At 48.3% G+C, this 286,177-nt stretch overlaps 4 protein-coding genes and 1 long non-coding RNA gene across 16 annotated transcripts; 2 read left to right on the plus strand and 3 right to left on the minus strand.

Moving 5' to 3' along the window:
• Positions 1–5,141: 5,141 nt before the first annotated feature.
• Positions 5,142–17,276, plus strand: CFAP298 (cilia and flagella associated protein 298). 2 transcript variants are annotated; one of them, XM_019954601.2, is made up of 7 exons: positions 5,147–6,015; positions 8,293–8,460; positions 10,160–10,227; positions 13,465–13,623; positions 14,931–15,062; positions 16,586–16,681; positions 16,971–17,276. In XM_019954601.2, exons 1-7 carry the CDS (start codon positions 5,877–5,879, stop codon positions 17,079–17,081), a joined length of 873 nt encoding a protein of 290 aa, XP_019810160.1. In that variant the 5' UTR covers positions 5,147–5,876; the 3' UTR covers positions 17,082–17,276. The 2 variants fall into 2 exon arrangements, with proteins under 2 accessions (XP_070641868.1, XP_019810160.1); XM_070785767.1 differs by lacking the exon at positions 14,931–15,062 and having other exon boundaries at positions 5,142–6,015.
• Positions 17,277–26,768: 9,492 nt separating this feature from the next.
• Positions 26,769–162,208, minus strand: EVA1C (eva-1 homolog C). 10 transcript variants are annotated; one of them, XR_011565692.1, is made up of 9 exons: positions 160,569–160,878; positions 110,672–110,868; positions 107,389–107,512; positions 96,958–97,110; positions 84,073–84,216; positions 73,198–73,278; positions 71,397–71,486; positions 30,001–35,604; positions 26,769–27,080 (listed from the first exon to the last, which is right to left on the minus strand). XR_011565692.1 is itself a non-coding variant. In XM_070785736.1 (8 exons), exons 1-8 carry the CDS (start codon positions 160,726–160,728, stop codon positions 35,336–35,338), a joined length of 1,218 nt encoding a protein of 405 aa, XP_070641837.1. In that variant the 5' UTR covers positions 160,729–160,878; the 3' UTR covers positions 26,769–35,335. The 10 variants fall into 10 exon arrangements, 9 of the variants coding, with proteins under 9 accessions (XP_070641837.1, XP_019812017.2, XP_070641842.1 ...); XM_070785736.1 differs by having other exon boundaries at positions 26,769–35,604; XM_019956458.2 differs by lacking the exons at positions 26,769–27,080; positions 30,001–35,604 and adding an exon at positions 35,900–40,887.
• A 20,222-nt stretch (positions 162,209–182,430) lies between these two features.
• On the minus strand, positions 182,431–183,429 carry LOC139177557 (uncharacterized). 2 transcript variants are annotated; one of them, XR_011562042.1, is made up of 2 exons: positions 183,322–183,429; positions 182,431–182,687 (listed from the first exon to the last, which is right to left on the minus strand). It is a non-coding gene; the product is annotated as an uncharacterized lncRNA (long non-coding RNA). The 2 variants fall into 2 exon arrangements; XR_011562035.1 differs by lacking the exon at positions 183,322–183,429 and adding an exon at positions 182,832–183,315.
• Positions 183,430–183,502: 73 nt separating this feature from the next.
• URB1 (URB1 ribosome biogenesis homolog) lies at positions 183,503–261,607 on the plus strand. The gene is made up of 39 exons (XM_019964953.2): positions 183,503–183,739; positions 186,000–186,139; positions 187,076–187,227; positions 188,132–188,264; positions 195,341–195,437; positions 197,789–197,874; positions 199,438–199,563; positions 202,561–202,685; positions 206,717–206,912; positions 208,679–208,816; positions 211,556–211,729; positions 212,433–212,562; positions 213,253–213,369; positions 214,728–214,840; positions 216,689–216,808; positions 218,276–218,392; positions 219,077–219,215; positions 220,002–220,172; positions 221,363–221,556; positions 223,386–223,628; positions 224,505–224,684; positions 226,104–226,962; positions 227,817–228,018; positions 228,676–228,859; positions 232,135–232,193; positions 233,728–233,921; positions 238,220–238,330; positions 238,752–238,815; positions 240,973–241,144; positions 241,531–241,633; positions 250,173–250,333; positions 250,772–250,883; positions 252,713–252,819; positions 253,571–253,714; positions 254,827–254,936; positions 256,771–256,968; positions 258,426–258,667; positions 259,073–259,645; positions 260,842–261,607. Exons 1-39 carry the CDS (start codon positions 183,598–183,600, stop codon positions 261,021–261,023), a joined length of 6,810 nt encoding a protein of 2,269 aa, XP_019820512.2. The 5' UTR covers positions 183,503–183,597; the 3' UTR covers positions 261,024–261,607.
• Positions 261,608–264,472: 2,865 nt separating this feature from the next.
• MRAP (melanocortin 2 receptor accessory protein) lies at positions 264,473–278,946 on the minus strand. The gene is made up of 3 exons (XM_019956884.2): positions 278,499–278,946; positions 267,744–267,843; positions 264,473–265,002 (listed from the first exon to the last, which is right to left on the minus strand). Exons 1-3 carry the CDS (start codon positions 278,602–278,604, stop codon positions 264,795–264,797), a joined length of 414 nt encoding a protein of 137 aa, XP_019812443.2. The 5' UTR covers positions 278,605–278,946; the 3' UTR covers positions 264,473–264,794.
• Positions 278,947–286,177: the final 7,231 nt, after the last annotated feature.

Raw genomic sequence — 286,177 nt, forward strand, 5'->3', positions numbered from 1 at the left:
CTTGCTCAAACTTGGGTCCATTGAGTCGGTGATGCCATCCAACCATCTCAGCCTCTGTCTCTATGTGATACTTCTGCTGAAAGTAGGAAGCTATTCTCAAATTACTAATTGTCATTAAGAAGTCATATGCTTATTCTGTAAGAAAGGCCCTCATTCAACATCTTGCTGGCTTGAAAATAACACAGGAGGCATGAATGATGATTTTCTGACCCACAGCAAAAGAAACAGCTGGGGGGTGGGGGTGGGGCGGGTGAGGGGAGCAGAGGGGAAACAGGCTAACGAATAGCCAGACAAAAGAAGAGATTGCCTTAAAAGACCTAAAGTAAGAGACTGAGGCTGGTGTTCCTGTGAGTATTGCCTTTTTTTCAGATTGCTATTTCAAACAATAACCTTGATTCTTAAATCAATTATGTTCATTAATCTCTGTTTAAGAAGTTACAGATACAGAATAATAGGCTTTGTAAAAACTTTTTATTTTAAGGTAACTGTAGATTTGTATGGGCTTCCATGGTAGCTCAGACAGTAAAGAACCTGCCTGTCAATGCAGGAGACAACAGGTTTGATCCCTGGGTCGGGAAGATCCCCTGGAGAAGGAAATGGCTACCCACTCCAGTATTCTTGCCTGGAGAATCCCCTGGACAGAGGAGCCTGGCAGGCTACAGTGCATGGGCACAGCATAGCAACTAAACAACAACGTGCAGTTGTAAGAAATAATACAGAAAGATCCCAGGTATCCTTTACCCAGTGGTAACATTTGCAAAACTATAGTGCAGTACCACAGCCAGGACTTTAACATTGATATAAAAGATGATTCCATCTCCCTGAAGATCCTGCGTGTTGCCTTCTCCCCACTTCTCTCCCATCCCATGCCCTTCTCCTGTGTCCTTAACTTCTGGCAACCACTAATCTATTCTCCATAATAGATTCTGTTCTCCATATTCACTATGATTTTGCTACTTGAAGAATGTTACATAAATGGAATCATGTGTGTATAACCTTTTTTTTTTTGACTTTTTTACTCAGCACAGTTCTCTGGAGATTCAATAGTTTGTTCCTTTTTATTGTTATATAGTATCCCATGGTATGGATGTATCACAATTGGTTTAACCATTTATTCATCCACTGAAGGACATTTGGGGTGTTCCCAGTTTGGGACTATTATAAATGAAGCTGCTCTGAACACTCATCTCAGGTTTTTATGTGAACGTAAGTTTTCATTTCTCTGGAATAAATGACCAGGGGTACATGCTGGGTCATAGAGTGGTAGCATGCTTGGATTTTTAAAAAGCTTCCAAATTTTCTGCTAGAATGACGGAACCATTTTACATTCCCATCAACAATCTATGAGTGACCCACTTTTTCTTATCTTTGCCTGAATTGCATCGTGGCTTTGTCTTTACCCTAAGAGCTAATGATGGTGAACATGTTTTCATGTGCTTATTTGCCATCTGATGCCTTTTTGTGTGTGAAATATGTGTCTTTTGCTCATTTTCTAAATAGATTGTTTTTTAACTGTCATGTTTTGAGGGCTCTTTGTATATTCTAGAGACTCCACCTCTATTGAATATGTGCTTTGTAAATATATTTCTCTGTCTATAGCTTATCTTTCAGCCTCTCCACATGATTTATAGCCAGATCCTAAGCCCTGCAGGTCCACAATTACCAGCATGAGTGATTGACACAGGAAAACCAAACTCATGTACAAAGCAAAATGCCACTTTATTAATGTTAGGAAAAAAGTTTGACCACATCAAGATATCAAACGTGGAAAAATGGGAACTCATACATTGTTGGTGAGAGGGCAAATTGGCACAGCAATTCTAGAGAACAATTACATAACATCCAGTAGGACTTCCCTGGTGGTCCAGTGGTTAAGAATCCACCTGCCAATGCAGGGGGACATGGATTCAATCCCTGGTCTAGGAAGATTCCACATGTTGCTGAGCAACTAAGCCCATGCACCCCAACTGCTGAGCCTGAGTGTTAGAGCCCATGCTATGCAACAAAAGAAGCCACACCATGAGAAGACAGTGCACCACAGCTAGAGGACGCTTTCAGGGAGCAACAAAGACCCAGCACAGTCAAAACATGACTAACTTAAAAAATACATAAATAATGTCCAGTAAGATTCATATATTCTATCACAACAAATTTGACTTGGAGAGAAATTCTAGGACAAGTGGAGTAGGAATGCACATTGTTTGTAATGGTGAAAACTGGAAAGAAACTAACCCTCAAGAAGGGGATGGAGTGACATATTTCTGGTGGAATACTATGTAGTAGTGAAAATAAGTGAGTGAAATACTAGTAAATTTCAGTATGGAACCATAAAGCAAGGTACAAAATAATACAGTATGACATTCAGTTCCGTTCAGTCGCTCAATCGTGTCCGACTCTTTGCGACCCCATGAATCGCAGCACGCCAGGCCTCTCTGTCCATCACCAACTCCCGGAGTTCACTCAGACTCACGTCCATCGAGTCAGTGATGCCATCCAGCCATCTCATCCTCTGTCGTCCCCTTCTCCTCCTGCCCCCAGTCCCTCCCAGCATCAGAGTCCTTTCCAGTGAGTCAACTCTTCGCATAAGGTGGCCAAAGTACTGGAGTTTCAGCTTCAGCATCATTCCTTCCAAAGAAATCCCAGGGCTGATCTCCTTCAGAATGGACTGGTTGGGTCTCCTTGCAGTCCAAGGGACTCTCAAGAGTCTTCTCCAACACCACAGTTCAAAAGCATCAATTCTTCAGTGCTCAGCTTTCTTCACAGTCCAACTCACACCCATACATGACCACTGGAAAAACCATAGCCTTGACTAGACGGACCTTTGTTGGCAAAGTAATGTCTCTGCTTTTCAATATGCTATCTAGGTTGGCCATAACTTTGCTTCTAAGGAGCAAGCGTCTTAATTTCATGGCTGCAGTCACCATCTGCAGTGATTTTGGAGCCCAAAAAAATGAAGTCTGACACTGTTTCCACTGTTTCCCCATCTATTTCCCATGACGTGATGGGACCAGATGTCATGATCTTTGTTTTCAACTAATGTCATCTTCGTATGACATCAGTTATATCAAATTTAAAACATACCAAACAATGTTCTCTATTTAGGGATACATATGTGCGTTATGTATGTATGCTCAGTCCCTCAGTTGTTTACAACTCTGTGACCCTATGGACTGTAGCCCACCAAGCCATGGGATTTTCCAGGCAAGAGTACTAGAGTGGGTTGCCATTTCTTTTTCCAGGAGAAGCTTCCTGACCCAGGATCGAATCCACATCTCCTGGATCTCCTGCATTGCAGCCGGATTCTTTACCTGCTGAGCCATGGGGGAAGTCCCACATACGTGTGTTAATGGTATTAAAACAATTTTTTTTCAGTACAGTAAAAATTTTCTTTTCGTCTCTGGTTGCCTGATATCTAGCAGTCAACATGAGTGCCCCATTAATTATCTGTATTGGAGTGTTTATCACTACTAATGGATTGCTTCAGCAGATACAAATGCTTATAAGATGCCCTTTACCGTAGAAAGGAAACAGTACCTAAAATATTTAGATAAGCCAAAGTACATAGGAACACACAGATGTCATATTTGTCTTCAAATTCAGAACCCACTTGGGTGACAATACAATAGGCTTTGGCATGATGTATGATCACTTAAACTACAATGAGGAAAAGCTACACACAAAATTTGTATGACACGGCCTGGGTGAGAAGAAAAGGACCTTAAGAAAGCACAGAAAGGACTGCAATGTAAGAATACAAAGGCAAATAGCAGTGCTGTCAAAGATTAAAGATGGTGCACCTGTTCGACCTGTGACAGCGTAGTTAATGGGCTTCCATGGTGGCCCAGTGGTAAAGAATCTGCCTGCCAAGTCAGAGACCCTGTTCAATCCCCGGGGCACGAAGATCCCTTGGAGAAGGAAATGGCAACCCATTCCAGTGTTGTTGCCTGGAGAATCCCTTGGCCAGAGGCTGGTGGGGTACAGTCCATGGGGTTATGGACACAACTTAGCACCTAAACAATAGCAACAATGTAAAGTCAGTAAGTACAGAACTGGATGACCAGTACAAACACGGGTTTTCTATTCTTTTCATTCCTTTTACATTTATTAAAAATTATACCCCGAGACCCTGTCTGTAATACATGAGTGTGTGGATAAATGGTTCTCACTACCTAGAAGGCTGTATATAGCAAGTTTTAAGCAGGAGTGGCCTGATGGATACTTAGTTGGATTCAGGAGAAAATCGGAGGAGGATCCTACAGCCAGCAGTCAGGAGGTAGGTGAACCCAGTAGACCCCTTTCTCCCTCTGGGTAAAAGACATTTGCCAGTCTGACCAGTACTGCATGTTCCAGGGTCTGGGTGATCCCTGCCCTGACAGTACTAGAGACGAAAACACACCTCTCTCCCCGCTGGGCGCCATCCCCCTTCTATCCAGTATCATTCTAGCAGTCTTCACATGAGGCTCTGGGTTGCCTCGACGCATTCCCAGGCCTACAGTCTCCCACTTTCTTCCCTCTGCCCGGGGAACTTGAGGGATACAGATTTCAACGCAGGGAGTCAAAAGTTTCAGGTACACGGAGTGCCAGGTGCTTGTAAAATTCAAATCAATTCGTATTTGGCAACGGCCCTTCCAAGCAGACAACCAGGGGTGAGGATCTTGCACTACTTCGATAGCTTTGCAAGCGCCTTGTGCGTGAGCAAGGACTCAGTGCAAATGTTACCCATCCCTTTAAGACATTCCTTGACCATCCTATCTAAAAAGTCCATCACCCTGTTTGTTTTTTTACTTTTTAAAATCTGCCTTATCCGTTTATGTTTGCTTTCTTGTTGTCACTTACATTGATTATAAGCTCCGTGAGAGCAGTGACCCTGGACCTGCCGCCCTGTTTGGGAATAAACAGCGCCGCCCACGACTGCCTTTAATAAGAATTTTGCTGGACAGTGAATGACGACAGTTTGGGGAGCGTCATTCCGGCGTCAGCCGCGCCAGATACACTAGACTTGGGCATCCGAATCACCCCGCATGGAGAAGTACGGGCACGTTCCCCGATTCCTCAGTCCTGAAGACCAAAGAACCAACAGCCGACGGTCTCTCCTCAGCCGTGCGTCACGGCCTCTCTCCTCAGCGCTCCAGACCGGAAGCAGCCGGAGGCGTTTCCGGAAGTGGAGACTGCGGAAGGCGGAAAGGCTGGCGAGGCCTCGAGCGACGGTGGGAACACTGCTGTGGGGGCTTGGCGTCTCTGGGTGCCCGCCACCCCTTCCCATTCCCGGTCGAGCAACCTCCCTGCGCCTCCCCTCCCAACTCCCTGGATGGAATCTCGGGCCCCCGGCGAGCCGACCCAGCGGCCAGAACTCCCCTCAGCCAGCTGGTCGGTTTGAGGGTTGCCACGGCAACAGCCACTTCCGGGAGCGGGGTCTCGGCGAAGTCAGCTCAGGCGGTGCGGGGGCCGGTCCGGGAGCCTTTGCTCGGCTGCACCTACTGTCCCGGTAGTGGAGGGAGGCCCGGGTCCCCGCGCACCGTAGCTTCCCCAGCCTCAGGGTCTGCCCTTGAGCCGTGGGCCCCAACCCCCGCCCTCAGATCGCGTTTCTCTGTTGCTCCTGGCAGCAGGCACTTCTGAGAGCGGGTACTGTTTCCCCCTAGTCCCCTCCCTCTCCCCGCTCCCAGATCGTGTTTCTCTGTTGCTCCTGGCAACAGCCACTTCCGGGAGCCGAGCCGTTTCCCCCAGTTCCCCTGCCCAGTCCCAGCACCGCGAACGCTCGAACCCGGGGTTCCGGCCTCCCGGCAACCGTTGGTCGGTGATCTTCGCTGTCCGCCCGCGGGGGTGGGTGACCTCAGGCCGCTTGTCCCGGGCCTTCCGGCGGGGCTCCCGCAACCACCATGGTTCTGCTGCACGTGAAGCGGGGCGACGAGAGCCAGTTCCTGCTGCAGGCGCCGGGGAGCTCGGAGCTGGAGGAACTCACGGCGCAGGTGGCCCGGGTCTACAACGCGCGGCTCAAGGCGCAGCGCATCTGGTCAGGTGCGGCCCGGCGGCTTGGGGCCTGGGACGGGAGGAGAGAACCGGGCCCGCGGGGACGGGGTGAAGTTGGGCGGGACCCGCCAGGCCTACTCGGGCCGACTAGGGGCGACCGAGGGTCAGGCCAGTGAAGACTTTGCGAAGACGCGCAGCTGCCGGGCTTGAGATGGGGACCACGGGTTTCCCCAGAGATGCTTCCAGGAGCGACTGCACCGCGTGGGAAATCAGTCCAGAATATTCAGTGGAAGGACTGATGCTGAAGCTGAAACTCCATTACTACCTGATACAAAGAACTGACTCACTGGAAAAGACCCTGATGAAAGATTGAAGGCGGGAGGAGAAGGGGATGACAGAGGATGAGATGGTTGGATGGCATCACCGACTCAGTGGAGATGAGTTTGCGTAAACTCCGGGAGTTGGTGATGGACAGGGAAGCCTAGCGTGCTGCAGTCCATGGGGTCGCAAAGAGTTAGACACAACTGAGCGACTGAACTGACTGCACCGCGTGGAAGGGTGCTCGGAGCAGACGGGACGGGCCGTTCCACGGCCTGGGGAGTCGGGATTGGGCCTCTAAGCAAAACAAACCGACCTAAGTCCCGAAACCGAGGAGGGGGGAGGGGGGAGACGGGAGGTGGCACAGGAGAGAGCCGAGAGCCTGGACCCCAGAGCAGGTGTAGGGGATCTCCGCAAGTGTGAGAGGTGGGACGATCCCCGGGCCGATTTTTAAGAGTGTTCTCTTTTGAGACTTTGAAGATAGAGCAGTCTCCGGGGGGGTTTGGGGCGGGTGGGAGAGCCACCCAGCTTTGGGATGGTTTTCAAGGGCGAGAGAGACTCGGCGTTCTTGCCTCCCTCCGTGTTCCCTGCTCTCGGAAACAGCCTGATCCTCATGTTACAGTGTTTTGGTCACTGCCCCCCGCCCATCCCCCACCCCCCCCACCCCCAACCCCGGAGCCGTGACGGCCAATGCAACTTTCCACCGCGCGGAGATGTTCCCTGGCGGTGCCGTCTAGCAGTGGTAGTTGCTGTAAGTCGTGTCCGACTGTTTGCGACTCCGTGGTCTGTCCACGGGATTCTCCAGGCAAGAATACACTGGAGTGGGTGGCCGGTATCACAGGTGGCTGTTGAACACCGCCAAGACACTGCATTCTTTATTTCAATTCATTTAAATGTAAATTCTAGCGGTAATGTGCCTGCCAATGCAGAAGACTTAAAAGCCACAGGGTTCAGTCCCTGAGTTGGAAAGAGCCCTGGAGGAGGACATGGCAACCTACTCCAGTAATCTTCCCTGGAGAATCCCATGGACAGAGGATGCCTGATGGGCTACAGTCCATGGGGTCGCAAAGAGTCGGACAGGACTGAAAGGAGTTAGCACTCAGAGCCTCCTGAAGCTCCTAACTGTTGCCTTAGGCAGCACAGTACTTGACAGTGTGTTAGTCCAGATGTGATCCACGATGTGATTGTTTGATTTTTGTACCATAGAGTACTCCTTAAGGATCATAAACTATCCATTCCTTAAGAACTCATTTGTGGGTCATATGTATCGTTTCTTAGTAAAATTTACCTACTCCAGACCAAGCTCAATTAAGTGTTATTTTAAAATCAAAGCATCTGGAGGGGAAAGGGCCTCAGCTTCTTTTTCTGTGAAATTATCAATTGAAATGTGGTGCTGATTGTTCAGAGTCTCATTAGTGAATGGGAAACCCATTCATTTAATCTGTGCTACCTGTTCAGTCGTGTCTGACTCTTTGCATCCCCATGGACTGTAGCCTGCCAGGCTCCTCTGCCTATGGAATTTTCCAGGCAAGAATACTGGAGTCGGGTGCCATTTCTTCCAGGGAAATCTTCCCAACTCAGGGATCCAACACACATCTGGCAGGCGGATTCTTTTCCTAGTAGGTCAGATGGTAAACCATCCGCCTGCAATGCAGGAAACCTGGGTTCAGTCCTTGGGTTGGGTATGTATTCAACTTCTCAGTGAATTTCAATTTATGCCTCCTGAATGCCAGGAGGTATAACATAGCACAGAGGATTGGCGCACAGAAACTGCAGCCTGTTTCCGGTGGGTGAGCCCCCAGACTCTGCTTCTGTTGATCTAGGATGCATCGGTGCGCATTTGTCAGAGGTCAGGGACAGGTATGCCATAGCAAGTGACATCTAAGTGTCTGCTAAATAAAATAGCCAACGGGCCCCTGACCTCTAGGAAGTTTCCATTCCAGTGAAGTGTAAGGTGTTATAATAATGACTGTGATGCATATTGTCTAATTTCCTCTTGTTTTTAAGAAATGGAAGAATTAGCAGAACATGGTGTATTTCTGCCTCCTAATATGCAAGGACTGACTGATGAACAGATTGAAGAATTGAAATTAAAGGATGAATGGGGTGAAAAGTGTATCCCTAGTGGAGGCTCAGTATTTAAAAAAGATGACATTGGACGGAGGAATGGACAAGGTAATCCAGCATTTTTCTTCTCTGCACATGCCTGAATATAACAATCAGTGTGAAAAAGTCTTCAAGTTAAAAAACTGACCTCAGTATTTCTATTCAAAATGACAAAAACTGTACCATATAATTCCTTGTTGTTATTTAGTTGCTAAGTTGTGTTGAACTCTTTTGGGACCCCATGGACTGTAGCCTGCCAGGTTCCTCTGTCCATGGGATTCTCCAGGCAAGAATACTGGAGTGGGTTGCCATTTTCTTCTCCAGGGGATCTTCCTGACCCAGGGATTGAACCCTGGGTTTCCTGTATTGCAGGCAGATTCGTTAGTGTCTGAGTCACCAGGAAAGCCCATATTAACTCCTTATAGCAAAACGCTCGGAGAAAGCGATGGCACCCCACTCAAGTACTCTTGCCTGGAAAACCCCATGGATGGAGGAGCCTGGTAGGCTGCAGTCCATGGGGTCGCAAAGAGTCAGCGACTTCACTTTCACTTTTCACTTTCATGCATTGGAGAAGGAAATGGCAACCCACTCCAGTGTTCTTGCCTGGAGAATCCCAGGGACGGGGGAGCCTGGTGGGCTGCCGTCTATGGGGTCGCACAGAGTCAGACACGACTGAAGCAACTTAGCAGAAGCAGCAAAACACTAATCCAGGATGAATTAGATGGAAAAGAAGGCATCTGTCTTCTTGCTCTTACTAAGTTTCAGCTAGCTTTTAAATGTAGTAGATGAACCACAAGAAATTACCAACTTTATAGGCAACAAATAATTGAAAATTGGCATTTTCATATCGTTCAATCTAATAGTCTGAGGGGATAATCATTGAAAATATATCACAGGGCATGTTTTGTTACAGTTTGTACATCAGAATTTATTTAGCGATTGTGTGTGGAAAGAGGAAATAAATGTCAGCCCAGTGGTCTCCACTTGAATTGAGGACAGGCCGCTCTCGTACAAAGCAGTTTAGGACAGGCAGAACTGAAGAAATTAGTCTCCTTTTAGTATATGGTTGTTCGTGTGGGATTGGAGGGGAAAAGGGATGGTAACCTATTTTGATACCATATCCTTTTTAACCTGCATAAAAAGCTCCCTTTAAAAGATTATAATTGATCAGTTAACAAACACTTAAGTACCTATTATACCCTTAAAACACTCTTAAAAGCAAAAGAAAGAAAGTGTCCATGCAAAAGAAAGCCTTTGCATACTCAGAAAAAAAAATTAATACTGAGGATAATAGGAATTTCTATTAATGGTATTTATTTTGAACTTTAACCTAGAAAATAATAATGGTTGTCTTCCACATCTTTTCATACCTAAATCCATTCTCAATTTGGAGAGATTTTTTTTTTTTTTTGCTTTTTAGCTGAAATTGCATCAAAGAAATAAATCATGGTACTTGTAAAAACAGTTAACAGAACATTACCAGTTCATTATTCATCTTTAAATCAAGATTGTGTTAATCACTTTGTTTTAGTACAGTTTTGTATTTCTAGTATTTTCAATGACTAAGTACCAGTGTTATTTATTAAGGGTATCAAGTTTGAGAGATCTAACTAATAACTAACTTCTGACGTCCAGCTTTCCTATGTCCTTTGCCTGGATCCATTCTTGTACTTTCTCTCATCTCACTTCCTCCCGACTCAGACAGAAGGGGTTACGAAGAATCCTAAAGATGGCTGTTTCTCTCCCCCTTCCCTTTTTTTATTTTTAGCTCCAAATGAAAAAATGAAGCAAGTTATAAAGAAGACTATAGAAGAAGCCAAAGCAATAATATCTAAGGTTAGCTTTTTAAATGATATTCTAAAACTTGTCTTTTGAAATACAAATTCCAGTTAATGGCTTCCAGAGTTATCTGCCAGCCAGCTTTTTTTCATTCTTTCTTTTTCTCTCTGTTTCTCTTTCTGTCTGTCTCTCTCCTCCTCTCCCACCGCACCGGCCCCCCGCCCCCTGACCCTTCCTTCCAGAGGCAAAGGAAACAAACATGTTTAGAGTGGGCCTTAGCTTGTTTTTTTCTTTCCCTTTCTTTCCCGCAATCCTCTCAGTTTCTTCAGGTCAGACAAAAATGGTTATTGGCTTGTGTAAATGTAGTTCAAACATGAATTGGTGCTCATATGCTTTTTTTTCCTTCTTGTTGAGCTGTAGTTGATTTACCATGTTGTGTTACTCTCAGGTACACCACCCGATTATAAGTTATTATAAGTTATTACAAGATACCGAATATAAGTCCACGTGCTATTCAGTAAATCCTTGCTGCTTATCTATTTTATGGGTCGTAGTCCGTTAAGAACTAAAGAAAGACGAATAGGGCAGATGCGAACCTTGTGGCCGCTCACTGGATCTGCAGGATCTGATTGACACAACACGTGTGTATTATGAGTTAGCTCTTTGTAATTATCTGAAGTACTTACACACAAAATACTTCACTGAAGGAGAAACATAAGTCAGACTGTTGACAGGCATAGGCTGTGAGTCTGGAGGACAGTAATTTAAGGATTTTTCAGGAATTGAGTGGCTTTTATTTACGTGTTGCTGATGATCGTTGCCCCACCCTCCCTCCACCCGGTTAGCCAGGGTCGTATTCCTGGATAACTGCTGCTTCTCCTGTTCTGCCTAGTGCTCTGGATATCATTGTGATTCCTAAGCCAGCGAATCCTTCAAGTGATTCAGGGGAGCATGCTTTTCTGCCTGTCAATATAGGAAAGGCTTCGGTTCGACCCAGGGTTTACAAAATGCATTTGGCTGCAGAGACTTTTTTTTTAAAAGGATGAATGTGAAAGTCGCTCAGTCATGTCCAAATCTTTGTGACCCCCTGAGCTGTAGCTTGCCTACAGGCTCCTCTATCCATGGGATTCTCCAGGCAAGAATGCTGAAGTGGGTTGCCATTTCCTTCTCCCAGGGATCTTTCCAACCCAGAGATCGAACCTGGGTCTCCCGCATTGCAGGCAGACTGTTTACCGTCTGAGCCACCAGGGAAGCCCAGAAGGATAGATAACAACTAGTAACATGTAGTCAAGTTGGCCCATCCCAGAACAGATAGGAGAGCAGTGGCCTGGGCCCTGCTCTGCCCACTCCACTCCCCAATGCCTCCTTCTGTGGAAATCCTTCCTATGCGTTTATGTCACTTATTTCCTTTGCCTGTGTGTATTTTTATGTTGTCATTTCATAGTTTAGAGACAGCTTTCACAGGCCTTCCAGTCGCTTTTCTGCAGCAGTTTGCCCAAAGTGGCAGAGCTTGTGGGGCCAGGGCTCGATTCTCACCCAGGGCCCTTCCGCGCTGCCCCCACATGTACCCGGCCTGGCTCCCACCTCCCCAGACCTGCCACGTGGGGGGCAGCTAGCCCCGTGGGTCAGAACACGCGGCAGGTAGGTGGGTGCTCAGATCCCAGCAGGCCCACCGTCCAGCCCCTGGGCCCCGAGCCTCTGCCTCCATCACTTAGGTTCCTCCGGGGGAATGTGGAAGGTGGTGGGGCATCCAAGCTGGGGCCCCTTGAGGGTGGGCAGTGACATCTGTGCACTCCTCCCCGGGACCCAGCCTCAGCCGAGAGCGGGAGCCCAGGAGCGCAGGGCATCTGTCACCCTGAGGCGGCACCTTGGCTTTGCCTGTCCCCTGCCGTGGCACCTGGTCAGGACCACTGCCCTTGGTATCAGTGGAGCTTTTGTGGAAAGTGACCCCCTGGTGCCCCTGTCTGGGCATATTGGTGGGGGGTGGCGTCCTGTGGTCGGGACCACTGCCCTCGGGTGACCCCGGGGCTGGTGGACCCTCACACCGCCTGTGGGCCTGGGCCCCTCCTGGGGAGGCCCGATACATGTGATGGGGGTTTCTGACTTGGAAACAATTTCATAAGCCATCCTGGGAGTAGGTAAGGCAAGAGAGGCCCCCAGAACCTCAGGCCCGATCCTCCCGGGTTTCTGAGAACCTGGCCGCTGTTTTCTTTCCCCCAACAGACATGACTACCTTGGTGCCCCCAGTGGCCCCCAAGCTGCAAATCCAGAAGCCTCTCCCATCTGACTCCTGAGTCATGCCTGACTTTGCACCACGTCCACGGGTCTCCTCTGTCCTGGCTCCCTCGCAGCTTCTGGTTGCTGTTTTCTCTTCATCTTGCTGCTTAAATCCAGTGTTTCACCAAGTGTGTTAGCATCAGCTCTCTTCTCTTTCTGTTCTTTCTTCCTTGTCATTTTATCTTCTCTGCCAAATACCAGCTTCCACTCTCTACAGATAATTCTCCAGTCTCTGTCCTGTACCCCAGCACCCTTGTTTACTTGCAACCTGGGTTTCTTTCACCTGGAAGTCCATCCAGCCCTTCAAACTCAAGTTTTCTAGGGCTAAACTCATGGATTCCTCTGCCGTGTGTTCTGTAGCCGGGAGCTGGCCCTTCTTGCAGACTTTTCATTTCTATTAACACAGCCGCCAGTGTATCAGGGTTCCCTTCGTCACTGCCTCTCTGTCACCCGAATGCTTTGTCTGGTCCCATACCACCCACTCCCACGATGCCTCTTGAATCCCAACTGCTCCCCTCGTTTCCACAGTTACCACTTTATTTACAGTCCCCCTGATAGTCTTTGTGTTCAGACGTCAGCTTAGGGGGCCTGCAGTTCAGTTCGGCTCTAACACTGACTATCCAGCGCTCGCACAGACACCATGCTAAAGCATGAGGTCCCCGACCAGACTTCCCTGGCAGTCCTGTGGTTAAGACTCTGCGCTTCCAAAAACAAACCAAAAAAAAAAGACTCTGCGCTTCCCCTGCAGGGGGCATGGGTTCGATCCCTGGTTGGGAAGCTAAGATCCTGGGATTCTTGCCCTGTTCTCTGCACTTCACCCCCTCAATGCCGCTCATATTCTGCGTTATCACCGAGGCTATGGTGGCTGTGGCTCAGCCCCACAGACAGATCAGAATCACTTGGGTAGCAACACCACCTGATTCTGTTTGCTGGCGTGGGTCTTGTACAAGAACCTGATTGACATCTGTTGAGTTGATTGGCCACATCATAGATAACAGTGCCCGCAACCACTTTCAGAAACAAGTAGAAGCCAATGTCTGCATGACCATGGAGATGGTGAATGACGCCTTGGACCAGCTTCGAGGTGCCGTGATGATAGTTTATCCCATGGGGCTGCCGCCGTACGATCCCATCCGGATGGAATTTGAAAATAAAGAAGATTTGTCAGGGACTCAGGTATGTGGGTGGCTCTTGGGGTCTCTATAATGTGAGTTCATGCCTACCCCTGCCCCAGGGCAGAAGCCGCTCATATTTGACCTCATATTTATCCTGATGTAGTTTTTGCTTCATACACAGCTTTCTATCTTGCTAGGCTCGGCTTCAGAGCAGGGTTGTGAATTCAGGGGAGGACCGCAGAGATCTGCTCCTGGTTGAGGGCTTGGCGCACACACACAGGAGCGGCAGAGGAGGGAGGAGCTGAGAACTTTTCCCGTTTGCTTTGGGAAATGGGAAGCACTGGGAAGCCAGGAACCTCATTTTTGCCTGTTTCTGCCAGATGTCTTGGTCCCATTGATAGAGTTTTGTGTTCTAGCCTTCCCTCTTGCTCCTGAATATTTTCTTAGCTTTATGATCCACTTTTGCTCATTTTTCTCATTTATTCCTTACCCTGTGGGGCAGTATCTTTTCCTCTGAGCCATCTTACATAGGAGGGGGATGCAGAAGCAAACTGACAGCCCCGTTATACCCACATAGGTCCTCCTCAGCTTATGATGGGCTGTGTCCCAACAAGCCTAACGTAAGTTGGAAATATTAGATTAATAAATTGAAAATGCATTTAGTGCCCTCAATATCATAGCTTAGCCTCGCCTGCCTGAAATGTGCTCCAGAATACTTACATTAGCCAACAGTTAGAAAAAAATCATCCAGCACAGAGCCTATTTTATAATGTGATTTACTAAATACTGTGCCGAAAGTGAAAAACAGAACTGTTGTCTGGTACAGAATGGTTGTCAGTGTATCGGTTGACTACTCTGGTGATCATAAGCTCACTGCCACGGCCCAGCATCCCAAGAAGATATCACACTCTTATCACTAGGCCAAGAAGAGATGAAAATTCAAAATTTGAAGTATGGTTTCTACTGAATGTGTATCCCTTTCACACCATCACATGGTCAGTAAGTCACAGATGAAATTGTCGTGAGCCGAGGACTTTTGTATTCGAGCACCCAGCAGGATCCCCGTTTTCCTCCCTGGCCGTAGTCTAAAAATCCATCTCAGAGGGACCTTACATCATGCATGGATGAGGGTGCCAATGAGATAGGATACCCCCACTTCCCAGAGCAGGAAGTTACCCGAGTCAGGGCGCGAGTGGAGACTGACAGGGAAGGTGCCCAGGTGAGCGAGGGCGGTGAGTGGGCAGGGAAGCTGGTGCTCCCTGGGGGAGGAGAGGGCAGGGCGCCGGAAGCCTGTCCCTCACCGGGAGGGGCACTGACCATGCCAATGCCCAGGAAGCCTTAAAGCCCGTTCTCAACCGTGGCCCCCAGGCAGGGCTCAACGTCATCAAAGAATCAGAGGCACAGCTGTGGTGGGCAGCCAAGGAGCTGAGACGTACCAAGAAGCTTTCAGACTACGTGGGGAAGAATGAAAAAACCAAAATCATCGTCAAGATTCAGCATGTAAGCGCTTTGACTTTAATGTGTCACGGCTGGTTTTTTTTAACTTACTTTCACACTGGTAAAAATTTACAGTAAACCTGAAAGATTTAAAACTCCCGATGCAGGCACTCTAATCCTGTTTGGTCCAAGCTTAAAACTGTCCTCTATACGGAGCAACGAAAACTGGAAGGAAAGGGAGATCAGTTGACAGTATCTGGAGTTTGTTTTTTCTCAGTTTAAAAAATATATTATTTCCTTCTGGCGGGGCGGTGTCTTCATTGCTGCTCAAGGGCTTTCTCCAGGTGGGCTGAGCAGGGGCCCCTCAGTGTGCTGTGTGGGCTTCTCGTTGCAGAGCAGGGCTCTAGGTGCTCAGGCTCGGTATTTGCAGTATACGGGCTCAGCTGCTCGTCAGTGTGTGGAATCTTCCAAGACAAGGCGTTGACCTGTGCCCCTGCCCTGGCAGGCGGATTCTTAACCTCTGGACGACCGGGGAAGTCCTCGAGTTCCTTTTAATTGGGGGGAAAGGAGAGTGTACCAAGATGATTTTAACTTTAAAAATAGGGCTTACAAGTAACTCAAACGTTTCTCGAGATGAAAAATATAGCCCCGAGCACTGGTCTCAAGCTTTTCAGAGTGCTGATGGTCTGTGAACGAGGCGGAAGGCTGGAGACCTGTAAAGGCCTGGTGTAGAGCTGTGTGCCTGCAGGTTGCTGTGTCCTGTGCTCTCTCCTAAACCGTTCTCTAAAGTTCGGGGGAAACAGGGTGGCCTCCACGATTATCACTACCCCTTCCCCACTAGACCTGCAGTGGCTGGCTTGGGAATGGCTGTAACCAACATGCACTCCCCAGCCTCCACTGTGAGGGCCCAGAGCAAGAGTGAGACTCCCTTGACGATTTGCTTTGGATGATGAGAGATACATGACCTGTTTCAGATCAGTTCAGTTCAGTCGCTCAGTTGTGTCTGACTCCTTGTGACCCCATGGACGGCAGCACGCCAGGCCTCCCTGTCCATCACCAACTCCTGGAGTTTACTCAAGCTCATGTCCGTTGAGTCGGTGATGCCATCCAACCATCTCATCCTCTGTCGTCCCCTTCTCCTCCCGCCTTCAATCTTTCCCAGCATCAGGGTCTTTTCAAGTGAGTCAGCTCTTTGCATCAGGTGCCCAAAGTGTTGGAGTTTCTGCTTCACCATGGCCTTGTTTAGCCATCCACAAAGAACAGTTCGGGCTTTGGGCTTCCCAGGTGGCAGAGTGGTAAACAGTCTGCCTGCCAGTGCAGGAGATCCAACAGACAGGGGATTCCATCCCTGGGTCAAGAAGATCCCTGGAGTAGGAAATGGCAACCCACTCCAGTATTCTTGCCTGGAGAATCCCAGGGACAGAGGAGCCTGGTGGCTACAGTTCACGGGCTCAAAAAGAGTGGATCCAGTGGAGCACAAAACAACAACCGCAGCAGCAAAGGCAGTTCTAAGACGTGAGCTGTAGCCTCCGGGGTCAGCCACAGAAGGCCTTCACCCACAACGCGCTGTCCCCTCGTCTTTTCAGAGGGGCCAGGGAGCTCCAGCTCGAGAGCCCATCATTAGCAGCGAGGAGCAGAAACAGCTGATGCTGTACTATCACCGAAGACAGGAGGAGCTCAAGGTACCGTGGGACCAATGGGTTTTCACCAGAGCGGACACTTGGGGTGTTCACTCCTCTCCCCGATGCCTCACCTGGGGCAGCTGGGGGCCATGCGTCCTGCAGGACGTGGCGGGGGGACCTTCTGAGCTGCAGCCTCACCAAGGCTGTGGGGGCCCTGCCAGTGTCCCTCTGCGTTAGAGTCTGGTGGTGTCCTGCTTCTCTGGGGAGGCGGGGAGCAGGGAGGTTGGTCGTGGATTCTGTAGAACACTTCCCTGGAATGCCCTCCTGAGCGAAACCCATGTGTTTCTAGAAACTGGAAGAAAATGATGACGACTCCTGTTTAAATTCTCCGTGGGCAGATAACACTGCTTTGAAAAGACATTTTCATGGAGTAAAAGACATAAAGTGGAGACCCAGATGAAGTTTGCCCGTTGACGAAGCCTTCCGAAATACTAGCTCACCGTTCTTTAGGTAAAATGACAATAACCCTAGCTTAAAACAAGACAGCTGCGCCCTTTGTGAACGTTGTTGAAATCTCTAGTTTTCCTTTCAGTTTGAATTTTTAAAAGTGAGTTATTCAAGGTTTTGGAACGTAATAAACACATCCTCAAAAGAATCTGGCTAAATTATTTTTATAATCTGTCCACTATTTGAGGCTTTTCTTTGGCTAGATACTGGAGGTATAGTTTCCTTTTTCTTCCCTGATTGTTTGATTGTACATTCTCAGGATGTTGAAGGTACCTTTTCCGCCACAGTGAGTCGGGTCCACTGTGATACTTGGCCATCAGTGGCCACTAGAGGCCGCCCGATGCTGAGTCTTGTTTCAGAGACGGCCGTGATCAGTCAGAGGGTCTAACCGTAGTCTCCCAGCTTCAAAGCCCCCGGATGATAACCTGGCTGGCCTTGTCTTCCAGGTGTGAAGGCCGCTCCTGTGAGGGAAGTTGAGTGGCCAGAGCAGGCTAGCCTTGAAACGGGACAGATCCCTGTGTCATTTCTGGGCTTTTCCCGAAACCGAACACAGACCCTGGTGACAGACGGTTGTCCCCGTGGGCTCAGCCTGCAGCTCCCAGCGTGTTGAGCTTGGCACCTAGACTGCCGAAGGCGAGCCATGTTGGCTCGGTGGCCATCCAGCCACAGGATGCCCTGGCTCACTTGCCATCCCGCCTGGCTTTCTGGTTCACCTTTTTGAGTTTTAAATTCTCCCAACTCATCTCTGCAAGTGTGGATGCTTCTGCAGCTCAAGGACACCTCTCAGGCTGTGCCGCCAGGGGCGGCCCACACATCTGGTCCTGCTTCATTTGGCCCATAGAGGACTCTTCTCCCAGCAGGAGGAAAGGCATCGTGCTCACTCCGAGGAGGAGCTAAGTGACACGGATGCTCCCTGCCCTGGTCTCCCTTGTGCCCACTGCTGTGCTAGAGCCCAAGGCAGGAGCCGGGACCCTCAGTTCCCAGGCCTGGTCCCGTAGTGTTAGGCAGGGACTGGCCAGGTCTGCCCCTGCCCTTCACACGCCAGCGAGGCTCGCTCAGACTCTTGTGGGTTGCCATCTCCTCCCAGAGCTGACTACCTACTCGCATTTCTGCTGTTCTTGAGACTGCATCTTCTAAAGTGGCTTGTAACTTGACTGTACCTTACTCTTGATTGTCAAATTTTGTATAATCAAGTTTGCATTGGTTTTCTTGTTGACTTCCATTCTTTTAATTTTTATTGAAGTATACTTGACTTAACAATGTTACTTTTAGGCGTAACATTCATTATGATCTTAAACGTCTCCGTGGAGAGCTTGTGTCCTTAGATGATATAAAGTTTGCAGTAAGATCCTGTGACTTCACTTGAGAAGCACCCGCTCTAATCAATGTCTAGTTGATGTGCAGGCATGACAGCCACGCTCGACTTGCAAATAAACGTTAAGCCACATGATCACAGTAGCTCTTCTTAAGAATCACTGTTTCCACGTCATTGTGAATTCTGCACTTCCCTGGTGGCCCAGTGGTAAACAATCTGCCGCCAATGCAGGAGACACGGTTCAGCCCTGATTCGGGAGGCCCCGTGTGCTGCAGGACCACTGGGCCCAGGGAACACAGCCGTTTCACCTGTTGCTCTAGAGCCCAGGAGCGGCATCTGCTGGGCTCACATGCCCAAATGCTGGAGGCCACGCTCCCTAGAGCCCGTGGACCTCAACTAGAGAAAAGCCAGAGCAGCTACGGAGACCCAGCACGTAAATAAAACTATTAAAAAAAAAAATCACACCACACTCCTTTTATTGGATACTGACATGAAACAAACAATAACCTCTCTGCCTCATAACCCCCTGAGCTCTATCCATCCTGAAGTGTGGAAGTGAAAGTCACTCAGTTGCGTACAACTCTGCAACTCCACAGACTGTAGCCCACCAGGCTCCTCTGTCCATGGAATTCTCCAGGCCAGAATACTGGAGTGGGTAACTTTTCCCTCCTCCAGGGGATTTTCCCAACCCAGGGATCGAACCAGGTCTCCTGCATTGCAAGCAGATTCTTTACCAGCTGAGCCACAAGGGAAGCTCAAGAATACTGGAGTGGGTAGCCTGTCCCTTCTCCAGTGGATCTTCCCTACCCAAGCATTGAAGCGGGGTCTCCTGCATTGCAGGTGGATTCTTTACCAGCTGGGCCAGCAGGAAAGCCCCCACCACACCCCCACCCTGAGGTCTGTCCTTCCTGAAGTAGTCACCCCTTACAAGCACTGCAGCCACCCCTTCATGGTCATCTGTCTATAAGGAAATGAGGTGGGCCGTCCCGGCTCACTCTGTGCTTCTGTAGGTTGATTCCCTTCATGTCAGCCCCTGAGGAAGCTGCTGGTGACCTCAGATGGGTCATTTTTGGTCATGTCGCTAGTAAAGGTAGAGGGACTTCCCTGATAGCTCAGGGATGGGCTACCCATTCCAGTATTCTGGCCTGGAGAATCCCATGGACTTTATAGTTCATGGGGTCACAAAGAGTTTGGACACGACTGAGCAACTTTCATTTTCACTTCAAGGGTAGAGAGTCAAGCGCCACACCCAGGACTTCCCAAGAAATCAACTTAGCGGAAGTCATCTTGCCAAACAGCAGTCTATGAATCAGCTTAAGCATTAAGTCTTGATGTGACTTTTTATTTTTAAATCCCATACATCTGTGGATCAATATCAAGGAAACGCAGTGTCTGCTGTCTGTTGGGGGCCAGACTGGGTCTGTGATCTCATGCTATGTAACTTGTCTTCTCACATGATTGTTTCTTCTTTCAAGGAGACCAGGAATGCTCATAATAAAATTTGACACCACCCCATGCCCCTTCAGCTGGCAAACTGAAACCCCAGGCAGTATTTCTGTCACAGAATTACCTAGTTCCTTGCCAACTGCTCTGTGAAGAAAGTGCCATCAAGCTTGGAATCAGCTGCCACAATCTTAGGCAGTTTTGTTGTTGGGCAGTCACTAAGTCTTGCCTAAGTCTTTGCAACCCCATGGACTGTAGCACACCAGGCTTCCCTGTCCTCCACTATCTTCTGGAGTTTGCTCAAACTCATGTCCATTGAGTCGGTGATGCCATCCAACCATCTCATCCTCTGTTGTCCCCTTCTCCTCCCTCCTTCAATCTTTCCCAGCATCAGGGGTCTTTTCCAATGAATCGGCCAAAGTATTGGAGTTTCAGCTTCAGCATCAGTCCTTCCAATGAACATTCAGGGCTGATTTCCTTTAGGATGGACTGGTTGGATCTTCTTGCATTCCAAGGCACTCTCAAGAGTCTTCTCTAACACTACAGTTCAAAAGCATCAATTCTTCAGCACTCAGCTTTCTTTATGTTCCAACTCTACATCCATACATGACTACTGGAATAGTCTATGTATACCTAGATGCTAAACAATGTGCTAGTGAACTTCAGGAAGGGAAGGTCCACAGAACATACATCTGCGAAGGGCCCCAAATAGGGGTGCCTTCTCCAGAACAGGCAGACAGCAGCCATCGATTATTTTAGTGTCTGAGGCCAACAGTGATGGGGCCACGGGTCCTAAGTCTGCTTTGGTTCACCAACCACAGAAAAGGGGGAGAGAGAATTGAGCCCTTTTTTTTTTGGCCGTGAGGCATGCAGGGTCTTAGTGGCCCAACCAAGGATTGAACCCACGCCCCCTGCAGTGGAAGCTCAGAGTGGAGTCTTAACCACTGGACCACCAGGGAAGCCCAAGTGAGCCCATCCTTGAGATGCTTTAAACAAATAGACACTTGGCTCGACTCTGAAACCACTGCCCTGAGTGATTAATAACAAGTCTGGGGTTGCGTCCCAGCTGGAGGAGGGACTCCAGCCTGCTGGCAGGCCTAGCACACGCCGGTCACAGGACTCTGCCCTTAGGATCCTGGGCCACACTCTCATGGCAGAGGTTAGCAGATGAATAAATTCCCACAGGCTGAAGCTGAGTCTGTCATTCCTTTGAATAGACTGAACTCTGCGTTCAGAATAAGGAAACAAGCACCACAGCTGGCTTGCTATTCCAGTCACAGGGCAGGATTCCAAGACGCCGTGAGCCAGCATCATCACTAAAGGCAGAATGCAAAGCACCAAAAACCCCGTTTGCAGTTTTGTCACTGAAACCCCTGATCCTACAACCGGCCTTGCTCAGCAGCCGCATAACCACAGCTGTGTCCCTGCCTTGGCCCTGACCCCTCCGCTGTTTACACTGTGCCGGACCAGGTCCTCGAGGCTCTGTGTGTTTCAGTAGTAAATTAGCAAAATAAAAAATGCGCTCCTGCTGGGAATTCCCTGGATGCCCAGTGGTTAGGGCTCTGTGCTTTCACTGCCAAGAGCCTGGGTTCAATCCCTGGTCAGGGAACTAGGATCCTGCAAGCTGTGCAAGTCAAAGCTATGGTTTTTCCAGTGGTTTTTCCTATGGTTTTTCCAGTATGGATGTGAGAGCTGGGCCATAAAGAAGGCTAAGCACTGAAGAATTGATGCTTTCGAACTGTGGTGTTGGAGTAGACACTTGAGAGTCATTTAAAGGATAGCAAGAAGATCAAACCACTCAATCCTAAAAGAAATCAATTCTGGATATTCATTGAAAGGACTGATGCTGAAGCTGAAACTCCAATACTTTGGCCACCTGATGTAAAGAACTGACTCATTGGGAAAGACCCTGATGCTGGGAAAGATTGAGGGCAGGAGGACAAGGGGATGACAGAGGATGAGGTGGTTTGATGGCATCACTAACTCAATAGTCATGAATTTGAGCAAACTTCGGGAGATGGTGGAAGACAGAGGAACCTGGCATGCTAGAGTCCATGGAGTCGCAGAGCTGAACATGATTTAGCGATTGAACAACAACAAAGCCACACCAAGAAAAGTTCCTGCTGTCAGAATCTTATATTGAAACTAAATCACTTATGATTGTAAAATAAAAGAGATGGGGGTAAAACTGCTAAGGGAGGTAAAACTGTGTAAATCAGCCCCCAAAACTGAGAGCTGGTCTGAGTTTAGCTGTTGCTGCTGCTGCTAAGTCGCTTCAGTCGTGTGTGACTCTGTGCGACCCCATAGACGGAAGCCCACCAGGATCCCCTGTCCCTGGGATTCTCCAGGCAAGAACACTGGAGTGGGTTGCCATTTCCTTCTCCAGAGTTTAGCTGTTAGACCCTCACAAACTGAACTCAGCTCACCTGAACAGATGTCCACATTTTCTTGCAACTATTTCCAAGTCTGAAAATGCTTGGCATTTCTAGAGGTAACTTAGTATTGATCTGAGGAGTTTTCAGGTGGCATGGCTGTTGATTTTTCCTTGGAAGGTAAATCTGATTTAATCATTGAATATGGGATTTTATTACCTTTATGCTAAAGGAACTGCAAGGAGATCCAACCAGTTCATCCCAAAGGAGATCAGTCCTGGGTGTACATTGGAAGGACTGATGTTGAAGCTGAAACTCCAATGCTTTGGCCACCTGATGTGAAGAGCTGACTCATTTGAAAAGATCCTGATGCTGGGAAAGATTGAGGGCAGGAGGAGAAGGGGACGACAGAGGATGAGATGGTTGGATGACATCACTGACTCGATGGACATGAGTCTGAGTAAACTCCAGGAGTTGGCAATGGACAGGGAAGACTGCGTGCTGCAGTCCATGGGGTTGCAAAGAGTTGGATACAAGTGAATGACTGAACTGAACTGAACTGAAAGGAAGTAAAAAATTGACAAACATCAAAAAAATAAATGACACAAATTGACCATTGAAAAAGTGAAAGTCATTTAGTCGTGTCCAACTCTTTGCAACCCCATGGACTGTAACCCACCAGGCTCCTCTGTCCTTGGGATTCTCCAGGCAAGAACACTGGAGTGGGTTGCCATTTCCTTCTCCAGGCAACCTTCCCATCCCAGGGATTGAACCTGTGTCTACCTGCATTGCAGGCAGATTCTTTACCATCTGAGCCACCAAGGTACAGAATTCACCGTGTATAATAGATCGTCTACATTTTTTAGAGAAAACATTTTAGGGACAGGCATTTATAATGGACTGTTTCCATCAGCACAGTTGAAATGGGGCAGCAGGTTCTGTCTGTTCTCTGAGGCCTCCCTCCAGTCCTGTGTTTCTCAAATAGAAAATCTCCCCAAACCTTCGTAGAACGTTTTTCAAATAGGAGAGGATGTCTCCAGGAAGTGTCCTGCTGTGCGTGTGGAGCTGAGGTGTGCAGAGGCCCACGCTACCCCCACCCCAAGGATGTGCCTTCCAGAAGCGGGGTGACACCCTTCCCCACGAGGAGGTGTGGAGACCGAAACGCCAACTTAGACCGGCAGCGTCAAATGGGCCGCAAGTAATGTTCCTACAGAGCTTTCCTCACTCCAGTGAAACGTCCTGTCTTCCCAAGGCCAGCTCATCCATCTGCCATCTCTGCACCATCCTCCCTGAGGCCAAGTGGCCACTTCCGGTCACCTGTGGGAACCGACGGACCTGGCCTGGTGAGGGCAAGCCCTACGTCAAGGCCTAGGGAACCCAGAGCATCTTCCAGTCAGAACCCAATTATCAGGCTAAATTTATTTCTTTTTTGCTACTTTTCCCATATAATTTCTCTAAGCCGACATGTTGTATTTTCATTTTTACTCACTTTAAGAAATTGTCTTTTTTTTTTTTCTTTTAGCTGTGCGGTGCAGGACCCTGGTCCCCTGTTCAGGGATCAAACCCGTGCCCTCTGCAGTGGATTCTTAACCACTGGGCCACCAGGGGAGTCCCTGTCTTTACTTTAAATGCCTGTACAAGGGGACTTTTAACTCTGCGATTAGTATGTGCTCAGTTTTTAAAACATTGGGGTAAAATAGGAAACAAGTAAAGAAAGAAACTAAAAATAATTCTAATACTACCACCCGGGGAGAGGATGTCAACTTTTTTTTTTTTTTTTTTACCAGAAAAATGGAAATTTATCCTGAAAGTGCAGAAAATAAAAATCATGATGAACCCCCAAGTATACACCATTCAGTTTCAAAAGTGATCAGTGTTCTGCTGATCGTGTTCCCTCTGTCCTCCCAGGGTACCCATTCTGAGATCTTTCCAAAAAAACTCCCAGATATCATTTTACTTCACCTGTAACTTTCACTGCATCTAACAGATTTGCACATAGAGGATCACAAAGAAAATTTTAAATTTCCTGAAGTATAAAAATGCAGCTAGCATTGTCCGATCACAGTGCAAACAAAACAAAACACAAACCTCCTAGAAATTCACATTAATATCAAAACCAACAAAAGGCCCTCCTCCTGTGCTTCCCTGGTAGCTCAGTTGGTAAACAATCTACCTGCAGTGCAGGAGACCTGGGTTTGATCCCTGGGTCTGGAAGATCCCCTGGAGAAGGAAACGGCAACTCACTCCAGTATCCTTGCCTGGAAAATCTCATGGACAGAAGAGCCTGGTGGGCTGCAGTCCATGGGGTCACAAAGAGTCAGGCACGACTGGGCGACTAACACTTACTATAAGCTACTTGTAAGACACAGATTTTTCTAAATGAAGTTGCACAACTTCTAGAAAGTAATGGATAATGAAAAAGAACATGTCAATTTATGAGTCTACTGAAGCAGGATCTAGAAAAATATACAGAAATAAATATCAGAAACCATAAAAATGGAAATAAATCAATTAAATGGCTAAGCAAGGAACTAGAAAAAGACCAAGAGAGTAAAACAAAGAAAGCAGAAGGAAGGAATTAATGAAGTTCAAACTAGAAATTTAATGAGTTATGTTATTAATACATCAAAAAACAGTAGTTTAAAAAAAATCAACAAAATTGGAAAAACATTAGCTGGTATAATTTAAAAGAAGCAAACCACAAATACACAATGTAAGAAATGATAAGAGGAAAATAATTGAAGGGAAGAATTTTTTAAATTCAGCTAATATTTTTTTACTAGTTTCAGTTCAGTCGCTCAGTCGTGTCCAGCTGTTTGCGAACCCATGAATCGCAGCACGCCAGGCCTCCCTGCCCATCACCAACTCCCGGAGTTTACCCAAACTCATGTCCATCAAGTTGGTGATGCCACTGAGCCATCTCATCCTCTGTCGTCCCCTTCTCCTCCTGCCCTCAATCTTTCCCAGCATCGGGGTCTTTTCCAATGAGTCAACTCTTCGCATGAGGTGGCCAAAGTATTGGAGTCTCAGCCTCAGCATCAGACCTTCCAATGAACTCTCAGGACTGATCACTGATCTCCTTTAGGATGGACTGGTTGGATCTCCTTGCAGTCCAAGGGACTCTCAAGAGTCTTCTCCAACACCACAGTTCAAAAGCATCAATTCTTCGGTGCTCAGCCTTCTTCACAGTCCAACTCTCACATCCATGCATGACCACTGGAATAACCATAGCCTTGACTAGACGGACCTTTGTTGCCAAAGTAGTATCTCTGCTTTTGAGTATGCTATCTAGGTTGGTTATAACTTTCCAAGGAGTAAGCATCTCTTAATTTCATGGCTGCAATCACCATCTGCAGTGATTTTGGAGCCCAAAAAAATAAAGTCTGATGCTGTTTCTGCTGTTTCCCCATCTATTTCCCATGAAGTGATGGAACCAGATGCCATGATCTTAGTTTTCTGAATGTTGAGCTTTAAGCCAACTTTTTCACTCTCCTCTTTCACTTTCATCAAGAGGCTTTTTAGTTATTCTTCACTTTCTGCCATAAAGGTGGTGTCATCTGCATATCTGAGGTTATTGATATTTCTCCTGGCAATCTTGATTCCAGCTTGTGCTTCTTCCAGCCCAGCGTTTCTCATGATGTACTCTGCATGTAAGTTAAATAAGCAGGGTGACAATATGCAGCCTTGATGTACTCCTTTTCCTATTTGGAACCAGTCTATTGTTCTATATCCAGTTCTAACTGTTGCTTCCTGACCTGCATATAGGTTTCTCAAGAGGCAGGTCAGGTGTTCTGGTATTCCCATCTCTTTCAGAATTTTCCACAGTTTATTGTGATCCACACAGTCAAAGTCTTTGGCATAGTCAATAAAGTAGAAATAGATGTCTTTCTGGAATTCTCTTGCTTTTTTGATGATCCAGGGGATGTTGGCAATTTGATCTCTGGTTCCTCTGCCTTTTCTAAAACCAGCTTGAACAGCTGGAAGTTCACGGTTCATGTATTGCTGAAGCCTGGCTTGGAGAATTTTGAGCATTACTTTACTAGTGTGTGAGATGAGTGCAATTGTGCAGTAGTTTGAGCATTCTTTGGCATTATCTTTCTTTGGAATTGGAATGAAAACTGACCTTTTCCAGTCCTGTGGCCTACTAGTTTAGGCAAATAAATTTGAAAACCTAGATGAAATAGATACATTTTTAGGAAAATAAAATGTACCCAAATAGAGATAGAATATGTATACAGACAACTTCGATAGAAGACAGACAGAAAATTCTAAATTTACAGGCACAGACTCATCAGGGGACTCTATGAAACCTTTAAAGACCAATTAATTGCAGATTTGCATAAGTTTGCAGCAAATTGAAAAAGAATGTAAGCTTCTAAGTTACTTTTATGAAGCTAATATAATATTACTAATTGCAACTGACAGAGTCCTATATTACTAATAAATATTAATGCAAGTTTAAAAAATAAAAATATAAGGACATTGAATAAAAAGTACATTAAGTATGGCATTTCATGTCCCAGTAGGATTTATTCCAGAAGGGCAAGGATGGTTTAATAGTAAGAAATCTATCATATTAACAGAGCTAAGAGGAAAATCACAGGATCATATCCATAGATGCCTACAAGGCATTTGACAAAATTCAAGTCCCATGTGACTGGCTGTAAACCACAAACCACACTATACAGATGATGCTCATCCTTCCACACTTCATCCTGCTTTCAGATACTCTTCCAAAACATGACAGGGATGGAATTCCAGGGTGGTGCTCTGGAGCCCCCTCTCCCGGGGGAGGCTGAGTATGGAGGATGAGGTAGGGGAGCTAAGGGGAGACAAGGAAGCAGGGTCAACCCCAAACATGCAAGTAGCTGAGGGGAAAACGAAGACCCAGAGTCCAAGATCAAGGTGCCAGCAGGTTTGGTGTCTTCCAAGGCCTCTGTGGCTTGGCTTGCACCCGCCACCTTCTCTCTGGGTCCTTAAGGTTGTTCTGCTGTCTACACACACTTCCTTTCCCTATAAGGTATCTTAAAGGAAGGTGTCTCTTCCTCTCCCTATAAGGACGAAGAGCCGACTCACTGGAAAAGACCCTGATGCATCACCAACCAAACTGACATGAGTTTAAGTAAACTCCAGGAGATAGTGAAGGACAGGGAAGCTGGGTATGCTGCAGTCCATGGGGTCACAAAGAGCTCAATGCAACTGAATAAAAACAAAGACACCAGTCTTACTGGATTAGGGCCCCACCCTTATGACTTAGGGATTCCCTGGTGGCTCAGATGATAAAGAATCTGCCCACAGTGCAGGAGACAGGGTTCGATCCCTAGGTCAGGAAGATCCCCTGGAGAAGGGAATGGCAACCCACTCCAGTATTCTTGCTTAGAAAACCCCATGGACAGAGGAGGTCGGTGGGCTACAATCCATGGAATTGCAGAGTTGGACAGAGTGACTAACACTTCTCCACTTATGACTGGTGTAAGCCGTAAGCCCTGGAAACTAGGTTTTCTCTTTCTTGTAATGTGAGTGCCTGACTTAAGCTTTGATTGAATAAATACACTGCCAGCCACGGGACTAGATAAAGAGCCAAAGCCATCTTCCCCCACTGAGGCTCTTTTGTTTTAGAGATCTTTCTAAAGAGCTTGTTTTTTCTCTTCTCTTCAAGTTCCCACTCTTATGTTTTGAACTCAGCAATAGTGAGCCCATGAAACCCTAGGCCCCCACCCTTGACCCCAGTATAAGCAGAACCCTGGACCTGTGTTCACACTCTTTCTACCACAGCCTCGCTGTCTGCCCCCAGGGGAAACCATGTAATTTCTGGGTCCTTCAAATAGTAGTTTTGTTTTTTTCTCCAATTTCCTGATGGTTATTGCTGCAGTGTGTCTTGCAATCATAACCACAACGGCTGGTCCAGCCACAACAATGGTTATTAGCAGCTGAGACCAGCACACAACAATGACCTCATTTAACCGACCTCATTTAACCTTGTCTCCAGATGCAGTCACATTCTAAGATGCTCAAGGTTCAGGCTTCACCACATGAATTTTGGGAAGACACAGTTCAGTCCATAGAGGCTAGAGGAGCTGTCATTTAAGAGCTGCCAGGCCTTAGATAATTTTATTAACGTTATAAGCTTCAGTTTCCTTCACAAAAGAAAGTAAAAACATTGTCTATTTCATCCATTAAGATGACGCACGAGATGTGGGTTCCATCCCTGAGGGGGAGAGACCCCGTGGAGAAGGAAATGGCCACCCACTCCAATATCCTTGCCTAGGAAATTCCATGGGCAGAGGAGCCTGGTGGGCTTCAATCCATGGGGTCTCGAAGATTCGGACTGGCTGAGCACACACACATATGCACCAAAGACATAGTCACAGTAATTTCGTTAAAATAGAGGTACCGTTTTTCTCATATAACAGGAGGTTGGAGGCAGAAAGTTTGGGATTGGTGCAGCTGAGGACCCAGGCTCCTTCTGCCTTCTTACTCCATCATCCGGGGCTTGAAGCTTTCTGCTTTTATGCCTGAAAGTTGGCTCTCATGTCTTTAAGCGCCCGACCTATATATCAGGCAGGAGGACAGAGGAGGGGCAAAAGGAGGAGGCTACAATGTGGGTGCCACTTGTGTCTGCTCCCTCCTGAAAAAGTCCCCAGGACCTCTTTCCTTCATATCACGTTGGCTAGAACTGGTTGTTGCATCCTTGTTACTACCTATTAAGGGGTACAGAGTAGTCAGTACTTCAGCCAGGTGTGTTACTACCTTGAATACAATTGGAGTTCTGCTGGTAAGGAAGAAAGGGAGAATGGATATTAAATACTTAACCAATCTTATCTGCCACATCTAACCTCAAGGTTGTTGAAGGATTACTTGAGATGATATGTTTGACAGAAGACATAAATAAACAGTGTGATGGTATAAAAACTTAGCCGTTAATTCAAGACACAAGGTCCTAAAACATCAAATGTGTAAAATGAAGGATCGCATTATTGCACGACCAATGGAAGGAAGAGGACAGCAGTGGGCAGCCAAAAGTGAAAGAAAGTGAAGTCGCCCAGTCGTGTCGGACTCTTTGTGGCCCCATGGACTGTGGCCCGCCAGGCTCCTCCACCCATGGAATTTTCCAGGCAAGAGTACTGGAGTGGGTTGCCATTTCCTTTTCCAAGTGGGTGATCTTCCTGACCCAGGGATCAAACCCGAATCTCCCGCATTGCAGGCAGATGCTTTACCATCTGAGCCACCAGGGAACCAGTCCAAGCAATTCTCCAGGCCAGAATATTGGAGTGGGTAGCCTTTCCTTTCTCCAGGGGATCTTCCCAACCCAGGGGTCAAACCCAAGTCTCCCACATTGCAGATGGATTCTTTACCAGCTCAGCCACCAGGGAAGCCCCTGGGCAGCCAAATGGCTGAGCAGTTCAGGGTACAAAGGCTCTATCCATGCCCATCCTGGTCAAAATTGAGATGTGAGACATCCATGTGGTTTCCGATGCTTTGACCGTGGGCTTTTGCTGGCCCTGGAGGGACTTCCCGGGTTAGCTGATTCCTAGAGACAACAATCAGTTCTCCTGGGAGCAGAGCTGTTGGGTACAAAGCAACGAATCCCGAGTCCACCCCAATCACTGCCTTCGCTGAGCTCTCAAAGGGCTCTCACACTCAGGGCCACTTATCCCTCTGCCCTAGCCTGGGTACCACACAGCCCTGGCCTCCGGAGTTGGCTGGAATTATTCGCAATAGCCAGTCCCAAGCCTGCTTACCCTGCTTCGCCCATTCCTTCTAGTTAGACCACAGTAAAGGCTGTTTCTCACTTCTCCCACGCACTCCTTCCAACTCCTGATAGACCCTGGTGCTTCCCCGTGTGGCTCTGCATGGGGCCGTGTGCTCCCCTCTCCTCTTGGGAACTGTGAATAATGAGCTGCATCTTTTCAGAGGCCGTTGTCTTCTCATCTGCTGGCTTTGCTGGCCCCAAGTAATAATAAAACCTATGTTTTAACACAAAAGGATTACATTTAGGCAAGAATAGGCACTTTAGAGAACAGCTCATGCCTGGGAAAGACTCATGCATCGGAAGGACTGATGCTGAAGCTGAAACTCCAATACTTTGGCCACCTGATGCGAAGAGACGGCTCACTGGAAAAGACCCTGATTCTGGGAAAGATTGAAGGTGGGAGGAGAAGGGGATGACACAGGATGGATTGTTGGATGGCATCACTGACTCAATGGACATGTTTGAGCAAACTCCGGGAGATAGTGAAGGACAGGGAAGCCTGGCGTGCTGCAGCCTGTGGGGTCACAAACAGACAACTTAGCGACCTAACAACAATGTGCCTAGGGGTGTGGCTAAGATCCTGGCATGCAGCTTGGCTTCAGGTGGGCTACCTGCCCCCGGCAGGGTCTGAAGGTGCCACTTCTTTTTCCATCGAGACAGGATTCGGGGGGGGCGGGGGTCACCACGTGGGTGCCTGCCCCTGCCTCCAGGGGTGGCCCTTCTTGGCAGCTACCCCCCACCTTGCTATCTGACCCCTGCCTTATTGCCCAGCCCTACCCACCTCACTGCACCCCAGTCACGAGGCTGAGTTGGGTACATGGCCAGACCTTCGGCTTCCCAGAGCGCAGGCTCTAGCTGAACCCATATTTGGGGAACAGAGTGAGGAGGAAAGCTGCTAAGTTTAGAAACTCAAAGAAAAGTTCCGCAGCCTGTGAACCCAGATGCGTTCAGTAAGAGGAAGTTTATATAAAGCTGTGGGAAACATGGCACTTCCTTGGATACAAACAGCCCAGTTACGCATGAGCCCGAGACCTTGCTGTCTTGAGAGTGAGTTTCAATAGCTGGAGACCAAGCCACCTCCCAGCAAGAACGTGGGTGGCTGGGTGAGGTCAGGGGGACTGGCTGGTTCTCCGCGGCTCCAGTCCTCGGCGTGGGGGAACCAGACGCTCCCTGAACAGATGGAGCTGGGCTGGCTGTGGGGAGGTCATCACACAGCCGGCCCAGGGTGATAAACAGAACCGTGGGTTACATGGGGCTGCTGCTGCTAAGTCGCTTCAGTCGTGTCCGACTCTGTGCGACCCCATTGACGGCAGCCCACCAGGCTTCCCCGTCCCTGGGATTCACCAGGCAAGAACACTGGAGCAGGTTGCCATTTCCTTCTGCAATCACCCGTGGGGCAGAACCTCCCAAAGTCACAGCTCCACCCTTTCTCTGGAGCTAATTATTCATCACCTTCGAGTGCCCGGCCAGCCGCCATGATGTTTTCCAGTCTGGCTCGGGGAACGGGCACCTCTAGTCCTCGTAGAGCTCTGGATGTAGTTCCTTCTAGGCCTTTCCCGTGGTTTTCTGGTCCTGGGTTCGGGTGGTTCCCTCACAAGCACATGTGACGAGCTCTCAACCACATTCTCAAGGGGGCCTCTGCTCACCTCCGGGTTCTCCCTGCCTGTGCCCGCCTCTTATCCCTGACACCCTGGCCCTGCAGCTGTGGTCCCCTTGGTCTCCCTAGACCCTCATCTCTATGTCTTCAACTCAGGTGGCCCACTGGGGCCCCCACCCCTAGGTTGCCCCTTTCCTACGCTGCCCGCAAGGCAGGGGAGTTAGGGAAGTGCTGCCCCTCCTCGCCTGACATCCAATGTCTTAAAGATGGTGTTTCACATATGTTTAAAAGAATTTGGTTATTTCAGGTGGCAGGGTGGAGGAAGGACACTCATCAGTGGGGCTGGATACGAGGTACTCCTCACACTTGGGAAATAACCGCTTATGGTTCTCTGGGTGGCCAGGAAACATGATGCCAGCCCCTAGTCGCCATCTTCTTTACTGGGGCTGCCGTTCACAGCAGCTCAGGTTGTGCACTGCACAAATGCTCCTGGCTGTGTGGGAGCTGAGACTCAGCTCGCAGCTGCATCTCCTTAGAGAAAGCAATTTTTCTTATTTTCCACAAACACTGTCCTATGACTGAGCCATGTATCAGGGACTCCATCCATCTAGAGGAAGGACACTTTTTGTCATTGTCACAGTGGCAACATCTGGGCCAGTGGGGACTCTTAACTTGTCCCACCTGAGACTCCTTCTACATGGGTGGCTTACTGAGTTTGGGGAAGCTGGATTATGCAAGGACACTTCTTTCTTTTAATTTTTATTTATTTATTTGTTTTTGGCTACGCTGGGTCTTCATTGCTGCATGGGCTTTTCTCCAGTTGCTGTGAGCCAGGGCTACTCTCTAGCTGTGGTACCCAGGCTTCTCACTGCAGTGGCTTCTCTTGTTGCTGAGCACAGGCACTTGAGCTTTAGGAGTTGAGGCACATGCACTCAGGAGTTGCGGTTCCCAGGCTCTAGAGTAGCAGCTCAATAGTTGTGGCACATGGGTTTAATTGCTCCATGGCACGTGGAATCTTCCCCGACCAAGGATCAAACCCATGTCTCCTGAGTGGGCAGGCGGATTCTTTACCACATTGAGCCACCAGGGAAGCCCTGTGCATGATGGCTTCTAATAACTGGTCTGAATTCATGAGCGATGGGCCAAGTCCTGAGCTTGACTCTCTGACATTGTCAAGGATCCTTCAGTGATTAGCTGGATGTCAGAATAAATAGAGACTGACAGGGACCCCGTAGTGCTGGCCCTCATCCCTGGCATGATGAAATAGAGTGGACTCCCACTTGAATTGGCTGGGAGACAAATTTAATGTCTTATTTTTACCATTTAAATAGCAGCCCCCGTGTGTCCCACCTCCAGGCTGCTCTGGGGAAGCATAAATCACCCTTAGATCAGCCACCTCAGAGCACTTTGCTTGCATATCATTTTCTAGCTTAGCTTGTCCAGAGCCCAGCACCAGGCGCATGTATGTGTCCCAGTTCTTCCTGACCCATGACCTTCATCTTCTTCCTTATAATGTGTGTTAGTCATTCAGCCCCGTCCAACTCTTTTTGACCCCGTGGACTGTAGCCCACCAGGCTCCTCTGTCCATGGGATTCGGAGGCAAGAATACTGGAGTGGGTTGCCATTTCCTTCTCCAGGAGATCTTCCCAACCCAGGGACTGAACCTGGGTCTCCTGCATTGCAGGCAGATTCTTTACCACCTGAGCCACCAGGGAAAGAGTCTTTCTTATAATACAGGACAGTAACTGTAACAATTGTGCGGTAGTGTGAGCATTCTTTGGCATTGCCTTTCTTTGGGATTGGAATGAAAACTGACCTTTTCCAGTCCTGTGGCCACTGCTGAGTTTTCCAAATTTACTGGCATATTGAGTGTAGCACTTTCACAGCATCATCTTTCAGGATTTGAAATAGCTCAACTAAAATTCCATCACCTCCACTAGCTTTGTTCATAGTGGTGCTTTCTAAGGCCCACTTGACTTCACATTCCAGGATGTCTGGCTCTAGGTGAGTGATCACACTGATTATCTGGGTCGTGAAGATCTTTCTTGTACAGTTCTTCTGTGTATTCTTGCCATCTCTTCTTAATATCTTCTGCTTCTGTTAGGTCCATACCATTTCTGTCCTTTACTGAGCCCATCTTTGCATGAAATATTCCCTTGGTATCTCTGATTTTCTTGAAGAGATCTCTAGTCTTTCCCATTCTGTTGTTTTCCTCTATTTGTTTGCATTGATTGCTAAAGAAGGCTTTCTTATCTCTCTTTGCTATTCTTTGGAACACTGCATTCAGATGCTTATATCTTTCCTTTTCTCCTTTGCTTTTCACTTCTCTCCTTTTCACAGCTATTTGTAAGGCCTCCCCAGACAGTCATTTTGCTTTTTTGCATTTCTTTTCCATGGGGATGGTCTTGATCCCTGTCTCCTGTACAATGTCACAAACCTCAGTCCATAGTTCATCAGGCACTCTATCTATCAGATCTAGTCCCTTAAATCTATTTCTCACTTCCACTGTATAATCTTAAGGGATTTGATTTAGGTCATACCTGAATGGTCTAGTGGTTTTCCCTACTTTCTTCAATTTAAGTCTGAATTTGGTAATAAGGAGTTCATGATCTGAGCCACTGTCAGCTCCCAGTCTTGTTTTTGCTGACTGTATAGAGCTTCTCCATCTTTGGCTGCAAAGAATATAATCAATCTGATTTCGGTGTCGACCATCTGGTGATGTCCATGTGTAGAGTCTTCTCTTGTGTTGTTGTAAGAGGGTGTTTGCTATGACCAGTGCATTCTCTTAGCAAAACTCTATTAGCCTTTGCCCTGCTTCATTCTGTACTCCAGGGCCAAATGTGCTTGTTACTCCAGGTGTTTCTTGACTTCCTACTTTTGCGTTCCAGTCCCCTATAATGAAAAGGACATCTTTTTTGGGTGTTAGTTCTAAAAGGTCTTGTAGGTCTTCATAGGACCGTTCAACCTCAGCTTCTTCAGCATTACTGGTTAGGGCATAGACTTGGATTACCTTGATATTGAATGGTTTGCCTTGGAAATGAGCAGAGATCATTCTGTCGTTTTTGAGATTGCATCCAAGTACTGCATTTTGGACTCTTCTGTTGACCATGATGGCCACTCCATTTCTTCTAAGGGATTCCTGCCCTCAGTAGTAGATATAATGGTCATCTGAGTTAAATTCACCCATTCCGGTCCATTTTAGTTCGCTGATTCCTAGAATGTCGACATTCACTCTTGCCATCTCCTGTTTGACCACTTCCAATTTGCCTTGATTTGTGGACCTAACATTCCAGGTTCCTATGCAATATTGCTCTTTATAGCATCAGACCTTGCTTCTATCACCAGTCACATCCACAACTGGATATTGTTTTTGCTTTGGCTCCATCCCTTCATTCTTTCTGGAGTTATTTCTCCACTGATCTCTAGTAGCATATTGGGCACCTACCGACCTGGGGAGTTCATCTTTCAGTATCCTATCATTTTGCCTTTTCATACTGTTCATGGGGTTCTCAAGGCAAGAATACTGAAGTGGTTTGCCATTCCCTTCTCCAGTGGACCACATTCTGTCAAACCTCTCCACCATGACCTGTCCATCTTGGGTGGCCCCACAGGGCATAGCTTAGTTTCATTGAGTTAGACAAGACTGTGGTCCTAATGTGATTAGATTGTCTAGTTTCCTGTGATTATGGTTTCAGTGTGTCTGCCCTCTGATGCCCTCTCACAACACCTACCGTCTTACTTGGGTTTCTCTTACCTTGGACGCGGGGTATCTCTGCACAGCTGCTCCAGCAAAGTGCAGCTGCTGCTCCTTACCTTGGATGAGGTCACCCCTCCTGACCTTGAATGTAGAGTAGCTCCTCTCGGCCCTCCTCCGCCCTCGCAGCCATCCCTCCTTGGACGTGGAGTTGCTCCTCTCGGCCGCCGCTCCTGACCTCGGACGTGGGGTAGCTCTCTCGGGTGCCGCCCCTGACCTCAGAAGATGATGCTGTGAAAGTGCTGCGCACAATATGTCAACAAATTTGGAAAACTCAGCAGTGGCCACAGGACTGGAAAAGGTCAGTTTTCATTCCAATTCCAAAGAAAGGCAATGCCAAAGAATGCTTAAACTACTGCACAATTGCACTCATCTCACATGCTAGTAAACTAATGCTCAAAATTCTCCAAGCCAGGCTTCAGCAATACGTGAACCATGAACTTCCAGATGTTCAAGCTGGTTTTAGAAAAGGCAGAGGAACCAGAGATCAAATTGCCAACATCCGCTGGATCATCGAAAAAGCAGGACAGTTCCAGAAAAACATCTATTTCTGCTTTATTGACTATGCCAAAGCCTTTGACTGTGTGGATCATAATAAACTGTGGAAAATTCTGAAAAAAATGGGAATACCAGACCACCTGATCTGCCTCTTGAGAAACCTATATGCAGGTAAGGAAGCAACAGTTAGAACTGGACATGGAACAACAGACTGGTTCCAAATAGGAAAAGGAGTATGTCAAGGCTGTATATTGTCACCCTGCTTATTTAACTTACATGCAGAGTACATCATGAGAAAAGCTGGGCTGGAAGAAGCACAAGCTGGAATTAAGATTGCCAGGAGAAATATCAATAACCTCAGATATGCAGATGACACCACCCTTATGGCAGAAAGTGAAGAACTAAAAAGCCTTTTGATGAAAGTGAAAGAGGAGAGTGAAAAAGTTGGCTTAAAGCTCAACATTCAGAAAGCTAAGATCATGGCATCAGGTCCCATCACTTCATGGGAAATAGATGGGGAAACAGTGGAAACAGTGTCAGACTTTATTTTTGTGGACTCCAAAATCACTGCAGATGGTGATTGCAGCCATGAAATTAAAAGACACTTACTCCTTGGAAGGAAAGTTATGACCAACTTAGATAGCATATTAAAAAGCAGAGACATTACTTTGCTGTCTAGTCAAGGCTATGGTTTTTCAGTGGTCATGTATGGATGTGAGAGTTGGACTATGAAGAAAGCTGAGCGCTGAAGAATTGATGCTTTTGAATTGTGATGTTGGAGAAGACTCTTGAGAGTCCCTTGGACTGCAAGGAGATCCAACCAGTCCATCCTAAAGGAGATCAGACCTGGGTTTTCATTGGAAGGACTGATGCTGAGGCTGAAACTCCAGTACTTTGGCCACCTCATGCAAAGGAAAAGACTCATTGGAAAAGACTCTGATGCTGAGAGGGATTGGGGGCAGGAGGAGAAGGGGATGACAGAGGATGAGATGGCTGGATGGCATCACCGACTCAACAGACATGAGTTTGGGTAAACTCCGGGAGTTGGTGATGGACAGGGAGGCCTGGCATGCTGCGATTCATGGGTCGCAAAAAGTTGGACATGACTGAGCAAATGAACTGAACTGAACTGAACCTATAACAAAGTCTGCTGCTGCTGCTGCTGCTGCTAAGTCACTTCAGTTGTGTCCGACTCTGTGTGACCCCATAGACGGCAGCCCATCAGGCTCCCCCGTCCCTGGGATTCTCCAGGCAAGAACACTGGAGTGGGTTGCCATTTCCTTCTCCAATGCATGAAAGTGGAAAGTGAAAGTGAAGTCGCTCAGTCGTGTCTGACTCTTAGCGACCCCATGGACTGCAGCCCACCAGGCTCCTCTGCCCATGCGATTTTCCAGGCAAGAGTACTGGAGTAGGGTGCCATTGCTTTCTCTGACAAAGTCTGCTATGTGCCTCCAAATTCTTTCCTTTTCTCCTAGCAAAAGAGCACTATTTTTTTTTTAATTGGATACACTGCTGCCAAGTAAAACACTACATCCCCTAGTATTTTCTACATCCAGGGGTAGCCAGATAATAAAGCTTTGGACAAAGAAATTAAAGTGAAGGGGTGGAGATATCACTGTCTCTTTAAAGGTGACTTCCTCCTCTTCTCTTTTCTGTCACCCAGAATGGAGAAGTAATGGCTGGAGCTCCAGCAGTCATATTGGACTATGAGATGACCTTAGAAAAGAAAGCCATGTGTGTTAAAGCAGTGAGATAGAAGGAGCCTGGGTCTGTAACATCATGGGCCACCATACCAGGCAGTAATGGATATTTGTGTTCTTCTGTATAGATTAAGTCACTATTTTCAGGACAAAGTTGCTTGTAGGTGAACCCAGTCTAATTGGTATAGCAACACAACCATAGTAACACAACCCGTGTCATCTTCCTTTCACAGCCTGATGGCCTCATTCCTGCAATGCTTAGCAATGTAAACAAGAGAAATCAAGAGTAGGAATTGATGAGGTTGCCTCCGGCTCTGGAAAACTGAGATCCACTGAGCCAGTGCTTTGTGCTGGAGTGTTGAAAGACAGAAGGGCACGCGCCTGACAAAGAAAAACAGAGGAACACTTCAAAGAGTCTTTCCCGAGTTCCATGCTCAAAAAAACCCCGAGCCAGATGCTGCAGCAAGGCATTGTCAGATAGACAAATGTGGGAATGGCTTATTGCTCCTGAATCAACGTCCACTCTGGCAACTTCTCTTTTTCCTCCACCGAGCGTTTTCTGCCAGAAATTTTTTTTTTTTTTTTTGGTTGTTGTATGTTTGTTTTGGCCATACTTCACAGCTCGCAGGATCCTAGTTCCTCAGCCAGGGTTTGAACCTGGGCCCCCTGAAATGGAAACGTGGAGTCCTAACCACTGGATTGCCAGGGAATTCCCTTGGCAGTTTTGAAACGGTAAGTCACCACCTCAAGCGGCATTTGGCCATTTAACTGAGAGAGAAGGGACAGTGAGACCTGATCACGGAGTGGGTGACTATAGAAGGCGGATGGGGAGTAAGTTTGGAATAGAAAGAAAAATCTTTTAACTCCAGAGCTGTGGTGATTGAGCAGCACCCCTGATCTACAGAGATTTCGGATTAGGCTTTTCTGGCTCTTGCTTGTGATGGTAGCAGGCAGGGGAGCCTGGGTGAAGACCATGGGCTCCATGTTCAAATCCTGACACCACCACTTGCTGGCTCCCAAATCCAAACAGGCTGCTTTACTTTTGTCTGCCTCGAGGTCCTCATCTTAAAATGGGAATGACAATACACCTAATTCCATAGGGCTGTCATGAAGATGAAAATAAACACTCCCTTTAAAAGCACTTAACATGGCACAGAGAAAGAGTTTCAGAATCTCAGTTATTTGTTCACAGTTTCAGGAGGTGCGATTTCAGGACAGTCAAACCCACCAGAACCAAATGATAATTGAGTTCTCCTGGACAGAGGGATGGACCTGGCATATCATAGCCTCAATCTCAGAACACAAGCTCCCCAGGAAAGATGTTTGTCAGATTTGGGTCCAGCTGGGGTCTCTCTTGTAGTGCCTGCTACAGGTCAAATGTTAATAGAAAATTGTCAGGGGAAAAAAAAAAAAAACTAAGACCAAAACTACCCGTATGACCCAGTAATCCCAGGACTGGGCATATACCCTGAAGAAACCATAACTGAAAAAGACACAGGTACCACAATATTCATTGCAGCACTATTTACACTAGCTAGGACATGAAGGCAACCTAGATGTCCATCAACAGATGAAGGGATAAAGAAGTTATGGTACATATATATGACGGAATATTACTCAGCCATAAAACAGAACACATTTGAAACAGTTCTAATGGGAAAGTGAAGAAGAACTAAAGAGCCCCTTGATGAAAGTGAAAGAGGAGAGTGAAAAGGTTGGCTTAAAACTCAACATTCAGAAAACTAATATCATGGCATCTGGTCCCATCACTTCATGGCAAATAGATGGGGAAACAGTGGAAACAGTGAGAGACTTTATTTTGGGGGGCTCCAAAATCACTGCAGATGGTGATTGCAGCCATGAAATTAAAAGACACTTACTCCTTGGAAGAAAAGCTATGACCAACCTAGACAGCATATTAAAAAGCAGAGACATTACTTTGCCAACAAAGGTCATATAGTCAAGGCTATGGTTTTTCCAGTGGTCATGTATGGATGCGAGAGTTGGACTGTGAATAGAGCTGAGTGCCAAAGCTGATGCTTTTGAACTGTGATGTTGGAGAAGACTCTTGGGAGTCCCTTGGACTGCAAGGAGATCCAACCAGTCCATCCTAAAGGAAATCAGTCCTGGGTGTTCATTAGAAGGAATGAAGGATGCTGAAGCTGAAACTCCAATCCTCTGGCCACCTGATGTGAAGAACTGACTCCTTGGAAAAGACCCTGATGCTGGGAAAGATTGAAGGTGGGAGGAGAAGGGGACAACAGAGGATGAGATGGTTGGATGGCATCACCGACTCCATGGACATGAGTTTGAGTGAACTCCAGGAGTTGGTGGTAGACAGGGAGGCCTGGTGTGCTATGGTTCATGGGGTCGCAAAGAGTCGGACACAACTTGAACTGAATGGGGAGGATGAACCTAGAGCCTATTATACAGAGTGAAGTAAGTCAGAAAGAGAAAAACAAATATGGCACATCGATGCATATATGTGGACTCTAGAAAGATGGTACAGAGGCTCCTGTTTGCAGGGCAGCGGTGGAGACACAGATGTGGACAGACTGTGGCCACAGCGGGGGCAGCAGAGGGAGGGACGGTTCGGAAGGGTCTCATGGAAGTGTATAGATTACCATGTGTAAAGTAGACAGCCGGTGGGAATTTGCTGTATGACGCAGGGAGATCAAACCCAGGGCTCTGTGACAACCTAGAGGGCTGGGATGGGGTGGGGGGTGAGAGGGAGGCTCAAAGGGGAGGGGACATATGTATACGTGTGGCTGATTCATGTTGCTGTATGGCAGAAACCAACACAATATTGTAAGGTAATTATCCTCCAATTAAAAAAAAAAAAAAATAGCAGCTGTTGAATGAGGAACTTCACTAGAATGTAGAGTGTCCAGGGCCCCGTAATCTGCTTGGGGACCATCCTGGGTGGTCCCATCGTGTCCTTTGTTCCCATTTTTGATGGTCCCAAGGAGCCACAGAGTATGTAGCCGTCTCTCACGCTGACCCGACATCCTTCCATTAGGCTCTCGAGAGCCTGTGGAACAGTCACAGAATCCCTCGTACACTCAGCCTCCCCTTCAGTGTCTCCTTCTGTGTGAAAGTGAAGTTCTCAGTTGTGTCCGGCTCTTTGCGACTCCATGGACCGTAGCCCACCAGGCTCCTCCGCCCATGGAATTTTCCAGGCAAGAGTACCGGAGTGGGTTGCCATTTCCTTCTCCAGGGGATCTTCCCCACCCAGGGCTCGATCCCAGGTCTCCCGCACTGCAGGCCGACGCTTCACCATGTGAGCCACCAGGGAGGCTGTCTCCTTCCTTGCATCGCATCGAAAGCCTGAGTCAGAATACACAAAATCTGTAATGTGCAGAATAAAATATAAACAATAATATGTTCATCAGAGTAATCAAGATTAAAAGCTATAACTAGTATTTACAGAGTTCCTTAAAAAAAAACAATGTTGGCGATCACGCATGGATTAAAGGAGTATTTGTGGATTTTTTTCACATAAGCTCAAATAAAAAGAGAAAGAAAACAGAATAAAAGAGAAAGAAAGCCTGGCTCTCCCATGAGCATGCTCTCTGCGCGGCTGTGAAGTGGGGGCCAGTTTCTCCCCCATACCCCGATTTCCAGATGGCTATAGGTTGATGTTCCCCCAGGTCATTCTAGATCATAACCCTCCGTTCCCCCTCAGAGCCCTGCCTCTGACACCTCATCACCTCTCGGGGTCTTCAGATGGCTCTGTTAGCCCCCCTCAGCACCCCCACATCTGAGCAGCCACCCTCAGCACCCCCACATCTGAGCACCCCCTCACAGGCCTCAGGGCGCATGAAACCACCCTGGCAGGTCTCTCTCCCTGGGGCCCATTCGTTTGGCAAAACCCCCAACCGTCGTTAAAACCAACATTCCAGCAGCATGGCAGAGAGAACCCCAGAATCACGGTCATGGGGGGCGCCCCGGGTCCTTAGATTCTCCCCCTCCACAGCTGCATCACACCTCCTCTCTCAGCAGCTCCCTGCCCTCCGCCCTGACGTGTCTTACCCTCCAGTTTACAGAGAAAACAGACACCCCCCGCCCCCACTGCAGTGGACAGACCGTCCAGGCTCCCACGAGCCACCGTGGGCTTTGTTCCCCACCCAGGACACCACTCTGGCAGGAACCCCCACCTCCTCCACAGCCTCATACTCCCCACAGCATCACCCATCCCACTGATCTCTCACTATGGAATAGTCCCTATCTTCCAGGAGACTTCCCTGTAGCTCAAACGGTAAAGAATCTGCCTGCAAGGCAGGAGACCAGGGGTTCGATCTCTGGGTTGGGAAGTTCTTCTGGAGAAGGGAATGGCAATCCACCTCAGTATTCCTGCCCGGGGAATCCCATGGACCGAGGAGGCTGGCGGGCTACAGTCTATGGGGCCGACCTATCTTCAAGCCTCTCTTTCCACGTAATGAATTTGGCATCAGAAGTATCTCTTCTCTTTAGGGCTTCCCAAGTGGTCCTCATGGTAAAGAACCCGCCTGCCAATGCAAGAGACACAGGAGATGTGATGTTTGTATTTAAAAAATAGTATCACAGCGTATTAGTTAGGGTCACGTGACAAAAAGGCAACATTCCAGAGGCTGGGTACGATAGAAATATATTGCTCCCTGTGTAAGAGTTCTGCGGATGTTTCTGGTTAGTGGACAGTATTTCTCCAGTGGTGGTTCAGTGACTCAGCGATGGGTTCCTCCCATCTAGTGGGCTCTACTGGCTTTCCCAGGATCTTGAAGGGACTTCTGGCTGGTGGAGATGAAAAGAGAAAGTGGAGAACGCACAGTGTCTCCTCACTTTCCCTGGAGGTAGGCACCTCCCCTCCGCTCACATTCTGACAGCCAGAGGTAGACTCACAACTTCACGTGTCAATGAAATGTGTGTGCAGGAGGCCAGGTGGGGGTTGGAAGCCACCCTCCATGTGCCGATGGGCATTCTTGTTGTAGTCATCAGCTGAAGTTAGAGCTATGCTTATGCGGGACGTTTTGGTAAATATCTGTGTGTGTTAGTCATTCAGTTGTGTCTGACTCTTTGCAACCCCATGGACTGTAGCCCGCCAGGCTCCTCTGTCCATCGGATTCTCCAGGCAAGAATACTGGAGTGGGTTGCCATTTCCTTCTCCAGGGATCTTCCCGACTCAGGGATTGAACCTGGATCTCCTGCATTGCAGGCAGATTCTTTACTGTCTAAATCACAAGGGAATCCCTGGTAAATATATACCAGATTCTAAAGTATACATATCCTTTGACCTCATAATTCCACTTCTGGTGATTTTTTTCCTACAGATATATTCACAAATGTGTATAGATGTATGTTTTAAGGATGTACTTAGTATGTTTGTTTCTTGTGGCTGCTGTCACAGATGACCACAGTGAAAGTGAAGTGAAAGGTTGCTCACTCTTGTCAAACTCTTTGTGACCCCATGAACTGTAGTCCACCAGGCTCCTCTGTCCATGTGATTCTCCAGGCAAGAATACCAGAGGGGGGTAGTCACAGAATTGGTGGCTTAAACATCAAAAATTTATTATCTCACATTTTGGAAACCAGAAGTTCAAAATGTGTGTCCTGGAGCCCAAAATCAAGGTGTCAGCAGGTTTGTGCTTGCTGAGGGCTGTTGGAGAGAATCCTCCCTTGCATAGGGTCCCCCCTTGCAATCCGGTGGTGAGGAGTCCGTGCTTCCAGTGCAGGGGGTGTAGGTTCGATCCCTGGTCATGGAACTAGGAGACCACATGACAAATGGTGTCACCAAAAAGAGAAAATAAGATAGCATGACCATGTGTGCCAGTTTGCCTGAGACGGTCCCTACTAAAGAGAGTCCCTCCGTGCCTCTTATAAATTTTGGTGGCTGCCAGCATCCCGATTTCTCCCTCCATCTTCACATCACCATCGCTCTGTGTATGCCTCCTTCTCTTCTTCACAAAAAATCATATTCAAAAGTCCTCTGTTGGGAATTCCCTGGCAGTCCAGTGGTTAAGACCCTGCTCTCTCACTGCCAAGCGCCCAGGTTCCATCCCTGGTCTGGGAACTAAGATTCCACAAACCACGCTGCTCTGTCAACAAAATATTAAAAATTCTCCCTTGACCTCCCATCCTTCTCTAGCTGTTGCCTCCCTTCCCCACTTCCCTTTCTAACAAAGCCTGTTAAAAGCACTGCCCACACCTCCCGTTCCCTCCCATTTTCTCTTGAACCTACTCCAGGTGGGCTCTAGTGCACACAGCCTCCCGGAAGTGGCTGCTGTCAGACCACCATGCGGTTGGAAACAGTCTCGGCAGATATAACGAAATTCAGGACAAGATCATCCTGGTTTATGCAGGAGGGACCCACACCCAGTGACAAATGTCCTGATGAGAGACACACAGAAAAGGGGACACGGAGAGAAGGGAGGCCACGTGGAGATGAAGGCAGGGACTGGAGTGATGCGGCCACCAGCCAAGGACCACGAGGAGCCCCTGGAGACTGGAGGAGCAGCCAGGAGCCTCTCCTGGAGCCTCCAGAGGGCACAGCCCTCCCAACACCTGGGTGTCTGACTTCCAGGGTTCAGAGACTAAATTCTGTTGTTTTAAGCCGCTGAGTTTGTGGAACTTGTTACAACAGCTACAGGAAATGAATGCACACTCCAAAGGCAAAGTCCTTCCCAGGCGCCTGCAGGGCTGTTAGTAACCAGCCACTGCCCTCTCGCAGTCTGACTCCCCCACCCTGACCTCCTGCTCTTCTTCCCCAGGGCCTTTGCACTCACCCTGCCTCTCCCTGGAGCCCTCCTGCTCCCTCAGCTTCGTGGCTTGTTCACTTCCTTCTGGTTTGTTCTCACACGCTGCCTTATTAGAGGGGACTTCTCTGACCTTTCTTATAAATAGCACCCCGTGTTCTCTCCCTCCCTCGTTACTCTGTTTCATTTGTCCCCACAGCGTTTATCACAAGGTGTCCTGTGGTGGGTTACTTAGAACCTAAGTTCCAGGCGGGCAGGCTGTTTTCTGCTTTGTTCACTCCCTAGAACAGCACTCAGCACAGGGTAAACCCTCGAATTTTTTCAAAAATCCTTATCTGATCAAGGACTAACCTAAGAAATATATAAGGAGCTCTTAAAACTCAGCAATGAGAAAACAAGTTTATTTTGCCAACTAAAAGTAGGGAAAAATATCTGAACAGACACCTCACTAAAGAAGAGATGGCAAATTCAAGAAATATTTATTGAACGAATAAATGAAAGGAATTTCATAAACTAGGACATTTGCTTATTTCTCAAGAGATTGTCTGGTCCTTTTTAAAAAAAGTAGCCTTTGTGCATTTGTGTGTGTGTGGGGGGGGTGGTTTGTAAGCCTCTCAGTTGTTCTATTTGTGACCCCATGGACTGTAGCCCACCGGGCTCCTCTGCCCATGGGATTCTTGAGGCAAGAATACTGGAGTGGGTTGCCATTCCCTTCTCCAGGAGATCTTCCTGACCCAAGGATCGAACCCAGGTCTCCTGCACAGCAGTCAGCTTCTTTACCATCCAAGCCACCTGGGAAGCCCAAAGTAGTCTTTATTTACCTGTATTTTTTCCTTTTTAAGTAGATTTTATTTTTTAGAACCATATAGATCCACAACAAAATGGAATGGAAAATATAGAGAGGCCCCGTAACTCCCTGTTCCCCCACCTGCCATGCAGGCCTTTCCCAGAACTGAGACCCCACACCAGAGTGGCACGTTTGTTACAGCAGCCACACTGACATGTTACTACTACCAAAGTCCACAGTTTACATCAAGGTTCACTCTTTGTGTTGTATAGTCTATAGGGTTTGGGCAAATGTATAACAATGTATATCTATTAAGGTGGGGGTGGGGGTTACCTGCCAGGGCCAGAATATCTGGAGAATCCTCAGGTAACAAGGGCTCCATTTCCCAGGCACTCTGACATCAGGGCCCTCTGCAATCACTTAGCACTCCCAACCTCATTTAGCTCCTGTCACCACACTCTGTAGTTGTACGACTGCGATCTCCACTTTCCAGAGGAGGCACAGAGGGGTCAATCAAGCCACCCAGGGTCACACAGCAACTGAGTGGCCGAGATGGGATTTGACCCCAGGTCAGCAGAAACCAGCACCCACCCTGCAGAGTTTGTCACCAGCTGGCTGCTATTCAAGCTTACGCACGCAGACCTGCAAAGTGGAAACAACACCTAACACCCTGGCCACTTGGCAACATGATGTTAAGGACTGAGGGAGCTAAGACACACACGCACGCACACAGCCTCACAGACACACATGCACGCAGACTCACAGACACGCACGCACGCAGACTCACAGACACACACGCATGCAGACTCGCAGACTCTCAGACAAGGCACGCACACAGACTCACAGACACGCATGCACGCAGACTCACAGACACGCACGCAGACTCACAGACACGCACGCACGCAGACTCACAGACACACACGCACACAGACTCACAGACACACATGCACACAGCCTCACAGACATGCATGCACACAGACACACAGACACGCACGCACACAGCCTCACAGACTCACAGACAGGCACGCACGCAGACTCACAGACACGCATGCACGCAGACTCACAGACGCGCACGCACGCAGATTCACAGACGCGCATGCACACAGACTCACAGACGCGCATGCACACAGACTCACAGGCACGCACGCACATGCATGCATGCATACATATAGATACACACACACACCGTTCTCTTTGTCCTTCAACAGCTAATGATTCTGACAGGAGGAACAACTGAGCCAGTGAAGATCCGAGAGGTTGAAAGCCCAGTTTTTGCAGCTCTAGGGCCGGGTAGCCTTTGTGTGTGTGTTGGGGGGGGCGGTGTCAGGGACCCAGTGCTCTGTCCCTGAGTTGATGGGGCTGGAATTTGAAGGCGCTGATGGATCCTCCTGGCCCCACCTACACACCTTGCGTAAGATCCAGACACACTTTCATGATGGAATCAAGATAAATGGCTGAAGCTGAAATAAATGATGCTTGTTTGTGAAAGGACTTTAAACAGACCTCCTGAGCAGGAAGAGTCACAAGAGGATGAGAAGGCAGCGGCACCCGAGTGAGGTCACTAGACTGTACCCTCCCAGAAGCCAAGTTGGTCAGCCAGCCAGGGCAGCCTCACAGGTCCCCAAACCCCACCTCCCTAAGCACCGCATTCTCCTTCCTCACTTTCTGGGGTCACGTTCCTGGGAGCATGGAATATGTCAACCTGACATGTCATGGTTCAGCCATCCAAGCTTAGAAAGGGCCATTATTTTTAGACTGAAAAGGTGTATTTTATATTCACACACTTGACTTTCAAGACCCTGAATGAATTTTGCTGAAATAAATATTCTCCTTTGGGTCCAGTCCAAGTATGTGAAGTTTATAGCCCCAATGGCCTTTTCTTTTTCTTTCTTGCTTTGAAAAGGAATATTAAAAGTAGCTGAAAAGAGGGATTTAGAAATGAAAGGCAATTTTCAACATGTCTTATAAAATGAAAAGGAGCAAACGCTATAATATTTCTTCAGGACATGGACTGAAGTAAAACGAGATTTAGAACCCAGTGGTCGTTCCTTGCGATGTGAAATGTCTATCTTTTCAGGACTCAGGATTCGGCACGGCCTGGTCAGAAGGAAGGTGGAAATTAGGGGGACCACCGATGTGTGTCCACCCATGGGGGATTGGCCAGGACAGTAATCCTGGTTTTAGCACTGAGACTCCTGAATTGCAGAAAATCCCTTGGTCTCCAGCAAAGCAGGATGAGGGGTCACCCTCGTTGAAATCACTATGAAAGGAGCTCACAAAACCCCACTGACGGGAGTATCTCACCAGCCCTGTAGGCAGGGTCAGTGTGGGCTTTCAGACAGGCTTATAGGAGGGTGTGGGATTTTTGGAGGCGTGGAGTGGAGCTGTCTTCACCTGCTCAGCTCCCTGCCCTCAGCCTGTCCCTGAGGACCGACCCTGGTCATCAGCCAAGGCCATCTACAGCCCGCCACCCTCCCCATCCCCAGGGCTGTCCGCGTTGTCTAAGAAGATAGATTCCAAATCCCCACCTGAAAGCCACTGAGTTCTCAGGGAGGGGGGCACCCAGGGATCTGCATTCTTATCTCAAGCTCCCCTGGGTTGCTTTCTCTTTTTTCAGCTGTGCCACGGGGCAAGTGGGATCTCAGTTCCCTGACCAGGGATCAAACTCAGGCCTCGGCAGTGAGGGCAGAGTCTTAACCGCTGGACCGCCAGGGAATTCCCTCCCTTGGGTTTCTGACGGGCAGGCAGCTAGAGGCCCGGCCTGGCCTCTGCCTGGGCTTCCCTAGCCCCGTCATCTACCTGCCTGTATCCTGCAGCCCAGATTCCCCCGCATTTGGGTTTTTTGTTTGCCTCTACACAGAATCCTTCTTCTGTGCCCCAACCCACCTGCTCTGGGCTCTCTTCCAGCCTCTCCATCCTGTCCTCTGCCCCAGCGTCTTGTCAACCATCCTGACTTCCTACAGGGCTGGGACCCTAACAGCAGATCACATACTTTCAGGCTGTTTGGGGGGCCATAGGTGGCACACAGCATGGACTCAGGAGCCCGGTGGTCCACACTTAAGTATGTGAGGGCCCTCCCGGGGAGGGACCGAGGGGAGGTGGGACGAGACAGGTGGGTCAGGACCCAGCCAGCCCCTCCACCCCACACCGCCACATCGGCACCAGACCCTGAAGTCTGGGGATTCCAAGTTTAAACCTGGTCTTCAGGGTTGTTATAAAGGTATGTTTGTCAAGGTAGGCAAGAGCATGTCTTTTACATAATTTTTTATTTTGGGCCTGATGTCTATAAGATTTTAACACTTGGCTGTGTGGTATGTAACACTCATTTCTTCTCTCCAAACCTACAAACGTGACAGGCAGACCTATAGTTCTTTGGTCTTTTTTTTTTCTGGCCTTGCAACGAGCTTGCAGGATCTTAGTTCTCCAAGCAAGGATCCAACTCAGACCCCCAGCAATGGAAGCATGGAGTCCTAACCACTGGATCACCAGGGAATCCCCAGACCTGTAGATGTCTATGCATACACAGAAGAAAAATAGAGTTTTATGTGGAATCCTTTTCTTCTACGTAATGATATAATCTACACATTATTCTCCAATTTGCCCTTTTCACTGAATAACATGACTTCAATAATTTTTCATGTTGGTGCATACAGATCTACCTCATTGAAAAAACAACCAATCAATCCTAAAGGAAGTAAACTGAATATTCATTGGAAGGACCGATGCTGAAGCTGAAGCTCATACTTTGGCCACTTGATGCGAAGAGCTAACTCATTGGAAGAGACCCTGATGCTGGGAAAGATTGAAGGTGAAAGGAGAAGAGGGTGGCAGAGGATCAGATGGTTGGATGGCACCACCAACTCAATGGACATAAGTTTGAGCAAACTCCAGGAGAAGGTGAAGGACAGGGAAGCCTGGTGTGTTGCAGTCCATGGGGTCCAAAGAGTCGAACACAACTGAGTGACTCAACAACAACGACGATGTGCCTGTATTCCAATTTTTTAGGACAGCTGAAATTCTTCCCAAGACGTCTTCCTTAAGAAAAGAAGTTTTCCATGTGCCTGAGCTAAGTGATGTAGGCGAGTCTGATTGAACAGAAACCTTGGTGGCAGCCAGCATGGCCAGCCCGTGGATACGCCCCTCTGCTGACAGCACACGCCTCACCCTCCCAGGGTCCGGAGACTTTACAATCAGAGGTCACGTTCTAAGGAAGGAAGTTCAGGCTCTCAGAACTGGGAGGCAACTCACTGGGTTTGCAAATTCTTCATCGATTCGTAACATATTCTCTTGCTGTTTCTTTGTCAGTGGGTCAGGAACATTCTGCTTTCTTCTCCTTAAGGGAGTTCATGTCGTGATCGACACTTGCCTCTAATTGCTGCTCCCTCCCTTCCTTGGAAACTAATCGAGCATTTTCCAGGTCAGGTTGCTGTTTAGTCATCTGAACACGAGTCCCCTTCCTCTTGCCGTAATCTTTCCCAGGCTGGATTTTGTCTTTGAAACAATAGGAAATGACAAGGTCTATTTTTCTTTTCTTGAAAGAACTCGATCCACGGAGTCATGAGTTGGAACAGAGAAAGTCCGGGGAATTAATATGCACCCCCGATCGGAAGTGACCAGCTTTCCTGTCTTTGTTCTGCCGAGTCCTGGAGTCTGAGCTCATGATACCCCAGGCAGTGTGCTTACAAGCAGGAAGGCTGCATTTTCACCTCCAGATAAATCCCCATCTGGGTTTTCTGTTGGACCCATTGGAAAGAAATGCAATTAGGCCCTGAGCAGTCTTCAAGCAAAGACTGGAAACCTTCCAAAGAAAGGCTGTGCCAGATATCCTTCGGTCCTCGACATACATTTGCATCATTAGAGAAGTTCACTGTGTCTTAAAGCACCCTCGAGAGTCAGGCCCTGGAAGAGCTTTCTATTAAAAGCTATTTAATTTCTCCAACAGAAAATTCAGTTGTAATTTGGTAATATCTAAGCCACTGAGACTAACTGGGGGCTTCCCTGGTGGCTCAGTGGTAAAGAATCCACCTGTCAATGCGAGAGACGCGGATTCGATCCCTGATCGGGGAAGATCCTACATGCTGGACAGCCGTTAAGCCCAAGTGCCACAACTATCGAGCCTGAGCCCATGAGTCATAGAGCTTATCCTCCAGAATAAGAGAAGCCACCCCAACAGGAAGCCCACGCACCACAACTGGAGGATCGCTCCCACTCGCCGCAACTAGAGAAAAGTCCTTGAAGCAAAGAAGACCCAGCACGGCCAGTAAATAAATAATAAAAGAAAGAAAGAAAGAAAATTATATTTAAAAAAGGCTAGCTGGATAGTGATCGGCAACCTTAAAATGAGGAGAAATTACTATTCCAAGAGCTCGAGGCCTACGTGGTTGGAGGCCAGGCCCAGCTGATTACTGGCTGTGAGTGGGTTGAAAGCCTGATCTCAGGGCTTCCCTGATGGTTCAGTGGTAAAGAATCCTCCTGCCGGCGCAGGAGACACGGGTTCGATTCCTGGGTTGGGAAGATCCCCCTGGGGAAGGAAATGGCAACCCACTCCAGTATTCTTGCCTGGGAAATCCCATGGACAGAGGAGCCTGGCGAGCTACAGTCCATGGGGTCAGACATGACTTAGTGACTAAATAACGAACCTGCTCTCAACACTGACGTTTGCTTCTGAGGGATGGAAGGATGCTGGCACAAGTGGGTGATGCCGTCTCTACAGCCAATCCTGTTGTCTGGAGTCCAGCGCCTGAGGTTCTGTACCCTGTTAGCCTGAGGCCTCACTGCTCCCCATTCCCAAACATGTGCCTCCTGTTCCCACCTCCTGGCCCACTGCTGCGGCTTCCCCCGCCCCCCGCTCATGTTCCCGTACGACCACCTTTGACAACTCTGCTCATTCCTGAGGGCCCCGTTGAGCACCACCTCCCATCAGCCTCTCCAGCCCATCAGGTAGAACCATCTTTCTGGGTTCCCAGGGCCATCTTTCTGAGCATGTAACACCATTCCTACACTCTGGGTTGTGAAGCTGAAATCCCCAAAGGATAAAGAGAAGGCCTGTGCAGACTCTGCTCCCAGATTCGGCCGAGAGATGGAAGATCCTGAAAGTGAACAGGAAGAGGAAGGCGGGAGGGGTGGGCCTGGTGGGTCAGCTGCTGTTGCCTGGCGGGGTAGGGGGACAGGGCCTCGAGGTGAGGAAGGCTTGGCCTGAGGTCTCTCTCTGGACCCTTCCTGGGGGTGGAGGGGTGCTGCTAGCCGTTGGGTCAGGAAGAATGCGGGGGCTGGCTCATCTCAGAAGCTCTGTGCTTCTCAGGAGGCAAAAGAAGGGGAATGTACAGCAGCTGCTGCTGCAGGACAGGTGGCCGGGGCAAAAGGCCCCCATGGGCTGTTCCCCCCTCTCTGGGGCAGGAAAGGCAGACCCGACGGCTGGGGCTGCGGTTCTGCAGGGATCGGGACGCACAAAGACTGGATGGCACCAAGGGCCGCCATAGGACAGAGCCCACAGGGCTTGGGGACTAGGGGCACGTCAGGGTGTCCCCAGAAAGGTGAGCCCAGTGGGAGTAGGTGCGACTTTGTCCCACGTTTCTGTGCCCAGATTTATTTTTATTTATTTATTGAGTCAGCAAATATTATATATATATATTTTTTAAACTTTTAATTTTGTATTGGGATATAGCTGATGAACAATGTCATGATAGTTTCAGGGGAACAGCGAAGAGACTCAGCCACGCGTACACATTCTGCACCTGTGATGTTGATCCGATGACACCCTCGGTTGGTAATGAAATACCCGCTCCATTTCATTGCAGTGAGCTGGGCCTGGCTCTCCCTGTCTGACCGAACACTCTGGCTCAGCATCGCCCAGCAGAGCTCCCTGCACCATCCAAGACAGGAGCCACTGGTCACGTGGCCACTGAGTCACTAGTGTGACTGAGGAACTGACTTTTAAATGCTATTAACTGCTTTCGGTTTAAGATTAGCTAGGCACATGTGGCTGCTGGCTCTGTGTTGGACGATCAGCATTGTGTTTAGACACCGGCTCATTCATTCTCAAGGGAGCCTAGCGCTGCCCCCGCAGGGAGGTGCCTGTTGACTTGAAATTCCTACAAAGAATGTGATGGCCTTGGATGATTATTAGCTGGCTTCCTGCATTTTCCCTTATCTGGCTGATATTATCGTGCCTCTTTCTTGCCTTATTTCCAGCTATAGACCAGTATGGCTTCCAGTCGACAGGGCATTTAGCTGGAGTGTTTATTTAGGATTTAATCTCTGAGGCTATGGGCCAGTCATGGGATGGAGTTTGGCCAACTCTGCACTGGTGGTCAGGCTTACAATGGGCTTCTTAAAACCAAGCTGACCACAGTTCCGGGTTTATGACTATCCTGCCAACACTGGGCCCGGCTTTTCAGGTCCAACTTCACAATGGAGTTGGCTGAAGAATCCAAAGAAGGTCAGGCCTTGACACTTTCCTGGGAGCTCTGCGGATAGTCATTCCTCCTCCAAACTCCTCTCTGTGGCAGGGCTGGAGGCTGCCTTGTCCTCTTCAGCAGCTTGTTCTCATTTTGCCCTTGAGTTCTGTCCAATCCTCTGAGGACAGTGTAACTGATGACGTTTTGGCCATGCTGGATGCTGAAACTCAGGAGGAAGAAATAATTGATGAAATTGATGAGTTTGATGGAATTGATGAAAAGAAAAGCTTTCATTTATGGTGGTTTTTCTTTTTTAAATGCAGGGTTTTTTTTTTTAATTATTTCCTTTTGGCTGTGCTGAGGCTTCATTGGTTCACGGGCTTTTCTCCAGTTGCAGCGAGTGAGGGCTACTCTCCAGCTACAGCTCACGGGCTTCTCATTGAAATGGCTTCGCTTATTGCAGAGCATGGGCTCTAGGTGTTCGAGCTTCAGCAGCTGCATTTTGAGGGCTCAACAGCTATGGCACACCGACTTAAGCTTCTGAGCATGTGAAATTTTCCCAGACCAGGGATCAAACCCATGTCCCCTGTGTTGGCAAGTGGACTCCTATTCACTGTACCACCAGGGAAGTCCAGTTTCCCAAGATTTCTGAACGAGTGGCTTATTGAAGCAGTGCTCTTAGGAGAAATACTTCCAAGAAAATTGCTGTGGTCTGAGTGTTTGTGCCCCTCCAAATTCACGTTCACATCCTAAGCCCCAGAGGTAAGGCCTCCGGGAGATTTTGTTTTTGTTTTGTTTTTGCCACACCACATGGCAAGTGGGATTTTAGTTCCCTGACAAAGAATCGAACCCACGCCCTCTGCATTGGAAGCTTGGAATCTCAACCACTAGACCACCAGGGAAATCCCTCTAGAGCTTTCTAGATCAAAAACGTGGAGCCCTCATGAATGAGATTAGTGCCCTTATAGTAGAAACCCTACAAAGTTCCCTGTGTCCCTTCCATCGTGTGAGAACACAGCGGGAAGTCTGCAACCCAGAAGAGGGCCCTCCCCATACCATGCTGACACCTTGAGCTTGGACTTCCAGCCCCCAGACTGTGAGGAGGAAATTTCTAAATTTTATAGGCTACCTAGTCTGTGGGATTTTGTTACAGCAGCCCAAGCAGGCTAAGACAGAAATGTGCTCACTCAGTCATGTCACTTTGCAACTCAATGGACTGTAGCCTGCCAGGCTCCTTTGTCCATGGGATTCTTTAGGCAAGAATACTGCAGTGGGTTGCCATTTCCTCCTCCAGGGGATCTTCCCAACCCAGGGACTGAACCAGGGTCTCCTGCATCGCAGGCAGATTCTTTACCATCTGAGCCACTGGGGAAGCCCTAAGACAGAATTCAGTTCAGTTCAGTTCAGTCGCTCAGTTGTGTCCGACTCTTTACAACCCCATGAATCACAGCACGCCAGGCCTCCCTGTCCATCACCAACTCTGGGAGTTCACTCAGACTCACGTCCATCAAGTCAGTGATGCCATCCAGCCATCTCATCCTCTGTCGTCCCCTTCTCCTCCTGCCCGCAATCTCTCCCAGCATCAGAGTCTTTTCCAATGAGTCAACTCTTCGCATGAGGTGGCCAAAGTACTGGAGTTTCAGCTTCAGCATCATTCCTTCCAAAGAAATCCCAGGGCTGATCTCCTTCAGAATGGACTGGTTGGATCTCCTTGTAGTCCAAGGGACTCTCAAGAGTCTTCTCCAACACCACAGTTCAAAAGCATCAATTCTTCAGCGCTCAGCTTTCTTCACAGTCCAACTCTCACATCCACACATGACCACTGGAAAAAACATAGCCTTGACTAGACGAACCTTTGACAGAATTGGTGAGGGGCAATTCTCTGCACAAGAGGACAGCTCTGGGCCACTCACAGCCGCCCTTGCAGCAGCTGGGGTGGTACCAGGCCTGGTGCAGGGTTCTGGGTGGGCACAGCATCATGCCTGGCCCATTTGTGGGGTTGGCAGTGGGACCACTCACAGGGCCTCTGGGGAATTGCTTGGTCCCTGGCTGTGTGTGGGCTTCCCTGGTGGCTCAAAGGGTAAAGCATCTGCCTGCAATATGGGAGACCTGGGTTCAATCCCCGGGTTGGGAAGATCCCCTAGAGAAAGAAATGGCAATCCACTCCAGTACTCTTGCCTGGAAAACGCCATGGACGGAGGAGACTGGTAGGCTACAGTCCCTGGGATCGCAAAGAGTTACACACAACTGAGCAACATCACTTCTTCTGGCTGTGCACTCCTCCGTGAAGCAGCAAGTGCCCCAACATTGACAGAGCAAGACGGGCCCAGCTAACAAGCTCTGTGAACCCAGAAGGACTGAATTTTACAGCAGGAGGCTCACATTTTCAAAGTCAGTGTTTTGCAGCAAGTAACTGAGGCAGTGATATGGGCAAACTTCCCACCGAGCTGGCCTCTTTTCACAGGACTTCTGGGACCCCACCGCCTGGAGACCGTGGGGCGGCAGTGGCCCCGACTTGCACAAAGCTTAGAAGCAGTAGTCTATGAGTGCCCTGCACTCTCTGGGCGGAATTCCACCTGGGAGCTTCCACCAGCCACCACACTCCATTGGCAACCCCTGATTCAAAGTTGCGTTGGTCTGGGCTTGGTGCCCATCCAAACATTCTCAGCAGGACTCCTCAGCCTCCTTCCTTGAGAAGACCGTGGCATTCTTCTCGTGGGCTCGGAAAATGCAAACGAACAACTTACTGCATTTGTGCAAGCCAAAGACTGCTCTTCGCCTTGGCTGGCCTGTTTCCCAGCTGCCTCTCTGGGGGTCCTGGGAGGACGTGCATGCGCGTGGAGGTTGGGGGGAGACACAGGTAAGAGAAGAACCATTGTGGCATTCAACAAGAGCTTTGAGACTGAGGTCAGTGTGGGCGCAGCTCTTTCTCTGGCTGAAAAAGTAAAAACCTTCAGCTGGCATGTTCTCTTTAGGCTCACAGAGCCATCAGATGAAGGTAGTTATGTTCACGGAGCCAGAGAAGATGCTGCTTGGGAATTAGGACTAGAGACCGTGGTGGGAGGCTGTTCTGGGAGCCGAGACAGCACTGAAGTGCCTCTTGCTGAGCTCAGGAAATAAAAGGACAAGGGTTCTCTTTGATTAGAACAAAATTCTCATGAAGAATTTAAACAATGGAGCCATATGTTCATTCTCTGCTATGACCTGGAAGAGATTTATCTCTAATGACAGATTGAAAGCGAGTCATCCCGCCCTGTCAACTTCTCCCAATCCCCTATGTTATAGATGGACGACTCGGGTCCCTGGAGGTGCTGAGGGGTTTCAGCCTCTGCCTACACCACCCTAGCCTGTGCATCTGACACCTCTGTGGACCGAGTCCTACCCTCCCACCTTCTCAGGTAAGTGTAAGAGACGCACATTCTGAAATTGACAGAAGCAAGAGTGTCACTCTGACTCACCTTCAGTCCCTGTTCCTTTAGTTGAATGGAATCCACCTAATGCCTAGTCAACTGTATCTGCAATTGTGTTTTTACATGTAGTCTCTTTTCTTTTTCTGGCTGCACTGTGAGCAGTATATGAAATCTTAGTTCCCGATTAGGGATTGAACTTGCACCCCTTGCACTGAAGGCGTTGGACTTTTAATCACTGGACTGCTGGGGAAGTCCCTGTGTAGTCCCACTGCTATTACAATGCTACACATGAATGTTTACAGCAGCACTACTCACAGGAGCCCAGCGCGGAAGCAACCCAGATGTCTACAAATGGATGAATTAATGAACTCAGCGTGGTCTCTCCATATGTGACAGTGTTAGTTGCTCAGTCATGTCCTGCTCTTTGCAACCCCATGGAATGTAGCCTGCCAGGCTCCTCTGTCCATGGAATTCTCCAGGAAAGAATACTGGAGTGGGTAGCCATTCTCTTCTCCAGGGGATCTTCCCAACTCAGGGATTGAACCAGGTCTCCTGCATTGCAGATTCCTCGTCTGAGGCACGAGGAAAGCCTGGTTTATACATGTAGTGAAATATTATTCAGCCGTAAAAAGGAAGTACTGATTCATGCCATAGCACAAATGAACTTGAGGACATTATGCTAAATGAAGGAAGCCAGTGACCAAAGATTCCATTTACATGTGTGATTCCCTTTATATGAACTACCCAGAATAACTAAATGCACAGACACAGACTGGTAGTTGCCAGGGGCTGGAGAAAGGAGGGGATGGGGAGTGGCTGCTTACTGGGGCAGGAGTTTTACTTTCTGGTATTGAAAGTGTTTTGGAATTAGGTAGAAGAGGCTTCCCTGATGGCTCAGATGGTAAAGAGTCTGTCTCAATGTGGGCAACTTGGTTTTGATCCTGGGTCAGGAAGATCCTTTGGAGAAGGAAGTGGCAACCCACTCCAGAATTCTTGCCTGGAAAATCCCATGGGAGGAGCCTGGCAGGCTACAGTCCATGGTGGGAGCAAAGAGTTGTACACGACTGAGCGACTTCACTTCAGAATTAGGTAGAAGTGGTGGTCCTACCACACTGTGAATATATTAAAAGCCACTGAACTGCGTGCCTTAAAGTGGTTAATTTTACTTCACATGAATTTCAACTTTGGTGTAGACTAAAAGTTTGTGTACCTTAAAATTCATGTTAAAACCTAACACCTAATGTGATGGTATTTGGAGGTGGGACCTTTGAGAAGTGATTAGGTCATGATGGCAGAGCCCTCATGGATAAGACTAGCACCCTTATAAAGGAGACCTCCAGCTTCCTGGGTGGCTCAGTGGTAAAGAATCTGCATGCCAATGCAGGAGACGCAGGATCAATCTGTGGGACAGGAAGATTGCCTGAAGAAGGAAATGGCAACTCACTCTAGTATTTTTGCCTGGAAAAATCCCATGGACAGGAGCCTGGCTGGCTACAGTCCATGGGGTCATGAAGAGTTGGACATGACTGAGCAACTGAGCAGGAACCAAAGGAGACCTCAGAGAATTCCCAGCCCCCTCTGCCATGTGGGCACCCAGCAAGAAGACGGCCAGCTATGAGCCAGGAAGCCAGGCTCTCACCAGACACTGAATTTGCTGGCCCCCTGATCTTGGACTTTCAGCCTCCAAAACAGAAATAAATTTCTGTTGTTTATAAGCCATTCAGTCTATGGTATTTTTGTAATAGCAGCTAGAATGAACTAAGGCAAACTGAATAACAAAAAACAAAGCAAAGCAAAATGCAGCCGCTCCCCCATACGGGCAGCTAGGCTGGTTGATGAGAGACGGGCCCTTCCCCCAACACCCACCTCCTCTGTGTAACTCAGAGGGGCCTTCCCCCCTCAGGATCTGGGGACTGAGGGAAATGCCTTCCATCCTCTCTGCTGATACCTGGGATACTGAGGGAACAGCTAGGATTTCCTCCTCACCTTACCCCTGAGTCAGCTCCAGCACTTCGTACCATGTGACTTGGCCCCACTACTTAACCTGTCAACCTTCAGCCTCCTCAACGATTTATACCTGCTTGCGGGGTTGATGTGATGATGAAGTACGATAAGGAGGGAGACCTCGTTGGTAGTCAGCATATGAGAAGATTTGACACCATCATTTTTATGCTCTAAGTACCTCTGGGACAAGAAAGAAAAAAAATTCTTTTCTTGTTCTCAGTTCAATTCAGTTCACTTCAGTCACTCAGTCGTGTCCGATTCTTTGCGACTCCGTGAACCGCAGCATGCCAGGCCTCCCTGTCCATCACCAACTCCTGGAATTTATTCAAACTCATGTCCACTGAGTCGGTGATACCATCCAACCATCTCATCCTCTGCCGTCTCCTTCTCCTCTTGCCTTCAATCTTTCCCAGCATCAGGGTCTTTTCCAAGGAGTCAGTTCTTTGCATCAGGTGGCCAAAGTATTGGAGTTTCAGCTTCAGCATCAGTCCTTCCAATGAATATTCAGGATTGATTTCCTTTAGGATGTACTGGTTGGATCTCCTTGCAGTCCAAGGGACTTTCAAGTCTTCTCCAACACCACAGTTCAAAAGCATCAATTCTTCAGCACTCAGCTTTCTTTATGGTCCAACTCTCACATCCATACATGACTACTGGAAAAACCATAGATTTGACTAAATGGGCTTTTGTTGGCAAAGTAACATCTCTGCTTTTTAATATGCTGTCTAAGCTGGTCATAGCTTTTCTTCCAAGGAGTAAGCATTTTTTAATTTCATGGCTGCAATCACCATCTGCAGTGATCTTGAAGCCCCCAAAAATAAAGTCAGTCACTGTTTCCCCATCTATTTGCCATGAAGTGATGGGACCAGATGCCATGATCTTAGTTTTCTGAATGTTGAATTTTAAGCCAATTTTTTCACTCTCCTCTTTCACTTTCATCAAGAGGCTCTTTTGTTCTTCTTTGCTTTCTGCCATAAGGGTGGTGTCATCTGCATATCTGAGGTTATTGATATTTCTCCCGGCAGTTTTGATTCCAGCTTGTGCTTCATTCATTAGTCACTCAGTCTTGTCCGACTCTTTGTGACTTGATGGATTGTAGCCCGCCAGGCTCCTCTGTCCATGGAATTCTCCAGGCCAGAATACTGGAGTGGGTAGCCTTTCTCTTCTTCAGGGGATCTTCCCAACCCAGGGATCAAAACTGGGTTTCCTGCATTGCAGGCAGATTCTTTACCATTTGAGCCACGAATGAAGCCCCATTGTAAACCACTGTTGTTTTAGTCACTAAACTGTGCCCAACTCTTTTGTGACCGCTCCCCCCCGCCCATGGATTGTCTCCTGCATTGGCAGACAGATTCTTTACCACTGAGCCATGTAAACCATAATTTATTTATAAAATCAAGACCAAATCCAGTCTACTGCCTGTTTTTGTACAGTCCATGAGCTAAGAATGGCTTTTACATTTTAAAATAATTGATTAAGAATATATGACATGTGAAACTTCATTAATTTCAAATTTCAGTTTCCACAAATAAAGTTTTATTGAAACACAGCTGTGTTCATCCATTATGTATTAGCTGTGGTTGCTTTTGAGCTCCAGTGGCAGAGGTGAGTAGTGGGGGTAGACACTATCTGAAGAGAAATGCCTAAAATATTTATTATCTTCACTTAAAATTTTTTTTTGCCAACCCTGTCTCTAAACATAATACCACCAGTGAGCCTGAGGTCACTCAACTCATGCTTGCCATCTTGAATATTAGTATAATTTCTTGATGGATAGACAGAGATCTTCTACACATCCATCTGTAAAATGAGAATGATAGCATCATCGCATGAAGTTGTCATGAGTATTAAATAACTTAGTGCATGAAAAGCAGCTAGAACAGTGCTGGGCATTATAAGTGCTCGATAAATGTGAACTCTAGTTCTGTTAGCATATACACATGAATTTAGATAAATAATAGAAGACCAAGACTTCTTCCCTCCAAATTTATTTTGGGATGTGCTGTAAACAGTTTGAAATGTCCCTTTAAGAACTTTCTGGCTTCCCCAGTACTGGATGGCATGACAAATTCTCCTTCACAGAAGGTACAAGCGGAACAGAGCTGGAGGGGCTTTGGGAACCTTCCCTCTTCAGAAAGTGTGCTCACACCAGGATGTATCTGGCTCTCAGTAGAACTGGCCCATGTTTCTCGGGAGTGAAGTGTCCAAGCCACTGTTCATCCATATTTCCTGGATGATCTGCTCCCTGCGCTCAATCCTTTCTGCCAACTCTGCAGCCTCTATGGAACTGTAGACGGGATATGTAGTCCTGCAAAACCCAGACAGTTCCCCTGGGAAGTCGGAGTCAGAGGAGTCCTCCTCCCCCTCCTCATCCTGGCTGTCCTCCTCGGCCTTGTCACTTCCTGGCACAAGGTGCTCCCTCGCCAGCTGCAGCTCCTGGAAGTCCTTGGTGCAGGACACTCTGATGACCAAAGCACACAACGTGAGTGCCAGACCAACGCAGACACTGGACACGAACAGCAGGGCGGCTCTCTCGGGATGGGCTGCAAAGGCAAGAGACCGCATCAGGACCCAGAGGAGCCGCCAGTCCTCAGCAGGCCCAAGTCCCACAGAAGTGCTTACGTGCCCCAGAGGAGCCGCCAGTCCTCAGCAGGCCCAAGTCCCACAGAAGTGGTTACGTGCCCCAGAGGAGCCGCCAGTCCTCAGCAGGCCCAAGTCCCACAGAAGTGGTTACGTGCCCCAGAGGAGCCGCCGGTCCTCAGCAGGCCCAAGTCCCACAGAAGTGGTTACGTGCCCAGGCAGGAGGGTAACGCAGAATCCCAATCCTGGACAGAATCTCTGCGACCATCCACACCTAAGAGCATATACCCCGACTAATTAAAACAAACAAAAAGCAGTTTGGAGCATGTATAGTCAATATATGTATGTTTATGAGAGGGCACATACCAAAGGACCTGAGAAGCTGAACCTTCCTGAGTTCATATGCAGACCTGCCACTCACTAGTTGTGTGACTTCTGACAAATTACATCACCTCTCTCTGCCTCAGTTTTTTTCACCTGTAAAATGGAGCCCAAAGCCCCTTTCTATCATAAAGTTGAGTTACTTTCTATGATGCTCTCAGAACACTCAATGACACATAACAAATGTTTAAGAAGCTGTCAGCTATTATTCATTGTAGTAAACTTTGAAAAATGAATTACATATAAAGTATGAGTGTAAGTCCTAAGATATTAAATGTTACACAGCTTAATTTCTTTCAGATTAAAAAATAAACACAAATAAAGGTTCTGGTAATGAAAGTTCAACATCCAAATGATTGTATAATAGGAATAGAAGTAATGCTAATTTGTACTATGTACCCTGGTCTAAATCCTAATATATGTTTAATCCTTACACTAGCCCTATGTGGAAAGGACTATTCCTCTTCAGCTCTGTATCCCTGGAGGTACTAGCATTCCCATTTGGGGAAGTAACAATCCAGTTAACTTTCCTATAATATAGATCAGGAGCTGATAGATTTTTTTTCCTATAAGGGGTCAGATAGGACCTATTTTAGGCTTCGTGGGCCTCAGGATCTGTGTGGCAACTTCTCAGCTGTGCTGTTGTAACATGAAAGATGATACAGATATGGCTGTGTTCTAATAAAACTTTATTTACAAAACCAGCCTGTGGGCTGTACTTTGTGAATCCCCAACATAGAGACTCAGACTGAGGGTGGCATGGGGAGCCACCGTCTGAGCTTGGTTGGCTTCTTTAGGTGGAGCCAGGACAGGAACCCAGCTCCTGAGCTGTGAGCAGCTTGTGAGATGAACATCTACAACCACTGTCACGTGCTCCTACGTCTCCACAGAACCATCCTCCTCCAGGCACACAGCCCCCTGTTCACTCCACTTGAATAATGACTGTTGGCTCTGCTGCCTCGGTCCTTCCAAGGGACACAGACTGGAGGTTCAGATCTCAACGGCTGTTACGTTTCATGTCCAGTCAAGAAACCCAGGCCCTGTGATCTGACGGGAGAGCTCTAAGTGGGACACGTTATCTTCGTGAAACGTGAAACTTCCCCGGTTGGCTTCCTTCACTCGCAGTTCAAGTCACTGGTGAAGTCACCAGCCTCAAATGTTCTTTGTTGCCACCAGCCCTCTGAGCACAGTCTCATCACTCTCCCTAAGTCACAGAAGTCTGAACGCGAAGCTGATTTTGGCGGGGAGAGGGGCAGTGAGCTGTGTCTGCAATGCAGACAATATATTATAACATTAAAACTAGTAAATTTTAAATAAAAATATTAAAACATTATAAAAATAACAACAACATATTTTTCCCAAGAATTAAGGTTATTTTGATTCTGGAAGTGTTGTTAGTCACTCAGTCCTAACTCTTTGCAACCCCGTGGACTGCAGCCCACCAGGCTCCTCTGTCCATGGAATTCTCCAGGTAAGAATACTGGAGTGGGATGCTATTCCCTTCTCCGGGGTATGTTCCCATCCCAGGGATGGAACCCACATCTCTTGCACTGCAGGCAGGTTCTTTACTGTCTGAGCCACCAGGGAAGCGCCAAGATAGTTTGAAGATTGGGTCGACTGGAGGCACATCTTTTGTGTTCTATTTCTGCGAGTGGTGGTAGAACTGGGATTGGGAGATGCTGGCATTTGGGACACAGTTGTGAAGCCATTAAGCCAGAATATTACAGAAAATGATGCTAAGACCCAAGGCCCTGATCTGAGGGGCAGATCCTTTCTCCTTCTCCCCTTGCATGTCAAAGCCTCTGCTGGGAGCGGACTCGTCGCTTCTGACTCCACTGTCACCTTCCTTTCCCTCAAATCCTCCTCCTTTCTTGTCCCTGCTGCCCCCTGCCCCCCACCTCCCCGCCACTGCCCCACCAAACCTCTGGATCATTGTCTTCTCCAATCCCTCCTGTCCTCATGGTTCTGATATGGGCTTTCGGTGCAGCCATAATTCAACTTCCCCTTGTCCTGTGAAAGCGTCAACTTTGAGCCCACCAACAGCCAGGCCAACAACATCACCTCCTGCCATGCCTGCAAGGACTGCTGCCGATGGCCAAACGGACTCCCACCCATTTGTGACCTTTTCCAGCCAGCCCCATTCAGGACAGGCCAGTTCCAGGCAGAAATACCCCGTGCTGGTCAAGCTTCTGGGAAACAGTGATCACCCACAGCCCCCTTCTCTCCTTGCCCACAAGACCATAATTCCCAGCAAGGGTTTCATGGGCGAAGAAGGAGCTCAGGCCAGGACAGAGGCCTGCCTCTGCTCCAGACAGGTGGGCTAGTTACTGTTTCCCCTTCCTTCCTCTCTCTCTCCTTCCCCAACCCTATTTCTTTTTTAAAGAATTAAACTAACCATGTTGTTGTTTAGTAGCTAAATTGTGTCTGACTAGTCTCGATCCTATGAACTGTAGCCCTTCAGGCTCCTATGTCCAGGGGATTCTTCAGGCAAGAATACTGGAGTGGGTTGCCAGTTCCTTCTCCAGGGGATCTTCCCGACCCAGGGATCAAACCCACACCTCCTGCTTGGTAGGCAGGTTCTTTACCACAGAGCCACCAGGGAAGCCTTAGGATATGACACATTCTCTTTATGGGTCAATATATGGCCTTCCTTTGTATTAATTCATTCAACTAAGCAATTTAAATTCTGTTACCAGCACCTGTGCTGTGAATACGCCCCCTGAGTGGGAGCTGGACCTTAACAACACCTGTGTCTAACCTGTGGGTTCCCCCCCCACCAGCCTCCCCTCACATCAAGGTAACTACACCTACATTCCATGGTCATTCCTCCCCTGCTTGCCTTTTTAATACAGCATTCTGCATCTCCATGTATTCCTAACAGCTTTATGAAAAGGGTGTAACATTACAGCTTAGTGTCTGGGCTTTGGCGTTTGCTTTGAACCCAACAGTATATGGCTGCATGCTACTCCGCTGTCTTGAAGGCACCGGTTCGTTCACGCAGTTGCCAGGCGGCGGGCATCCGGGGGCTGCCAGGTTCCTTCTGTGGGCCTTAGAGCCGCGACCACTCCTGCAAATGTCCCTGGGTCAACACGTGCAAGTGTTTCTCCCCGGTGCTGACCTAGGAGGGCAACTGAATGAGTTGTAAGATGTGTGACTTTGGGGAAATGTGGCCAGGGTGGCTTCCGGAGCAGCTGCAGTGCCTGAGAAATCGCGTGACTCCCCGTCTTCTCCAGCACTAGGTATGGACAGGATTCTAGCTTTTTCCCAATCATATGGGTACAAAACTGTATCTCGCTGTGGCTTGACTTGTATTTATTTCCCCGGCCCCCAATTATGTATCCATCTCTTCAGATGCTTACCTAGTCTCTCTTGTCAAAATGCTGGCTCATGTCACATGCCCACTTTTAAAACTGGGTCTGCGCTAGGTATATCTATGTATACATACAGGTTCCATATATTGTTGATATTAGGCATTAGACACCATATAGATGGTGAATGACCTGTATTTTCCTATCATTAAGGTGTCTTTGGATCTAGTGAACTTATCTGAAAAACAGGAAGGATAACACTTCTCCACCTTTCCCGCACCCAGCTGCTCTCCTCTCTCCTTTCCTGCCCTCCTCATTCATTTTCCCCATTGGAACTGTAATCTTTTAAAAAATGCACATCAGATCGCATCCTTGTCCTACTTAAAACCTATAACCCTCTCTCTCCGCCTATAAGATAAAAAGCAAACCCTGATCACACCTATGAAGCTTGCTAGAACCTGGCCGGTGCAACCAGCCTCCTCAAGTTCAACTCCAAAGCTTGAGCCCCTGCTTTCCGCTTTGCGGCCACTGGCCTCTCTCCGCCCTCACAGGAGCCAGATGACGTGGCACCTTGGTGCTTCTGCACACGCCGTTCCTTCTGCCTGGAATGTTCCTTCTCCCCCTCCTCATCCAGGCCTCTGTGCCCCATGCCCAGCCTGGACTCAGTCCCCCTGTCATTAGATCTCATAGCCTCTCGAATGTCGCTAAGTCTCTGAGTGTATTTTATCCTTTCTCACCGCAAAGAATGCAAGCTCCCTGAGCACTGCGGCTGAACGGCCTTGTTCTTCGCCCAGTCCCCAGTGCCCAGTCCTAAGTAAGGGTGACACAGCTTTCTGCTGAGTGCTGGAAGGGAGTGGCCGTGGATCTACAGCACTAGGCTTGGTGGCCTAGGGTCGTGGGCTCCATGATGTTAGCTGCCTTTCTTCCTCTCTCCCTCTGCTCTGGGGGGTAGGGGTGGGTGGGACTGGGGATCTGGATTCTGGTGCCACCAGAGCTTCTCACTCATCAGACCCTAGGCACCTCTGGCTCCCAAGAACCTCCTGCCAAGTGATCACTCTTCAGGCCATTAAACCAAGTCTGCTGAGATCCAATGATCAAAGATGGAAAACGTGGCAACTCTTGGGCCAGCCAACTGGAATCGAGGTTTCCTAGTCAACTGAGCCAACTGGTCTGCAGTCACAGAATCACAGGTGTTAGCTGTTGCAGCCATGGCTGGGAACTGGCCCAGTTCCTCCGGTTCTCACTTGTCCAAAGCCACCACCCAGCTGGGACCCAACCTCGGGTCAGAGCTCTCTCCAGAGCCCCAGGCTTTACACTAAGAGGACGCCGTCTGTTTTCTAAAATCAACTGGACCACGGTAGGCTTTTGTGACCCCTTTGCCTATCATGAGTGTGCATGCTAAGTTGCTTCAGTTGTGTCTGACTCTTTGTGACCCAATGGGCCGTAGGCTCCTCTGTCCATGGGATGCTCCAGGAGAGAATACCCATGGGGTGGGTTGCCATGCCCTCCTCCAGGAGACCTTCCCAACCCTGGCTCCTGGGAGATCTAAGAACCCACATCTCTTAGATCTCCTGCATTGAGAGCTGGGTTCTTTACCACTAGCGCTACCAGGGAAACCCTTTGGGAGGTAACAACTAGGAAGGCCAGGGTCTCCAAATGGAGGAAATGGGCTGCAAGTGTCAGACATGTTTATCTCTCTTAAGCGGCAGGAGGAAACAAACTAGTGATATATATATATATATATATATACACACACACACACATATATACACGTATATTTTTCCCCCCTTCTCTATACAAATTTTAAAAGGAGGTTTCTCTTAAAATACTGTGTTGCCATAATGACACCTGGTTCCACCTGAAGTTAACTATTCTCAAACCTTGAGTTAACCAATGCCTTTTTCTTATGGAATGTTTGTCTTAAGCTATGCTAATGTGCTATGCATTTACCCCAGACTCTGTCTTCAAGTCGGTTCGCCTAATGGCTCAGAACCTACTTGACAAACCAGTATGTTATACTCAGACATTGTTCTCCTAATCTATGTAAATGAAACTATTTGTATGGTAATCTCCCTTCTACAAGATTCAAGTCATTCATTTTATGGCCCGGGATGAGTCGTCTGGTGCCAAGATTATCCCAAAATATATCTTATGGATGAGGGGCCTGGTGCCATTCTGAGTTTTAAGCCATTCCTTTTTTTCATAAACAGACTGCTAGTGACTATATAACATCCAGCTAAAAACTAGCAGGGGGGTACTCTTTCTGCCCCCTTCTGATGCCTATGTCAGAAGCTTTCTCTATCTCCTTTATACTTTAATAAAACTTTATCATACAAAAGCTCTGAGCAATCAAGCCTCGTCTCTGGCCCCGGACTGAATTCTTCTCCTCCAGAGGCCAAGAATCCTGGTGTCTTTTTGTGGGTCAGCAATGACCTTTCACCTTTCCTATTATATATTCTGTTAAAATAAAGGCATTAGACTCCTTGTTAAACAGAATCCTCACACTGTGCTATTGTCAGTCTTACTCTCCTTTGGCCTTAGTTCCTCGCAGGTCCAGTGAATGACTTGAATTTCATCAGTGGTAGCAAGCCCTGGGGAGTCTCACCAAGGTGGCCTGTGGCCTTTAAGGTCCCTTGACTCTTAGAACTCTGGTCTGAAGCCAACACAGCTCCAGCTCAAACTTACTGTATCTAAAAAAGACACCAAGAGACTGGGCAAGAGTTCCATCCTGAGGGGCCCTGCTACCATCAGGTGAAAAAACAAGGCCTGCTGGGCCTGATCTGACAGCACTTAGGGATGTGATAGTAACTTTCTGTCACGGAAGCAAAGATTAGAGGCCGTGGGAACACTTCAGAACCCACACCTCCGTGACAAGGCGGTGCTGATTTCCCATCCTTCTCCCTGACAGGGGATCATGTAACTCCAACTTTGGAATGTGTTATGATACTTCTGTTTCATTGTGGGTCTGTCTGATACCCTAGAGCTCCTTTCACATGAAACAATGACGCCCTCCCAATGCAGGAGAAATGCTGCATTCTCATCCATGACCCCAGTTATCCCCACGCACCCCGAAAGTCCACAGTGAGCTCTGCAGAGGCCGAGGACACACACAGGCCCGAGCCCAAGGCAGGACCAGAAATACTAGGCTGCAAAGGGCAGGAAATATTAATAAAATGCTCACTAGATGGAATGGAAGACATCAAGTTCTGAGCAAGACTAAATAAATATCCTTTGACACAATCTTCAGCTGAGCCAGCTAACAAAGTCACTTCCCCAAATCTCCAACACACACACACACATTCATACACACACAGACTCACACACATATACTCACACAGAGAGAGAGACACACACATCCATCCCTTTCCATTTCCCTAACTTCAAAAATTTTCTAAGAGCTTCTTCAGACCCATGATCTAAATTCTAGAATGAATTCAATAAATATGTCTATATTATTGAGAAGAGGGTAAATTCAAACGTGGGCTTCCCCAGGGGCACCGTGGTAAAGAATCTGCCTGCCAGTGCAGGAGACACAGGAGACGTGGGTTTGATCCTTGGGTCAGGAAGAGCCCCTGGAGAAGGGAATGGCAACCCACTCCAGTATTCTTGCCTGGCAAATTCCACAGACAGAAGAACCTAGTGTAGTCTGTGGGGTCACAGAGAGTTGGACATGACTGAGCGATTGAGCACACACAAATTCAAACACTCCTATGAAGATGTCTCACAGACCATTTAAATGGCTCAAAGAGAAATCGTTCATCGGGAACCCTTGGATATTTCTGTGTCCATTCCACCAGCCTCTGCGTCTCCACGTCCCGGGATAAGCCCCTTGACTCTGGGTTCTAGTCTGTCGGTCTCCCACGTGCACTCGGAGGCACTAGTGTGGCCAAGCTATCCGTAGCCTGACCTGAGGACGTGTCCTTTTGATTTGCTCAGTCCATCGTCTATTCGGTGATTTTGCCAGAATCCTCCCAGCTCACTCTTGGTAGCTTCTGTTGGGACCTCTCCAGTAGGAGGGCCTCCTCCTCTCAGTGGGTGTCCAGGGAGCCCAGACCAGCCTTCTGATCACATCCCTACATGGAGGATGAAGATGCCACTGAGAGCTGGCTGAGGCACCACTTTCTAGTGATGCTGATGGTGATACTCTCATCATGAGATGCTCGTGTTGAAACGGCTCAGCCTAAGGTCCTGCCCTTCACTGCAATGTGCTGGCCTAACCAGTGAGGAGGATGCTGTGAGCTGGGGACCATTCAGAAGAACCACCCAGAGAGTAACATGCCCAGGAAATTCACAGGCAGGGTCAGAGGCCCCTGTCCCCCTAAGGTTTTTGTGAGCCTCTGTGATTTGATGAATGAACTTCTAGTGGCAGCTCCATTTCATTAACACCTGACACAGCACATTCAGAGTCTCTTTCTCTTTAACATGAAATTTTGGCTTGGCCTTAGAACGTGCCTAAGCATCCCTTGATAAAACCCAATAATCCACCGAGTCTGTACGTTCCTTAAAAATTGGATACTTACAAATAGCAAATACCAGTGTTGATAAGGTACAGGATAGCTCATGAGACCAGAGGAGGACTCACCATCTGGTCATTAATTAACTGTTAACTGTGCATCTACTCGGTGCCAGCTCTGTCTCAATCACTAGGATATGGCAATGATGAGGATGACAAACATCTGCAGTTGAAACCTTAATGTCTAGTGAAAAGATGGGTGCCTAATAAGTAAATCTCTCCAATGACTTCTGATGCTGATGCTGAAGCTGAAGCTGAAGCTCCGATACTCTGGCCACCTGATGCAAAGAGCTGACTCATTGGAAAAGACCCTGATACTTCGAAAGATCGAGGGCAAAAGGAGAAGGGGGCAGCAGAGGATGAGATGGTTAGATAACATCACTGACTCAATGGACATGAGTTTGAGCAAACTCCAGGAGATGGCGAAGGACAGGGAAGCCTGGTGTACTGCAGTCCATGGGGTCGCAAAGAGTTGGACACGACTGAGCAACTGAACAACAGCAAAAATGACTCCTTGGAGTAATAAGTGTGCAAGAGGAGAGATAGGGATGGAGAGAAGCTAATTCAGACCTCTCAAGGATATTAGGTTTCCATCCTTCAAAATTCTGAAGGGCACATGTCTCTCTTGGAGAAGCTGGAGGGCAGGTTTTGTATCTGTTGAGTCAGATCCTGCCCTGCTGCTAGCCACTCAGTGTCCTCAGGCACATGGATCAAGTCCTCTGAGTCTCAGCTTCCTTGTGTGCAGAAGAGAGGATGAGTCCCTCACTGAGGGTCATTACTACTTATTGTAACCTCTGAAATTCATGCACTGAAACCTTAACCCCCAGTGTGACTATATTTGGAGACAGAACCTATAAGGAGGTAATTAAGTTTCAATGGGGTCATACGGGTGGGGCCCTGATCCAACAGGATTAGTGTCCTTATAAGAAGAGACACCAAATGCAATCTAAAATACGACACAAATGAACTTATCTACAGAACAGACTCACAGACATAGAGAATGGGCCTGTGGTTGCCAAGGGGGAGGGGAAGGGTGGGGGAGGGTTTGACTGGGAGTTTGGGATTAGCAAATGCAAACTATTATATATAGGATGGATAAACAAGATCCTAGTGTATAGCACAGGGAACTACATTAATTACACTACTATAGCTTGTGATAAACCATAATGGAAATGAACATGAAAAAGAACGAGTACGTATATTAATATATGTATAACTAAATCACTTTGATTACAGCAGAAATTAACACAATACATTAAATCAACTGTAGTTCAGTTAAAAAAAAAAGAAGAGACATCTAGTGTTTTCTTTCTCTCTTTCCCTCCCTGCTGTGTGAGGATACGGGGAAGGCTGTCTACAAGCCATGAAGACAGCCCTCACTAGGCACCAAGCCTGCTGGAACCTTAATCATGGCCTTCAAGCCAGGAAGAAAATACATTTCTGTTGTTTAAGTCACCCAGTCCACAGTCTCTTGTTAAGGCCGCCTGAGCTGAACAAGACAGTTATTGAGGAGAATGGCACAGCCGAGAGTGGCCACAGCACACAAGCCTTGTCACCACTTCTCTGTGTGAAGCATTTCCATGTTGCCTTTCCACCAAGGGGCTCTCTAAGGACTCTGAAAATATGGGATATTTCCAACAATAAAATCCCTTACATCGCTTAAGTTTGACAATTATCAGGAACAGAAGTGGGATGGTGGTTAGAAAGGAGAGGATTCTCAACAACCACACAACCACCACACAGGGAGAATATTGGTAAGAAGGTCCCAAGCTGGAATACCAGCTCCTGGATTGAGGTGTTTCCTCAAGCCTTTCTTATCCTCTACGGAAGGCGTACTCCAAATAGCCCCAGGTCTGGCAAGGGCTCGAATAAGTCATGCCATAATGCATTCTGTTACCACGTATTTCACAAAAGTCTTTGGAAGTTTTGGCTCCCTGAACAGAGTCAGGCAGGCATTGCCGAAACTTGCAGTCAACATTCCAAAATACGGCCCATCCAGAGGTTAGCAGAGAGGCTGATGAGGAAAGACGGTGTGCACCATTCCTTGCAGAAGAGCCATTCAGGCTCCACTAATTAGGGAGGATGGAGTCTGATTGATCCTTGAGGGGAAGATTATCCAGGGAAACCCTGGCAACCGCAAGCCGTAACGCTGGTGACTCAGAAAGGGTCTCTGCCTCCACAGACCACGACCTGTTTTGTTAAGTCATCTTTCGGCTCAGTGTTCTTCCAGCCAAGGGTGGAATTCAATAATCCTGTGCCCTTCCCAAGTTTTCGAGCTGGAAAATGCATTCCTCAGCTTCCTACTTTGCAAAGCGGAAAATTCCCCTGGAGACCAGCTGCTGGAGAGTGTGACTTAAGCTTTTGTGGTTCTCTTGTTGATCGCCAGTGGGACCGGTACCTAAATTCAGATCTCTGTGCTTCTGGACTGTAGAAAACTGCAGTTGCTGTGTCAAATTTAAAGTCTGTTTTCTATAATATTTTATTTGGCTGTGCTGGGTCTTACTTAATTGAGGCATGCGGGACCTTTTTTTGTTGTTGTTGCAGCATGTGGGATCTAGTTCCCTGACCAGGGATCCAACAGGTCCCCTGCACTGGGAGTGCAGAGTCTTAGCCACTGGACCATCAGGGAAGTTCCCTGCTTTCTTTAGCCATCCAAGTGTTACAATTAAATAGAGCATTTGTGAATAAGAATTCAGTAAATCCATCTAGGAAGTTTTCAATTACCTACCTCTAATGTAAGCAAATGCTGCCAACGAGTGGCTGACAATCACACCATCTTTCCTCAGAACCCTCGGTTCCCTTGGGTCAAGGTCTACGCCTGTTTCATAAAAAAAAAAAAAAAAAATTGCAAGGCTGATTAATCACAACTGTTCCTAGTTTTCACTTTGTTCCTAAACCAGGACTGCCATCATAAATAAAAAGTCACAGAAATCCAATAAGTGGACAAAATTAGAGATGACTAAGCCAGAAAGCAGAGAAGGCAATGGCAGCCCACTCTGGAACTCTTGCCTGGAAAATCCCATGGACGGAGGAGCCTGGTAGGCTGCAGTCCATGGGGTCGCTAAGAGTCGGACACGACTGAGAGACTTCACTTTCACTTTTCACTTTCATGCACTGGAGAAGGAAATGGCAACCCACTCCAGTGTTCCTGCCTGGAGAATCCCAGGGACGGGGGAGCCTGGTGGGCTGCCGTCTATGGGGTCACAGAATTGGACACGACTGAAACAACTTAGCAGCAGCAGCAGCAGCAAGCCAGAGAGCATTTTAGCAGACAGTCTGAAAATATTAAGTCATGAAAGGGATTTAGAAATTCTAAAATGTGTTGGTTCCAGCTTCATTCATCCACTGTACTGCAGAAAGGAAGACATTTCTTTTTCCATTCTAAAGGCAATGGCACTCATCATACCTCTGGGAGATTTAATAATGTCCCACTTAACTATAGAACTGCTGTCTGCTCTGTTGACCACAGATAAGAAGGCCTTGAATTATGGAGGGAGGTTGGCTGGAAACGTCTTTGGAAATGATAGCAAAATGCAGAGCAGCTCTGGTTTCAGATGCCTGGTTAGGTTGCTGCGATGGAGCTTAGGGGGCCCCTAATGGGGCAGCTTATGGGCTCTCGGGACCCCTGGGAATGTTAGATAGGGTTTTCAGGCCCCTAATGGGGCAGCTTATGGGCTCTTGGGACCCCTGGGAATGTTAGATAGGGTTTTCAGGTTTTCAGGGTTTCCACTGCAAGGGGGCCAGGATATTCATGGGAACCTTGTAGGAGCCCTGTTAGAAAGAGCAGAGAGGCTGAGAGAGGCAGAACCTGGTGGACAGTTGGAGGGGCAGAACTAGAATATTAACAGTAGTCATCCTAGGCTTTGAGACTAGGGAGGAGTTCTGTTTTCTTGATATTTTCCTGTGCGTTCCATATCAAGCATACTTTACTTTTATACTTAGAGGGAAAAGACTTCATAAATGGAATTCAAGTAACACAAGACCAACTCTCAACCCACAAAGTACAACATCTTATACAGATTGTCTTGGGGGCCTCTGTAGTTTCTATTAGGAGCCCCAAGAGTCTAAATTCCATTCTAGATTTGATTTTCAAGACAAACCCAAAACGTTCATTCCCTTATTTACCAAAGCCCAGGGAAAGCCTCAGGCAGAAAGGCATGTATGGATGGAGGTCTGAAGGCCAAGCCTGGGTCTAACCCTTCAGGTTCCCAAATGGGATCGTCTTTCCAACAAGCCCATCAGATAATCGAGGAACCCCAGATTTACTTCTGAGCAGATCTCCTTTTTCAAGGTGATTTTTTTCCTTTAGGAAATGAAGGGGAACAGGAGGATTTACCCTACTTATAGTTCAAAACACCACAGGCTGGCCACCATGAGTAACCATCTGCCACAGCTCTGCCATTCTCAGAGCTGACAGCTCACACACCTGAGGGCCCTTTGTATCCTAACCATGGGCATCCACCTGTGGTCACGTGGGGCTGTTCACCTTCACTTAACGAGAAATCCTGATAGTAAGCCATAAACATTACCATAGTCGCCATCTTTCTGCTTCACAGAAGGTTTTAGATTAGCAACTGATGGGTCAATTGCGGTGAGTATATTCTTGGGAACTGAAAACCAAAAAGAGATATTTTAGATACTTTGGACACTTAAACAGATCTTTAAAATGTCCTGTAGATAAGATTAAAAAGATCAATTTTCTAATCAGTACATATATCATTCACTCTGCTTGTCCAACACACTCACACAGATACACCAATGGTACCCATACGATCATCAAATGTCCCAGAAAGGTCTATCTTGCAGTATTAAAAAAAAAAAAAAAACCATGGAGAACAAATAAAGAAGATATGGTATATCTATCCCATAGAACAATATTTAGTTGGCTACCCTGGTGGCTCAGTGGGAAAGAATGAAATGTAAGAGCTGCAGGTTCGATCCCTGCCTTCGGGAGGATCCCCTGGAGAAGGAAATGGCAACCCACTCCAGTATTCTCGCCTGGGAAATCCCATGGACAGAGGAACCTGGTGGGCTATAGTCCAAGGGGTTACAAATGAGCCAGACAAGACTTAGCGATATGGTATATCTATCCAATAGAATATATTTAGCAATAGCAAGGAGTGGCATCCAATCACTGGGGTCTTCTTGGTTTGCTTCCAGGACCCACCTTGGATACCAGAACACACAGGCACTCAATTCCCTCATATAAAATGGCATCTGATTTGCATGCAACCCACCCAATATCCTATTGTATACTTTAAACCATCTCTAGGTTACTGACAATACTTAATACAATGTAAATAGTCATAAGTGAAAGTGAAGTCGCTCAGTTGTGTCCGACTCTTTGCGACCCCATGAACCCGAAGCATGCCAGGCCTCCCTGTCCATCACCAACTCCCGGAGTCCACCCAAACTCACGTCCATCAAGTCGGTAATGCCATCCAGCCATCTCATCCTCTGTTGTCCCCTTCTTCTTCTCCTGTCCCCAATCCCTCCCAACATCAGGGTTTTTTCCAATGAGTCAACTCTTCGCATGAGGTGGCCAAAGTATTGGAGTTTCAGCTTCAGCATCAGTCCTTCCAATGAACACCCAGGACTGATCTCCTTTAGAATGGACTGGTTGGATCTCCTTGCAGTCCTAGGGACTCTCAAGAGTCTTCTCCAACACCACAGTTCAAAAGCATCAATTCTTCAGTGCTCAGCTTTCTTCACAGTCCAACTCTCACATCCATACATGACCACTGGAAAAACCATAGCCTTGACTAGTCAAGGCTAGATGGACCTTTGTTGGCAAAGTAATGTCTCTGCTTTTTAATATGCTGTCTAGGTTGGTCATAACTTTCCTTCCAAGGAGTAAGCGTCTTTTAATTTTATGGCTGCAATCACCATCTGCAGTGATTTTGGAGCCCCTAAAAATAAAGTCTGACACTGTTTCCACTGTTTCCCCATCTATTTTCCATGAAGTGATGGGACCAGATGGCCATGATCTTAGTTTTCTGAATGTTGATAATAGTTAATACAATGTAAATAGTCACAAATACAATGTAAATGTATTATTGTAAATAGTTGTCAATGTGGAGTAAATTCAAGTTTTGCTTTTTGGAATTTCCAGGAATTTTTTTTCAAATATGTTCAGTTCTGTGGTTGGTTGAATCCATGGATGTGGAACCCACAGATACAGAGGCCGACTGCTAAAACATGGATAAACCTCAAAAACATTACGCTCAGTGAAAGAAGCCAGACACAAGACCACATACGGTATGATTCCATTCATATAAAGTCTCCAGATAAAGTCAAGTGTATAGAGACAAAAAGTAAATTAGTAGTTCCCATTGACTCAGTGGTAAGAATCTGCCTGTACTGCAGGAGACAAGGAAAACACAGGCTCCATCCCCGGGTCGGGAAGATCTCCTGGAGGAGGAAATGGCAACCCACTCCAGTATTCTTGCCTGGAGAATCTCATGGACAAAAGAGCCTGGCGAGCTACAGGCCAGGGAGTTGCAAAAGAGTAGGACAGGACTGAGCGACTGAGCATACACAAGACCAAGGTGGGGATGGGACTGACCACATGTGCCCACGAGGGAACTTTGGGGGATCATGGAGATGTTTTAAAATTGGAGTGTGGTGAAAGCTGCACTTGTGTAAATGCTCAGACGTGTCCGACTCTTTGTGGCCCCAGGCCCCTCCGTCCATGGGATTTCCCAGGTAAGAATGCTGGAGTGGGTTGTCATTTCCTTCTTTGTGGGATCTTTCTGACCCAGGGGTCTCCTACCTTGGCAGGCGAATTCTTTACCACTGAGCCATCTGGGAAGCCTGGTTAAGGCTGAAAAGCTCTGAATGTTTACCAGAAATCACTGAATTGTTTCTACATGAACTGGGTGAATTTTAAGGTATGTAAATCACACCTCAAGAGCATTAATGCTGAACATCAACTTCCCTGAGATACAGTGAAACAAAATGAATGGAACTAACTCAAAACCCACCACTGACCTCTCCCAGCTGCAATTCTGCTTTCTGCCCACAGCTCTTAACTCATCACTTTCTTAATAAGCCTACAGAGAATTCGAAGGCTCTGTGCTAGAATGGCAGCTCTCTGTATTGTAAGAAAGGATGACAAAAAGATAGAGAGAGAGGGCAGTGTAATAGACTCCTATGGAAGGTGGTTCAAGAGTCTGCCAAATTGACCCTAAGAATAAACTATCCAAATCTCAAGACCCTCCAGGCAAGGCAGACGTGATGGTGGCAGGAGTCAAAGCAGGAGGGCAAAGCACGAGTTCTGAAGACCCCCGCACTGCAGCCCAGCTGGGAGAAGGGAGAGGGAGCCAAGTGTTTTTGCTGCAGAAAACTGTTTATTTTTATTTGTTCTTCAGCCCAGCTGGGATCTGGGAGAAGTGGCAACGGGAAATAGAAATGAAGCCAATACAAACTGGGCAAGTTCAACTGTGCTGATTTTTTTTTTTTTTTGCAAAAGCGCTGGTAAGACATTTCTAGCAGCAAGAAAACCTCATTTCCTTTCTCAACATGCTTAACAGAAGTTTTCTGGGGGATGTCCCAGGACGTTCCTACATTGTGAATGGTGCCTTTGTGAGCGTCAGCAGCAGGGGTCAGTTTTCAGGGCGGCACAGTGACATTACTGGAGGTGGTGGACACTGCCCAGCCCTTCCCCAGGAATGCCCCTTGGCCAACAAGCCCACTGCTGGTCCCAGGACCCCTGGTGGTACCCCGGAGAGCTGAGCTGTGCTGCCCTGGGTGCTTTCTGATGAAACAGGCTCTCCATCACTTCTGCACCCTGATCCCTCGGCAGGCGTGAGCTTTCTCTGCAGGAGTGGTGCTTCTTTCCCATGTCTCATCTCTTGGCTTGTTCTCAAGATACAGTAGGAGGAGAGCTGGGATCCCTGAAAATGCCAGAGGCTTTTCAATGCAGGAAAGACGGACTGCTCAGAAATGAAGGACATTGTGGGATGAGTTTTGCAGAATAAAACGTGAATTGCCTGTGTATGCTATAGATTGGGCTTCCCTTGTGGCTCACCTGGTAAAGAATCCGCTTGTAATATGGGAGACCTGGTTACGATCCCTGGGTTGGGAAGATCCCCTGGAGAAGGGAAAGGCCACCCACTCCAGTATTCTAGCCTGGAGAACTTCATGGACTGTATAGTCTATGGGGTCACAAGACTCGGACATGACTGAGCGACTTTCACTTTTTCCACATGCTATAGCTACAGGGAACTTGCCCATTTACTGCTGGAAAATGGCTCTCACGGTGGGAGAATCTTTTCGGACCTTTAAAATAACAACAGTTATGAACACACCTGTCAGATTCTCGTATGTCCTGTTTCAAACTGATTCAGAATAAGGACAGACACTGGGTGTGAATTACTACCACCCCACAAACCCATCTCCATTTGAGGTGAAAAGTGTTAGTTGCTCAGTCCTGTCTGACTCTTTGTGACCCCTTGGACTGCAGCCCACCGGGCTCCTCCGCCCATGGAATTCTCCAGGCAAGAACACTGGAGTGAGTTGCCATGCCCTCCTCCAGGGGATCTTTCAGACCCAGGGATCAGACCTGGGTTTCCTGTATTGCAGGTGAAGTCTTTACTGTCTGAACGACTGGGGGAGCCAGCAAACCACTTTTCATGGAGCTCCCACTGAGCGTGGGCTCCTGTGCTCAGCATTTAAATCACGCCTCTCGTGCAGTCCTCTTAGCGAAGATGTGTAACACCCCCATCCCTGCAGATGGGAAACTGGGGCTCAGAGACGCACGATCACCTAGTCAAGAGTGACGCTTCAATTCCTAGTCTCACTCATACATGCCCTTGCTCTCTTCTGTGACACGGGGACATTCAGCCTCTGGCAACTGGATAAAGGAGAGGATGAGACAGTTGGATGGCATCACCAACCCAGTGAGTGTGAGCAAGCTCTGGAGATGGTGAAGGACAGGGAGGCCTGGCGGGCTACAGTCCACGGGGTCCCAAAGAGCCGGACACGACTGAGTGACTGAACAACCACCACCACCAAGACACAAAGCGATTCCCACTCAGATCGTCCCTCTCAAGTCTGTTACATAAAACCAGAGATGATGATTCTAATGGGCTCCAATGGTTTGCTAAATTTAGGCAGGCCCCCTTCCCGAATTTATTTTCTCCCTGAATGAGTCTGTGTCAAGCCTGGACCAGAGCAGCTTTAATAAAGAAGCCTCCACGGGTTGAAATGAGAGCCCCAAGTAATTTTTCACATCAGAGACAAAAGAGACCTCTGCTTTACTGTTGTTGTTTTTCACTAGGCACCCACGTTGCTCGGGCATCTCTGAATCCTGGCATCCCCTCATCCTGCCTGTCCCAAACCTGCACCACCCATTCCTCCTGTCCTCAGTCCCAGCACTTTCTATCCCTCCTGTCCCCCAATGCCAGCACCTACTGAAGGAGGTACCCCCCATTCTGGCACCACCATCCTTCTTGTCCCCACATCCTCTTGGTGCCCACCTCCTGGGAGGAGCCGCAGACTCCTCATGAGGTCCGCATGTTTCCTGTCCCTCTCAGAAACTGTCAGGGCAGGGATGCGGGATGTTCCTCTGTCTCAGTGACCCTCAGGATCACTGGCTTTGGGCCCAGGGAGAAGTCCTCTCCGAGAAGGAGAGGGGGAAAAGCTGATCAAGTTCTCTGGGTCTGCCTCCTCCTGTTAGGAAGAAAGTCTAAAACCTAATCCCACCCAAGAAGTGTGGCTAATAACTAAATTGGATAAAAACTGAGAGCCAGGACCTCATGCCTTAAAGAAGAGTGCTCAAGCAAAGCAAAGCAAAAGAGTGCTCAAGCAAAACACCTCCCAGCACAATCAATGACCAAGGGTCTGACATCAGCCAGACCCGCCGCCTACAGTTCAAAGAGCAAAAGGCCTGCAGCCTGGATCACTCCCCTGAGGGTACACGGAGAGGCTGAAACTCTAGCCCAGCCAAAGAGCAGTGAGGGAGGGAGAAGCAGGATTAACTGAAGCCAAAAAATAGGAGGCGTGTTCTTATTAAAATGCAAATTACTTACATTCCCAGGAAAAACCCTCCAAAGGCTCCCCTCTGCCCTTAGTGTTAAGTTGCTAAGTCATGTCCAGCTCTCTGTGACCCCTGGACTGTAGCCTACCAGGCTCCTCTGTCCGTGGGATTTTCCCAAGCAAGAATGCTGGAGAGGGTTATCACTGCCTTCTCCAGGGGATCTTCCCAACCCAGGGATTGAACTCAGGTCTCCTGCACTGCAGGCGGATTCTTTTACTGTCTCAGCCACCAGGTGCCCTCAGCTACAAGCCAATCCTCACTCTCCCATCTCCAAGGGCCCTCAGCCCTGTGCTCACCTCCCAGTATTTGCCTGCCCTTCACCTTGCTGACTCTTACTCACCTGGTCTCACTTGACCCACTCCCCTGGGAAGCCCTCCTGGTCTGCTACATCACCGGGGTCTGGAATCACCACATTCCATCCCATGAGGGCAAGGAACACAGTGCTCACCCACACCCCAACCCAAGGACTGGGGTACTGGGTGGGCACCTCAAGATTGCTGGGCAGTGGAGACCACAGTTAGAAGCCGGGTATTGGAATAGACACCAGTGGGGTGGGCCTTCCTGGCCCTGATAGCTCAGTGGGTAAAGAATCTGCCTGCAATGCAGGAGACCCCTGGTTCGATTCCTGGGTCAGGAAGATCCTCTGGAGAAGGGATAGCTACCCACTCCAGTATTCTTGGGCTTCCTTGGTGGCTCTGTTGGTAAAGGATCCGCCTGCCATGTGGGAGACCTGGGTTACATCCCTGGGTTGGGAAGATCCCCTGGAGAAAGGAAAGACTACCCACTCCAGGATTCTGGCCTGGAGAATTCCATGGACTGTATAGTCCCTGGGGTCACAAAGAGTCAGACGTGACTGAGCGACTTTCCTTCACTTCCCTGAGGCTCTTATGTAAGAGCATCTTGTTTAGGGTGGGAGGTTGGCTGGGCCGCTCTCTGGCAGCCAAGTTTATAATCATATCATGTCACATGGTCTCTGGCCAAGGCAGATCACAGGAGGGGGCTACCTGACCCCAGTCCAGCCAAAGAAACAGCTCTCTGGTAGGAATTTGGAAGGAAGTTGCCAGATTGGTAGTCTTTATAAATTGTTAGGACAGAAAAGTGTAACGTAAGAATCGCCTGGGTTGTGGGGATGACTGTATGCCATCTAGCCCAAGCTCAGAGAAAAGCCGTAGAGGGGAGAGAGAGAAGCAGAGAGACACACAGACAGAGAGACTCCATGCTCGCGAAGTTCCAGTTTAGTCCCGCCCTGAGGCTTTCTTTCCTGGTCTGGCTTCTGAAGATGGCTTTCTACCTGTAGGCTACCTCCCCAACCAACTCACTTCGGGCTTAAACCAGCTCAAATCGGTTTCTTCGCTCATATCCAAAGGAGTAAGACAGATCCACTTAGAAATTAATTCCTGACTTCCTTCTTTTCTGTATGAACTTCCACATTAGTGGGAATATGTTTTTTTTTTTTTTTTAAACATAAAATGCCCCCATTCCACGCCCCATTCGGTGATCTAAAAAAAATACACAGACATTGCAAATCACTTTCTAATGATTCGAGTTTCACAGTGACAACCCATCCGTCAAGGGGAGAAATGATTTTAAAATGTCAACCACTTAGAAGGTGATTAGAAGTGATGAGAAGTTGCCTGAGAAGGCATCTGTTTGGATGGGGGAGCAGGGAGGAGAGGTTGGGGACTCTGAGTTGCTCAGAGAGTGAGAGTCACCCCCTCCCCTTTAGAATAACTCCTGCAGAACCACAGGGAAGACAAGGGGGGAACTGTCCATGGTCCCACATCTGAAACCAAGAAGCAAAGCCCCCTCTCTGACCTCGGCCTCCCATCCTCCAATGAACTCACTCAGGTGCCTCCCCTGCCATCCTCTGACCTCATCCGAGGAGCCCTTGTTTCCCCGCTAGCCCTCATGCATCCGGCTGGATGTACCCACCAACCAGCGTCCCCGAGAACTTGGACCACTAACCCCACAGGCCCTCGGCACACCCAGCTCGCATCACCACCATCCTTCCTGAAGTCAGCCTGTCCTCCGGCCCCCACAGCCCTCACTTCAGACTTTGATCTCCTCTATCCCCTCTCCCCTCCCCGCTGCCCCATCCTCACAGCCGACCACCCCAGCTCACACTTCTTTTGAGAAGACGAGAGCCACGCAGTTGGAACTCCAAGCCGTCCCTCCATCCATTTCCAGAGTGTCTGCTCCCACCCCCATGGTGAGAAAGGACATGTCCTCTGGCCCTCGCCACCTTCTCTGGACCCCAATCTTTCCAAATAGGCCAGGTGCCTCCAGCGTCTCAAATTATCTTCCTACTTTCCCAAACCTCTCCAATCCGCCCAATGTTTACCATGTCTTCTAGCCCGCTTCCAGTCGAACTGGTCTCTGCGTCCATCCCATCCAGCCCACCCTCTTTCAGCTGGAGCGGTCCTTTAAGACTCTAAACATCATCACCGAACGAGTCTCCCACTGGCACCTCCTCCCAGGCCTCACAGGACCTGATTCTGGCCCCCTCCTGTACCATCTTACCCACCTCCGTCCTCACCCACTCACCCCTCCTCTCCCACTCAGCATCTGCCAGCTCACGCCTCCCCACCCCTCAGAGCACAGGGGCAAATTCACCTCCAAGGAAGGTTCTCTGTGGAAGATTTCTCCACCTTCCCCACAAACTAAAAGGCCCCTCCACCATTATCCTTCTGCACAGCATCCTGGCCTTTCCTTAAAACAAACAAACAAACAAACTTATTTGGCTGCACTGGGTCTTACTTGCGGCATGTGGATTCTCCCTGACCAGGGGTCTAACCTCGGGGCCCCCGCACTGGGAGCTGAGTCCTAGCCACTGGACCACCAGGGAAGTCCCATCCTGCCCTTTGCTGAAGCATCATCATTCATCACAGTGGGTAAAGAGAGATTTCTCTGGTGATTTGTTTAATGCTCATCTCTCTTCCCCCAGGGCTTCCCTCATGGCTCAGATGGTAAAGAATCTGCCTGCTATGTGGGAGACCTGGGTTCGATCCTTTCCCCTGGAGGAAGGCATGGCAACCCACTTCTTGCCTGGAGAATCCATGGACAGAGGAGCCTGGCAGGCTACAGTCCATGGGGTCACAAAGAGTCCGACACAACTGAGCCATTAAGAGCATCTCTCTTCCTCCACAATTCGTAACGGCGTCTTTTCTTTTTTAACTAAAACATACCAACAACGTGCTGAATGAGTGAATGAAGGAGAGGAAGCTTGGGCTGGGATGTGTGACTCCTCAGGTCCTGAAAGCCCACCCTGTCTTAGTTAAAAGGAGCCTCAGCCTGGGCACGGCCCTCGCCTCGCCCATGAAGGCACATCAGGAAATCCACCTTATTTGCAGGTTACCGTCCTGCCCTTCCTTCCACGTTCAGCAAGAGACCTGCAGTTACTGGAACTTCAGACAGATCTGTGCAGCTTCTTGGGGTTTCCCAGGTGGCGCTAGTGGTAAAGAACCTGCCTGCTAATGCACGAGACATAGAGACGCAGGCTCCATCCCTGAGTGCGGAAGATCCCCTGGAGGAGGGCACGGCAACCCACTCCAGCATTCTTGCCTTGGAGAATCCCATGGACAGAGGAGCCTGGCAAGGCTGCAGTCCACGGGGTCACACAGAGTCGGACACGACTGAAGCGATTTAGAACACACATGTGACTTCTTGAGTTTCTTGAGGAAACTCAACCAGAATAGGTTCCAGGCTACCCAGAGCTGCTTCACACGGGAACCAGTAAAGACTGGAAGGCAAATCAAACCGTGCCTCCTGGAACGTGAATGTGGGCGCTATTATTTTGGGACTGTATTTCTGTAGTTACTTCACTGTACCTATTCCAGCTCTGATATTGCAGAGGACATATTTAGCTCAGGATATAAAATGCTGTGGTTGCAACAAAATATTATTGAGCTGTAAAAAGGAATGATGTACTGGCATGTACTCCACCATAGATGCACCCTGAGGACATACTAGGTAAAGAAGCCAGTCACAGAGAATCACACGTTGTCCAACTCCATTCATACGAAATGTCCAGAAGAGGTAAATCCATAAGATCGGAAGTGGTGGTTGCTTGAGGTGGGACTAGAGGGCGAGGGGTGGATTGGGGGAGGACTGCTAAAGGGTTCAGGGTTTCTTTGGGATGTGATGAGACTGTTCTTAAATTTTTAAAAATTTTCATTTATTTTACTGACTGTGCATATGTGATCTTAGTTCCTTGACCAGGGATCGAACTTCTACCCCTTCAGTAGAAGCTTGGAATCTTAACCACTGGACTGCTGGGGAATTCCCAAGAATGTTCTTAAGTTAATTGCAATGGGAGTTGCACAATTCTGTGACTCTATTGAGACCACTGATTTGTATGATTAAGGGGTCAACTGTATAGTTTGTGATTTATAGCTCAATAAAGCTGTTTAAAAAAAGAAGAAGAAGAGAAGGCTAGGGGTACCTGGCAGGGAGAAAGAGGTTTCCATGAGCACAAGTATTGGGTTCTTCAGTTATGACGTTCTTTGCTTTTCCCTTGCTTCTATACTTATTTGAAAACAAAAACAAAAACAAAAACCCCTCAGCAGTCCACGTGTCAGGATTACAAACTAGAAATCCATGGTGCCCTCAGGGGGTAATTAACACTTGATTTATAAATGTCGCTTTATAAAATTGGAATCAATTGAACCAAGAATTTCATTTTATGATTGGAAGACACTAGGAAAAAAAAGTAAGGCTGTCATGTAACATATTTAAAGGCTATAGTTAAGCATTTGATCTGTTGGCTTAACCCCAGGGATACATCGATAAAATGGCTATTGGCAGTCCAGAGAATTAGTCATTTTAGGGCCCAAACGCAAGACTGGAAGATTAACTAGGAGTCAAGCAATACTCCGTAAACTTACATGACATATCTATAAATTCTAGAGCCTCCTGAGAACTCAGATTAAACTCGTTCTTCTCAGTGACATCCGCTTTATCCCGTTTCCTTATTCTTCTCCTTCCCTCCCCTCTTGCTGCCAATCTGATTACTAAAATCACTTTTCTTTTTTTTTTGGCCATGTGGCATGCATGATCTTAGTTTCCCTACTAGGGATCGAACCCATGTCCCCTGCAGTGGAAGGGCAGAGTCCTAACCACTGAACCACAGGGAAGTCCAGCTAAAAGCACCTTTGACCCAAGAAAATTCTATCGCTTATGACATGGACATTATAAACGAGGATAAAGGACAGGAGGAAGCCTCATGAGTGTGAGAGAAGACAACACAGTGTCAGGGTGTGTTGGGCAGATGCCATGACTTGTTGCTCCAAACCTCCTTCTGTTCACACGACCACCGCCTCCCCAGGAGGCAAAATCTCCAAACGGCTGGCAGAGGGTGTATCCTTACCACACGCGTAGAAGACTGAGAGATATTTTTTCACTCCTGGCAGACAGGGGCTTCCGAAATGGTGGTTGTTGACGAGGACTTTGCACCTCTGCTTCCCGTAACATCTCCTGGATAACACGTGCAGAGCCGAGTAAGACAGACAATCTGAGAGGCAGGAGACATCAAAAACTTTTAGGTTAGAATCCATGTATGGCTTCGGTTATTTTCTGAGCCGGACTTCACAGTTCATGGAGATCAGCTGTGATTATTCGATTATTTTCCGTCTCATTAAAGCACCCCACAGAAGGCTGAATAACTATACAGGCAGTGCTGGAAGGGCTTAATCAGCTTACTCTAATACTCTGCTGTCATGGTCTGAAAACCTATCTATATATCATATTGTGTTATATATTATAATATTAGCGATTTACTAAAATTTTGTTTTCTTTTTAGTTTTTATTGGAATATAATTGCTTTACATAATGCTGTGTTAGTTTCTGCCGTACAACACCGTGAATCAGCTACAGGTATACACCCACCCCCTCCCTCTTGAGCACTCCACTCAGCCACACCCCCATCCCAGCCTTCTAGGCCACCACCGAGCACATGATTGAGTTCCCGTGCTGTGGCAGCTTCCCACCAACTGTTGTACACACAGCAGCGTGCATCTGTCAATGCTCCTCTTCCAGTTCGCTGCCCCTCTCGTTTCCCCCGGCTGTGTCCACACTTCAGTTCTCTGCATCCATGTCTCTATTTCTGCCCTGCAAATAAGTTCATCTGTACCATTTTTCTTGATTCTGTATATATGCATTAATATGCGATATCTGTTTTTCTCTTTTTGACTTCACTCTGTATGACAGACTCTACGTGCACCCACGTCTCTACAAATGAGCCCATCAGAAATCCTTATACATTTTTGAACAAGGGGGCCTACATCTGCATTTTACACTGCCTCTGCCCAGTCATGTAACTGGTCTTGCATACACAGCAGGCAAAACGTGTAAAACACTGAATAAAGACTCTTTCTTTTACTCCTTTAGTTTAGTTATTGGTTACTGCTCTTTGAAACAGTTTAGTTATTGGTTGATTTTGAGAATCCTTCTCTCCTATGTGAACATAAGCACTGTGAGGACAGGGGCTATTTCTATTTTGTTCATCATCTAATTTTTCCGGCCTGACCAGCTGTGGAAATCCAATAGCTGATGAATGAATGAATGGGCAGATGGATGAAGAAACACTTGGCCAGCTTTTTCGGCACTCTGGCACAAGATCTTCACCGTTACTAAATATTAACTGAACACGTATGGAGAATGAGGCACTGCGTCATGTGCAGTCCAAAGAAAACAACCGAGAGAAGCCCGCCATGAGTCCACAGGATGTGCGATGGGGCTGGAAGACAGAGCCCATTCAGGTGACCTGCCGTCTAGCAACGTGAAACAGGGTGAGTACCAGCAGTGATGGTTTAGACAGGACGTGACGGGGTCGGAGGAGGCAGAGATTGCTGGGGACCAGAGTGGCCAAGACAGGCCTTACGGAGGAGGGGGCTTGGTCCTTGGAGAAGGAGCATGACCAGGGTACCGGCAGGCCAAGAGAGAAAGGCATAAACACCAAAGTCAGTGAGCCGGAAGCACTTAGCGGGCGTCTCAGGGCTGAGCCTGAGCTGGAATAGCAGGTGCGGGCAGGTAAGTTGCAATACTCGATGAGGAAAAGTAAAAGAGAGCAAGGTCCAACTTCTTCTGAAAGCTGAGCTAGAGACTTTGAGCTCTATTCTGCAAGTGCCAGGGGCCCCAAGAAACACCCTGATGCTTGCGTCCTTTGGGGACATCGCTATTGGGTGCCCTGGGAGAGACAAGGAACCAGAGGGAGGGAGACTGGTTTGGAAGCAATTTTAATCATACCTGTTGGGAGGAATTAAGGGCTTGAACAGCAGGGAACAGAGAGGGAGAGAATTCTAGAGACCCTGCAAAGTTCAGCTCAGTTACGGTAACAGCAAGCATTCTGCTGAGGCTGTGTTTCACTCGTGTGTCTCATGAGATAGGTTGTTGATTATACATCTTATATTTCATAGAAAATATACAGAGAATATGATATATTATTAGTATCATAAGTTGTTTATATAACAATATGCAGCTAGATAAAGGTGGGGAAGCTCACATCTCAGAGAAGTTCCATCTCTCCCTCTTATATTAATATTTTAGAGATCCGTAAGAGTCCAGTTGAAAGCAAGAATCTGTGGTAAACACCAGAGAGGTGGGAAGACAATGATCTTAAGGAAATGATGATTAAATAAATACATACACACATATATGAAACATATAAATTAGATATATTTATTTATATGTGTTTATTTTATATTCTCACATATAATAATATATGGAGCATGCTTATATGGACCATATAAACATATATGTATAAATGTGTGTGTGTATATATATGGGCATATATATGAATATATATGTACATATTTTTGCAACATAGCTTGTTTGGTTTAGTTGCTAAGTCATGTCCAACTCTTTTGTTACCCCATGGACTGTAGCCCACCAGGCTCCTCTGTCCGTTGGATTTTTCAGGCAAGAACACTGGAGTGGGTTGCCATTTCCTTCTGCATGTTATATACCTAAAAGTATGTAATATGTATATCTCAACAAATGATGAGGAACATTATTATGAAGGCACTTGATCTGAATATCTTCATGAAGGTTCTGGTTTATTTGCCAAGTCCAATCCCACAATGCCTGATCACTGGAGTGCATGGCACACGGTAGGCAGCCAACAATGATGAATTCAATGAATGGACCGGTGGACTGGCCTGGACACCAGGAAATGCAAACATCCCATACACCTGGCTTTGGAATGTGTTCTGGGAGGGTGACCCATGAGTTCGAATCTACGCTGAGAAAAGCTGCCTGGAGGGGCCGTCGGAAGCTGTCATCCTCTTTTTGGCCCCTGGGTCAGTTCTACTTGGCAACTTGCATCTGTTTTCTGACTGCGTCTGAATACTTCAGTCTAAAGGACGCATCTTGCTGGGCTAAATTTGTTGGGGTTCTCATAAATGACAGAGAAGTAAACTGAGCAAGTCAGGCAGCCATTGAGGATGGAAGGAGAGGTTTTGAAGTGCCAGAGCATCAAGCATGTCTCTGTCAAGAGTAAAGACTAACAGCCTGAACAGTGTTCTGGCAGCCCACCCAGGGCTCAAATCAGACCACGTAAAGTGGGCTTGATAAAGAGATTTTACAAAGGCGTGAATGGGATATGAACCCCTCAAAGGATGGTGCAGGGCCCTGAGGAGGAACAGCAGACAGAGGCTACCAGCCCCGAGCCTGAGGGGCGAGGGTAGGGGTTTCCAGGACACGGGCTGCCCCACCGAGCGGGCTGCTGCATGGAGCTGGGTCTGCAGTGGGCGCTCCCTGTGAGTCGCGTTGTGTTCCCTTAGCCGCTTTTGTGCCTGGATCTGTCATTGGATGGGGAGCTCCTGGAGGGCTCTGGGGTTTCTCTGCTGTTTGCCCAGAACCTACTATCTGTTCAACTCCCTGAGACTCTGTGTTCCTCCCCCAGAGCTAGAGGAACATCATTTTTACCGTCTTTCTGTGAGACTTGTGCAAAGCAACTGCAGGAGTCAAAGCGCACATAAATGTGAACTGCTCTCACCAGCTGTCGCTGAGGTTGAATGAGCTCCCTCGCTGAGCCTGTTTCCTCAGCGGGACAGTGACCATACGGAGAGCAGTGCTGATTTACTGGCTGGCATGAGTACTGCACGAAGGTTACATTTAGAGGGCCCAGTGGCAGCATCCGGTGTTCGTCAGTTACCGTGACTGACATCGGGCCACTACCTCAGATGGGAAAGCGGCACTTCTACAAAAGGCCTTTGGGACTTAGATAATTTATAGTCTGAACTAAATGCCTTCTTTGGTTCTTTCAAGTGAAAACAGGCATATGGAATGATGAGATATACTATATACTACACACACAAATACTGGAAGGAGAATCACTAAGATTCTCAGGGGGCTATTTTTGGCTGATGAGAAAGAATTTCTTCCCCCCTATTGATTTTAAGATACTTTCCAAGTTTTTGTGAGTTTACATTGCTTTGAAATGAAAGCGTACAAAATGAACTTTCTTAAAAAGAAAAACAAAATTCATATCTGGATAGAAGACAGATTTTAAATATGAGTGTCTCTGGGGTAATTTTTTTCAGAAATGTAAATTTTTCTGCAAATGTAATGATAAATGATCCTTTGTATACCTCAATTTGCCCCAGGAGCTATGGGAAGTTTATCTAGGAGTAAAGATATATCCTTTGAATTTTCTTCCCGTTTACTTAAAATTTTTTATTGAAGTAGGATTAATTTACAATGTTGCGTTAGTTTCAAGCGTATAGCAAAGTGATTCAGTTACACATATATGTTCTTTTTCAGATCCTTTGCCATTACAGGTTATTACAAGACACTGAATGTAGTTTCCTGTGCTACACAGTAGGTCCTTGTTGCTTACCTGCTTTATGTATAGTAGTGTGTATCTGTTAATCCCAAACTCCTAATTTATCTCCCTAGTACTCTTGCCTGGAAAGTCCCATGGACGGAGGAGCCTGGTGGGCTGCAGTCCATGGGGTCGCTAAGATTCAGACACGACTGAGGGACTTCACTCTCACTTTTCACTGTCCTGCATTGGAGAAGGAAATGGCAACCCGCTCCAGTGTTCTTGCCTGGAGAATCCCATGGACGGAGGAGCCTGGTGGGCTGCTGTCTATGGGGTTGCACAGAGTCGGACACGACTGAAGTGACTTAGCAGCAGCAGCAGCAGCAGCAGTCCCCTGTAGTTCATTTTTTTTTTTTTACTATTTTTCATTGCTTTGTGGGTGCACAGGGTTGATTATGAATATTTTTGCTGTTTTTAGGAGCCTTATTATTATTTGGACATTTATCAATTGGAAATTTATCTATTATTAGCACATTTATCAATTGGAAAAAACCCTACATCTCAAGATTGAGAATGAGCTGTATGACTTCCGTATAAGCCACCTATATTGAAAAGAAGTAACAAAAGAATTATGAAGTTATTCTTGGAAGTCCAACAACTATTATTGTTTTTTTGTTTCAAATACATGTTTATAGCCGAAAACTTGAAAACCACAAGTACTGCTAAACCAGGAAAATAAAAATCCTCAGTAAATTCCATAATCAAGAAAAACAATGGCTAACCTTTAAAGAGCATCCTTCTAGTCACTTTTCTATATTTAAATATCCTTCCCCCTCAATGGATCATATACATATGACTCTGTATGCTGCTTTTCCTCATTTATTAGCATATTTATGAAAATTTTTTAACAGAAGCATCATTTTAAAGAGTTGTATAGTTTCTCACTTTATAAATGTGCCAGCTCTATTTACAATACCCTATTGGTAGATGTTCCGATGGTTTCCATTGTTTAATGCCATAAAGAATTGTGCGTGAAACATCCTTAGAGCCAAATACTTGCACACGAGCATGACGGTTTCTAACTCTTGGAAGTAGATTGCTTTGTCAAAGGGTATTCAAAATATTAAAGCTTTTGATACATGCTGCCAAGCCGTTCAGAAGGGTTGTATCAATTCACACTCTTGCCAGAAATGTCTGAGAGCCCCAGAAACTTTATATTTTCTTAGGATGTGTGCCTGACCATATTTCTTAAGGCTAACAGAGGAAAAGTGTGGGGAAGACTCTATTTGCAAGACCACAATCCTCTTGGACCCAGGAGGTCCTGTGACCAGTGTGATTTGCAGAGACAGGCTTCTGCACTCATAGTTACCCTGGGAGCAAAAGAATTTATCTTGGTGAGAGTGAAAGAACCCACGGTGTATTTTTAGGAAGAGGCCCAAGGTAATTCAGGTCCTATGTAGCTCTGACCATTTCCTTGTTGACACTGAGCGCTGAACCATTGGCAGGATTCTTTTTTTTTTTTTTTTAAGTGGTTATTTCCCTCCCAGCCTGATTTTGTTTGCACCTCTCTACCTGGCAAACTACCCTCCGCCCCAATACATGTGATAACAAGATACTCAACTATTTAATTTTTATATTTTTGGCTACCGTTTCACACTGAAACTGCATTTAATCGCTCTTTACAACCTGTGTTTATTTAAATAATTAGGCGGGTTGCTCTTACGAGACTTCTTGGCAGTGGGAGCCCCTGGCACCTTGATCTTTGGCTGAAAAGTCCAGGCCTGCCCACACTTGGCCGTGGGGTGGCCTTAGTCCAGCCTTTGAGACCCACTGTGTGGTTTTTCTCACTCTCTTATTAAGGAAATAGCACCCCTGGAGCCCACCCAGAAAGTATAACTGCTGCAGGAAATGACGTGCCATGGTGGACACCCAGGGAGCTTCCTGGAAGCCTGCCTTCCAGAGTCCATGCCCAGGTCTGTGGGAAGGCGTATCCTTTCTTGTGTCAGATGCTGCTCCACTGGGGTTTCTCTGAGACCAGCGCTGATCAGCCACTTTTCTATTTTCTTTCAGTTTCTTTTCCAATACAGGAGCCATAACTTCTTTTTTAAAAAAAATTTGGCTGCACCACGTGACACGTGGGATCTTAGTTCCCTGACCAGGAATCAAACCTGTGCCCCCTGCATTGGAACCTCAGAGTCTTAACCACTGAACCTCCAGGGGAATCCCAAAAGGAGCTGTAAGTTCTGAAGGATCTGACTTGCCTGAAGATCTTTCAGAAATGTCTTTGCATCATCGCTTTCAATAGAGACACCAGATCTGTGTTTAAACTTGTATGACAGTTCAGTTCAGTTCAGTTCAGTCGCTCAGTCGTGTCTGACTCTCTGAGACCCCATGTACTGCGGTGCACCAGGCTTCCCTGTCCATCACCAACTCCTGGAGCTTACTCAAACTCATGTCCATTGTGTCGGTGATGACATCCAACCATCTTATCCCCTGAAGTCCCCTTCTTCTCCTGCCCTCAATCTTTCCCAGCATCAGGGTCTTTTCAAATGAGTCAGCTCTTCGCATTAGGTGGCCAAAGTATTGGAGTTTCAGCTTCCGCATCAGTCCTTCCAATGAACACCCAGGACTCATCTCCTTTAGAATGGACTGGTTGGATCTCCCTGCAGTCCAAGGGACTCTCAGGAGTCTTCTCCAACACCATGGTTCAAAAGCATCACTTTTTTGACAGCTGGCGTGGTCATCAGCCTTGCTGCTCTTTCTAATTTTTTTGCTTGAAAGCTGTGATGATCAGCCTTTGTGTTAGTTCCTGGGGCTGCAGTAACAGAGAACACACACTGGGTGCCTTAAACAATAGACTTCTGTGTCCTCTCAGTTCTGAGGCGGGAAGCTGGAGCTATCCTGCGGGTTGGCCCCTTCTGAGGATCCCTTTCTTGCAAGTGGCCGACCTCTCCTTGCGCCCTCACGGTGTCTTCCCTGTGTGCACCCGTGTCCTGAGCTCCCCTTCCTGTGAGGACAGCGGTCACACTGGATGAGGGCCCTCCTTATATTACCTCAAATTAGTCACTGCTTTAAAGGCGCATCTCCTCAAACAGTCACATTCTGAGGTACTGGGGGTTAGGACGTCGACAAGGGGATTTTAGGGGGACACAGTTCAGCCCACAACAGCCTTCCGGATGGCCCTCCACGGAACTCACATCCACATGTAGCCTCCTCCCTCGAGGAATCAGCTGGTCTCTGTGACGGCAGACTCTGGAGAGGTGACAGGGTGTGGCTTCCATTTGCTCCTCTGCCTCTCGGGCTCTGGAAGAAGCTGGCTGCCATGTTGCAAGGACGCTCAAGAGACCCAAGTTGAGAGAACCAAGGCCACCCATGAACAATCAGCACCAACCTGTGCATCACATAAGGGAGCCTCCTTGGATGCTCAGCCCTCAGATGACCGCACCCCAAGCCGATAGCCTGGCTGCAACTCCGCGAGGCCTCACGAGACCCTAAGTAAGAACTTCCCAACCAGGCTACCCTGGAACCCCTGCCCCCCAGAAACTGTGAGGCGCTAACTGTTCGTTTTTGTTTTGAGCCATTAAACTTGGGAGTATTTCGTTACATTGCAATAGCCTCTGGAGCACAGTGGCTAGTAACGCTGCAGCACGCCAGGCCTCCCTGTCCTTCACTGTCTCCCAGAGTTTGCTCAAGTTCACGTCCACTGAGTCGGTGATGCTACGTAACCGCCTCATCCTCTTGCCGAGTAACTGAGAGCTGAAGCCTTGCTCCGCTCTGCTTCCTGACTGCGTGTGCCAATCTGCACTGGGTACCCAGACTCCGAGCCTGCGGGACTGCCCCAGACTTTAGCTTATATCACAAGAGGAAAAGCACACATGTCCCCTTGCAGAGGCCCAAGGCGAGCCCTGACCACTTGGCGTTCAGGCAGCTATCATTCCAAGTTCATGCCAGGTTCCAGGGCCAAAAATAAACAGCCCTTTCTCCTTCTTCAAAGCGCTAAGGCTGAGCCGCAGTAATAACTGGGAACCGAGAGCACAGCTCTCACGCCGGCGGCCCTTGGACCGGATGGGGCCTGTAGGCATGTTTTATTTGGCTCTCACAGTATTTTAAAAGTTGGGAAACTTTACATTTTAAAAAAAATCAGATTTTCAGTATCTCCCGAGAGGTTGGAAGCTATGACAACACCAGGCCCACATACCAAGCCGGCAACCATCCACTTGCTGAGCCCAGCGTAGGCGCCTCACTTAGGAACAGGGTAGGGGTGGTTCTAATTCATTCATGGGGCTTAAGATTCACTCGGGCACCTACTCTGGGCCAGGCCCTGCTCTGCTGGCTGGGAATCCTCATGGCAGAGACACACAGCACCTCTGCAGTGCTGGCCTGCTCCTGGGCAGAGAGACCACAAGCACCTAAGTGACTCCAGACTGTGAAGACAGTCAGACAAGGACAGCTCGAGGCGGAGACCAGGGCGAGGTGCCATGGTGGCAGGGTGCCTCGGAAGATCTCTGAGATGATGTCCGAGCGGACTCCCGAATGATGAAACGAAGCTGACCATACAAAGATGTGGGGTGAGAACATCCCAGCCCAAAGGCAGAGCTTGTGCAAAGGCACTGTGGTGTGAATGAGTGTGGAGGGCTCCAGAGGCGGGACCACAACTGGGGACTGGATTTATTCTAATTACAGAAGACAGAGTGGGGGGCTGTGATCTGAGTTGCCTTAGAAAAGCTCCTTCCAACTGCTAACAAAGAAGTGGCTAAGGGAGGGAACAGAATCAAGGAGAAGGGAGGAGGCCCAGATGGTCTAGATGAGAGAAGTCCAGAGTGGGCTGGGAGCAAACGGGCTGGATTTGGGATCCTGAGAGCAGGGAGTGCCCACAAGACTTGCAGATGCAGCGGAAGGGGCATGGGGTCAAAAGAGGGAGTCCAGCTTTCTAAAGTGGGGGATATTAAAGTGTGCTTACACCAGATGGGAAACTGACGATTCTGTGGGACAAACACGCCAAGTGCGGTTTAAAGCCTTCATGGACAGTTTACCTGTGCCGAGGAGTAGAGAATTTCTTAGCATTCAGTAAGATTAAGAAAGTTCATTGGCCCAGGAAGCCAAGGTTTCCTGGCTCCACATACATGCACAGTCCCGCCCTTCGGTGCTAACCCGAAAGGCGAGCACCGAGTCGAGGCCTCCACAGGGAGCTGGGAGACAAGATGAACGGGCACTTCCAGCCTGAGTGGGAGAAGGTTTGGGGGAGAATGGATCCATGTACATGTATGGCTGAGCCCCTCTGCTGTTCCCCTGAAACTACCACAACACTGTTGATTGGCTATATTCTGATACAAAATGCTTTTGCTGCTAAAAAAAAAAATCAATGGGCATTTGAGATGGTGAGTGGACAGGGACCCAAGATGGTGAGATGGATGGGCACTTTCAAGGACCCTTTCATGTTCCCCTGGACCCGTTCACACGGCAGAGCTCAGCGCCTGTGGGTCTCTGACACTGGGTGTCGGCTCATGAATGCAGTTGTGGGGGTGGTGAGGGGAGAGGGCAGGGGTTTTACGATGTGACTCGGGCAGGGCTTCAAGCTTTTAAAACTGACCAGCCAAGCCAAGGGCTCAGTGTCCCATTCACAGACTTTTCCCCGAGTCAACAAGGCTTATTCACGACTGACCCGAGGATTCCTTGAACTCTCCATGGGAACCTGTCTTTTAGCCACAGTGTCTGTTAATGTTTTCTTTGGCTGATGACTTTTCACTTTTAACCTAACTCCTGAATGCAACTTCCCAGGAATGTAAGGCAGCAACTTCCAGAACATGTCATTCAGCCAGCATGTGGATCTACCAACTTCTGCTCAGAAGAACCCCTGATTAATATTAAGTGACCCCACACCGAGGTTAAGAAGTGTAATTCCTTTCTGTAGATAGAGGTCGAGTTATCCGGGGTGCCTTGTTCAGCTAAGCAAACTAGAGGACACAGGGAGCCCCTGAAGGACGTGCAAGGGGTCAGTGACCAGACTGGCCCTTTAGAAGGCTGCCTCCGGCCACCCTGGGGGGAAAGCCATGTCTAGGGGCAGGGGGCCTCCTGAGATGACCAGGCAATGGTCCCTTGATCTAACGCAGCAGCAGGAACAAGGGAGGACGGGGTAGAGACATGAACGCTTGCAGATGTTATACGAGAGGGAAATTGGAGTTTCCAAACTCACAGGTCACTTGCTGGGGTCCCAGGCATGGACAGACAGGGGGAGCCACCCTCGTGAGTGTCTCTCTACCCACATGGCAGCCAAGCCTGTTAAAATGGGGGCTAATTAAGAGAGGCCAGATGCCCACTTCAGGCTGCTTCTGCTGTCTGCTGGGCTGCCCTTCAGACACCCTCCACCCTCCCGACCAAGGGCCTTCCTTCCCTGAATGCTGGGCGAGGGGCCTCGGAGACATGGGACACGTGTTCCTTGTGAACTGGTTTTTGGTTCTCCCTCTAGAGAGTCTGCCTGTGTGACTAGGTCACTTTCTTTCCTTCCCCCACCTCCCCCCCAGATCCAAGATATCACTTACACGTGAATTTCTTTTTAAAATTAATGTTTCATTTCCCATGTGATCCAGGGATCCACTCTAGCAATTTAACACATCAAGGAGCTCGTTTCAGATTTGATGAGTGAAGTGCACCTTTTTTGCTGTTTCCCAATCGAGTCTGTTCTCCCTGGTAACACGGAGGGTCTAGGCGAGGCTGCTTCACCACCGCAGACTGGGGACTGGGATCGTTCACTTCGTGTGTCATTTCAGCCAGACTACGGTGCCCAGGGGTTTGGTCAGACACCAGTCTAGATGTTGTTTCGAAGGCATTTTTAAGATACGACTGACATTAGACATAGAGAAGAAACTTATGATTATCACAGGAGTAAAGAGATGGGATAGATTAGGGATCTGGAGTTAACAGATGCATTACATCTAAAATAGATAAACCACAAGGACCTGCTGTACAGCACAGGGAATTATACTCAGTATCTTGTAATAACCTACGATGGAAAAGAATCTGTAAAAGGTGGCAAAAGGTAAAGAGTCCACCTGCCAGTGCAGGAGACGAAAGAGACGCAGATTTGATCCTCGGGTGGGGAGATCCCCTGGAGGGGGACATGGCAACCCACTCCAGTATTCTTGCCTGGAGAATCCCATGGATGGAGGAGCCTGGTGGGCTACAGCCTATGGGGTCCCAAAGAGTCAGACACAACTGAGTGACTGAGCACACATGTATATAAAACTGAATCACTTTGCTGTACACCTGAAACACTGCATTTAAATTTTAAAAAGATATGACTAACATTAAATCAGCAGACTTTGAGCAAAGCAGGTCACCCTCCATAACCTGAGTGGACCTCAACCGACCCATGGAAGGCTTTAAGAGCAAAGACGGGTCATCTGAAAAAGCTTTTCTCCAGGCTGAAATACAAAACTCTACCCATATTTCCAGTCTGCTGTCCTGTGGAATTCAGACTCAAGACTGAACATCAACTCTTACCTGCTTTTTCAGACTGCCAACCTACCCTGCAGATTCAAACTTGCCAGGCCCCACAACTGCGTGAGTCAATTTTTTAAAAGCAGTCTATCTATCTACCACCTACTGGTTCTGTTTCTCTGGAGAACCCTAATGATAATAGAAGGTGACTTTGAAGGGTGGAATGTTTCCCTGGTGGCTCAGATGGTAAAGAATCTGCCTGCAATGCAGGAGACCTGGGTTCGATCCCTGGAGGGGCGATCCCCTGGGGGAGGGCATGGCAACCCACTCCAGTATTCTTGCCTGGAGAATCCCATGGACAGAGGAGCCTGGTGGGCTACAGTCCATGGGATTGCAAAGAGTCAGACACAGTTGAGCGACTAACCCCTTCACTTTCACTTGAATGATGGCCTTTCAGACGTCGTCTTGGCTCCACACTGCAGATTTCTCAGAATGACTCGTGAGCTCTTCTTCAGCCTACAGGCTCAGAGCCTTGCACAGGCTCTTCTCTCCACCTGGACACCTTCCCCAGGGTCTGCAAGCTCTCCTCCTCGCATCTCTGCTCAGCATGCCTATCACCCCTTTACCCTGTGCCTCCCTGCAGTACCCCCCACCTGCCGGCCTGCCCTCTCTCCTTTCCTCACGTGCTTGTACCCCTAATGCTTATCAGCACCTGAAATGTGATGTATTCACTCGTGCATTATCTGCTTTCATGTCGCATCCTTGTCCACTGCGGGAAGGTCAGCTCCAGATAGACTGTCGGTCACTAATGATCTCCCAAGCCTGGAATGGGCCTTGCACACAGTAGGCACTCAATAATGATGAGGTGCAGACTAACTCAAAGACAGACTGATTACGCAAGGAGCGGGGGCGGGGGGGTGGCAGAAGGAGGCAGACCCTGGTGAGTGGTTCCCCTTGCCCTTGACTTTCTCTCTAGCCAGGGTACCAGCCAGTGGGGACCAGAGCCCCAGTCTCCCCAACAGCACCCTGATAGCACCCACATAAGACACTTACCAAAGGGGGGGAGCCGCTCGGCTTCCGAGGAGCAGACATGCCTCTCCTGGGTCCTCCTGCCGTAGGTCGCAGAGTAGATGTTGAGAAACTTGGACTCGTGGCAGTGCAGTTTCAGCTCGTGGTCTTCACACACAGTTTTGTTTTTTAACTCATCTGAAGCAGAAACCAAAATCAGCGGCACCATCAGCTTCCCCAGAAGGACTCCGTGAGCATTGCCCGAATCCCAGGAGGCTCCCATCCTCTGTGGGGCTGCACCCCCGGAAGGGGACAGACGGTGTGGCCCTGCCTGCCAGGGGCTCTCTGACCCTGCGAGCCTTCTGCGGGGGGCGGGGGGGAGCAATGAGTGGACCAGGGTAGAGCCCCAGGGATTACGCCAAGGACCAAACTGAGGAGGAGAGACGTCAGGGTGAAGAGGCCAGGGCGTGCTGGGCCAGTCCTAGGACAAGCCTGGCCATAAAGGGAGTTCCTCTCCCTCCCCACCTGAAGACACAGATTTCTTGGTTCAAGGGAGCCTTTTCTCAAATGTCATCTAGGGACCCACACAGCTGCGTGCTCAGTCCCTCAGTCGTGTCCATCTCTTCTTGACCCCATGGACTGTAGCCTGCCAGGCTCCTCTGTCCATGGAATTTCCCAGGCAAGAATCCTGGAGGGGTTGCCGTTTCCTCCTCCAGGGATCTTCCTGGCCCAGGAATTGAACCCGCGTCTCTTGAGTCTCCTGTATTGGCCAGAGGGTTCTTTACCATTAGTGTCACCTGGGAAGCCCCCACACAGGTAAAGACCAAGAATAATCTCAGAGGGAGTCCAGCTAAACCTCACCACCCAACTTCACAGCATTCTCACATCCCATTTGTGTATCTACCAAGAGACGGAGAAAATATGGACAAGCAAATTATTTCCTTTTCTAGGAGCAAAAAACAAGGCACCATGTCTGTGAATGATCCCTCCTTGAAACACAAGGTCCTATCTCACAGCATGGGGAACTACAGCCAGCAGCATGTGATAGACCCTAATGGAAAAGAATATGAAAAAAAAAAAAAAAGAACCCCTCTTCGGAGGTGTGAAGAGCTGGTTCCAAGTTCGGCAATTCGGGAACAACGGGCCCTCTTGCTGGCGGGGGTCCCAGGAGAGGAAGATTCCAGCTCATGGTTGGTTAGTCCCCAAAGAATTTAATAAAAGTTTGTTTAATCTGAGTACCATAGTGAAATTCTCTTTGCAACATTATACAGAGGTGACATTATAACTGCATCCTGGAGAAAAGAGACTTCACTGGGTTTTTTTTATGGAGTATACCCCAAAAAAATTCAATTAATTTAAATGTTTACTAATGAATGGATTTTTTTTAAGTAGTCGTGTTCTTGCCTGGAGAATCTCACGGATGGGGGAGCCTGGTGGGCTGCCGTCTATGGGGTCACACAGAGTTGGACACGACTGAAGCGACTTAGCAGCAGCAGTATTTTTTAAGTAATAATAGTACTTAATATTAAATAATAATACATTATAATACTAGTACTAAAAATAATAACACCACAGATGCAAAAGACTACCTAATATGTGGTTCCATTTCTGTGAGATATCCAGAAAAGGCAAACCTGTAGAGACAGAGCAAAGGTTTGCGGTTTTCTGAGGCTGAGGGTTGGGGACATGAAGTGACCATGACAAACGGACACCGGGAAGCGTTTGGAGAGGATGGAAAGGTACTGTAGCTGGACTGATGGGCTAGTTGCACAGCTCAGTACAGCTACTAAAAATAGTTGAGCTGGACACTTAAGTGAACGCTATGCTATGTAAATTATACCTCAGCAAAGACATTTCTGTCTTATTTTTATTTATGTGGCTGTGCTGGGTCTTAGTTGCAGGATCTTCTGTCTTCGTTGGCCTGTGGGATCTTTAGTTGCAACATGCAAACTCTCAGCTGTGACATGTGGGATCTAGTTCCCTGACCAGGAATCGAACCCCAGGCCGCCTGCATTGGGAGGGTGGAGTCTTAGCCACTGGACCACTAGGGAAGCCCCAACAAAGATATTTTTTAAATAACAACAGCTAATATCTACTGAGCCCTTTCTCTGAACTTGGGCCTTGTTCTAGGATCTTGGTATGTCTCAGTGAATTTAACAATCAAAACAGCCCTTCTGTGAACCACCTCTTCTTATCCTTTCCATGTTATGCTTTGGATGTTTAGAAAAGCGTTTGTAGAAAGGATTCATAGATGCTGGATGCTAACTTTTGAACTTTCCTCTCTTACATGTGATAAATATCTTTTCTTAGCCTCCCACTTATTTTGGACTTTGCAAAATAAAAGCAGAGGAAAACCTGAGGGGGACCATGGTTATTTCTTTGCATGTGTGGTTCTCTCCCGCCCCCATCTAAATATTTTTATTAAAAAAAATCATGAAAAAATGTTAGCCCCACTCTATCACCTCAATCCTAGTTTTCTTCTATTTTGAAATGGCAACCAGGGGCACACCTTTCAGCCAGACAAGCACTGGTGTCCCTAGCAAACAAGAGCTAAATTCCAGGATGGGGAGGAAGAACAAGGAAAGCTAGTCCACACCTCCCATCGCCCCCACAGCCCCCCTTTTATTTCTCTCTCCCACTCATGTTTTTATTCCACTTTTCTCTCCTGGATTGGACGTGCAGGCTGATCCCTCAAATCAAAGTTTTCCAGTTGTCATCTGAGGCCCATCATGAAATCAGTTTAGTGAGTCACGATTAGAAATTAAAAAAAAAAAAAAAAAAGAATAGTTCAGAAAACATCAAAGCACATCATACAAAGTAAAGATAAACACTGTTTAATAACGGATTCCTTTTAGTTGTGTGTGGTTATGTTGGGCCAAAAGGCAAAATGTTTTTCTTACTCTGGGTTGCGATCAAACCATTCTGAAATTCCCTGAAGGAGAAGGCGAGAGCAGTAAACATCAGGGCAAAGGTGGCCAGTGGGACCTTCATATCCTGGAATTACCGATGCTTAAGTCCCAATCTTAAAACATGAAAGAAAATAATTTCCTAGTACAAATTCCACCTTTCGGTAACTTGTAAATCCCCATGCCTAAAAACACAGAAGGAGCAGTGAGGCAAAGCTTTTGAAGTGCTTGAAGGAAAAATTTTAGTATCTCAAGATTACCATCAGCTCCGGTGCTGGAAAACTTGGGCAATGGTTCCTTAGAACACGTTGATGGGAAGATTCATGAGTGAGAGATGTAGAGCGGAAAGCAAGTTACAGATGTTCCCAGAATCCCCATCCTGTCTAGGATCTGCACATACCTGTGAGGACCCATCAGAGGAGGGAAAAATCAAGTGATGACTAAGCAAATGTTTCAGAAGTCCTTTACCCAACACTGAAATCTTAATAAAGCAGTTTAAACTTAGAGCCGAGAAAAGTTTTGTTTTCTTTTTCTTAATAAAAGGAACATGGAGTCTGACCTTGACATTGGAAGGTCTGATTTCGGTGAGTCATATCCGCACTGCTATGAGTTCTTCAGAGTTTTGATGAGCAAACACTAAATCCCACCAACACCGAAATATTGCCTGACTTCAAAGGCCCAGTGTGAGAGACGGCCTTTGATGCAGAACAGAGGGCCCGGGTAGACACACCAAATGAGCCCAAGCACCCTTCTAACTAGAAGAATACCAAAAATGCTAAGAATGCCCTGCCTTGGCAGAGCTCGCCAGAAAAGGAGGAGGGAGAAGGCCGGACGAAAACCAAGCCTTATCTCAGTATTCCGGAAACTTTTGAGCAGGAATGGTTTCTTTCTTTTTTATCAGAACTTTTTAAAATTAGAAGAGCTTTTTTAAGGCATGTCATGAAATGCATTTGGTGCTGGTGGTGGTTTAGTTGCTAAGTCATGTCCGACTCCTGCGATCCCATGGAGTGTAGTATTTAGTAGTCCCCATTTGTCTGGTTTTTAAGATCCATTGATTAAAGGTACCAGCCTCGGTATAAGCCAAAAACTCACCCAGAGAAACACAACACCCCCATGTAAGCCTCCAGTGGTTTCTGTCCCCAGATTACCGGCAAATCGACTCCTGGAATGGAGGGACCTGTGAGTGTCACGTTGCATGCTTGGGGTTGCCACTGTATGCTGCTGCGTCTCTCGGTTCCTTGGGAATGTCATGGAGGCTGGAGTCGATTTTAACTCACTGACAGTGAGTCGACAGTAACTCACTGTCACTGAAGAGTGACATTTCTGGGTTCTAAAAACAATGACACTAGTAACATAATTGCCGCTTTTCTTGGAGAGCTAGAACTTGTGTCAGAGCTGAGTCAGAGTGCTCGATGGTATCAGAAGAGAAAAGGTGTGGGCAGCCTTTGCAGAAATGTGTTGCCAACATCCGTGTGGGTTTGGATGCTTTACCCAGGAGCCTGGGTGGAGGTACAACCACCCAGGCTTAAAGGCAGCAAATTCTCCCTCCTAATTAGAGGTCGATGTGTGCGATTCATTCCTCTTTAACGATACACAGACACATATGCCCATCAGCAGCGGCCTTTCAGAGATGGGTACGGGGAGCGACAAAATCGAGCAGGGCCCTGTGGGACTCCTGGGCATGGAAGGCTTTCTGGACCCTGTTTCTGGTTTGCAGGGAATAGACTCCAGCCTCCATGATATTCCCTGAACTGCAAAGGGCAGATTAGAACAGCTGCTAATCAGAGAAGAGAGGAAATGCGGAAACTAGAGAAGAGCAGCCAAGAAACAGTAGTGCAGCCTTGGGGGAGGGTCCTGGTTCCTTCTCAGGGGATACACAGAGCAACGTCTTCGAGCTCTTTACAGAACTAAAATGCCCAATGAATGGAAGGTGTTCAGCTCAGTTCAGTTGCTCAGTCGTGTCTGACTCTTTGTGACCCCATGGACTGCTGCACACCAGGCCTTCCTGTTCATCACCAACTCCCATAGTTTACTCAAACTCCTGTCCATGGAGTTGGTGATGCCATCCAACCCTCTCATCCTCTGTCGTCCCCTTCTCTTCCAGCCTTCAATCTTTCCCAGCATCAGGGTCTTTTCCAATAAGTCAGTTCTTCATGTCACGCGAGTGTATGTTCCTCAGTTCTTTGTCTTGACACAACAAAGATTTGGAGCAACGGACATTAAAGCCCTCGGCGCGTCACAGCTCTCAGGTCTTGGACTAACCATGCTACAGCTCTTAGGCAAATCAGTGTTACAGCTCCATTTTATTTAGAAGATAGCAGGAGAGTCCAAGACTCAAAGAGAAGAGAGTGGAGGAGTGCATGGGGAGGGATGAGGGGGAAAGAGAGAGAGAGAGAGAGAGAGAGAGAGAGAGTGCGCGCACGCGGTAGAGAGAGTCCCAGAGAAAGCGCTTTGGCTCCTCCTTTTATATGTTTTTTCCTCCACCTGGGCCTGCCCTATGCAAATTGGGCTTAGCCAGGAGTGCTGTTTGTTCTGTTGGTTCTGCCTGAAGTCTTCACTGTGGTCCTCGGACCTTCCTTGTCTTGTAGCCACCGCCATTTTGGACTCCTTTTCCCTATTCTACCTACCTAACATTCGCATCCAGTGGCCAAAGGATTGGAGTTTCAGCTTCAACATCAGTCCTTCCAATGAATATTCAGGGTTGATGTCCTTTAGGATTGACTGGTTGGATCTCCTTGCAGTTCAAGGGACTCTCAAGAGTCTTCTCCAATCCTTCAGAGCTTTTGGAAGGTGTTAGCATTCTTCATTCCAGAGAACACCACCTGAGCCCTAATCCTATCAGCAAGCTCACCCTTGACCTACTGCTATAAAACTCCTCACCAAATCCCCATGGGTTGGGACATGCAGTTTTCTGAGGCAACAGCCTGCTGTGTCCCCCTTTCCCTGGCAAAGCAATAAAGCTATCCTTTTTCTACTTCACCCAAAACTCTGCCTCTGAGATTCGATTCAGCACCAGTGCACAGAAACCAAGCTTTCAGCATCAGTGCTTTGCCCTGATAGGAATATGGTATTATTGACATTATTTACAGCTGCCAGTGCATGACAATATTAACGTAAAGACAGCCATTTAGCCTCTTTTATTGTGTTTTTAGGGGCTTCTCCAGTGGTACAGAATCTGCCTGCAATGCAGGAGACTCAGGAGATGCAGGTCTGATCCCTGGGTTGGGAAGATTCCCTGGAGAAGGGCATGGCAACCCACTCCAGTATTCTTGCCTGGAGAATCCCATGGGCAGAGGAGCCTGGCAGGCTAGAGTCTACAGTGTCACAGAGTCAGACACAACTGAAGCAACTGAGCACACACACGCACGCTGTTTTTAAGTCCTCAACAGACAATGCACCCTGCTATTCCCTAGGGCAGAGCACACCCCCCCACCCCCAATCATGGGTATGTCACTGCCTTGCAGTCATTCATTATCTTTAGCAAGAATTACTTAAGGCCTTCCCTGGTGGTCCAGTGGTTAAGAATCTGCCTGCCAATGCAGGAGACATGAGTTTGATCCCTGGTCCAGGAAGATTCCACACCATGGGGCAACTAAATCCGTGCACCAAAACTATGGTGCCCATGCTTTACAGCCTGAGAGCTGCAACCACTGAACCAATGTGCTGCAGCCACTGAAGCCTGGATGCTCTAGATCCCATGGTCTTCCACAAGGGAAGTCACCACAGTGCGAAGCCCACTCACCTAGAGAGTAGTCCCTCTCACTGCAACTGGAGAAAACCCCACACAGCAATGAAGACCCCATGCAGTCAAAAATCAAGTAAACATATAAATTAAAAAATTTTTAAAGACTTACTTTAATCTTCCCCTTGGGATAACAGCTGCCAGTCCCTGAACTCAACTCCCTGACAGGTCCTGTGCTAAGCATTTTACACACAGCACTATATTTTTATTCTTTACAGCAGCCCTGCATAGAAAGTGTATCATTATCATCTTTATTTTACCATTGAGTTATAGAGGCTCAGAACACTTCCTTCCACTGTCCAAGATCACAGACAGCCCCAAAGCAGACAAGAACATGAACCCCAAATTCAAAGACCTGCTGCAACCAAAAATTCTCCAAAGGGATGAGATTTAAGGACGAGGTGAAGCATGGCACACAATCAAGGAAAGAAGATTCCAGTGAGGACTGCTGATAAAATACTCTCCACACAACACACAAATGTGCCCTGATCTGTAGCCTCAGCCAATCTCCCTGGTATAAACACTTTCATCAGGGTGGCTGTCACTGCACACAGGTAAGGACGGGCCGAGACGGGTGAGCTGGCCCCCATGGTAAGGCTGGCTCCATGCGCCCTGGGCTCAGCAGTGGGGCCTTTGGACACTCAGAGTGTTATGCAGGGACTGGAACTGGGGCCATGGAGAAGAGCCTCTGGAGGTGAGTGCTGCAGAAAAAGAGGGAGGAGGGTGTGGGGACAACCTCACTGCCAACACTGTTTCATAACAGCTCATAGGAACTCCAGCAAACTTCAGTGCCCCAGGTCACCAATGTCCATCCAGGTCACACAAGATGCTCTGGTCTGAACCCTTGTGTCCCCCTAAAATCCCCTTGCTGAAATCCTAATGCCCATGTGATTAGGAAGTGGGATTAGGCATCAGGAGGTGGGGCCTTTGGAAGGTGCTTAGGTCATGAGGGTGCACCCTCATGATTGGGGTTAGTGCCCTTACATACGGGACCCCAGAGAGATTCCTTGCCCTTCTGCCAAGTGTGGTTAGAGTAAAAAGGACAGCTGTCTATGAGAAGCAGGTCGTAAGAAGATACCAAGTCTGCACCTTGATCCTGGCCTTCTCAGCACCCAGAATTGAGAGGAAGAAATTTCTGTTGATTGTAAGCCACCTCATTCATGGCATTTTGTGATAGCAACTCAGATGGACTAAGACACAGGGCTCGCCCCTCTAGTCTGTTACACATAAGGCAGCCAGAGGGGGCTTTACAACCCCATCCAAGGACACTGCCTGCTTAAATGCTGCCCTACAGGAAGACTCCGCCTCCTCCCTGGCCATCAGGGCCCTGAATCCTGCCCCAGCTCTCTGCCTGGTGCTTCTTTCTGCTCCCTCCAGGCCCCTGCACCTCCGGCTGCAGGCTTCTCTAAGGAGTGAGCTTCCTGTGCCCTGACCTGACCCCAGCCAGGAGTTCTTCATCACTTGCTGGGAAAGTCTTCCCTGAACTGAGGTCAATCGATTCCTCCTTTGAGCTTCCTGCACAGTATCAAGGGCACAGGGGTCTTCTTTAGATATTTTTTTAAGAGAGAGGGTGTTTCTGGGGAAAGGAGATGTTTGGCCTAGAATCTAAGACGCGATCAAGTATGGAAAGATCTCAATAAATGTTTTCTGGATGACGGGACAATGGAAATCACCCAAGACAGAACAACCATCCATGAACCCTCTGCCAGACGTGAGTTCTCTTCATAAGCAGGACCTGGCCACACTTGTGCACAGCAGTGCTTAGTGAGGGTCTGATGAAGTGAAGTGGGCGGACAGGCCTCACTGCCCGCTGGAGAAACAGGGCTTTGGCCCTGCACCAGCTTTCCCGGGGCCTGCTGATCTCACAAGGGCCTTTTCACTTCTTTCAGATGCTGGTCATGCCCAGCCTCTAATCATAAGCAGTTTTCCAACAGACAGAAAATGCGAGACACTATCTCGCAGAAGTGTCTTGGCAGAAGTGGAAAAGAAGGCGAAGCTTAGGCAGACAAGGGTGTGGTCAAGGGTGTCATCTTTTTTGGGGGTGGGGGGGCTCTTTTTTTGTTTTGTTTTGTTTTTTTTCAGCTGTGCTGGGACTTTGTTAGAGCACGACGGATCTTTAGTTGCCGCATGCAGGATCTAGTTCCCGGATCAGGGACTGATCCCCCTGCACTGGGAACTCAGAGTCTTAACCACTGGACCACCAGGGAAGTCCCTGGTGTGGTCATCTCTGAGATCAGGCGCCTCTAAGAGCGTGGGCATCTAGAAATGAATTTCCTGAGTCTACTGAGTGGGGGAGGAGTTGGTGAGAGTTCCTGGGGGTGGCGTAGACTGTTCTGCAAAGTCTGGACCTACTTGTGGGAGTCTGTGATTGTGTGTACTTGCGAGTAAGTGTGTGGCTACGTGAGTGACAATGCGTATGTGTATAATATGGGGGTGATAGTATGCATGTGTGAGAGTCCAGCTGTGTGCACTGTGAGCGTGTGACAGTGGGGGGGCACATGTGAGTGTGAGTCTGGGTGTGTGTTTGAATGAATTACTGCATTGTGGTGGCAGTGCAGAATTTTCCAAAATTTCATCCCTGACCGTTGGCTAAATGTCTTTGCTAGCACACTGCTGTCTTTCCAACAAGTTTTTCAAGTATTCCCAGGAACCTGTAATTACCTACACTTCTCTCAGGCCCTCCATGCCTGGAGGTGTGACCTCCTCATGGAACAGCAATTACTTTGGGACTGCAACCGGTTAACCACAAAACTGGTGTGCGTTAGAAAGGGGGGAAGTCAGTGGAGAAAGGTGCAAGACTCAGCATGGAAGAGGCTGGAGACTTCCCTGGAGGTCCAGTGGTTAACACTCCAAGCTCCCAGTGCAGGAGGCGCGGGTTCAATCGCTGGTCGGGGAACTGAGATCTCACACGCTACATACAATGGCCGGAAAAAAAAAAGGACAGAAAAGGCTGCTCCCACCAAGCCCTCTTCTTTCTCTCAGGAAAGATGCTGCTTCAGGATGGCCCACTGAGGATGAGAGTGGGAGGAAGCCAGCTCGTAAAGATCTGTCACTGTGGGCTCAGGCGGTAATTGTGCCACTGGCCACCCCAGAAGAACAAGCCGCCCCGCAGCTGAGGGGGTGGGGGAGCCTCATAACAAGCCCTCCTCTGAAAAGGAGAACCAGCTCCCCATTTTTTGGGAAAAGCAATTGCAGTCTCTTGTCGCCCAGTACCTTTAGCATCAGTACCACCGAGTTTTACAAACTCGGAAGGAGTTTTTTAAAAACTCAGGGGTGGGCTTCCCTGGTGGTCCAGTGGCTAAGAATCTGGCTGCCAATGCAGGGGACACGGGTTTGATCCCTGGTCTGGGAGGATCCCACATGTCGCACAGTAACGAAGCCCAGGTGCCGTGACTACTGAGCCTGTGCTCTGACGCCTTCAAGCTGTAACTACTGAGCCTGGGTGCCACAGCTACTGAAGCCTGAGTGCCCAGAAGCCCGTGCTCCGCAACAAGAGAAGCCACTGCAACGAGAAGCCGGCGCCCTGTTCCCCTCAACCAGAGAGAGCCTGCATGCAGCAAGAAAAAGCCTGCATGCAGTAACGAAGACCCCAGCACAGCCAAATAACTAAATAAACAAAAGAATTAAAAAGAAGAAAACTCAGGGGCCAAGAACCTACACAGGTGAGTGTGCACACACACGAGGCTGGGACCCCGGCATGTCTATTAATAAGCGTTCCGAAGCTGGACGGATGCCAACTGGTCCACTGGCGGAGCATTTTCATCAGGCTATGAATGAAACTGGGAGCCCACACCCCCACGCGCTCTGCCCCCCTTGGCAGTTACTTACTAGGTTGGCATTTAAAGGAGACCAGGAGGTATTTACTGCTTCCTGGACAAAGGTCAGGTCCAAAAACACGGCTATTGACCAGGAGGTGGCAGGCCCGCTGGTTCTGACACTCGTCCAGCACCTTCTAAAAGGAGAGGTAGAAAAGGGACAGGCTTGAGAACCACATGCAGCGTCTGCGGGACCCCACGCCTGGGCTGCTCTGGAGGGACGGGCCCCTGCCTGCCTGGCCTGGGGCTCCCATTTAAAGTCTAAGTCTGAGCCTAAGTCTAAGTCTAAGACAGAAGCACCTACACGGGGCTGATCGGATCGGCCCCGGTCTGCCCATCGCGCCTCACAAAAAAATATCTGCTCCAACAGCACCAGGCCTCCCACAGAAAACCAGTCTCCAATTAGCCTTGCCTGGCACCACTACTGAAGTTCTGGCAAGAGTGACATCGTGGAGGCTCCTGGGGACATAAGCTATATCAAGGTACCACAGAGGGTGGACTGGAAGAAACGCAGATGCCCACCCCTACCCACCACGGCTGTGCGAAACAGTCACAGCTACGCATCCTTAGAAACCCCCAACACAGGTCACAGGAACCGTTAGCGTTTGGAAGACTCCTGGGCTTCCCCGGTGACTCAGATGGTAAAAGAATCCACCTGCAAGGCAGGAGACCCGGGTTCAATCCCTGGGTTGGGAAGATCCCCTGGGGAAGGGAATGGCTAACTACTCCAGTATTCTTGCCTGGAGAATCCCATGGACAGAGGACTCTGGAGGGCCACAGTCCATGGGATAACAAAGAGACAGACACGACTGAGCAACTAACACTTTCATTTTCAGTTTTTGGAAACCCCGACCCAAATGCAGGTCAACACATGAAAATTAAAAAGTTGATCCTTACCCTCACCAACCACAAGGACACAGGACCCACCCACTTCTGAGCGGTATCCCATCCAGCGGAACACTCAGACTTTCTGTTGAGCCTCTGGCTTTAAACACTTTCCTTCAAGCCTCTCCTGACCTTTCCCAGGCTGATCACACCTTTGTGAATGAGTCTGCTCTGGGCAAGCTCGGGGACCACCCACCACTGGGTCGCAAGTAGGCCTCCATCCCACTGCTGCCCTCCCAGTTCCCACATGGGTCAGGACCCCCCCCCCCATCATGAACACAGAGGTCCTCCACACCAAGAATAGGAAAAACGCTCCTAAGAATCTACTTATTCCTGTTGGACTGAATTTAGTGCCAATTCACAAGCCTGTCTGGAGTCACCGTGTTCTCACAGTCGCCCATGGAATATCTCGTGAAGGATGCTGGCCCTACCAGGTATTCTCTGTCACCTTAGGGGCCTCACAGTTGTGCATAAAATCAGGAAAAATGCCCAGGGAAATCCCCAAGGACCCCCAAAAGATGGAGCATATTCCTTGGCCGAGGGAATCATCAGCCGTTGCATAGCTCCTTGTGTTACAACCACGGGACCCAAGGCAGCGATCTTTCCAAAGTGTGTCAGAGCTGAGAGGTGCAGGGAGGGGACTTCCTATAGCCATTTAGTCTCGGGATGAGGTAGGATGGGAAGGTGTCACCCCGTTCCCTCCTACGCTGGGCAACCGCCCTCTGAGGAAGCCCCTGCATCAGCTCTCAAAACACAGGTTAAAAGAGGAAAGAATCTCTTAACCTCTGGAGGAAAAAGAGCAGCACGCAGGGATGCTTCTGGCAGACGAGCCCTCTGAACAACATCCGGACTGTGTTTACAAATGCTGAGTCGTCCGCCTGGTTACGGGAACATCCTCTTCCCTCGGGGTTGCCTGGCAGAGGCAGGCGCCCAGATCAGAGGATGAGGTTGGTGCCTGCGTGTGCCAGGAGTTCATACCTCCCCAAAGTAGGCACTTCCGCCTTGGTGGCACTGGTCACTGTTCTTTGAAAGCCCAGGGAAAAGCCTGGCACCAGGCAGGTGGGCATGGGCTGCTGGACTTAGGAATAGGGACATTTTCAGGGTACGGGGAAGGGCTGGAGGGAAGGTGGGGCATGCAAGGAAAGGAAATGCTTATCTCCAGAAGAAACATGTTGTCTCTCCTCAGGGCATGGAAACCAGGGGATTCATTCAAACACATTTATGTGGTTTCTTGGTGGGTGTCTTCACCAATCATGTGACCACCCAGATACTACAGTGCTTGGCATGAAGCAATAAATAGTCCAGGCAACAGAAAAAACCTTACGTTATCACATTAGGTTTGTTTCTCCTCTTCCAGCCTTAGGGAGAGCTGTGCCGTGTTGAAGCTGATTCTATTTCTCCCCAATCCTTTTTGGAAATTTACCGTTACTCTCATTTCTCACAACAGACAAAAATCAAGCTGACATCTAATTCACCAGCTACTCTAACCGCCTTGACATCAACAGATTCATAGGGAACTTCGGAGGCATTAAAAAAAAAAAAAAACAACTGACTCCATAACCTTGGCCAACTAATTATAGATGTTGAGGGGGCCAGGAAAGCTGGATGGAGGTTGTTTGGGTAACTGAAAGCAAGAATAGTTGAAAGTCATCATGGATACTGGGGTTGGCCAGAAGAGTTCTTTCAGGTTTTTTGTGCGCTGCTACAGAATGCATTAGTTTTGACCTCCTCGTAGACCAAGTGTTTCCCCAATGCCAATCGAAAAAAGAATGAGTCAGCTCCGCACCTCCACCCCCAATTCCTGGTACTATCAAGAGTAAACCAGCAGAGACTGGTCAACAGAGATCCAAACAGTTAACCAGCAGAGACTGTTCAACAGAGATCCAAACCAGAATAACATGATTATCTACAACTGGAGAAGCAAACCCTAAAAAATAGCAAAGATAATTATTGATATTCCTCTTCCTTGAGTGCATTCTCTAAGAATCTGACCATGACCTCTGATGTCTGCCTTGCAGTTTCTACTAAAGCAGGCATGGCCTTTCCTTGTCTCCTGGGGGTGGGGTGGGGGGTGGAGGGGCTGATGAGAGATGTTAAGTCTCGAGGTTGAAACCCAGCATAATGGTATGACTTAGCTTTAATGCAGGGAGCAGCGTGCCTTTTAATAAATTCATTCTGCAAGTGTATCACGGGAGGGCTCCAATAAGTAGGCATTCTATACAGACTCAGAAGCAAAGACTAGCTCATTTGCCAAATTCGTGATCTGTCTACACGGAGATTTTCAGGGATCAGGCTTGCTTGGAGTGAACTGTGGAATCACAAGTATATACACAGAGAGAGGGACAGAGAGGCAGAGGCAGAGAGATAGAAAACCATTTTGTCATCTTAGAACATCTTAGGAAAGGCAATACCTGCAGTGTGGTGGGCACCACACAGGTTAGGCTGTCTTCCCTCTGGGAGGCAGGCTGCTGCGGACTACACTTTTGGTAATCTTGCCCATAAAATGCCGACTGGACACTTATCGTGGAATGCCGAGGACACTGCAGATTCAAATGGTCCCCGTCACAGGCATAGGCGGTGTGGTTTTGCAGGAGTTTGGTTAGGTAACCTGGAAAATATTCAGCTGGGTTACAAGGGGTGTAGGACTTCACCACTCCTTCATGGATTTCGGAGCGGGAGGACCTCAGCTCCCCTTGGGCGGGGGCTGGGCAGTGCAGAAGGTGTGGGCGGGGCTTCATCCGCTGTGGGCGGGGCTTCCTCCCTTGCTCCCTGGGACAGGACATCAGACAGAGCTGGGGGCCGAAAGGGAGCAGATGCTGGCTTTTCTGTCTGGGCTGGAGCCCTTGGTCTGGGCTGGCCCGTGGCAAGGCTCCGAGAGCGCGTTCCCTCCAGGAAGCACTGAAGGGCTGGCCAGGAGGCAAGAAGTCCTGAAGCATCTCTATAACGTAGGAAGAGGGAGACTTGGCTTCTCTGATCTCCCACTAGCTGGGCCAGGCCTTCCTGGACCGAGAGGATGCCCATTTTATTTTAGAAAACCAGTCCTGGGCCTGCCTCTGTCCTGGAGAAGAAACCAAGGCAGGCATCCTGCCTAGGGTAAGGGACTTCTCTGAAGGGAGGGGAGAGGGGATGGTAGGGCTCCGTTATGGGTCCAGCAGTGTCTACCCCCAAATTGACTTTCACCAGGAACCTCAGAATGTGACCTTATTTGGACACAGGGTCATGGCAGATGTAATTAGTGAAGCTGAGATCAGGAGTGAGAAGGTCCCTGAATCCTATATGACTGGTTTCCTGACGAGAAGAGAGGGAGACACGGGGCAGCAATTATGTAAAGACTACAGTGATGTCTCTGCAAGCCAAGAACCTCCAGGGTGGTCAGGAGCCAATGGGAGCTGGAAGACAGTAGGAAAGATTCTTTTTTTTAGTTAAAATATATGTGTGTGTGTGTGTGTGTGTGTGGCTGTGCTGCACAGTCTGTGGGATCTTAGTTCCCTGACCAGGGATCGAACCTGTGTCGCCTGCAATGGAAGCTCAGAGTCTTAACCCCTGGGCCACCAGGGAAGTCCCAGGAAAGATTCTTCCTGAGAAACTTTGAAGACAGCACGACCCTGCTGACACCTGATCTAGACTTCTGACTTCCAGAACTATGAGAGAATGTATTTCTACGGTTTTCAGTCATCTGAGTTCACAGTCATTTGTTACAGCAGCCCCAGGAGACTTATACCGGCTCCCTGTCACTGCACCTCCAGCGAGGCTGGCTGGGTCGAAAAGGCCTTGGGCTCGGAGGAGCTGTGGACGGCCTGGCAGGCACCAGCAGCCTGGACGTTTTCTCAGAAAGGAGGAAGGAAGGTTCATCTGAGATGCAGATTCCTTTCCTCCTTCTCACACCTCATGAGGTCAATCGCGAGGCAGCTGGGAGGGAAGCCAGGGACTTTCTGGGGAGGTGTGTGGGAGACGGTGTGGCAGCGTCAGCCTTCAAGGGGAGGAGGGGTGTGGAGGAAGGCAGCCTCCAAGCGCCCCAGTCCCCGCAGGGATGGGCCGTGCTTGAGCTATTCCTGCTTTGGTTTCAAAATCCTCTCTGAACCGTCATGATTGACAAAAGGCGCCCAGTCCAGCTCCCTGGGCTCCCCTGATGGTCGCTGAGAAGGGACTCAGATGCTCGACCCTAGGTGGGGCTCACCTGCCAAAGCACACCTGCCCAGTGTGAAAGCGAAGACTGGGCGCCCTCACCAGCACTCTGCATCCAGACCTTAGGTGTCCGGCTGTAATTACTTTTTTCCTTCCCACCCACGACCACCATCATAAGACCGGCCAAGGAATCAGCCACCCCGAATTAACTTCACTTAGAGAAGTAAAGTCTAGCTTTGAGCAGCAAAAAGGCCTGTGAATCGGGGCTTCCCAGGTGACATTAGTGGTAAAGAACCCACTTGCCAATGCAGTAGATGTAAGAGATGTGGGTTTGACCCCTGGGTCAGGAAGATCCTCTGGAGAAGGGCACGGCAACCCACTCCAGTATCTTTGTCTGGAGAATCCCATGTACAGAGGAGCCTAGTGGGCTGCGGTCCATAGGATCACAAAGAGTTGGACATGACTGAAGTGACTTAGCATGCATGCATGCATTGTGAGTCAGGATCCTGTTTGTTGGAATGTTGTTACTTATAAGGTGAACCCCTCGGGGCACCGAGAGGGACCAGGCAGAGATCCCTTGGTGGTCCTGGGGCCCCAGGTCAGGGTCATCCTGTAGGGTGCACAGGTGGGCCCTGATGACGCCATGATTTATGCAAGATTCTCTGTGGGGTCTTAGGATCCAGGGAGCTCAGGGTGGCTCTGAGGCTGCCTGCAGGCCGGTACCCACCCTGAAGCTTCCCAGGGTTGTACTCTCATCCTTGGATCCCCTCAGCTTTGTCAATAAAATGTTCTTGTCCATCATACCCTGTCCTTCATGGGGATGCTCAGCTGGCTGAAAGCTTAAATCAGTCTGGGAGCATGACCTCAGCTTAGTGTTTATGGTCTGTTCGAAAGGCCATTTACTCTGGCTAAATGATGTTAAGGCCCTGGGACAGATGGAGCCACAAGACCAAAGGGGCCTGATTCCCAGACTGATGAAGTGAATTGCTGCCTGCTGCACAGACTGTCACGTGAGTGAGAAAGAAACTTCTGCTGTGTTTGGACTATCACCTTTCATCACCCAGTTTGTCATGTGTTAGTAGTTTGTCTTCAGGAAACAAACTTGATCTCCGTGGGACTGTTTGCATCAAAATACAGCCGGATGCACAGCAATGGCCAGAGCCTCCCTGCTACCATCTTCATATTCTGAGAGTGATGTTCTGGAGACAGAAGCTCGATGCACAGAATTGATTAACTGGAGGTCTTTCCTGCCCTTTTGCACTTTGAGGAGAGAGGGGAGCCTCCTTCCCGATACATCAGTTCTGACACTCTACAAGCTCAGCAGTAAAACTTGCTCTAGACTCAGTCTAATTCCTTCTTCGGAAACCTAGGCCTAAGTCCAGCAATGGAATATTATTCATTCCTTGGACTGCAAGGAGATCAAACCAGTCAATCCTAAAGGAAAGCATCCCTGAATATTCATTGGAAGGACTGACACTGAAGCTGAAGCTCCAATACTTTGGCCACCTGATGTGAAGATCGACTCATTGGAAAAGACCCTGATGCTGGAAACGACTGAGGGCAGGAGGAGAGTGCGGCAGACAATGAGATGGTTGGATGGCATCACTGATTCAATGCACATAAGCTTGAGCAAACTCTGGGAGATAGTGGAGGACAGAGGAGTTTGGTGTGCTGCAGTCTTTGGGGTCACCAAGAATCAGACATGACGTAGTGACTGAACAACAACAACAAATGAAATGAGCTATGAAGCCACAAAAGACATGGAGGAAACAAGAGGTATATGATTAGGTGAAAGAAGCCAATTTGGAAAGGCTCCATATCGCATGATTCCAACTATATGGTATTCAGGAAAAGGTGAAACTGTGGAGACAGTGAAAATATAAGTGGTTGCCAGAGGTTTGCAGGGGAGAGAGGGATGAATAGGTGGAGCACAGAGGGAGTGTAGGGCAATGAAACCATCAAAGGTGTCACCGCGTCAAGAGAGAAGCTCGGTATGAACTATGGACTCTGGGTGGCAATCTGGTGTCACCGCAGGTTCCCTGGCTGTGACAGTACACCGCTGGTGCGGGCTGTGTGGGATAGTGGGGGAAGCTGTGGGTGAAATCCCTGAGCTTTGTGCTCAATTTCACTGTGAACCTAAACCTTCTCAGAAAGAAAGTCTATTTAAAAGGGGAAAAAAATCTGGACTTCCTTGGTGGTGCACTGGTTAAGACTCTGCCCTTCCAATGCAGGGGGAACAGGTTTGAGCCCAGGTCAGGGAAGTGAGATCCCACATGCCGTTCGGTGTGGTCAAAAGAATTTTTAAAACTTTAAAATAAGATAATATAAAACATTTGTATGCAGTTAAAAAAAAAAAAAGGAAAAAGTTTAAAAACCACCCATGCATCCCCAGGCTAGCATGACCTTAGGGAAGAGAGGGTTAGGTGACAGGGAGGGGACATGAGGGGGAGTGTATGTGAGCTGCCAAAGCTCCTTCTCGACTTGAAGGGCGGCTACGCATTTCACTGTGTCTAAGTTCACTGGCTGCGCACTTAGGATCTGTGCAAATTTTTGTTGGTAGATAAATGTTTGTTTAAAAAACCTTTACCTGCAGCTTTGTGACCAATACTTTACACTAATAAAGAAAGTCTAGGAAAAGCCCTTAAAACTGGCCTCTGCCTCTAACTCTGCTTGTTGTTGTTTAGTCGCTAAGTCGTCCCACTCTTTGCGACCCCATGGACTGCAGCCCACCAGGCTCCTCTGTCCATGGAATTTTCCAGGCAAGAATACTGGAATGGGCCACCATTTCCTTCTCCAGGGGATCTTCCTGCCCCAGGGATTGATTGAACCCACATCTCCTGCACTGGCAGGCAGACTCTTTGCCTCTGAGCCACCTGGGAAACCCAGCTCTGTGCTTACCATGATGCAAACCTGTAGTCTGTAATTTGAGACTCTGCATGACATTATCCACCTGAAAGGAGAACCCTGAGCTGATGGTCTAACAGTTCTTGAGTCAGAGATTCCCTTATGAAAGTTAATAAATGGAAGTCTAGGAAACGCTTATCAGCCTGCCCACATTAGGGCCCCCAGAGGTGCTTTCTATGCCCCATTCTGATTGGCTGTGTTAGAAACTGCTAAGAGATCAAAAGAAGGACAGTTAGAACTACCCCTGCTTTCAGCAACATGGGGGTCATCAAGGACCACTTGGAGGGGCATCTGGGATGGTGAGTGGGTAACGGGAGCCTGTTTAGAAAAGGTTGAATGTGAGCAGAAGTTAAGAAAATGGGAACTTCCCCGGTGGTCCAGTGGTTAAGAATCTGCCCTGCAACGCAGAAGACGTGGGTTCAATCCCTGGTTGGAGAACTAAGATCCTACATGCCACAGTGCAACTAACTCCAGGCACCACAACTACTGAGCCCACAAGCCGCAACCAGAGAATCCGTAGGCCACAACCAAAGATCCTGCGTGCTACAACCAAGACCCCACACAGACAAAGAAATGAATAAAAAATATGCAGATGGCTCACCTGGTAGACAGAAGAATCCCCCGCAAATGTCCACAGGGACCAGTCCCCAGAATCTATAAATATATTACTTTACATCACAAAAGGGATTTTGCAGTTATGATTAATTTAAAGATCTTGAGATGGCAAGACACCTTGGATGATCTAGGAGACACCAATGTAATTCCAAGGTCCTTATAAGATGGAGGCAGGAAGATCAGAGTCAGAGGAAGGAGGAGTAGCCACAGAACTAGAGGTTGGAACGGAGCAGCCATGAGCCAAAAATGCAGGCAGTATCTAGAAATTGGGAAAGATAAGGAAACAGATGGTACCCTGAATTCCCCCAAAAGAACGCAGCTTTGCCAACACCTTGATTTTAGACTTCTGACCTCCAGAACTGTAAGAGAATATGTTTATGCTGGGTGAACATGAGAGCAGCCATAGGAAACTAAGAGTTTGTACAGATGACCCTTATAATGACTTGGTGAAGATGAGGAGAGAAATAAGGCTTAGTCATAAGAACTGATGACCAGGGAGAGATTTTTCAATAATTACAACTGGGTTGAGGTTGGGAGAGAATCTATGTATGTACACGTGTGTGTGTATAAATACAAAGGCACAGGAGTCCGAGGTCATGTTTAAATTACATTTCTCACTGTGGGTTAGGATCAGACAAATTTGAAAGGGGATGTTAGCAAGAGAGAGCTTGAAATGATGAACTGTGAGCTCCAAGCTAAATATAGGTAAGGTGGGACTTCCCTGGAGGTCCAATGGTTAAGAATCTGTCTGCCAATGCAGGGGACATGGGTTCGATCCCTGGTCCAGGAAGATCGCACATGCTGCGGGTCAACAAAGCCCATGTGCTGGAACTCCTGAAATCCGAGCACCTGGAGCCTGTGTTCTGCAACAAGAGAGGTCACCACAATAGGAAGCTGAGAGAAGCCCCCACTCACCACAACTCGAGAAAAGCCCGCTTGGAACAGTGAAGATCCAGTGCAGCCAGAAATAAATCAGTAAGTACATTTTAAAGAAATAAACAAATAAATACAGGGAAAGAGACAGTTGCAGGAGGACCAGGGGAACAGAGGTCTGCTGAGATCCACAGTGTCAGTGGGGGCAGTCATATCAGCAAGCTGGAGATGGAGGACCCCATGGCCCAAAGTTGCTTGATCAGATTTCAAGGTGGAGCAGTTACAAGAGATGGAAATGGCCGTGGTGGAGGGTGTAAGAAGTCAGTGTAGGAAGAGGTTCTTGGGAAAGAGGACCCCAGGAGCTGGGAAGATGCCCTCTGGATCAGACATCTCACAGCATAAAGGTAGGAACTGTGGAGGAGCAAGAGTCCACTGCCGAGGCTGACCTTGAACTAAGTGCAGAGAACAGATGACCTGCTCCCAATCTAAAGCCCCTTCCAGCGTGCAATCACCTTCCCCACTGAGCATGCCCACTCTTTCCAGTGTGTTGGGCTGAGTCAGCACATTACTGAGTACCTTACTTCATTCAGGATGGGCCTCCAGGGTGGCCCTAGGTATATAAAGGACCCACCTACCAATGTAGGAGATGCAGGTTCGATCTCTAGGTTGGGAAGATCCCTTAGAGGAAGAAATGGCAACCCACTCCAGCATTCTAGCCTGGAGAATCCCCATGGACAGAGGAGACTGGCTGGGCCCATAGGGTCACAAAGAGTAAGACATGACTGAAGCGACTTAGCACGCATGCCATTCAGGATGCATTAATGAAACCCACAGACAGGGTGGCTTATGAGCAATGGAATTCATTTCTCACAGTTCTGGGGGCTGGAAGTCCAAGGTCAAGGGACCGACACGGTCATGTTCTGGTGAGAGCCCTCTTCCTGCTTCACAGATGGCCTCTTCTCACTGTGGAAGAGCCAGGGGAATTCTATGGGTCTCTTCCGTAAGAGATTCATGGGATTAGTGAATCCCATTCACAAAGGCTGGGAAAGATTGAAAGCAAAAGGAGAAAAGGGCGGCAGAGGACGAGATGGTTGGATAGTGTCACCACCTCAATGGACATAAACTTTGGCAAAGTCTGGGAGACAGTGAGGGACAGGGAGGCCTGGCATGCTGCAGTCCATGTGGTCCTAAAGAGTCAGACACGACTTAGCCACTAAACGACCATTCATGAAGGCTCCGCCCTCATGACTTAAGCTCCACCCTTGGCCCCACCTCTTAATACGGTCCCTTTAGGGATTAGGATTTCAATTGGGTTGGGGGTGGGGGTGGGGGCAGGGGGCTGGGGAATACACACACATTTAGACCGTAGCACTTAGCTTCCCCCATGCCTCGGTTTCTTGGCTGGGATCCTTTAAAAATAATTAATACAACAATCTAATTTTAATTTGTTTTCTTTTTTTTTTTGCCCTGCCACATGGCATGTGGGATATTAGTTTTCTGACCAGGGATCAAATCCGTGCCCCCTGAATTAGAAGCAAAGAGTTTTAACCACTGGACTGCCAGGGAAGTCCCTAGATGGGATCCTTTTTAAAGATGCAGCTTTTGTGAAGAGTTCTCTCTGGATCAAATGCCCCATCACGTTGGGTCAGTCAAAAACGCTTTGTGTGTTAATACTCTCAGCCAGCGTTTTCACTGTCTTGCCTATTTGTGGGCAAATATTTACTACTCTGAAAGAAGGCAAAAGTGCACACTCTGTTAAGAAATCACTCCTCGGAATCCGGAATGGCCTAGAAATGCTCCATCGACCCTTGTTTAAACTGGAGGAGAGGGAGCAGTGGGAAGGTGTCCGCTCTCTTCCCTGGTGAACCCTCCACTGTGTATCAGCAGAAATTCCTACAGCCCCAGCCACGGCTCGCACCTTCCACAAAGGCTCATCCAGAGAGGCTTCAGCTGGGCAAATCCTGGAGGCCTTTAGATAAAGGCTTTGATGTTTTCCTGTTTCTAAAGGTGAGTGAGAGGTTCATGGGAAAGAACCCCTAAGAGGAACAGAAGCTCTTCTCCATCTTCAGAAAGACCCTGGGAAGACATTCTTGGAATCATCATGCCCAGTGCATTTCCAAGGAAAAAACCCATTTATACACAAATAATCCAGGGAGCCCTGAAGGACCAAAGAATCAGGGAGCCAGGGTGGGTGGGGTGGTGTGGGGAGCGGGGAGACAATGTGTTCTACGGAAGGAGCAGGTGTTATGCTGGGGGGAAAGGAAGGTCTATCCAAATTAAGGCTTCCCGGGTGGTGCAGTGGTAAAGAACCCACCTGCCAATGCAGGAGACGCAGGAGACGCAGGTTCGATCCCTGGGTCAGGAAGATTCCCTGGAGAAGGAAATGGCAACCCACTCCAGTATTCCTGCCTGGGAAATCCCATGGACAGAGGAACCTGGTGGACTGCATTGCATGGGACTGCAAGAGTTAGACACAACTGAGCAAGCACGCACCTAAAATTAATCTTGGAACATACACGTTAAACCAAGGCAAACTGTTCTTGCCCTTCAGGACTTCTCCGAATCACAGAGACCCCTCTGTGCACTGGGATGTGAGGACAGACATACAGGTGGACTCTCACCCACATATTTGACCAGTCCCTCCCGTTAGCATCTGAGGGTTACTGTTAAGCGCATCATTCTGAAGGGAATATGCACTGCATCTGTAGTGGTCAGAGCTACATGGTCAGAGCTAAGAGGTGCATCCAACTTGGATGGTTTCAGAAGGCATTTCAGAATCCCATACAGCTGGAGCATCCTCATCCTGAAGCAGGGGGATGGACAGGGAGGAAGTGGGAGGAACACAGAGGATTAAAAGCCCCGAGGCCAGGGTTCAACCTGGGATTACGGTGTGTGACTGTGACCATCACCTCTCAGAATTGGTGGGGACTGTATCTTCCATCACCCACAAACCACTGCCTGACACTAAAGTATTGCTATCATAAAGTAAATCTTGTTAAGATTTTTTTCTGTGTTTGTGTAGACCATTTTTTAATCCTTTACTGAATCTGTTACAATATTGAATCTGTTACAATATTGTCTCTGTTTTATATTTCGGCTCTTTGGCCACAGGACATATGGGCTCTCGGGAATCTAACCAGGGGTCGAAACCACACCCCCGGCAGCAGAAGGCGAAGTCCTAACCACTGGACCACCAGGGGAGTGAGTCCCTCCCACACGGTCAATGTTGAAGAACATGGATTTACTCAGCGCTCTCATTGATTCAACGCAAATCACAAGCCTAGCCAGCCCTCTCTGCTCTGAGCCCCAGTGGTTGGATGGTCAACTCAAAAACAAGCACACAGCCCCAGGAGCAGCCATCACGCAATGTCCAGAAATGTCAGCAATGTCACTTGCTGAGCTCAGAAAGAAAAGAAAATTTTCCTCACTTCTTTCCTTCCCCTCTTTCCTTCTTGTTCTTTCTCTTTTTTACTTCTTTTAAATAAATAAGGTTTAAGAAGCCACTAACATTTAGTGGCTCAGTGGTAAAGAATCCTTCTGCCGATGCAGGAGACTCGGATCCAACCCTGGGTCGGGAAGATCCCCTGGAGGAGGAAATGACAACCCACTCCAGGATTCTTGCCTGGGAAATCCCATGGACAGAGGAGCCTGGCGGGCTACAGTCCATGGGGTCGCAAAGATTCAGACACGACTTAGTGACTGAGAACACACAGTATTTAGAAGAGACTAAACATGCTCCAGATTCTTCCTCTTTTTTTTCCCCCTTGAAGCCAGAAGCCCTCCACTAAAGTTCAAGTTTCCCAAGGGCTGAGGTTGCCTGAGTCAGTCCAAGCTCAGGATGTAAATACATCCCTCTCTGGCTGCACATCCGTGTGCTCAAGTTCCCTAATCACCAGGGGCCAATTTCACAACCTTACTTCTGGGAAGAGAACGGAATTCAATTGTATTGTCCTTGTTCTTCCCACCCCTCATTTTCTTACAATAAAGCAGCACCCTGCAGTCCCTTAATGCTTTAGATAAGAGACTACACCCTTTCATTCACAAATACTCAAAGGTGTTTCTACACGTTTGAAGTTCTTTTCCAGAAAAGGGTATTTTTTTTTCTTTTCTGTAGGTGAGGGTGTTTAGAGAATTGGCTGGAGCAGGAGAAGGGGGCAGCCCACGCGGCTTTAGAGCAATGAGTCAGTGAGTCTGAGGACGCAGCAAAGGCCCCCAGTGGATAAAGGGCTCAGGGCTGGGCACCGCACCCCCAAGAGCATTAAGATCAAAAAGCGAGTTTAGCCTTTAAGTCTCTTCTTCAGTGCCAGGTTTGGCTCAAAAAAAGTTGACTCTGGAGTTTAATTAGGAGAACTAGAGATCGGACGTCTCCTAGATGTCTGAGAGGGAATCACAAAGACAGGGACGACCGAGGTAGCTATGCTGCTCTTAAGTCAGGCACTCAGATCCTGGTCCCAAAACAAAACAGCGGAGCACAGAGGTGAAGTGAGAGTCTAGGCAGGGCAGAGACAATACAGTTCTTCCCGAGCACTGGGGAGAAGCAGGTTTTCCAGGTCTCCTGACAATACAGTGGGCCAGTGGAAGTTCCCGGCTAATAGCAAGAGGGCAGAAATGATGCTGGCGACTTGACGGCGGGCGGGGCGCTGGAGAGGGCGGGGCGCTGGAGAGGGCGCATGTGACCCTCTACTCCCTCTGTCTCGTCTGCCGTCACACGTGGAAGACAAAGCAGACAAGGACAGGGACCTCCCTGGTGGTCTGGTGCTTAAGAATCCACTTTCCAATGCAGGGGACACGAGTTCGATTCTTGGTTAGGGAATTAAGATCCCACGTGTTGCGGAGCAACTAAGCCCACGTGCCACAACCACCGAGGCTTCCAGATGCAATGAGTGAGCCCGCATGACGCAAGGAAGATCCTGAGTGCCACGACTGAGGCCCAGCACAGACAAATAAAGAAACAAATGCTTAAAAAAAAAGTTTAAAGAGAGAGAGACAAGGACAAGCTCCGAAGACCCAGAAGATGGGGAAAGCCCAAGACAGAAGGAACCGGATGCCTGAATGACCCCATGGAGCACAGCCTCCCCGCTTGTCCAGTCCCACTAGACCATGGCATGAGCAGGAAAGGGGGCTTTATCCTCATTATCCCAGCAAGATTCGGCAGTTGTGTTGTGGGTTTCAGCGGCTAACCTACCCTGACTAATGCTCTGGCATTCTGTCACCTGGGACTTGTGTTAAGTAGGAAGCTGCTAAGTCTTTGAGGAGTATACCAAAAGTTTTAGCGTTTTAGTGTTTATCTCATTGATTTGTGATGGTGCTGTTGACAACATTCCACATGACTTTCAATCCTCATTTAGGGGAATCATTGAGCTAAGGGCTTCCCTGGTGGCTCAGACAGGAAAAAACCTGCCTGCAGTGCGGGAGACCTGGGTTCAATCCCTGGGTCGGGAAGATCCCCTGGAGAAGGGAATGGCTACCCACTCCAGTGTTCTTGCCTGGAGAATTCTATGGACAGAGAAGAGTTTGGGCTACAGTCCATGAGGTTGCAAAGCGTCAGACACTGAGCGGATAGCACTTTCTTTGAGCTAAGACCTTGCTATCATTGAAGTGAGTTAAAGGATAAAATGCACTGCGTGCTGTGCTTAGTTGCCCTGTCGTGTCCGACTCTTTGCAGCCCCAGGCACAGCAGCCCACCAGGCTCCTCTGTCCAAGGGATTCTCCAGGCAAGAATACTGAATGGGTTGCCATTTCCTTCTCCAGGGGATCTTCCCGACCCAGGGATCGAACCTGTGTCTTTTGCATTGGCAGGCGGATTCTTTACCGCTGTGCCACCTGGGAAGCCCCAGAATTAAATTACTAAGGAGATAAAAAGGATTAGAGGTCTCATTGATTAGCCAACTAATCACCACTCTTCACAATGCCACTGACTTTTTGAAACTTTAAAAAAAAACTTTCAGCAAAAATGTGAGGCAGAGACTAAGTGGGCTTTTATGGAACGCTCATTAAGCAGGCAAGCTTCCCGGTGCTGGTGAGTGTGGGAAGCAGATGGGACTGTGGGCAGAGTGCTGTGGTGCCCCAGAGAGTGCTGGCCCTGGATAAAGTGCCAAAACACAGATGTGGAGGCCACAGGCTGGGAGGTAGGGAATTCGGGCTCTGAGACCCCTTAGGTCCGGTGTTTTTCAGGCATGTTAAACCTAACTCCTTTACATCTCAGTTTCTCATCTGTAATACAGTGATGGACAGGGAAGTCTGGCGTGCAGTCCATGGGGTCACAAAGAGTCGGACACGACTGAGGGACTGAACTGAATTGATATGTACTTTATGGGCTTCCCAGGTGGCGCTAGTGGTGAAGAATCTGCCTGCCAGTGCAGGTTAGACATAAAAGGGTTCGATCCCTAGGTCAGAAAGATCCCCTGGAGGAGGGCATGGCAACCCGCTCCAGTATTCTTGCCTGGAGAATCCCATGGACAGAGGAGCCTCGTGGGCTATAATCCATAGGGTTGCACAGAGTCAGACACGACTGAAGCGACTTGGCACGGCAAGAGCAGCTTGCACAGTGACTGGGCATGCCAGTTTCATTCCCTGAGGATAGCATGAGTGTACAAGGAAGAAAAAACTGGAAGCCCAATCTCTATGGAAAAGGGAGCCCCAAAACAGGCAAGGACAAGCAGCCCGAAATCTGCTGCTTCCAAGCTTAGCCTTGGTTTGGATTTAAGTTTAAGACATCTGGTAGCAGAGTAGATGATGCCTGTTTTCACATTCTATAAAACTGCCCAAGAACAGACCCATATTCATGATGAGGGTTATACCATTAATCATTTGTCCCCAGGTTTGAGGGTGCCATGGAAGCTTTTTGTATACACACAAGCACAACACTTTAAAAAAGAACTGGCTGAGTGCTAATTTGGAAATGTCTGCTGGCTTCTGATATATTCGTTTGAACCTACAAATTTAGAAAATCCAGTTTTCTACCACTTTTTTCCAGCAAACTCAAACCATTACATTCTCTTTGACAATAAAGCTACTTGATTTTCTTCAGTTCAGTTCAGTTCAGTCGCTCAGTTGTGTCCGACTCTTTGTGACCCCATGGACTGCAGCACGCCAGACTTCCCTGTCCATCACCAACTCCCGGAGCTTGCTCAAACTCATGTCCATTGAGTCGGTGATGCCATCCAACCATCTCATCCTCTGTTGTCCCCTTCTCCTCCTGCCTTCAATCTTCAATGCTTGATTTTCTTAAAACCAAATAAAAATATGAATTTTTTAAAAAGTTTTATTTTTTGATGGCTGTGCTGGGTCTTCACTGCTGTACGTGGGCTTTTCTCTACTGTGGGGAGCGCGGACTACTCTCTAGTACTGGTGAGTGGGCTTCTCATCGCAGTAGCTTCTCTTATTGCAGAGACTCTGGAGCACAGGCTCAGTGGTTGTGACACAGAGGCTTAGCTGCTCTGAGGCATGTGAGATCTTACCAGAGCAGGGATCGAACCCATGTCTCCTGCAGTGGTAGGCGGATTCTTTACCACTGAGCCACCAGGAAAGTCAAAAAATAAAGACTATTTCTAAAGGCACATAACCTACAAAATTTTCCATGCTTGTCATTGTTTCAAGAGCATATAAAGAAACCCCAAAGTGTACGTGATTAAAAATATTCTCAAATTTTGATCAATAATAATGGAGAAGATGGAAATGAGTTGCTAACGTTTGACAAGAAAAGTGACAGCCCCCAGCTCTCTGTGACTTTTCCACCCTGAGGAATGAACACTTTTTCATTTTCCACGACTGCCACATGGCACCCAGCTTCCATTTACCCACTTCCCCTGGGCTTTGAATTCTCGTATTTAATTCTGGTTTCCAGCACTCACTCATTCAATGATCTCTTATTTTGTTAGTTTTTCTCCCTACATCTCCTTTTCTCTCTGCTCACTGGCCCTCTGATTCACCAAACCTCGTACTATCCCCATGTATATTCATACATACAAAGTGGGTTTTTCTGTGTGAAGCCCAGCTGTGTATTTATACATATGGATCAGGTCCTTATGCCTAAGCATTTGTCTTCATACGTCAATCCATTCTATGGCTTTCAACTCCACTCAAACAAAAAAATCCAAAGCCCTTGTGAGATGGAGGCCCCCCTCCACTGCCTACCTGGCTTCATCCTTTGGCTGTGCCGGGTCTTCGCTGTGGCACATGGGCTCTTTAGCTGTGACATGTAAACTCTTAGTTGCAGCATGTGGAATCCAGTTCCCTGACCAGGGATCGAACCCTGGCCTCCTGAATTGGTAGCATGAGTCTTAGCCGTTGAACCACCAGGGACGTCCCTGAACCTCATCCTTATAACTCTCCCCCTCAGCTCTGGCCACCGTGGTCTTCTTGTTTCTCAGAACTGTACACTCCCACCTCAGGACCTTTGCTTTGGCTATTCTGTTCACCAGAAAGCTTCTTCCTTCCTACATCTGCTTTCCCCCTCCCTCCCTTCATCCTGCCCTCTGTGCAAAGGTAACCTTATCAGACAGGCCTCCCTGGGTGCTCTGAGAGGCAGGCGCTACCTGCCCCTCCAGCCTTGATTCTGCCGCCTTCCACTACATGCAGACATGCTGTCAGTTTCGCCCCTTCTACATGTAAGTGGGAACATTGTTTTATTAATTGCTGTATTCCCAGAACCTAGAAAGAGTCTGACATATAGTCCGAAGGCAATGGATAGTTTTTAAATGAGTGGGTGAGTAAGCCCAGCAGAGCAAGACCAGAGGAGAATGCCTGAGTAGTATATTCTGATTAATCCTCACAGCGCTGATATCACCCAGTCCTCATAGATCTTGCTACGTAATTGTGATGGCAATTTTGAAGATCTATATTCCTAATGGAATGGGCCTCAACAAGCCCACAAACAGGCTGTGAGCATCCCATCCAGGCAACCAGGTGCACTGGAGTGATAAGACCAGTCCCTACCACATGCTCTCCTGAGTTTGACCTCAGTTCAGTTCAGTTCAATCACTCAGTCGTATCCAACTCTTTGCGACCTCATGGACTGCAGCACGCCAGGCCTCCCTGTCCATCACCAACTCCTGGAGTTTACTCAAGCTCATGTCCATTGAGTCGGTGATGCCATCCAACCATCTCATCCTCTGTCGTCCCTTTCTCCTCCCACCTTCAATCCTTCCCAGCATCAGGGTCTTTTCAAATGAGTCAGCTCTTCACATCAGGTGGCCAAAGTATTGGAGTTTCAGCTTCAACATCAGTCCTTCCAATGAATATTGGACTGGTTTCCTTGATGATGGACTAGTTGGATCTCCTTGCAGTCCAAGGGACTCTCAAGAGTCTTCTCCAACACCACAGTTCAAAAGCATCAATTCTTCGGTGCTCAGCTTTCTTTATAGTCCAACTCTCACATCCATACGTGACCACTGGAAAAACCATAGCTTTGAAGACAGACCTTTATTGGTAAAGTAGAGCCCCTGCTTTTTAATATGCTGTCTAGGTTGGTCATAGCTTTTCTTCCAAGGAGCAAAAGTATTTTAATTTCACGGCTACAGTCACCATCTACAGTGATTTTGGACCCCAAAAAGATAAAGTCTGTCACCGTTGCCACTGTTTCCCCATCTATTTGCCATGAAGTGTTGACCTAGTGTCATTCAAACACACCAACAAAACCCTTTGCGGCTTTTGTTATGTACTCCCCCTTGACCTCCAATGAAGACCCTTGCCCACAGGTCCTCTCTCTCTGTCAACTCCCACCTGCTTGGCTGAGCTGTTCCCTGGATGCTCCTCCCACATGGCCCCTGTGCAGTGTACCACGTGTGTGTGCTGTACTACGTGTGTGTGCTGTGTGCTCAGCTGTATCTAACTCTTTCACAACCCCGTGGACTACAGCCCACCATAGCCCACCAGGCTCCTCTGTCCATGGGATTTTCCAGGCAAGAATCCTGGGATGGGTTGCCATTTTCTACTCCAGGGGATCTTCCCAACCCAGGGATTGAACCCAAGCCTCCTGCATTAGCAGGCGGATTCTTTACCACTAAGCCACCTGGGAAGCCCGTGGTGTACTATGCCTTCCTCCTATGGGACCCTTATGTGTAACCGATCCTTTAGCTTCAAGTAATTTCCATGGCTATGTTGGTTTGATGCTTATAAAGCCCAGAAGGAGGGCTTTCTCCACCATTTATGACACAATGAAAATTTATATATATACATATATGCTTATACTGGGCTTCCCTGATAGCTCAGTGGGTAAAGAATCTGTCTGCAATACAGGAGACCCCGGTTCAATTCCTGGGTCAGGAAGCTCCCCTGGAGAAGGAATAGGCTACCCACTCCAGTGTTCTTGGGCTCCCCTTGTGGCTCAGAATGTACAGAATCCTCCTGCAATGCAAGAAACCTGGGTCTGATCACTGGGTTGGAAAATCCCCTGGAGGAGGGCATGGAAAGCCACTCCAGTATTCTTGCTTAGAGAATCCTCATGGACAGAGGAGCCTGGCTCGCTCCAGTCCATGGGTCACAAAGAGTCGGACATGACTGAGAGATTAAGCATAGCACAGCAGATGCATATATTATGGGTTTCACAGATGGCTCACTGGTTAAGAATCCGACTGCCAAGCAGGAGACACAGGGTCAACCCGTGGGTCGGGAAGATCCCCTGGAGAAGGAAATGGCAACCCACTGCAGTATTCTTGCCTGGGAATTCCCATGGGCAGAGGAGTCTGGCAGGCTACAGTCCATGTGGTCACAGAAGAGTCGGACACAACTGAGCGATTAAACCAGAACACCATACATACGTTATACGTCTGTGCCTATGGATATACACACATACAGACAGAGAAAGACAGGAATCAACTGATTACAAATTGCTCTGAATGGGCTGTGTCATACTTGAATTACAGTTGTACGGCAACACTCAGTATTTTACTTTTGAACAATCTGCAGGAGCCTCGCTGTGCCTTTCTAACCAAAGATTTCACCTCCTACAAAAACGAACACTTTATTCAATAACCAGGTACCCAGCCCAGAAAGGTATTCAGCCAACACCATCTGGATTTGAGTTGTTTCAAAGTAACTGGATCAATCCCCATTTGCCCAAAGCATTTACACGGAAAGCTTTTTCTTTTCTTTGGGATGCAGAGTAACTCCCAAATTACAGAGCCACTTGGCGATTAAGGCAGGATGGAGGTGCATTTGATAACTTAATGCAACTTTTTACCAGCACTTAAAACTCAGATATGAAATCTACACTTGATCTTTCCTGCTTGGAATTGGCCAAATTAGTGGCTGTATCCCCATGTACAACAAAAGCCTCTCAGAAACACTCAGGGAAGCCGACCAACCAAAGGGCCCAACACAGTCCAACGCAAGCATGTGGGGGCGGGCCGGTGCCGCCTCCGCCTCGAGCCCCTCAAACAGCCTTTCGGCTCCAGACGGTTATGTGTAGGATGATCAAGGGTAGACGTGATACGCTCAAGGTAGAAATGAGGACTTCAGGGCATGCCTTGCGAGCTTTCTCCAGTTAATTGGAAAATTATATAGTGATTTCACTGCTCATAACAATAAAACCTTCTCTTTTAACTTTAAAGATGATGATGACTGGTGAGCAGCACTATAAACCTCAGAAAGTTGTCTAGAAGGTTAAAATGACTGGACTGGATTTAGGGGAAGGGCAGATTTGCTGCACTTTTTAAAAAAACCTTTTTTATTGTGGTAGAGGTCATGTATTATAAGACATACTATTATAACCATATTTAATTGTACAGTTCAGCGGCAATAGGTATGTTCACATTATTGTGCAACCATCACCGTCATCCAGCTCCTGAATTTTTCACCTCCTTCAACTGAAACTCTGTCCCCATTAAACACTTAACTACCCATGCCCCCTCCCCACCTCCCTCCATCCCACCTCCCCACTCACCAGTCCCGGACATCTACGAATGTACTTTCTGACTACCAATTTGACTATTCTAGTGAAAGTGTTAGTCACTCAGTCATGTCCGACTCTTTGCAACCCCATGGACTACAACCCGCCAGGATCCCCTGTCCATGGGATTCTCCAGGCAAGAATACAGGAGTGGGTTGCCATGCCCTCCTCCGGGGGATCTTCCCAACTCAGGGATTGAACCCAGGTCTCCCGCATTGCAAGTAGAGTCTTTACTGTCTGAGCCACCAAGGAAGTAACTGTATAAGTGGACTGAAGCAGTATTTGTCTGCACCTACTGTATACTGGAATGCATTCTGAAGGTTAACAACAAAAGTTCTACAAACAGAAAATGAAAGTGTTACTTGCTCAGCGGTGTCCGACTCTTTGCGACCCCATGGACTGTAGCCTTCCAGGCTCCTCTATCCATGCGATTCTCCAGACAAGTGGGTAGCCAGTCCCTTCTCCATGGAATCTTTGTGACCCAGGGATTGAACCTCAGTCTCCTGCACTGTGGGCAGATTCTTTACCACCTGAGCCATCGACTGTACGTTTTCTCCCCGCCGTACTATAGAGTAGGCTGTCACCAGCCATGATTGAATATGTTTTGCTCCCTTGACAGTTAACAAAAAAGAGCAGAGAAGTTTCTAAAATCTGTAACAGATGTCTCCAAGAGTCTGTCCTTAGGGAGTCCGCGGGCTGACTGACTGTATCTATTACAGCCTCCTGATGGGTTTAACAGAGGATGTGGGGGCAGGTCATTTAGTTTCCCCCTTATTTGGTTTCACCCCAGTATTAGGGGAAGTAGCGGCATTACTTCCTTTGTATTTTTCAGAAATGGGCGAGGCTGGCAAATGTAAAGAAATACGGGCGCCCGCACGATAATCAGGCTGATCGGGCCTTAATCATGACATTCATCCTTAATTGAGTCCCTGGCACACTCTCCCTTGGCATAAACCCCCAATGGGCTCAGCTTCACTCAGTGGCCCCAGTTCAGTTCAGTTGCTCAGTCGTGTCCAACTCTTTGCAATCCCATGAACCACAGCACGCCAGGCCTCCCTGTCCATCACCAACTCCCAAAGTCCACCCAAACCCATGTCCATTGTGTCGGTGATGCCATCCAAACATCTCATCCTCTGTCATCCCCTTCTCCTCCAGCCCTCAATCTTTCCCAGCATCAGGGTCTTTTCAAATGAGTCAGCTCTCCGCATCAGGTGGCCAAAGTATTGGAGTTTCAGCTTCAACATCAGTCCCTCCAATGAACACCCAGGGCTGATCTCCTTTAGGATGGACTGGATGGATCTCCTTGCAGTCCAAGGGACTCTCAAGAGTCTTCTCCAACACCACAGTTCAAAAGCATCAATTCTTCGGTGCTCAGCTTTCTTTATAGTCCAAATCTCACATCCATACACGACTACTGGAAAAACCATAGCCTTGACCAGATGGACTTTGTTGGCAAAGTAATGTCCCTGCTTTTTAATATGCTGTCTAGGTTGGTCATAACTTTCTTTCCAAGGAGCAAGCATCTTTTAATTTCATGGCTGCAATCACCATTTGCAGTGGTTTTGGAGCCCAAAAAAATAAAGCCAGCCACTGTTTCCACTGTTTCCCCATCTATTTCCCATGAAGTGATGAGACCAGATGCCATGATCTTAGTTTTCTGAATGTTGAGCTTTAAGCCAACTTTTTCACTCTCCTCTTTCACTTTTATCAAGAGGCTCTTTATGTCATCACATTTGGAAAACTCAGCAGTGGCCACAGGACTGGAAAAGGTCAGTTTTCACTCCAATCCTAAAGAAAGGCAATGCCAAAGAATGCTCAAACTACCACACAATTGCACTCATCTCACACGCTAGTAAAAAAATGCCCAAAATTCTCCAAGCCAGGCTTCAGCAATATGTGAACCGTGAACTTGGAGATGTTCAAGCTGGTTTTTAAAAAGGCAGAGGAACCAGAGATCAAATTGCCAACATCCCCTGGATCATCAAAAAAGCAAGAGAGTTCCAGAAAAACATCTATTTCTGCTTTATTGACTATGCCAAAGCCTTTGACGGTGTGGATCACAATAAACTGTGGAAAATTCTGAAAGAGATGGGAATACCAGTGGCCCCAAGGACTCACACTTTTCTTCGTTCTTCTACGAGCTCCTTATTTACTCTTCCATACCATTCTCATACAGCAGTCATGTATGGATGTGAGAGTTGGGCTATAAAGAAAGCTGAGCACCAAAGAACTGAGATTTTTGAACTGTGGTGTTAGAGAAGACTCTTGAGAGTCCCCTGGACTGCAAAGAGATCCAACTAGTCCATCCTAAAGGAAATCAGTCCTGAAAATTCATTGGCAGGACTGATGCTGAAGCTGAAGCTCCAATACTTTGGCCACCTGATGTGAACTGACTCACTGGAAAAGACCCTGATGCTGGGAAAGATTGAAGGTGGAAGGAGAAGAGAACAACAGAGGATGAGATGATTGGATGGCATCACTGACACAATGGACATGAGTTTGAGTACGCTCTGGGAGTTGGTGATGGACAGGGAGGCCTGGCGTACTGCAGTCCATGGGGTCGCAAAGAGTTGGACACGACTGAGTGACTGAACTTGGAGAAGGATATGGCACCCCACTCCAGTACTCCCACCTGGAAAATCCCATGGATGGAAGAGCCTGGTGGGCTGCAGTCCATGGGGTCACCAAGAGTAGGACATGACTGAGCGACTTCACTTTCATTTTTCACTTTCATGCATTGAAGAAGGAAATGGCAACCCACTCCAGTGTTATTGCCTGGAGAATCCCAGGGACGGGGGAGCCTGGTGGGCTGCCATCTATGGGGTCACACAGAGTCGGACATGACTGAAGCGACTTAGCAGCAGCAGCAGCAGCAGAGTGATTGAACTGAACCCTTCTCTGGCTGACACCTGTTACTTCTGACGGCCCTCAGCTGACACTTGCTATTCTGAGTCTGTTGCCTTCTTTTATACATAACCATCTGGGTGACAGTTGAGTACTTACATTACACCATGTCTACTTGATTCACCACCACACTGGAGTCTTTTTTCTACTGATTGGCTCCTGACCACCTTCTGGATGGTTAAATGGAGGAAAATCTGACCCTGGTTCACTGGTATATAAAGCCAACTCTCAGGTTTGCCAACCATGTTTCTGCAAACTCAGAGACTCACTAACATGTTATTTGTAAACGTCCAAGACAGTTCCCCTGTGCTGCCCCACCATTCTTGGGAAAGACTTGAGTTACCGACTTGCATGCTCCCAGCCAAAGTGGAACCAGGGGGATGCTCTACCCTCTAGTGTCAGCTCACAAACCACAAACACATGCAAAGCACATGGTCTGTCTTGTTGAGGTTCAGTCACTAAGTCATGTCCAGCTCCCTGCAACCCCATGAACTGCAGCATGTCAGGCTTCCCTGTCCTTCACTATCTGCCAGAGTTTGCTCAAGCTTCTGTCCATTGAGTCACTGATGCCATCCAACCATCTCATCCCCTGTTGCCCCCCTCTCCTCTTGCCTTCAATCTTTCCCAGCATCAGGGTCTTTTCCAATGAGTCAGCTCTTCACATCAGGTGGCCAAAGTATTAGAGCTTCAGTTTCAGCATCAGTCCTTCCGATGAATATTCAGGGTTGATTTTCTTTAGGATAGACTGGTTTGATCTCCTTGCAGTCCAAGGGACTCACAAGAGTGTTCTCCAACACCACTCCAGTTTGAAAGCATTTAGCACCATGTTTCTCACATTTTTCTGCTTTGTGATGGTGATTCTGCTGTGTCAAATAGACCCAAGCACGGTACAGTGCTGTATCATGTTATTAAATACAACAAGCTGACATGGGCCTCACAAAGAAAATATTTGGGCTTTTCTGTAAGATGTTACAGAAATGAACTTGTTGGCCAACCCAATACATCAGTTAGAGGGGCTTCATCCAAGCACGAAGTACAGTGCTGCTGGGCAAGTTCAATGTTAACGAAACAACAATATGTTTTAAATAAGGTGTCTTTAAGCAGAAACATGCATAAAACCCCCTACAAACAGTGTCTCAGTATTTGCTAATTTCGTGCTGTAAAACAGGTCTTAATAGAATATACCACCTTGAGAAAAGGGAATCCTCTTATACTGTAGGAGGGGATTCTTGCCTAGTAACTGAATCGGTAAGGAATCCGCCTGCAGTGTAGGAGACCAAGGTTTGATCCCTAAATGGCAACCTTGCCTGAAGAATCCCATAGACAGAGGAGTCTGGTGGGCTACAGTCCATGGGGTCACAAAGAATCAGACAAAATTAGAGTTCAGAAAGATACGTGCACCACTATGTCTACAGCAGCACTATTCACAACAGCTAAGATGTTGGACTCCAATATCCGTTGAATCATCGAAAAAGCAAGAGAGTTCCAGAAGAACATCTACTTCTGCTTTATTGACTACGCCAAAGCCTTTGATTGTGGATCACAACAAACTGTGGAAAATTCTTAAAGAGATGAGAATACCAGACCACCTGATCTGCTTCTTGAGAAATCTGTATGCAGGTCAAGAAGCAACAGTTAGAACTGGACATGGAACAACAGGCTGGTTCCAAATTGGGAAAGGAGTACATCAAGTCTGTATATTGTCACCCTGCTTATTTCACTTATATGCAGAGTACATCATGCAAAATGCTGGGCTGGATGAAGCACAAGCTGGAATCAAGATTTCCAGGAGAATTAACAATGACCTCAGATATACAGATGATACCACCCTTATGGCAGAAAGCAAAGAAGAACTGAAGAGCCTCTTGATGAAAGTGAAAGAGGTGAATGAAAAAGTTGGCTTAAAACTTTGAATGTTGATTCAAAGAACTAAGATCATGGCATCTGGTCCCATCACTTCATGGCCAATAGATGGGGAAACAACAGAAGCAGTGAGAGATGTTATTTTATTGGGCTCCAATATCACTGCAGATGGTGACTGCAGCCATGAAATTAAAAGACACTTGCTCCTTGGAAGAAAAACTATGACCAACTTAGACATCATATTAAAAAGCAGACACATTACTTTTCCAACAATGGTCCATCTAGTCAAAGCTCTGCTTTTTCCAGTAGTCATGTATGGATGTGAGAGTTGGACTATAAAGAAAGCTGACCACTGAAGAACTGATGCTTTTGAACTGTGGTGTTAGAGAAGACTCTTGAGAGTGCCGTAGACTGCAAGGAGATACAACCAGTCAATCTTAAAGGAAATCAGTCCTGAATATTCATTGGAAGGATTGATGCTGAAGCTGAAACTCCAATACTTTGGCTAGCTGATGCGAAGAACGGGCTCATTTGAAAAGACCCTGGTGCTGGGAAAGATGGAAGGTGGGAGGAGAAGGGGACGACAGAGGATGACATGGTTGGATGGCATCAACAACTCAGTGGACATGAGTTTGAGTAGGCTCCGGGAGTTGGTGATGGACAGGGAAGCCTGGCGTGCTACAGTTCGTGGGGTCGCAAAGAGTCAGACACGACTGAGCGACTGAGCTGAACTGAACTGAAGATATGGAAACAACAGATGAATGGATAAAGAAGATGTGGTATAATGTGTGTGTGTGTATATACATATATATATACACACACACACAATGAAATATTACTCAATCATTGATAAGAATGAAATATTTGCAGGAACATGGATGGACCTAGAGACTGTCATACTGAGTGAAATAAGTCAGAAAGAGACAGATAGACACCAGATGATATCACTTATATGTAGAATCTAAAATATGACACAAATGAATCTATCTGTGAAACAGAGGATCAGAGACATAGAGAAGAGACTGGTCATCACCAAGGGGAAGGAGGGTGGGAGAGAGATGGGTTGGGAGTTTGAGATAAGCAGATGCAAACCAGTATATTCAGAATGGATAAACAACAAGGTCCTATAGCACAGCACGTGGAACTGTATTCAATGTCCTGTGATAAACCATAATGGAAAGTATATGACAAATATATTGATATACATGTATAACTGAATCACTTTGCTGTACAGCAGAAATTAACATAATATTGTAAATCAACCATATTTCAATAAAAAATTTAAAAATTAAATAGAACATATTACTTCAAATAATGAGAACCAGTGTATTTCTATATTAGGGACAGAGCACTAGCCTTTATACATAATTCAAACAGGCAGAACTACTTTCAGGGATTGCCTTCAGAGCAAGAGCTTTGTCTTTGCTGAACACCCAGGCGGCTCAGTGGTAAAGAATCCACCTGCCAATGCAGGAAACACAGGAGACTCAGGGTGGATCCCTGGGTTGGAAAGACCCCCTGGAGGAGGAAATGGCAACCCAGTCCAGTATTCTTGCCTGGGAAATGCCAGGGACAGAGGAACCCGGAGGGTTACAGTCCATGGAATCACAAAGAGTCCGACACAACACAGCGACTAAGCACACACACACATAGGGACCTCCTTGGTAGTCCAGTGGCTGGGAGTCTGCCTTCCAGTGTGGAGGACATGGGTTCAATCCCTGGTCAGGGAACTAAGACCTTACATGCCTCAGAGCTGTTAAGCCCATGTGCCACAACGGAAAATCCACTGCACAGCAACCAGAACCCAATGCAGCCAAAAACAAATTAATTAATTAAAAAGGTAAAATTAGTCATTTCTCCTTTTTAAAATGAAATGTTCAACCTTTAATGAAAGCCTTGCCATGGAGAAGGGAAAGGGTACCCACTCCACTATTCTGGCGGGGAGAATTCCATGGACTGTATATATAGTCCATGGGGTCACAAAGAGTCGGACATGACTGAGCAACTTTCACTTCACTTGCCATGATTATCCTCATGACAGCTCTCTGATGTGGAGTTGTTCAGGGGAGTTGTTCACTTTCGCTGACACAGCATATCTCTTGGCCCACTGGCGGTGAGATGGAGATGAGTCCCCACTCCAACTCTCAACCTGAGTCTCTACTCCAGGGTCAAGGGCACTTCACAACCCCTGCCAGAATCCAAGACATAGAATAAAGGAGGAATCACTCACTTCTCTATATCTGGTGGTGGTGATGGTGGTTTAGCCGCTAAGTCGTGTCTGACTCTTGAGTGTCCAACTCTGTCCCTGGGATTCTCCAGGCAAGAATACTGGAGTGGGTTGCCATTTCCTTCTCGGTCTCTTACATACTTGGTTATAATATTATGTTCAGAGTGATTTTTTTTTAATTTAAATTTTTTGGGCCTCACCACACAGCATCTGGTATCTTAGTTCCCAGGCCAGGGTTCGAATCCATACCCCTTGTAGTGGAAGCGTGGAGTCCTAACCACTGGACCAGGGAAATCGCCCAGAGTGATTTTAACTGCTGTGGTAGAGGAGCACAGAGAGTGTCTGGTGGGAGGGGGTCAGTAATAAGGAACATGTGACTTACCCAAGAAGGAAGCAGGAAGGCTTCCGGATGGGAGGTGGTGCCTGAAGAAAGCACAGGGGGTAGCCAGGTGAAAATGACCTCAGGCAGCAGGGGCCACATGTGCAGGGGCTCAAAGGAAACTTCTAGACCTTTGGCATGGTCAGTGGACAGGGTATGAGGTCAGGAGCGAAGGCTGGAGAAGTTAGCAGGGCTTCCCTAAGGAGTTTGAAGTTAACCTGAAGTCAGATGGGAGCCATTGAAGGTTGAAGATAGGCAAATGATACTGGTCAGATTTGCAATTCCGAGAAATCCTGAATCCAGCAGTCCATGTTGGAGGGACTGGAGAGACCCAGGAAGAAATCTGGGTGACCGCCATCCTATGTGGTCCAGGATGAAGGCCTGACTTCAGACAGTGGCAGGGGGACAGGGTCAGAGGGATGGAGATCAGAGTCTACAACACCAGTGTGCGACCTGAGCTGGTGCACAGAGCTAGCTCCACACTCAGAAGGGCCAGGCTCTTGGTTTAACACTCTGCTGTAACCACCTTGACAGTCTTAATAATTTAATCCTTGAACATGTGTTTTATAAATGAAGCCCAGTGGGACAAGAGGCCATGAGCGTGGGCAGAGGAGACGCCCACAGTCCCTTGCCATCACAATGTCATAAAGTGTTTGAGATGTCCTGAGCAGAGAATGCCACAGAAGTGAAATTCCACCAGCACGACTCAGAGTGAGCATCAGGAAAGCATGTTGCATGTCCAGCTGGGTAGGCAGACACGCTGACAGCACCACGCTCTCCCTCAGAACAGGAATGTGCTTTGAATGAGGGAAGCTGGCTGGGACATCGTAGAAAATCCGGACAACCCAGAAACCCAGCATATCTTCTTATTCTTGTTAGTGCCACGCATTAGCCAGATACTCATGCTGCAAATGATGGCACAGAAGGAAAGGGAAAGACAGAGATTCCCACAGCTTCTGTTCCTTTCAACCACTGCTTACATATCAGTAAGACAAAGTAGACAGCGGTATACACACAAACGGACAGGATATACACAAAACAAGAATGCGTCATTTCTGTAATTCCATACACCTATTCCATGTTCTCATATTTGTATTTAAAACTAGCGTCACCTAATATGAAGATGATGATAAAATCCATGCTCCTAATTTAAAGGGTCCACTTTTTTTCACTTAGAACAACATTGAAGAGCAAATAAACACAGTGATAAGAAAGCTCTGAATATTAGTATGTTTAAAACAGCTCTTCCTCCTTGATTTCTGGACAAGGAGCTCCCGTTTTCACTTTGCACTGGGGCCTGCCGATTATGCAGCTGATGAAGACTGAAATGACAGTGATTTAGCACTAGAACTGGATGGGGACTCGATACATAGAAACAAGAGAGACTAATGGATCCCTCCTGGGTTCTGAACCGGTGGGGCCATGCTCCTGGGAAATTCAGCATCGAAAGTAGGGTCTGTGATTCCGTTCTGAGTGCCTGTGGGGTGTCCCAGCAGTGTCCGGAGTCAGAAGCTCCGGAGAGGGACCTGGGAGGAGGGACACCAGGAAGCGATCTGCAAACCCGAGGGGACGGCTAGTGTGAGAACTGCGGGCAGAGGCACTGGGGGTGCAGACCTTGAGGAGATGGGAGGACGGAGAAGACCCTTGAGAGGAGACGAAGAGGGAGGGAAGACAGGAAGGAAGGAGGAAGAGGCCCAGCATGGCTGCCAAGGAGATGTGAGAAGTAACACAACAGCCAGAGGCGAGTATCACGGGGCTGAGGAAAGCGGGTGTTACCAGCTCTGGGGACCTTGAGGAAACGGTCCGACCTCTCTGAGCCTCAGATGTGCACCTATAAAATGAAGGTAACAGTAATGACACATCTCAGGGGACCATTGTCAAGATTAACTGAGCTATTATGTGTGTAGGGCTCAGAACTCTCCTGCATTCATTTCTCATGGTTTCTGTAACAAGGTACCACAGACTGGCGGCTGAGAAGAACAGAAATGTATTGCCTCACAGTTCTGGAGGCCAGAAGTCCAAAATCAAGGGGTGGATGGGGCCACACTCCCTCTGAGAGCTCCAGGGAAGGCTGTGTTCCAGGCCTCTCCCTCCCCGCCCCTCCCCGCTCTGGTTGGTTCCTGGCTTGCACCATAACTCTGATCCTCACATGGCCTTCTCGCCCTGTGTCTCTGTGTCCAAACCTCCCCTGTTTATAAGAACACTTATCAAATATTGGCTCTTCACATCAGGTGGCCAAAGTATTGGAGCTTCAGCTTCAGCAACAATCCTTCCAATGAATATTCAGGGTTGATTTCCTTTAGGATTGACTGGTTTGATCTCCTTGCAGTCCACCAGACTCTCGAGAGTCTTCTCCAGCAGCACAGTTCAAAAGCAACAATTCGGTGCTCAGCCATCTTTATGGGCCAATTCTCACATCCATACAGAGGGGAAAGAAAACTTATAATCCTAACTGTTGGATTAGACATCTTTGTATAACAACTTCATTACTTCTGTAAAGACTTAGGTAAAGATTACTTCTGCAAAGACTCTATCTCCAAATAAGGGCACAGGTACCACGTAAAGACTCTAGTATCTTTTCAGAGGGGACATCCAGAGTCAGCTGAGGATAAACATTTATCTTTATTATCATTACCTTGATTAGTTGCTGTTTGGTTCAAAGGTATGAGGAAGTGACCCAGGGACAACATGAGTCTGGGGAACTCAAATTTGTTGTGGCCACCATCTCCATGACAACATGACGTTTCCCCAACAGCCCAGGTGAAGGTAAACATATGAAGTAAGGAGAGAGAACAAAGAAAAGGGAATGACGCATTCTGATAACGAGCCAAAGACAAGCATGAGCAGAAATCGCGACAGCAGCTCAAGAGGGAAGCTGCTTGCTGCCCAGTGAGGCTTGGTATACCAGATGGCCAGAAATAAATACCATCCCTTCCCTAACTCAGTCGATAACACACAGTTCCCTACATGCACACAGAAGGAAAACCGAGTTTTGATCATTTATTAAATAACAGGCTTCGTCTGTGGAATCACAAGGTCTTCTGAGCCAGAAGCAAAATGGATGCCTTCCACCAACTGAAGTTCTAGTGTTCTTTGAAGTGGTAAGAACCACAACTGATCTGGAGATAAGCAGTAATTAATAAACAGGTTGAGTTGCCAGAAGTGTCAAACTGGTCAACATCTTAATAGGAATTATGTCTGGGGCTAAACTGGAAGCCATCAATCTCAAAGGAAAAAACAGATGGATCTGTGAGGTGCATCAAACCTCAGAAACAGATAGTTGCTCTGTTTTAGATGGAGGATTGAAAAGGAACATTTTAGTCCTCACCAAAGGCACAGGTAAGCAGAGGCTCTCTTCCTTGCCTCCCTCCCTAATCTGAAGTTCCTTCCAGAACAAATGCTTTCCTGTCACTTCATCCCAACACCAGGAGCAATACTGGCAGTGCCTTTCCTGGACTAGTTCCCTTTGCCAAAGCTCCAGGTTCTAGAACCTTTTTCCTTTCCCCTCTAAACAGATGTGAGAGTTCGATCATAAAGAAGGCTGAGCACTGAAGAATTGATGCTTTTGAACTGTGACACTAGAGAAGACCCTCCAGAGTCCCTCAGACTGTAAGGAGATCAAACCAGTCACTCCTAAGGAAATCAACCCCAAATATTCATTGGAAGGACTGTGGCTGAAGCTGAAGTTCTAATACTTTGGCCACCTGATGCTCAGAGCCCATTCATTGGAAAAGACCCTGATGCTGGGAAAGACTGAAGGCAGGAGGAGAAGGGGGCAACAGAGAATGAGATGGTTGGATGGCACCACCAACTCAGTGGACATGAGTTTGAGCAAACTCTGGGAGAAAGTGCAAGACAGAGGAGCCTGGTGTGTTACAGTCCACGGGGTCACAAAGAGTTGGGCATGACTGAGTAATGGCACAACAACAACTTCTGCTTTAAGACTTGCTTCTCCTGAGTTCAAGGCCCAAAGAACTTTGCTAGACATATTGCTACCTGCCGTGATTCAATCTGTGTGAGGACGGCTGATGATGGCAACTTTCATCTAAAAATCATCTTCACCAAACATCAAAGCCACTTCAGAGTAACAGGGTTACCAATATCCTATTCCTCACCATGCAATGCACTGAAAAAAACACAACTTCATTGCTGGAACATCCTGCACAAATACGTAAGAAAAAAAAAAATCAGACAAATCCAGTCTAAGGGATGCTCTACAAAATGACCATCTCATAATCTTCAAGAATGCCAGTGTCGTGAAAGACACAGACTGGGGAGCAGTTCTAGGTTGCAAGGAGACTAAAGGGACATGATAACTGAAAATAACACATGATCTGGGATCTTCTTGCACTCCCAAGTACATTTTTGGAACAAACGGTGAAATCTGAATGAGGTCTGTAGATCAGAAAGCAATAGGGTAGCAAGTTCCTATTTTGATCCTGATTTTGATCATTGTTCTTGGTTATGTAAGACAGTGTCCTTGTTCTTAAGGAATACAGGGGAGTACATGGGAGGAAAGGACATCTTACCTGCAACTTAGAAAAGAATAAGGTGAATCTGATAAAATGGAAACATTCAGGGAATCTGGATGAAGGCTATAAAGGAAGTCTTTGTACTAATATTACAAATTTTCTGTGTCTGGAAAAATAATAAATACTGAATTAATATATGGGTAGATTTAAGAGTGTGCAATGCTTTCCAGCAAGTCTCAACTGTGACTGAAGGGCAGAACCACCTCAGGAGATTTAAAAATATCAATGCCCAGGTCCCAGCCCAGAAATTCCAATTCAGTTAGCCTGGGAAGGAGCTCCAGACATCAGTATATTTGAAAGAACTCCCAAGGTGATTCTAGCAGAAGGCCCAGGGGAATAATGAAAAGTCATTTCAGCCGGTGGTATTGTCAGATGAGGGGAGAGCTCTGAGCTGGGGTCTTTCTGAACCCTTCATGTCTGTTCCTTTTGAGGGCTGATCCTGAGATCCAGCACAGTGACCCCAAACAGGAGCAGAGTCCTCCTAGGTCCAGTCTTGGTCCTGTATTTAATAAGTTGAGAGACCTCATGGCAAATTCCAGCCTGGGTTCTCTCTCCTGTGGGCTGAGGTTAACAGAGAACAGCTTCCAGGAGAAATGAGGTTCCAGGAGGAGGATACATCTCTGAGGTCTGATGCCCCGATGCAGTGTGTGTGCAGAGGACAGCCTGACATCCTCGTGGCAGAAAGAGATGAAGGCGATTAGGGCTGATCAACTTCTGGTACTGCTGGGAGGTTCTACCACAGTTGGGTGACTGCTGGCAGCCCTCTCTCCCTTCCCAAGGACGGAAGTTTAGGATGGTTCTCCGGGGAAGGGATTGGAAGAAGCAGGAGGACACCCATTATCCCCCACGTGGAAAGCAGGTGAGCTGGGGAGGCCAAGTTCCCAGGGGGGACTAGGGTGGCCACCTCTGGCCCCTCACGACACAGCCTGATGGGACTCTGTAAAAGGAAGGCGTCTTCACTGAGAACTAAGGCAGTGTGCTGATCCCAGACCTCAAAGCTGCCCTGCTGTGGACTTTTAAAACTTCCATGCCCTTCTCAACCTTCTAACACTGTGCTGCTGTGACCCCAGGTCACACGTGGCTACTGAGCCCTTGAGATGAGGCCAGGCTGAGTTGAGATGGGCTGTAAGTTTAAAATACACCCCAGGTTGTCAAGTCCTCATAAGCAAAAGAGAACGAACTATCTCATTAATAATTAATTTTTAAAAGCTTGAAATAAAAATGTAAGCTTTGAAGTCTCATAAAAATATGTTTTAATTAAAAGAAAACTACAGATTAAGGTGGAAAGGATCATACTTTGGGAACACTGGGTTAAATAAAATTTCCTATGAAAATTCATTTTACCTCTTTTACTTTTTCTAGTGTGGCTACCTGAATATTCACTGAAAGGACTGATGCTGAAGCTGAAACTCCAATACTTTGGCCACCTGATGTGAAGAGTCAGCTCATTGGAAAAGACTCTGATGCTGGGGAAAGATTGAAGGCAGGAAGAGAAGGGGATGACAGAGGATGAGATGGTTGGATGGCATCACCGACTCTATGGACATGAGTTTGAGCAAACTCTGGGAGATAGTAAAGGACAGGGAAGCCTGGCATGCTGCAGTCCGTGGGGTTGCAAAGAGTCAGACACAACTTACCAACTGAACAACAACGAAAGAATATTTAATATTACCTTCATGGATTACATCATATTTCTATTGGATAGCTCGGTTTCTAAGGTCTGCATATTGTCCTTTCAAAATTTTAATTCCCTGGTGATAATTAAATTAAAATCCAATTGAGGAAGGATTTAGTATGCAGTGGAGTCAGCCCTGGGCCCCAAATGCCCTGCAGTGAGAAATGCTTAGCCGTTTCCCCTGGTTCTCAGGCTTTGGTGATTCCAGCAAATTCACTCTTCCCCACAACCTGAGAAAAAGCAGATATGGACAAGTAACGTCCATACCTCACAGTTTGCTGGAATAATAATGATTATGATGTAAATTTACAACCAAGTACTTAGGCCTGCAATTTTAACCCAATTTGTGAGGCTGAATCACTAACATTTGATCTTCTTAAGACTCTCAGTATATCATACTGCTTATATACTACCTAATAATTTACCTTTGCCACAGAAAGAAAATACATAAGTTGGTAATGAAGATGAATGGTGCATACTCTCAAGAAAGGCACTAAGTAAGTAAGAAAGTAAACAGTCTCTCAGTCGTGTCCGACTCTTTGCGACCCTGTGGACTGTAGCCTACCAGCCTCCTCCATCCATGGGATTCTCCAGGCAAGGATACTGGAGTGGGTTGCCATTTCCTTCTCTAGGGGAGAAGTTACTAGCAGTCTGTTAATGAAAGAAAGGAATGTCTCAAAAATCAGAGAATGGCACCAGGCCCCTCACCCACAAGATGTATTTTGAGATAATCTTGGCACCAGGTGAGTCATCCCGGGCCATAAAACGATTGATTTGAATCTTGTAGAAAGGCAGATTCAGTTCAGTTCAGTCGTTCAGTCATGTCCGACTCTTTGCGACCCCATGAATCCCAACACACCAGGCCTCCCTGCCCATCACCAACTCCTGGAGTTTACTCAAACTCATGTTCATCAAGTCAGTGATGCCATCCAGCCATCTCATCCTCTGTCATCCCCTTCTCCTCCTGCCCCCAATCTTCCCCAGCATCAGGGCCTTTTCCAAGGAGTCAGTGCTTTGCATCAGGTGGCCAAAGTATTGGCGTTTCAGCTTCCACATCTGTCCTTCCAATCAACACCCAGGACTGATTTCCTTTAGGATGGACTGGTTAGACCTCCTTGCAGTCCAAGGAACTCTCGAGAGTCTTCTACAACACCACAGTTCAAAAGCATCAATTCTTCAGTGCTCAGCTTTCTTTATAGTCCAACTCTCACATCTATACATGACAGGCTCTTCCGTCCATGGGATTTTTCCAGGCAAGAATACTGGAGTGGGTTGCCATTTTCTTCTCCAGGGGATCTTCCTGACTCAGGGATTGAACCTGGGTCTCCCCCATTGTACTCAAAGACTGCAGGCACGACGGTGCAGAACATCCTGTTCCGTTTCGCCGAGCGCCACAACCTGACGGTGCGCCTGCCGCACCCGAGCTGCGAGCACCAGTTCTGCCACCCGCGTAACTTCTAGGCGCACTTCGTGCACCGGCCGCACGGCCGCCGCACGTGCTAGCCAGCCACCTGCGCTTCGACCGCGCGGAGCTGCAGCGCCTCATGCCGCCCGGCACCGTCTACGTCACCATCCTGCGGGAGCCAGCCGCCATGTTCAAGTCGCTCTTCAGCGACTACAACCACTACCCCAAGAAAGACACTAAGGCTGTAGCAAGTCACAGTCCGGAAGGTTCCACAGAAGACTGTAGTTTGAGCTTAGGTTACACGTCACTGTCTGACTGCATTCTGAGGATGAAAGGCCCCTCACTTGTGTGAGTATGTGTTGGTAAGTGTGTGTGCATGTGCGTTCAGTTACACACACACACAAGAGCAAATAACTAAGACACTCCTTTGGCCAGATTTCCTTGCAGTAACAACCTAGAGCCATGGAGAGTCATGGTAGATTTATCTTTGTTTGGTTTCCATTCTCATCCGTGGTCTGACTCTATCTTGGACCACATATGCAACATGGATGGTGCAGTCCGTCTTGTGTATGAGGTCTACATGTTAAATTTCCCATTATGGAAAAAATACAAACTGAATTCAGTGACTGTCCAGGTGTTTAAGGGAGCTTCCCAGAAACCAGGAAGAAGGAAATAGAGGCTGTTTCGCCAAGGACCAGTGGTGGTGTATGCAGAGCCCAAAAGACTGGTTTGGGTGAAAAGTCACTCCCATAAGGTAGAATGGTGTTTGCAACATCGTAAAAAATTTTCCCAGCCCAGAAGCTTACAACATACTCAGTATTCACAGTTCAGCTGAATCCAAGGGTTGAATACCATGCTTTGGTGTTTTTTTTAAAAAGCACAGTGTATAATGTTTGTTAATATTAACACAGAGACATAGATGATAAACGTGTACTCTATATTTAAATGTCCATGGGGTGAGAAAAATCACTGTCCAATGTTTAATATCAGGGGAAAGAAACAACCAGGAAAGCACAACCTTGCAAAAAAGCTTTTTTCTGCTTATTTTAAAAATAATTTTATTTATTTATTTATCTTTGGCTGTGCTGGGTCTTCACTGCTATTGCAATGTGTTTGCTTCTTATTTCGGTGGCTTCTCTGGTTGCAGAACGCAGGCTCCAGGGCACTCAGGCTTTGGTGGTTGTGGCACATAGGTTCAGTAGTTGTGGCTCCCGGGCTCTAGAGCACAGGCTCAACAGCTGTGGCACACAGGCCCAGTTGTTCTGCGGCATGTGGGATCTTCCAAGACCAGGGATTGAAACCCTGTCACCTGCATTGGCAGGCAGATTCTCCACCACTAGCTCACTAAAGAAGCCCCTTTTCTGCTTATTTTTACATTTGTACCCACGACTGATGATGAGCATGGTACATACCAAGTGCAAGAGTACATACCAAGTGCAAGGAGCATTTGGGAAAATCAGTAACGTCTCTATGTCTACATTTTCAAATGTGTACTGATAAAACAGAGACTCACAGACATACAGAATAAACCTATGGTTACCAAAGGGGGAAAGGAGAAGAGAGGGATAAATTGGGAGTTTGAGATTAACAGATACACACTACTATATATAAAAGAGATAAACAGTAAGGACTTACTACAGGGAACTATACTCAGTGTCTTGTAATAACCTATAATGGAAAAGAATCTGAAAAAGAATATATTTATGTGTATATATATATATATGAGAATCATTTTGCTGTATACCTGAAATGTTGTAAATCAGCTATATTTCAATTAAAAATGAAAAAATAATTTTTTAAGTGTATTAAAAAAAGAGAGAAGATAATGTAAGAAGACGCTCTGTATATGTGTCTATATATACACACATAAGGCTTCCCCAGTGGCTCAGTGGTAAAGAATCTAGCTGCCAAAGCGGGAGCAGCAGAAGACTTAGGTTCGATCCCTGGGTCAAGAAGATCCCCTGAAGGAGGGTGTGGCAACCCACTCCAGTATTCTTGCCTGGAGAATCCTTTGGTCACAGGACCCTGGTGGGTTACAGTCCATGGGGTCACAAAGAGTTGGGCATGACTGAAGCGTGCACATAGAGGAAAATAACAAATATAGTCAAATATAATTTTACTTTTATTCTAAGAAGTCATATGCATTTTAGAGATATACTGTATTTGCTTTGCAATGTGATGCCTTTTCATTAAAACGATTTCAAGGGAAGAGGCTTTGATTTCTTAATATGAATGGATTCAGAGAACTCAAGTTCTCTCACACCAAAATGGGCAGAAATGAGAAAAAGGAGCGAAGCCCTCCTGTTGGACAACATTCTTACATCACCCACTTTAAAATTAAATCTGAAACAAAGTTCTGACAGGCCTGCTATTTTCTTCAGTGCCAAGAGGCACACAATAGACCTTTTTTTTTGGACAAAGCTCTTAAAATGCTTGGAGATTCAGATGTACTGAGTCACGAAACTGTACAAATACTGCACACCCATTCCCGCCGGTGCCCCTGCCCGCTCTTTTGGAAACAATGCTATATTTTCTCTGCGTTTGGCAGAAGGAAAGAAATATTTTAATTAGAGCTGCAACCTGTTTGAAAGAAGGGTGACAGCAACGCAAGCTCTGACATGGGTAGCTGTCCTCTGGGCCGGTGGCCCCTGGGCAGAGGTGGGTAGTTATCATTTCAGAGGAATCCGCTTGATTCTCCTACTCAGTGTGGGCTCGGTAAGTCCCACAACCACTGAAACTGCAAATGTGGCCTGATAAGGTGATGACATTCCGCACAGAAGAGTGGACAGGTTCGCCCTGAAGTAGCGCTAGATGATTCACCCGTGCAATCAACACTCTCAGATCCATCTTTGAACGAAAGTCTTTATATAACATGCAGTACAGAGAAGGCGTTCTCATGGCAAGAATACTGGAGTGGTTTGCCATTCCCTCCTCCACCGATTCAATGGACGTGAACTTGGGCAAACTCCAAGAGATGGTGAAGGACAGACAGGCCTGGCGTGCTGCAGTCCATGGGTCACAAAGAGTTGGACACAACTTGGTGACTGAACAACAACAACACATAGAAGAGGACATGACCTTGCATAGAAATATCAGCTCATCTATGTGCTTGCTGTCTGTGGGTGCAAAGGTGGGGGCGGGGGTCAGAGAAGGTGCAAGAGGAACAGAAACAGGATCAGAGAAGGAGGAAAGTAGGGGAAGGCAGTGGGAGGAACCAAATCTGCTCATGGTTTTCAAGACTTGCTGTCTTCCTTTTAAAAATCAAATTGCTCCCCCGCCCACCCCATGCCCACAACTGCCTTGCTGATGTTGTGAAATAATTGAGAAGTGTTGCAAAGACATCCTTGCACTGTGAGCGAGCAACTGACTTCAAGTCTCAACACCTCTCCATCTAGAGGGGTATTTTAGATTGACGTTAATGATGGTGAGTATTTGAGCTTGAAATAAGGAGGACAAAAAGGCCAGTTGTTGTTTAGTCACTAAGTCATGTTCAGCTTTTTGTGATCCCATGGACTGCAACACGCCAGGCTTCCCTGTCCTCCACTGTCTCCCTGTTTGCTCAAACTCATTTCCATTGAGTTGATGATGCCACCCAACCATCTCATCCTCTGTCACCCCCTTCTCTTCCTGCCCTCAATCTTTCCCAGCATCAGGGTGTTTTCCAGTGAGTTGACTGTTCATATCAGGTGGCCAAAGTACTGCAGCTTCAGCATCAGTCCTTCCAGTGAATATTCAGGACTGACTTCCTTTAGGATTGACTGGTTTGATCTCCTTGCTGTCCAAGGGACTCTCAGGAGTCTTCTCCAGCACCACAATTTGAAAGCATCAATTTTTCAGCACAGGCAAGTTCTGTAAGGAGGTGAGGGTGGAAGGAACATGAATATAAGTCCCCTCGGCGGGAGTGTGAGGACACACAGCTGTGCCTGGATTGCCATGTCCTTGGCTTTGAGGAACTGAGTGTTTTGGGTGGTTGTGTAAGGTAAGCTGGCCCTGAGAAGAGCGTCGTGGAGCTGTCTCTAGGTTTTCCACACTCAACTTCAGTGTTTAAAAATATGTCACACCTTCTTGAGATTCCAAACATGTAGGAAATAAAACCATGGCATGTCGGCTGGTCCGGCCCAGTATTCCTCAGCCTCAGCGTGAGGACCAGGTCACTCCCTGCTGTGGGGGCCGCGCCCTGCACTGTAGGTGGTTTAGCAGCATCCCTGGCTGCTACTCACTAGCTGCCAATAGCACCCCTGCTGCTGCTAAGTCGCTTCAGTCGTGTCCGACTCTGTGCGACCCCATAGACGCAGCCAACCACGCTCCCCCATCCCCGGGATTCTCCAGGCAAGAACACTGGAGTGGGCTGCCATTTCCTTCTCCAATGCATGAAAGTGAAAAGTGAAAGTCAAGTCGCTCAGTCGTGGCCGACTTTTTGCGACCCCATGGACTGCAGCCTACCAGGCTCCTCCACCCATGGGATTTTCCAGGCAAGAGTACTGGAGTGGGCTGCCATTGCCTTCTCTGAATAGCACCCCTAGTTGTAACAAATTCAATTGCCTCCAGACATTGTCAAATATTCCTCAGGGAACAGATTTTTTCTGGGTTGAGAATCATTGGTTTATTTTATGATTTTATTGCTTATTGAAACATAGTTGATGTACAAGGTTGTGTTAGTTTCAGATGTGCAGCACAGTGATTCCGTGTTTTTGCAGATATAATCCATTACAGGTTATTACAAGATAATGGGTATATTTCCCAGTGAGTGTGTGCATGCGTGCACATGTGCATGTTCAGTCATGTCTGACTCTTGGTGGCCCCATGGACTGCAGCCCACTGTAGCCCACCAGTCTCCTCAGTCCATGGAATTTTCCAGGCAAGAGTACTGGAGTGGGTTGCCATTTCCTTCTCCAGGGGATCTTCCCAACCCAGGGATCGAACCCAGGTCTCCCGCACTGCAGGCAGACACTTTACCATCTGAGCCACCAGGGAAGCCCATAATTCCCATTATTACAGAGTAAATGCTTGCTGCTTATCTATTTTATGTATAGTAGTTTGTATCTGTTAATCCATGTCCCTAATCTATCCCTCTCATCTCCTCTCTGAACTTTGGTAACCACTAGCTTATATGTCTATGAGTCCATTTCTGTCCTGTATACATATTCAGTTGTATTAATTTTTCAACTCCACATATAAGTAATACATAGCATTTGTCTTTGTCTTCTTTTGTTAAGCGTAATATTGAGAATCACTGGTTTAGACTCAGTGTTAGAACAAGCAAAATTTGCATTGAGTGAAGATAGCTATCTACTCTAAGGACCATGTGGAATCTTTGGTGAAGACTGACAAGCCCTAACAACCCGCCTTGATCAGCCAGAGAGAAACACAGAAGTCCGAGACAAAAGCAGGCCTTTTTCCTCAAAGTGCTAGTTTATGGCTTAGGGACCCATAACACTATTTACACATAACCCTGGGGGAAAAAAATCTTGGGGCCCTTTGTTTTAAAAAAGAAAGAGTCCTTCACACTTAAAGTGAGCTTTAAAGAAGTGAAAACACGGAAGGCCACAGGCTCTGTTCTGTAGAATTCACAGCCTGCAGGACTGACTCCACACAGCAGGTCCTGCAGCATTGGGGCCTCGGAGACCCCTTTCCATCCTGAGGCTGTGGATTGGACAGCCTCAGGATGGCTTTACATCCAGTCTGACTTATTCACAAAGCATTTGGTATGGTTAGCCTTGGGAGATATGTTTAGCCTCACAAAACAGAGGAAGGTGTTTAAAAACAACTGTCCCTTAATTTTACCATCACATGAACAAAAAAGGCATGTGAGCCTGAACTTGGGACAGTGTACATCTTTTTTTAATAGAAAGGAGAGTCTAATCTTATACACTCCCTTAAGCATATCCCTCAAAAGCTGTACAGATTAGCCTTCTAGATAAGATCATGCGTTCTCATCCCCACCTGTCTCCCAGTGAACAAACAGAGAACAGAAAGGGCTCCCTGACCCATGTCTCTCTCGTTCCAGAGTACAGTACTATGATTGATTTATGATTTCTAAGCCTGAGAACTTTGGAAGCCGCCAAACATGAAAAGAGTGAAAAATCTTCTAAGTCAAGAGAAAAAAGGGAAGGTCTTGGTAGCAGAGCGCCCTTCTCAGGCTCTGAAACACTACTCTGAAAGCTGTCACGAGTATGCATCGCTTGGGCCCTTGCAGACAAAAAGGGTTATTTTATCCAGATTATTCCCCCACATTGCAGGGGAAAAGGGACTCATTTGTAATCATCAAAGGAATGCTGACAGACTTGAAACGGGATTACATTCTATTATCCTCATCCGAATTAAAGATTTGTTTTGGAGATCTTTCTTAGGTTTCTTCCTCCCTGCTCTTCCAACTCCAAATGAGGTGATTTGTATTCGTGGGACATCTGAGGCAGACATGAAATCAGACGGTTTGCAAACATACATTTCAGATTCAGTGGCCTGAGTTTTGAATTTTAATGTGGCCTGGTTCTGTGTGTTTGTGGAAAACTAGGCTCTCAGGTTGAGAGTAACCCCAATCATCACTTCACTTCATTCCCTAACTAATTAATGCAGGAGACATTCAACATCAGGAGCCTGAGTGAACAAGGGATACAGATGTCCAGAAATGCAAGTGTGGAAGTGGAAAATCAACCCATGGGCAGTGTTGATACGCTCGTTATTGTTATTATTCAGTTGCTAAGTCATGTCCAACTCTTTGTGACCCCATAGGATGGATATGCTAATAATCCCTCAATTCCAAGCTCTGTGGTTTGGGTACCATTTGAAGAACGTAACTGGCCAAATCTATTCTTCATCCCTCAAACTGCTTTGTGATGAGTGCCCATGAAACCACTGAGAAGGGAGCCTCCCCGGGACAGACTGACTCTTTAGAGCAGGCCTATATGATACTTAGCATAGCATCTGAGACCCGAAAGACTTGAGAACGTTTCCTGTTCTTTCAGACAGACCTTCCATTATATAATCACAACGGAACTGATGCCCACTGGGAAGAAGTCTTGGGTAACTCAGGTCAAAAGCCATAAGTCAGTGGAAGAGTTCAACTGGGTCAAAAAGTTCAACAAGACAAAAAGCTACGTCTTGATCTTAGCTGATGAAAGAACAAGACATCTTAGAGAAAATCTCAAGGCAAGGGGATGACACTCTAAGCAGGAAAGAGCAAAGAATATAGGTAAAGTGCATTAGAAGCTGTACCATTTCTTTGCTCGTCATGTTTTTATACCACAAGCCTTCTTTCTAGACTTACTGTTCTTCAGGAAGTATATCCTCTGGTAGTTCTTTCAGTAAGGATTTATTAGTGGTAAACATGTCCTTACTTCACACTCACTCTTGCAGATAGTTTAGCTGGTTATATAGCTCTGCACTGACAGTTTTTTTCCCCAGAACCTGGAAAATATTTCACTGGTTTCTGACTGTCATTGTCATGGCAAAGCCCTTCCAAATGAAAAACTTTCCATCTGATTGTTTTAAGACCATCACTTTGTTTTAGTATTTTGTAGTTTTAGTATGATAGACATGAATTTATTTTGCTTGGGATGCTTGAATCTGAATCATTCATCAACTCTTCAAAATTGACTCTAAGATATTATCACTTTGAGTGTTGTCTCTCCCTCGTTTTTCCTATTCTCTCTTTCTAGAATACTGGTCACCTGTGTGTTGAATCTTCATTCCATTTTCCATGTCTTATAAGGTTTTCGTTTCATGTCTTTATCTCTTTTACTGCATTCTGGATAATTTTCCTAGCTTTATTTTCCAGTTCACTATTTCTCTCTTCAACTACATTTAATCTATCCATCAAGCCTTGAACCTCAGTGAATATATTTTTTCATGTTAGTTGATATATTTGACTCTATAAAAAAAAATAGGCCTGCCCTTTCTTGATAGCGTTTCATTCCTTCTTCTTCTGGATTCTTTTATTTCTTTTTGTGTTTTATATTCCCTCTTATTTATTAAACACTCTGTGGTTTTGCTGCTGACTGCTGTTCATACAGTGCATTTTTGACTGTGTGTTCACAATCAGCAGAATTTAATCTACCAGAATCTTGTGGGGCCTGCGTTGATGTTGCTATACAGGGAATATTCGTGGGTTTTTTCCAGGTACCCTGGGGCAACTTTTTGAGTTTCTTAGCTTGGGTTTCCTAGTAATGGCAATGTGAATTCAAACCCCAGATTCTTGCAAAGGTAAGTGTGTGGTTACATAGTTTCAACAAAGATTATTTTTTCCTCTAACCCTGAGCCTCTTGAGAAATCTATATGCAGGTCAGGAAGCAACAGTTAAAACTGGACATGGAACAACAGACTGGTTCCAAATAGGAAAAGGAGTCCATCAATGCTGTATATTGTCACCCTGCTTATTTAACTTATATGCAGAGTACATCATGAGAAACACTGGGCTGGAAGAAGCACAAGCTGGAATCAAGATTGCCAGGAGAAATGTCAATAACCTCAGATTTGCAGATGACACCACCCTTATGGCAGAAAGTGAAGAGGAATTAAAAAGCCTCTTGATGAAAGTGAAAGTGGAGAGTGAAAAAGTTGGCATAAAGCTTAACATTCAGAAAACTAAGATCATGGCATCTGGTCCCATCACTTCATGGGAAATAGATGGGGAAACAGTGGAAACTGTGTCAGACTTTATTTTGGGGGGCTCCAAAATCACTGCAGATGGTGACTGCAGCCATGAAATTAACAGACACTTACTCCTTGGAAGGAAAGTTATAACCAACCTAGATAGCATATTAAAAAGCAGAGACATTACTTTGCCAACAAAGGTCTGTCTAGTCAAGGCTATGGTTTTTCCAGTGGTCATGTATGGATGTGAGAGTTGGACTGTGAAGAAAGCTGAGCACTGAAGAATTGATGCTTTTGAACTGTGGTATTGGAGAAGACTCTTGAGAGTCCCTTGGACTGCAAGGAGAGCCAACCAGTTCATCCTAAAGGAGATTAGTCCTGGATGTTCACTGGAAGGACTGATGCTAAAGCTGAAACTCCAATACTTTGGCCACCTCATGCGAAGAGTTGACTCACTAGAAAAGACCCTGATGCTGGGAAGGATTTGGGGCAGGAGGAGAAGGGGACAACAGGATGAGATGGCTGGATGGCACCACCGACTTGATGGACATGAGTCTGAGTAAACTCCGGGAGTTGGTGATGGACAGGGAGGCCTGGCGTGCTGTGATTCATGGGGTTGCAAAGAGTCGGACATGACTGAGTGACTGAACTGAACTGAACTGAATCCTGAGCCCAAGCTGAGATGTTCCCTTGTCATCTTTCTTTGCAAGAATGCTGATTTGTTTCTCACGCACCTTTTTATGAGTGTTTAGCCCTTCCAGGCCCTGGCCTTATAAGGAGATCTTTATTCCAATTCCTCACTTGACATTGGTCTGATGCCTTGTCTCTTGCCCTCATGTACCCAGTAAATTCTGACTATAAAATGCATCAAAGGCCCCAGTGTAGCCACAGGGTCAGAGCCAGCTACTTCTTCAGTTCTCTGGTCTCTCTTCATTGTGTTCCCTGGCTAGTCCTTGTGTTTCTCCACTCACCCAAGCATTTAAAGGATGTTTGCTATATTTTATTCAGCAGCTTTAGATGTTTTGTTGGGAAAATACTTCCAGAACACCAGTTCCACCATATTTCCAAGAAATGAATTATATACCCTATTTCATAATCAGTTATTTGGAGCTGGATGGTGCTATCTCTTGATGCAACATAGAATGGACAATACCTGTAAGTCCTAGGAAAGATTTGGATCTGATATATTAAGAGATAAACATAAGAAGTGACATTGTTTTAACCAACTTATAATTGATTTGCTTTAGTATTAGAGAAGCTGCCTGCATTCAAATCTCCAAAAGTTACATACGCTCTCTGGCTACTATTTCTTCAACTTATAGAGAAATTTCCTTCATAGGGTTGTGCGGATTAAATGAGTTAATAAACGTGAAGTTTTTAAAACACTGTGTGGCATAAAGTGCTTTATGTATTTGATACATTATAATATTTTTAGCTAACTTCTCTTACTTGTGCTAAGAAAACCAAGTAAAGAATTTGCCCCTTATTTTGGGTCAGAGTTTAACCTGAGGTAGTGCACACATAAGGGCCAGGGAAGGAGTAGCAGAATTAGAGCCCTCAAGGGGAAAGAGGGGCTTCCCGGGTGGCTCAGTGATAAAGAATCCGGCTGCCAATGCAGGAGACACAGGTTCAATCCCTGGGTCAGGAAGAGGAAATGGCAACCCACTCCAGTATTCTTGCCTGGAAAATCCCATGGACAGAGGAGCCTCGTAGGCTGCAGTCCATGGGGTCGCAAAGAGTCGGACACGACTGAGCATGCACCCAAGGGGAAAGAAAGAAGCTCAAAGAAAACAGTTTAGAATCACCTGGTCAGCCACCCTCCCATCTGAGAGACTCCTCCCAGTGCTAAAACCTAGGTGACTCTAGGATGGATGTTATCCAGGGAAGCTAGTGCATTCTAGAAATATACAGACACACCAGCCTCATTCAAGTGTCATGAAAGTCCACAGTGCCTCACCCTATGCATCCACATTCATTACTTAGTTTGAATGACAAGAGTATGGATTTTTGAAACGAGATAATTACTGGATTATTACATTCTTCCTCTAAATTTTACTGGCAGTTGTGGGAACTGGCACGGTGGGCAAGGAGGCGATAGGGCTGGGCCACAGGGGAGCAGTTGCTGTTTCAATGTTATTGCCCCCAAAGTGGTGCCTTTTCAAGAATTTTGCAAGTGCTGTCAGGATGGCTGAAAATACTAGTGGTCTCAAAAAATTTTTAAATCATGAACCCCAACAGCAAAAACATTTTGAGAACACATCTCTAATATTGCATTTAGAAATTGTATAATGAATCAACTATATTTCAATAAAATAAAATTTTAAAAAGAAATGATGAACTGTTGTACTGTCAAGTTGCATGTTTTTTGTTTGTTTTGTTAGACATGCTGAATAGCTAGCAGGATCTTATTTCCCTGACCAGGGATGGAACCCAGGCCACGGCAGCGAAAGTGCCAAGTCCTAACCACTGGACTGCCAGGAAACTCCCTCAATCTGTATGTTAATTAGAAGCAAGACAGAGCTTCTTTTTTCAAGATAGAAATGAATAGAAAAGGAGTTCTAACATCTTTCTACTATACCCACTGATTGCCTTGTGCCCACACCTACTGTGGATCAACAGTGTTGAGAAGATGTTGAAGGAAGAAATGAGAAAAGGTCAGTCTACTCAGAGGACAATTGAAATCGCTATGATGAGTCAAGTTGAGTTCAGTTCAGTCGCTCAGTCGTGTCTGACTCTCTGTGACCCCATGGACCGCAGCACGCCAGGCCTGCCTGTCCATCACCAGCTCCCGGAGTTCACCCAAATGGAGAACTATCTAAAAAGGTCAGGCAAATTGAGGCATTTTTCTCTGGCTTTGCCCCCCACTCAGCACCCACACGGGCCAAGTCCTCCAGCCTGGCCCCACCCCTGGGCCCGTGTTAGGGTATGCCTCTGCTTCCGAGCTGGGGGTCTCTGACAAGTTAACCAAGCCCTCTGAGGCTGGGTAAAGTGAGATTTCTACTTAACTCAGAAGGTTGCTATGAGGATGAAGTCAGATAACACTATGCTCAACTAATTTTCACTCCTTTCTTTTCTCTTCCTCCCTCGAAACTACTGCTAGGCTGCCTTTTCCAATAAAGCGCCTGGGAGACCAAAGCCATCAATTATGGGACCACTCGCCTGCCCAGACTCCTCTTCTTGGCTACAGAAAGAGCCGTCAGAACACTTTTTGAATGTAGTTATTTTCCATGGAAACAGGCTAGAGCTCTGAGATGCTTACTTTTCATCCGTCTTCTTCTATGACAGCTGGACAACTCCTTTAGACATCTGCTTTGTTTTCCTTTGGTGACGAGCTGCCCTTTGGCTCCATCAAAGTTTTGAAAGTGAAGACAATCCCAATTAAAGTATGATATGACCAAGGGATGATAAAAGGCAGACCTGTGTGACCTGCACGTCTGTGTAAGTTTGTGCATACCTGTGTGCTGGGACACAGCGGCAGACTGAGAGCAGGGAACATACATCCTGGTCTCCCTGGCAATGAGCCCTGGGGCAGGGGGTGGGGGAAGTGGGACCCAGTCACACCCATGTACCCCTGGATGAACTGTGCATGGTTCATCCCTGCCCTCTGACATGGGCAGCAGTGGTCTTCCACTCTGGCTGCACTCTAGAATTGCCTGGGGGCTTTGAAAAAGAGATCCATGCCTGGATCTCCCAGATGAATTTCATCAGAAGCCCTGGGTTGCTGCTAGAGCATCCATATATTTGTTTAGACTTGAGGGATGTTAGTGTGTCAGCCAGGGTTGAGACCCACTGTTTCTCTAAGCATAAAAGGAAGCTTCAACCTCTTCTAAACGGACCACTCCATCAGGACAGAGTTCCCACTCCAGGGATCCCAACCAATGGAACAACCATTTTTCTATTTTCTGAAATTCTTTTTTTTTTTTTTAATTTGGCTGCACTGGGTCTTCACTGTTGCTCGTGGGCGTTCTCTAGTTGCAGGGGTTACTCTCTATTTGCGGAGCTTGGACTTCTCATTGCAATGGCTTCTCTTGTTGCAGAGCACAGGCTCTAAGGGAAGCAGGTCTCAGTACTTGCAGCTGGAGGGTTCTAGAGCACAGGCTGAGTAGTTGGTGGTGCATGAGCTTAGTTACCCCAAAGCACGTGGAATCTTCCCAGATCAAGAATCGAACCTGCATTCCCTGCATTGGCAGGCGGACTCCTAACCATTGGACAACCAGGGAAGTCTTACATTCTGAAATTCTTGACCAGTGAAATAAGGAGTTAGGGTCAGGCTTATTTGCTAGGCTGCAAATGATCTGATAACAAGCCCCACATCTTGTCTTGCCCACTTGGGCTACTGATGGAGGCAGGCAGGGTAGGACACCAGCCTGGAGACCCCCTTCGATCATGCAATGACCTTTCTTTGTGGTCTGGGGACGTCTGGGAACAAGGAAGGCCTTAAAACACTCTCCTTGTTTCTCACTTCCTTTCTGTTTCCCACATTTACCATTCCATGCCCGAGGGTAAAACCAAATGTGTCAACATATGATCATGACTCTTTTTGTCAAAAGTCAGGAGTTTTCTAGGAATCCAAGTGGGAACATGATTAATTTTCCATCCGTTCCTTCCCTCCCTCATCAGTCCATCAATCACTTTGAGCATCTTTGAGAAGAAAAAAAAGAAAAAAAAAACAGAAGAGGGAGAAAAGGAAAGAGCAGAGAGAGAAGACCGTACCTGCTCTCTGCAGGGAATAAAACCATCAACAATATATAGATAAAGAAACAAGATGGGACGTCCCTGGTGGTCCAGTGGTTAAGAATCTGCCTTGCAATGCAGGGTTCAATCCCTGGTCAGGGAACTACTGATAGGATCCCACGTGTCTCAGAGCAATGAAGCCCATATGCCACAACCTGAGAGTCAACGAAGCCCAAATGCCATAACTCAAGAGTCCAAGCGCCACAACGAAGGAGCCCATGTGCCAAAACTAAGATCTGACACAGCCGAATAAGTAAATATTATTTTTTAAAAAATGAATAAGACCTGAGGGACAGGGCATACTAAGTTCAGAGACACACCAAAACATCACTCTTGAAAGCCAGACCACATGCAGAAAGGATCTTTAGGATCTTTTTAATCGTTGGAACCAAAATGGCACCCCTCCCTCCGCTCTGCCCTCATCCTGCCTTGTTCTTTGAACAAAGATGATGCTGACATTGTATTTCTATATATGAAAAGACATATATACATCAATGATCAGTTTGGACCTCTCTGGCTAAATTCTCAAGTTGGGAATGCAGTCAAAAGAACAGAACGCTATCCCAAAGAGGAAAATGGACGAAAGCCAAGCGCATTTGAGTTTGGGATTAAGGATCAGAGGCACTAATTGTGCATGAACTGTTCTTGCCTTCCTACGATGTGTTTTTAATGCAGTGATGATAGTCTTCCAGTGGCCGCTGGCAGCATCTCAATGTCTTTAGGGAGGAGAGGGAAGGGGGTGTTTAGGGAGCCTGTTTCCTAGCAGGCTTGAAGGTGATTAGCACCAGTCACGAGCATGAAGGGGGAGGAGAGGAGGCCCTGATGCAGCCTCTGGCTTATTAAGAGTGAGATCTGATGCTGGAATCCCCGGGGCAAAAAAACCAATGACCCAGGAAAACTACACCAGCTGACAGCCTCAGGGAAAAAAAAAAAAAAAAAAGCTCAAGGAAGAGTTGCAAAGAAGAGAAAGGCTTAAGTAACTTTCCAAAACTCTGTGCTGCTAATCTCCCAGGAGGCCCAATACTGTACAGACAAAGGCTAGGACCCCTTTCATTTCAGCACTTTCTTTCACCTGGATTCACCATCCTGCTTCCATCCCCTTCTTCACGAAGGCTGAAAGGGTCCCAAGTTCCCTCCACCCTCCATCTGTCTGGATTTTTGATGTTTCCTTGTTTAGAAAAACAAGCAAGCAAAGACGTCAAATGCTTTTCTCCAGTGCTCAGCTATTGCTGCAGGCTCCGAAGGGGAGGGCCCACTGTCTCTTTTCAGGCACTGGTTTCTACACACCCCTCTAAGTTCAGGAACAGGGTCTCTTCTTCCCAGGAAGGCAGGAATCAGGCTTTGAGGCCACAGAGGTGCGAGTTGAGGAGGGGGGGATGTGTGTGTCTGTGTCTATGTGGGTGTATGTGTTGGAGTCACATGACCAGGATCCACTGTGTCAACTGAAGTTTTCAACTGAACCCTCAGACTGTCATCTTTGGAGCTTAGGAATTTTCTTGGATGGTGTGTGTCATGTGGCTGGGGGGGTCCCTAAAGGTTCATTAAGTTTCAAGTCAAATGAATCAATTTTGGAAGACGTTATCTTTCTCCCTGAGCCTTTTCTAATATTTCCCTAAAGCCATACAAGCTAGAATTTAGATCTAAACGTGAGTGTGTCTGTGATTTCAGACGAGGTTATTTTTCTTTTCTTCTCCTCAAAAGGCTCCCAAACACTTTCTCCCTGGTCTTCAGATCTCTAAAGAGCAAGGTTGACCAGAGAAAACATGGGGGTTGCCTGGCAATGTCACCATCAACCGAATATTGGCTCAGGGAGTCTCAAACCCTGGAATCTAGGTTCCCACTAAAAGCACAAGAAATTTTCTTTTATCGTTTAATCATTTAGAGAAATATGTATGAAAACATCCAAGTTCACAGCATCCCTGTTTGACAGCTCAAGTTCACCCTCTGAAACAGTTGTTACCTTCAGACAGTTCCAAACTTGGGTGGTAACCTATAGACTGCTTCAAGGATTGCAACCGCTTCACTAAAGAAACAAGCTCTAAGTGCCTGTAATCTGTGAGAACAATCTAATGGTTACACCGCAACGGTACCTAAAGCAATATTTGTTCAGTTACAGTGACGTCACACTGTAGAAAGGCTTGTTGGCTTTCTGTTCTTTGCTCCACAATATTCTCAGCCTGCCGGTGGCTGAATTCAGATTGCTTTCCATAGCTTAAATCAGCAAAGACAGAACTTTTCTAGCAGCCAAGAAAGTTCTATTACCAACAAAAAAAAAGTCAATAGCACTTGAAATTCAGCATTTTTTCCCAGCACATTTACCACAGCGCTCTGACCCTCGGTCTTAAGGACCTCAGTTTCCTTGCCAAATAGGCATGTCTTGGCTTCCTTTGCGAGGTAGAAACACTGCCTTGATATTAAATATTCAAAGCAAAGAACCTCTGACCCGAGGGCTCTCAGCTAACAATGACATTCTCTGTAAGTAAACTAGAAACCCAACTCAGCTTCTGGTTTGCCAGTGTCCCTTGCCATGTACTAGCATATTGCACAAACAGGGTCTGAGGAAGGAGCCTTGTTGACTGTGATTACACCGCAAAAGACCTTCAAGGCAGAGATGCGGGAAGCCCGGCCTTGACAGGAGATGAGGGAGAAGGCAAAGAATGGGACTCAGAGCTGCTTCCGGGGCTGGGCAGGGGCGAGGAAAGGGTGAAGGGCCACCAGCCTCGCCAGACGGAGACCCAGGTCTGATCCACCTTTGCAGGGACGTCTGGTTACTCTCAGCAAGCACAAAGGTAATTTAAGAATGCTGTCCCTCTAGCCCCCATCAATTCAGAAACCTCTCTCCCTTTGTGGTGCCCCACCTACAACCCCAGAACTATCTGAGATCGGCTCAGTCCCCGCCCCCCCCCCCCCCCAAAAAAAAAGCCTCATCGGTTACTGGGAGGGGAAGTCTTTATTCTTTTCTTTTTTTAAGGCGACGGGGGCTGGAAGGGGCCAACTCTGGTGCCTTTTGGCGGTAAAGTCTTACCCCTGTGTCTCCTCTGTCTGTACTGCAAGCTTCTACTCATCTCTCATGGCATTTCCACCGGACCTTCCACCACCCCACTCCCGGGTTTCCCTCAGGTCTGTTGTCAAATGTCTCCTGGACTGGTCTCCTTACATGGGCACCCGCGAGGTCGGCTGGGGCACACCCAAACTGCGCGTAAAGCAAACCAGGTACAACGTAGACCACAACACGTGTACCAACAGCGCTGAGCTCGGTGCACAGGACTCAGCGTAAGGTGCTTTAAACCGATACGCATCCTTCGGAGTCTGGTCCCTGACCCTGGGATACTGACGAGGTCAACTCATCGGGAGACAAACTCCAAATTCTACCCACCCTTCTTTCTTGGGGGACCCCCTCTGCCGGCATCCCACATGCAGCTACTTATATGCGAAGAGTTCGCATCAGGCAAGAAAAAGTTAGGGCTCCTAGCTCGCTCTAACTTTCAAGCAACCCGGCCTTGCCCCCTCGGGCGCCGGCCCCCAACCGAGGGCTCACCTTAGCGCCCCGCGGCGCCGGGGGGCGCTCAGCCAGGGAGGTCGCTTCTTACCGGAGAAGTCCGTGAGCGCCGCGATCTCTCTGGAGCAAACCAGGACGGTGCAGTAGAACAGACGCAGGAGCTGCCCCGGAGGCTCTACCTGCCTGCGGAGGCCGGGATGCTGCGCGGGTTGCGGGGCGGACGGTGGGCGCGCGTGGCCCGGCAGCAGCATGATGTGCCGCGCGACGGAGCGCGGGCGCGGGCCCGGGGCGCACGGGGGATCGCGGGACGGAGGGCGGCGTCACATGGCAGGACGAGTCGGTAGCCGACGTCTCCGCGGCCCCCTGCCACCTCCCGGCCCAGGCTGCCAGCGCCTCCTCCCCGCCGCGGGCGAGCACCGGCTCCCCAGCGAAGAGGGGGGCGGAGACCTGGGGCGGGGCGAGGAGCCCCGGGAAGTATCCGCGTAGTTTCCCCGAGAGGAAATCTCTGCTGCGGACGCGCAGGAGGAAACGAGGGCGGGGGGCGAAGGGAAAGTGTAGCCCCTCCGCGCCCCCGAGGCTGCCGGAGGCCGGGGCCCTGGCGCGCTGCCCGCCGCGGAGGGCGCCCCCAACAGCGCGCGACTGGAGCGCCTTGCACACCCCGGGTCCCCTCCCCGCCCGAGACCGCCCGGCACCCCCCGGCCAGGCCCGCGCTGGCCCCGTGCCAGCCTCGCCCTGGCCGCCGGAGGAGCGCCCGTGACGCACTTTGGAGCCAGCGCCGCGCGCTGAGCCAGGGAGCCCCGGGGCGGGGCCGAGGCCGGGGTGGGGGCCTCGGAAGGTGGGGTCCGGGAGGTGTGGGACCGCAGCACTGACGTCTTTGGCGACCGGCCGCGCTCCACGTGCAGAGTCACCAAGCACGCACTGTTATCCCCATTTCACAGGAGAGGAGACTAAGACCCTGGAGCCTTGGCGATCGCCAAAGCTGACGCAGCCCTGACGGGAACCGTCGCGGGGCGGAGGTGGGGGCGGAAAGGGGAGGCATTGTGCTCCAAACGGATCACATGGTCCAGAACAGGTTTCTTTTAGCTGCCTACTTTTCCTGTGGGTACTAGGAGTCGGCCGCGCTCAGGATCTGACGCTGGGCCGGCCCAGACCGCGGCCGAACGCTAATAAACGGGCTTTGTTTTAAAATGGGGCCACAGCATCTTTCTGAACCTCTCGATGACGCGCGGGGTAACCTACGTTTGGACGCCCTGCCAGTGAGCGAGGAGCGGATTTTCGCACCGCCCGGGCTCGGGGGACACCGAGGACAAGGGCACGGGGGCTCCGTGGATGCGCGCCGGGTGCCGTACCTGGGGGTCCATGGACACAAACCTGCGCGGGGCATCCGGGCCGGCGGGGAGGGAGGCGGGCGGGAGCGCGCTCGGCACAGAGTGTTCCCGAACACCGCGCGAGCGCCTGCCAAGTTCGCTGCGGGCCTGACGCGGAAACGTTGATATGAGGCCCAAGGCGGGCCCAGGCGCCCTGCGGGCCTCCCGGGTCTCAACTGCCCGGGGCGGGGAGACGCGCCGCACCGCGTGCCGGGAAGGCCTGGAGAGGAAACCCGGAGCGACTCGCTAGCCTACCTGCGGGAACCTCTGAGAGGTGGGCCGCAAGGCCCCCGGGGCTAGGTGTCATCGCGTCCCACTCTGTGCTCGGGAAGGAAAGATTCCGGTCATTTCCTCATCTGTCTGGGGTGGGGCGGGGAGCGCAGCAGATGTAACCATCAACATGTGTTAGTGGGACCCAGGCACCAGGATTTTTAAAGCCTACATGAAAACGTTCAGCTTCTCAATAATCCTTGAACCTCAGTATTCTTGTGCACTTTCAAGGTTGGGGAAACTGAGGCTGGGGGCGGGAGGTGGGGTGGGTAAGGATGCCTAGCACCTAGCAGCCATTCAGTAAGTGACCTTTGCTCAAAACTCAGTTTCCTCCATGTACCTTGCATTCCATTGATCCATCTAGTTTGGATGGGAGTTAGGTACTTATGTGGGCTAGATCCTCTGCCAAGAACTGAATATGCTGGCCCAGGAAGGGAACCATGCTCCCTCAGGGCTGGGGGCTCCCACCACTGTTCTGCAAGGATGCCAGTGTGGGCACTGCTCCTAACGGGGACAGCATCCCCAGGCTTCCGTATCTGTAAAGGCGGCAGGCTTACTGTGAAGATTTAAGGAGTCGATACAGGTGAGGAGGGTAGGAACTGGGCCTGGAAGGAGGAAGTGCTCCGTCAACATTAGTCATGGCACAAGGGAAGAGGCTTCCCTGGTGGCTCACTGACCCACCTGTTAGTCCACGAGTCTCAGGTTGGATCCCTGGGTTGGGAAGATCCCCTGGAGTAGACAATGGCAACCTGCTCCAGTGTTCTTGCCTGGGAAATCCCATGGACAGAGGAGCCTAGCAGGCAACGGTCCATGCGGTTGCACATGATTTAGCAAGTAAACAACAACAACGGGTGAGGAAGACAGACATTGAACTGATAACGCCAAATGAACAGCAAGGGACTGCAGGAGCAAGACAGAGGGAGTGTGGGAGGAGGGGAGGGAGTGAGCAAGGCAGGTGTTCGCAACCTTTTTAAGACTGAGGCACCAGGGAAGTCCTTTTTAAGATTACATGGGTGAGAATGATGGGAAGAGTTGGTCAAGCAAAACCTAGGAAATGTGGGGAGGATAAAATCTTAGGAGTGTTCTTAGGAGAACACCAAGTCTCAGGTGGTGCAGTGGTAAAGAATCTACCTTTCAATGCAGGAGATGCAAGAGATGCAGGTTCAGTCCCTGAGTTGGGAAGATCCTCTGGAATAGGAAATGGCAACCCACTCCACTATTCTTGCCTGGAAATTCCACGGACAGAGGAGCCTGGCAGGCTATAGTCCATGGGGTCGCTGAGAGTCAGACACGACTGAGCACACACACACACTACATCCTAGGAAAATGAATGAGCACGTGTGAAATCCAAATGGAACATAGCTCCATTGAGAAGCGTGGAGGGGATGAAAGAGAGAGAAAAGGGTAGGGCAAGGTGATGTGGAGAGGTCAGCCGCCAGAGCTCAGGGACCAGAGACCTTGGTGAGCGTTGCCATCTTTGTCCTCAGCTTTATGAGCATTTCCATCTTAAGCTAGCAAACTGTTGTAAGCAGATGAGGGACACAACCAAGTGTGTGTTGGTAACAGATGACTCTGCTGAGTGCAACTGGACTGGAGTGGTCAACAATGGGTCCAGGGGTGATAATACACCCAAAAGAATCAAATCCAAGAGATATTTGTGCATCTGTGTTCATAGCAGCTTTATTCACAGTAGCCAAATGGAGAGCAATCTAAGCGTCCATGGATGGATGAATGGAAGAACAAAGTGTGGAATCTTACCAGTCATAAAAAGGAATGAACTTCTGATACATGCTACAGCGTGGAAACAGCTTAAAAACACGCTAGGTGAAATAAGAAAATGATAAGCATTGCATGAATACCACTTACATGAAATATCCACAGCAGACCAAGTTATAGAGACAGAGAAGAAATTAGGTTACTGAGAGGTGGGATAAAGGAGAAAAGAGAATTATTTCTTAATGGATATGTGGCTTCTATTTGGGGCAATGAAAAAGTTCTGGAAATAGCTGGTGATGATGGGTATGTAACACTCTGGATGTAATTAACGCCACTGAATTGTACACTTAAAGTGGCAGATTTTATGCTGTGTAGTTACCATAACTTCAAAAAAAAAATAATACGCCAAAGCTCACTGAACTGTAAATGGGTAAGTTGTGTGGTATGTGCATTATATCTCCATAAAGCTATTTTCTTTTTTGGCCATGCTACAAGGCATGCGGGATCTCGATTCACAGGGATGAACCCAAGTCCCCTGCAGTGGAGGCACAGAGACTTAAGTGCCGGACTGCCAAGGAATTCCCCAGAAAGCTGCTTGTTCATTTAAAACCTTTTTATTTAAATTTTTTATTGAAGTACAGTTGATTTACAATGTTGTGTTAATTACTGCTGTACAGCAAAATGACTCGTGCATGCTAAGTCGCTTCAGTCGTGTCTGACTGTTTGCGACCCTATGGACTGTGGCCCAACAGTCTCCTCTGACCATGGAATTCTCCAGCCAACAATACTGGAGTGGGTGGCCGTGCCCTCCTCCAGGGGATCTTCCCAACCCAGGGATCGAATCCAAGTCTCTTAGGTCTCCTGCACTGGCATATATTTATAGGCTTTCCTGGTGGCTCAGTGGTAAAGAACCCACCTGACAACGCAGGAGATACGGGTTCGACCCCTGGATTGGGAAGATCCCCTGGAGAAGAAAATAGCAACCCACTCTGGTATTCTTTCCTGGAAAATCCTATGGACAGAGGACCCTGGTAGGTTACAGTCCATGGGGTTGCAAAGAGTCGGACACAACTGATCAACTTCACTTTCTTTCTTTTTTTTTTTTTTCCTAAAGTACAAACAAAGACCACGGGTGAGTCCAGGGAGATGCTCAGGAGGGGAGAGTAACAAGGAGGCTGTGACTGCACGCTGGCCTGGGGCTTTGCAGGCCCAGAGAGAAGGGGGAAGTGGCCAGATTGGAAAGGTGTTCGGGAAGGATGGAGCAACTCGGCCTCGGGATGTGAGTGATGAGGCTGGAGGACAAGACCCTGCCTGCTCTCTGCTGTGCCCCTCATTTGCTCCCTGTTAAATCACATCTTAGTCCTAATCTGATCTCTTTAAGAATTTTGACATCTTGCAAGAAAATTAAAGAATTCTATTTATATTTTTCTCCTTTCCTCATACTTTGTGTACTCCCAGCAAAATGGAAGCCAGTTACCCCCTGCTCCCATTTCCCTCTCTGAAAATAAACCATCAGATACCTAAGCTCTGGGGTACTGACTGGGACCAGCTACAGAATTCACTGCTGTTGTTCAGTCGCTCAGTTGTGTCTGACTCTTTGCGACCCCATGGACCGCAGCACGTCAGGCTTCCCTGTCCTTCATCATCTCCCGGAGCTTGCTCAAACTCGTGTCTATTGAGTCGGTGATGGCATCCAACCATCTTGTCCTCTGTCGTCCCCTTCTCCTCCCGCCTTCAATCTTTCGCAACATCAGGGTCCTTTCCAAAAAGTCAGCTCTTCACATCAGGTGGCCAAAGTATTAGAGCTTCGGCTTCAGTAGCAAAATGGAAACGCGTGGCTCCTTGCTCAAAAATCATTACAAATTTCAAGGTAGTGATGGCAGGGCAGTAAACCCAGCATGGTCTCTTCGAACACAGGGCCCTGAGTGACTGCACAGGCCACGTGCCCATGAAGCTGGCCCAGGCACTACCAGTATGTCCTTGTCTCAAATATAGAAACTGACAACCCAACTCATGAAGATCAACTGGATCCTTGATTCAGTTGAATCAATTCAGATCAATTCAGATCCTTCAGCAGGATCTGAAGTCCTCTTAAACTGCAAAGGCACAGGAATTAGGAGAAGGATGCTAAGACGGAATAAAATAAAAGTGTTGCTTTCTATGGAATGGACCATTGGCCCTTCTTGCATATGAGCTTGAGAAGTGCCTCCGTACCCAGGATAATTGTTCTGTGTCTAAGATGCATCCTTGGCAGACATTGTAAATTACGTACCTTAATTCCTGCCATTTTAATTTTTTCCTTTTGAAGCCACCCTGTTCCTTCTTCACGGCTCTAAGCTTCCACCTTATTTTCCTCCTTCCTTGAGATCCTCCCTATGTAGCCAAATCTATTTTGGAGGATGTTTGTGTGCTAGGCACTTCAACTCCCAGCCCCAAGCCGGTCCTCTCTCTAAGCCATCAGGTAAGGCTTTGGGGCTCTCAACAAAGATGGGCTGCAGCTGCTCTGAGAAGACATAAACCACCATTTGTCAGCTGCAAAGAAACCAACCTTTCAGCTCAGGATACTGAAGCCTAATGTCATCCAGAGCTAAAAAGGCTCATTTTTAGAAAGCAACAAACGGTGGTTTGTTTATAGAGCTGGTACCAAAGAGCCACATCAATAGCAAACAGCACGCTTACTGAGGACTGTGAAAGCTGGGGATGTAGCGGAGAGAGGCTGCCAGGGGAATGTTTGACCCAAACGTCCTTGGAAGGAGGCCTTGAAGGACAGGGGCTCAACACTGGGGTTGGTCCAAGGTCCAAGGCGTCAAGTGCAGGAGTCTGTACCTGGCCCCTGCCACCCACAGAGGCACTGCACCTCCCTGTCTTTCATCTTTCAAGTTTTGCAAGAGGAAATTGCTGGACTCAAAATCCCACTTTGGCTCTAAAAGCCCATACTCTAAATTAGACGTAGGATTTCAGGAAACTGGGCTAAATCTCTACTGGTTCCTTGACATTCCTTAATGCTTTTGCTTGTGTGTGTGTGTGTGTGTGTGTGTGTGTGTGTGTGCTCTTAGTTGCTCAGTCCTGTCTGACTCTTTGTGACCCCATGGACTGTAGTCTGCCAGGCTCCTCTGTTTATGGAATGTCTCCAGGCAAGAATGCTGGAATGGGTAGCCCTTCCCTTCTGCAGGGGATCTTCCCGATCCAGGGATTGATCCTGAGTCTCCTGTACCACAGGCAGATTCTTTACCATTTGAGCCACCAGGGAAGCCCAATGTTTTCTTAAATACATATTTTAATTTCTTTCTTTCTTTTTTTTTTTTGCATGTTGTTTTTATGTTGTTCATATTTTTCTCTTTGTAGATGAAGAATATAGTATGAACAAATGTTTTTCTGGGGGGCTGTTTGGTTCTTGGAGCATTGTGAATGATTAAATTCAGCCAAATCTGGACATCAGCTCATCCAATCCTAAAAGGCCTCACACTATGTAATCTTGCTTTTTTAAAATTAGTTTTTACTGTGATAAAAATATGTATAACATAAAATGTAGCATCGTCACCATTTTAAAAAATTCATTTATTTCTAATTGCAGTATTGTGTTGATTTCTACCAAACATCTTCACCATTTTCAAATGAAGGTACAGTTCCTGCAACCCCAGGAAAGTCTAGGAACTGACAAGGGCGCCCTCTGTAGGTGAGACTCTTAATTTACGTCTTAGGAATGAACCCTGGCCTGTGAAATTCATAATCATTTTTTTTTTATTGTGGAATCCCGGGGACAGGGGAGCCTGGTGGGCTGCTGTCTATGGGGTCACACAGAGTCGGGCACGACTGAAGTGACTTAGCAGCAAAACACATCTGACCTAAAATGTACCATTTTAACCATTTTTAAGTGTACAGTTTAATGGCATTTGGTACAGTCACATTGTTGTGCAACTATTACTTCCATCTGTCTCCCTAACATTCTTCATCTTCAAAGCTAGAGCTCTTTCCCCATTAAACAAGACCTCTCCTTTCTCCACTCTCCCCAGGCCCTGACAATCAACATTCTACCTCTGTGTCTATGGATCTAACTACTCTAGGTCCCTCATATAATTGTGATCATACAGCATTTGTCCTTTCGTGTCCAAATTCTTTCACTTAACATGAGGTCTTCAAGGTTCATCCATGTTGTAGTATGTATAGAATTTTCTCCCTATTTAAGGCTGGATAGTATTCCAGTGTAGGTGTACACCACACTTTATTTATCTTTTTATCTTTTGATGGACGCTTGAGTTGTATCTGCCTCTTGATATTGTGAACAACATGGCTATGGACATGGGTATACAAAAAGAAAGGAAGAAAGAAAAACTGAATTTAAATGATCATTCCCCAAAAAGTAAAGTAGTACTAATTGCTCAGTCCTGTTGACTGGGGAAACTTAAAGCTGCTGCTGCTGCTGCTAAGTCGCTTCAGTCGTGTCCAACTCTGTGCGACCCCATAGACGGCAGCCCACCAGGCTTCCCCATCCCTGGGATTCTCCAGGCAAGAACACTGGAGTGGGTTGCCATTTCCTTCTCCAAACCAAAAAGAAAAAAACCTGAAGTCCATTGATGGGAATTCTGAATCCACAAAAGTGAGTACCAATTAAGGGTATAGCAGAGAGTCCCAAACTTTCTCAACTCATGGTGGCCTTAGGGTCTCAGAGACTTTTTCCCAGGGCCCTAGGTAAAAAAAAAGAAAATCAAATTACTGAATTGTTACAAATTTATGAAATAGTTAGACCCAAACAACTTAGTAAGTACTTATGTTCTAACAATTAAGTACCTATGTGAGGGGAAATGCACAGCATTTAAAAGAAAAAATATTTTTTCTTTTATTCTTAAATAACCTCAGTTATTTACTAAGGAGATGTGTGCACCTATTAGGCATACTGCTATCTTTCTAACCTTGAAATCACATTAGACACTTCTACCCTTATTTTCTGTTTCAGGTAGATTTTTCTTGGCTCTTACTTCTTATTATAATAACCACTGAAATCCCAGCTTTGCAAAACTCTTGGTATCTTTGACAGAAAAGTAACACACAGAAGGAAAAAGAAAAAAGAAACAGAGCACAATTGAATGCTCAAACTATGAAATATCTTGAGTTCACACTTTGCAACGGCTGTCAGGAATTGATGCATTTCCCTCCACTTATAAAACTTGTCCAATCTGTGAGTTTCTTGGGGCGCTCTGGGCAGCTGGGTTCCTGATTTAAGAACTGCAAATCTAGACTATTTGAAGACTCCAGAGACCTTACTTTGCCAACAAGAACTGCATAAACTGTGTCTGGATGACTCTCCAACAACCTCGCTCATACGACTCTGGCCCTGCCTCCCTTGTAGACACACTGCTCCCTTTGCTGCTTCCTGACCCCTCTGATTATGATGCTGTCTCAGCGCCTTTGCATTTGCCGTGGCTTCTACCTGGAATGGTCCCACCGCCTCCCTGAACTGCCACAGTGCTCTGAACTAACTCGTTCAGAACTGGCCACCACTTCCATTGTACACCATTCAACTTGACCTGCCTGGCATTCCATTGGTCTTCTTGCACTTTCAAGGTTGATTTGCCCCACACAAACCTCTTTGGAAATATGATTACATGTGAAGTTAGTGATCCAGGACTACTTCAGTAGCAACAAAGTAAAATTGCAGTGTTGACGTAGTTAAAATGTTACCGAGCATCAATACTCAGAGAGGAGACCTAAAGGAGGAGAAGACAGCAAGTGTCACTTGCCGGGGTCCAGCCCGGGTGGATCCAGGGAATTCGAAGCGGGGACGGCGTCGGCGAGGATCAGGAAACAATTGCTTAATTAAACGTTAATTAAGGATACAAAGAGTAATAGAATGAGGATAGCTCAGTGAAGAAATTCAGTGGAGAAAAGAGGCTGAAATAAGGATAGCTCAGTGAGGAAATTCAGTGGAGAAAAGAGGCTGAATAATTCAGCCAGAAGGTAAGAGAAAGAACGACATGGTGAGACCAAGTTTTGGTGAACAAGGCCTGCACTTTATTTTCCAAAGTAGTTTTTATACCTTAAGTTATGCACAGAGGATAATGGGGGAAGGGGTAGAGTCATGCAGTAAGCCAGGCTTTCTTCCTGCAAACTTATCATATGCAAAAGTTTAGGTGATTTGCATCATCTTCTGGCCCGGAGGCCTTTTTCTCTAAAGGTGATTATTCTAAAGTCAGGCGCCAGCCTCCAAAAAGCATTAGATAAAGTTGCATTCCTACAGAGCAAAGGTGTGGTGGGCTATAACAAGAAAAAGAATGAACTCAAGGGTCCCAGGTTACAAACATTAAAGCTACTATTTACACCAATTATATTAATCAATACACTGCCAGGGACACAGCAGGTAAGGGATATGGAGACTTAGCAGCAAACATTGGCCCAACAAGTGAAAATCCCTTCACCAATACAATTTCTAATCAATCTTTTAACTGCTCAAAGGAATCTGTATTTAGACAGTTTAGAACATCTCATGCCTCTCACAGTTTGGAGGCTCTGAGCAATCACATGTGGCCGGAAAAACCTATTCAGGCAGGCTAGAGGACTTCCAAGGGAGTTTGTAGGTTGAAACACTGTCACACCCAGGAATTATTAACTGGAGCTGTAAGCTAACTCTTTTTTCAGAGAGGTAGTGGGGGACAGCCTGCCGTAAAGTCAGAGGTGTAGGTGAAAGCACAAAGCAGAAAGTAGGCAGACTCTGGTTTTGGGGGTAGATTGCTCGAGAATTTCCAGGGAGACTCCTGAGGCTTGATCCCGCCTTTGCGTATGCCAAGCCTCCTTCCTCATGACCTTTGCCAGGGGTGGAGCTCGCTCCCCGCAGTCACTCAGCTGCTGAGACCTCTAATTCCAGATTGTTTCTGGCCGGTTGAAGAAACCCTTCCCTGTCTGGAGGAAGGAACTGCAGTCTTACTGCTCAGGCTGGGCAGAATTTGTGTGCACGCTTTCCAATACACCACACCATCATTTTCCCATTCATCTTTGGGGCCATCTCCCCCCCTCCGTTTTTGCTCATTAAACTTTGTTTTCAGGGGTCTCAAAATTATGTGCCTAAGTTTTGGTCAAGTTGTTTCCATTAAAAAGTGTTTATTTTAAAAGCTAATAATTTAAAATTGCCCCCCTCCTGGCTCAGTGGTAAAGAATCTGCCTGCCAATGCAGGAGACGTGAGTTCAGTTCCGGGATTGGGAAGATCCCCTGGAGGAGGGCATGACACTCACCCCAGTATTCTTGCCTGGAAAATCCCATGGACAGAGGAGACTGCAGGCTATAGTCCATGGGATGGCAAAAAGAGTTGGATACAACTTAGCGACTAAACAACAATAGTAACAACCTCCACCTCCCCACCCCCAGCTCACCAAACATTCTCTTTCCCTTCTGAAGGTTTTTAATGAAACATTGTTATCATTAACCAGTCTTTTACTATTACATTTATATGGCCAATTGAGGCAAACAGTGCCTAGATCATTCTTTTACCATCTATTAAAATAGGGGTGCAGGCATTGGGGATTACTTTAGCCTCCTGAACTTTCTAGGCCGACTCGGTGACCTTGCCAACTCCAGCAGCCTGCTGCTTTGATGACACCCACAGCAACTGGCTGGCCCATGTCATGAACAGTAAAACGACCCTAAGGAGGATCAGAGAATCTCTCAACACACATATTAGCCTCGCAAGATTTCCAGAACATGGACCCACCTTCTAGCTTCTTCTCAGAAAAGCAGTCAAAACTCCTCTGTTCAACAAATCTGCAAGCAATGTGAGCTGTGTGACAACTGCACACAGATGCATGGTGTCACTGGTTTGTCCTGAATGGTTCAGGATGGTCAGGAAGTCAGCTGCTTCCACTGGTAGGTCATATTTACTGTCACCATAAGAATGGTTGGAGAAGGAAATGGCAACCCACTCCAGTATTCTTTCCTGGAGAATCCCAGGGACGGAGGAGCCTGGTGGGCTGCCGTCTATGGGGTCACACAGAGTCGGACACGACTGAAGTGACGTAGCAGTAGCAGTAGCATAAGAATGACGCCATGGCAAACATCTTTGATAGACACCTTCTCAACACTGAAGCCCACGGACTCCCCAGGAAGAGCTTCCTTCATGGTGTATTCCAAGGGACTGGACTTCATTTGTATCACTGCCTGGAGCCAAGTGACCATCATGCTGGGGGTTGAGAACAGCAGTCTCCACGGGGATAGTACCAGTTCCATCAATTTTATAGACGTCCTGGAAGGGCAGACAGAAGGGCTTGTCAGTCGGATAAGTTGGTAGCTGGATGCAATCCAGAGCTTCAGGCAGTATGGTTGTGCTGGCACGGCCATCTTTATGGATGACTTTCCATGGCTCCAGAATGTCACCATTCCAACCAGAGCTGGCACAAATGCTATTGTGTCAGGCTTATAGCCAGTTTTCCTAATGTAGGTGCTGACTTCCTTAACAGTGTTTTAGTATCTCTTTCTGGCTGTAGGAACCCTTTTGTTAACACCAACAGTTACTTGTTTCACACCCAGTGTGTAAGCCAGAAGGACACGCTCATAGGTCTGGAGACACTAGCTTCAAATTCACCAACACCATCAGCAACAATCAGGACAGCATGGTCTGGCTGAGATGTGCCTGCAGTCATCTTTTTGATAAAGTCTTTGTGTCCTGGGATATCAGTGATGTCACGTCATACTTGCTGATCTTGCATTGCCCCAGGGAGACGTTGATGGTGGTACTACCTATCAATGGGGATACCACACTCACTTTAATCTTTCACTTTATCCAAGACACAGGCACCCTTGAAGGAGCCCTTTTCCATCTCAGCAGACTCTTTCTCAAATGTTTATGGTTCCTCTGTCAGCGCCCCACATTTGTAGATCAGATGGGCATGAACGTCAGACTTACCTGAGCGGCGTGTCCAGTGATGACAGAGTTGATGTGAGTCTTTTCGTTTGCCGCTTGGCTTAGATTCAGTGGTGGGTTTCACCACACCTGTGTTCTGGTGGAAAACCTATTGTTAGTGAGGAGTGCCATCTTTATCATTTGTCAAGTTCCTATATATGCATAGGTCTTGGTTTTCTTTTGAATACATTTTTAATCTTGGACTAATTCTAGATTTGCAGAAAATCTGAAGAGAGGAATTTGGTACAGCCTCACCCAGTTTCATCTAATGGCCATATTTTTCATGCATATTTTGGTACTCTTGTTCAAACTAAGAGACCAACTTGGGTACATTGCTATTAACTAAACTCCAGACTTTATTCGTTATTTCACTAACTTTTCTGCTAGTGTCCCTTTTTCTGTCCCAGAATCCAGTCCAGGCCATCAAAGTGTGTTTAGTTGTCATGTCTCTGCAATCGAATCTGCTCTTTGACAGTTTCCTAGTCGTTCCTTGTTTTTCATGATCTTGACAGTTTTAAAGAGTATGGGTGATGTATCTTTTTAGACTGTCCCTCCACTTAGATTTTTGTCTGACGTCTTTAATATGATTGGGGTCATAGATTTGGGGAAGGATCCTCTGAATGTGAAATACCCTTCTCATCACATCAGGGTGCATGGTAGCAACATCACTTACTGCTGGTGATGTTAACCTCGATCACTTAATTAAGGTAGTGGTTGTCATGTTTCTCCACTATAAAGCAACCATTTTTCCTTTGCCATACTCTAATCTTTGGAAGCTGGTCACCAAGCCTACACTGGAGGATGGGGGAGGAGTGTGTGAACTAAGTTCCACTTCTTGGATCAAGGAATATCTACATATATTATTGGGATTACTTTTGTAGGAAGTATTTGTAAGGAAGCTTACCTTGTAAGGAAGATCTTTTCTCCCATTTATTTACTTTTCAATCATTTTTAAAGCAGTATAGACTTATAAATATTAATTTATACCTGAGATTATAATCCAATTGTTTGGATTATTTTTTCACTCAAATTGTTAATTATTTTGTCACAAATTGTTCCAGTGGGAACTATCTCAGGTTGGTTCCTAGGTCCCTTGGACATATAATTGCCCCCCACTCCCCCACCCCCCACTTAAAGCATTTCTTACTTTATGGTACTACAAGATGCTCTGGGCTCATTTTATATGTGCCCTGTCACAGCCATTTCTCCAAGGAGTCCTAGTTCCTTTTATTTGATAATGGTATTAGAAATCAAGATGTGGGTGTTGGGTGTGCTCAATGCTATTGGGGTATCACTGCTTATAAGTTCTGTCAGTGAAAAGAGCTGGGAAATATATGCATGTGTACAAATCCAGGTACAACAAATATCTATACTTATTTCTGTATCAGTTTATCTCTTTATATTAAATAGGAGGCCACCAATGTCTCCAGGCTTTATCCAGTCCCACAGGTTCATTCTAGCCTTGCTGTGCTGTGTTTAGTCATTCATTCGTGTAGAACTCTTTGCGAGCCCATGGACTGTAGCCCGCCAGGCTCCTCTGTCCATGGGATTCTCCAGGAAAGAAGACTGGAGTGGGTCGCCATGCTGTTCTCCAGTCTTCCCAATCCCAGGAGTCGAATCCATGTCTCCTGCGTTGCAGGTGACTTCTTTACCATCTGATCCACCAGAGAAGACCATGAATACTAGAGTGGGTAGCCTATCCCTTCTCCAGGGGATCTTCTTGACCCAGGAACTGAACCTGGGTCTCCTGCACTGCAGGAAGATTCTTTACCAGCTGGGCTACCAGGGAAGCCCTAATTTTAGCCTTACCTTTTTGCTTATAAGTATCTACCTTCTTTAGCAGTGAGAAACCTGACCCCCATTATCTCCCATCCATTTGCTTATTGATTCAACTCCAGGATACATGAAAAGCAGTTTCAGAGTTGTTAACCTATACTTCCATGATACAGGCCTTTTTTGAGTCTGTATTCTGTTTCCTAAGGTTATTTGATTCCAGCTTGTGCTTCTTCCAGCCCAGCATTTCTCATGATGTACTCTGCATATAAGTTAAATAAGCAGGGTGACAATATACAACCTTGACATACTCCTTTTCCTGTTTGGAACCAGTCTGTTGTTCCATGTCCAGTTGTAACTGTTGCTTCCTGACCTACATATAGGTTTCTCAAGAGGCAGGTCAGGTGGTCTGGGATTCCCATCTCTTTCAGAATTTTCCACAGTTTCTTGTGATCTACACAGTCAAAGGCTTTGGCATAGTCAATAAAGCAGAAATAGATGTTTTTCTGGAACTCTCTTGCTTTTTCGATGATCCAGCGGATGTTGGCAATTTGATCTCTGGTTCCTCTGCCTTTTCTAAAACCAACTTGAACATCTGCAAGTTTGCCGGGAGAAATATCAATAACCTCAGTATGGCAGAAGGTGAAGAGGAACTAAAAAGCCTCTTGATGAAAATGAAAGAGGAGAGTGAAAAAGTTGGCTTAAAGCTCAACATTCCGAAAACTAAGATCATGGCATCTGGTCCCATCACTTCATGGGAAATCGATGGGGAAACAGTGGAAACAATGTCAGACTTTATTTTTTTTTGGCTCCAAAATCACTGCAGATGGTGATTGCAGCCATGAAATTAAAAGATGCTTACTGCTTGGAAGGAAAGTTATGGCCAACCTAGATAGCATAATAAAAAGCAGAGACATTACGTTGCCAACAAAGGTACATCTAGTCAAGGCTATGGTTTTTCCAGTGGTCATATATGGATGTGAGAGTTGGACTGTGAAGAAGGCTGAGCTTTCTTCAAAGAATTGATGCTTTTGAACTGTGGTGTTGGAGAGGACTCTTGAGAGTCCCTTGGACTGCAAGGAGATCCAACCAGTCCATCCTAAAGGAGATCAGTCCTGGGTGTTCATTGGAAGAACTGATGCTGAAGCTGAAACTCCAATATTTTGGCCACCTCATGTGAAGAGTTGACTCATTGGAAAAGACTCTGATGCTGGGAGGGATTAAGGGCAGGAGGAGAAGGGGACGACAGAGGATGAGATGGCTGGATGGCATCACCGACTCGATGGACATGAATTTGGGTCAACTCCGGGAGTTGGTGATGGACAGGGAGGCCTGACGTGCTGCGATTCGTGGGGTCACAAAGAGTCAGACACGACTGAGTGACTGAACTAAACTGAAGGTTATTTGACTTTTTTTTTTTTTACCATTACCATTCTAATTTGATTATTATAACTTTAAGATATGTCTTTATCCAAAAAAGTCTTTTTCAGTTAGCTACTCACAGACATTTATTTTTCTATACAAATTTATTGTGGATTTTTTTAGTTTCTTGATTTTGACTGGAATGGCAATAGTTTCTTTTATAGCTTCATTTAGAAAGACTTAACAAATATGCACCGTGAAGACCTTCGTCCATGAATATTTTACTGTCTAGTTAGTAAGATCTTCTTTTACAATTTTCTCCTTAAAGATGTTGTGCAGTCATTTTAACTCTGAGATTACTTTTAGTTTTGAAAGTGTTTTGAATAGTTGTTTCTAAATATGTTTGTAATTATATTTAAATATTTACTATTTAAAATTTATGTTTGTATAATGTTTTACTCCTGTGTTTTGTTGTTTTGCATCCTTTATTTTTCCATCCTCACTGATCTTGCCACACGTATGTTTACTTAATCTAAAAACCAAAGCAATCAGCTTTTGGTTTGTGAATATTCTTTATTGTTTTTCTCATTCTACTTGTAACTGATTTGGCTCCTTATCTTTGCTTCCTTTTCCTTCTTACTTCTTTTGGTTATTCTATTGCACTTTTTCCAATTTCTTGATTTGAATATGTATTATCAGTTCATTTGTTTTCAGTTTTTCTTGCTTTCTGATACATATGCTTCAAGCTATAAATTTTCCTCTAAGACTTGTGTCCCACAGATTAAGCAATGTAAAGTGCCCATTTTATTGCATTCCAAGTCTTTCATAAATTCCCTAGTGCTTCCCAAGGATTATTTAGAATTTTTTTCCCTCTCATAGACTTATGAGATTTTAAAAAGCCTATCTTTTTATTATCAAGGTCAAATTTTACTGCCTGATGGTCAGAGAACATGGTCTGTATGATATTAATTTGGGGGGAATGAATTTGCACCTTCTTTGTGGCCTAGGAGATTGCCCATTTTTATGACAATTCCATTATATTTAAGAAGAAAATGTATTCTGTTTATGTGTGTAAAGTTCTCATACCATCAATTAATTTGAATACATTGACATTCAGATTTTTTATATTTTTTCATATTTCTGTCCAGTGACTAAGAGGTTAAACTAGTTTTCACAATAGCTTTGAAATTTATCATTAACATTTGAATCTCTAAACTGGGTATGGATTTTGCTCCATTTTGCTGTTCAAAGAACAGGGCCATCAACTCAATAACCTAGTATTTTTGAAGAGTCTGGTCTGAGATCTGGTCATCAATACAATATATGTTAATTGAGGATATGAGTCTTGTGGGACTTGTCCTAGCAGAATCAGTGCAGGGGCTTCCCTCGTGGCTCAGATGGTAAAGCGTCGGCCTACAATGTGGGAGACCTAGGTTTGATCCGTGGGTCAGGAAGATCCCCTGGAGAAGGAAATGTAAACCCACTCCAGTACTTTTGCCTGGAAAATTCCATGGACAGAGGAGCCTGGTAGGCTACGGTCAGTGGGGTTGCAGAGCATCGGATACAACTGAGCGACTTCACTTTTTTTCACCCTCAAATGGATTTGGAAGTATATTTTTAAACATGAGGGCATCCTCCCCCCCAAGTATAAAATGCAATATATGGCACAATGGCTGGAATTCACAAGCAGATTCACGCAGAATGTTCAGAATACCCCCACCCCAGCCCCCATTCAATACCACAGTGACTAAAACACACCTACAAGAAATTCATCTGGGGAGTTGTGATCTCCAAATGTCCTCTTTTAATGTATAAACCATTTGTGGATTGGTTGCAAGTTGATATTATTCTCTAACACCTTATGGTTGTTGTCGTTTAGTCTGTCATCTGTGTCCGACTCTGAGACCCCATGGACTGTAGCCTGCCAGGCTTCTCTGTCCGTGGGATTCTCCAGGCAAGAATACTGGAGTGGGTTGACATTTCCTTCTCTCAGGGATCTTCCCAACCCAGGGATGAAACTCACATCTCCTGCATTGGCTTGTGTATTCTTTACCACTGAGCTAGCCACCTGGGAAGCCCATCTTACGGTGAATTTACCAAATTCACCTCTTTTCCGATGACCAGCTAGAAACAGCTTTTGTAAGGAAACAGGTTAAGCAGAAAGGGTAGGGAAGAAGGGGGACTTAGCATACAGAGTGAGGCACAAAAATAAGTACTTCCAGGGATATAAATTCTGGAAAGTTGTGGCTGTTGGGGCTTTGGGAAGATGGGAGCAGCAAGAAGCTGCTGTGTGCATCTGTGAGGAGGTGGGTGAGCAGAGAGTGGACCTGGGGAAATTTAAGAAGACAAATGTCATCTATGTCATGATTTTTATCACCGGACCTCACACTTATGGCTAGTTTATTCCATATTGGACAAGAGGGGAACATTTTCTGCTCTTCTTCACTTTAGTCTCAGAGAAGAAAAAAGGACAAATTTGATGCTTATGTTTTCTTATCTTTCTTCAGTAAGAAATTCACAATGACTTAACCTGGATCATACTAGTGTGATGTATCTACTGCTCAAATATTAATAATTTGTTTAATAATTATATGGTCTTGCAACATCTAATAGCATCTTCGGTTCTTCGTTAAATTCTGTTGTGATTGAACTTATCAGGTGAGTCGCGTTCTCAGTGACACTGTAAATCTCTTAAGGGTAAGGCTGCTGTGTAAGACTTTTCTGAATCTATTATGGCTGGCTGTCTAGTGCAATGCACATAGCAAATATTATGTAGGTTTACTTGCCTCTTCTAGCCTATGGACACTGTCTTTCACTGGAGTTCAAGTAACTGTCTTTGAAAGAATGCTTCGTTATTCTCACTGAAAAACAGATAATGGAATAGTCTTGATCTCAGGTAACTGCCATACTAAAGAGACTAAAATTTGCATCAGGAAAGAAAGGAATTCCATACCTCTCTGGGTAATGTGATTGGATTCACAAGCTGTTAACCAATGAAATGATGCAGGGTAAATTGTTAAGACAACTTCATCTTATGAATACAAGGTATCCTTCCGACATCCTGAGAGTCTGTGATAAACATGCTTTCATACGAACTTGACACGGTCTTTGATAGAGCATCTCCCTTTACCCCTTTCTAGAACTTGGGTTTCACTCTGTAATATTGAAATAGGAGTAAATAAACACACTCACTTACCAGATGTGAATGAGAAATATGGCCAGAGGAGATGAACTGGTGGGCGAGTAGAGGCTGGACTCTGGCTAATTCAGCACAGTCCAGGTGCCAGTTCATAAGCTTGTGGACTGGAAAACCTGTCTGCTGAGGCTTTTTGACAGCATACCTAGTCAATGTATCTTTTCGAATAGATTGACATCAAGACCCAGGTCTCTATTCATTTATATAGACATTTAACTAATTGACAAATATTTATTGAGCCCTATGAGCTGCCAAGCCCTGTTCTCGGCAGTGAAAATGAAGCACTGAATTTTCTTTTGTGTCATTATAGAACACACATTTTAGTAAAGGAGTCTGACAAACAAATAAGTATCTAATATTACTAGTAGGTGAGGAGAAGGGGGTGACAGAGGATGAGATGGTTGGATGGCATCATTGACTCAATGGACGTGAGTTTGAGTAAACTCCAGGAGATAGTGAAGGACAGGGAAGCCTGGCGTGCTGCAGTCCATGGGGTCGCCAAGACTTGGACATGCCTGAGCGACTGAACAACATCAGCAGGTGATAAAGGCGACAAAGGAAAACAGAGGAGGGTACGACGCTAGGGAGTGAGAGGTGGAGAGGAAGAGCCCACAGGCAGTCAGAAGATGGGCCACGTGAGGCCCGGGCAGAGTTTCAGAGGCAGGAACAGCAAGCACAAGGGCCCTGAACTGGGTGCCCGCTGAGAATGTCCTAGGAACAGTGGTGCTTATTTTCAGTAGACTGGAGTGTTCTTGGGGCAAATAAAGTCCTTTCTCTCCATGCAGGCTTGTTACATAGAAAGGATGTCACCATCCAGAGGCTGATTGGTGAGCCTCATATCTGAACAAGTTGGGTTAGTGACCAGTGATTCACTGCACCAGGCTGACTTAGTCTGATGCATCCACCTGTTCTTCTGAGCCATACCCCATATGGTATGTCTCTGGCTAAGGCTGGGATGGGCAACAACACCTTCTCTTTCTTGGTTTTTAAACTGAGGTTAGGAAACACTGGGTGAATGGTCCAGCACCCGTCAGCTGGGTAGTACTGGCAAGTTCTCCCACTCGTTCCCTTTTTGTAGACAGCTGATGCAGGTCAGGAAGCAACAGTTAGAACTGGACATGGAACAACAGACTGGTTCCAAATAGGAAAAGGAGTACGTCAAGGCTGTATGTTGTCACCCTGCTTATTTAACTTATATGCAGAGTACATCATGAGAAATGCTGGCTGGAAGAAGCACAAGCTGGAATCAAGATTGCCCGGAGAAATATCAATAAGCTCAGATATGCAGATGACAGCACCCTTATGGCGGAAAGTGAAGAGGAACTCAAAAGCCTCTTCATGAAAGTGAAAGAGGAGAGTGAAAAAGTTGGCTTAAAGCTCAACATTCAGAAAACTAACATCATGGCATCTGGTCCCATCACTCCATAGATGGGGAAACAGTGGAAACAGTGCCAGACTTTATTTTGGGGTGCTCCAAAACCACTGCAAATGGTGATTGCAGTCATGAAATTAAAAGACGCCTTCCTCCTTGAAAGGAAAGTTATGACCAACCTAGATAGCATATTGAAAAGCAGGGATATTACTTTGCCAACAAAGGTCCGTCTAGTCAAGGCTATGGTTTTTCCAGTGGTCATGTATGGATGTAAGAGTTGGACTGTGAAGAAAGCTGAGAATTGATGCTTTTGAACTGTGGTGTTGGAGAAGACTCTTGAGAGTCCCTTGGACTGCAAGGAGATCCAACCAGTCCATCCTAAAGGAGATGAGTCCTGGGTGTTTGTTGGAAGGACTGATGCTGAAGCTGAAACTCCAATACTTTGGCCACCTCGTGCGAAGAGTTGACTCATTGGAAAAGACCCTGATGCTGGGAGGGATTGGGGGCAGGAGGAGAAGGGGACGACAGAGGATGAGATGGCTGGATGGCATCACCGACTCGATGGACATGAGTTTGAGTGAACTCCGGGAGTTGGTGATGGACAGGGAGGCCTGGTGTGCTGTGATTCATGGGGCTGCAAAGAGTCGGACACAACTGAGCAACTGAACTAAACTGATAACATGCCCAAGGCCACACAGGCAGAAACTGAATAGTTTTTGACTGTTTCCTACATCTCTCTCCTGCTCCCTCCTCTCTCCCTCCTGTCTCTTTGGTCAGGTCCACTCTGGTTGAAAACAAATTTGGTGGTTGGCAATAAACCACAGAAAAGAACCCGTGTTGACAATTAGTCAAAATTAAGTCTGTCTTAGAGAACAAACTCATGGTTCCTGGCTGGGGTGGGTGGGGGGAACACTGGGGGAAAAGGATGGTTAGGGAGCTTGGGATGGACATCTACACACTGCTATATTTAAAATGGATAACCAACAAGGACCCACTGTATAGCACAGGGAACTCTGCTCAGTGTTATGTGGCAGCCCGAATGGGAGCGGAGTTTGAGGAAAATGGATACATGTATATGTATGGCTGAATCCCTTTGCTGTCCACCTGAAACTATCACAACATTGTTATCTATTATACTCCAATATTAAATAAAAAGTTTTTAAAAAATAATTAAGTCTGTCTAGTAAAGTAAGCCAGAAGGAAAAACACCAATACAGTATACTAACGCATATATATGGAATTTAGAAAGATGCTAACAATAACCCTGTGAACGAGACAGCAAAAGAGACAGTGATGTATAGAACAGTCTTATGGACTCTGTGGGAGAGGGAGAGGGTGGGAAGATTTGGGAGAATGGCACTGAAACATGTAAAATATCATGTATGAAACGAGATGCCAGTCCAGGTTCGATGCACGATACTGGACGCTTGGGGCTGGTGCACTGGGACGACCCAGAGGGATGGTATGGGGAGGGAGGAGTGAGGAGGGTTCAGGATGGGGAACACAGGTATACCTGTGGTGGATTCATTTTGATATTTGGCAAAACTAATACAATTATGTAAAGTTTAAAAATTAAATAAAATTAAAAAATAATTAAGTCTGTCTTTCCTAATAAGAGTATTACCCTTTACAGCCTTAATTTTGGGCATATCCCTGTCTCTTAATATTGCTGCAAGAACTCATATCTGGTCAGGCCACTTGCTCTGACCTGCCTACAAGAAAAGCATTTCCACAAGCACAATAGTCTTGCTTGTGCTTGACTCACAGTCAATCCCATAGACGTTTCCTATTAGAGATTCTGGAACTTCAACAGGTCACAAAAAAACCCACATCCTTAGACATTCAATACAGATTTGCTTACAGAACCCAGGAGAGTATTTCCTCAAATTAGAGGGCGAGCTAACTGATGATTCCAGGAATCACCAAATTACTCATCTCATGACCTGGTTCATGATTTATTTGAACACATAACCACGTATTGATGAAGGGGTATTAAGGAATGCACCAGCCTGTTTTTACTATTGATGCCTCCATTTTATTTCAGAGTATTTCATGTGGCTCTCAAGTCAACGAGTAACATCTTACAAAGACACACAGTCCTTTTTCCCCCGTCAAAGCAGTTTTGCACACATGGCATCATTTTCTCCGCTCGGCAACATCTGGCTTCGCTGTTTCCATTTTAATGACCGGGGGCTTAGACGTGGCGGCCGCTGCGCTGTCCACTAGGGGTTTTCACAGACACGACTTCATTTGATCCTCTCCTCCCACCCTGCAGGGCCGAAAGGGTGCCCGTCCTCCCATTAGTCTGTCTGCGGTGACATCCCACCAGGCAAGCCTGTCTTTGCCCGAGAGGTGAGATAAACTAAGGGTCGGGGTTAGGGGCATCCGCAAGACTTCGGACCGGTTGCCTTACCAAGGACCTCCCCGCAACAAGCCCGCCTGGCAATTAAGTTTAGTCGCTCAGTCTTATCCGACTCCTTTGGACCCCATGGACTGCAGCACGTCAGGCTTCCCTGTCTTTCACCATCTCCTGGAGCTTGCTTAAACTCATGTCCACTGAGTCGGTGATGCCATCCAACCATCTCTTCCTCTGTCGTCCCCTTCTCCTCCCGCCTTCAATCTATTAGCCAGGGGCATCCACCCTCCCGACCCACCAGGAGGACTTCAACTTAAGCAAAGCATCGAATCCCGCCGCGTGTTAATCAAGTTCCAGAGGCCACAGCAGAGCGTCCTCGGGGCAAGAACGATCTCACTGTGCTGCGACTACGGGTCTGGGCTCGCGCCCTTCGGGAGCGGAGGATCTGGGGGTTCTTCCTGCTAAGAACCCTCGAGAAGGGCCGCCGAAGGCCCTCTCCTAGCCGCGGCCGAGTAGGGGAGGGGGAGTGTGTTGCGGGGAGTGTCACCTCGCTCCCGAGCCGCCAGCGACCCAGCTGCTACCGTAGCACCATACGGGAACCCGAGACTCGGAAACCGTTTACCTCTACTACAGGATTTCTGCCGGACCGCGTTGCTCACAAGCCCCGCCCCTTCCGTCGACTTTTCTCCATAGGCCCCGCCCCTTCCGCAGCCCCACCCCCGTTCCCCCCACGTGTGAGCCCTGAGAGGCTGGCTGGGTCACCGCGCGTTTGCTTCCGCCGGGTCTCCGGGTGTGTGGATCCCGGCGCGCCGCCCGCTTGGCCATGGGGGTCCCCAAGAGGAAGGTCTCGGGCGGCCAGGACGGCGCGGCTGCCCGGGCGAGCACAGCCCAGCGGGCCCGCACCGAAGAGCTCACGGGCGTGCGCTTCAAGGCTCAGCTGAGGGACCCGCAGGGCGCGGGGCCGGGTGAGTGCAGCGGGGAAGAGAGCGCGAGCTTGAGAGGCGATCTCCCAGCTTCTTCTGTCTGCGTGGGGCCTCCGTGTGCAGACGCAGCAGCTCCTTTCTGCAGCGAGGGTCAGAGCCCAGCCTCCCGATTTGTAGTCGGGAAACCGAGACCTGGGTGCCGGGGAGTCCAGGGCCACGATTTGCTTGATGGTGACAGTTTCCCTGCGAGTACATGCTTCCCCTGCCCGGGCAGCATCTGTCAGCAAGCTCTAAAATTCTTTTTATTGCAGTTGTTAGGAAAGTGGGTAAATGTACTCCTCATTCATCACAGCAGATACTTATGGAGTCCTGACTGAGTCGGAGGCTTTCCTCATAGCTCAATCGGTAAAGAATCTGCTGCAATGCAGGAGACCCAGGTTCGATTCTTGGGTCGGGAAGATCCCCTGGAGAAAGGCATGGCAACCCACTCCAGTATTCTCCATGGAGAATACCATGGACAGAGGGTTATAGTCCATGGGATTGCAAGAGTCAGTTCGGGGCTGTTCAGTGAGCCTGTTTGCAGTTACTGCCATGGCTGTCATCTCTGTTTTGCGTAGCTTTGATTCTCCATCACTCACACTGACCCAAGAACACGTAATAAGCTATCACAGGAAGCCACCACAGGGTCTGTCAGTTGACCAAGATTAGTGACTGATACGAAGTAGATTCTATAATTCAACTTTTTGAAAAGTGTGATCACCCTTGCACAACTTCTTGTAATCCATTAGAAAGTATTTAGATTATGAGGACAAAGCACAATCGAATTAGGCTAATATGTGGAAACACTGGCATTGTGTCAAAATGAAACAGTGACAGTGTTTCTCTTAAGTGAAAAATTAAGTTCATGGCCAGAATATCCTCAGTTTCTAGTTTGTCTTCCACAGATTTTTTTTTTAAAGGTTTGATATCTGCAACTGCTAGCTAGTACTAGGAAGATGATACCTGCTTTAGCACAGAATTACACATTTCATTCATTCATTTGTTCATTAGTTTTTGGGGAAGGAAATGGCAACCCACTCCAGTATTGCCTGAAAAATCCCATGGACAGAGGAGCCTGGTGGGCTACAGTCCAAAGGGTCACAGAGTTGGACATGACTGAGTGACTAAGCACATACATTTCATTCATTGATTTGTTCATTATTTACAAGGGGCTGTTATTTGCTGGGGTAGAGATCAAATGGTAAGAATCAGATGGGCCCTGCCATTTTTAGATTGAATGTGTAAGTGAGAACATACAGTATTTGTCTTTCCCTAACTTGTTTCATTTACTGCCTTCAGGGTTCATATAGAATGTTGCAAAAGGTGAAGTTTCCTACTGTCTTTTTTTTACTTTTTTAATTTTGGCTGCACTGAGTGGCATGTGGGATCTTACGATTGAACCTGCACCTCTTGCAGTGGAAGCTTGGAGTCTTAACCACTGGACCACCAGGAAAGTCCCCAGTGTCCTTCTTTTTTAAAGGCTGAATAATATCCCATTGTGTGTATTTCTTTCCTTTGTTTTTTTTGATATGGACAAGTTTAAAGCATTTTTATTTTGCTTTAGTTATCTATTTGTTCACTCATTTATTTATGTATGGCTGCACCGTACAGCGTGTGCCAGCTGAGTTCCCCGGCCAAGGATCGAACCCATGCCCCCTGCAGTGGAAGCACAGAGTCTTAACCAGCAGACCACCAGGGTAGTCCCTGATGTGGACCCTTTTTAAAGTCTTTATTGAATTTGTTGCAATATTGTTTCTGTTTTCTGTTTTGTGTTTTTTTGGCCAGGAGGCCTCTGAGATCTTGGCTCCTTGACCAGGGGTTGAGACCTGCCCCTCTGCATTGGAAGGCGAAGTTTTAACCACTGGAAGTCCCTTTTATGTGTATTTCTGTGTATAGATATACCACATTTTCTTTATCCATTATTCCCCCTTCAGTTGATGGGCGGTGGGGATGGAGAGCAGGGTTACATTGATAAAGACCCAGAGGATGCCCAGGAGCATCGAATAGTAACCCATCAGGAGGATTCCTGCAGCAGGAAGGGTTCTGCTCTCAGCCAGTGCCTTTGAAAGATGCTCCCCATGACTTAAGGACATGTCCTCTTGATCTCCCTGTCTCCACCCTGCTCCTCTGTTCCATCTTGTCACGGGCGGCTTCCAGTCACCTGGCTATTTCCTGCCAGCAATCTCCCTCTGTCACCGTAGCACCAGGGATTGTTTCTAAAGAGACTGTCCTTATTAACATCTGACCCTGCCTCTCATTTCAGCCCTGGAGGCATTTGTTTCCGCTGCTAAGAAGCTCCCCCGAGAAGATGTGTACGATGTTGTGGAGGGGTACATCAAGATTTCTGTGGAGTGTGCCGAGATTTTCCAGCTCCTGAGTGGGGAGAAGCGCCCTGAAAGTGAAGTACGCTTTTCCTTACCTGGCCTGATGGGGAGAAGCAAAAGTCAGTGCTACTGTTGTGTTAGGGCTTCCCTGGTGGCTCAGTGGTAAAGAGTCCACCCGCCAAGCAGGAGACCCAAGTTCGATCCCTGGGTGGGAAAGATCCCCTTGAGAAAGAAATGGCAACCCACTCCAGTATTCTAGCCTGGAAAATCCCATGGACAGAAGAGCCTGGTGGGCTACAGTCCACGGGGTCGCAAAAGAGTTGGACACAACTGAGCGACTAAATAACAACAACTATTACGTTAAGCTTGATGAAAAGAAATGTGATATAAATCTCCAAAATTACCAGTAGAAAGTTACCAGCTTTCTACTGAAAATGATGTTTTGTGCCTGGGCTGTAGAGATACATTCATTTTTTGCATTGTAACCTTTGAAAGCCTTTAGAGGAAAGTGCTAACTTGTTACTGGTGAATAATAGCAGAAGGAAGGATCATAGATTCTTGTCTAAACACACTTGGTTTCTGAATGGTTTGCTTTAATGGAAGGGAAATAGGTAAAGACTGTGTGTCCCAGGTAGAGATGTATATTGAGTTGTCTGTTGTTTTCTGCTTCCAAAGAAGGTCAGAATTTGAGGCGTTTATGAACCTGTTGAAGTCTCAGGATTATTGCTGTAAGGCTGTAGACCTGAATATCCCCAAAGCAGTGAGGTGGAATCATTACTAGAAATTTCTCTTTTAATTTCATTTGGTTTAATTGTAAGCAAGCTGTTCTCTATTTAGCTAGACTCTTGGAGCAAGGCTAATTCCAAACTCAGGGCCTGGCAGATCTCTGTGTCTGATTCGGGATCTGGCAGGTTGAAAAATTTAAACCTGCAGGTGACTGTGGCTAAGACAAATGTCTGTAGAGGCGGAAAAGAAAAGGAGATGATTTGTAAGCACCTCGGTTCTGTCTTTGCAGATGCTTTTAGTATTTCAAGTTTTCGAGGCCATATTATTGCGGACAGCCAGTGACCTTTCCCATTTTCACGTGGTGGGGACCAACATCGTGAAGAAGCTAATGAATAACCACATGAAGCTCATCTGTGAGTCCCTGTACGCCTCGGGTTACAGGTACGTTGGCCGCCTGTACGTGGCAGGACTGGCCTTGGACTTGGTCAGCGTTCAGCTCTCCACGAGGGCACTTGACCTTTTCTGTACCCGCCCGCAGAGCTGAGCTGTTTCCAAGGCTATGGCAGAGTCCCTCCTCCTCCTGTTGACTGTCCCCTCGCTGTCACCGACTCCTCTGCTGCTTCGGGTCCCTCTGCTCCCGCCCTGCCACTCCCCCTGTGGTCTAGGGAACACCCCAGACCTCCTTAACGCTGCCTGTCCTTTTAACCCTCATCTCCTAGGTCTTCGCAAACTCCTTCCCTCTCCACCTTCATAGCCTTGCGGAGGTGTCATCTCAGGGAGGCCCTATCTGACCATCCCATTATGGCACAGCTGAATGTGTGCCATAATATCCATAGCCATCTCCTGACCCACTGTCTCCCTCCACTGGGATGCAGGGTGCATGGCGGTGGGGCCTTGACGGTCTCGTAAATTGCTGTTTTCCCAGCACTTAAATAGGGTGTGGTAGGTGCTCGGTCACCGCGGATTCTGGGTGACCTCCCGCAGGGTGGCAAGCCGCCAGGCACTTGCATCTAGAGATGTCCTCTGTGCAGAAGTCTTCCCCTGGCTGGCACTGGGTGGGAGTGGGGTCCAGCTCCATGATGATTTACTGGAAACAGACATGTCCGTCTTCTCTCTACCTTCATCTTGAGTTCTTGGATTGTCCTCAGACTCAGGTTTTTAGCTTTCTTTGAAGATTTTGTTAGGGTATTTTTTTTCTTAAAGAAAGGGCATGTCTCCGTGTTTCCTTCCTCCTGGTTTCTGGTGTGGGGCCAGCAGACCGCACAGAGAGGTTGCAGCTGGCTCGAGGCGAGGGGGCCTTTGTGGTCCTGCCGTCACGACACCAGGTCCCGCTTGTCCTGAACAGGATGGCTCGAGCCTGCCTGAACCTGATGGCTGCCATGGTGACCCAGGGTCCCGAGGCCGCCAGGGACGTCTGCAGCCATTTTGATTTGAATAAGAAGACCTTGTACACCCTGGTGACCAAGAGGGATCCAAAGGTGAGGAGTGTCTCATGTGTTTCCCCCTGCCCTGAGTGTTTCCTTTCCTTCTAGGGGGCTGCGGTGGTTCCTGGGTCCTCCTCCCTCTGGCCTCGGTCCTCACGTAGATGGAGTGGGAGGCCTCTGTGTGAAAGGTGTGTGCCTTGGCAGCCACTTTGAGCCTGTGAGGAAGGGCGGCCTCGCCCCGGCTGGTGGTGGGGGCCCGGTCGCCTGGTGGGGCCTGAGTGACAGGGACGTGAGGCCAGCTCCCCTGGGGCTCAGCGTGGCGGGGCCTCTCTGGCCCGTGAGGATGGTGCAGCTGGCGGGCGTCTTCCCAGAGCGGCGGTGGTGGTCTCCGTGGGCCTCACGGGGTGGTGCTCGTGGTGGTCCTCCCATGCTTGTCCCGTCCACTGTGTGGAAAAGCCCTTGAGAAGCCACGCCAGTGAGCTCATCAGAAACGACATTTATAGCTTTTTAAAAAAATAATTATTATTTATTCTTTGCTTTATTTGTGACTGTGCTGGGTCTTCATTGCTCTGCGCGCTTTTCTCTAGTTGTGGCACGCAGGGGCTGCTCTCCAGCTGCGGTGTGAGGGCCTCCCCCTGCCGTGGCCTCTCTGCCTGTGGAGCACAGGCCCTAGGCACACGGATGTCAGTCGCTGTGGCTCTCTGGGTGCAGCTCCCGGGCTCTAGAGCACAGGTTCAGTAGTTAGTGGCACAGGCTCAGTTGCTCTGTGACATGTGGGAATCTTCCTGGATCGAGGATTGAACCCGTGTCTCCTGCGTTTGGCAGGCGGATTCTTTACCACAGAGCCACCAGGGAAGCCTGATGTTTGTGGCTTTTTAATATGTTCCTTGTGCCTCCCAGTTAGAAGTCTTAACAATGGGTAGGGGCTGGATTGTGCCAAAGAGAATCGAAGTGTGAACGGTTGGTTGTGAGAGTTGTCTAAAGAAGAAAGGTTTTCTAGGAGCTCCAGAAGTTTCCCTTGGGTTCGAAAGGATCTTGAGGGAAAAGCACGAGTTTCAGAACACGTGAGCCAGAGCATGGGCACCCTTCCAACCCCTGTGCTAGCTGTGGGTGGTCGAGGTGCCCCTTCCTCTTTGCAGGGTCTGCCCTTCCCACTGAGGTTCCCATGTGGCGCTAGTGGTAAAGGATCTGCCTGCCAGGGCAGGAGACGTGGGTTCAATCCCTGGGTTGGGAAGATCCCCTTGAGAAGGGCATGATAGCCCACTCCAGTGTTCTTGCCTGGAGAATCCCCATGGACAGAGGAGCCTGGCAGGTTACAGTCCATGGAGTCTCAAAGAGTCGGACGTGACTGAAGCAACTTAACACACACACACCCTCACTGCTGGCTCCGTCCCCCACGCCCCCTTCCTTGGCATTGGCATCAGGTGACAGAGGCCCACCTCTGTCTGCCCGGGTGAAGGAGCCACACTAGAACAAGTGACTTCTGCAGCCAGGCGTGACCTCCTTCTCCGGCTCTTCCTAGGAAATAAAGAGTTTCTATGCTGCCAGGTAATAACTAGACTGAAGGTGAATCACAGTAACAATAGTGTTGAAGGTTTTTCTGGAATAATGATTCAGGTTTTCTCTGAGGAAAAACTTCCAGGTCTTCGTGTTTCATGGATATACTATAGTCGGTGTGTTCGAAGTTCCACTTAATGAGTGACGGCTCCTGGCATCTGAACGTGTGTCTGACAAAAAGAAGGTGTGTGCTATCCACCCCCGAGGGCAGACCTGGCTCTCTGGTCTTCCCTGGCCATCAGCCTGGCAGTAATTACCTGTCAGAATCCCTTCCCTTTCCCGCCCTCAGTCTTGGCCTCAACCCACCCTTCCATCTTACGTAAAGTGCACGTCAGCAGACAGGCCATCCGGACCGCACAGCATGGGAAAGCCCAGTCCTTGTCCGGGTCCGGCTGCTTCAGCTCAGGGCCTCCACAAGTCATTTTCCCTCTTGATCTGGAAAACGGGAGTTAACTGTAGAAATGAAAGTATTTTTGCTTTGCTTAATCATCCATATCAAGTGTCTTACATACTTTGTGCGTGCTGTGCTAAGTCACTTCCGTCCTGTCCAACTCTTTGCGACCCCACGGACTCTAGCCTGCCAGGCTCCTCTGTCCGTGGGGTTCTCTAGGCAAGAACACTGGAGTGGGTTGCCATGCCCGCCTGCAGGGGATCTTCCCAACCCAGGGATCGAGCTCACGCCTCTCACGTCTTGCAGGTGGGGTTCTTTACCACTGGGGCCACCCTCTGCATTGGAAGTGTGGAGTCTTAGTCACTGGACCACCAGGGAAGTCCGAAACTTTGTATATTGTAGGAAATAGTTTCTAGACAGTAAAAAAGTTTTTTTCATATGGGAAATGTCAGGAACATTCAAAAATAGACATCAGCACAGTGACTTCCTATGTCCCTGTCATCCAACTTCAGATGCTGTCATCCTTTCCTGCCTTTAAGTTTTGGGGCAGACAGTCAATTACAGCATGTGTGTGTGTGTGTGTGTGTGTGTGTGTGTGTTTGTATGTGTGTGTGTGTGTATGCTAAGTCACTTCAATCAGACAGAGTCATGTCCAACTCTTTGCAGCCCTGTTGACTATAACCCGCCAGGTTCCACTGTCCGTGAGATTGGGTTGCCATGTCCTCCTCCAGGGGAATCTTCCCGACCCAGGGATCGAACCAGCTCTCTTGCTTCTCCTGCGTTGGCAGGCGGGTTCTTTACCACTAGCGCCACCTGGGACGCCCCTCTTACAGCACATCGCACATATGTTTCGACTATAAATATTCAGTATCTCGAACAGAAAGCAACATTTTAGAAAACAAAACCATGGTGCCATCATCATACTTAACACTGTGAATAACCATCGTCTGATGCCCAGTTCAGTCTCAGCTTTTCCCCCACTGTCTCAGAAACATCTGTACCCTCTGTGGTTCAAATCAGGATCCACACAGGGCTACAGGGGGTGTTCTGCTGATGCGTTTCTTAAATCTCTCCAGATCTTTGAATTTTCTGCTTTTCTCCCACTTTTTTTTTTTTAAGTCATTTAGTTGTTGAAGAAGCTAAGAGAGATATTTCTTTTCAATGTTTTTAACATTTTGGAGGGAGTTATTCAAGCCTCTTGAAGAAAGAGGACTATGAATATTTTTTCTCATCCAAAGAAAGCATTGTTAAAAGTCCTGTGCCAAAGAGCTGTTTTACCAAATATGTTTTGGTCTATTTCAGACAGTGTTTTGCAGAACACGCCGTCGAGTTCAGGATGTTTTCTCCCTGGGATAACGGCCCCGTGAAGTCAGAGTGTAGGAATGAGGGCAGGCGTGTGTGGCCTTCTTGCCTTTGATGGAGTTTGCTGGAGACGCAGGGCGGCGGCTGGGGGCAGCGAGGGGCTGTGGTCAGGGGGACAAGGCCTGGCAGCGGCTGCTGGAGAATGGACAGCCAAGGCTGTGTCTCAGGGGTCTTGTTTTCCACCGTGTCAGGAATCTGAACTTTGGGGTTCTCTGGGACATAAAAGATGGATGCCAGCGGGTGAGAACTAACTTCCGTTTCAGTTCAAAATCCATTGCTGGCAGCACCCGTGAGAGGGTCTCTGCTGTGCTCACATGGGATAGAAAGACCTAGAATGGCAGTTCGGGACCAGCACTCCAGAGCCCTGATTCCCAGGACTTCAGTGGACAGAGAACCCCAAACATCGGGAGCCTTTCCAACTCATGGGGGAAGGATGAAACCTAATTTCATTTTACCAGGCAAGTTTTAGCATTTTGCCAGGATTCTTTTGAAGTTTAAGGCGTGTGAAGACCACGATAAGTGAACTGTGCTTGAATCAGGTGGCACGTAGGTTTGAACGGTGAGGCATCCAGATGGCTTAGAAGCAGTGGTCGCTTGAAGCAGTTACTGAGGACAGGGATAGTATCCGAGTCACCTCTGCGTCCTCCCAGCCTGAGGTTATGACACCTTGAGTGTCACTGGTGATGTATTAACGTAGAGTTGGTGAATGAAGGCCCCAGAGCATTGCTGACACTGACGGAGTCAGAGTTTAGCTTATTTTCAGGACTTGAAGGGATCATTGTACCCAAACCACGTACTGTGAAGAGGCCCACAGGTTGGTCCCCAGAACGAGAGGATAGTTTGGGGCTCTCAGTGTATTTGAAATAAAGCAGCCCAGGTCTTACTGAAGTGTGTGCTGTGCTGTGGATGGAGATGAGCTCAGTAAATGCGAGGACCTTGCAAGGCCTCCACTCGGATGTTACAGAGCAGGGTTGAATGCACATTCTTTTATCCAGAAGAAACAGCCAATACAACAAGACAGTTAATTTTGTACTCAGAGGCCTAAACGGTGCCACGTATGGGGCTTGCACCTTGAGAAAAAGTGGCATGGAGCTGCCAGGGGAGCGCTGAGAGGGAGGAGCCTTTCTGTAGGCAGACGCGAGGTCGAGTAGGAAGTGGTGTGTGTGTGTGTGCAGGTATTTCATACCATCCCAGTCCCAGTACTTTCTCACTTAGTAGTGGTGTAACCTCAAGGGAGGGGCTCCCCTGGTGGCTCAGCTGCTGAAGAGTCCGCCGGCAATGTGGGAGACCTGGGTGTCGTCCGGGTTGGGAAGATCCCTGGAGAAGGGAGGGGCAACCCGCTCCATTGTTCTTCCTGGAGAGTCCGGGGGACAGAGGAGCCTGGCGGGCTACGGTCCATGGGGCCGCAGAGAGTCAGACCCGACTAAGCGACACACACGGAAGCTTAAGTGAGGTTTTTAAAACCCCAGTTTCCCCATATATAAGATAGGTGTGCTGGGTGACTCTACCTAAGATTCTTATTGTAACTGAGAAAACCGATATGCACCTGGCATGGAGCCTGGCAGTCACGAGTGCTCAGGAAACGTTACTGATACCATGCTCCTCGCCGTCACCATCGCCATTCCTCATCCACATCCTCATCCGGGCCGTCACCACCAGCACGCTCCTCACCTCCTCACCCTCCTCACCCTCCTCACCCTCCTCACCCTCCTCACCCTCCTCACCCTCCTCACCCTCCTCACCCTCCTCACCTCCTCACCTCCTCACCCTCCTCACCCTCCTCACCCTCCTCACCTCCTCACCCTGCTCACGCTCCTCGCCCTCCTCATGCTCCTCGCCCTCCTCACGCTCCTCACCCCCTCACCACCCTCAGGCTCCTCACCACCCTCAGGCTCCTCACCTCCTCACCGTGCTCATGCTCCTCACCTCCTCACTCTCCTCACCCTCCTCATGCTCCTCACCTCCTCACTACCCTCAGGCTCCTCACCTCCTAACCCTGCTCACACTCCTCACCTCCTCACACTCCTCACCCTCCTCAGGCTCCTTACCCTCCACACCCTCCTCACCTCCTCACCCTGCTCACGTTCCTCACCCCCATAACCTCACCTCCTCACCTCCATCATCTCCTCACCACCTCATGATCCTCACCCTCCTCACCCACTTCACCTCACCTCCTCACCCCCCTCACCTCCTCACCCCCTCACCTCCTTACCTCCTCACCCTCCTCACGATCTTCACCCCCCTCACCTCCTCACCTTCCTCACCACCCTCTCCCCCTTACCTCCTCATGCTCCTCACCCCCCTCACCTCCTCACCCTCCTCACACTCCTCATCCCCGTCACCTCCTCACCACCTCACACTCCTCACCCTCCTCACCGCCCTCACCTCCTTACCTCCTCACCCTCCTTATGATCTTTACCCCATCACCTCCTCACCCTCCTCACCACCCTCTCCCCCTCACCTCCTCATGCTCCTCACCCCCCTCACCTCCTCACCCTCCTCACGCTCCTCATCCCCCTCACCTCCTCACCCTCCTCACCACCCTCACGGTCCTCACCCCATCACCCTCCTCACCCTCTTCACCCTCCTCACCCCCTCACCCTCCTCACCCCCCTCACCCCCTTCACCCCCCTCACCCCCTTCACCCTCCTCACCCCCTTCACCCTCCTCACCCCCCTCACCCTCCTCACCCACTTCACCCTCCTCACCCCCCTCACCCTCCTCACCCCCCTCACCCTCCTCACCCCCCTCACCCCCCTCACCCTCCTCACCCCCCTCACCCTCCTCACCCCCTCACCACCCTCACCCCCCTCACCCCCCTCACTCCCTCACCACCCTCACCCTCCTCACCATCACTACTGCCACCACTAAGTGAATGGGACTCCTTGGAAGGTGGAGACTCCTCAGTCTCTGTAGGCATTGAAGGCAGTGGTTCTCCATGATGTTAACTTATGTCTTGTCTTCAAATTAAAGTTAGTTTGTAATAACTGAACTCAGGAAATGCTGTCAGGGTGAGCAGTGGAGGCTCTGAGCCCGTGTGCTTGTTCAGGTCCAGCTGACACGTGCTGTGTGTGACCATATGCCCTGGATTCTTTGGGTGTAAAACAGGAATGTGAGACACAGGCTTGCCTTAAAGCTACTGAGAGGAGAGACTGGTGAAGTGGCCCTCGTGGCCGCTCCTGAGGGGCTGGCTGTCGGTCATGGCCTTTGGGCCCTGGTTGAGGATGCTGTCCTGGGTCCAGCTGACGCCCCCGCGGGACAGTGCAGACTGCAGTCCTGGGAAGGCCATGCTGCGTGTGTAATGTGGCCTCATCTGTGTGTCTGCTGTGAATGTCTAACATCTAATAAAAACCAGACATCACCTCATGGGTGTCTCATCAAAAGCAGCACCAGCCTTTCCATCATCTATGGATTTTCGAAAACAGAGACCTATTATTTCATGACATGAGAGCGGATGGTGTGTAGACAGGCCGAGCATCTTCTGCTATACACCAGAGCTGTCCCTGAACTAAAAATGTGTGTGTCTTACAGGCAGGGAAGGGGAGACCTGTGCTTTGGTGTTTAGAGAGGGCTTGAAAGAAGAGTAGGAGCTTGAGAGGGAAAGAGCAAAAGAAAAACCCTTGGTTTCCATAAAGAGATGACCAGTGGTTCTAGACGTCGACCCTCTGACAGTACCAGCCTGGAGGACCCTGTGATAGGGGGATGAGCGGGATGTGTGGGAGCAGCCTCGTATTCCTGCTTCCTTGGAGGCGGGTGTGTGTGTGTGTGCGCGCACGTGTGCGTGTAAACACCCGTGTGACACGATCTCCTTCGCCCCCAGGGAGTACATGATGTCCGGCTGGCCTACATTCAGTTCGCCCTTTCCTTTCTGATTGCCGGTGATGACAGCACGATCACGCAAGTGCTGGAGTTGAAAGGTAGGGGGGCCTCGTTGTCTTGGGGCCCAGCCTCCCTGTGATTGTTCTGAGCGTTTAACGGGTTAACAAAGGTCAGCCGCCTCTGTGGCTACTTTGCACACAGGAGTAAGGGGTGTGTGCGGAGAGACTTTGGTTACCGTGGCTTGAAAGCCGCTGGTCAGTGCAGACAGAAGGGTCCCTGTTGCACTAGCTGAGTGCTGAGTGAGCCTAACGGAGAAGTGCAAACTTCAGTTCAGTTCAGTTCAGTCGCTCAGTCGTGTCCAACTCTTTGCGACCCCATGGACTGCAGCACACAAACAAGGGAAGCTTTACAGTTCCAGAAAGGACGCAGATTCATAGCCCTGGCTACCGAGCTGCTCTTAGTAGTTGTATTTTTTTTAATGCCTGATATGAGCAGGATATCAGAAATCGAGCTTCAGAGAATTCCGGCTGGTGCCGGTCTCCCTAGAGCGAGGCTTGGCGTGGTTTCATCCATTAGGGCCATCAGCTTTTTTCACAAGACTGTGGATGGCAGCGCAGAGAGGGTCGTTGTCCAGTGAGACCCCCGGGGTCAAGCCCTGTCTGTGGGTGAGGAGTGGCTGCCATCTCAGCTGGGGCCTTGAGACTCGTGGGAGGAGAAGAGCATGGGGCCTGCAACCGTTTCCCCCCCTCCCCCAGCATGGAGACCTGGGTCCCCTCCAGGGCAGGCTGCTGAGACCACTCACGAGCAGCTGCGGTGCGGGTCCCTGGAGGTGGTCAGCCCAGGGCCGGGTGGCCGCCCAGACTGCAGCCCCGTGGAGGACACACCTCCTTCCCGTGGTGTCGTGCCCAGGCCCTGCTTGTGGCCAGCCTGCGTGGGAAGCCCTCTGCCTCCAGGGCCGGGCACTTCTTCAGAATCTTCCCCCGCGTCTTCTCAGCGTCTGGCTTTTATTTAAGCAGAGGACACTGATTTTGGTGTCATCGGTCTACACTGCTAAAGGGGCAAGGATGTACTTCTGGTAAAGTTTCAGCAGGGCAGCTGGGCTGGGCCAGCCATTCCACGTCCAGCCGTTTATCCTAAGGGAATAATTAAGGAGTTGAGTAGAGGTTTTGTTAGGGGACATCTTTTTCTATTAGCTGAAAATCGGACTCCTTACTACCCATCAGCAAGGGACTGAGCAAATTGAGCACTGGTCATAACGAGGAATGCAGCTATCAAAAAGGATATAGAAATATACTTACTGATACCAGATTTTTTAAGGGTATAGGATTGGGTGTAACTCCGTTATAAAACTGGTAAAATATGATCCCATTTTACTAAAAGTTTAACAGAATGTGGACATACCAGAAGGTTAATAGTCAACTGGGACCCCAACATTACTCAATATGAACTTTTGGGTGGTGGTGTTATGGTTGATTTTAAGTTTCTATCCGGTATTTTCTGATTTTTTTTCTTTTAAGAATAATGAATTTGCCTTTGAAGAAATTATATGTGCTCATGAAGAATGTATAGAGCAAGAGAAATTGTAATGGGTTTGTTGCTTTTTACCCGTGTCACCAGTATGTTAGTAATGCCAGAGCATCAAGCTATGGAAGACTGAGTCCTTGGGGAGAGAAAGCAAATAAATCATTCCAGTTCTACGGCCAGTCAATAAAGTGACAACTGTCATTTTATTTTATTTTTTAAATAAATTTATTTATTTTAATTGGAGGTTAATTACTTTACAATATTGTATTGGTTTTGCCATACATCAACATGAATCCGCCACAGGTATACACGTGTTCCCCATCCCGAACCCCCCTCCCTCCACCATCCCTCTGGGTCGTCCCAGTGCACCAGCTCCCAGCAACCAGTATCATGCATCAAACTTGGACTGGCTATTCGTTTCATATATGATATTATATATGTTGCAATGCCATTCTCCCAAATCTTCCCACCCTCTCCCTCTCCCACAGAGTCCAAAAGACTGTTCTATACATCAATGTCTCTTGAAACTGTCATTTTAAATACATCTCTGAACTGGTCTAAGCGAAGAGTGAAACTTTGAAAAACTAATCATACCATACATGCTCTCTCAAACCATTAGTATTAACTTTACTGAAGTCAATGTGAAAAAAGAAAGGGAAGATAGAACCAAAGAACTGTTGAATTTGAATGGTTCACTCATTGTATTGCTTTTAGATATTTATTTCCTATGTCACAAAAATAGTTTTTCCTGCTGTGAACTTGTTTAATTAAAAAAGACAAAACCTGAAAAAAAACAGGGGGAGGGGGCAAGTCAATGGCATTGTTTGCCGTACCATTTTAAGAACAATTTTAAGAATTGTTTAAGAATATCTGTTCCCATTCAAAGTATTTTTGAATCTAACGCTTTGCAACTTTTTACTTTCAGAATTTATTCCTTGCATTTTTAGCTCAGGCATCAAGGAGGATAGGATCTCCACCATCAGTATCCTGTTGTCCACACTGAAAACAAAGGTACGTGTTTGGTGATCGGCGTTCTTGTCGTGTGTTTGTTCCGGTGTTTTTTTGGCAGGACTTCAGAGCTGTGACCTCGTAGGTGATGCGGGTTGTCGTGTGGGTTGGATGGGAAACTGTTTCTTAAGCAAGAACTTGGTGGTGGTGAGCGATCCTGAAGGTTACAGCTGCCACTTCTTACAAGAGGAGAAGACCTGCTACCCGCTTCCCCCACCCCCCACCCCATTCCACAGGAAGCCACTGGGGTGACTGCGAGCTGCAAATGACAGCCCTTCTTCCCGTACACACCTAGCGTGCTGTGTTGTGTTATATAATAACACAAAATGTCATTTTGTGTCATCTTCCATATTCTGCCTTACATAAGCATCTTGCGGAAATCTGAAAACTTGCTGAAAGGATCGCTGTCTTTGACACAGAAGCCCCTTCTGTGATCCATGAGAAAAACTCTGTGACCCTCCCCAAATAATAAAAAGTTGTCCAAAGGCTGTGAGCTGGCAGCCCATGTGAAAAGGGGCTCATGAGCACATAGCATCTAGAGCTTCTCAACTTGGGCACAGTTCTGTCCCCCACGGGCCATCTGGCAAGTTTTGGTTGTCATAACCGGAGAAATGTGACTGGCATCTGGTGAGCAGAGACCAAGGTCGAGCAACCACTGTAGGCTGCTCAGCGTCCTGTAGTGCAGAAGGCAGCCTCTCACTACACTTATTTGTCCCCAGATGTCAGTAGTACTGGGATTGAAAAAGTTCCTGGATTCAAAGCAGAGCAAGTCATGAGATTACAGGTTTTTTCACCTACCAACTTGGCCTTGACTTTTCAGACCTGATACTCAGCGGCAGCAAAGAATCAGGTGCTTCCCTGGAGGAAGTATTACGGCCCCTCTGGAAGAAAGCAGGACTGGCAGTGTGTGTGTCAGAGGTCTTGAAAATGTGTATCAACCTGGAGGCGGGGGTTTGGGGAGTCGCCTCAGGATCACCCAGGGAATGGATTTGAAATAACTCATAAGCCCTCAGAGATCCGGGCTGGGGGCTAGGTTGGGAGGAGCTGAGAACTTGTGCACCATTCCAAGTACATAGGTAGGCACGCAGTGCAGGCTGCTGCTCGTGGGAACAGCCTGATCGTACCACGTGGGGAATGGGTACATGACTTACGGTCACTCCTAGGACAGAGTGATGATCAGCCCTCCAAAATGATGTTCTAAAGGATTTTTAACGATGTGGAGACAGTTCATGCTACATAAATAAAGCAGGTACAAAGCTATATATAATTTCAAAGAAGTTAAAAAAACCCAAGCCCCAATAAAAACCCAATACACTTAATATATACACATGTGTATATTTTGTGTGTGTTGTGGGGAGGGGCAGAGGCTGAAAGGAAATATACCAAATTGTAAGCTGTTGGTGTCCAAGAAGGTGACAATATTGATGAATTTTGTTTTCCTCTCTACATTTTTTTCTTTTTCTGGCTAAGTGTTCTGCCACAAGTCTATATTATTTTTATAATGATGAAATCCAACATGTTCTAAAAATCAGTTTCCTTGAAAGCCATTTGTTCTATTGTTTTCAGGTAGTTCACAATAAAAATATCACAAAAACCCAGAAGGTGCGTTTCTTCACTGGCCAAGTGCTGAACCACATAGCATCTCTCTACAGCTGGAAGGGGATTGTCGACGTGAGCCTGGACAACGTCGAGGTACAATCTCTGGGGTTCGCTTGGCATCACTGTTAGCGTGAGATACCCAGAGCTGATGGCTCAAGTGGTGTAGAATCTGCCTGTAATCCAGGAGGCTCAGGAGACGTGGGTTCGGTCCCTGGGTTGGGAAGATCTGGAGGAGGAAATGGCCGTCCACTCCAGTATACTTGCCTGGGAAATCCCATGGACAGAGGAGTCTGACAGGCCACAGCCCCTGGGATCACAAAGAATCTGACACAACTGAGTGTGCATGCGCACACAAAAACAGGATCTATGCATACACCTGCCTTAAAAAATAAGTCCCCCCATTTGATCTGTTTCTTTTGGCCTATGGTTATATTAATTATCTACCTAGGTACAATATGACTCTTTTAATTAAAGTAAAATTTTTTCTAATCTCCGACGTATCATATTAAACTTTTTTTGTCTTTTTCTTTAATAAGCAAACTTAATCCATTTAGCTGCAGGGCGTCTTCATTTTCCCTGCAGTGTTTGCGTGGTAGCCTTAGAGGGTGGATTCCCGCTCTCTCCCTCCTTACTTACCTCTCCTCTCCCATCTGTTCTTTTCACATCTTTCCAGTCATCAGAGTTTCAAGGCCTGTTGCTTCTGCTTTAGGGCCCTGGAATCTAGGGAGCGTCGGCTTCTTCACCCGCTGACGAGAATAGTTTGCTCTGTGTGTGTGCTCAGTCACTCAGTCGTGTCTGCTTCTTCGTGGCCCCATGGACTGTAGCCCGTCAGGCTCCTCTCCCCATTGGATTTCCCAGGCAAGAATACTGGTTGCTGCTGCTAAGTCGCTTCAGTCGTGTCCGACTGTGTGACCCCATAGACAGCAGCCCACCAGGCTCCCCCGTCCCTGGGATTCTCCAGGCAAGAACACTGGAGTGGGTTGCCATTTCCTTCTCCAGTGCATGAAAGTGAAAAGTGCAAGTGAAGTCGCTCAGTCATGTCTCATGACTCCTAGCGACCCCATGGACTGCAGCCTAACAGGCTCCTCCGTCCATGGGATTTGCCAGGCAAGAGTACTGGAGTGGGATGCCATTGCCTTCTCTGAAGAATACTGGGGTCGGTTGCTATTTCCTACTCCAGGGCGTCTTCCAGACCCAGGAATCGAACCCCCATCTCTTGCCTCTCCTGCGTCGGCAGGTGGGTTCTTTACCACTAGTGCCACCTGGGAAACAGCTAGTACTAGATAAGAAGAGTCACTCTCATGAGGACCTAAGGCCTCCGCACCTTTGAATTTTCCTTATTTTGATCTTTCTCAGGGCGTTTCTGAACATGAACTTGGCCAGAGTAGTGAAGGCTCAGACTTCTGTTAACTCTATAATAGTTAACCTTTCAAGAGCCCACTGTTGTACCCCTTTTTATCTCCACGACCTGCCTGTGTCCTTGTTCTGCTCATGTTTTGTATGTTCCATAACCAGGAAGCCCCAGAGACTTCAGAAGAACACTCCCAATTGTGGAATTTTATTCAAAAGAGCAAGAGAAACTAAGTCATTCATAAGCTTGTTTGAAAATACAGGTTTAAACTTGCCCCTCTCAAGAGTTTTGTTTTTGCTTTCTGGCTGCACTGTGAGGCTTATGAGGTCTTAATTCCCTGACCAGGGATTGAACCTGCACCCTGGCAGTGAAAGCGCAGAGTCCTAACCACAGGACCACCAGGGCAGTCCCCAACGGCTCTATCGCATAGGTGAGGACACGGAGACTTGGGGCATTAAGCGATGCTCTCGTAGTCTGGTGTCCAGACTCCATCCTGAACCTCTCCTGGGGCCTGTTAAGATTTGCCTCGTTAGAATGAAAGATGTTCCTGTCATCTAGGAAATTCTGAAGGATTCAGGATTTCCATGTGAGATGTTCCACTTGCCCCCATCACTCAGAAAACTGCAAGGGTTTTAGGAGCTCTGTGCCAGGAACGGGGCAACAACCAAACGTTTCCGTCTTCTGCTGCATATCACAATGCAAAAGCAAGAACAAGCTTAAAAAAAGTAAAGCATGTGCTGTAAACAGAGAGTCTTTGCTACTGGGGTCCCAAGACTGACCTGCTCTGTACCTCCTGCTCGGTGCTGACCTCAGCGTCTCATCCACAGTTTGCTCCTTCGTCGAAAGGATGCAGTCCTGTCTGCCCGGCCAGGCTCATGGGGCTGCACTAAGAAGTACTGTAAAGTGCTCAGAGACAATCAGAGACGACAGAAAATCTCAGAAGTTACCTGTAGTTTCTTGTGGTTCCAGCAGCCCCCTGTTTGTTCAACTTTAAAAAGGAAAATTTTAATTCAGTTTATTTAAACTGAAAAACAAACTAACAAACAAAAAAACCCACAGTTGACCCATTCTCCCCAGTCCCTAGACCGCCATATCTGACAGCTACCAATCTGCTCTGTGAGGTTTTTTAAAAAAATTATTATTGTTTTATTTGTTTATCTTGTTCAGATTTCCACATATCAGAGGACTTTTAAGTTTTGATTGGTATTTCTCCTTTTTGTGCAGTTTTGTTTTTGAATTATCATTGCTGTTGTTCAGTCACTAACTCATGTCCGACTCTTTGTGACCTCATGGACCTCAGCACGCCAGATTCCTCTGTCCTCCACTCTCTCCCGGAGTTTGCTCACATTCATGTCCATTGAGTCGGTGATGCCATCCAACCATCTCATCCTCTGTCGTCCCCTTCTTCTTTTGCTTTCAGTCTCTCCCAGTATCAGGGTCTTTTCCAGTGAGTCAGCTCTTCGCATCAGGTGGCTAAAGTATTGGAACTTGAACATGAGTCCTTCCAATGAATATTCAGGGTTGATTTCCTTTAGGATTGACTGATTTGATCTCCTTGCTGTACAAGGGACTCTCAAGAGTCTTCTCTAGCACCACAGTTCTACCAAGTGTTTAATTTAAAATGTTTTCTGATTTGCTTTTAATCTGAGGCATGTGCTTTTGTCCAGCTTTTACCCTGTAATTGTTAGTAAGGCATGTGAAGCTTGGATGGTCATTGAGTGTCTTTGAAACTCTCATAGACTTCTGCTAAAGACGCAGGGAAGACCATGGTGCGGGAGCTTGTTCATAACTTCCTGATGGATCTATGTTGTTCGCTCAAGCATGGGATTAATTTTTACGACGCATCTCTCGGTACCTTGGGCAGGTAAGGCTGGAGCCTGTGTGCATCCTGAGTGTGGTTCTCAGAGGCCATCATATCCATGACTTCCTGTGGGGATCTGTCAAGTGATAGAAGTATAAGGGGTTAGAACTAGCGTTTTAGATGATACCTGACTCATTTTGGGGGTGAACTTGGAATAGGACGCAGACGGTTCCTGTTCGTTGTGGGCACTCAGGGCAGAGTCTCAGGGGAGTTGACTCAGACACACAGTGTGAGATGTCGCACCCAGGAGGGCGCTGTGTCCACTTGGGGACAGTGCACCAGATGAACCTGAGAATAAATCCAGAGACAAGGGGCCCTCCCGGGGGCCTCCCCGCAGTGCTTGGTGACTGCCATTGTTACCCCAGTTTTGCAGATGAGGGAAAGGGGCCCGCAGAGGTCAGGTCACTCCCCCTGTAAGTGGCGGAGCTCAGGTTGGAACCTGGGAGGTCCTGGTTCCCAGCCCACACCCTTGACGGCCACACAGCCCCCCTCTGCCCAGAGCCGGCTGCGAGTGAGTCAGGCTGTCAGAGTTTCCTTCTTGCCTTTTATTTCATATTGCACCATTACGATAGCATTTCATTGTAAGGAAGCATGAAGTCCACAGCTAATGGTTTCGATTATGTTCTTTTGGACATTCTCTGTAAACCTATGATACATATCTGTGTTAATTTTTAAACCAAAATACCCTATTGTTAGATATATCGTTCGTCAATCTGCTTTTTTCCCATTTGACAGTAAAAATATCGGACATATTTTCTGGTCATCACGAGTGACCCTCCGTTTTATCTCCTTGACATTTTATTATAAGAATAGAGTTGGTTTGCTTTGGTTTCCACCAGTCAGGCAATGACTGATTCCCTCATAATGGGATTAACCTAGTGAGAATTTTTCTCCCTGTTTGTGGCTTTAAACTTGTTTAGATTCTGTAGTTATTATGCATTAACTTGCCATGTCATTTCTAAATCTTTCAACTTTGTTTTGGTGATATTGTAGCTTTTCTGTCATCAGTGAGAGAAAACTTGTTTTCTTGCTGAGATGTAAGAGCAGACTTTTACAGTCTAATATAAACATGCTGAAAAATGCCTTTTTTCTGATGAAGGAGACCCATCAAGTAGATGATCATTTCATGAGCATATTGAATCAACGTGTGGTCATGGGTCTGTTTAAATAAGCGGTGGTTTATGTAAAATTTTTCAGCTATGGGCCAAAGGCAAGTATTTGTGCTTAGGAGAGAGGAAGGGGTTTTGTTTGTGGGGTGTTAATGGAAAGCGTTGAGAAAATTGAAATGTCTGGCTTCCCAGTGGTCGTCAAGCTCCTTTGTGTGCTGCTGGTCTCCGTGCAGATGTCGCCACGTCAGAGAGGCCTTCCCTGGCAACTCTTCCTGAAGATAGACCTTCCACTCTCACCGTCCTTTTGCCTGGCTCTTGCTTCTGATGGCGACTTATCACCACTTTGCATATTTGTTTGCTTGTTCATTATCTGATAGGCAAGAATTGGTGAGAACAGAGGCTAGTCGGTTTTTGTTTTCGTTTTTATTTCATTTTTGGCTGTGCTGGGTCTTTGTTGCTGGGTGACGGCTTTCTCTAGTTGTGGTGCGTGGGCTTCTCATTGCGGGGTCTTGTTGTGGAGCTTGGGCTCTTCAGTACGAGAGCTTCAGTAGTCGTGGTGCACGGACTCAGTTGCTCCACGGCATGTGGGACCTTCCTGGACCAGGGATCAAACCCACATCCCCTGCGTTGACAGGTCGATTCTTAACCACTGGACCACCAAAGAGGTCCTGGCTAGTCTGTTTTGAATCCCCAGAGTCTAGGACAGTGCACATAGGGAGGCATTTTAGCATAGGCCAGGCTTGGCCAACTTTTCCTCTGAAGGTCCAGGTAGTTAAGTATGTCAGGCTCTGTGTGCTATGCTGTCCCTACTGTGGCCACTCAGTAGGCCATTGTGGTACCCAAGCAGCCACGACATGAATAAACAAGTGGGTGTAACTGTGTTCCAATAAAGCTTTATTGACAAAGGCAGGTGGCGGGCCAGAGCTTGCTGAGCCCTGCCGTGGAGGTTCAGAGAACAGTTTCTGGAGTGCCTCAGAGACCTCAGCAGGTTATTCCTCTTCTTTGCCAGTATTGCCTCATCTGTTTAAAAAATAAAAAAGAGAGAGATACAATTAGCACGCACCTCAGAGAGTGTGTGGTAACTGCTTAGAGCAGTATCTGGCACACACTGGAAATTTTGTAAATGTTGTTCATTTTATTACATCATTGATTAAGATTGTGTGTGTGCGCACCATATTTTTGGCATGCTTTGCAGATTTAACGTTCTGTGCATTTGAAAGCACAAAGTGTGTTTTGCTCATGAAATTTTCCTGTTAAGAATGTTAAGCTTTTTAAAGGATAGCTTTCTGATCAAAATTACTCTCTAATTCAAATTTTGAAAAATCTTTATTATCTGTAAAGTATCATATTGCATCTTAGTTTTGGTGAGTTTTTAAGGGACTCCAAAACCCATGGTCCCACAAGCCATCAACATGACACGCCAGTGAGGCCGATTTTGAGTTTTTTCCTGGGCATTATGACTTCCAGGGACAAGCTTGATACAAAAATGTTTCTGGGGATAAAACCCATTTAACTGCGTAGATCCTGGGCTAGGTGCCCAGGTTTGTGCAGGTTTTAAGTCTGTAAGTTTTCCTGTTTTTATCATCTTACATCTTTGAAAACTGCCCACTTTGAGACAAGTTTCAAGTGTTTTCATATAGTAGATAGCCACTGCCCCACACTAACTTCTTTTGGCTGCTAAGTGAAGGTGTAGGAATTTGAAATAAGCTAGAAACAGGGGAAACAGAAGACCTGTAGAAGGACTCTGTGCCACTTGGCTAAGTTCTAGAAATAATTTTATGGCACTCTGGACTGTGGCATTTCACGAGCACTTCATGGGGAAAAAGTGTAATCTTTTTATTTTTGTTTATGATTTTATTTATGTATGTATTATATTTTTGGCTGTGCTGAGTCTTCGTTGCTGCACACAGGCTTTCTCTAGTTGCGGTGCGAGGGCTTGGCGTCACAGTGGCTTCTCTTCTGTGGAGCTTGGGCTCTAGGGTGCGCAGGCTTAGCAGTTGAGGTACACAGGCTTAGTTGCTCCATGGCATGTGGGAACTTCCCAGACCAGGGATCGAACCCACGTCCCCTGCATTGGCAGACGGATTCTTTACCTCTGAACCACCAGGGAGACCCAACGTAATCTTTTTAAAAATGCATGCCTTTGTATGTTTTACTTAATGTGCACATACGTCTTCATATACGTGCTTTTTCATGTGTAGTTGGAGGATGTGAAAGAGAAAGTCACTCAGTGGTGGCCAACTCTTTGTGACCCCATGGACTATCCAGTCCATGGAATTCTCCAGGCCAGAATACTGAGGTGGGTAGCCTTTCCCTTCTCCAGGGGATCTTCCTGACCCAGAAATTGAACCGGGGTCTCCTGCGTTGCAGGTGGATTCTTTACCATCTGAGCTATCAGGGAAGCCCGTAGTTGGAGGAAAGACGTCAGTGAAACCTCAAAAGGAAATTTTTAAATTGTTTTTATGCTGTGGGTTCAGAGAGAAAGGGTTTCTTCCTTTTCTCTGAAAGTCAGTTGAACTTGAGTGAGGGAAGGAGAGGTGGGAAACAGGACAAAGGAGAGACTTTTTTTAGCTATTCAAAAGTAGGGAAGTGAGACGTCCCTGGTGGTCCAGTGGTTAAGACCCTGTGCTTCCAACACAGGGGGCATGGATGTGATCCCTGGTGGGGGAAGTCCCGCAGGCTGAAGAAGTACAGGAGTGAAGTTCAGGCCCTTTGCTGGAGAGCAGGAACCCCACAGACCATGAAAACCTCTCACTCTATGCTGTGAGGGAAACTGACCGGAAGTGAAATTTGCCCATCACTGAGTCACAACAGAAAACGCCGTGTTTACTCACGGGTTCCAAGGACCTGCCCCGTCATCCTGAGTGCTCGGTGTGTTGTGAAAACCCCTCGCTCACCCCTCTCTCTTCTGTCTTTCTGTGACAGAGGAGGAAACCTGACTCTCCTGCACTTCCTGCTGGGTTTGAAAACCGCAGCGGACGATGAGCTGGTCGCTGAACTGGTGGTGAACATTCTGAAAGTGTGCCCGGACCTACTGAACAAGTACTTCAAGGAAGTGACGTTTTCCTTTCTCCCAAGGCTGAAGTCCACCTGGTCAAATAACATCAGACTGCTAAACAAGGTGACGACCCCTGCATTTTGAAGTCTGCCTCGTGGGGTCGTGGGTGAAGTGTGAGAAGTTGGGGTGGCGAGGATGGGAGGTTGGGTGACATCCTGATAAACTGCAGGATCAGAAACTTCTTTCAGCCGTCCTTCCGGCATATTTTTGTTGTTTTTCAGTCGCTCAGTTGTGTCTGACTCTGCGATCCCATGGACTGCAGCGCACCAGGCTTCCCTGTCCTTCACTATCTCCCCGAGTTTGCTCAAACTCACGTCCATTGAGTCCGTGATGGCATCCAGCCATCTCATCCTCTGTCGCCCCCTTCTCCTCTTGCCCTCAATCTTTCCCAGTGTCAGGGTCTTTTCCAGTGAGTTGGCTCTTCGCATCAGGCGGCCAAAGTATTGGAGCTTTAAGCTTCAGCATCAGTCCTAGATGATGTTAATTCAGTGTCTTTTTCTTCTAGGGACATTTTACTTTTCACTGAGCTGCATTCTGAGGTTTATGCTGCTGAATCTGTTAAGCCAATTTCATTTTCTTCATCTAGATTTCACTTCAAGTGTGATCTCGATGAGTTTAGCCACAGTTGGGCTAGAATTAGCAAAATGCCTGACTGTGAAATGCAAGCCACGGAGCACGGCTATTTAAAGATTGCCATTTCAAGTTCTTAGAACAATTTGAAATAAACTGTGTCTTGGTGGTCTGTCTTGTGGATATGAGTAAATTTCCATCTGATGATGGGTGTCAGCCTCCCCTCATTTACCAGTGGAAGTACCTGCCACAAGTCCTTCCATTCACCATCGCCCCTTCTCTCAGCCTTATGGTCTGGCTCATGGTAACATGGGGCCTCCTAGGTGGCTCAGTGGGTAAAGAACCCACCTGCCAATGCAGGAGACCCAGGAAACTCAGGTTTGATCCCTGGGTTGGGAAGATCCCCTGGAGAAGGAAATGGCAACCCAGTCCAGTATTCTTGCCTGGAGAATCCCATGGAAAGAGGAGCCTGGCAGGCTATAGTTTATGGGGTTGCAGAGTCGGACACAACTGAGTGACTGAGCACGCAGTGATGACACACCTGGAATTATTTTTTTGTGCCTTGACTTGGGCAATGGGTTATCTGCAAAACAAACTTAGTCCATCGTTTTCCTTGAGCACCTGTGTGTGCGGTCCGCCTGTGTGCTGGGGACAAGAAGGAGGCGCTCTGTCCCCGACTTTGGTGATGGTGTCACCGTGGCCACCGCCCCTGTTGGGAGCTGCCCTGGCCGCTCTCTGGAGTGGGACGGGGAGGGGCAGGTGCATGGCCGCTGCAGATTGGACGGTAGTCTTGCCGTCTCTAGGACTCCCTAGTCTCAAGGCTAGAGTCTGCCTTCCAGCCTTGCAGTCCGAGGGAAACCCCCCTCATTGAGGTCCAGTGTTGTCATCTGTAAATATGTTTTGCCTTGATATAAAATATCTCTACCGCAAAGGGTTGTCATGAAGTGCTAAAAAGCCGACATAATTTGCCAGGTGCTGTACCTGGGGAGTAAGTCATCCCGTTGTGACCTGTTTGCCATCAGAGGTTTTAACAGGCTCCCCAAACCACCGGTCAAACTCTGCTTTGACGGTCACTGCCCCCAGTCATAGTCTTATGGTCTCTAACCAGTGGAATCGGGGGTCGACATTCCAGACGCTGTTCCTTGTGGCGAGCCCTGGGCCTTTGTTACTGTCGTTGTTTCCCCAGAGCAGCTTCACTCTTGAGAGCCTCCCGTTAGACTCAGGTTTGGAAGTTAACTTCTCTGTCGTCCCTTTCCCAGATCTATGCTGCCCAGCCGGACATCTCCCGGGCGTTTCAGACCCGAGAGTTCATCCCGCTGCCTCGGCTCCTGGCCATGGTGATGGTGACCACCGCGCCTCTGGTGTGCAACAAGACCATGTTCACGCAGGCGCTGAATGTGAGTGGGGACCCTGCCTCCAGACCCTCCCGCTCACCCCCCGGCCATGCCTGCCACTGTGCTGAGAATACTGGCCTATGTGTATTGGGTCGTCTTTTGTCAGTGCTTCCGGGGTTTCCCGTGTGTCCCCTCGCCTGGGGACAGGGCCCTGGGGCCCAAGGCACATACCTGCCTTTCTGCAGAAGCGGGCTGCAGGATCCTGTGTGGCTCTGGGCCTTTGTCGATAGGGGGCGGGGGGGAGCAGGGGGTGGAATCAGAGGAGAGGACGTGTGCTCATCTGCAGCCCAGTGTCACGCATTGAAGTCTCATTACTTGAGGATCTTTGGACAGAGTGGGCCTGACATCTGCCTGGCAAACCCTTTCTTCTGAGCTTTAAACGAATAGTGCTAACTTTCCTGGGGAACATTGAGGCCCAGCTGTTTCAGGAGTTTGGGGAGGACATGTTCATGGAAAAACTTGATCCTTAGATTCTGTGTCATCGTTTATCATAAAGCTCCAAGTCCCAGCAGAAGCCATGTTGTGAGGGGCCCATGCCTTGTTCACCGTAGCATCATGGCCTTAGCCAAACCTGCCATGAGTTGTTAGCACATGGATCCTGAGCTTCCCAGGTGGCGCTGGTGGTAAAGAACCCGCTTGCTAATGCAGGAGACCGTGAGTAGACGCGGGTTCAGCCCCTGGGTTGAGAAGATCCTCTGGAGGAGGGCATGGCAACCCACTCCTGTATCATGCCTGAAGAATCCCCAAGGACAGAGGAGCCTTGCTGGGCATGGCCCATAGTGTTGGACAGAGTCAGACACGACTGAAGCAAATTAACACGCACACATGCACGCATGGGTTCTGGGTCCTGCCAACCCCTCATAAACCTGGGTTGCCTCAAGACCCACCCGGCAGAGGCCAGGTGTTCAGAGCGATGCAGGGCTTGGGGCGTCCCCTGGGCGGGTGGAGTCCCCGTGTTTCAGGCAGGCTGGTTGGGGTGTGAGCACAGAAGACCAGGGTCCGCCGCGGTGGGTCACAAAGCGTGGGTTGGACCCGGTGTCCATGGGGCATTTGCCGTAAAGTGGCCCCAACTCCTCGGATTGTACTGTGGGATGAGAGGTTTTTTTGCTCCCGTCCAGGGATGGTGCTGAGAGAGAGCGGTAGGGCATGTGGAGTGGACAGAAGAGGCCTGGGTGGGACCTGGCAGGATGGCTTGTTTGCTCTGGTGGCCAAATCCCAGAACCAGAGTTAGGACCCAGCTAGCTTGCCCATCTGTTTTGTAAGACACAAAATAGTTTATCCCAAGAGACTTGCAAAAAAGTGGAGTTGAGAGGGGGATGTCTGATGCTGCCTCTTGTGGGTGGGAGGTGATGGCTGGCTGCATTTCCTCTCCGCTTTGAGCCGACCCCAGTCTGTCCCCGGCGGCCTGGGATGTCAAAGGCTGTCTCACTCCCAGGACAGAGGAGTTGTGCCCCTGGAGTGTTCATGCCCCGCATGGGGCGGCCTTGGGCTGGGGTAGAGGACATGTCTTCCTCTTCTCCTGAGGCCACCGTCCTCCTCTGCAGGCCCGGGGCCAGCAAAGGGGAAGCTGAGGCTCTGTCTCCCTGTCCGTGGCCCTTCCCCAGCTGTACCTGTGTTCACGTGAGTGACACAGTGACAGGTGTGTCTCGGGGGTGGAGTGAGGAGTGTGTGTGTGCAGGTTGTCGAGTGACATTTTCCTTCTGTTCATTACAGTTTTATCTATAAAATTTTAATAGCATAGATTTTAGAACCAGAAAGAAAAGAGTGAGCTCGTTTTACAAATGGGAAATTAGAGAGCTGTTCGGAAATAAGGCCTCAGGCTGTTGGCCAAGCTTCATGCTCCAAGCCAGCGGATATACACATTGAGCACTCATTTCGGTCCTGCCTTTGAATTGATGACGGGGTGGGAGTGGTTATTGGTTCAGGGCATTTAACGTAGCCCTTCTTGAGTGTACAACATCTATATAAAATGAGACACCAGCTGATTGGAATGCGGGGGGCCTGGGGTGTTATTAGACTGAAGGTCCATCAGAAAACCTTGTTAATTCTACTTGACTCTTAAGCTACAGTATCCTACCTGGTGCTCCCTGGGCTTCTCTGTCCTTGGGGGTCCCCTGGGGCTGATGGCAGTGGGCTGGCCTGGGCCTGCGATGGAACGTGTGTCCCGGGTGCCCAGGAGATGTCCTCGCTCCTGCTGGCCCGGGGCACACCGCCGTCACCAGGGGCCTCACCTTCCCCCTTGGTGCTGATAGCACAGGCTCTTGAACCTTACTCAGTCTCCGCGGTGAGGGAGGGTGTGGAAGGTCTCCTGGCTGTCATCCGAATCCGAGTAGAGAGTCCGGGTGTGGGAGGCCTGCGGTGGGGGCTGCCGCGAGCTTAGAGGTGGCTGTTCAGACCCAGGTGCCCGGTACCTTTGCTTATTGTCTCTGCAGCTGACGAGAAGTGCTTCTTCAGGGGCTGGTCGGGTCCTGGTGGGGCGTCGGCTGCACTGACACGGATTATCCGTGTGAGCCCGGCGGTTGTCAGAGAAGACTTATCAAAAACAGACGGTGGAGTAAAAATCAGGAATAACCATCAGACTCCTTTCCTTTAGTGACCAGCCTCCCGGCATCTGCTGCTGTCAGGTCTGCAGGAGGTCAAGCGGGCAGAGGCCGGCAGGCCCCCAGGAAAGGCCAGCGTGCCCTGGGCCCACCAGGGCCATCCGAAGACGTTTGTGGACTCAACTGTTTGTTTTCTTCCCAGTTGGACAGCGTATCCGTGAAACACACAGCTTTATCCCTTGTTGCCGTCATTTTGAAGAGAGCCTTAAAGACCATCGAGCACTGCCTGAATAAAGAGGCCTGGCAGGAGTCAGGCGTCTACACGGCCGCCATGATGGAAGACTTCGTGCGGCTCTTCAGAGAAGCTTTGAGCAAGGTAGGCCCGGAGCCAGGTGTGGCCTCTCCTTACAGGTAGCACAGCAGCTGGGAGAGACGAGCTTGGGGGCGCAGAGGGTGGGGGTGAAGTGAAGGGAAGTGGTCGGGGGGCGTTCCTGGGACTTCTGGTCTCCTTAGGAACCGTTGCACCGCTTCGCTCCCCTCCCTGCTGCTGCACATTGGCCGGGCTGGGGCCGCAGTGACGGGCAGCCTGCTCCCTCTTCCCCGGGCTTGGTCTGATGAGCAAGGAGCCTGAGCATCCATGGCCTGGCTGACCGTCCAGAAGGGGCATCCACAGGCTTGCTGGACAGGGTGCCCCCAGCCTGTCCTAAGGGTGAATTGCTTAGTTCCCAATGTCTGGCTCTGGTGAGCGAGTCTTTAGGGGTGTCTTTTAATGATCAGTACTTGTGTTTTCATCCGACGGATGGAAGAGCCTGGCGGGCGACAGTCCATGGTGTCACAAAGAGTCAGAGACAAAGTGAGCGACTGAGCACGTGCTTGTGTGTTCACCAGATCCTTACCGGGCTCAGTTCGGGGACTTATACCCCAAAACAGAGCTCCCAGAGGCCAAGGTCTCTCCCTTAGGCACTCGCGTGTGCTGGCCCCTCTTCCCTGTTCTTTGCTTCTCATCATTAGTGGGATCAGTTTGTTTCTCTTCCTCTCAGTGTGACTGATTTTTTGTTTTTTTGTTTGTTTCCTTTCAGATTTTACCAGACCTGAATGCCATCATCTGGGTCTGGCAGTCTCTCAGGAAGCAAGACTCAGAACAGGATGACGAGAAAGGAAAGAAAAAGGCCAGCAAGACCGCTGCTCCCTGCGTGGCTCCTGAGAGTGGTGAGGGCTGTTTGCAGACACCACTGGCCCAGGCAGCCTGGGAGCCTCCTCTCCCGGGGAGCTTGTGAAGGCCTCTCTGACTCTGAAAGAATCCTGTGTCCTTTTTGGCTTAGTGAGAAGGAGGAGCCTAGCATCGTACTTTGGGTTTCAACATCTGTTAGAAATGTACTCAAGCTTTATGCAAGCACCACGCACATCTCTCTCAACCCTTGCATGATGGATGCCATGTGCTCGGCCTTCCGGTGGGTGGAGGGTGGTGGCAGGCGTAGGACACTCTTCTGTTCTGCGAGTAGAACATTACCCCCGGGTAGTAAGACGCGCTGCCTCAGACCTTGGCATTGGCGAGGTGTGGTGCTTTGTGTCTTGTATCTCTGTCCTGTTTAATCCTTCTTTCGGCTCTGTGGGGGGTAGGCCCCGCTGCGTGTCCCCCTTGTTCAGACGAGGACCCTGGAGCACAGAGAGCCCGAGTAGCTTTACCCTGCCCAGGGTCACAGCAGTGAAGTGGGGATTTAGACCCAGCCTGTTTGAGCATCTTGACTTCTTTACCACATTGACTCCCTAATCTCGCGCCGTGGGCATCTGTCTGCAGCCTCAGTGTTCTGCGTGCAGTTGACCGTGATGGGATTGCTTACTGATTGAGGACAGAGAACGAGGGTGTTTCCTGATTCACACTGTTCGATTCTGATTCAGATGATGCAGAAACCATTCTTCTGAAAGCCGTGCTGCTCCAGGTCATCTGCCTCTACCAGAAGGTGGTCCCGCACGTGGTCATGCAGTACAACTTTGACTTCAGCAAGCTCCTGAAAGGTACGTCCTGAGTGATGGCAGGTGCCCCTCTGCTGGGCCTGCCCGTGGGGGTGAAGGGGCTGCAGATAAACCGGGTCCCCAGGGCAGAGGACCGGGAAGGCGGGTGGGCGGCTTGGCCGGCTTGTGTGATCCACTGGCCTGGTTGTTTTCTTCTGGATCAGTGTCGGTCTTTACAGAAATATCAGATGAACACTTAACAGCACCAGGAGAGAAAAGGGAGAAGCCAGCCAGGCTGAGTTGTCTGCCAGGGGTGATCCGTAGATGAGATTCTGTGCTAAGTCACTTCAGTCCTGTCCGACTCTTTGCAACCCATGGGCTGTAGCCCGCCAGGCTCCTCAGTCCATGGGATTCTCCAGGCAAGAACACTGGAGTGGGTTACCATGGCCTCCTCCAGGGGATCTTCCCAACCCAGGGATCAAACCTATGTCTCTTACGTCTTTTGCATTGGCAAGTGGGTTCTTTACCACGAGTGCCATATAGATGAGATTCTTCTTTACCATTGGGAAGCCACATAGGTGAGATTATGAGATGTTGATTGTAAATCTTCTTTTCAAAGGAAAAGGGGTACAGAAATGAGAGCCCCTGAGGAGGTCCCCATGCACACGCGCTTTTGACATAGTTACTCAGATTTGACTCAAGTTCCAACCACATCTTATAGAAGTAACATCGTGCTTGTCCGGCCACATTTCCTTGATGGAAGAATTTGTCTACTAACACTGACTTCGTAACTGGGCCAACGGAGGAAGACTTGCAGAAATAATCAGTCTTGGAATTTATCTAAGCTGTTTAAATAGTCCTGTTCAAAAAGCTACAGTTAAGTTTTTGATGGTTCGAAGGCAGAAAGTTCTCTTGCCGTGAGAAGACGAGATTTGCTAGAATGTGGCCACTGAATGTTTACTCACCGCATCCTTCCCAAGTAAATGGTTAACCCAGAAATGAGGCCAGGGGCTGAGGACCCCGCCTCGGGTACTGGTGGCCACAGGCTGTGCATAAGATGCTGGCTGTCCTGGGAGCAAGGCCCGTGTCCCCCACCAGGGGTCGCACTGACAGGAGACTGTATGGAGGAACATGTGCCAAGGGGCTTCCAGCTGTCGGGGTGGTCAGTGTGGCCGAGCGCAGGGAAGGGCTTCCTGGGCCCAGCAGCGTCCCAGCTCTTGAGTGAAAGGTTTGGGGTGACCGCAGGTCAGGGGGGTCTGAGGCGCGTGGACAGGAGAGTGGGCGCAGGGTGGGCCGAGCCCCACGCCCTTCCACCTGTCTCCACCAACAGTTCCTCGTCGGATCCTCGTGGCCGGAGCATCAGCAGCCAGGCCTCCCCCTCCCCCTGACTTCTCATCTGTTTTCCTCTTGTCCGCCCGCAGGGGTCATCTCAGAAGAGGGCCTGCGGGAGGAGGTGCCCCCGCTTCTGCAGCACCACATTCTCAAGGTGGCCCTGGAGCTGCCCGCCAGCAAGTTTCTGTGGTTAAAGGCCCAGGTACGAGGCCGAGAGCCCGCCCTGTGGCCTGAGTTCCCCTGCAGGCTGGGCGGCTGTCTGGGAATTTCTAGCTGGATCAGAACCCGGACCGCCAGTTCCAGAGGAGGACATCCACGGTTCTCCTCTTAGAGCAAAACCTCCGTGCAGAGGCCAGGTCTGGATTTGTGAGCCAGGAATGTCTTGACTCTGCAAACGAACGTGCTTAGCTGTCCTTACTGAAAAGACATCGTTGCCACATACTGCGAGTTTTTGTGTTCTTCTAACAGGACTTTTACATTTTTCTGGCCCTTTTAAAACCTTTTTGGAAAGAAACAAAATACATTTCTTCTCTTTTGTCCTCATCCTGGAATGACTCAAGATGGAGCTGGAGATAGACACCAAGGCAGGAGAGGGTTGAGGCTGGTGGAGAAAAGGCTGCTGGTGCCGCTCTCTGTGTCTGTGATAGCGTCTGCTAGCCCTTTCTGGAGAACGTAATGTTGACCAATAAAGGGGACTCAGGATGCAAGAGATGTTCATCCATGTGCTTAAATACAGGATGCTATGTCGCCCTGTCCAGGGAGGGAAAATGACCAGGTCAAATTAAGCACTGTCGATAAGGATGTATCTCAGTAGCTCAGATGACTTGTTTTAATGACTCAGGTCTTCCATGAGCTCTTGCAAGGAACCGTCAGTGTGGAAATTGTTAGAGGCATTGTTAGAGGTGAAACTCCCAGAGAGGTGCAGGAACGCTGTGGCACTGGGGGCTCTGTGTTCCCCTAAGTCCTCTGTCTATGGTTCACCTGTGTCACAGCTGAGAAGAGTTCTTATCCAGGACTTAGCGCCAGGCTTGGCACAAGTGTTCTACGTATCGTCTCGTTGACCGCCACTCCCAGACAAAGGCAGCTGGAGCGCAGAATGGTTAGGAGACTTCTGGGGTCCTGGGGGGTCCAGGACGGGACCTGGGGAGTGTGGCCCAGAACCTGCTCTCAACCTGGTGAAGTCACTGCCAGGACTGCAGGACTACGGCATTAAGTGGAGTCAGGTAGCCCCGGGTGATGTGGTTCCCCACCAGCCTCTGGCCATCTAGGGTGTTTGGTTTATCACCCCAGCTGACCCGGACCATTGAGATCTCGCTGATTTAGTTGGAAAGTGAGCAGAGAGCCCTCTTGAAAGAACTGGTATTAACATAGTAGTTTATAGCCTGTGCTTCAGTTTTTGGTTTTAATAAGGGTCTGCTGGGCTTTGTGAATGCCAGCTCCTTAGGGGCTCAGATCGGAGCTGTAGGGACTCCCCAGGAAAACACAGAGTCTGCACGGGATCTGGAGCTCCATGTGCTCAAAGCCCAGAAGCCTCTGAGAGTCTGAATCGTGTATAAAGGGACCAGTTACATCACACCGGCGTCTTGCTGAGATGCAGCGCATACAGCATTAGGTGGACTCAGATAGCCCTGGTGGTGTGGTTCCCCACCAGCCTCTGGAGCTGCATCTGTGCCAGGGCTTCCGGGCTTGAGTCCCACCTCAGTCATTAAAACAGCCTGTTAACCTCCTTGTATCTCAGTGTCCGCACGCGTGAAAAGGGAGTGACAGTCGTCCCCAGCTCAGGCTTGTCGGGAGGATAAAGCGAGTCTGCGTCTGTGAAGCACCCGAAGGGCCCCCTGCTTCCTGCTGTGACTCTGTTGTTGCTGCCGCTGCTGTCAGGGGCTAGGAGGCTGAGCCTGCTGACTCCGGAGGTTCCTCGTGCCTGACGTCCCAGCAGGCTTGCCAAGGGGTGGTTGAGATGAGGCGAGAGGCTGGAGGGAAGCCTGGGCCTGTAGTATCTGTTCACTCAGCAGCAGTGACCTCTGTTATAACTTTGTCATTCAAACTCCAGGAAGGCCCAGATGCAGAAATCATTGGAGGCAAACGATCGGTGTTTTACTTACTGATGAAAATGTTTGTGACCAGTGGCCATTCACAGCTCAAGTCATCAACCAAACTTCTGATTGTGAAGGTGAGCCTTTTCTATACCAGTTTCGCATAATCTTTCTTTGCTGAATTACGAATGTATTAGGACCGACATAATTTAAGGAGAGAGAGTTTTATGGCAGCTGTAATTTATTCTGTCTTCACCTGCTTGTGTTCCCGAGAGGCGGCCTGGTGAAGTGGGGAAAGCCAGCACTTTGATCCCTGGTTCTGCCCCTTCAGGGGGCGTCGGACTTCCTGCTTAACCTCTCTGAACTTAGTTTTCTCGAAGCAAATGGGGATAACAAAGCTAGAACTACAGAAGAAATGACATGTGATCTGGGCTCAGTAAACATTAGATTGCCCGCCCTCTGGGGACCAGTTTAGTAGGCAATGCCTCGGCCTTCATCTCCAGACTCAGCCCTCTCCAGGGCTTCAGCCTTTTGACCTAGGCCATCACCACAGCCCAAGTGTCACCAAAGTTAGAGGAAGGAGATGAGTTTGTTGGTGTCTCTTCTTTCTTACACTTGACCTTGTTTTCCAGAGCTTTTTAGGTCTTAACTGCAGTGCTAGGAAATCCAGTTCCTTGGTTCTGCTTTGTCAGGGGCTTGGGCGACGGGGGGAGTTGCTACAAAAATCACATTCACTGTGTTTGGTAGTTTAGTCGCTCAGTCGCGTCCGACTTTCTGCGACCCCATGGACTTGGGCCCGCCAGGCTCCTCTGTCCAGGGGATTCTCCAGGCAAGAATACTGGAGTGGGTTGCCATTCCCAGCCCAGGGATCGAACCCAGGTCTCCTGCATCGCAGGCAGATGCATTAACTATCAGAACCACTAGAGAAAAGTTTAGGGTACAAAGACTTCACCTTTCATAGAAGTGCCAGTTGTCTCTCTGGCACTTGAACCTCACATGAGCTGCCCGGAGGATGAGAACGTCTGGGTCTTGACCTCTGGCCTCTGCACGCCTGTGCTGATGTGTGATCTCACGACCACTCCCTGCATGTGGGTGGAACGGCCTGCCAGGCTCTCCCTCGGTGCGGGGCTCGCACTCCTGAGACCCCAAGTCCTGTCATCTGACCACGTGGGGCTGTCACTTCACCAAGTCTTGCCTCGAAACACATTCTCCCCTCGTTAGAAACGGCGGTGCTTCCGGCCCAGGCCTGGGTCTAGAGGGGCCACGCTGAGATGGCGCAGCTGGTTGGCTCCCTGTCTTGAGGACTCTCACACAGGCTGAGGATCAAGTCCAGCTTGAAAGTCAGACTTGCCAGTGGCAGCTGGGTGTTTTAGGAGTCGAAGGGAAGGAATAAACAGCAAGGCGAGGGGCTGCGTTCTCCGTGATAGAGCCCAGAGCCACCTCTCGTCGCTGGCAGAGGGGTGTGCTGTTCCGAGCTGTAGCTTACGGAGGAGAGCCGAATGGAACTTCGGCCCCATGTGCACTTCCCGGGGTTCTAAAGGAGACCGAGACCTCAGAAAGCGGGGTCCCACCCTGACTTACCCCCGCTGTCTGCCTCCCAACAGATCCTGCGGGACACGGGTGTGTTTGAGCACACCTGGCCGGAGCTGGAGCTGTGGCTGGAGCACTTGGATGACATGGCGGAGGAGAACAAGGAGGCTGTGATTCAGTTTTTGGAACGCGTGAGCACCTATTTCCCGTGTAGGGGAGCGTTCAGGAAGATATATTCAGTGATCCTTAGTGTATTTAAGGTGTTTCTTAGGCAATTAAGAGGCCTTTCTTCCTGGCTCACTTCCTAATTCTTGCTAAGACATGAGAAACTACTTAGTTTTAGCATCTGTAAAATGGGACTATATCACTGAGTGCTATTTAACTTCCCTTGGGGCATTCGTTTTCACAGGAGGGATTAGTGGTACACTAAAGTGAAAGTGAAGTCGCTCAGTCGTATCTGACTGTTTGCGACCTCATGAACTGTAGCCTGCCAGGCTCCTCCATCCATGGGATTTTCCAGGCAAGGACACTGCAGTTGGTTGTCATTTCCTTCTCCAGGGTATCTTTGCAACTCAGGGCTTGAACCCGGGTCTCCTGTACTGCAGGTAGACTCTTTACCATCTGAGCCACCAGGGAAGCCCACAGTGGTATACTAAAATTAGTATTAAAAGCAATAGTCTAGTGTGAAAAGGAGATAATTTTTTTAAGTTCTACAACAGAAAGTTTTTTTAAAAACTTGGCAGCAAAAGTATTGCTCTTACTAAGGCCTATTAAGATTCTTGCTCTTCCCTTTATTTCAACTGTGACTTCTAGGGGCACTTTTCATCCCACCTGTGACTGTCTAAACACTTCCCACTTGACTTTTCAATGCTCAGGTCCTCCTGACGTTGGTGGCGAATCCGTATTCGTACACGGACAAGGCATCTGACTTCGTCCAGGAAGCCAGCGCCCTGCAGGCCCCCGGGACGCGGCAGGACGCTGATGACGCCAGCATTCCCATCTCCCACATCGACGGTAGGTGCCATTCCCCAGTGCTCCTTGGGCTTCTGAAGAGCCAGCCATGGTGGCGTGTTAGAGACAGACAGCAGAATGGCTTTCTGAAGCCTCGTGCGGAGGGCAGATGTCCCCCACTTTCTTTGCGTCAGAGATCAGCCCCCTCTGGAATTGGGAATCCCCTTGTTTGTTCCTGTAGCAGGAAATGCGTCTGGGGGCTTACTCGCTGCCTTACTTTCGTCTGTGCAGTGTTTACACTGTGCCAGGTGCTGCTCCGAGCTCCTTACAGACCCTAACTTGTATAACCTCACGAACAACCCCAGAGTGGGCAGGCTGTCCTCGGTGCAGGTCTGGACAAGGCAGTTCAGGCACAGAGAGACTAAGCGGTCTTCTCGGCCTCACCCAGCGAGCACGCAGCAAGGTCAGGGTTCAACTCCAGACCCCGTGGCCCCAGTCTGCGCGTTAACCTCTCTACGCTCTTGTCGCTTCTCAGCTGTTGGCTTGTTTCCCTGACTGGTTGAAGTTTGTGGGCTTTTCTCAGTGTCACCTAAGGAAACGTCAACCCATTATCACCTGAGTGGATAATCTTGCATTTTGTCCTGCAGAGATAATGAAGATTTTTACAGACGATACCGTATCTGTTTAGAATCAAACATTACATTAAGCATTTTCCCCCTAAGAGAAGTTTAGCTTTTCTTTGTTCCCCTCTATGCAAGTGTTCTCTTTCATGCCCTCCAGGGGCTTCATGCCGTAGAAACCGCCAGTGCCTCTTTACCTGGGCCTGACTCCCCCCGTTTCCATCTCCAGATGTCCTCGACATGGTGGATGTGCTGGTGGAAGGCAGCGAAGGCTTGGATGAGGAGGTTGGCTTCGTCCTGAATGAAGACACGATCCTCCTCACGTTCCCGTTCAGCGCCTTGGTCCCCGCCGCCCTGGAGGCCAGGAATAAGTTGCTCCTTGGAACAGAAAGTGAAGCAGGTACCCATGCGTGGTCAGGGTCTTCTGAGTGCGTCAGGCCAGCTGGGTCTCTGGAGGGTAGGAGGTGGGCTTCCAGGGGCTCTGGAAATAATTGCTGCGAACCCAAGGCAGCAAGGGTTCAGACCCACCAAAGTGACAGCTGCACAGCTGGTAGAGCTCAGTGTGCAGGAATCAGGGGTCTGGAGGCTGACTCGGCTGTTGGGGTAATGGGTCATCTGACAGATGAGCCTGAAATTGTGTGTTTGCATGGCTGCAGACAGCTGCGGTCACACCAGTGTTTCCCGTTTGGTCTTTATTCATGATTATCTTGATGCTGAGCGCTTCCCTGGTGGCCGAGATGGTAAAGAACCTGCCAGCCAGTGCTGGAGACCTGGGTTCAATCCCTGGGTCGGGAAAATCCCCTGGAGAAGGGTATGGACACCCACTCCAGTGTTCTTGCCTGGAGAATGGACAGAGGATCCTGGAGGGCTACAGTCCGTGGGGTCGCAGAGTCAGACACGACTGAGCGTCTGACAAACATCTTGATGCTAAGGGACAAGTCCTTCATCTCTCCTGGGTATCCAGGAAACATAGACCAAAGGAAGCACTCACGGATCACAGAGATGTCATTTAGTCAGGATCGTTCGGGATTTGCTGCAGTAACAGCTACGTCCCATTGCATCAGTGGTTTAGGGACTAAGGGTCTCTTGCTTGACCTTGTCCAGGACAGGTCAGGTGCTCTCCTGGGTGGTTGTCGTCCAGGAGATCACGGCTGCTCCCATCTTATTATCTGTGCCGTCTCAACATACAGCACCCAGAGTGCCTGTGGAAGGGGAGGAGAGTGTGGACAGTCCCGCAGGGTGCTCTGGCCAGGCCTGGAAGCGGCTAAGCCAGTTGTGGGGTCCCTCCCTGACTGCAGGGAGGCCGTGTGCCGAGGTAGAGAGGAAGTGGCTTGGTTTGCATCAAGCAGATCCTGGAGGCCTTGGCCTCACCTCTTCTGGGCCTGGGTCTCCCACTTCTGGGCCTCCGCACCTGCGGTCTACTGTGTGCTGTATGTTTAAGTAAAAGTCTGCTGTGGTCTGCAGTGGTAGCCTCTGCCTTCCATCGTGGTCGTGTGATCCCTTAGAGTCATGATGAATCTTTCTGGGTCTCGAATTCGTGCGGGAGTTGGGGTGACTGATGGTCCCAGCAAGCTCCTTCCTCCCACACAGGAGAGAGCGTTGTGGCATATCTGACCGGGGTTCTCACGGACCTGCTCCATACCCAGAGAGACCCACTGGCCCTGTGTCTTCTGCTTCAGTCTTACGACCAGTTGGAGCCTCCAAGCCTGCCTTGCCGCCACCGGCTGTCCGGGTTCAACAGATACTACAGCCTCTGGATCCCAGAGCCAGCCCGCGAGGCCCTGGTGAGCCACGCGACCCAGCAGAAACCAGGCCTTCCTTTCCCTGGGAAACCCTGGAGGCCCCTGCCCGTGGGCCGCAGCAGCCTGTACCCCAGCTGTGTAGCTTTTCTCAGCTCACAGGGTGAACTTTCTTCACCTTCTCGTTTTCCTTGGTTAGAAGAGGAAGCGCAGTGGTGATCAGCTGACATGTCGAGAGTCAAAGGGGCTCAGTGATGGGGCAGAATTGAAATCCCCGCTGGCTGCGTGACTGGGGGAGGAGGTCCCTTCTCCCTTTTGCATAGTCTGTACACGCTGGCCCTGTGGCCCTCGTCCAGACACCCCAGCACCCCCTAGACCAGGGGTGCCCAGCAGTCAGACCTGGCCCCTGAAGGCTGCCAGCCAGCTACGTTCTGCTAAAACTGGAAAAGCAAAAAAGGAAAGAAGGAAACCCATTTTCTCTTGGTGAGGACTGCATTCTTAGCACATTATTGACCAGGAGCTTTTTGCAGAAATTAACAGGTGTGGCTGGCCGTTTGTTACGTAAGTGAATATTGAAATAACTCCACTCAGTAACATTCGTGCAGTGAAAGAAGAATTAAAATGTCGGTGGTCAATAAGTTGTTAAAAGGGGTGCTGCAGGTCTGGCCCTAACATGGAGGACTGAGGATCGCTGAGTGGGGCAGGAAGGTCCCTTGGTGTGTGCATTTTTGTGTTTTCAGTCAGTTGTGGCTGCGCTTAAAAAAGCAGGCAGCTGGGACTCCTCGCCTCACGGACTTGGTGGCGGTAGCTCAGGTTGACTGCATGTTCGCTGTTTGTCAGGGCCTACTCCTAAGGGCAGTGTGTGTCTTTTCCGCCACTTAACCCTCCCAACTCAGAGGTCAGGACTTCCTGTCCTCGTCGTACACATGGGGAAACGGAGGTGCGGAGCGACTCCACCACCAGTCAGTGGTGGACTCAGGCTTTTGCCAGGCAGCCGGGCGCCAGAGCCCAGGCCCGTCAACGGCCATCACCGCCTTCCTGCCTGCCAGGCCGTGGTTAGGAGCTGGTCAGAGCCACACAGCAGCCCCCGTGGGTCAGCAGTCGGGTGGTGCCATGGTGCTCCGAGGGTTGGCGTCCACCCTGTGGAGCTGGGCACAGGCCATTCCCACCCACGAGGGTGCATCCGGATCCCCAGATGCTCAGTCACTGCGCAAGTCTGTTCAGCAGGTCTGTGCGGGCCTGGGAGTCTGCATCTCTAGCAGGTTCCTGGTTAGTGCCGCTGCTGGCCCAGGGACCCCACCTTCAGCCCCACTGAGTTTCAGGGCTCATGCAGCCTAGTTGTGTTGGCCTTGGGAAGCGGAGTGTTCGGAGGTGTAACTGTACAGGCCCTGTGGGCTAAATAAAGATGGCAGTTGGGAATGAAGTTAGAAGAAATGAACCCCTTTGAGACAGGCTGGTTGCAGGAATCTGTCTTCCAAGCACTCCCTGTCATCCTATCCTTCCGGGGGAGGCCTTCGAAAGGTCTGCAGCTCGCTGAGCTCACCCCTTCCCGGGGCAGGACTTCCCAGTCTGCAGGGATCGATCACAGTGACTCCCGTTTGAGTGAAGTCCTGTCTTTGTCCCGGGCGGCTGCGGTTCTCCAGGGCATGTAAATAACCTCCCCGACCCAGCGCCGCCCTCACGTGAACACACGCTAGGATAAAACACGTGTGACTGAGCGCGTTGGGCTTGATGGGCTTGTGTGGTTTCCAGCATCAGTGGGTGACTTTCTGTGACGCGCCTCACTGTCGTGCGTGTCGCCCATCCCTGTCGCCACACTCTGTGCCCTTGGCCCCCTTGGCTGATCCCTCTGCCCTTCTCACCTCGTCCTCCAGCCGCTGCAGACTTCGGGCAGCCCTGCCGCACCAGGCCCCGCGGCCCCGTCCTTCTCCTCCCTGTTGCAGACGGCCTACGCCAGTCAGGACCAAGGCCAGGGCCCAGGCGGGCTCCTACTCCTGGACGAGGGGGTTCAGGCGCAGCTGCGGGCGGCCCTCCTGCGCCTCCCGATGCACCAGGCCCTGCGCGCCGCCAAACACCTGCTGCTGTACATCAGGAGCGCCGTGGAGAACTTCGCCCAGGTCAGCGCTGCCCTGGTCCCCTGCATCACCGCCCACGGCGAGCGTGGCTTCTGCTGTGGCTTCTCACTTCGGAACTGAGTGGTAGTGTGGATTGGAGCATCCCAGGGCCCTGCTGTCGCCCTGCTCGTTCTGCACGTGGGGAGGCTGGTGGCCAGTGCGCAGGGCCCCGGGCAGGCCTGTAGTCCGGGTGGCTGGTCTGGCTCCCTTCTCCCTGGAGCAGAGGTCTAGATCCCAGATGGGGAGCCCAGCACAGCTGAACTTGGTCACCCAGGCAGCGATCGGTCAGGACGGGGCCCTGCCAATGGCTGACCAGGTCAGCATCACAGCCAGGCCTCCCATCTTCCTTCATGAGTTTAAATTTAGTGGCTCATTGTTGAGTGTTCTGTCCCTGAGCTGCTTTACCAGAGTTTTAGCTTAGATTTTGAGGGGCACCTTTCCTTTTCATCTTGGTCAAAACAAACCTCAGTGTTTCATGAAGATTTAGGAGAACATGTCTTAATTAAGACGGCTTCCCAGGTGGCGCTAGTGGTCAAGAACCGCCTGCCAATGCAGGAGACACAGGTTCGATTCCTGGGTGGGGAAGATGCCCTGGAGGAGGAAATGGCAACCCACTCCAGTATTCTTGCCTGGAGAATCCCATGGACAGAGGAGCCTGGGAGGCCACAGTCCAGAGGGTCACAAAAAGTCAGGCACAACTGAAGCGACTTAGCACGCATGTCTTACTGAGACATGACTCTGATGTTGTTGGTGTTGCCGTTTGAGCCCCGTCTCCCTCTTTGATCCTGGTTTCTGGCAGCGTTGCCCGATCTGCGCCGGGGGACCTGGCGGTGAGTGTCGGCCCTTCCAGGCCTGAGGGTTGTGTGTCTTGCCTCACAGCTGGGCCGGAGTGCGGGGCCGCCCCTGCTGCAGCTCCTCCTGGATCTCCTCCGGCGCCTGGTCATCCACTGCCTGCAGCTGGACGCGCAGAACCAGCAGAAGTGCGAGGCCGCCCAGGCCGAGTCCGACCTCTTTGTGGACATGGAGTCTGTGGCCTCGCTGGAGCTGGCCAGCGACAAGGTTCGGCTACCCTTCTTCCCCCTTCCTGTTGGCCTTTGTCCTAGGAGGTTATAGATGCTGGTTTTCCCTCTGTTCTGGTTGGAAGCTAGCACCTGTTCATTGCAGGGAAGCAGGGAAAAGCAGAGGCCACTAGAGGAGATACTAAACACCACCCGCACCCCCATCCTGAGGGAGGCATGTTCACTTTGGGAGCTCACACCCCCTTCTGCGAACACTTTTCCCTCCCACTGTGCGCCCCGAGCATCCTCAGAACCCAGCCTGCATCTTTTCCTTGTAAAGGGGTTGTGGCCTGTATTGAGTAAAGGCTGGGCAGGGGGTGCGGCCCTCCATCGTGAATACTTCCAGCGACCACTCTGCCCGAGAAAAGTGAGCCGCCTCCTCTTGCTGGTGGCTCGGCAATCAGCTGCTTACCTAAGGCCCGACCAAGTCTTTCTCACCTGTTTGCCATTTGAGATGTTATGTGGGGTTCAGGAAGCAGGCATGTTCCTCATTTCATAATCAAATGCCGGGCTCCCGTGCTTTGGTCTCCGAGGGGGCTTTTGGGGCGGGGCAGGGGCGGGGTGTTGGTGCAGGACCACCTGTTAGCCAGTCATCAGGCACAGCACTCCTAATCTGTGCTTTGCTGTTTTCACTTGGGAAAGCTCAGTTGGCAAATTCGTAGGCTTCTCTTCCCTTCCCTGAAGAGTAAATAAGGAGAAAAATAGATTTCTGTCCCCAGGGGCTGGGTGGCCTCCTTGGCTAGGAAACATGTGCAGCAAGGCTGACTCAGATCCCTCTCTGATGCAGCCAAGGGTGCTCGGCTGCTCTCTGCTCAGTGGTTTAAACTAGTCTCGGGGTCAGAGTTCGTTCCCTGAGGGCCTAGTCTCCTTCTGAGAGTGGACGCAGGCTCCCCTTCAGTTCTAGCCCATGTAAGCCCTGCCCACCTCCCTCAGCCACAGAGTTTCTTCTCAGTGGAGGCCACCCTGCCTCTGTGGTCTGGTGGTACTCACGTCCCTTTCCCACATTTACTTAGGAGGGCGGGGCTGCTAGGGAGAGACCAGAAGACGACGGATTGTAATTGCATGTCAGCATCTCTGCGTAGACATGGCCTGCCTGAGTGACCATGGAGAGCAGTTTCTCTGCACGTTTAGTTCATTCAGCCTCCGTTCATCAGATTCCTGCTGGTCTCGGGCAGAGGGGCACTAACTGAGTTACAATCCAGGCCCCTTGGTCTCATCTGGGAGGAGGTGCATCCCAGTGGGGTCACAGTTCTGAGTGGGTCTGGGTCGGGGTGCTGTGGGCACCCCCCAAGAAGGGCAGGGGAGCTTGAGCTTGAGGCCGGAGGTGGCTGAGGAAAGCTGCCCTCCACTGTCCGTCCGGCTTGAGGGCAGCCGCTGGCGGGGCGGCGGCTGAGGCCTCTACCCTATGGCTCTGTTCCAGACGCTGGAGGAGGTGCTGGTGGCTGTCCTCAGACACCCCACGCTGGAGGGCTGGTTCCTGGCCCTGGAGCGGCAGGCCCTCCCGCCGCATGCCCTCAGCCCGGTCCTCGTGAAGCTCCTGGCAGCCAGCCTCAGCTCGGGGATCCTTCCGCTGCTGGTGGCCAGTGCTCCAGCCCTGCGGAGCCTTGGTCAGTTGGGCCTGCTGGCCAGGTACTCAAAGGCCATCACCCAGAGTGTCCTCCGCGAGCTGCACAGCCTGAGGGCCAGCTCGGCCACGTCAACGCCAAAAACCCTCCTCCCTCCGCTCGAGGCCCTGCGGGGGCTGCACCCCTACATGGAGGATGCCGCACTCCGGGAGGTCACCCTGGCCCTGCTGAGCCTGCCCGAGGCCCGCCTGGCGGCCCAGCGACCCACCCAGCACCCCCGGAAGGAGAGACCACTGACCGCCCTCGGGAGGACCCTGGTCCAGCTGCTGAGTGGCCACGCCCAGGAGCAGCCGCAGAGCGGGGAGCCCCTCTGGGCCTCTGAGTACGTGCGGGGCCTGGCAGCTCTGCTGCCCGCGCTGGCCGTGGCTGAGCTGGACGCCGTGCTGCTTGGGGCTCTGCAAAGAGAGCTGGCGCTGGTCCCTGCGGTCAGGCTGGCCCTGCTTGATGACTGCCTGGCGCGGCGGACGCCGGCGGCCCTGGCCACGGCAGCCCTGCTCCTGCAGCACAGCTGGTCGCACCGGCTGCGCTTCGAGCGCTGGTGCCAGCAGGCCGGCTCCGGACTCTGCCTGCGGGAGGCCCCGGACGACTTCCTCCCCATCGTCCATGTGTACCTGCAGGGCAGGACTCAGGGATGCTTCACACGCCCCACAGAAGGTACGGGAAGGGGTGGCTGGGGGCAGCTGGGAGGACCCTGTCTCTTCCTCCCTGTGTGTCCACCCTTAAGCCCTGGAGCCTCACATTCCAGGGTTCGATTTAGCTCTGTTTCCCCACTGGTGTCTGCCCCAGCTCCAGAGTTAGCTCCAAGTTACCCAGAGGAAGCTGGGGCAGTAGCTGTGGCCACTGGGGGCCAAGGAAGGAGCAGCTGCATCTGGGTCTCGCTAGGGGGAGAGGGGTCGCTCGGGTGAGGGTCCTTTGCCCCTTTCCCCACCGTCCAGCACGTTGGTTGAGCTTGCTGAGCGGAGCCATTCAGCCGCACCCAGCTCTCTCTCTTCCCTCACTGGGTCTCAGATTTGAGGCACTTTCTGATCACCCCAGTTTAATTCCTTTTGACCAGTATGTGTGAATGGCGTTTCGCTCACTGCTTTGCCTCTGTGCCTCATGGCTTGATATCATCGATGACAAAAAAATGTTCTTACAAAGTAAGAGGCCCTCCACTCATACGGCCTGTGGTTCTCCCTGCCCCTCTCCTGTTCCCGAGTGAGTTCAGGACTTGAGTGCTCATCGTCTCATCATGACTTGTGAGCTGGGGCCCCCGGGCTGAACGGCCCCTGCGAGGACCGTTGAGCGTTGACAGGTGGCCAGTGGCGTGCTGCTGAATGCTTTAATATCCAGCTCTCAGGGGAGGCTGATGTGTAGTGTTTGTCAGTTTCCATGGCATCAAAACTTGCCAGGGTCCCACCTCGAGCCACCAGTGCGAGCTCAGCCAGGTCACAAGGTTCCTAAAGCACCGAGCTGGCTCTGGTGCTCCGTGGTGTCCGATCCTCCTCTCCCATTCATCTCCGCCCCAGCTTCCTCCGCTGTCATTCCTGTCTTGAGGAAGGCTCTGTGGATGCCGCTGCAGACCAGGCTTCTCAGCGCCGACGGGCCCCCAGAGTCCCGGCTGCCGCAGCAGATCCTGGCCCAGCTGGTCCCGTTTGCCAGAGCCAAGGACCTACGTGCCCTCATGGACCGCTTGCCCAGCTTGCTGCAGACTCCAGCCAGTCACACGAGGTATGAAAGCTCAGCTCTGTCTGATGGCCCTTCCTGTCCCAGCTGCCCCTTCCCTGTAGTGCTTAAGAAACCGTGAAAGTTGCTGCCCTGCGGTTGTGTCAGCAGTGAGGAGGCAGTTCCTTGGAGAACCCATCTTAATAGCACCCTGGCTGGAGCGAGTCCATGTCCATAAGTGGAAGGTTCTGAGTCCCTTAGAGCTGTGGTCCTCAATGAGGGGTGATTTTGCCCGCTCCAGGGGACAGTTGGCATTGTCTCACATTTTTTTGTTGTCACGATATGGGACTGAGTCTAGCTTTTGGCTCCCAGAGGATAGAGGCCAAGGGTACAGCTAAATATCCTGTAATGCATAGGACAGGCCCTTCCCCCAGAGAAAGAATTATCCGGCCCCGGACATCAATAGTGCTAAGGTTGAGATAGCTTGATTAGACAGAGTCTGGACAATACATCCTTTTTCTGGTATGTTAATAGTGTTTCTCCTCATCATAAAGTTCTGGTACATCTTTGCAGTCTGAGTAAGGGGCAGGCGAAGCCTCTGATTTCTGAGCTTGGGGAGTTAGTTGTAGGGACCGGGACTCAGGGCGTTTGTCTTCTGTGGCCTTTTGTGATGTTGGATTATACCAAAAGCCTCGAACCCTGGACTTGTGTCTCCTGCTGCAGCTGGGTCGTGGCTGATGCTGTCTCAGCCGTCCTGGAAGGGTCAGCAGAAGAGCTGCAAGCCTGGAAAAAGACTCTACTGAAGGCCTGTGTGCAGTGGCTAATTGCATCCTTCAGTGGCGGCCAGCAGGAGGACGGTACCCAGGATCAGGAGAAGCAAATGCTGCTGAGGTTTAACGAACTGTTGGTAGGTGTCTCTTATTAGGGACCCTGGTTAGATTCATAATGGAAGGAGGGAGATAGACAAACCGAGGTTTACAGATACATTTAAGCTGGGGGCATGAGTTCAACCTACCGGGGAATAAAAGGGGCCATGTCTTAGAGGCGAAAGGCAGGTGGAGGGCAAACTCTGAAATGATGAGCCATCTTGTGTCAGAAATGGATGTTGAGATTTGTAAAAATGCTTTTTTGTTGCACTTCCTGAGATGGTTATCTGGTTTTGTGTTAGACTGTTAATAAGCTGAATAATATTAATTGATTTTTGAACATTAAACCAACCTTGCATTCCTAGGTTAAACCTACTCAGTCATGACATATTACCATTTTTATGTACTCTTGGATTTGATTTGCTGATATTTTATTAAGAATTTTTGTATATCTGTCCATGAAGCGTATAAGCTTAAAATTTTATTTTCTTGTAACATCCTTGTCTGGCTTTGAGATCAGGTAATAGCGGCCTGCAATGTGGGAGACCTGGGTTCAGTCCCTGGGTTGGGAAGAGCCCCTGGAGGAGGGCATGGCACCCCACCCCAGTACCCTTGCCTGGAGAATCCCATGGACAGAGGAGCCTGGCGGGCTATAGTCCATGGGGTCGCAGAGTTGGACATGACTGAGCGACCCAGCGCAACAGTGGCCTCAGAATGAGTCAGGAAGAGTCTCCCTGGGCACAAGGTTCCAGGTTAACAGTTTTTCATTTCCTTCAGGCATTTTAGAGGCGTTGCTTTACTGTCTTCCGGTGTGCTTTGTTTCTGACGAGAAGCCTCTCGTTTAAAAAAATTAATTATTTATTGGCTGCACTGGATCTTTGTTGCTGCGCACAGGTTTTTTTCTATAGTGGCAGTGAGTGGGGGCCACTCTCTAGACGCGGGTCACAAGCTTCTTGCTGCGGTGGCTTCTCTTGTTGCAGAGCGTGGGCTCGAGGGCACGAGGGCTCAGAAGTCTCGATTTGTAGGCTCAGTTGCTGCGGTGCACAGGCCTTGCAGCACATGTATCTCCCCAGACCAGGGATCGAACCTGTGATCCCTGCAGTGGCAGGCGGATTCTTAGCCACTGCACTATCAGGGAAGTCCAGAGATCTCTCCTTATTGTCTCTGTTTCTCTGTACATGACAACTTCCCCACCCCCCCAGCTTCTTCGAGGATTTTTTTTCTCTTACATGGCTTAAACAATTTGATGATGATACACCTTAGTGTCATTTTCTTCAGGTTTTCAGTGCTTTGGGTTCAGTGAGCTTCCTTGTTTTGTGAGTTTGGAGTTTTCATAAAATTTGGAACTATTTAGCTGTTTCGGGCCTTCACTGTCTGTCATTTTTAGTGTTACATTTTTGCACAGAAATAATTAACATCCCAAAGGCTAGTGTGTGAGTTTTTCCTCAACCCATGGTGTAAACAAAGGTCCATCTAGTCAAAGCTATGGTTTTTCCAGTGGTCATGCATGGATGTGAGAGTTGGACTATAAAGAAAGCTGAGTGCCAAAGAATTGATGCTTTTGAACTGTGGTGTTGCAGAAGACTCTTGAGAGTCCCTTGGACTGCAAGGAGATCCAACCAGTCCATCCTAAGGGAAATCAGTCCTGAATATTCATTGGAAGGACTGAGGCTGAAGTGAAACTCCAATACTTTTGGCCACCTGATGCGAAGAACTGACTCGTGGGAAAAGACCCTGATGCTGGGAAAGATTGAAGGCAGGAGGAGAAGGGGATGACAGGGGATAAGGTGGTTGGATGGTATCACCAACTCAACAGACATGAGTTTGAGCAAGCTCCGGGAGTTGGTGGTAGACAGGGAGGCCTGGCATGTTGCAGTCCATGGGGTCACAGAGAATCGGACATGACTGAGCAACTGAACTGAATGGTGTAAAGTTGTGTTAAATGTAGAGCCTTTGACTGGTGTGTCACCGCTGAACCCGAGACTTAAAAGGGAATCCTCAGGAGAAGAGCCCCAGCTGGAAGGTTTTAAGTGTGATAAATATGTTTATAGGTTGTAGATCAAGCTGCAGTGCCTGAGCAGTTCTGTTAAAGGAGTTTCAGTTCAGTTCAGTTCAGTCATGTCCGACTCTGCGACCTCATTGACTGCAGCACGCCAGGCCTCCTTGTCCATCCCCAACTCCCGGAATTTACTCAAACTCATCTCCACTGAGTTGGTGATGCCATCCAACCATCTCATCCTCTGTCGTCCCCTTCTCCTCCCGCCCTCAATCTTTCCCAGCATCAGAGTCCTTTCGAATGAGTCAGCTCTTCGCATCAGGTGGCCAAAGTATTGGAGTTTATAACCTGCATTTCAGACTTACTGGGTTGTGTTACAGGACTGTGAACTTATGACATATAGGAACCCAACACAGCAGAACTAGGGGCGAGGAGGAGCACCCCCGAGACCTGGAAGGAGCCGAGCTGGGGAGGCGGGGTTGTGGGGCTATGCCGTTGTAGAGATTTGTGTTCTCGGGGCACACCTCCCTCCCTCCCCCACTTTGCTGTTTCCCTCTCTCTCTCTCTCCTTTTTAGCAGACTAAAAGTTTTTAGAGCAGATTTAGGTTCAGAGCACCATTGGGCAGGAAGTACCGAGTTCCTGTGTGCCCCACCCCCACACATGCACAGCCACCCTGCTATCAATAGCCTCCCCATAGACCTTTGCTTGTAATCAAAGTGTGCCTTCATCTCGTGCAGTATAAGATTGTAAGTGTGTAGTGTACCATTGGCAAGTACACACCCCTACGCCCCAGAGTCCTACCCAGGGTTTTCATCATTCCAGAAAGCTCTCTCGTGCTTTTTCCTGGTCTGTCCCCTCCCCGCCAGAGCAGCCACTGTTGTGGTGTGACATCACGGAGCGTGTTTGGAGACTGTCTCCACGGCAGGGGCTGTGGGCCTCTGACAGGCCTGTTAGGGCGCAGTGGTCTTGCCCTGGGTGGATGTTCACTCTTGTGTTTAAGCAGTCACATGTGGCTACACCCGTATGTGTGTTGCGAATCAGTCAGTGCTATTTGGTGTGGTGGACAAAGCGGAAGTTACAGAACTGTTCGGGAATTTCCTTTCGGTCACTGGTGACCATAGGTATCTAATAAAATGACAGAAGTACTAGTGGAAATAACAATTTTAAAAAGTCAAAGGAAGAGAGAACTGCTTGCTTTTGTGAATTGCTTCAGTAACTGTAGTCTATATTTACTGAAGGGCTGTAGTTTAAATCCCATGTCCTCTATTTTAAGTTAATTCAGATATTCTACATGTATTTCTCACTTACTTTATTCCTAGAATTCACTTAATGAAGTTGACCCTGGTGATTGGCAGAAATTTGTGAAGACCGGACTCAAGTAAGTCGAATTTGTTTTCTTGGGGCGGCTCAGTAAGGCAGTGAGTGTCTTTGCTCGGGGTGGGGTCGGAGCTGTTATTGCAGAAAGGAGGTGGTGGAGCTGGTGCTGCTCTCATTTGGGGCGGAGGAGACAGCAGTGCTGGGGAGGGAAACGCCCTGCCCCGTGTTACACGTGTGCTTCTAACGAGGGTGGGACAAGCAGACTTTAAACAACAAGTATTTTTTTAAAAGCCAGAGGTGTGCAGAGAGTAATATAGTAGCACCCAGATGTAGTAAAGACCGACAGTTTTCTCTGTCCTCATGGACTGTCTTCCCTCCCTCGTCCAAGTGTCGTCGTTCTGAGGTTGACTCTGTCATGGCCCTATGTGTGTTTTTAACACTTTGGTTGCATGTCAGTATATCTCTAGACAACAAACCACAGTGTTTTTTGTGTTTGACATTGTACACGGATGTATCAATTTACTGTCCCTTTGGTGCACTCAGAAGTTTTCGGGTGACCCTTGTTGAGACCCTCGTTGGTACGTGAGATGATCCCGGTCATTCCTTCCCGCTGCCCGGGGGCATTCTGTCTTCTGACTGTGCCCCATTCATTTGGCTGGTCCCCTGCTGATGGACGGAGCCTCCCCTCTCTCCTTCCCGCCTCCCTTCCGTCCTGACAGTGAATGTCTCATGTCTCCTTGTGCCCACGTGCCAGATTTTTCTGGGCGAGGGGGCACCCATTGGCTCTTACTGTGGGCACAGCTTCAGTTCTACTAGATTTTTGTTTGTTCCCCAAGGTTTTCTTGTCGTAACACAGAGTGGAAGCTCATTTTGTCCTCACATGCTCACCAGCAGTTCATGCAGTCAGACTTTCTTTTTGCCACTCAGGTAGTCATGAAACAGTGTCTCATTGTGGCTCTAATTTTCATTTCCCTAATTATACCCACCGATCTGAAATGGAGAAACACTAAGAAGAAAATAAGTGAAGGCAGGTCGGAGGTTAATGGTAACCGAGGCTTGCCTTTGTGACCTGGCGACATTTCTTTGAGTCTTTGGTTGCTTTGTGTTTCTAGAATGCTCACAGAGTGCCCAGTGCCTCTTAACAATATTCACATATGACTGAAACCTTCTTTTGCAGAGTGTGATGTTATCATTTCCTTCATTGATTCTGAAAGAATTTAAGATGAGAACTTCTGAGCCGTTAGAGGGGTGTTTTGAGGAGCTGAAAGGAAGGAAGGAGGCTGCCCTGGCAGGGGGGCTGAGGGTCATCTTTATTCAGGCTGCCCCCTGGCATTTCAGCTAAGCAGGAAGTTCCCTGGGCGTCTGCACGGTCAGGAAGGGAAGCGAGCTCCGTCCTGCCCCTGGTTTCAGAAGCGCTCCCTGTGACGCGGGCCGGCTCGGTGCGCGACGGGCAGTCGGGATGATGGTGAATGACTGTGTGCTCTAGGATTCTCACCTTTGGCCTCAAAGGGGATCTCCTTAATAAAATGCTGAGGAAAAAAAAATGTTTTCTTATTGTTTGTGACGCCATTTCCCCTTTGGTTCTTGCCTCCTAGGTTTCGGTATCAGGACCGCGCGTTTTTGGAAGCCCTCCGTGCCGCCACGCAGCTGTTGTATCTCCCGGAAAGCCCCGTGTGCTCGCAGCTCACCCAGCTCCCGGTGGTCCACATGATGCTCACCCAGCACTCCCTGTTCCTGCCCACCCTGCTGAGGACCACAGAGGAGGAGCCCGCAGACACCCCCGTGAGAGGTGCCTCCTCACCCCACGCCCCACTCCAGACAGTTTCTTTTCCGATTCCATCAAGCTAGCTGTACACCGGAGCTAAGCGGCCACGTGTTCTCAGAGCTGAGGAAGCGTTACCCAAGCAGTATCCAAACATTTTATGTGGGCTTCCCGGGTGGCTTAGTGAAAAAAGATCTACCTGCCAATGCAGGAAATGCGGGTTTGATCCCTGGACTGGGAAGATCCCATGGAAGTCTTCCCCAGGTGGTCAGTGGTGACGAATCTTCCTGCCAATGCAGGAGAAAGATGCCCTGGAGAAGGGACTGGCAGCCCACTCCAGTATTCTTGCCTGGAAAATCCCATGGACAGAGGAGCCTGGCAGGCTACAGGCCAGGAGGTCGCAAAGAGTAAGACACGACTGAGCAACTAAACGACAACAATGATCTGAACATTTCGTTTCTGTGAGATTCAAGCTCTAGAAGTGTTTCCTCTGACTTCAGGTTCACAGAGCAAATGCACACCTCTTTTTAGAGCCTATTCTGGCTTATGGGAGTCAGGTTTAAGGTCTTCTGCCATATCATGAGCGAGTGTTAAAACCTGGGAATTATGGAAAGTTAAGAGGGGGTGTCTGACCTGGGAGAAACTGTTCATCTGTGTGAGCTGTCTTAATGTGGTGACTGAAACGTTGATCAAGGGCAATGAGTCCCTGCTGGGGCCTCTTTCTTACAGCCCCAGCTTCGGCTCCTTCCTTGCCAGTTCACTGAGCACCTACTTTGCATGGTGAAGGCTGTGGGAGATGGCAGAGGTCTGATGGGTCCTGCCCTCCTGAAGTCACACCCTGTTGTTCACAGACAAGTTGACATCTCCTAAGTGTGAGAGATCGCTGCAGAGCCAACTGTAATAAACTGCTGAATTGGAGAGGACCATTACCAAGTTCCTAGTGTTTAGTTCAGTTCAGTTCAGTCACTCAGTCATGTTCAACTCTTTGAGACCCCATGAATCGCAGTACGCCAGGCTTCCCTGTCCATCACCAACTCCCAGAGTTCACCAAAACCCACGTCCATTGAGTCGGTAATGCCATCCAGCCATCTCATCCTCTGTCGTCCCCTTCTCCTCCTGCCCCCAATCCCTCCCAGCATCAGAGTCTTTTCCAATGAGTCAACTCTTTGCATGAGGTGGCCAAAGTACTGGAGTTTCAGCTTTAGCATCATTCCTTCCAAAGAACACCCAGGACCAATCTCCTTTAGAATGGACTGGTTGGATCTCCTTGCAGTCCAAGGGACTCTCAAGAGCCTTCTCCAACACCACACTTCAAAACCATCAATTCTTCGGTGCTCAGTTTTCTTCACAGTCCAACTCTCACATCCATACATGACCACAGGAAAAACCATAGCCTTGACTAGATGGACCTTTGTTGGCAAAGTAATGTCTCTGCTTTTCAATATGCTATCTAGGTTGGTCATAACTTTCCTTCCAAGGAGTAAGCGTCTTTTAATTTCATGGCTGCAATCACCATCTGCAGTGATTTTGAAGCCCAGAAAAATAAAGTCTGACACTGTTTCCCCATCAATTTCCCATGAAGTGATGGGACCAGATGCCATGATCTTAGTTTTCTGAATGTTGAGTTTTAAGCCAACTTTTCACTCTCCTCTTTCACCTTCATCAAGAGGCTTTTTAGTTCCTCTTTCTGCCATAATGGTGGTGTCATCTGCATATCTGAGGTTATTGATATTTCTCCCGGCAATCTTGATTCCAGCTTGTGCTTCTTCCAGCCCAGCATTTCTCATGATGTACTCTGCATAGAAGTTAAATAAGCAGGATGACAATATACAGCCTTGACGAACTCCTTTTCCTATTTGGAACCAGTCTGTTATTCCATGTCCAGTTGCTTCCTGACCTGCATACAGGTTTCTCAAGAGGCAGATCAGGTGGTCTGGTATTCCCATCTCTTTCAGAATTTTCCACAGTTTATTGTAATCCACACAGTCAAAGGCTTTGGCATAGTCAATAAAGCAGAAATAGATGTTTTTCTGGAACTCTCTTGCTTTTTTGATGATCCAGCGTATGTTGGCAATTTGATCTCTGGTTCCTCTGCCTTTTCTAAATCCAGCTTGAACATCTGGAAGTTAACGGTTCACATATTGCTGAAACCTGGCTTGGAGAATTTTGAGCATTACTTTACTAGCGTGTGAGATGAGTGCAATTGTGCTGTAGTTTAAGCATTCTTTGGCATTGCCTTTCTTTGGGATTGGAATGAAAACTGACCTTTTCCAGTCCCATGGCCACTGCTGAGTTTTCCAAATTTGCTGGCATATTGAGTGCAGCACTTTCGCAGCATCGTCTTTCAGGATTTGGAACAGTTCAACTGGAATTCCATCACCTCCACTAGCTTTGTTCGTAGTGATGCTTTCTAAGGCCCACTTGACTTCACATTCCAGGATGTCTGGCTCTAGGTGAGTGATCACACCATCGTGATTATCTTGGTCGTGAAGATCTTTTTAGTACAGTTCTTCTGTGTATTCTTGCCACCTCTTCTTAATATCTTCTGCTTCTGTTAGGGCCATACCATTTCTGTCCTTTATCGAGCCCATCTTTGCATGAAATGTTCCCTTGGTATCTCTAATTTTCTTGAAGAGATCTCTAGTCTTTCCCATTCTGTTGTTTTCCTCTATTTGTTGGCATTGATTGCTGAAGGCTTTCTTATGTCTTCTTGCTGTTCTTTGGAACTCTGCATTCAGATGCTTCTATCTTTCCTTTTCTCCTTTGCTTTTTGCTTCTCTTCTTTTCACAGCTATTTGTAAAGCCTCCCCAGACAGCCATTTTGCTTTTTTGCATTTCTTTTTCATGGGGATGGTCTTGATCCCTGTCTTCTGCACAATGTCACAAACCTCTGTCCATAGATCATCAGGCAGTCTATCTATCAGATCTAGTCCCTTAAATCTATTTCTCACTTCCACTGTATAATCATAAGGGATTTGATTTAGGTCATACCTGAATGGTCTAGTGGTTTTCCCTACTTTCTTCAATTTAAGTCTGAATTTGGCAATAAGGAGTTCCTGATCTGAGCCACAGTCAGCTCTCAATCTTGTTTTTGCTGACTATAGAGCTTCTCCATCTTTGGCTGCGAAGAATATAATCAGTCTGATTTTGGTGTTGACCATCTGGTGATGTCCATGTGTAAAGTCTTTTCTTATATTGTTGTAAGAGGGTGTTTGCTATGACCAGTGCATTCTCTTGGCAAAATTCTATTAGCCTTTGCCCTGCTTCATTCCGTTTTCCAAGGCCAAATGTGCCTGTTACTCCAGGTGTTTCTTGACTTCCTACTTTTGCGTTCCAGTCCCCTATAATGAAAAGGACATCTTTTTTGGGTGTTAGTTCTAAAAGGTCTTGTAGGTCTTCATAGAACCGTTCAACTTTAGCTTCTTCAGCATTACTCGTTGGGGCATAGACTTGGATTACTGTGATATTGAATGGTTTGCCTTGGAAATGAACAGAGATCATTCTGTCGTTTTTGAGCTTGCATCCAAGTACTGCATTTCAGACTCTTTTGTTGACCATGATGGCTACTCCATTTCTTCTGAGGGATTCCTGCCCGCAGTAGTAGATATAATGTTCATCTGAGTTAAATTCACCCATTCCAGTCCATTTTAGTTCGCTGATTCCTAGAATGTCGACGTTCACTCTTGCCACCTCCTGTTTGACCACTTCCAGTTTGCCTTGATTCATGGACCTGACATTCCAGGTTCCTATGCAATATTGCTCTTTAGAGCATCGGACCTTGCTTCTATCACCAGTCCCATCCACAACTGGGTGTTGTTTTTGCTTTGGCTGCATCCCTTCGTTCTTGCTGGAGTCATTTCTCCATTGATCTCCAGTAGCATATTGGGCACCTACTGACTTGGGGAGCTCCTCTTTCAGTGTCCTATCATTTTGCCTTTTCATACTGTCCTACTGTAGTCAGTAGAGAAAAGTCAAAAGGCTCTCCCCCTTTTCAAGCAAGAGTAGAAATACTAGAGATTTTGGTAACATAATCATGGAGAAAAAGGTTTAGGTTTTTAAATCTGTTGGCTCAGAGTTTGGGAGGAGACTGAGGAGAGGCTGGTACCAAAGACCTAGGGAGGGAGATGGTTATTAAGGTGCTTTTATTTAAAAAAAAAAAAAAACAACGAAAATGTAGGGAAGGACTAGGTGCGGTTCTCAGCCTGGTGTTGTCCAAAGAAGGGTATCTCAAGCATTTATGTTCCCAGAAGCACTTCCTCTTCTGCTGGGACTCTGCACCTGTGCAGCCCTGCACTGCTGGGCAGCTCCGTGGTGTTTTCTTCCAGAAGCGCTGGTGGACCTGATGGCGGTGGTGGTGCGGCTGTGCCCCTCTGTGTGTGCAAGCAGCCACTTCGCAGTGCTCCTCGGGGCCTATGGTGCCTCACTCAGCATCCTAGGTGAGTGTGGGGACGGTGGGTGGGACGCAGGAGGGTGTGGGGACCGGGGGTGGGACCCAGGAGAGTGTGGGGACGGGGGGTGGGACCCAGGAGGGTGTGGGGACCGGGAGTGGGACCCAGGAGGGAGTGGGGACCAGGGGGTGGGACGTGGGGCTGTGGGACAGGGCGCTGTGACTCAGGAAAGTGTGGGGACCAGGGGTGGGACCTGGGGGTGTGGGACAGGGCGCTGTGACTCAGGAGAGTGTCGGGATCGAAGGATGGGGCCCAGGAATGTGGGGACAGAGTGCTGTGACCTGGGGCCACAGGGACCAGGGGGTGTGGCTTCAGGGTATGGGCACCTGCTGCTGTTGCCAGAAGTATATGGGAGGCCTCAAGGAGAGCCACCAGGAGGCTTTGTAAACTGACCCTCAACTGATTTCAGACCAGAAGATCTTACTTCTCCTCCGGGCCTACGAACAGAACAACCACAGCCTCGTCAGCTTCAGGTGGGTGCTGGGCTGGCGACTTCAAGCAGCAGACCCTGAAGGCCCTGCACAGGGCGCTCCACACCTGGGCCAGCCTCGGGGGTAAACGCGGGCGGGGGACCCCTCTGCTCGCTCTGCAGCGCCGGCGGGCCTGCTCTGCCCTCTGCCCGTGAGGATGGCCACCGACGGCCGGGCCTGTGTGCGCCGGGCGCCCCGCTGGCCGACCGTGTGTGTCTCCCTCCCGACTCAGGGGTCGTTTAGCTGATTTTTCTGAATGCTTTTCGCCTCGTGCTGGCCTTTAGGTGGGAGGGACTTGGGTATGGGTGTGGGGAGGAGTGGGGCATGCTGGCTGGGTGTTTATTCCACTCTCCTCCCCGTCTGTGTGTGTGCACGTGTGCTGTGTCTGTCTCTTTTCTTTCAGTCTTTCTCTCTGTGTCTGTCTGTGTCTGTCTGTCTCTCCCGGGTTCCCAGGGGCTGCTTGCTCCTTGGCCAGCACAGCTTTGAGCCCAGCTCCCCAGGGCCTGGGGCTCAGCTGTTCGTAGGCAGCGTCTGAGGTCCTCTTTCGCTGCCCTGGTCTCTTGTCTCCTTAGTTTGAGACCAGCACCCCAGCCTCAGCCCAGTACAAAGGAAGAGCTCTGTGTACTGAGACAGGAAGTTAGCTGACTGGGCCAAGAAAAATAGTTCAGGAGAACTCTGCAGGGAAGGGGAAAAATATTTCCCTTCTAGAATACTTTTTTTTTGAAGATTAAAGATGTATTAACCACCCCCACTGCCCATCCCCTTCCCAAAAAAAGACAACAAACAGTTAAAAAAAAAACCCTTTTCTGCATCTTCAGAGCACCCAGGTCGTGAATAAACATTCTCTCTCCTTCCCTCAACCCCACAGCCTCACCCTCTTGCTAGCCTTGCAGTTGGTGCTGTATCAGTTGTATTCTTTCTGAACTAAACAGCCCCCGGGTACATGAGGGAGAGGAGAGAAAATAGGAGTGGTTTCACTCACGAGGACAAGCGAGCCGTCCACCCATCCACCCCTCGGCATCAGAAAACCCCTCTCGGGTCACAAAGTCCACAGGGGTGCCCCCAGGTTCAAATGGGTTAGGTCACTTTCCAGGAGGAAGGCAAGGTGACCTCACTGGGCAGTTTCCATCGCAACCGGTGGTGTGAAAAGTGGAAATGGGGGACCCTAGAGGTGGGGACGGAAAAGGCAATGGCACCCCACTCCAGTACTCTTGCCTGGAAAATCCCATGGATGGAGGAGCCTGGAAAGCTGCAGTCCATGGGGTCGCTGAGGGTCGGACACAACTGAGTGACTTCACTTTCACTTTTCACTTTCATGCATTTGAGAAGGAAATGGCAACCCACTCCAGTGTTCTTGCCTGGAGAATCCCAGGGACGGGGGAGCCTGGTGGGCTGCCGTCTATGGGGTCGCACAGAGTCGGACACGACTGAAGTGACTTAGCAGCAGAGGTGGGGATGGCTCACAGGCTGTGTGAGCGCACCTGGTCTGCTCACGGCTGTGTGGGAACGGGGAAGGGTTTATATAAGTAGAGCATCGTCGAACTGCCAGGATTCTGCCGCTATGTCCAGCCCGGACTCTCCAGATTTGAATTCTTGCTCTGCCACTTACCAGCTGGGCAGGAGACCAGCTGACCAACTTCCCAGATTTTCTCTGTGTCTCTTTTCCCCCAATATGGATGATAATAGTACCTACCTCATGGGATTCTTGGGCCCCCCTCATAGCTCAGTTGGTAAAGAATCTGCCTGCAAGGCAGGAGACGCTGGTTCGATCCTTGAATTGGGAAGATCCCTTGGAGAAGGGAATGGCTACCCACTCCAGTATTCTGACCTGGAGAATTCCATGGACTGTATAGTCTATGGGGTTGCACAGAGTCAGACATGACTGAGCAACTTTCACTTACAGGATTCTTGTGCAGATTAAGTGGATTAATACACAGACTTAGACGAGGGCCTGGCACATCATAGCCCCTCCACAAGCGTTGGCCTCCGTCATCTCCAACAGTGTCACCCCCACCCTTATTGTCATCAGCCTCTCCATCACTCCCACCTCCCCCTACGTTATGATGGGGATAGAACATCTTACACCTGGCATGTCAGCTGCCCAACAAAGCTGCCCACGGTGGTCTCCACCATCATCACCTCTGTGACCGCTGGCTCTAGGGTACTGCTGTGGGGCCCAGCTGCCGTGGAGCATCAGAAGACATGCCGGAGCCTGGGCAAGTCGCTGTGGCAGCAACCGAGCGTCGGGGACATCCTCCGCCTGCTGGATCGCGACCGTATGATGAAGACCATCCTCCACTTCCCCCAGAACCGGAGGCTGCTGCCCCCCGAGGTGCGGGGGGGCCCCGGGGCGGAGCCATCCGGCTTTAGCCGCTGTGAAATATGAGCGCTGTTTTGCTTGTGATTTGTTGACTTTTTATGAGTAAAACTGGAACCATTTACAAAGGTATAGAGACAGAACCCATATACCCATAAGCCAGCTTCATCAGTTGTCAGCACTGGCCACACTTAACTTCATTTATAACTTCTTTCCACAAAGCAAATATCAAAGGTATCATTTCACGTACAAGCTGTTTGTTGTTTTGTATAGAAACATTTTTTTAGTACACTTGAATATTCAAAATAATTTGAACTCTGAGTGATAGTGGGCAAACATCCATGTGGGGTCACATTTACGAGGCTGACCTGCACGTTTCTGTCTGTCTCGGGCTGTTTCAGGACGCACAGGAGCCGATATTTAGAGACCGGAGCACGATGGATCTCGGGGACCTTTATGACCCCTGTTTCCTCCTTCATCTCTTCAGTGAACTGACCAGGCCAGGTAACTGCAGTCTTCCAGAGTGGGTGGAGGGGTCATAATTTTTACCATAATTACCAGTGTGTGTGCCTAGTCACTCAGTCATGTCTGAGTCTTGGCAACCCCGTCGACTGTAACCCACCAGGCTCCTCTGTCCATGGGATTCCCCAGGCAAGAAGACTAGAGTGGGTTGCCATTTCCTCCTCCAGAGGATCTTCCTGATCAGGGATTGAACCTGCGTCTCCTGTGTCTGTCTCATTGGCCGGCAAATTCTTTACTGTTGTGCCACCTGGGAATCCCGCATAATTACCAGATTAGGACCTGAATCTTGAAAATAATTCTTGAAGGATCTTCAACTGCCTTCTCACCTTTTTCCTTCCATTGATTTTCAGCAAAGTAACAGTTAATGTTTTGAATACACGATTGTTGTTGTTTTTAATTATAATTTAAAAATCTGGGTGTGTCTTTCATGTTTTCCTAATTGTAATGGCAAGAGTTCTGAGTTCTCACTGAAATGAGAGATTTTGTCTTTGACAACGAGTGAGAGCCTGCTAAGGTTGGCTTTCTCTTGGTTTAAGTATATCTGTGAAATGGCCTTTTGTATCTGCTACCCTGAGGGTGGGAATCTTCGCAGGTAAATGGGTTGGGGAGAGAGAAAGAACAGAAACATGTCCAGGTGCACACTGGTGAAGACGGGGGTCTGATTCCCAGGCTGGTCGGGTCTGCTGGTGTGGGGCATTTTGTCAACAATTGGTGTGTAATGCTATCTCAGTATGGTGTGTATTTGCATTTTCCTAATAGCTAATGATGTTGAACATCTTATGACTTACTTGCCATCTATAATCTTTTTTGGTGAAATGTCAATTCATGTCTTTTGCCCATTTATCCTGATGGGTTTTATTTGTTTTTACTGTTGGGTCTTGAGGGTTCTTTATATATTGTAGGTATGAGTCCTTTGTTTGATATGTGGTTTGCAAATATTTTCTCCCAGTGTGTAAGCTTATCTTTTCACCTTCTTAACACCCTTCTTCAAAGAGCAGAAGTCTTCAGTTTTGATGAGGTCTAGTTTATCTGTTTTCCCTTTTATGGGTCAAGCTTTTGGTGTCAAGTCTTAAGAACTCTTTGCCCATCCCTCCATCCCAAAGAATTTCTCCAATGTTTATTTCTGAAAGTTTCATTGTTTTAGCCTTTATATTTGAGTCTGTGGCCTCTTTTGAGTTAATTTGTGTATAAGGTGTGGAGTGTAGGTCCAGCCACGTTGGTTTGCCTGCAGATGTTCTGATCCAGCCCCCCATTTGTCAATCCACCATCTCTCCTCCTCATCCCTTCTCCCAGTGACCACCAGCCAGGGGAGTCCCGGCTCCCCTGCACTGACACTTCCTGGCTGGGAGGGCAGGCGTGGTCGTTACCACTCTTCACGTGGCCCCAAGCGGGAGCCTCATCCATCTGCTGTGTTAGGCTCCCTCTGATGCATCGTGGGGACCAGTCATTGTGCTGCCTGAGAGGGTCCCTGACATCTACCTCCTGGTTGCCACGGCCGCATAGATTAGGTGCCCTGAGAGACCATGCCTCACTGATCACTCTTATGTTCTCCTTTTTTAAACTTGATATCTCTTCCCTGCCGCCCTCCCCCACCCCCGGCCATGCAGCTTGTGGGATCTTAGTTCCCCGCCTAGGGTTTGAACCCTGGGCCCACGCAGTGAAAGCTCTGAGTCTGTAACCCCTGGACCACTGGGGAATTTCCTAAACTTGACATCTTTTTATACTCAAATGTTGCTCCTTGCGACCAGATTTGCTGATCCTCCACCACTGCCCTTCAGTTCCTCACAGAAGAATGAGAGGGCTGTGTTCTCAGAGCAAACCCCTGCCTTGGTCACCAGGTTCTGTGGCTGAGCCGAATCTTCTTTGCAAGAGAGCAAGTGTGCATGTCAAGTGATGATGATGGCCAGCGGTGACTATTACCAGTAACTGGGGAGCCATGTCTACTACGCTCTTTGATTCCCCCATGCTTTGGCTGTGCCGGCTAAGTCTGTTTCTCATCAAATATGAAAATAGATTTTCCACAGTCTAAAAATATGATGCAACTTCAGTGAATTACTGCAAGTCATTTAGTCTGTTGCCCTAATTTTCAGTAGAGCATTTAGGAGGCAGAAGGTAGAGGCTTGGAAAACACTTTAATAGAGAAATAGTAAAATCAGGACTGTTGTTCTCAGGATCTTGAATATTGCCCTTTTGGGGCAAAGGAGGGTAGGGGAAGGACAGGATCTGAAAGGCCTTTTGTGAAGAGAGGTAACTAGTAAATGTTCTTTCAAGTTAGGGAAATACAGCCCATTTTACATTTTATTGTTATAACATTTGCAGATCATGTCTACCAGAAAGGATTTGCGCTAGCTTAAAATACCGGTTACCCTACGATCATTCACATGAAAGTAGAATTTTTAAAAAAGTGTAGAAATAGATAGGCAAATAGAAATGCAAACCAAACACACCAAGAAAAACTAGGTCGTTACATTTTGCTCTGGGCTACTTGCTTATAATCCAGAACAACAACAACAACAAAATGGAAGCAGAATATTTTAAACAAATGTTTATCATCTGATAAAGGGAAGCATACATTCATCAGGAGGGGAAAACTAGCGGTAAAGGGACAAGCTGAATAAAACAGAAGTCTGTGAGCAGCATTTATAATGGCCAAAGGCTTATTGTGGTTGAATTAAGTCATCAATCTTTTTTTCATATTGTTATTTTTTTTAAGTTATTATTGCATTTACTTTTGCCCTGGTGGATAAGTGACCATGAACAATGTTTTAAATAAACTTTTATTGAAGTGTGATATATAGAAACCCATACAGGTCATATTATGTATGTATGAGTTGGGGGGGAAAACCCCCAGTCAGATCAAGGAACAGAACATAGTCCACAGCCCCCCAGGCCCCTTGCTGGCCAGGACCCCTTCCGCCTCAGTAGGGGCCAGTGTCCTACATTTGAAGTTTATTTAAATGACATTAAACACTCTCTTTTGTAGAAGCTCCATTTACCCACATTGCATTTGTGAGGTTCATCCATGCCGCGTGTGGCAGGAGTTTTTCACGCATGTTTTTGTTTCCTGAGGTGGCACTAGGGTCCAAGTGTTGCCGAACATTTTGTAATCCTAAATTGGGTGTGTGGTTGGTTTTTGGTGTGGTGGCCAGGCTTGAGAGAACCAGTCTCAGCGTTGCGTGTCAACCCTTTGCTGAAAATGGGAACCTGTCTCCTTAACCTTGCTGCTTCTCTCCTTTGAGTCCTTGGCTGAGAAGCAGGGCCAGCCTTTTGCCATGGCAGTGACAAATGCTCGCACAGCAAATGCTTGTCCTCAGGAGAACCAGGCCTTCAGTTGCTGTTTAACAGAACAGGGAGGCCCCTGTGCGGTTCTCTCTAGGGCCGTGGACAGGGCCTCGGTGGACCCTCCCTGGGACTCGCCTTCCTGGCCAGGCCGCCTCTAGGAGATGGTGTGAGAGGAGGTGTGAGGAGGCTGAGGCTCTGACAGCACCGCTGCGCTGCCACTGGACCCCTTAAAACGTGGACTGCTTTGCATTTTAATCCTTGATAATTGTCCTGATTAAGCCAGGACAAATTTGTTGTCACCAGGGGAAATTGCTATTTTTGAGGTTCTTAAACAAAACGACTGGTATTTCTGTTTTTTGATCACCTTTATATTTTCAATTGTCAAGGGGCAGCTCTTTTCCATACGTTTTACAAAGCCAAGACTTCCAGAGGATAACAGATCCCACAGAACATGAAATTGACTTTTCCTCATGGACATACGGAAAATCCTTTTGTCTTTAAAGTGTCCGTGATTACTGCTAAATACTAGCTATTTTTAGTGAGTATAATATTAAATGTTTAGAATGTTCTCTTTCCCAAACTTATTCTATTTATGTGTTTTTATTATGGATCAATAGGTATGTAGGTGTATCTTAAATATAACTCATCTTCCCCAAAATAGTATAATTTTATCCCTCAGTTTGATGCTTTGTAAAGCTTTTGTAAATTTTCCCCCCTCCCATCAGAAGTGGTCACTTGTTAGAAATGAGAAAAGTTAGTCTGTAAGCTGTTAGAGCAGAAGAGTCTTCTAATTATTCTTTTTCCTTTTACTTTTTTTTCCTTCCAGTTTTACTGAGATATAATTGACATCAGCACTGTATAAATTTAAGATATTCAGCATAGAGATTTGACTTAACACACATCATGAAATGATTACGGCAGTCAGTTGAGTGAGCATCCAACACCTCATATACAATAAAATTAAAGAAATATTTTAAAATGTTTTCCTTGTGCTGAGAACTCAGCATTTACTCTCTTACCAACTTTGCTATATAGCATACAATAGTGTTAATTAAATTTATTGTATTGTGCATTATATCCCTAGTACTTATTTATTATAGTTGGGAGTTTGTATGTTTTGACTCCCTTCATCACTTTTCCCTCCTGTCCCTTGGCGTCTGGTAGCCACAAATCTGATCTCTTCTCCTCTGGGTTTGTTTGTTTGTTGTTTTTCAACTATAGTTGACCTACAGCATTATTAGTTCCTGGTGCATAACATAATGATTTGATGTTTCTATACGTTTGAAAATGATCGCTGCTCCATCCTGTTACTTAAAATCTGCATCTTGAGATTAAAAGTGGTTTCTTGTAGACAGCAGACACTGGGTTTTGTTTCTTCATCTAGTCTGACCGTGTTACTGTTATTCAGTCTCAGTCGTGTCTTAATTTTATGGCTTCAGTCACCATCCACAGTGATTTTGGGGCCCAAAAAAATAAAGTCTGTCACTGTTTCCTTTTTTTCCCCCCCATCTATTTGCCATGAACCAATGCTTTTTAATTGGAATGTAAATACCATTTAATGTTGATTATTGATCTGATTCCACTTCATTTACTGACTTTTAGCAGTAGTTTGTGTGCTTGTGAGTGTATGTACGTGTGTGTGTGTGTGTTGGTTGCTTTAAGGTTTATTATATACATATTCAATGTATTGTGGTTTACCTTCAAGTGCCATTATACCCCTTCATGGATAGTAGAAGCATCTTAGAATAGTATCTCTCTTTCCCCTCCTGGCTTTCATGCTTTAAGTATCATAAATTTTCCATCCATATGTTAAAGATCTCACAATATGTGGTTATTTTTGCTTCAAACTATCAATTACCTTTTAAAGGGATTTAAATATTTTTGTTTATCCCGTAGTTATCATTTCGTGTTCTCTTCATTCTTTAATTTCCATATTCTATCATTTTCCTTCTTCCCAAAACACTTCTTTTAAGAATTCTTGAAGTTCATGGCTGTCGGTGATCCATTCTTTCAGCTTTTAAAACGTCTTAACTTCTGAAAGATTTTCATGGGGTATAAAGTTCTAGGTTGACAAGTTTTTTTCTTATGTATGTTAAAGATGTTGATGCCTTGATTCTAGATTGCATTGTTTCTAACAGGAAATCTGCTGCCATTCTTATCTTTGCTCCTGTCTATGTTTTGAGACTACCTCTAAGATTTTTTTAATCATTGTTTTCAAGCAATTTGATTATGATAAACTTGGGTATAATTTTATTTTATTTTATTTTTTGGACTGTTTTGGCCCTGTAGGTTTGTAGTTTTTCAAATTTGGAAGAGTTTTGGCCATTATTTCTTCATTTTCAGGGACTCCACTTCCACATGTATTAGCCTGCTTGAAATTGTCCCACAAATGCTCATGGTTTTAGAATTCTTTTTTCTCTCTGTGTTTCAGTCTGGTTAAATTCTGTTGTGTCTTCAAGTTCACAGATTTTTTTTTCTGCAGTGTCTAATCTTCTGATCAGCTTATCTAGTACATTTTTTTGTTTGTTTTGTTGAAGTATAGTTAATTTACAATGTTGTGTTAGCTTTAGGTATACAGCAAAATGATTCAGTTATACAACAATATATCTATTCTTTTCCCTTATAGGTTATTACAAAATATTGAGTATAGTTCTTTGGGCTATAAGGTAGGCCTTTTTTCCCTCATATAGTAATGCATGTATGTTAATTCCATACTCCTAATTTATTTCTCCTCCCTGGTCCTTTGGTAACCATAAAGAAGTTCTTTTTTTTTTTAAAGATTCCACATATAGGCAATATCATATGTTATTTCTCTCTCTCGGGCTTACTTTGGTTGGTATGATAATCTCTTAAGTTCATCTCCATGTTGCTGCAAGGGGCATTTTGTTCTTTTTTATGGCTGAGTAATATTCCGTTGTATAAATGCACCGCATCTTCTTTATGCGTTCCTCTGTGGATGGGCATTCAGGTTGCTTCCATGTCTTAGTTACTGTGAGTAGTGCTGCAGTGAACATTAGGGTGCGTGTATCTTTTCCAATTACGGTTGTCTGCAGATACACGCCCAGGAGTGGGATTACCGAAGCATATGTTAGCTCTATTTTTAATTGTTTAAAGAAACCTCCATTCTGTTCTTCTTAGTGACTGCACCAGTTTACGCTGTCAACAATTCATCCAGTGCATTTTTCATTTCAGAAATTCAAAATTTATCTCGAGAAGCCTGACTAGGATTTTCTTATCTTCCATGTCTCTACTTAACACACCCAGTCTTTCCTCTAGCTTCTTTTCATTTATTTGTATATTTTTAGCTGTGCTGGGTCTTCATGGCTGCACGGCCTTTTCTCTAGTTGTGGCGTGCAGGCTCAGTTGCTGTAGTTCCCGGGCTCTAGAGCACAGGCTCATTAGTTGTGGCCCACGGACTTAGTTGCTCCAAGGCAAGTGGGATTTTCCCAGACCAGGGATTGAACCTGCATCTCCCAGGCAGATTCTTTACCACTGAACCACCAGGGAAGTCCATCCTCTGGTTTCCTGAGCATGTAGAATTCAGTGCTGCTAACTTTATAAATGTCTTTGTCTACTAATTCTGTTATCTGTGTCATTTACAAGTCATTTCCAAATAGTAAGTTTTTCTCTTCACAATGGGCCATGTTCCTGCTTGTTTGACTGTCTGGCAGTTTTTACTGGAAGCCAGACATTGTGAGTTTTACCTCCTTTGGGGCTGGGTATTTTGTTATTCTTGTGAAATGTTGTTCAGCTTTGTTCTAGTACACATTCAAGTTTCTTAGAAATGGTTTGATCCTTTCCAGTGTTGCTTATAAGCTCTGTTAGTTGGGACCAAGCAACATTTAGTCTGGAAGGACCTTTGCCGCACAAGTGAGGTGACATGCCCTGAGCCTGCTACCTTGTCCCTGGGTGCTGCAGGGACTTGGCCCTGGCTGGTGGGAGCCTGGGGTTGTCTCTGCTGAGCCCTCTGGGTGGTTCTTTCCCAGCCTGGGGTGGCTTGCTCACACGCGCTTGCCGACGGGCATCCTCTCGGTGGAGCACTCTTCTCTCGGGCTCGGCCTCCTGCACTCCGGCCACTTGGCCTCCCAGGCCCCCCGCCGCTCTGTGCCCTCAACTCAGAGCTGCCTGGGCTCTGCCTCGGTTTGCCCCACTGTGCATGGCCTGGGAACTCTCCAGGTGTGAGCTGCAGCGATCGGAGGGGCACCTGGTCTCCTGTCTTCAGGGATCACCGTCCTCTGTTGCTCCACGTGCAGTGTCTTGAAAATCCTTAGTTCGTGCCTTCAGTTGTTTTTTCAGTTGGACAGATGAGTCTCTTTCCTGTGTCTCTCCTGGCTAGAAGTGGAAATGCTGGTCCTTCTGCGATACGGTGTGAGAGCTGAGAAAGGGGAGGGGACCCGCGCGTAAGCGGCTTCCAGGAGCTCTTGCTGCTTCTGAGGAGGAAGAGAGCTTGCGTGGTGCGCGGGTCCCCGTCCCTGGCGTGACTCAGCCCCTCTCAGCCCTGTCACCCCAAGGCAGGGACTGTAGGCACACCCACAGGTCCTCCACCTTGTGGTCCCTACACTTTTGGACAGCCACTCGTTTGAGGACCGTTATGTGTCTATATAGCTGTTTGGACTAAGAAGAAGTAGCTATTATCATTCTTCTTCTTGATTTATTTTTAGCTTTTTTTTTGTTTGAACTGCGGACATTATGTTTTTAAGTCTTAAACTTTGGGGAGAGATGAGAAAAGAAAAAAGAGTTTGACTTGTAGAAAATATTATCAGTGGTGTATATATATATATATTTTTTGGTTTATCTTTTATTGATGGTACATTCCAAGATCACTCATCCGACTGACTACGCTGGCTTTTCCTGCTGAGTCCCTTCCCCCTAACCTCAGGCTTCTTCATGCTGGGACCTCAGTGGTGGGTCCTGATGTCACTTCCGACACCTCTGAACATCTCTGATGTTCTCCGACTCCTCGGGTATTTGTGAGAAGTGATGAAGGAGTCCTCGTTGGGATTTACAAGTGTCTCAGAGACTGAAGGCGTGTGATTGCTGCTGCAGGAGGGGACAGTCTTTTAGACAGCCGCAGCAGAACCTAAGGGAGCAGGAGGGGGGCTTGCATGTCTGTGTCCGGCATGCACACACGTTGCTGATGATGGTAAACTGCAAAAGGAAATGGAACTCCGTGTTGCACGCGTGTCATGGAATCATTGTGTGTGTGTGTGTAGTTAACACTGTGTTTTATCTCCCTCAGAATTTGTGGTGGATTGTAGAAAATTCGTGGATTCAAATGCTTTGGGCCTGACTGTCGCGGCCCTCAGCAGCTACGACCCACAGATGCGCGCCGCAGCCTACGCGGTGCTGGCGGCCTACTACTCACACCTGGAGGGGGCGCGTTTCCGGGAGCAGCCCCAGGTAAGCGGGGCTGAGGGGGCCTGGTGGGAAGATTTCCTGAAGAATTCAGAGGCGTTGCCCAGAGACTCTGATACAGAACCAAAGTCTTGTCTCCTCCTAGCGGGGCGGGGGGTGGTGCCAGAGGTCATCTTGGGTCCTCAGTCCTGGGTGGTAGAGAGAGGTCTCCCCTTACAAGAACTCTTCCTGTGTCATGGAGGGCAGAGCAGTTCTCGTTTCTGTCGACTTGTTCCTTGATCTGAACTCAGGCTACAGCAGCTGTCACCCAGGACACACAGAGCCTCAGAAGCCGTGCCCTGAGGTGGTGGTGGGGGGTGTGAGCCCCTGGATGTGAGGAGTGGGCCACCCTGCAAAGCCATGGATTAGGCTGCCCGAGACAAGGCTGGTCACAGCTGTTCTGCAAATTTTCCCCCCGACCCCGCCCTTTTTCCTGCTTTTAAGGTACTGTACCTGTTGGACGTGGTCAGGAATGGGATCCGAACCAAGAACATGAGACTCACCTTCACCCTGACTCTCTTCATTGCCAAGGCAGCCTTGCAGATTTTGAAACCAGGTACCACTGCTAGAATCTGGTCGGGGTGAGGTGGAAATTCTGAGGCTGAGTGAGCCCATGTGGTTGCGTTAATCGCACTGGCATAACCGGTCCACTGCACGGGTGTGAGGGTCACAAGTGCAAGGTGCAGGAGGGTGTGTGTGAATGTGAAGGGGGACCAGTGTGTGTTCCTATCTGCCTGCAGGCGTGTAAAGCTGCAGTAAAGGCAGATCACAGCTCCACCAGAGGGCCTGCTGAGGGAGTCACAGATGTGCATGTGCGCTTGGAGGGGGCCTGACGCAGAGGCCCCATCGGTGCTGGCAGCCACGCTCCAAGCTCTGGGGTCAGCGTCAGCACAGCTCACTGGCGCGACGACAAGCGGCTTGTGGGTCCCTGTGCCCGTGTCACCAGGGCGCAGAACATGGCTCCGCTTGGTCCTCACAGCCGCCCAGTGTCGGGGTGGTCTGAGCACGAGTCAGTCTATCATGGGACCTTTTCTTTTTGTCACTAGTGAAAAGTTACAGAATGTTGATGCCGTTAGGGACCACAGGGCTCTGCAGGTAATGCGGTTGTTTTCAGACAAGGAGACAGCCTTCCAGCCGAAGGTTAACCCCAAGGTTATGTCGCTTCAGTCATGTCTGTCCCTTTGTGACCCTATGGACTATAGTCCACCAGGCTCCTCTGTCCATGGGATTCTCCAGGCAAGAATACTAGAGTGGGTTGCCATTTCCTCCTCCAGGGCATCTTCCTGACCCAGGGATCGAACCTGCATCTCTTAGGTCTCCTGCATCTCTTTACCACTAGTGCCACCTGGGATCCCAAATAGTTTGTCCAAGGCCCAGCAATTAGTCTGCAGTCAAGTTGCTGTTGGAATTCAGATCAGATTTTCATCTGCTCCTGTATCATTTTTATTACATGTTTTTTTTTTTTTTAGCCTTAGAAATTATGGGAGGGAAGAAGGTAATTAGCCATTTAGACTCTAAAGAAACAGGCTCTTCAGAGAAAATATCCTAGCTGAGGTCATGAGGGATAGTCTTGGCCTCCCATCCAGTCTGTGCCCCCGCAGTGAGCTGTCCCACGTCAGACCTCATGTCAGTGCAGGGGCTCAGGGCAGCGGTCTTGGATGGGCTGTGAGGCTGCAGGTGCTTTGGATAAATGGGAGATGACGCTCCAAGGGTGAGACCAGGGGAGGAGGTGTCAGCCCTATTGCATCCCAGACCAAGTGACCCAGGGCAGGTCTGAGCCCCCTTTGCTGTGGAAGCTCCCTCAGTGGGAGGCCGATGAGCTGGTATTCGCCCTGTGCTGTCTTCGGTGTGGCAGCCCGCACTCTGCCCACCAGCTGATTGGAGCTTAGGCTGATGCCTCGGAGGGAGTAGTATCAGCAAAGGACTGCACATCCCCAAGTGGTTCCTGAGCTGTGAGAGAAGCCCTTATGCCGTGTAGACCTAAGGTGTCTTACTGCATTTTAATTCTTGAGAACTGATCACCTGGATGAGAATTAGAAAGCCCCGTGGGGGCAGGGATTTCTGTCTGACCATCCCCCCCAGGACCCCGCTCCCCAACTCCACCTGGTCATGGGGTGTCCTTTTGGCGCCATCCTGAGTGACAGTCAGGCTTCCCTGGTGGCTCAGACGGTAAAGCGTCTGTCTGCAGTGCAGGAGACCTGGGTTTGATCCCTGGGTCGGAAGGATCCCCTGGAGAAGGAAATGGCGACCCACTCCAGTACTCTTGCCTGGAAGATCCCATGGATGGAGGAGCCTGGTAGGCTACAGTCCATGGGGTCGCAAAGAGTCAGACACGACCGAGCGACTTCACTTTCCCTTTGAGTGACAGTCTGCTTGTGTTCACAGAGGAGCATATGTACATGAAGATCAACAAGTTCCTGCTGTCCCACGAGTACCTGAACATGAGCAAAGTTCCAGGCTTCTACCAGTTCTTCTACAGCTCGGACTTCGAGGTAGCGCCCTGCCCTGAGGTCCACGGGGCCCCCAGTCTCCTAAGTGGGATGCTCAGCCACCGCGCCAACTCGTCCCTGCAAAGACTTGTCGGCTACAGAGCATATAGGCTGGGGTGGAGGCTGGGGGGCAGGCGGACCTGCCTGTGAAAACGCTTTCCAGTCCATACCGTGATTCTCGGGTGACTTCTCAGACCTCACAGACCCCAGAGGCCTTGAGTCACAGCCTCCTCACGGTTATTTTCTGGGTGAATCACAGGATTGATTATTGATGTGCTTTTATGGAACATATGAGCACAGTTGAGGTCTTCCCTGTAGCTCAAATGGTACAGAGTTCTCCTGCAATGCAGGAGACCAGGGTTCGATCCCTGGGTCAGGAAGATTCCCCTGGAGAAGGGAATGGCAATCCACTCCAGTATTCTTGCCTCGAAAATCCCATGGACAGAGGACACTGGGGGGCTACAGTCTGTGGGGTCGCAAAGAGTCGGACACGACTGAGCAACTAACACTACACTGAGCACAGTTGAGTATGTAAGTCTGACCTGGTCCTTTATTCCTGACCCAGAGAAATGGAAGCAGAGAGGAGAGAGGGAGGGTTTTTAATAACAGACCCAGAAACGGAGGGTCGGGGGCTGCCATGCTGCAGTCTTCACCACCCCTTGAAAATAGTGGTGCTGGAAGAGTTTTCAGGAAAAAAAAAAAAAAAGAGCCTTCACATGTTTAACGACTGTCTCTTGTTTGCGGGACTTTACAGCAGAAGACAGAGCGGGAGTGGGTGTTGGGGCTCCTTCGCCAGGGAATGCGGGACAAGCACTGCTTCGAGCTGTGCGCCAGGCGGGGCGTCCTCCACATCATCCTGTCCTTCTTCGGCAGCCCGCTGTGCGACGAGGCGGCCCAAGTAGGTGACCCCAGGGCCTGAGGGCTGGGGGGGCCTGAGGGCTGGGGGGGCCTTTGCTCGGGGTTCCACCACCTGCAAGTCCCGCCCCGTGGACCCTCACCTGACCGCCTGCTTCAACATTAGCTTCCCGGCCCTCACCTGGGCCCAGGGCCATCTGGGAGGGAGGCGGGTGGTGAGAAACCAGGAGGCTCTGGGCAGCCGAGAGCTCACGACTGAGGCGCTTCCAGACACGCGCAAGCCACCAGCATGTCACGTAACACAGAGAAACTGCAGGTCATCAGACCTTGGCTGGGAAAGGAGCCGGGCTTTGAAACCTCCTGCCTCACAGCTGACAGGGAGTCTGCACGAGTTCTGTCCCTGGAGCAAGAAATCTTGTGGAGTGAGACGTTAACTAGGAAAGGCATATGGGGTTTTGATGAGTTTCTAGCCTGATCAGTGTCTGTCTCTGGCATCACCTAAAATATGGGTAAAGAGGAATGAGTCTGCATAAGTGGAATTTGAGTACGGTAGATTTCTACTTTTTATGGCATGTGAGAACTCTAAGGCACCCAGTTAGGGACTTCCGTGGTGCTCCAGTGGTTAGGACTCCGTGCTTCCACTGCAGGGGGCACAGGTTCAATCCCTGGTTGAGGAACTAAGATTCCCATATGCTGTGTGGTTTGCCAAAAAAAAGTATGTGTGTGTGGGGGGGGAGCACCCCGTTAACAGTTCCAGCGGCAGTCGCATCTCTCTGTCCTCTCCACGTGGTAAAAGGAAGCGATGAAATGAGCCGCCAGCAGTTCATGGCTGGACTGGCAATGAGTCTTCACTGTCCCACTCAGGCTGCCAGGATGCGGGGCCGTGTGGTTTGCATGCCACGTCTCACCTTGTGATGGATTAGCGGGTGGGTGTCCCTGGGCTGGCACTCTCCCTGTGGCCATCTGTGTCCTCTGGCTGTTACGGTGGGGCAGGTGGTCCCCCACGGCCACCATTCCCGCACACCTGGCAGATGTCACGTGCAGCGACCGCCTGTGGAGTGGGAACACATCGTTCTGCTTTTAAGGCCTTCCCTGGTTCAGGTAACTCAGGTTATTCCCATGGAAGACCAATGACTTTTTGCTTGGGGTTGACAGAACTGGATTCTGGAGATTCTGCAGAATGCCGCCCGGAATGCCAGGTCTGCCTATGAGATGCTGCGGGACTACAGCCTTCTGACGTGGGTCCTAAACATCCTGGAAAGCAAGTAAGCACCTTATGCCCTGGGAAGAGGGGTTGGGCAGGGGTAGGGTGGAGGAGCGCATGCGCACTGGGCATGGGGCTGGGGGGAGGGCGCACATGCGTGCTGGGCGTTGGGGAGAGCACGCCTGCATGCTGGGTGTGGGGGTGGGGGAGCGCATGCGCACTGGACATCCGGGCGAGGGGGGAGCACGTGCATGCATGGTGGGCGTGGGGTGGGGTGGCGTGGGGCATGGGACTGCGTGTTATCTGGGCATGGGGTGGGTATAGGCAGAACGCATGCATGCATGCTGGGCATCAGGCAGAGGGGCGTGGGATGAGACCATGAGATCATGGCAGCTCCTGCAGCTCCAGTGTCCGCTGGGAGATTCCAGGAGAATCCGCGTTCCCCAAAACAGCATCCTCTACACCACCTTTCTGTCTCTCCTGCGCGGCCCAGGCTGCTCTCTGGGAGTGGGGTTCTCTCCGAAGTTTCGAGGCCGCTGCCCTCCCTGAGGCAGAAATGGGGAGCCTCGGGTTTCGGGAGCGATCGCTCATGCGGTGATGTGGGTTGGCACTCCACTCCCACCCAGGGTCGAGGTGCCCTGCTAAGGGTCCGTACCGGAGCCGCATCAAGGGCTGGCGTGGCTATCTTGTCTTGTGACGGGGGGCTGCTGTCACTAGGTAGCTCAAATGACACGGATTTGTTTTCTCACCTCCGAGGGCCGACGTGGTCGGCCTTGGTGAGAGCCTTCTTCCCGGTGTCCGCACTGCCAACCGTGTCCTGGCAGGGAGAGAGAAGGAGAGCGCTCTGGTCTCTTCCGCTTCTTGACAGACAGTGACAGTGAAAGTCGCTGAGTCGTGTCCGACTCTTTGCGACCCCATGGACTATACAATCAATGGAATTCTCCAGGCCAGAATACTGGAGTGGGTAGCCTTTCCCTTTTCCAGAGGGTCTTCCCAACCCAGGGATAGAACTCAGGTCTCCTGCATCGCAGGCGAATTCTTTACCAGCTGAGCCACAAGCTTCTTACAGGGTGCTAATCCGGTCATGGGGCTCCATCCTCACGACCTCATCTAAACCTAATGACCTCCCAAAGGCCCCACCTCCAAATGCAGTCACAGCGGTGGTTGGGGCTTCTACCTGTGAATGGTGGGGCGGGGAGGAAGGGCACACAGTTCAGTCCATAACATGATCTGTTTTGATTCCTAACAGTCTCCTGCCTCTGAGGCTGTGTGAAAAGATGAAGACTCTTGTCTCAGCAGACAGCCCCTCAGTGGCAGGAATCTTTCCTTCAGACAACTGTCTGTGATAATAATTCTGGGAATATCCAGACTCTTTGCCCCCCTGCCTTTTTTTTCTTTCTTCTTTTGTGCATTTTTTTAAAGAATTTAAAATTTTTTCTCCTAAAGAAAGTAGTATCTTCTCTCCAAAGGCTGCACTGGCTGATTGTCTGCTCCTGGCTGTTACCTCTGTGCTTCAGAGTGGGTTGTTCTCATGGGCAGGGAGGCTCTCCCTTCCGTGCCACAGAGGCTCTGGAGTATCTCTTAGATGGGACTGGGGAGAAAGGAGGGTTGGTGAGAAAGTTTCTTTCACCAGAAAGTTTCTGGTGAGAAAGGAGGGTTGCGCCCTGGGATGGAGCTGCTTTTGTAGCAGACACCCTGTCTTGCCTTAGGTGCTATGCCCGTCCGGGACTGCAGTGGCTGAGTGAGCGCATAAAAGGGTTGGAGGCTGGGGAAGAAGCCAGCCCCTTGGGGTGGCCACCACCATCACCGTCTCCTCCCTGGTTCCCGCCCACCCCTCCGGGAGATGGGAGGAGAGGGTGTGACAGAGAGCTGACTCTCCCCATATTTGGCTTCAGGTTTCTGGAGACCGAGCTGCTTTCCAACCTCATCTCCCTGCTGCACACACTGTGGGTGACCACGCTGGGCAACAGAGAAGTGGAGGCCGGGGCACAGCCTCCCTGCAAGCCTGGGTCCCAGGAGCCCCCGAAGCTGCTGGCCCTGCACCTGGTGGACGAGTTCCTCTACATTCTCCTTGTGCTCACGAAGCACCTGAGGTGAGCCCCTCCCCTGGGTCCCGGCTCCACAGGTGGGCTCTGGGCCAGGCCTGTGGTCCTTGTGGTGACCTCAGGACACCATTTCCGCTGCTCCTCTTTAACAGTTAGACTTTCGAGGTTCCTTTCCAGACCAGGAGAACTTAACACACTCAGAAAACCTGCAGCCTGTCACGCCAGATCATTTTTAGCAGGCAAACCATCTACTTGGATATTTGGATTCAAACACTCAAAATGATGTTTTGTAGAAAGAACATGTTTTCCGTGATTTTAAACCTAAGAAAGTTAAGCTGTTCCCAGACTCACCTCCACCTGTATTAGCCTGCACAGGCTCCCTTTCAGCCATGAATTTCCTGGAAAATTTCATTGTTTTCCCCTTGGAATTACACACTTGGTTTCCTCAGGAGAACTCAGCGCTTGTCAGATTCTACTGTGTTAGAGAAAATACACCATGTCTTCATACTTCTGATGTGGGAACAGAGGTGTGCTGATTGGAACTAGACAATGGATAGCAAATGGATTGTCATCTCAGAGTGAAAACCTTGATAAAGAATAGGGCATTTCATTTTCTGTTGTTCTGAAATCAGCTATTGAATCCACGCTGGGTAGCCATGTTTCTTATTTTCAGTTCAGTTCAGTCCCTCAGTCGTGTCCAACTCTTTGTGACCGCATGGACTGCAGCACGCCAGGCTTCCCTCTCCCATCACCAACTCCCAGAGTTTACTCAAACTCATATCTGTTGAGTCAGTGATGCCATCCAACCATCTTATCCTCTGTCATCCCCTTCTCCTGCCTTCAGTTTTTCACAGCATCAGGGTCTTTATTTTACAGTTGTCCAAAGACGCATGGCAGCCTACTCCAGCATTCTTGCCTGGGAAATTCCATGGACACAGGAGCCGGGCAGGCTACAGTCCATGGGGGTCACAAAGAATCGGACACGACCTTGCAACCAAACCACCACCAAAGACACATTGGTCTCTGAAAACTGGTTGTAATTCAGAATAACAACTGTATCAATAAATGTGAAAACGGTTAGAGCAGACAGTTTGGAATTTTAAATTCCTTAGAACTTGGAGGAATATATATCCTTCCACTGCCCTCCGTTAGGTTTAGCCATGAGTGTTGCTATCCCAGAGCTTTTCTTGGCCTTTAGTTCCTGAATTGGAGAGGATCCAGTGGTCCTGGAGTTGTTAGCAGGGCAGCTGGCACCCTGACCCTCTCCCAGTTTCCAGAGAACTTTCTGTGCCTCCAGGGTGGAGGTCGGACCCTGGTCCCCTGTCCTCCTCCCCTGGGGAGGTGCTGGGCTCCATGCCCTGGTCTGTTGGAAAGGGCTGCCCGAGCTGTGGGTGGGCCGTCGGCACCTCTAGTCTGTGGCTTGTCTGCTGCCCGGCCACCGAGGTCCTGGGCTGCAGGCAACAAGGCGGCCTCGCCCAGCCTGGGATTGTGGACTCCCCCCACAGGCCCACCTTGGCCTCCGCCCAGCTGACCGGCTTCTTCGGGGCACTCGACTCGGTCCTGAGGTACCGGGCCACCGTGCTGCAGGCCTTCAAGGACATGAACCGTCTGACCATGAACGCCACGGTGCTGTCCACCCGGGATGTCCTTGTGCTCCTGCACAAGTGGAGCCTCATCGAGAGAGACGTCCGGCTCCAGGAGGACCTGAGGGCCGCCACGGAAAAGTGCCAAGTCCGGGAGCTGCTGAGTGAGTGTCCGCTGCGTGGTTCTGTCTCATCTCTCACTCCCCAGGCATGCTTGCTGCCCTCCCCACCCCCCCAGAGCAGCTGGCGTCTCCCCTCCACCTCTGAGCAGCATGTCCACAGCTGCCAAGGCTTAGAGACAGGGTCTGTGTGTCTTCATAGCACTCAAGGGAGATGGGGCCCCAGCTCCCGCTCCCCTGTGCTCAGCTGTTACAATAGCGGTGATGACGGTCACAGGGAAACACTGACCCTGCCCGAGCTCCAGGCTGGGTGCGTCCTATGGGAACCCAGCTCTGAGCTGTGCCCTCCCCTGCGTGGATGCCCCACCCTCTGCATCTCTGTGGGGACGGGGAAGGGGGGAACAGCAGTCTGATGCCTTTTCTCTTTTTCTCTGTGTGTGCGGGTAACAGAGATGCTCAAGGAGAAGAACAAGCCCAGCGCGCCAGCCCGAGCCAAAGGCATGCGGGCCTGGAAGCGGAGACCTGGCGAGGCGGAGGAGGCGGCCGACCCCGAGCTGCCGGCGTCCGCCCTGGAGGCGTGCAGCGGCCTCCTGAGGTCCATTCTGACCCACTGGGCACCCGAGTTCCCCAGCGCCGACCCGGAGTGCGAAGACCCGGGCCCCGTGGGTGCCGTCGCCTCCCTGGTAGCTGGCTGGGTGCTGCGCTCCGCAGCCAGGAGTACCCTTGGCCGGGCGGACGCGGCGGGCCTTCTGGGCTGGCTCAAGAGCCACGTCCTGCCACAGCCGGCGGTGGTGGCTGAGCTTCTCCGCGATGGCACCGTGACGAGCAGCCTGTTCCGCCTGTACAGCCGGTTCTGCGGTGCTGCGGAGCCGGCGGGATCAGAGGACCGCTTGGCCGGCCTCTTCAACGCCGTCCTGCTGCGCCTGGTGGCGGCCCGGGGCACCGCGGGGATCCCCCTCCAGCCGGTGCTCGAGACCGTCCACCTCTGCTCCCTGGACGCCGAGGAGGATGCGGACACACGAGGTAACGTGGGGGGCTGGGCTCGGAGACTGCAGACTGCGCGGGGTGGGCCTGGGGCCGAGAGCACTTCCCGTTCTCACAGCCTGCGGGTGCTGTCAGTGAAGCCTTGTGGGGAGGACGGCCCTCAGCCCGGGTCTGTAGAGCACAGAGAGTCAGCCTTCTGGGTCCTGAGTGTGTGTGTGTGTGTGTGTGTGTGTGTGTGGTGGGGGGGCGGGGGCGGGGAGGCCCCACCTCTGCCTTCAGGTGAGACCTTGATCGAAGGGGAAACAGTGGAGAGGAACGCCCTCCGGGCGGCCTTGTGTACCCCTGGGGACGCTGCGTGGCTTTCTAACTTCCTACTGTTATCTCACACAGAGAATTAGGTTGCACCTCGTGGTCACAAGCACACACACTTGCACATACAGGCACCCAAGTCATAGTTCATATGCGCGGCATTTAGTGGGTGCTTGATAAAGGTGTGGGGGCTTCCCCAGTGGTGTTAGCAGTGAAGAACCTGCCTGCCAGTGCAGGAGACGTGAGAGATGCAGGTTCGATCCCTGAGTGGGGAACATCCCCCGGAGGTGGGCAGGGCAACCCACCCCAGCATTCTCGCCTGGGGAATCCCCACAGACAGAGGAGCCCAGGAGGTGACAGTCCATGGGGTTGCAGAGTCAGACACGACTGAGCGACCTAGCACACGATACAGGTGTGCCTGTGTGGATGAGGCACCGGCAAAGACCGTAAGAGGATAGCAGGGAGGCTGTGGGCATGTGCAGGGGGCTCCTCTGCTGTCAGGAGGGTTGGCCCTTCAGGGAGGGCTGGAGGGGGCCGGAGACTGGGCGGGGCCACAGCCCGGCAGGTGAGCTCACCTGGTCGCAGGGAGCCCTGCTGTCTCCCCTGGCCTGCAAACCTTCTTGTCTGTGCCTGTGGCCCAAAGGCCACCCCTGCCAAACTTCAGTTGTGGTTCTTGGCCTGGGTGGGTCAGCACCAAGGAAGAGGCTTACATTCAACACACAGTCATCACGTGAGAAAAGAGAGGTTTTAAAACGAACAGGAAAGATGAACCCAGTGGTTGAGTACAGGCAGGACTAACGTATCCACACGCTCACCGCAGGTTGCCACCTGGGGCCGAGCGAGCCCCAGGTCACCGTGCGTGGGGTGGGCGGCTCCTTCCCAGCTGACCGGCTTGCGTCCTAACGGTCTCGTTGTCCCTTCCTCAGCCGCCGCCGCGTTCCTGGTATCTCTGTACATTAAGGACATCTGGCTGGGGGCCCAGCAGCCAGACACCCTCCTGAGCCACGTCCGGATGGTCCTCGACACCGCGGAGGACTCGGGAGGGGGCAACGAGGAGGCCATCGTCCGGCTCTGTAGGGACATCGCGGCCACGGTCCCTGACATCTGACTCCTGCGGCTGGCACCTCCGGCTCCAGGTTTCAGGAGTCGGGTTGAGTCGGGGGTTTCCATGGAAAGCCTGTGAGACGCAGGCTGTGCGTGTCGACCTGCTGTTCTGACGGGAAATGTTGGCTTCTCTAGGTGACTGATACAAAAGAAGCTCAAGGGACCGTGTATGCAGAGAGGTCAGGGTTACAGTGGGCCTGGGTGGCCCTGGGCCCACGAGCCCTGGTCAGGGAAGACCCTTCCTCTGAGGTGCTTGTTGTTCCTCAGAGAAATACCTCAAACTGAGGTAACGCTAAAGTTGAAATGTCTAAAAGTATACGAGACACAGTTGCATGAAGAGAGATGTTTCAAGTTTCCTCTTCATAAGAAGTCACAGCAAAGCTTTGTGTAACTTTTTGAATAAATAAACCTTTCCAGTATTGTGTTAAAGGTATTTTACTAAATGAAAGGATGTTGTACTAAATTCTTAAAGTATAAAACTATTTTGTCTTCTGCTTGGAAAAGACTGCTTTATATTTTTAAAAATTCCATTTGAAAGCAAGGACTTTGAATTTTATAACTTGTTAATAAATGTCTATTTTTGTTAGATTTGGTGTTTCGTTTTTATTGACTGAAGCACAGACTATTTTTGTTCTACAGAAACCTGTATTTTAGAAGTCAGGATTTGACTTTTAAGATTCCTGTATAAATTGATATTGTAGCTGACAAACATTGAATATGAAATTTCATGCCAGGTAAAACTCGGTGCTGTTCATTTGAAGCTCTGCACGTACCATTGTGCCACGTCGGCACACAGCATTCCCGGTCTGTCACTGGGGAGGTGGCTGTTTATTTACCCTAACGGCATTTATCACCTGGAGAAGGTCATGGCAACCCACTCCAGTATTCTTGCCTGGAGAATCACCACGGACAGAGGAGCCCGGTGGGCTACAGTCTATGGGGTGCACAGTCGGACACAACTGAGCAACTAACCATATGACGTTTATAGCACTGGGAATGGCTTGGTTCCAGCTTAAGCATTTATACCTTTGTTTCCCTCCAGTGTTGTTTAGACTCTTTGGTGTTTTTTTTTTAATATATAATGACTTAAGGTTCTTACCTAACAGAAGCAGCCGATATTAAGAAGAGGTGGCAAGAATACACAGAAGAACTGTACAAAAAAGATCTTCACAACCCAGATAATCATGATGGTGTGATCACTCACCTAGAGCCAGACATCCTGGAATGTGAAGTCAAGTGGGCCTTAGCATCACTACAAACAAAGCTAATGGAGGTGATGGAATCCCAGTTGAGCTATTTCAAATCCTGAAAGATAATGCTGTGAAAGTTGCTGCACTCAATATGCCAGCAAATTTGGAAAACTCAGCAGTGGCCACAGGACTGCAAAAGGTCAATTTTCATTCCAAACCCAAAGAAAGGCAATGCCGAAGAATGCTCAAACTACCACACAATTACACTCATCTCACATGCTAGTAAAGTAATTCTCAAAATTCTCCAAGCCAAGCTTCAGCAGTACGTGAACCATGAACTTCCAGATATTCAAGCTGGTTTTAGAAAAGGCAGAGGAACCAGAGATCAAATTGCCAACATCCGCTGGATCATGGAAAAAGCAAGAGAGTTCCAGAAAAACAGCTACTTCTGCTTTATTGACTATGCCAAAGCCTTTGACTGTGTGGATCACAATAAACTGTGGAAAATTCTGAAAGAGATGGGAATACCAGACCACCTGACCTGCCTCTTGAGAAACCTGTATGCAGGTCAGGAAGCAACAGTTAGAACTGGACATGGAACAACAGACTGGTTCCAAATAGGAAAAGGAGTTCATCAAGGCTGTATATTGTTACCCTGCTCATTTAACTTATATGCAGAGTACATCATGAGAAATGCTGGGCTGGAGGAAGCATAAGCTGGAATCAAGATTGCCAGGAGAAATATCAATAACCTCAGATATGCAGATGACACCACCCTTATGGCAGAAGGTGAAGAAGAACTAAAGAGCCTCTTGATGAAAGTGAAAGAGCAGAGTGAAAAAGTTGGCTTAAAACTCAACATTCAGAAAAACTAAGATCATGGCATCCGATCCCATCACTTCATGGGAAATCGATGGGGAAACAGTAGAAACAGTGGCTGACTTTATTTTTCTTGCCTCCAAAATCACTGCAGATGGTGATTGCAGCCATGAAATTAGAAGATGTTTACTCCTTGGAAGGAAAGTTATGACCAACTTAGACAGCATATTGAAAAGCAGAGAGACATTACTTTGTCAACAAAGGTCTGTCTAGTCAAGGCTATGGTTTTTCAAGTGGTCATGTATGGATGTGAGATTTGGACTATAAAGAAAAAGCTGAGCGCCGAAGAATTGATACTTTTGAACTGTGGTATTGGAGAAGACTCTTGACAGTCCCTTGAACAGCAAGGAGATCCAACCAGTCCATCCTAAAGAAGTCAGTCCTGGGTGTTCATTGGAAGGACTAATGTTGAAGCTGAAACTCCAATACTTTGGCCACCTGATGGGAAGAGCTGACTCATTGGGAAAGACCCTGATGCTGGGAGGGATTGAGGGCAGGAGGAGAAGGGGACGACAGAGGATGAGATGGTTGGATGGCATCACCGACTCAATGGACATGGGTTTGGCTGGACTCCAGGAGTTGGTGATGGACAGGGAGGCCTGGTGTGCTTCTGTTCATGGGGTCGCAAAGAGTCAGACACGACTGAGTGACTGAACTGACTGACTGACTAAAGGTTCTTACTGAGACAGGAGTAATGCTCTGTGCATTTATCCCCTTCCTACAAGTTGGGCTGATCATCTAGAAGGCAAGGAGTGTTCACTTCTCCTGTTCCTTCCCCTACAAAATGCCCACAGTGGTGTTCTTAGGATATTCTGAAGCCAGAACGCTATGTTTAGATTCAAGTTGGAAAGGCCATGTGGTCCTTTCTCCCTCTGTGTATCTCTGGAGCCCATCATTGTCCCTTCCCCCATTTTCCCTTCTAACCCACTGCCCCTGGGTCTGGCTGGCCAAGCCTGGCCCTAACCTGGCAGAAATATTTTTTAGTCACATGAGATGAGGTGGGGTGAGGTTTGTGGGCTTCATGGTGTGATGCTGGCTCCAGACAATTTGCCCGAAGGAAGTTCAGGCCCTAGAGAACTAGGTCCTTCGGGGGTCTCAGGTCACATGAAGTTACACCCAGCACGGGACCCTCCTGCCAGTTGGGCTCAGGCCCTGCCTGCTGGACCCGGCTGCATGGAAGGTGTGGCTTGGGTCCCTTGACCACAGTCAGCGAGCCTGGCTGGGCAGGCGCTGTGGAGGGGTGGAGGGGAACCTGGCAGGCCCTTCACGGGTGCCCTAAAAAAGGTACAGATCAGCCATGTGAACTGAGAGTCATTTATAAAAAGAATATTGCAGAAGTAGTAGCTGAAACTAAAAGGTGACATAGTAAAGATTAGTAAATATATTTTCATCTTCATTCATATGTATTTTATTTTTCTGTCCTCAACACAAGCATAAGCAGTAAGTGCACTAAATAAAAAGGAGCAGTATTTGTGCCTATTTCCCTCGGTTGGCTGGGCCTGGCTGCCAGCCCAGGATAAATGCATACACATGCCCTCTGGTGGAGTCATTCTTGACCCACTTGCCCATCTTGCTACGTAAACAGGCTTTCAGAGGGCACCTGGGTTTGGGGTGTTGGTGCTCCCATCGAGAGGTTCTGTCTGCAGGGGAGGCTCACTGGGCATGTTGCTGACGTCAGCTGGTGCCCTGTGGGTCCCCACCAAGGGCTAGTTCCCAGAGGAGAGCAGGATGGTCCCTGGGGTGCTGAGGTTGAGGGGCTCTCTCGTTGTAGCCGCTGGACAGCCGGGATGCTCCGGCGTCTGGTTCCTCGACCGAGCTCGGTGGGGCCCTGGGGTGCTGGGTTGCCTCCAGATGCAGAGCGGGAGGTTGAGGCCAAGATTCCAGGAACATGTTGGGGGCTGCTGAGTGGCGTTCCTGTGGACAGAGCAGATGGGAGAAGACGTCCAAGCCACCAAAGGAAGGGTCCTTCCTGGGGACTTCCTGCCTGGCCAAAGCCTAAGGAGGAGGTTCTCCCCAGGCCAGAGCCCCTCTGCCAGGGGAGCAGGCCCGGGGGTGGGGTGGGGGTCAGCTTGGCTCACCGAGGTTACGTCGGTGGAGAAATAGAAGAGAGAAGTGCTCAATGGTAACCTTGACCTTGGGACTTTCCCTCCGACCTGGTGTGTCCATTCACAGCTGGGAGGCAGGGAGATGGAGGGGGATCTGGTCGATCTTCCGTCCACCCATGTGGTTGAGTGCAGCTCGTCTTGTGTCTCAGCCAGAGACACGTTCTCCCTGGATGGACCCTCCTGCCCTTGAGGTGCCGTGGCAGTGGGCAGTCCGCCTGCCTTCGGTTCCATCAGTGAAATGGGATGACAGTAACAACTGCCTCGTGGCATCAGGGTGAGAGGAGACCATGAATTGATAGGTATCTAAGCTAGAGAACTGGGCCACACGTGGTTACAACTGTAATGTGAATGAAGAGGGTCAGGAAGGGACGCGCAGGGAAGCACTGCCACCTTCCAGAGGGCCTCAGACGACACTAGCATGATCTTTTTTGTTAAATAGTTTTTGTTTTGTTTCAGCATGGGAAGAATGCCTCTTTGGGAAGCAACTCACTATTCTCTTTCTCAAATCTAACTTAGGACCCCTTGGCCCTCCCCGAGTGAAGGAGGAAACAGAACAGGCTCTATCTTGAAAGCAGGACTCCCATCGTGAGCCTGACTGTGGACTTTGAGCTATATGCTCAGTATCTATGGGAAACCAGGCCCCCGGAAGGAAGAGCCCCAGGGCTCTCCATCGCCTAAAAGAATACCCTAATTATCTGTGTAACTGAATAGAATCATACATTCTATTATGCTTATTGGGGTATGACCACAGGCCTATTGATAATTGTCCACTGTTAACTACCTAGGCTTAAGGCATGTGAATCACAGGTTAACTTTGATTGTATCTTTCTTTTCCTTTGTTCAGTCTAGTTTCAGGGAATTTGGGGAAGTGGGTTTGGGCACGTACACTTAAGGTATATAAAGTTTTCACAAAAACTGATCGGGCTCCTTGGCTAAGAGGAGACTCTGCCTTGGGCCCGCGGGTATAATAAACTGCACTCCACTATCTGCATTGTCCTTCTGAGTGAGTTTTTTTCTGGGAATGCGTGGCTACAACAGGGAGCATTCCTTGTCTGTCACGAAGTCCCTGGAGAGTGTTTTGTTTAGCAAGCCACGTGGCCGGTCAGGGGTGGGGAGCGGGGAACAGTAGCTCAGGAGATGGGAGAGACCCCCACGTGCCCACTGGACCTTGGAACCTTCTGCTGGTACAGGAGCTGGTGGTCCTTAGCACAGGGCTGGCTCCAGGTCACCTCAGAAGAGTAGAAGACAGAGGCAATTTCTTCGGCTGGTTTGTCAGGATGTCTCTTGAGGGTGAGGACCTGCTTAGCTTCAGTGTAAGCTCTGAAAGCTGAAGGACTAGGTCTCCTCGCTGCTCCAGACCTGGTCCCCGCCTCCCACGCCTCCCACTTGCGACCGAGGGGCCCTGAAAGACCTGGTGGGTGAGACACTGTGGCTGGGCGGGTGGCGGAGGGGCTAGAAGAAATAGAGCCCCCCCCCCCACCCCCACCGAGGCAAGCCTATGCATCTTCAGAGCCTCAGGAGTCTGGACGTGAGCCCCCACCCCACCCCCAGGCACAGGGGCTGCCCTCTGGTTCCCTCAGAGGCTTGGAGACTCCTTTTCCCTTCCTCTCAGAACAGCTCTGCTCACCTGTCCCTGCCCCCAGCTTCCTGTGCCGACTCCTGGTTCCCACTCCCCACGACTTGGTCCAGAATAGGGGCCCAGCCCTCCGCCCCCACCCCCGCCCCCCAGGTCTTCCTCTGGACACGCCAGTGCCTCCTGAGCCCAGCTATTGTCCTGCCAGGCCACACATTTCCAAGGGCAGTGGCTAGCCCTCAGTCACCCTCTCTGGGTTAGTTGCCCATCCCTGGTCCCATCAGCTATGGCAGGGAGACCGGTGGTATAGAGCCCCTTGGAAGCATCATTCTTAGGACAGCGGTGGCTGTCTTGGGTGGATTAAGCCAGAGGAAAATTGAGTGTGGGAGGCCAACTGCATGAACACAGGAGAGTGAACGTCTAATGAGCTCAGCTCTAATTACTGCTTGGAACGCGTGGGTTGCCTCCAGTTGAACCACAGAGGTACACAGTAGGCATCTGACAACAGAAGGTGGCCGTAGATGAGGGTCTTTGCTTTCCTGGTGAGCTGGTGACCTGATTGGCACAGGGTCACCTTGGCTTCATTATCTGCAGCAGCTTAATGGAGGTATGTTCTATACATAACGAAGCTAAAATGTAAAATCCAGCCATCTTTAGTATGTTCCCTGAGCAGTGAGACCATTACCACGATCGTTGAAAGAAACCCCCTACCCCTGGGCAGTCACCTTCCTTTGCTTCTCCCCAGCCCTGGGCAACCACTAAATCTTCTGTCTATGAGTTTGTCTCTTCTGCCACATTTCACATCAACGGAGTCACACAGTGTGTGGCCTTTCGTGTCTGGCTTCCTTCACGTAGCACAATGTTTCTGAGGTTCATCCAGGTAGCACGAATCAAAAGGCTTTATTCCTTTTCATGGCCAAAGGTATTCTGCCTTGGACATAGTGGCCCCCTGTTTAGCCACACACCCCCGTCCTTACCTTGTCTGTGGAGAGCCTGACCAGGACATGTAGAGAAGGATGAGGAAGAGAAAAACCACGAAAGCTGCCAGGCTCACCCAGAAGGCGATGACGATCGAATCTGTGGGTGGGGACATACACGTCGACGTCAGTGTGAGCTCACGTGCCCCACGGTCCCCACGTGCTGCGGAACTGGGGCTCTGGGAGAGACCCTTCTCAGTAAGTGGCCAGTGAGAAGATTTTCCCGTCAATAACCACCTTGAGGGACTTCCCTGGTGGTCCAGTGGTTAAGAATCTGCATTCCAGTGCACCGTGTACATCCCTGTGTGCTGAGTCGCTTCAGTCGTGTCTGACTCTGTGTGACCCCATAGACTGTGGCCCTTCTGGCTCCTCTGTCTGTGGGGATTCTCCAGGCAAGGATGCTGGAGTGGGGTGCCATGCCCTCCTCCAGGGGATCTTCCCAACCCAGAGATCGAACCTGTGTTTCATAGGTCTCCTGCCTTGGCGGGCAGTTCTTTACCACTAGCCACACCCAATGCAGGGTATATGGGTACAATCCCTGGGCAGGGAACTAAGATCCCACATGCCACAGGGCAGCCAAGCCTGCTCCAGAAGTAGAGAGCGTTGCGCCACAGCGAAGACCCAGCACAGCCAAAATAATAATAACAATTAAATAATACTGATAACCTTGGGAAAGAAAGAGGCAGCAGGGACTTGGCTTTTTTCCCAGAGAGACTAGTCACTGGGTCAGTTTAGGGTGATGACTGAGGGGAAAACAGTAAATGAAACTGGGTTCCCACGCCACCACCACCACCCCCGACCCCGGACTTGATTTTTTGGCTGCTTTTGTTGCTCAGAGTGGGTTTTCCCCTCTTCCTTCCTCCCAGGAAGGAGAAGAAAGTGCTGTGAGCAATTTCATGTGGCATGACAGCCTCCTCTCTCCTGTGAGGACTGCAGCCCCTACCAAGAGCCTTCTGCGATCAGCTCAGTTGGGGACCGCTTCAAAGACCCCAAGATCAGAGACTTAGAAAAATGATATGCACCAGAAAATGCTCCTAACCTGCTCCGGGGAGGGCCAGGCTGTGGAGATGTCACCCAAGGCTGCCCGGCCAGGCTGCGGGAGGTGAAAAGACATGGTCCCTCTCTTTTTGGGGCACAGGGCCAGCTGGGGAGCTGTGGCAGGAGGAAAAAGCACCATTGCAGCCACCACTCTGGCTCTATCAGTGGCTGGAGGTGAAAACACGCAGGAAAATCAGGAAAGATGCTCAGCCTCTTCGGGGCCCTGGTAGAACCTGGTGGAACCTGGCCGTTTGGAGGTACCTTTATCCAGGGCTCTGGGTCAAAACATTCAGCAAGTTGCTAGGGAACTGTAGGAATGTGTTTGTTTCTCTTGTTTGTTTCTATGGCTCTGGGCCCAGAGTTATTGTTTTAGTAGCTAAGTCGCGTCCAACTCTGTGACCCCATGGACTGTAACCCACCAGGATCCTCTGTCCATGGGCCTTCTCCAGAGGATCTTCCTGACCCAGGGATCAAGCCCACATCTGCATTGTGGGCAGATTCTTTACCACTGAGCCACCAGGGAAGCATACTGGGTTCATAATTAGTGTCTGCAAGTATCTTATCCCAGACACACTCTTGCCCCCAGGACAAGATGCCCCAGACTGAGATATGCTAGGCACCTACGTGTATGACCCAAGAAAGCCACTGAAGGACGGTAATCAACAGGCATGTAGTAAGCGCTTATGCAAGTCAGGCTTTGCGGGGGGCTGTTAAGGATCCCAAGGAGGCCAACCTTGCCCACCAGAAATCGCTGACCCCCTTTAGGGTTCTGCATCTGTCCACCAGCATCCTCCTCGACACTCCTGCTACAACCACCAGCACTAGTCCTGCCCTGCCTCCTGTTCAAACAAACAAGATTTCCGTGATGCATTCAGGTTAAAAAGTGCTAATAAATAGATAAATAAATGAACAAATAACTAACTGAATGGATAAATGATTAGAGATGTATGGGGTAAATAGTAGTCATTGAGTAAAATTGTTGCCTCTGCCTCTATGACCCAAGACAGCTAGAGGGAGAAACTAAAATCTTATGAGTTGATTTTAAATCCTAAAAGTGTCAAAAACAGGTAACAAGGAAAAGATGCGGTATTGGCAAAAGGCCTCATGGACGCCACCACCTTGAAATGTATCAGCAAGTTGGCACTCACACTGCAGAGAGGCAAGGACAGCAGAGCCCCTCAGGCTGACTCACACCCTCTCTGCTTTCTGTCCCTGATCTGAGACATGGCTGGCCTGCCCTGCAGCATCACACTGTTAAAGGGGATGTACGGGCTCCTGGGAAACAGGAAATGAGGTTGCTGCTGTCTGTACTAAGCTTTTTTTTTAATTTTTAAAAATCCACGATCTGGGATAAGAAATCTACAAAATGAGCCTGGAACATCTTGTCTTCCAGAAAGCAAAAAAGCTATAAAAACCCAAACAAAGCAAGCTCCTAACATAGCCAAATGTGTTAGTTTCAGGTGTACAGCAAAGTGAGTCATCACGCTCTCTCTCTCGCTCGCTCTCTCTCGCTCTCTCTCTCTCTATATATATATACACACTTATATACATACATACATATACACATGGCTTCCCTGGTGGCTCAGCTGGTGAAGAATCCACCTGCAATGCAGGAGACCTGGGTTCAGTCCCTGGGTTGGGAAGATCTCCTGGAAAAGGGAACGGCTATACACTCTAGTATTCTTGTCTGGAGAATTCCAAGGACAGAGGAGCCTGGCGGGCTACAGTCCATGGTGTCGCAAAGAGTCAGACACGATATACACTGTTTCTTAAATTCTTTTCCTATATAGGCCATTACAGAGTATTGAGTAGATTTCCCTGTGCTGTATACAGTAGGTCTTTATTAGTTTTCCGTTTTATGAATAGTAGTGTGTATATGTCAATCAAAAGAAGCCTCTGACTTTCGAAGTGTTCCTTGCCTATTCACTGTGTATTATTCCCCAGAACCTGCTTTAATTCAACTCTGTCCTAAAGAGTCACAATTTATCGTCTAACCCTCAGAGTATAAGAGTATATATGTTCTCAGAAAATTTGGTTTGGGAGTTCTAATGTTTAAGGAAGTTTCAGATTTCTGCAGACACTAATGCTCTTCTTCTTTCATTAAGAAAAAAAAAAAAAAAAAACAATGCAGGATTTGAGATCTTTGGTACCTAGATAAGCTCCATCAGAGCCTCAAAGAAAACATCATCAGAAACTGAGCAGTTGAGACGCCCTTTCCCCCCTCCCAGGCTCACTCTGTCTGTCCTAGCCCTTGGTCATTATCTCCAGATGCTGAGCAGGAAATGAGATGATACCTCTTCCAGAACACAGAGTCTTCCGAGAAGTGAAATTTTAATTTTGTCAGACCAAAAGAGCGAACAGCAGACACCAGCCGTTTCCTGCACGGTGTTCTCTTTCATCATGTGCTTTTGAAAAAGGCAGCCAAGAAAATAGGGTTTTTCCCTCTTCCTCCTGAAGGGTCAGCCTAAGTGCTTGGAAAGAACATTTTGTTACAAGGACAAGAGCTGTCATTCTCCAGGGTGGGAACAGTTTAAACAACCGTTGAGTTTGTCTTTACAACAAGGAGCACCAGACTGGCTTGACAATGAAACTGGTTCAGTCATGGAAAACTCCTCTTCCCTTCCCTCTTCTCTAGAGTCCCAGGAGAAAGTTAACAGCAAGATTTTTCCCTTCCTGGGGGATAAAAATGGGGTTAAGAGCCTAGACCCTGGAGGAGGTAAATTTTGAGTTCAAATTCTGACTTGACTATTTCCAAACTTTGTGATCTCAAGCCATCTGAGATTTTTACATCTCTAAATCTGTTTCCTCATCAGTTAAATGGGGATAATAGCGTGTGTTATATAGGCTGTTATGCAAATTAAATAACATGCATATGTAATGCCCATGGCAGGATTTCCTCATTTAATGGTTGTGAAATGATCTGTACACAGAATTAAAATCATTATTTCTGTTAAGAGTGTTTTGTGGCAAGTGATGTCGCTGCTTCCTTCAAGCTCCCTAAAACGTAAGCTATGAGTAAAGGTAATTGTTCTTGTCAATCCTTCACCTGCTTCCATAGTAATAGAACTCCTCCTGTAGCTAGGCACATGGCTGCCTGAGATAAAGACTATATTTCCCAGCCTCCCTTTCAGTTAGTATGGTCATGTGACAAGGTTCTGGCCAATGAGATGTGAATGGAGCATTTGCAAGCCGGCTTCTAGGAATCCTGTGGAGATGGCTAGATTTCTAACACATGCATCCCTTTGTATTCCCTTACTCTGTTTTGCTGCCCAGAACATGGATGTGATGGCTATAGCCAGGATTGGAACATGATGGTGAGGACACATCCCAGGGATGGCAGAGGTGTGAGCTGAAACAAAGCCAGTCCTTGAAGACTTCATGGAGCTGACCTACCACCCTGCCCTGAAAACTTTTACATGAGAGAGAAATCAGTCTGTTTTATCTGGTATTCCATTAATGTAACCAATTTTCTCCATTGAATCTGGACAAAAATCAATAAATGACTTCTTAAATGAACATACCAAAACTGACAATTCCAAATAAATGCTGACTTTCAAAATAATCATCCTCTCTCTACTGTGGTGGTGGTGGTGGTTTGGTTGCTAAGTCGTGTCAGACTCTTCAGACACCGCGGACTAGAGCCTGCCGGGCTCCTCTGTCCATGGAATTCTCCAGGCAAGAATTCTGGAATGGGTTGCCATTTCCTTCTCCAGGGGATCTTCTTGACCCAGGAATTGAACTCAGGTCTCCTGCATGGCAGGCAGATTCTTTACCGACTGAGCTCCGAGGGAAGCCCTCTCTACTGTAGAGTTAGGTAAATTTTCTAAAATACCTATATTGATCAAACATTTATAAATTATACTTTTGGAATTACCTTCAAGGATACACACACACACACACACACACACACACACACCAATCTTGCCACTTTATGAGATCATATCCTTTTTTTTTCTTGAGATCATATCTTATTTTCAATACCCAAATGGTACCAATCACTTAATTTCATTCACCTGATTGGTTTATGGGTGATTCTAAACTGTTTCCCAGAAGCAAATCCACCTTCCAAAGAAATACATAATGTATCACTGTGGACATTTCATAGAATGTGTCAGGGCCACCAAAGTCAGTTCCAAAGGACGAGTACCAAGCAGGTTTTGAGGAATGACGGACTCATTCAAGTATGACAGCTCCACACGAGGCTAGCTTGATGGGAAATTTGTTCCAAGAGCACATTCTCAATCTTTGTTTAAAAATCGCTTTCACTGCTTACATCGCACCCATGGAACTGACCATCTGCAGAAGGCTTAGACATCATCATAAAAGTTGTGGGACTTCCCTGGTGGTCCAGTGGTTAAGGATCCACCTTTCAATGCAAGGGATGTGCATTGGATCCCTGGTTGGGGAACTAAGATCCCACATACTTGCAGGGCTACTAAGCCCACCGAAACTAGAGAGCCTGGGTGCTCTAAAGCCCGTGATCCTCAACAAGAGAAGCCCAGTTGCATGCTGCAACTAAGTGCCACAATGAAGACCCAGTACAACCAGAAAAAAAGAACAAGTTGTAACCTGACTGAAAGAGATGAATAGCATCATCGACTCAATGGACGTGAGTTTGAGCAAACTCTGGGAAATGGTGAAGGACAGGGAAACCTGGCATGCTGAAGTCCATGGGGTCGCAAAGAGTTGGACACGACTGAGTGACTGAATAGCCACAACAACTTGAACTTGATTGCTCTGACCAGGAGAGAAGATTTATAGAAATCAATCTTTACCCTAAAGTCTATTCACTGTGTTCAGAAGAGATTGGTTAGTGATTGTTCAGAAGAGATTGGTTAGTGATGTGTTTTTGTTCTTCTTCTCCCAGCTGTTGGAGAAGCAGATGAACAGACTGCCTTATTATTGAAGCTGCCAGAGGCAGTGCCTCAGCAGAAGTCAGTGTGGGCTATGACAAATTTTTTCTAACTGATAATTAAAGGAAGAAGACATACTGACCTAAGAGGTAAATAATACCAGGTAAGGCCAGGCACTACCCAAGGGAAATCAGTCCGCCTCCACACTCCCTGCAAGGGAGCATTCAACCAGTATTTGGAGACTCATTGTATTAACATTATCTGTATTGTCACTGTAAGATGGGAATATGAGATTGTCTTTTTTTTCTCCAGAGCTTAGCCTCTGAAAAAGGAACAGAATCAAATGTGGAATCCGTTTGTTCAGGCAGGGTCTCAGGAGACAGATTTCTATTTTCCAACTTTTTGACAGGGAGATTCTTAACATTTCCATGAAACAGAAGCCATGTCTGAAAATCACAGGGGTGACAGTCTTTGTGAAGTCCCTGTAACAGAATCACACACCAGATTTCAAGCCTTCCCTGAGGAAGGGCAACCCACAGCCTTCAACTCAGCGTTGAAGGCTCATAAAAATGTGTCTGCATCCCGAGATCTTTCCAATTATCCGTCCAACCATGATGGAATAAATTCCACCGTCTGGGCATGAACACATAAATCTTAAAATCCTTCCTGCTTGTTAGGTTAACACATGAACTTGGGTACTTTTTTCTTCTATTTTTGTCTTTTTCTCAACTTGACATAAGTCAAACCCAATCTGGCCTTCACCATGCCAACCCGCTGCCCCAGGGGACCCTCTAGTGAGGTGGTCTGAGGGAGAGCTTTGCCTCTCTGTCTCCCCCTAAAGCATTCCTGGCATCTTTCTGTCTTTAATGTGCACAGACCTGGGGCGTGACGGTTTGTGATTTGTTTGACTGGGATGGAGATCCAACCCAGAGAAACTGGCAAGGAGAGAAAGTTGCATTTGTCAGCAATGGAGGTCACCTGCCTTCTGTGGCTGACCTCTGTCCAAGCTCACCTGGACTCACACCTACCTTCCTCTACCTTCAAACCCAAGTAACAGAGTGAGAGGGTAACAGGCAGGAAGGCCAGGGGTCTCCAAAGGGAGGAAATAGCCTGCAAGTGTCAGACATTTTTATCTCTCTTAAGCGGCAGGAGGAAACAAACTAGCGATATTTTTTCCTTCTCTGTACAAATTTAAAAGGAGGTTTCTCTTAAAATACTGTGTTGCCATAAGGACACCTGGTTTCGCCTGAAGTTAACTATTCTCAAACCTAGAGATAACCAAGGCCTTTTTCTCATGGAAATGTTTGTCTTAAGCTATGCTAATGTACTATGCGTTTACGCCAGACTCAGTCTTCAAGTCGGTTCCGCCTCTTGGCTCAGAACCTACTTGACAAACCAGTATGTTATACTCAGATATTGTTCCCCTAATCTATGTAAATGAAGCTATTTGTATGGTGGTCTGCCCTTCTTCAAGATTGAAGTTAATCATTTTATGGCCCAGGTTGAACCATTTGGTGCCAAGATTATCCCAAAATGAATCTTATGGGTGAGGGGCCTCGTGCCATTCTGAGTTTTAAGACATTCCTTTCTTTCATTAACAGACTGCTAGTGACTATATACAGTCCATGGGGTCACTAAGAGTCGGACACGACTGAGCGACCTCACTTTCATTTTTCACTTTTATGCTTTGAAGAAGGAAATGGCAACCCACTCCAGTCTTCTTGCCTGGAGAATCCCAGGGACGGGGGTGGGGGTGCCTGGTGGCCTGCCGTCTATGGGGTCGCACAGAGTCGGACACGACTGAAGCGATGTAGCAGCAGCAGCAGCAGCTCGTATTTCTATTTTTTTTTTTCCTGTTGATGGATGGGTTGTGTGGACTTATGAAATAATAAGGTGGTTTCCATTTTAAGAGAAAAAGATAGTTTTCAAAAGTAGCTCCCCAAAATATAAGGAATAGTCACTGCAGTCTCTTTGTCATTCCTGGAATATACCAGGCACTCCTCTGCTTCAGAGCCTTGGCCCTTGGTGTTCCTAAAAGGTTCCTTCCCAAGACATCGTCAAGACTTAATCTCTCATCTCTTCACAGGCCACAGGTGAGGCCTTCACCAGCCTTCTTCCACCCTTGGGTCCCCGCTCTCCTAGCCACCTTTCCCATTTGATTTTTCTTTGGAGCACATCTTGCCATCTGCCATATTTTTCTTGTTTATGGTGAACTGAAAAGACTGCCTCCAGTTTGTTGTTTTGCTTATTTTTGGCTGTGCCACACGGCATGCAGGATCTGAGTTCCCCAGGGAGTGAACCCCTGCCCCCTGCTCTGGAAGCACAAGGTCTGAACCACTGGACCTCCAGGGAAGTCCTCTGCCTCCCATTTTTAACCCTTCTTGCACTAGAACCCATCTAATTCCCTCCTCCTGAATCTGGCCTGGGCTCACCAGCTTACTTACCCAAGACACAGAGCTAGTAAGTGGCAGAGTTAAGATGTGAATTACAGCCAACAGGCTTAGAGTCCATGTACCTAGACTCGACAGAGCCACTGGGCCATGGCTGGTCACCCAGAAAAAAACAACAAAATCTAGACAATTAACCTATTCAAGGTGCAAACACCCCAGCGGGGGATGGAGTTTTGCCTAGCCCCAAATTTCTTTCCCAGAGACAATAGAAATAAAAATCAGGACATGAAGCCTGGGATATGTGAGACACAAACAGGAGTAAAGGGGCCCAGAGAAAGCGCCTGTCTCTGTGGATATCAAAGATTCCTGATACCTAGGACTTGGGTATAAAATGGCATTTGGCAGCCTTTGTGATAAATTTAGAATTAACTTTCTAAGACACTTTTGTGATACACTGTATCTTTCTAAGATACTTTTGAGACAAAATATTCTTTCAAGATGGATTTCCTTTTTTCTCAATAAATGAGACTTAAAACTTTTTTATTTGTTTGTTTGTTTGTTTTTGGCCATACCACATGGCTTGTGGGATCTTATTATATCCCTGACCAGGAATTGAACCCTGGACCCTGGGCAGTGAAAGCACCCAGTTCCAACCACTAGACCACCAGGGAATTCCCTTAAAATGTATTTCTTAATAGAGTTTAATGTATTTGTTTGGAGTTCCAGTAAGCTGGGTAGGTTTCTTCAAATTGTAGATATCATGTTTTCTATACTCTGTATGCAGATATGAAAGAGCTATTTAGCCAGTCCCCTAAGATGTATAACTTGAATACTTTCTATAAAAATACCAATTGATACTTACTTTTCATAGGAGGGACACAGAGCCTGGCCTCTCCCTGTGAGTGTCAAAAGTCCTCAATATCTAGGTTGTCCAGGGTGGGGACAGTAACTGGTCTCTCTGGCAAGATTCCTTACTGAAATAATTGTTATTGGGTTTGGGAATTTGAGGAAGAACTTATTTGACCTCATATCTAGTTCCCCAGGTTGTAAATGTCCGACTCTAGTTCAAAGTGCAAAAAAAAAAAAAAAGAACATCTCAAACCTCACACACAATTTAGAGAACACCAGCCATTTTCCCCAGAAATGTAAATTACCTGTGGGTAATGGGCAGGGGCGGAGATTGAGATCCTGTGTTCTAAGCTCCTGAAGTTGCAAACAGCCTCCCAACACAAAGCAGCGGGGATCAACTTTGGAGCCCAGGTGATGAGTGAGGTGTCAGAAGCCGAGCTAGAATTTTATTTAATTTGTGCTCATTTTAAAAAGTCCTTCCTGAATGCATATCTATATGTTGTCCAGGTCAGCATGGATCTTAAAGTTCTGAACTTTTGATAATATCTGTGAGTGGGCTTTTATTTCAAATCTGCCATTTTCTCCCTATTACTCTGTGTCTTCCATATTGTGAGTTACATGTGAAGAAACTGCATTTTCATTTCATGGGTATATAGCTTGTATCAGAAAACACACCAAATCTATTGTCCCCCCAAAAGTTTTCCTACAGTGTCAGGAATACAGGAAGTCCTCAGCAAATATGAAACAGAAGCCCTTCACTTCTGGAAGGTGGATATGACACAGGAAACAGAACACTTCCTGACCAGACATTCTATAGGACTTTCCCCAAGGACCCTGCCAGGGCTCTGCCTCCTTTTATTAAATAATACCAGTGATGTGAATTTCAGTTTTGAGCTGGTTTGTAACAGACTGTTTCTTTTCATATGGGAAGTATTGTGTTCTTTCTAAGGACGCATTTATTTTTGACAGACATTATGTGTGATTGTAGTGAAGTTCCTGAAACCTGAGGGACTTCAGGATAGGCAGAAAGGATGGGTTCCCGGAACTTTGTTTTCATTTTGTTTTTTATGCTCATTTCCTCATCTGACTTGTTGTCTGGTCTGAGTAACTGGAATAATCAGAGAAGATTATTGAGAAACTACCGAGTTACTTCAGAGATAAAGACTGGGCAGATTAAGATGAAGAAAAGGCTGTTAACTTGTCTGGTGGTCCTTCCTGAGACCATGAAGATGAAGCCTCACTGGGTATTTTTAATAAGAATTAGTCACACATCTTAGAAGTGAACACAGTAGCTCTCTCCCACATCTACTGGAGACAACAGAAAACTCGAAGTCTACAGTTTGAAGAAACTCATCTAGTTACTGGAGCCCTAGACAAACATAACTCTATCGAGAAATCTGTCTTACCCGTGTAGTCTGCCCCCAAAGTGGCTTAGTTTCTCAAGAGGCTAGTTTTCAACTTATTACAGAAGATAATAGATACACCCTCCATTCCCTTCTGTCTATGAGTTCAGAGTCCCATTCTGCCTTTCCCGTGATATCCCGGGATTCATAAGTGAATGGAGAAAAGCCATTTGCGCCAACCCTCAGCCTCTGATCGGCCGGCTTCCCCAGTTCAGGACTCACGTTTATTGGCTCTCAGCTTCTTCTCATCCACGGGCATGAGGTCCAAGTAGTCCAGGTAGTATTCGTAGCTGTAGTACGGGGCAGAGATGTTGGTTCTGTTGGCCATGCCTGCGTCGCTGCCCGGTGGCCCTTCCGGAGCTGCTCCGAGCTCGCCCAGGAGATGGCCCCGCTGATTTGTGTAAAATCATCCAAGTATGTCTGTGGGTCTCTGAACTCAAGGCCTCCTCACTTATCAGAGCTGTGGGGCTGGGAGGAAGGTCGGGGGGTGTGCCTGACATCTTTAGAGTTCAAGTAGAGCAATCTATCCCGCCTGGCTTGATGCAGCTCCAAAACAAACAGAGTACGAGGCGGGAGCCTGAGGTCCCTGTGCAAGTGCTGGTTGGCCCTCAGCATCCAGACAAGAAAACAGATTCCCTCCAGGACCCTCGAAAGATAAGATGTGGACTAGGACTAGAAAGGGCAACCACTTTGGGCCCTAAATAATTAATTGAACCAAATCAAGAGCCTGGCATTGCCAGGCTTGACTTGCATTAAGGCAGCTCTTGGTACCGTTAAGCAACCAGCAAATCACTGGCCTAGATTTCTTATCTGAGGGTGGAACCTGAATGATGTCAGCCTTGAACTTGCAACCTCTGTCATGGACACATCACCACTTCATTAAACCCAAAGAACACCCTGCTCCAAGGGGGTGCACGTCCCAGCTTTCATGTGCGCTTCCAAGAACCAAGCAGTCAGCTGCCTCTGTTCAGACTGGGGAAGCTGTTTTCCAGGTCAAGAACCCGCATGGATTGTGTTCTTGGGAAACAGGGCCCCAGGGTTCACCAGTCCTTGGCTGATGACAGACTCGACAAGGATTCATTTGGTCAGGGCCTGACTCCAAGTTGTACACTCACTTTTCTAAGAGCAGAGATACAAGCAAGAGGAGCATTCCAAGTACTGGAAATGAGCAGCACTAAATGTGATAAGCTCCCTAAAATTTAGCTTTTGAGAATTAGTGATGAAGTCAAAACACACACTGTCACGGGGACTTTCCCTCCAAGATCCTGACTTTCTAGTCTTCTTGACTCAAGTCTACAGTGCCAGAGGAAAGCTGGGCATTGATGGTGTAGGCAGTGAACCCAGATAAATTCAGGCCACCTACAAAGGTCCATGTGGTCAAAGCTATGGTTTTTCCAGTGGTCATGTATGGATGTGAGAGTTGGACTATAAAGAATGCTGAGCACCAAAAGAATTGATGCTTTTGAACTGTGGTGTTGGAGAAGACTCTTGAGAGTCTCTTGGACTGCAAGGAGATCCAACCAGTCTGGCCTAAGGAAATCAGTCCTGAATATTCATTGGAAGGACTGATGCTGAAGCTGAAACTCCAACACGTTGGCCACCTGATGGGAAGAACTGGCTCATTTGAAAAGACCCTGATGCTGGGAAAGATTGAGAGCAGGAGGAGAAGGGGATGACAGAGGATGAGATGGTTGGATGGCATCACCGACTCAATGGACATGAGTTTGAGTAAGCTCTGGGAGTTGGTGATAGACAGGGAGGCCTGGCATGCAACAGTCCATGGGGTCGCAGAGTCGGACACAACTGAGCGACTGAGCTGAACTGAACTGAATTAAAGGATAATTGCTTTACAATATTGTGATGGTTTTTGCCATACATCAATGGCACCCCACTCCAGTACTCTTGCCTGGAAAATCCCATGGACGGAGGAGCCTGGTAGGCTGCAGTCCATGGGGTTGCTAAGAGTCGGACACGGCTGAGCGACTTCACTTTCACTTTTCACTTTCATGCATTGGAGAAGGAAACGGCAACCCACTCCAGTGTTCTTGCCTGGAGAATCCCAGGGACGGGGAAGCCTGGTGGGCTGCCATCTATGGGGTCACACAGAGTCGGACATGACTGAAGTGACTTAGCATAGCATAGCATAGCAATGTGAAAAACTCTCACAGACACACCCAGAGACACTGTTTAATGAGATATCTGGGCTTCTGGTGACGCAGTCATGTTGACGCAGAGTAACATCAGCCTTCCCTCCTTCCCTGCCCTCTACCCCCTCCCCTTTCCCCCTCTTTCTCCTTCCTCCATCCCTCCCTCCCTCCCTTCCTTGATACATTTTCCAATTGAACACACTTTAATTTCATCAGCTTGAAATTTTCACTTCAGACAAAACACCGATTGTTCAAATGAATTCATTGATTGCTCTGGTAATAATCTTGACTTTTAAAAACCCCATGGAATTTCCCTGCTAGGAAAACAGATTTAAAGCGTGTTTTCTCCTTTGACATAAGTAAGAACTAATACTCCCATCAAGGTCAGCTCTCTGAGATAACAATGACATGTTCCTATTAACAAAGACCTCCAAGACCTTGACAGTTGGCCTTGCTTTTCCTCTCACTTTAATTTATAAACCCAAACTCGAAGGTAAAGTTGTCTTTCCTTCCGTGTTTTCTTTTACAGGAGATGCGCACACTTGTTAGCTAGCCTTGTGGCCGCAGACCGAGTACAGGGCAGAAGGTGAAGAGAAGAAAGGGGAGAGCAAACACTGGCTGAGCAGTGCCTGAGCTGGCTGCTCTGCTCTGTGTTTCCTGCGATTCTCACAATACTCTGCTCGGGGATTGGAAGCCTCTTTTAGGGAGATAACAGCCAGGTAGGACAGCCTCCATGCTCTGCCCAGGACACCTTGAACTTGCAGACTGGTATGCAGTCATGTTATGTGGTTGCCATGGCAGATTACCACAGACTTAGTGGCTTAAAATAACATAGATTTACTGTCTTACAGTCCTGGAAGTCAGAAATTCAAAATGAGTTCTGGGGCTGAACTGTGGAGTTGGAGAAGACTCTTGAGAGTCCCTTGGGCTGCAAGGAGATCCAACCAGTCCATCCTAAAGGAAATCAGTCATGGGTGTTCGTTGGAAGGACTGATGCTGAAACTGAAACTCCAATACTTTGGCCACCTGATGCGAAGAGTTGACTCATTGGAAAAGACCCTGATGCTGGGAGAGATTGAAGGCGGGAGGAGAAGGGACAACAGAGGATGAGATGGTTGGATGGCATCTCGATGGACGTGAGTTTGAGCAAACTCCGGGAGATAGTGAAGGACAGGGGAGCCTGGCGTGCTGCAGTCCATATGGTCCCAGAGTCAGGCATGACTTAGTGACTGAAAAATAATAACAATTATCTTACACTCCTGGAAGTCAGAAATTCATAATGAGTTCTGGGGCTAAAATCAAGATGTAGCCAAGACTGTTTCCTTCTGGTCACCCTGTGGAGAAATCTGTGTCCTTGCCTTTTCCAGCTTCTGGAGGCTGTCCTCTTTCCTTTAAAAAAAAAAAAAAAAAAAATATATATATATATATATATATATATATATATATATTTAATATCTATTTATTTGGCTGCACCAGGTCTTAGCCGCAGCACCCTGTGGTGTGCCTAACTGTTAGGTGCGGTGTGTGGGGTCGGACCTGGCCCCCTGCATTGGGAGTGTGGAAACTTAGGCTCTGGACCACCCGAGAAGTCCCTGTCCTCATTCCTTGACATGTGTTTCCCTTAGACCTTTCCGTTGTCACGTCACCTTCTTTTTCTGCATCAACTGTCTCTCTTCCTACCTATGAAGGTACCCACGCCATTTTGACCACCCAGACAATCCAGGAAATCTCTCCATCCAGAATCTGGAGTTCAGTTATATCTGCAAAGTCTCTTTTTGCCATATGAAGTCATATTCACGGGTTCCAGGGATTAGATGTAGATATTGGAGGCGGGGGACTATTATTCAGCCTGCCACATGGGGCAAACAGTGTTGTGGGTATACAAATCCTTAAACACAGTGCCTCTCTCTGGGGTATCCGTTGTTGTCAAAGATTTTTGGTAAAAAGTTACTTTTTAATATTTAACAAGCATGGGTATATAACAGAGAAAATTCAAAATTTTCATGACTTAAATTATTTTTTATCATAGGCAATTTTAAACTTTTGCAAAAGCAGCAAGAATAGTATTTCAAAACTCCATGGAATCATCACAGCTTCAACTACCATCAAGTCCTAAGTAACTTGGCATCTGTAGCTCCATTCACTCCCCTCATTCTGGACTACTGTGTAGCAAATTCTAATACATCATTTCATCTGTAAATATTTCAGTATGTATCTCTAAAGGAAAAAAAATTTTTTAAGTAAAACCGTGGTACTGTTATCCCACCTAAAAATAGTTAATTCCATCAAACATCCAGTCAATACTATAATTTTTCCAGTTTGCCTCATAATTTCTTTTACAGTTATTTGTTCAAATCAGGAGGAAATGAGTTGCACGTGTTGCCGTTGGTTGAAATGACTCTCAAGTCTTGTTAAATTTGTAGGCTCCGTCTTCCTCCTACGTTTTTTAAAATTTGGAATTTCTTTGTTGGGGAAAAAGAGTTATCAACTCTGAAGAGTCTGCCAGTTAGAGCCCACGTTGTGTTAGTCATGTTCCCCATTCCCTGCATTTCCTGGAAAGTGAAGTTAGACCTAGAGGCTGGATCAGATTTAGGTTCAATTTTTTATTGACAAGAATACCTCATCGGTGTTGTGGTGTCCTACCTTCAGGAGACACATAATGTCTGGTTGTGTCTTTTCTGTGCAATATTATCAACCAGTGATATTCATTGTTGAGATCCATTAAAAAGTGAAAGTGCTCAGTCGTGTCCAACTCTTTGCAACCCCACAGATTGTAGCCTACCAGGTTCCTCCTTCCATGGGATTTTCCAGGCAAGAATACTGGAGTGGGTTGCATTTCCTCCTTGAACCCAGGTCTTCCGCATTGTAGGCAGACGCTTTACTGTCTGAGCCACCAGGGAAGATCCATTAAATATAGTAAAAATGATGATTTCTCTTTTTTGTGTGTGCCCACAAGGCTTACAGGATTTTAGTTCCCCAACCAGGGATGGAACCTATGTCCTCTGAAAAATAAAAATCGTGATTTCCTTATTCCATCATTTCTTTTTCACTTATTAGCTACCATCCTTCTAAATAAACAAACCAAAAAAGGAAAAATATCTTTGTTTATGAACTATCTGGTTACCTCAAATACAGTTCATATCAAGGTGGGATAAATGTTGATTTACTTCTTCTATTTGCCAGTTTTCAAAATAATAGCTGGGCTTTCTAGCATCGTTCAGCAGTGAACAGTGAGAGGTTTTGTTTGTTTTGAGTGTGTGCAATGAAGCCTTCTTGTGTGTCCCATCCGTTACAGCTACTGTCTTTACCAAGGCACAGTTTACCTCCTATTTGGAGAGTGAGAGCCTCCTCATGTTGGTTATATTGGAAGTTTGCTTTGTTTGGGTTCTATAGCTTTTTTGCTTTTTGGAAGACAAGGTGTTCCAGGCTCATTTTGTAGATTTTTTATCCCAGATCGAGGATTCAGCCATTTCTCCAAGGACTACTGGTTTTTTAGTGGGAAATATTCAGCTATCATAATCTGGATGTTAAAGGTGTTAATTGCTACTGAGTTGGTTAGTGTTAAGGCCTATTCAACCTAGAGAGATAGGAATTGTTTATTCTTTAAAGCAAAAAAAAAAAAAAAAAATCATGAGTTCATACTGATACATTTTTTTTTCTATTTTAATTTTTTTCCCCTTTTTCTCATATGTGCTAAGTCGCTTTAGTTGTGTCCGACTCTTTGTGACCATATAGACCATAGCCTGCCAGGTTCCTCTGTCCATGGCCTTCTCCAGGAAAGAATACTGAAGTGAGTTGCCATTCCCTCTTCCAGGGGATCTTCCCAACCCAGGGATCAAACCTGCATTTCTTGTGGCTCCTGCATTGGCAGGTGGGTTCTTTACCACTAGCGCCACCTGGGAAGCCCTTTTCTCATACTGATACTTTTAAATTCAAAATCATCACCACAGAGGCTTTCCTTAAGCTTAACTTCCATAGCTGCATCTCTTTTTCCCAAAACTTAAAATCCTATTCTCCCCAAGTAATACTTAATCAATACACAATGCATACACAGTCTCAGAATAATGTGTGCTTAATCGCTCAGCCGTGTCTGACTCTTGCGACCCCATGGACTGTAGCCCACCAGGCTCCTCTGTCCATGCGATTCTCCAGGCAAGAATACTGGAGTGGGTTGCAATTTCCTTCGATCCAGGAATCAAACCGGGGTTTCCTGCATTGCAGGCAGACTCTTTACCAACTGAACTATGAGGGAAGCCCTTAGAATAATAATATCAATATCAATAAGAACATGATTACTGAAAACAATTTACGATCTTTTGTGAGGAGGCAGGGATTTTTGTTTGTTTTATTTGTTTTTGCTTCTTGTTTTGGGGTTTTTTTTTTTTTTTTGGTCCTTAGAGTATCTCCATCAAAATATATATAGTCAAATTTATTTATTTATTTATTTTGGTCATACTGAGTGGCTTTTGGGATTTCAATTTCCCAAACAGAGATCAAGCCAGGGGCCCCAGCATGAAAGTGCCAAGTCCTGACCACTGGGTCATCAGGGAATTCCCTCAACTTCATGTTTTAAAGTCACTTAAAATAGTTCTACCTATGAAGTTATGCCACCATTAAATATATTAGATATTTCAATATGTAGAGATCACTTTTTAAATATTTAGTTTTATGGTTATGTAATATTTATTCTTATATTTACATGATTCCAAAATAGAATATTACAAACTAAGGTATATTTGTAGACAAATTCCTTTCTACAGAGCTTATAAAGTCTGTATTCTTACTGGGTAGGAAACTGCCTGCTTTCCTGCACAATAGTCTGGGCAACAAATTATGGTGTCGAACTTTTGAATTTTATCAATCTGATAGCTGAGGTATTTGTTTTCAGTGCAGTCAAAAAATGAATGTGGTAGAGAATATATTAAAAATATTAAATATTTGCTTTTCTTTAACTGTGATGGACATGAGTCTGAGTGAACTCCGGGAGTTGGTGATGGACAGGGAGGCCTGGCGTGCTGCAATTCATGGGGTCGCAAAGAGTCGGACACGACTGAGCAACTGATCTGATCTGATCTGATGCATGCCACATTCCTTGTTGCAGCACATATTTGAATAAGAAAGGATATGTTCAAGATACATTTTAAAAGTTCAGTTGAACTTCCCTGGTGGCGCAGTGGATAAGAATCCACCTGCCAATGCCGGGGACTCGGGTTCCATCCCTGGCCCAGGAAGATCCCACATGCCATGGAGCAAGTAAACCCCTGTGCCGCTGCTCCTGCGTCCACGCTCTAGAGCCTGCGAGCTGCAGCTACTGAAGCCCGCTCACTCTAGAGCTTCTGCTCCACAATAAGAGAACCCATTGCAGTGAGATGATCACACGTTGCAAGGAAGAGTAGTTCACACTCGTAGAAACTAGAGAAAGCCCACGCAAAGTAATGAAGACCCAGTGCAGCCCAAAATAGAAAATAAGTAAATAAAAATGATTAAAAGATAATAAAAGTTCAGTTATGTCTAAAAATGTCCACTATACATGGATCAAGATTACAGTGATAAGCGATTCCAACCTGAAAATTACTTGCCCTCTAAATTTTGAACTTCTCCAGCTTCTGAAATTGAGCTGTTGATGAGGAGTCTAAAGCCACTCTGATTCCTGCACCTTTTTCTTTTCTTTGAAACTTTGGAATTTTTTCTGAAGGTTGAAGTTCGGATATTTTACAATGCTAAGTCATAATGTGAGATTATTTTGTTCTTTGG

The sequence above is a fragment of the Bos indicus genome, chromosome 1 (genome assembly GCF_029378745.1).
Source record: "Bos indicus isolate NIAB-ARS_2022 breed Sahiwal x Tharparkar chromosome 1, NIAB-ARS_B.indTharparkar_mat_pri_1.0, whole genome shotgun sequence".
NCBI lineage: Eukaryota > Metazoa > Chordata > Mammalia > Artiodactyla > Bovidae > Bos > Bos indicus.

Excerpts from the sequence above, each read along its gene's own strand:
- MRAP (XM_019956884.2), bottom strand. The coding sequence starts at position 278,604 with ATGGCCAACAGAACCAACATCTCTGCCCCGTACTACAGCTACGAATAC. Across the intron at positions 267,844-278,498 it reads GAAGCTGAGAGCCAATAAAC|ATTCGATCGTCATCGCCTTC; the intron begins GTGAGTCCTGAA and ends CCCCACCCACAG. Across the intron at positions 265,003-267,743 it reads TCAGGCTCTCCACAGACAAG|GAACGCCACTCAGCAGCCCC; the intron begins GTAAGGACGGGG and ends CTCTGTCCACAG.
- URB1 (XM_019964953.2), top strand. The coding sequence starts at position 183,598 with ATGGGGGTCCCCAAGAGGAAGGTCTCGGGCGGCCAGGACGGCGCGGCT. Across the intron at positions 183,740-185,999 it reads CCCGCAGGGCGCGGGGCCGG|CCCTGGAGGCATTTGTTTCC; the intron begins GTGAGTGCAGCG and ends CTCTCATTTCAG. Across the intron at positions 253,715-254,826 it reads TGTGCGACGAGGCGGCCCAA|AACTGGATTCTGGAGATTCT; the intron begins GTAGGTGACCCC and ends TGGGGTTGACAG.
- EVA1C (XM_019955648.2), bottom strand. The coding sequence starts at position 160,728 with ATGCTGCTGCCGGGCCACGCGCGCCCACCGTCCGCCCCGCAACCCGCG. Across the intron at positions 97,111-107,388 it reads CTCCTTTAAATGCCAACCTA|ATGAGTTAAAAAACAAAACT; the intron begins GTAAGTAACTGC and ends TTTCTGCTTCAG. Across the intron at positions 60,430-71,396 it reads AGCATTTGCTTACATTAGAG|CCCATCCCGAGAGAGCCGCC; the intron begins GTAGGTAATTGA and ends TTGCCTTTGCAG.
- CFAP298 (XM_019954601.2), top strand. The coding sequence starts at position 5,877 with ATGGTTCTGCTGCACGTGAAGCGGGGCGACGAGAGCCAGTTCCTGCTG. Across the intron at positions 8,461-10,159 it reads TGGACGGAGGAATGGACAAG|CTCCAAATGAAAAAATGAAG; the intron begins GTAATCCAGCAT and ends TTTTATTTTTAG. Across the intron at positions 10,228-13,464 it reads CCAAAGCAATAATATCTAAG|AAACAAGTAGAAGCCAATGT; the intron begins GTTAGCTTTTTA and ends AACCACTTTCAG.